Source organism: Podarcis raffonei, chromosome 1 (genome assembly GCF_027172205.1).
Source record: "Podarcis raffonei isolate rPodRaf1 chromosome 1, rPodRaf1.pri, whole genome shotgun sequence".
Lineage (NCBI taxonomy): Eukaryota > Metazoa > Chordata > Lepidosauria > Squamata > Lacertidae > Podarcis > Podarcis raffonei.
The window spans coordinates 4,547,854-4,769,013 of record NC_070602.1 but is presented as its reverse complement, the minus strand read 5'-3'; the positions used below and the strand labels follow the sequence as shown (position 1 = coordinate 4,769,013).

General features: G+C 47.2%; 3 protein-coding genes, 2 long non-coding RNA genes and 1 pseudogene across 5 annotated transcripts; 3 read left to right on the top strand and 3 right to left on the bottom strand.

Annotated features, from left to right (window-relative positions):
• The first annotated feature begins 12,112 nt into the window (after positions 1-12,112).
• Positions 12,113-83,085, top strand: GNG2 (G protein subunit gamma 2). Its single transcript, XM_053365763.1, has 4 exons — positions 12,113-12,401; positions 74,346-74,426; positions 75,524-75,656; positions 82,183-83,085. The coding sequence occupies exons 3-4, from the start codon at positions 75,570-75,572 to the stop codon at positions 82,309-82,311; spliced, it is 216 nt and encodes a 71-aa protein (XP_053221738.1). The 5' UTR covers positions 12,113-12,401; positions 74,346-74,426; positions 75,524-75,569; the 3' UTR covers positions 82,312-83,085.
• Positions 65,501-88,736, bottom strand: LOC128402045 (uncharacterized). The gene is made up of 2 exons (XR_008327593.1): positions 88,647-88,736; positions 65,501-66,168 (listed from the first exon to the last, which is right to left on the bottom strand). It is a non-coding gene; the product is annotated as an uncharacterized LOC128402045 (long non-coding RNA).
• Positions 86,611-88,407, bottom strand: LOC128402042 (uncharacterized). The gene is made up of 2 exons (XR_008327591.1): positions 87,623-88,407; positions 86,611-87,242 (listed from the first exon to the last, which is right to left on the bottom strand). It is a non-coding gene; the product is annotated as an uncharacterized LOC128402042 (long non-coding RNA).
• A 36-nt stretch (positions 88,737-88,772) lies between the features above and the next one.
• RTRAF (RNA transcription, translation and transport factor) lies at positions 88,773-100,952 on the top strand. Its single transcript, XM_053365724.1, has 8 exons — positions 88,773-88,917; positions 90,782-90,909; positions 92,199-92,298; positions 93,648-93,734; positions 94,146-94,234; positions 96,361-96,429; positions 98,454-98,502; positions 100,593-100,952. Exons 1-8 carry the CDS (start codon positions 88,857-88,859, stop codon positions 100,745-100,747), a joined length of 738 nt encoding a protein of 245 aa, XP_053221699.1. The 5' UTR covers positions 88,773-88,856; the 3' UTR covers positions 100,748-100,952.
• Positions 100,953-101,203: 251 nt separating this feature from the next.
• Positions 101,204-184,648, bottom strand: NID2 (nidogen 2). Its single transcript, XM_053365441.1, has 21 exons — positions 184,317-184,648; positions 180,759-181,064; positions 170,475-170,701; positions 159,875-160,584; positions 151,859-152,008; positions 150,908-151,153; positions 148,542-148,742; positions 145,687-145,917; positions 141,633-141,776; positions 140,704-140,832; positions 131,675-131,818; positions 124,873-124,992; positions 122,264-122,494; positions 120,570-120,791; positions 118,088-118,257; positions 113,430-113,559; positions 108,788-108,959; positions 105,819-105,976; positions 103,526-103,649; positions 102,960-103,072; positions 101,204-101,973 (listed from the first exon to the last, which is right to left on the bottom strand). Exons 1-21 carry the CDS (start codon positions 184,524-184,526, stop codon positions 101,963-101,965), a joined length of 4,149 nt encoding a protein of 1,382 aa, XP_053221416.1. The 5' UTR covers positions 184,527-184,648; the 3' UTR covers positions 101,204-101,962.
• Positions 179,483-180,692, top strand: LOC128402015 (peroxiredoxin-5, mitochondrial-like; annotated as a pseudogene).
• Positions 184,649-221,160: the final 36,512 nt, after the last annotated feature.

The window sequence follows — 221,160 nt, the reverse complement described above, 5'->3', positions numbered from 1 at the left end:
CAGGTTAGCCAAGCCTGATCTCAAGTCATAATATCAGGCGGCAGTCAATTTGTACGGTGAAGCTGCAGGCTGATATTAAATGCAGATGCGCGCACACACACCCTGATCTAATCTGAGTTGGATTCAGATGAGCATCTGTGTCATGGAGGAACACCTGTGAAGTCGCTATGTGGGGATGAGAATTTTCCTCCATAGGGTCTAGCCGCATGTGAGGGCCAAGTCTCGGCACGCTGACTCAGCCGATTTGAAACATGAGGGAGGTGAGCTCAAAAGTGCCTTATTCCCAAATGCCACAGGTGGGCACACAGCTTCAGCTGTGCTTGCCATTTGGCAAAGTTTGAAGCCGCCTCCGTCACCCAGCCTGTTGTCTTGCGTCCGATCAAAAATGGAGAAGCTCTGTAGATAAAAATGGTTCTTGCCATTAGAGGGCAGTCTCACCCTGGCGACTGAGCAGAGGAATGTTCCGGATTTCGGTTCACCGCTGTGTTGACGAAAGCGAGTGTTGCGCCTTGCGAGACTGAGCTGTGTGATTGGACAAGCCATCTCATATCTCGTCTTTCTGGCTTTTGGTGTAGAAGTAAAGATGCTCTGTGGACATCATCGGAAGCCATATCTCACGGTCGCACAAAAGCCGAGGCTGGATCTGTGGGTCTGTGTTGCCGTTGCTTAAAATAAGACTTAAAACAACAACAATAGTTGACCTGGTGTGCGGTCGGTTGTCTGGCTTCTGTGTGATAACACTTGCCTTGCAGGGAATGCTAGCTTTGTTTTATAGAACCAGCTGTGAGGGTCTTTGTGCATAAACTTTCAATTTATTTGGACGGTTTCAGCTGAAAACCCACTGCTTGTGCGTAAGTCTTGCATGGCAGCATAAGCCAGGGACGGAGACCTCGAGCGATGAGTGCAGGGGGAATTAGACGCATATGCAGAGAGCCCCCCAGCAAAAAGTTGCCTTTGTGGGTCCAAGCAGTGTCTTCAGAGATGTGCTGGTGGGTCCCAGCGGATGTCAGCGGTGTGACAAATGTGTGCTTTGTCCCTTTCCAATCCCCACAGCAAATGAGGGCAAAATTGCCTGGCTGGTTCTAATGGTGGGCAAGGCCTTCGGATGGCAGCAGGGCCTGCCAGGTGGTGGCACCGTCCTTGAGAAGTCCAACCTCACACCTGAAGAGAGGTCAGCTCTGGGGGACGGGCCTGCAGCTCAGCGCTTGCACCCAAAGCAGCGTGAAGCCTCTCCTTCCGTTAGTGTAAGGATTTGTGCTGTAGGACGTCCCCTTCACCTGCACCCTCCCCAAATCTGCTCCAGATTTAGCAGGCCAGGGAGGGGGGAAAGTGCCAAGCGAACTCCTTGCCCTAACCGGACGAGGGACTCAGCACCACTTTGGATACGAGTCCCTGCTTTGCACGCCTCACATCCCAGCTTCTAACCCTGGCATCTCCAGCGACCGGATCCCAACTTGCAGGGCGGAAAGCCAGCCAGAGCGAGACACTATATTCCCAGGTAGACCAGTGGCTTGGCTCAGCGTGGTTGAAGGCAGTCTGTTTGTACTTCTGCCTGCTTCATGTGGGTCTGATTTTCAGAGAAGGTGCCTTACAGGGGGTCAGGCCAGCTCAGAATTCCCTACACCAGCGTTTCCCAAACTTGGGTCTCCAGCTGTTGTTGGACTACAACTCCCATCATCCCTAGCTAACAAGGACGGTCAGAGATCATGGGAGTTGTTGTTGTCCAAAAAAAGCTGGAGACCCGTGTGGGGGAAACGCTGCCCTACACTGACCGGCAGCAGCTGTCTAGGGGCTCGGGCAGCGGACATTCCCAGCGCAACCCAGAGGTGCTGCTTGAAATTGCACCTGAGACCTTTCTGCAAATCACTGGGCTTGGCGGCCTCTAATGCACAGGGATGCTCAAACTCCTCCTGACCCCTTCCTCAAAAGGAGGCGTGTTGGGTCCATGCCACATGCCCTCCCCTTTCCAGCAGCAAAAGACTTGGGGGGGTGGGAGCTGCATGGAACCAACCCCTGCCCCACTCTACTCCTTTAGACCTGAGCAAACCAGAGCTGCAGAGGTCCCTTCCGGGGTCACCAGGGGCACGAACGTTGTGGCAGCCGCCAGGGTCTTCACTGTGCGATGGGGGGGCAGCACTAAATTGTGCCACTGGGGAAGGTAGCCTTTGGCCCCTACGCGTTGGTAACTTTCGGGGTGTGGTTTAAGGGAAGGGGGTATCGAAGAAGCAAGTCCTTTTGTATTATAGATGTCCAAAGGAGGCCATACGCTACCAGCCTGTATTTTTATATATATATCTCTATAGTATATACTTTTTGCATTTCTGGGAACTCTTTGCCGGGTCTGGGTTGCGGCCCGGTTGCTGTCGCCGCAGACCCCCAGCTCCGAGCACTGCACCGCTCAGACAAGCCCCTGCTCCTTTCTGTGAAAGGCTCTTCCCCGTCCGGGCGGTGGGCGGTGGCGCGCCAGCAGCCGGGAGCAACGCGCTGAAAGGAGCATAGCCAATTTGCGTTTGTCACGCGGGACGTTTGCGGTGCGCGGCCTTCTGTTCGAAGAAATGACAATAAAAGTCGCAGTTTACATTGCCGTAGCTCCTCTGGTCTTTTTTTTGAGCGGAGCGTCTCCCTCCCCACACTAAGGGGGTGGTGGGGAAACCCAGCCTTCAAAATAGCACATACATATCTGCATTCTCAGCTGGCGACCCAGACAGAGGTGAGTCAGAGGAGAGACTGTGGAGCCATAGAGTCGTTGTAAACACATTGGAGGTCTGGCATAGCAAAGGCGGACATGTTTGCTGTTGTGAATTCTTCCCTAAGTCCTGAGGCAGCCATAGGAAAGCTATAGTCCCTCTTCCTCACTTATTCACATAAACTGTGGAACTCTCTGCCACAAGAGGCAAGGATGGTGGCCACCAACCTCGGTGGCTTTGGAAGAGAATTAAAGGTAAAGGGACCCCTGACCATTAGGTCCAGTCATGACCGACTCTGGGGTTGCGGCGCTCATCTCACTTTACTGGCTGAGGGAGCCGGTGTACAGCTTCCAGGTCATGACTAAGCCGCTTCTGGCGAACCAGAGCAGCAACGCTGTTGACCTTCCCGCCAGAGTGCTACCTATTTATCTACTTGCACTTTTTGCCGTGCTTTTGAACTGCTAGGTTGGCAGGAGCAGGGACCGAGCAACGGGAGCTCACCCTGTCACGGGGATTCGAACCACCGACCTTCTGATCAGCAAGTCCTGGGCTTTGTGGTTTAACCCACAGCGCCACCCGCGTCCCTTACGGAAGAGAATTAGACAAGTTCTAATTCTGAATTCTAATCTAAGAGTGGTTGGGGAAACCCAGCCAGATGGGCAGGATGATATTATTATTATTATTATTATTATTATTATTATTATTATTATTATTATTATTATTATTATTCACAGAGGAGAGGGTTATCAATGGCAACCAGCCACAAAGGCTATGCTCTGCATTCCCAACTGGCCACAGCAACGCTTCTGAATACCATTTGCTGGTATTCCACAGAAGGGGAGAGTTGCTCTTGTTTTTTTATTATTTTTTTAATTAATATTGAACTTTATTAAGTACAAATTAGAAAAACATACATATTTACAACAAAAGAAAATACAAAAGAAAAAGAAAATACATATAACCAAGGAAAAAATTAGAGAATATTTTATCTCTTTTCATATTTACAGTTATTTATACCTCTATAAAATGCTATTCACAATAAAGGAGTGAAGTGAAAGGTAAAATATCAGAAAAAAGAACAAAGAAAAAATAAAGAAGTAGAAGAAAAAGATCGAAAGTGGAAATTTTTAAAAGTAGATAAGTATTCACTATACATAGGCATTTCCAATCTTATATTTATATTTGATTGTATAATTTCATCTTGCTCTTGTATTCGAATCCTGCTTTCGGGTTTCCCACAAGGGGCATCTGGTCGGCCACTGTGAGAACAGGATGCTGGCCTCGATGGGCCCCCTTTGGCCTGACCCAGCAGCCAGGGCTCTTCTCCCGTTCTTAATGCAAATGTCTCCCTGGATGGACCTGAAAATGTTGCTTGCTTTACAGAAGGACCTTCCATGCCAAACTCTGCATCTGCGAATAGGGAAAACTCTCTTCAGAGGAAGTGATTTGGGTGCCTGCTGCCATCTTGTGGCAGGATGCGACCACGAGAATCTAAGCAGCCCAGCTTAGAAGCTGGGTGAGTAAGGAGAATAATACTTGAGGGCATGACAGACAGCCAAACACATGTTTGATGGACACATCCCTGGTTTTGCCATCAGAATGAGGCCTCTAGTGGAGCTCCTGTAACTTCACTGTGGATCTCTAGATGGCGATGGAGGGCAAGGATTCTGAGTGGGAGCCCTAATGCACTCCCTGCCTTGGTGATTGACAGCTTAGGCTGGCAGGGGCTGATGGGAGTTGGAGTCCACAGCACCTGGCGAGCAACAAGTTGCTTTTCCCCATACACAGGACGTTGTCATTAGCATACTGAAGCTCTATGATGGAAGCTACAGTAACCTTACTCTTTGCTTTCAGCCTGCTCAGATTAAAGAGCTTTCCATCTGTCTGATTTTGTTGTTGTTGTTGTTGTTTAGTCGTTTAGTCGTGTCCGACTCTTCGTGACCCCATGGACCAGAGAACGCCAGGCACCTCTGTCCTCCACTGCCTCCCGCAGTTTGGTCAAACTCATGCTGGTAACCTCGAAAACACTATCCAACCATCTCATCCTCTGTCGCCCCCTTCTCCTTGTGCCCTCCATCTTTCCCAACATCAGGGTCTTTTCCAGGGAGTCTTCTCTTCTCATGAGGTGGCCAAAGTCTTGGAGCCTCAGCTTCATGATCTGTCCTTCCAGTGAACCCTCAGGGCTAATTTCCTTAAGAATGGATGCGTTTGATCTTCTTACATCTTCCATGGGACTCTCAAGAGTCTCCTCCAGCACCAGAATTCAAAAGCATCCATTCTTCGGCGATCAGCCTTCTTTATGGTCCAGCTCTCACTTCCATACATCACTACTGGGAAAACCATGGCTTTAACTATACGAACCTTGGTTGGCAAGGTGATGTCTCTACTTCTCAAGATGCTGTCTAGGCCTGTCATTGCCCTTCTCCCAAGAAGCAGGCGTCTTTTAATTTCGTGGCTGCTGTCACCATCTGCAGTGATCATGGAGCCCAAGAAAGTAAAATCTCTCACTGCCTCCATTTCTTCCCCTTCTATTTGCCAGGAGGTGATGGGACCAGTGTCCATGATCTTCTTTTTTTTTGATGTTGAGCTTCAGACCATATTTTGCACTCTCCTCTTTCACCCTCATTAAAAGGTTCTTTAATTCCTCCTCACTTTCTGCCATCAAGGTTGTGTCATCTGCATATCTGAGGTTGTTGATATTTCTTCTGGCAATCTTAATTCCGGCTTCGGATTCATCCAGCCCAGACTTTCGCATGATGAATTCTGCATATAAGTTAAATAAGCAGGGAGACAAAATACAGCCTTGTCGTACTCCTTTTCCAATTTTGAACCAATCAGTTGTTCCATATCCAGTTCTAACTGTAGCTTCTTGTCCCACATAGAGATTTCTCAGGAGACAGATGAGGTGATCAGGCACTCCCATTTCTTTAAGAACTTGCCATAGTTTGCTGTGGTCGACACAGTCAAAGGCTTTTGCATAGTCAATGAAGCAGAAGTAGATGTCTGTCCGATACATGATTTCTACTCCGGTGGGGAGTTTCCCTTCGACAAAGTGTAGGATCATGGCAGTGAAAATAAGGAATAGAGTTGGGGCAATAACACAGCCCTGTTTAATACCTGATCCCACTGAATGGTTCACTTTGAGAGCCATTGTTATCTGGGATTGTTGCTGTCATTATCATGGAGGAGCCGAAGGCTGTTCACAAATTGATCTGGGCAGCTGATTTTCAGAAGGACAGTCCACAGGGCAGTGTGATTTACAGTGTCCAAGGTCTTAGTCAGGTCAATAAACGCCATATACAGCAGTTGGTTTTGCTCTCTGCATTTTCCCTGAAGCTGTCGAGTGGTGAAAATCATGACCACTGTCCCCCTATAAAGTCGAAAACCATTTTAGGATTCAGGAAGGGTAGACTCTGATATAGTTAGGAGACGGTTTGCTAAGATCCTTAAAATAATTTTGCAAGCTGCAGCTACTAAAGAGATTGTTTCCACAATCCATTCTATCACCTTAAAAAAAAAAAAAGATTGATAATTTTGGCATCCCTAAAGTCTGCTGGGATCTCCTCTCTCTCCCATATTTTATCGATGGTGTAACGTTGGAAAGTGTTAATCACTTTTCCTACCCGCATTCCACATGGGTCAACACTGATGCCAAAATCCAGCATCACCTGAGCTCTGTAAGTGCAGCTTTCTCCCAATTGAAGCGCAGAGTGTTTGAGGAGTGGGACATCCGCAGGGAAACCCAAATGCTTGTTTGCAAAGCTATTCTACTAACAACTTTACTGTATTCTTGTGAAACATGGACCACATATAAACAACATCTCCAGCTCCTCGAAAGATTCCATCAATGGTGTCGCCGAAAATTTTTACACATCACTTTGGAAGACAGGCAAACTAATGCCAGTGTACTGGAAGAAGCAAAGATCACCAGTGTCGAAGCAACGATTCTTCAACATCAATTTCGTTGTGCGGATGCCTGATTATTGTCTTCCGAAGCAACTACTCTATTCCAAACTTAAAAATAGAAAGTGTAATGCTGGTGGTCAACAAAAGAGGTTTAAAGACTCTCTCAAGGCAAATCTTTAAAAATGTAGTATAAACACTGACAACAGGGAAACACTGGCCTGCGAGCGCCACAGTTGGAGAACAGCCTTTGCCAAAGGTGTCATGGGCTTTGAAGACACTCGAACTCAGGACGCAAGGGAGAAACATGCTAAGAGGAAGGCACGCTTGGTGAATCCACACCGTGATCAACTCCTGCCCGGAAACCAATGCCCCCACTGTGGAAGGACGTGTGGATCCAGAATTGGCCTTCACAGTCACTTACAGACTGAGTGTTAAAACTGTGTTTATGGAAGACAATCTTATTCGGCTACGAGGGATCGCCAAAGAAGAAGAGCTTATCCCCACGATGCACGAGGAAACCAAGACCTGTTTTCTTTTGAATTTTCTGCTAGGTATGAGTCCCCCTGAGCACTTTGCCCAGCGTTCCAGCATCCACACTGACAGCTTCAGCTGCTGTTTCGATCTAGAGAAGTTTGAATTTTGGAGCCTGGCTGTGTTTCAGGTCATGTCTAGGTTTGAGTAGTGCGAGGACATAAGAACCACCTGCTGTGTCAAGTTGTGGGTGAACATATCAGACGACGCAGCAATTCTTCAGATGGCTCTTGTTTATTCACAGGCCAGAACAGAACTGAACTGAAGGGTTCAGCCAGCCTGCTTATATATAGAGCTCCAGTACAACGCAACAGTAACCACTTTCTGTAACTATCCAGTCACTGAACGTCACTTTCAATCCCTTATTTGCATATGTGGACCTGAGTGAAAACTATCTACAGTATCCCCCTGCTGGCCCGGGGTGAGAACTTCAGTACATAACATGCTGGATCCGGCAAATGGGCCCTCCAGCCCAGCATCCCATTATCACAGTGGCCGACCAGTTGCCTGTGGGAAACCAGCAAGCAGGATTCAAGCACAAGAGCCCTTTTCTCCCCTTATTTTGCCAGGAGCCAGAGTCAGGCAGAAGTCAGCAATAAAACAATAAAGCACCCAATGTCAGAGAAAAAACAAAAAAAAAATTCCTTCCAGTAGCACCTTAAAGACCAACTAAGTTAGTTCTTGGTATGAGCTTTCGTGTGCATGCACACTTCTTCAGATACACAGTGTGCATGCACACGAAAGCTCATACCAAGAACTAACTTAGTTGGTCTTTAAGGTGCTACTGGAAGGGGAAAAAAATTTTGTTTTGACTATGGCAGACCAACATGGCTACCTATCTGTAAATGTCAGAGAAGTTAACTCTTTATTCCAAGAAATGAAACGGCTCAGGCCTAGTGGTCACAGCAACCTTTCCCAGTAGGTCTTGCCCAAATGGGGCAGTTGTGAGGGCTTCCCAGCAGCCTAAGTCTTCTTCGTCTTGTATCTCTTTACTCATCCGTCTTCATTTCTCTGTGTGTTCTGGGAGACCAGGGCAGAAAGGAGCTGGTCATAGCAGGAGAGGGGGACTCCCTGGGTTCTGCAGCAGCCTGCCTCACCTCTGTCTCCTGGGTCCCCTCTTCTCCTGCCTCTGAGTCTGCACTGCTCTCTGCCCCAGCCTCTTCCCGCTCACTAAACCCTGTCGCCTCTTCAACCTCCGACACCACCTCTTCCCAGTCTTCTCCCTCTTCTCGCTCTGACCACTCGTCACCACCCCGCCACCAGTTCCCAGGCTCCAGGCCTTTTTACTTTGGGGGGGTTCCCAAGCTGGTCCCACCCCCCCACTCCTCTGCCTCCAGCCAGTCCACATCGGTTTTCAAGCAACTGAAATACAGGAGCATTGCTGCCCCCAGCTTGAGTCAGTAATAATAATAATAATTTAATAATAATAATAATTTTTATTATTATTTATACCCCGCCCATTTGGCTGGGTTTCCCCAGCCACTCTGGGCGGCTTCCAACAAAACACTAAAGTCCAATAACCTATTAAACATTAAAAGCTTCCCTAAACAGGGCTGCCTTCAGATGTCTTCTAAAAGTTTGGTAGTTATTTTTCTCTTTGACATCTGGTGGGAGGGCGTTCCACAGGGTGGGCGCCACCACCAAGAAGGCCCTCTGCCTGGTTCCCTGTAACTTGGCTTCTCGCAGCGAGGGAACCGCCAGAAGGCCCTCAGAACTGGACCTCAGCGTCCGGGCAGAACGATGGAGGTGGAGACGCACCTTCAGGTCTACTGGGCCTTTGAGGCCGTTTAGGGCTTTAAAGGTCAACACCAACATTTTGAATTGTGCTCGGAAACATACTGGGAGCCAATGTAGGTCTTTCAAGACCAGGGTTATATGGTCTCGGCGGCCGCTCCCAGTCACCAGTCCAGCTGCCGCATTCTGGATTAGTTGTAGTTTCCGGGTCACCTTCAAGGGTAGCCCCACATACAGCACATTGCATTAGTGCAAGCAAGAGATAACCAGAGCTGGTAGACAGCTGCCCTGGACACAGAATTGACCTGCGCCTCCATGGACAGCTGTGAGTCCAGAATGACTCCCAGGCTGTGCACCTGGTCCTTCAGGGGCACAATTACCCCATTCAGGACCAGGGAGTCCTCCACACCCGCCCGCCTCCTGTCCCCTGAGAACAGTACTTCTGTCTTGTCAGGATTCAACCTCAATCTGTTAGCCACCATCCATCCTCCAAGCGCAGACTAGTAGCCATCGATTGTCCTCTCCTCCACGAATTTGTCTGTTCCTTTGTTAAAGCCACCTGGGTGGGCAGCCATCGTTGCTGGTTAGTTGCGCAAGGCCTCCCACTTTGCAATTGTGCAACCTGAATTTGCCAGCGCATGACTGAATGCCACCCCAGAATAGCATCACTCTTGCAGATCCTGAAGACCGCAGCCCTTTTTAAGTTGGGGAGATGGTAACCCCGTTAACCCCAAAGCAAACCAGCTCTCTCAGTTGCTTGTCAGGTGTTCTTAAATGTGCTGGCTGCCTGCGTTGTTCTGCGCTATTGACACCCAGACAGCCATGAATATACAGCAGCCCTCTGACAGATGACAGATTCCTTTTCCCTCCTGTCTTCCTTGCAAAGTCTCCAATCCCCACTGACAGGTTGCCTGCAGTCAGCTAGGGAGCAGGTTTCTTCAGCTGAATGACCCTGGCTTCCATAAGGCAGCAGAAGGGTGTTTGCCAAGAGCTGGCAGATCAAAGGAGGGAGATGTGAATTTTATTCAGTGGGGAGATGGAGACACAAGCTGCTTCAACAGTTAGAATGCCAGGCGTTTTTCAAGGAAGGAAGATTCCCAGAAAATCCCGATCCCAAGGATGCAATGGCAAGGTTTTTAGCCTTTTGGCTTGCTGATCAGGTCGGCAGTTCGAATCCCCACTACGGGGTGAGCTCCCATTGCTCAGTCCCTGCTCCTGCCAACCTAGCAGTTCGAAAGCACACCAATGCAAGTAGATAAATAGGTACCGCTCCGGCGGGAAAGTAAACAGTGTTTCCGTGCGCAGCTCTGGTTCACCATAGTCATGCTGGCCACATGACCTGGAAGCTGTATGCCGGCTCCCTTGGCCAATAAAGAGATGAGCGCCGCAACCCCAGAGTCGGCCATGACTGGACCTAATGGTCAGGGGTCCCTTTACCTTTACCTTATGTTTATAATACTTTAAAAATGCTGTTTCTTGACTATTGTAAGAGAGTCCCAATTGGGCCAGGACTTGCCATTGCTTCACTGGCCCAGATGTGGGCATAGGTGGCAACTGCCCACATTTTACAGATAGTTCTCTTTTCTGGGCTCAGCACCCGAAACCCACAGATAAGGGTAGCCTCAAAGCAAGCCAATTAGCTTATATCAAAGTAAGTGAATATACACATATATGAGCTCATTGCTACAACTACCAATTAACTGTGGGGTTATCTTGACTACCAATATGGTGTTTGCAGAGCATATGGAACAGTTCATCTTTGGTTCAACGCACCACCTCACACACCCCAACCACTGAACCACAGCACCTCTCCAATTTTATTTATACCCCACCCTCCCCAGCCAAGGCCGGGCTCAATTAGTGCCATTGCCTTCCGTTAAGAGTTTGGGTGTAATCCTTGACGCCTCCCTTTCCATGGAGGCGCAGGTTACAGCAACAGCCAAGGCGACATTCTTCCACCTTCGCCGCATCAAGCAGTTGGTCCCTTACCTTTCCTGCCCTGCCCTGGCCATAGTGATCCATGTGACGGTGACCTCCAGGCTTGACTACTGTAATTCGCTCTACGTGGGGCTGCCCTTGAAGCTGTCTCAGAAACTCCAGCGGGTGCAGAATGCAGCAGCGAGGCTCCTCACGGGGTCTCTGCCATGGGAGCATATTCACCCAGTGCTTTTCCAGCTGCACTAGCTCCCGGTGGAGTACAGGGTCAGATTTAAGGTGGTTTTGACCTTTAAAGCCCTTCACGGCCTAGGACCCTTGTACCTACGGGACCGCCTCTCCCGGTATGCCCCACGGAGAGCCTCAAGGTCCATAAATAGCAACACCCTAGAGGTCCTGGGCCCTAAGGAAGTTAGATTAGCTTCAACCAGAGCCAGGGCCTTTTCAACACTGGCCCCGACCTGGTGGAACGCTCTGCCTCATGAGACCAGGGCCCTGCAGGATCTGATTTCTTTCCACAGGGCCTGTAAGACAGAGTTGTTCCTCCTGGCCTTTGGCTTGGAGTCAATTTGATTCCCCCCCCCCTCTTTCTTTTTCCGTTTTCCTTTCTCCTCCCGTGATGAGGCTGCATTTTAATATTTTTATGTTTCAATATTTTAATGTTGTATTTTAATCTTGTTTTTAAGTTGTATTCATTCAACTTGTTTTTATTATTGCTTGTTAGCCGCCCTGGGCCTGGCCTTGGCTGGGGAGGGCGGGGTATCAATAAAAATTATTATTATTATTATTTCTTGTTTTCTAACAGTTGCGCCCAGCAGTTTCTGCATTCAAGCTATATTTAGCCCCACTTCCTCTTTATTTACATAAGACGCTGTCTTGTGCTGAGCCAGGCCATCGGGTCCACCTAGCTCTGTGCTGTCGGCACAGGCTGGCAGCAGCCTTCCCAGTCCTACCCGGCGATGCTGAGGATTGCGCCAGAGGAGCCACTGCCTGGTCTACTCCAGTTTAGCAGATAGCTCAGTCGGTAGAGCAGGAGCCCCTTAATCTCAGGGTCCTTGGTTCAAGTCCTGCGTTGGGCAAAAAGATTGGGGGTGGGGGTTGGACTAGATCACTCTTGGGGGGGGACCCTTCCAACTCTACGATTCCAATCTCAGGGAACATCCCTTTGCAAGGAACCCTGCGAGATGCCTTCTACTGAGCGAGTCAGAGCATGGGGTCTGCCCGGCTCAGTGCTGTCTGCACGGGCTGGCAGCAGCTCTCCAGGATTTCAGGCGCGGGAGAGCACAGCTGAGCAGAGAAAGAGGCTGCAAGGGAGAAACTAAAAGCATCACGTAGCAGTTCGAGGAGGAAGCGGTAGTTGCCGTGTTTCCTGTACAACCGGGAGCTGATTTCACACACACACAAACCACACACACACACCCGGAGCAGACTGGGTGGGGACTCGCATCTGAGGCTCAGCTCAGCTCTCTAGCGATCCAGCTGTTGCTGCTACTCCCGGCTCTGGGACTCAGGAAAGGAGGGGGGCATTTTGCTTCTGACCACATCTGGATCCAGGAGGGGAGGAGAGGGACTCCGCTGTGCGCTCCGGTTTGTGAAATCTTCATCCAGGTAAAGGAGAGGGCGAAAGCCCACTAAACGTGCTCGGGGGGTGGTCTCCATCCCTTTTCTTCCTGGGCTGCAGGTTTTCTTCCTTTTTCTCCAACGCGATGGTCAAGGGGCAGCCTCGTTTCCCATGCATGCATCTGATCGATCGATCGATCGATCTCTCCAATTTTCCACCTTTGGGTTTGTGGCGCCTCCGGGCGCAAACGGGGTTTTCACAAGGGACGCCAACTGGCGTGGGCTGACAAATCCTGCCCGGATTTCTTGCAAGCAAAATATGATCCTCCGTTTGGGGGAAGGAATCTTGCAAACCGGGGGATGTGTCGAGGGAGGGAGTCTAATAACACATCTCTCCCCGCCAGTGCAAGAGGAATTGATGGGAATGTGTGTGGTGGTGGTGTTTTTTCATTCAGCCAGAGAACAAAACACACACACACACTCACACTTTGCGCCTCACGGCTCTTTGCAAAAACCGCATTTAATTTAATTTGGCGTCACTCCGGAGTGGTTGCATCGCCAGCGCTCTGCCTAATTTGCAATGCACGTGAATATATATGTGTGTGTGTGTGTGTGTGTGTGTGTGTGTGTGTGTGTATAAATAAACACCCTCCCCTCCTTTCTGCGAGGAATCTTCCTGGGTGGGCGAGGGACCCCTTCGCACCTGGATCTGTTTGCAATCTCTTTGTTCGGAGCAAGTAGCATTTTCTGGCATGCCTGGACTCCCCTCCCATGTCTCACGCTGGGGATGATGTTGATCCGGAGAGTCTTGTCTGTCTGATTCAGATACTAAAACTCATGGCAAGCATTGGGATCCCACCCAATATGTGTATATATTAAATCCTTCTGCTCGGCTTTGTTTAAAGTTCTTTCCTCCTTCTCCAGCTGGAAAGGCTGTCTTTTTAAAATTCTTTTAAATTGGGGGGAGAGGAAAATCTGCGTATTGGCTCCTTCTCCTGGAAATATTTCTCTTGTGTTAGCAGATTTTTAAAATTTTATTTTTAGGCAGTGGTAGGTGGTATTACTGCTCTGATGGCAAACGGGTGGGCAGCTGTGTTCTGCTGGCAGCGTGCAGGAAGGCAAGACTGCCAAACTGCCGAGAGAAAGACTCTGGTGTTTATTTTATTTTTTTAAGATGGGTGGGTGGATGGACAGATAAGCATTAAAACTGGGTGGGCAGACTGAACGGGCAGCCTGACTCAGGGCAAACCCAGCCCAGCCTACTCTTTTCCCCCTCACCTCCACCCCACCAGCCCATTCATAAAATGACCTGGGATGGGGACTCTACAGGATGTTGACATTGTGGAAGGAGCCCAAGCCTTGCAAAAGGGTGCGTGGCCATTGACAAAGCAGGTCATGCCACAGGGTCCAGCCTCTGGGAACAAAGACTGAATTTAGAAGACTTTGGCCAGCCTGCTAATCCTGGATGAATGTGAGCTGGCCTTTCATTTTTTAAAAATCAATTTTTTAAAAAAAAGAACAAAAACTGGAGATCAGCTTTTCAAGCAGCTCCACCACAATTATATGCACACACACACACACACACCAGCATCCTACAGAACAAGGCAGAACAGTCAAAACTTCACCTTTCTACTCCTTTTTCTTAAAAAGGAGGGTGGGGAGATTAATTCTTAGGTGGGTGTAGAGTAGAAGATGCTTGAACCCAGGTCTCTGAGATGGGGAAACGCTTTGAATTCTGATTTCGTAAGGGGCAGAGGTCTAAGAAGGAAGGAGCGACTGCAGGGAAAAGAGAAGTGAGCTCTAGCAAAATAAGCATCTTTTGTTTTGAACGCTGAGAACTCAGCTTTGCAGAGGTGGGGCAGGGTAGGAAGAGGGGAGGCAGATATTGTGACTCTCGAGATTGGCGGCAGAGATGGGAGTGGAAGGGAAGAAACTCGGGTGGGGGCTCAACCCCCACGTTTATGAGGCAATTAAAAAATGACACTCCCTCCGCCTCGTCTGCCGCCCCCCATTAATTTTGCGCTAATCGACTATTACAACCCATAAAGCGCAATGGTCCTTAGCCTCTCCGCTCACAAGTTCATCCCAAGACAAAGATACCTGTTGTCTCTTAGGAGGAGACTTTTATTAGGGCCTGGGAGCGGGGGGGGGGCAGTCTCTGCTTTATTTAAAAAGAGCCTGGGAACCCTTTTGCTTCTCGGCAAGGATTGCCTGGCCAGGTTCTCAAACTTGCGGGTCCCTTTGATCACCTCTCCTTCAGTCCAGCCACCATCCAAAAGGAACTCATCAGCTGTTCCCTGGGGGGAAAGACCAGTCTGTTATTTCAGGGTGCATGCTCTCTGTGGGGTGGTTTGGCACTGCCAGGTGTCTGCGTGGATCTCAAAATGCCAACATCTGCCTCTTGATTTCTGACTCCGCGACAGGGGGTCCTATACCACACCCATTCGGCCAGTCCTTCCATATTAACCGGATTTTATGGAATCCTCTGATTCAAATCCTCTTTTGTGCCATATGGCCGTGCATGGAACTGAAATGCAATTGGCTTAAAGATGAGGTAGAAAGCCACTTGGTTTCTCTGTATTCCCTCTCCTTTCTGCTTTCCAGAGATGCTTTGCATCACCTTGGTGGGCGTGGCGTGTGCTCCGAAAGCCTCCATAATGGAGACAGTGGTAGAGGGGTTTTTTTGGTTGGGGGGGCGGACAGCTAAGGAAGGCTTGATAAACATTTGTAAAATATACCGTATTTTTTGCTCTATAAGACTCACTTTTTCCCTCCTAAAAAGTAAGGGGGAATGTGTGTGCATCTTATGGAGCGAATGCAGGCCGCGCAGCTATCCCGGAAGCCAGAACAGCAAGAGGGATTGCTGCTTTCACTGCACAGCGATCCCTCTTGCTGTTCTGGCTTCTGAGATTCAGAATATTTTTTTTCTTGTTTTCCTCCTCCAAAAACTAGGTGCATCTTGTGGTCTGTTGCGTCTTATAGAGCGAAAAACACCGTAACTGCTCTGGAGAAAGTAACAACTCTCTCCACACATCTGCTGGTTGCGTCTCATAGTAAAAAAAAGGTAAAGGACCCCTGGACGGTTAAGTCCTGTCAAAGGAGACTATGGCGTTGAGGCGCTCATCTCGCTTTCAGGCTGAGGGAGCCGGCGTTTGTCCGCAGACAGTATACCTGAAGGAGCGTCTCCACCTCCATCGTTCTGTCCGGACACTGAGGTCCAGCTCCGAGGGCCTTTGGGCGGTTCCCTCGCTGCAAGAAGCCAAGTTACAGGGAACCAGGCAGAGGGCCTTCTCGGTAGTGGCGCCCTCCCTGTGGAACACCCTCCCACCAGATGTCAAAGAGAAAAATAACTACCAAACTTTTAGAAGACATCTGAAGGCAGCCCTGTTTAGGGAAGCTTTTAATGTTTAATAGGTTATTGCACGGGTGTCAGACACAAGGCCCGCGGGCCGAATCCGGCCCGCGAGACCTTGTCATGTGGCCCGTGTAGCCTGGTCTATATATATCTGTGAGGGAAGCTTGGGCTGCGGCGCGCGTGCAGGGCGCCTCGGGTCCCTTCTGTGCAGGCGCAGACCTCCCCCTCCTCCAGCTACCTAGCCGAGACTTATTTGACACGGCGAGGGCAGGGTTGGATATGGGAGGCTGCCGCCGCTGCTCTCAACTTCTTTTCGGGCTCGCCGGGGTGAAATAAGTCCCGGCGGGAGCGCAGCGCGCCTGCGAGAGGTGGAACGCGGAGAAGGGCAGAGCCGGCTTCGCGCGCGTTGGAGAGAGGGAGACTGAGAGCGTGCTTGTGTTTCAGGAGCACGCCCTGTGAATACTTGGGGCAGCGTGCTTTTGCTTTTCTTTTCTTTCTTTATTTCTTTAGGCGCGTTTCAGCGCTGCCCAATGAACAGCATCCTCTGCCTCTGGGGATTCGCGATTCAAAAGCAAATTCGATACGTAAATAACGTCAGGCGCGGCTTCCGCAGGGTGCGTGTTGCAAAAATTTATATATGGAAAAAAGGCTGATAAGGAATTGGTTTATATTGGTTTATATATGGGGGAAAAGCTGATAAGGAATTGGTTTATATTGGTTTATATATGGGGAAAAAGCTGATAAGGAATTGGTTTATTTCATGCAATTTTTTCCTCAATGTTACTACAGGGTCCGGCCATCAGTTCCCGCCCTCCTCAAAGGTTTAGGGTAGGTAGCAAAGGGGAAAAAATCCAAACAAATGCTCGATTAAAATTTGGGGAATGAGAAAAATTAAAACCTGCACATCTTGTGTAACTTAAACACCAAGCCAAACATGAAACAATTTTTATATTCATATATGTATTCAAATGAAATCAAGGTGTAGTGTTCCATGAGCCAGAAGCTCTGCATTACTTAATCCAGCTGTTAAAGGTGTCATGGGCTTTGAAGACACTCGAACTCGAACTGGCCCTTTGAGGGTGACCAAACTGCTGATGCGGCCCCCGATGAATTTGAATTTGACACCCCTGGGTTATTGTATTTTAGTGTTCTGTTGGAAGCCGCCCAGAGTGGCTGGGGAAACCCAGTCAGATGGGTGGGGTATAAATAATAAATTATTATTATTATTATTATTATTATTATTATTATTATTATTATTATTATTCCGGGTCATGTGGCCAGCAGGACTAAACCACTTCCGGTGCAACGGGACACCGTGACAGAAACCAGAGTGCATGGGAACGTCATTTACCTTCCCACCACAGTGGTACCTATTTATCTACTTGCACTAGTGTGTTTTGGAACTGCTAGGTTGGCAGGAGCAGGGACAGAGCAATGGGAGTTCACTCCGTCGTGGGGAATCGAACCGCCGACCTTCCGATTGGCAAGCCCAGGAGGCTCAGTGGTTTAGACCACAGCACCACCCATGTCCCTGTTTCTCATAGTAATTCATGTTGCGATGGCCCAATTGATGGGCCCCCAAAGACCCAAAGGAACATGTGCCCACAAGATGGGGTGATGACAAGGATTTGAAAAGCTGTAGCTCTGTGACAAAGCATCCACCTTGCAGGCAGGGGCTCCTGAGTTCAATCCCCGACTTCTCCAGGTTGGGCTGGGAGAAAAAACCAAGGGAAACTGCTGCCAGCCCGTGTAGGCAATGATGGTTAAGATGGGCCAGTGATATAAGGCAGTATCCTGAAATATTCAGCTGTCCCTTATGGGGATCGAACCTGCAACCTTGGTTTTTTTCAGCACCAGGCTCTAACCAACTGGGCCAATTTTATTCTAATCCTAAAAGAGGGTTAGCTATAAATCCATGGAAATGGGAAGATCTACAGAAAAAAACAAATTTCCCGAACTGAGTGGGCCTATGTGGGAATTTTTATAGAGCGCAACAGCCCTGGATTGGTTCACTGAGATCACCTGATTTCCGGGACCAGGAGGATTCTGGGTTGTGGTGGTAGAACCCCAACTTGAGGTCTCCAACTGGTGGCCTTGCGGACATCTGGAGTAGAGGGTCTTGGGTTGACTACAACTCCCATCATCCACATCCAGCTTAGCCAGTGGTCAGGGATGATGGGTGTTGTAGTCCCAACAACATTTGGAGGGCGCCAGGTTGGAGAGCGATGGGAGAGAGCCTTGGCACTTAGCTTCCAGGGCTTCTGGTCTGATCTCCCCCTGGGCAGATGCTGGAACAGATTTTCTAAGTAGCAGCTTGCTAATCTACTGATATGCGTCTTGTGGAAGTCCTATACACAGAACCTGTTTTGCGGGCAGAAGGTCCCGGGGGTCAGTCACTTGCGTCTCCCGTTAAAAGCATCTGCAGCTAAGGGCGGGAAATGTCTGCTCCTTTGCCCGAGGCCCTGGAGACCTGCTGCTCGCAGTCCGAGCGGGCAATAGTGGGCTCGTCTGACCTAATGTAAGGCAGCTTTTTGTGTGAATCACCATGTTAGAAGCTAAAATGGGAACTGGCTCCTGCCTGTAGCTGCTGATTCAACGCTGTTCCTGCGTATCATTTCCATAGCTCTCCTAATTTGCAAAGTACTGTGTGGGCCTTACAGCTTCATGGGGTGGTCCAGCGGTCTGACTCAGTACAAATATTTGGGGGGAAGTGACCCAGCTCAGCAGCAAGAGGTTCGATCCTCCAGGTAGGGAACGAACGACCCCCCTGCCTGAAACCCCGGGGCATCACACCCACAGCGCCACCCGCGTCCCTTCCTACATATTGTTGTTGTTGTTTAGTCGTTTAGTCGTGTCCAACTCTTCGTGACCCCCTGGACCAGAGCACGCCAGGCACTCCTGTCTTCCACTGCCTCCTGCAGTTTGGTCAAACTCATGCTGGTCGCTTCGAGAACACTGTCCCACCATCTCGTCCTCTGTCGTCCCCTTCTCCTTGTGCCCTCCATCTTTCCCAACATCAGGGTCTTTTCCAGGGAGTCTTCTCTTCTCCTGAGGTGGCCAAAGTCTTGGAGCCTCAGCTTCAGGATCTGTCCTTCCAGTGAGCACTCAGGGCTGATTTCCTTCAGAATGGAGAGGTTTGATCTTCTTGCAGTCCATGGGACTCTCCAGAGTCTCCTCCAGCACCATAATTCAAAAACATAGGTTCATTGATTTCCTACTCAGAGCACGGCTGGATGCAACGAAATCACCCCATTAGCAAAAGGATGTTCTGCATAGACCACAGGACTTCCTCTTCCTTCTCTTGCATGTTTGCTTTATCTCTCCCAATTTTGCTCCAAAGGGTTGGAGGAACCCCAGGACACATTTGGGGGGAGGCACAGGGGGAGAGTTTGACCAAACTGCGGGAGGCAGTGGAAGACAGGAGTGCCTGGCGTGCTCTGGTCCAGGGGGTCACGGAGAGCCAGCAGGATCAGGCCAGTGTCCTATCTAGTCCAGCATCCTGTTCTCCTAGTGGCCAACCAGTGGGAAATTGGGAATCAGGATTCGAACACAAGAGCAACTCTCCCCTCCAGTGGTTTTCGGCAACTGGGATTTAGTAGTATTGCTGCCTCCATCTGTGTAAGCAGAACATAGCCATTGACTTCAGTGGGTCTACTCTGAGTAGGACTAGCATTGCATACCACCTGATATCTCTAGAAAATATCACCACCATGACTTATGAACTAATAACCTTCTATGCATGTCCCAAGGCGACTGACGAACTTGCAATCTAAAACCCCGCTAAAAATAGTTTTGAAAACAGGACAAAGCAACAACTAAACTATAGGTTTTAAAGCCGTGCAAAATGAACACCTTAAGTCGGAGACCTTTTCATCCTGGAAAAGCTTGTCAAAGCAAAAAAAAGGTCTTCCATTGTTTCCGGAAAATGCAGAGAGCACCCGGCTGTCGTAGCTCAACAGGGTTAGATGAGCGAGATCAGAACTCAGGGCAGCAATTAGCAGGGAAGGAAATTATCCGCAGGTGCTCAGAAGACACAATGCGGCATGAAAATGCCCAGTTTTCAGATGTCCATGTCAGCGTCCGCCCCAAAAACAGCCTGCAAATTGTGCAACTGCTGTCTTTCCAGTCTTCTTGAACTTTTTTTGGTGCCATGAGCTCAACTCTACACTCTAAAAAGCATTATTTTAGAATAATAATAATAATAATAATAATAATAATAATAATAATAATAATTTATTTATACCCTGCCCTCCCCGGCCAGAACCAGGCTCAGGGCGGCTAACACCAATAAAATTACAATAAAATGTAAAAGAAAAGGGGAAAAAACAGTTAATTAAAATACGGGTTAAAATACAATTTAAAATGCAGCCTCATTTTAGTAGCAGCCCGTAAATCAAGACCATAAGGGGAGGGAAACATAAGGGTCAGACTGAGTCTAAACCAAAGGCCAGGCGGAACAGCTCTGGTCCCGCAGTGCCCTGGTCTCTTGTGACAGAGCGTTCCACCAAGTCGGGGCCAGTACTGAAAAGGCCCTGGCCCTAGTTGAGATAACTAAAGAACTACTAGACTGTAATTGATAAAAATAACAGCCAAGTGGCAACCCATAAAACAATATATAAAAGCCCATGCAAAAAGACTGAACTGAGCAACCAAGTCACATAGCAGAATATAATATCTGGATTTTCAATCTTGTATCTTTCCCCCCACATCTCTGTTCCAAAAGAGTGTGTCACTGAGTGCTGGCACTATTTTCGCCCCCCGAGGCTGGTTATAATGGGATCTTTCTAACAGCACACAGTTTTCTGTATCATCAAGTTCCTCCATGCCAGGGCTGGGGCTGCAGGATCTCTGCTCCATTGTTGCTTGTGAAATCAGCATCATTTAAGGAGGGGGGAAAAAATCTCTTTTCTGTTGGTGCAAGTGGTGGCTTTCTTCAGAGGGACAGGGAGTTGGCAGATGGATGCTATTCAAAGTATGTTTTCTTGGATCTAAGAAAGCAAAAACATAATCAAATTTTGTGGGACTCGATGGGTCATGATCGATGGTCTGATCCAGCGGGCTCTTCTTCAATTTATTGTAGTTATGTGAACCACCCGATAGTGTGTTGCAGATCACTCTTAGAGAATCACCTGTGATTTTTTTTAATCACAAGTACAGGCCCTTCCCAGGTGGGACGCTGGTGGCGCTGTGGGTTAAACCACAGAGCTTAGGACTTGCCAATGAGAAGGTCGGCGGTTCGAATCCCCGCAACGGAGTGAGCTCCCGTTGCTCGGTACCTGCTCCTGCCCACCTAGCAGTTTGAAAGCACGTCAAAGTGCAAGTAGATAAATGGGTACCGCTCCGGCAGGAAGGTAAACGGCATTTCCGTGCGCTGCTCTGGTTCGCCAGAAGCGGCTTAGTCATGCTGGCCACATGACCTGGAAGCTGTATGCCGGCTCCCTCGGCCAATAAAGCGAGATGAGCGCCACAACCCCAGAGTCGGTCACGACTGGACCTAATGGTCAGGGGTCCCTTTAGCTTTACCTTTACAGGCCCTTCCCAGTGTCCCTATTTTTCCAGGGACAGTCCCGGATTTACAGATGCCATCCCAGTTTCTAATTTGATCCCGCTTATCCTTAGGACAGAGGTAGGCAAACTAAGGCCCAGGGACCGGATCCAGCACAATCGCCTTCTCAATCCGGCCCGCGGACAGTCCGGGAACCAGTGTGTTTTTACATGAGTGGAATGTGTCCTTTTATTTAAAATGCATCTCTGGGTTATTTGTGGGGCATAGGAATGCATTCATTTTTTCTTCCAAAATATAGTCCGGCCCCCCACAAGGTCTGAGGGACAGTGGACCGGCCCCCTGCTGAAAAAGTTTGCCTTAGGACATCCCTATTTTCATCGGAGAAATGTTGGAGGGTGTGAAGTTATGTGACTCCTGAGATAAAAAGATACAGCCTTTAGAAGACATCTGAAGGCAGCCCTGAGCAGGGAAGTTTTTTAAATGTTTAATGGTTTATTATGTTTTTATCTATTTTGGAAGCTGCCCAGAGTGGCTGGGACAGCCCAGTCAGATGGGTAGGGTATAAACAACAAATTATTATTATTGTTAAATTATTATTATTATTAACATTCCTATTTTCATCAGAGAAATGTTGCAAGTTATGCAAGTGCAGCTAATTTTAAGGCTTATTCACAACTTCCTTCCTTTTACCTTTGCCTGGAAAGAACGGTGCAAAAGTTAAGTTTGGATAAGTCCTTCGTTTCACCCTTTCAACTTTCTAGGTAAATAACTCTACACTAGAGGAGTAGATCATGGAACTGGCCAGAGGGGAGCCGACCCTGGATTCCATCTTAAGTGATGCCCAGGACCTCGTGTGAGATATAAATGTTACTGGCCTGAGCAGGAACAGTGACTATAATCCTACCAGATTCAATATATAGAAGCATAGAATTGTAGAAGTGGAAGGGACCACAAGGGTCATCTAGTCCAGCCAGTGTGGAACTCGAACCCACAACCCTGAGATTAAGAGTCTCGTGCTCTGTAACTGCAAATAGAAAGTTTCCAAGAAAGAGCAGCAGAGTAACATTTGACGTCAGGAAGAGAAACTTCCCAGAAATGGAGGGAGTGGGAAAGAGGAAGTTGAAAAGAAAAGACGAAAGTAGCTAAATCTCTCCAGAGGGCTGGAGGGCTATTCAGTTATAATTGAATTAATTATTTCCATCTGTCTACACAATGGAAGATGCAGGGCGGATTCATGTATCTGAGCAAACTTTCGCAGGAAGCAAGTCTGAGCAACTGTGGTCACGATATCAGGCAAAGTTCTGGGCCTTATTGACAAATGAAAAACAAACTATCAGGTTCGCTTGGTATCAATCCGAGAGGTCATAAAGAACTCAGAAGCGAAATTGCTTCCAAAAAAGTGAGTATTCCCTAATTTCAGCTTCCATGTCTGAGGAATGGAAAACATATAACAGCAGTTACCGTATTTTTTGCTCTATAAGACTCACTTTTTCCCTCCTAAAAAGTAAGGGGAAATGTGTGTGCGTCTTATGGAGCGAATGCAGGCTGTGCAGTTATCCCAGAAGCCAGAACAGCAAGAGGGATTGCTGCTTTCGCTGTGCAGCGGATTGATCCCTCTTGCTGTTCTGGCTTCTGGGATTCGGAATATTTTTTTTCTTGTTTTCCTTCTCCAAAAACTAGGTGCGTCTTGTGGTCTGGTGCATCTTATAGAGCGAAAAATGCGGTATTTAAAAGGGATTCAGGAGCTCACAGGTTGGTGAGCTTAATGTCTGTTGCCGGAAAACCCGTGAAAAGCACAATTAAAGATAGATTCCCATGTATATAGAAGAAGAAGACTTGCTGCAGCAGAACCAGCATTGCTTCTGTAAGGTTAAGACCTGTTGCATTGGGAAAGGGATTAGAAATGAAACGCCGTTATACAAATCTGTGGTGCAGCAGCCTTTGGAATAACTCACCTCAAAAAGGGTATTGTAGAGTTGGAAAAGGTTCAGAAAATGACAGCTCAAATGTTCAAAGGGATGGCGAGGCTGTCCTATGAGGGAAGCTTGCAGCATTTGGGGTTTTTTATTTTGGAGAACAGGCAAGTACAGTGGTGCCCCGCAAGATGAATGCCTCGCTAAACGAAAAACCCGCAAGACGAAAGGGTTTTCCGATTTTTAGCGGCTTCGCAAGACGAATTTCCCAATGGGCTTGCTTCGCAAGACGAAAGCCCATAGGGAAATCTCCGGGGACAGCGGGGAAGCGCAGCGTGCCTTCTCCTCTGTTCCCGGACCTGTCCTGAAGGCTTGCGGTGGGAGGTCCTTCTCCTCTGTTCCCAGGGCTTGCGGTGGGAGGAGGGTTTTTCCTCCCCACCGCCAACATTCAGAACAGCATTCTGAATGTTGGCGGTGGGGAGGAAAGCCCTCCTCCCACCGCAAGCCTTCAGGACAGGTCCGGGAACAGAGGAGAAGGCGCGCAGCAGAGCGCCCCTTGTGCGGGGCAGCAGGCTGCTATCCGCAGCTTGGAGAGCCCTGCGGGGAAGTCCTGCAGGGCTCCCCAAGCTGTGAATGTCTGCCCCGCGCGAGGGGCGCTCTGAAGCAGTGTGCCCCTCGTGCCGGGCAGCAGGCTGCTATCCGCAGCCTAAGCAGCCCTGCGGGAACTCTTCTGAAGGCTGGCGGCGGGAGAAGGGCTTTTCTTCCCACCGCCAGCCTTCAGAAGGCTGTTCTGAAGGCTGGCGGTGGGGAGAAAAGTCCTTCTCCCCCCGCCAGCCTTCAGAAGAGGTCCGGGGACAGACTGTCCCCGGACCTGGTCTGAAGGCGGTCTCCATAGGAACGCATTAATTGATTTTCAATGCATTCCTATGGGAAACTGTGCTTCGCAAGACGAAAAACTCGCAAGAAGAAAAAACTTGCGGAATGAATTAATTTCGTCTTGCGAGGCACCACTGTAGAAATTTATGAAATTATGCATGGCACAGAGAAAGTGGATGGAGGAAAGGTTTTCCCTCCCTTTCTCAAAACACTAGGGCTGAATCTAGACATATATAAAAAAAAAACGCTCTGAAAAAAAGTTTTGAAAAATATATTGAATTTGCCATTAGCTCACTGTCGCCATCTAGTGTCACGTTTGTGTAATGCACTTAAAACGTTATATTTGCAGCTGTAGAGTCCTAGGACTGGACTTGTAGACATTGAGTGAAGCTGAATGTTGGAAGATGCAGGACAGACAAAAGGAAGTACAGGCAGCCCCCGTTTTGTGCAAGGGTTACGTCCTGGGTCATTGTACGTGTCGGTGGAGAGCACAGAAGTCTGCCCACCCCGCCATGCCCCCTTCCGAGTCCGAAAAAGGCCCGCGCATGCACAGCTATTATTTGAATGCATGCGAAACTGGTGTTGCCTGTACATCTTCACGCATAGCAAGGAGTTAAATTATATAAGGAGACAAAGTCATAAGGCCACATTGTTCTACCTCAATAGAAAACCCTCTGCAGAGGTGTTAGGCCTTTGAAAACCTTTTCTGGAAGGAACCACAAGCCATCTGAGAACAGGATGCTGGATCTGAGGGGCCTTGGGTCTAATCCAGCCCGACTCTTCTTTTGTTGCTGTGCAGGACGACGTCCTTCTGCACCAGGTCGCATGCACACATTCCATTCCTGTTGGGACAGGGCTTCTCCTCCTCCTCCTCCTCCTTCTTTGGCAACCACCTGTAGCTGAGTAAGATTGTCTTCCATATACAGTGGTACCTCGGGTTACACACGCTTCAGGTTACACACTCCGCTAACCCAGAAATAGTGCTTCAGGTTAAGAACTTTGCTACAGGATGCGAACAGAAATCGTGCTCCGGCGGCGCAGCGGCAGCAGGAGGCCCCATTAGCTAAAGTGGTGCTTCAGGTTAAGAACAGTTTCAGGTTAAGAACGGACCTCCGGAACGAATTAAGTACTTAACCCGAGGTACCACTGTACATGGTTTTAACAGTGAGTCCGTAAGTGACTGTGGAGGCCAATTCTGGATCCCCACGTCCTTCCACAGTGAGGACATTGGTTTCCGGGCAAGAGCTGATCACGGTGTGGATTTGCCAAGCGTGCCTTCCTCTTAGCATGTTTCTCCCTTGCGTCCTGAGTTCGAGCGTCTTCAAAGCCCGTGACACCTTTGCTGAAGGCTGTTCTCCAACTGGAGCGCTCGCAGGCCAGTGTTTCCCAGTTGTCGGCATTTATACTACATTTTTTAAGATTTGCCTTGAGATGGCAGGCATTGCAGGGAGCAGGCGCTTTTGACCATTCCCTGCATGCAGAAAAATAGCTCATCAGGGACCGGCTAATCTACCAGGTGATGCTGAAGTTCTAAATCAGCATGTGATTTCCAGGAATAAAGAACTGGGCAAAGGGGTTTGAACAGGAGTAGCCAACCTGGCACCCTCCAGAAGCTGTCAGACTACAACTCCCGTCAGCCACAGCCAGCAGGACCAATGGTCAGGGCAGGGGGTTGTACTAGATGACCTCCAGGGGTCCCTTGCAATTCTGCAATTCTATGATTCTCTTATTCTCTCCATCTGAAACCAGATTTTTCCACTTAACAGGAAACAAGGGAGAAGGGGGGTGGGGAATGTGGCAAAAGGTCTTCATGGGTAGCATCCGTTATTTTATTTTTTTAGTCATTGCAGACTCAACAAAAGCGTTGCACCTTCCCTCAGGAGGATTCCCTCCGGCAACGCAGCCTCTCCATGAGAAATCTCCGAGGCCTCCAGCAATTGTTGATAATTGTGTTGCGTCTGCATTGCTAGACGCAGAAGGCAGGCTGGTCTCCCAAGAGCCCAGGTGGAGACTTCCATGAGACTTTGCCCTGGCGGCCTCTCCCTGTCAGGAGAAGCTGAGCTCTCCGGATTAATAATTTTCTGCACGCTTGCTCTAATTTGATTTCCGTGTTTCCCCAGTGTCCGAGAGCGCTTGCAATATATCCACCGCTGTGTGAGTTTCAGAATCGTACTGCGTGCCTCACAGAAAGTTGGGCGTAATATGGAACTTGCCGAAATGTCCAGCTTTAGTTTTAACCGAATATGCCGGTTTCTAGTCCCTAAGATACTCGTTGACAGTGGTACCTTGGTTCTCAAACTTAATCCGTTCCGGAAGTCCGTTCCAAAACCAAAGCGTTCCAAAACCAAGGTGCGCTTTCCCATAGAAAGTAATGCAAAATGGATTGATCCGTTCCAGACTTTTAAAAACAACCCCTAAAACAGCAATTTAACGTGAATTTTACTATCTAACAAGACCATTGATCCATAAAGTGAAAGTAATAATCAATGTACTGTATAATAAAATGAATAAGGCAGTATTGTAGATGATAAAAATTAAAATGACTTTTTTTTCTTACCCGCACTGATAATAGTCATTGTTCGGATGGGGGGCTTTTAGCCATTTGCGCAGTCACACAATCAAGCAGTAGCTAAAGTGGACTCCACACAGTCACAAAAACAAATTAACCGAAAAAGCCGCAAAAAGGCAAAATAAATAGCAAAAACAATAACACCAAACTTAAACCATTCCGGATGTCAGTTTGACTTCTGAAATGTTCGAAAACCAAGGCGCAGCTTCTGATTGGTGCAGGTGCCCCAGAAACAATAGCCGACAGCCGCATTGGGCGTTCAGCTTCCGAAAAACGTTCGAAAACCGGAACACTCACTTCCGGGTTTTCGGCGTTTGGGAACCAAGGCGTTTGAGTGCCAAGGCATTTGAGAACCAAGGTGTACCACTGTATCTTCAAGAGAACAAAATTCTAAGGCGTTTGGACCACATCAGGAAGGCTGAGAGGAGGGTTTTGTTGCCCGAGCAGCCCAGGACCTCCTCACACGCTGCCAAAACAACTCTAGGGCCAGCAGTTACAAGTTCCAGGTCTCTGCAGCCACAGCAATTTGTCTTCACCTCCAGAGGTGAACTCCATTGTCTTTAGAGACATAATAATAATAATAATAATAATAATAATAATAATAATAATAATTTATTATTTATACCCCGCCCATCTGGCTGAGTTTCCCCAGCCACTCTGGGCGGCTCCCAATCAGTGTTAAAAACAGTACAGCGTTACATATTAAAAACTTCCCTGAACAGGGCTGCCTTAAGATGTCTTCTGAATGACAGGTAATTATTTATCTCTTTGACATCTGATGGGAGGGCGTTCCACAGGGCGGGCGCCACTACCGAGAAGGCCCTCTGTCTGGTTCCCTGTAGCCTCACTTCTCGCAATGAGGGAACCGTCAGAAGGCCCTCGGCGCTGGATCTCAGTGTCCGGGCTGAACGATGGGGGTGGAGACGCTCCTTCAGGTATACAGGACCGAGGCCGTTTAGGGCTTTAAAGGTCAGCACCAACACTTTGAATCGTGCTTGGAAACGTACTGGGAGCCAATGCAGATCTCTCAGAACCGGTGTTATGTGGTCCCGGCGGCCACTCCCAGTCACCAGTCTAGCTGCCGCATTCTGGATTAATTGCAGTTTCCGGGTCACCTTCAAAGGTAGCCCCATGTAGAGCGCGTTGCAGTAGTCAGACGGAGTGGAGTAGCTGGGGAAACCCAGCCAGATGGGTGGGGTATAAATAATAAATTATTTTATTATTATTATCCCGGAATGCCCCTCTTTCCCCTGCCAAGCCGGAGCTTGTCCCGATCGGCAGCAGCGGTGAGGGAGTATCCATGGCCTCTCCATGGCTGCTGCTGCCGGCCTCTTCCCTTGGGCAGATCATAGCGGCTGCTGGAGAGCGGGCAGCAAGGAGAAGAGGGTGCTGAGGCCCAGCCTCACATGACGCGCCAGCCCTAAGGTGCAGGCAGAGGGCAGGGCTGCCCCAGGTGGGAAGAAAGGGGGAGCAGCGCACAGGGAGTCTTGGTTTTTTTGAAAAATAAAAACTTTGTGTGTCTGCATCTAATCATGCCCCTTTCTAAGATATAGTGGACGCTTGGGTTGTGAACATGATCCGTGCGGGAGGCACGTTCGCAACCTGCAGCGTTCACAACCCGCGTCTGCGCACGCGCGGATTGCGCTTCTGCGCTTCTGCACATGCGCAAAGCACGATTTAGCGCTTCTGCGCATGCGTGACTGCCGAAACCCCGAAAAACGCAACCTGAAGCAGACACAACATGAGGTTTGACTGTACATATATTGGTGGTTGTTTTTCTTTCTGTAAATCTACCAAGGAACAAAATTAAATAAAATAACAATTGAGGGTTCTTTTCAGGACGGTGGAGGGCTTGTGTGTTGTGCCCCGCTAGTATTGTGGCATTCACCCTTCTTCTGATAGGAAGTACTGGGAGGGGCACAAAAAATGGGGGGTCTAAGAGGGTCAGTTTGGGGGGGAGGAATGTGAAATGTCCCTTTTTTCATCTGAGGAATGTTGGAGGGTATTCGACTCCTTTGTTCTTTGGGTCACAGCAGGCAGGCAGGCAGGCAGGGCTCTTGGTTTGCGAAACTCTCAGGCTTGCAGAATTGTCTTGATGAACGGCACTCGGGTCCTGCCCTATATCCTCCTGCTAACTTGTGGGTGAGTCAGTTAATTCATGTTGCAGTCGGTATTATTTCCTGTGCTTGTTTATGAGAATGCACACGCCCAGAAATTGGGGAGGGAGAAAAAAAGCGCAGCTTAACGTGATCACAGCTGTTTATAATGGGAGATGATGTCTCGCTTCTAAACTATTTGCAAAGCCTTCTATTAATTGGATTACAGAGCTCAGATCGGCAGATTTATCCCGGGATGGCGCCGCATCTGCCCTACCAGCCATGCAACACACTCATAACAGAGATGTTTAAACAGAAGTCTTCTGAGATTACCAGCCTTATTTTTCAGCGTTCGCCAGGAATCGGTTTGGTGTCTTTGGGTTTCTATTTTTAAGCAATTCAGCCTTTTATTTGAAATAAAAATTTGAAAGATGGCAGTGGGAGCCATCACTCCTTCAAGAAACAATAAAATAAAATAAAATAAAAAATGAGTCATTTAAAAAAACACCCCACAAGACGTCCACCCACTCGCCTCGTGCTGTTGCTATGGCAATGTGGCTCTGCCGTGCAAGATGGTCTATGAACTTTTCCCCAAACATCACCCGGGGCTGATTGACACAACTGCAATATGGGCTTTCTCCCCCCCCCCCCCGCCGCCGCCGCCTTTGCAATTCCATGTGCAGGCTTAACGTCTGCCAGGAACGCAGCGTTTGTGGCTAGCTGGTTGCACCCGAACAGAACTTCGCGCTTGGCAACTAACTCCCGGCTGCCACCGAAAAGGATAATTAGCGTTGCTATTCAGCTTTTTGGCCCCCAAGGGCCCCTGAAAACAGCAAGCAGCATATTTAAATCAGCATCGTCAATCAATCAAGAGACAGAAAATACGGGATGGCAAAGACCTGGGAAGGCTGCACAGAGCTGTGTTGTTGGCAACTTATATCAGCCTTTCCTGGGGCAGGCAGGTGTGGGGGACTCCCTGGTCCTGAATGGGGTAACTGTGCCCCTGAAGGACCAGGTGCGCAGCCTGGGGGTCATTTTGGACTCACAGCTGTCCATGGAGGTGCAGGTCAATTCTGTGTCCAGGGCGGCTGTCTACCAGCTCCATCTGGTGCGCAGGCTGAGACCCTACCTGCCCACAGACTGTCTCGCCAGAGTGGTGCATGCTCTGGTTATCTCCCGCTTGGACTAATGCAATGCGCTCTATGTGGGGCTACCTTTGAAGGTGACCTGGAAACTGCAACTAATCCAGAATGCGGCAGCTAGACTGGTGACTGGGGGTGGCCACCGAGACCATGCATGATTTTATAAACTCCTACCATGCAACTCTAAGGGACCTGGGTGGCGCTGTGGGTTAAACCACAGAGCCTAGGACTTGCTGATCAGAAGGTCGGCGGTTTGAATCCCCGCAACGGGTTGAGCTTCCATTGCTTTGTCCCAGCTCCTGCCAACCTAGCAGTTTGAAAGCACATCAAAGTGCAAGTAGGTAAATAGGTACCACTCCAGCGGGAAGGTAAATGGTGTTTCCTTGTTCTGCTCTGGTTCACCAGAAGCGGCTTGGTCATGCTGGCCACATGACCCGGAAGCTGTACGCCGGCTCCCTTGGTCTATAAAGCGAGATGAGCGCCGCAACCCCAGAGTCGGCCACGACTGGACCTAATGGTCAGGGGTCCCTTTACCTTTACCTTACCACGCAACCCTATCACTCGCCTTTTTCTCGAAGCCAGAGTCCCAGGCTTCAAGCAACCTTTCCTGGCAGAGGCAGCTAAATCTGCTCTTGGGTGTTAGCTTGTGGCAGTGCAAGGAAACAGCTGCCGTCTCTGCAACGGCTGCTTCCACGTCACTGTGCGGTTGGGCTGCTGCTTCCTCCTCTGGCGACTTCCTCCCTCCATTCATCAGAGCAGCTAGACAGGAACCAAATACCTGCTCTTGGCAGTATCTCACGGTGGGGGTGGAAGTCCACCAGAGTTGGTCCTCTGGGATCTCACTGAATGGCCTGGTACCTTAAGTGATGATGATGATGAAGAATACCCTGCCGATCTGGCTGGGTTTCCCAAGCCACTCTGGGCAGTTTCCAGCAAAATAAATACTGTATTCTTCCGTGTATAACACGCCCCCATGTATAAGACGCCCCCTATTTTTGGGGACTCCAAATTAGGAGAATGGGGGGTGGCCCCCAGAGTTGTTGAACTTTTTAAGGGGGGATTGCTCCTACCCAATTAGCACAACGACAGCAAATCAACACCAGCCCTCGCCGCAGCAACCAATAACATGCCGGCAATCTTAGGCTCGCGGCAGCAACCAATCCCACGTCTTATACATGGAAAAGTACGGTACATTTCTAAAAAATCAAGCACAGGGCTGCCTTCAGATGTCTTCTAAAAGTTGTGTGGTTCTTGTATCTCCTTGGCATCTGAAGGCCCTCTGCCTGGTTCCCTGTAACTTCGCTTCTCACTGTGAGGGAACCACCAGAAGACCCTCGGAGGTGGACCACCCCATTGTCCGGGCTGAATGGTGGGGGTGGACCTTACACCACCAGGTTCAAATATTTCCACTTAGGGAAGACTTTGGCCTTTAAGGGCTGGGGGGGGAGTTTTATCATATCTTTTTGCTACTGTCTTGTTTTTGAATATTTTGGTCCTGTGCGGCTTTGATTTTCAATACTGCTGCTTTTGATTTTGGTTTCATAGCTCTTGTTTGGGAACCACCATGAACTTTTGTAAGGAAAGTATAAATATTTTGAACACAAAAATCCCCAAGTCATCAGGATAAGGATGATTTGGCTGATATTCTTGCATTGCCCTTGGGGTCTCTTCCAGCTCCACAATTCTATGATTCTAGGTTCCCCCTCCCCTTCCCCGATGCACCCGCTTCCTTTCCCAGAAAGGATGGTGTGCTTTGCTTTGGAAATAAGCAAAAATAGCCATAGAAAGCTTTCTTGGTCCATATAGCTCAGTATTGTCTACCCTGACGGTAGCAGCTTTCTAGGACAGTGGTAAAGGTAAAAGGTAAAGGGACCCCTGACCATTAGGTCCAGTCGCGGACAACTCTGGGGTTGTGGCGCTCATCTCGCATTACTGGCCAAGGGAGCCAGCGTTTGTCCGCAGACAGCTTTCCGATTCATGTGGACAGCAGGACTAAACTGCTTCTGGTGAAACCAGAGCAGCACACAGACACGGAAACGCCGTTTACCTTCCCGCCAGAGCGGTACCTATTTATCTACTCGCACTGGCGTGCTTTCGAACTGCTAGGTGGGCAGGAGCAGGGACCGAGCAACGGGAGCTCACCCCGTCACAGGGATTCAAACCTCCAAGCTTCTGATTGGCAAGCCCTAGGCCTAGGCTCTGTGGTTTAGACCAGAGCACCACCCGCGTCCCAGGCCAGTGGTAGCCAGCGCTCTTTTTTTCTAAAAAAATGTTTAGGGGTACTCTCATTTTCCTACTCATATTGACATTAAGCCCCTCAATGAGGCCCAAAACACTGGTGGTAGCCACCATGATGTAAATTATGTAGGGGTTTTTTCATATTGTAAGCCACTTTGGGCATGGCTTTAACTAGGCTTTCCATATTTCAGAAAATGAAAACCCAGACACAAAACTTGTTGAATTGTTGAGGTTTTTTTTTCTTTTTTGGCAAAGTTGTTGTCTGTGTCTGGGAAATTTCAGGTGTACGGCAACTCTACTTTCGCTATGCAACGGTTGTGGGTTTGAGGTCCCCCCTGCATTGCATTGGGTTGGACTAGATTACTCTGGTGGTCCCTTCCATCTCTTTGATTCTCTGATACTCCTGTGAATTTTGGATAATGTGCACATCTTTGCAAGCAATTTTCTCCTAACCTAATGCATTTTCACATTGTTTTCACTCCTTCTGCACACATCATTCGGTTGGCGAACTGAAGCACAAAATTCGGAGGTGTGTCCATACCATCAGGGCAGTGTGTTTTTTGGTTTGCCTCTCATTTGGGGAAATGCAAACTAGGGATGTGAGCACACAGAAATGTGAACAGAACCAAATTTCTCCCTCAAATGCCACAATTCGTACTTTTACCGCCCACCCCCGAATATTCATCTTCCCTGGGTGGCCCCACTGGGCTCTAGCATTTTGAGAGAGGGAGAAAGGACCTTTTCTGCATCCATTTCCCTTGATAATTTTGGTTGTCCTTTTCGGCAGTAGACTTTAGGAGATGTGAAGGCCGGAAATGTGTGGGTTGCTTGCTTTGTTTTGGTAAATCGTCGCCGTCGTTTGACACCTTCTTCGGATGTACATATTTCCTGCAATATACTGTCGATTATATCCGAGAGAAGGTCTTTGAACCCTGTCGTGAAGCCTGTCCACCCCACAGCCGCCCGATAGATACACACAGACATGCCAGTTCCTTTAAAAAAACCCCAACAATATAATTATACCATGTTTCATTTCATCTTTTCTTCTGGTTGACTTCCATTCCTCCTCAAAGCGGTTTCATTTACATCCTTTTATAAACTGTTTCCCTCTCTCTTTTTTGGTTCCAATTCTCCCCTTATCGCTTTCATTCAAATTTCAATTTTTACACATACATGCCAGTTCTGTTGGGTGGGCCCCACATTCAAGTGGGGAGGGACCCAACACATCAGCCACACAAAAAACAAAAAAAGGAAGGCGATGTGGAGCACGGGTTATAATCAGAGAGTCATTTCCAGCGTTTGCAAAAACGAACTTACAGATAAGCCCTTAATCTTCTCAAGCGCTACAGCTAACTCTCCGCCACAGGCTGCCCCCATTTTTAACCTTCCTCGCTACAGTTAGATTCATTGTGGGAAATCTCGCTGTGCCTGCATACTTGCATTCCTGCAGGTGGATTCTGTGCCCGGACTTGGTACTGGCGACACTTACCGCTAAGATCAGTGTGACCGACAAAATGGGGCAGAGTGGGGCGGCTCTCCTCAGGCAGACAATTTGGGGGTACCTTTCAGACCTTTGGGTGGCACCAGGGGGCAGGAGCAGCAAGTGCTGCCCCTCGAAAGGAGCTCGTCCCCCTGCCCACTCGCCCTGCATTTATGGGTTACACTACATAACAGATACGTTGGCTCCCAGTACATTTCTGAGCACAATTCAGAGTGTTGGTGCTAACCTTGAAAGCCCAAAACAGCCTTGGCCCAGTATACCTGAAGGAGCTTCTCCACCCCCATCGCTAAGCCCGGACACTGAGGTCCAGCGCCGAGGGCCTTCTGGTGGTTCCCTCCCTGCGAGAAGCCAAGTTACAGGGAACCAGGCACAGGGCCTTCTTGGTGGTGGTGCCCACCCTGCAGAACGCCCTCCCATCAAATGTCAAGGAAATAAACAACTACCTGACTTTTAGAAGACATCTGAAGGCAATCCTGTACGGGGAAACTTTTAATGTTTGAAGTTATATCGTGGTTTTAATATTCTGTTGGGTGCTGCCCAGAATGGCTGGGGAAACCAAGGCCGTTTAGGGCTTTAAAGGTCAGCACCAACACTTTGAATTGTGCTCGGAAACGTACTGGGAGCCAATGAAGATCATTCAGCACCAGTGTTATGTGGTCTCAGCGGCTGCTTCCAGTCACCAGTCGAGCTGCCGCATTCTGGATTAGTTGTAGTTTCCGGGTCACCTTCAAAGGTAGCCCCATGCAGAGCGCATTGCAGTAGTCCAAGATGTGATCCATTGTGGCTTACGGTTCTCTGATGCCACAAATGACCCAAGCCGCCTTCTGCTCCAACCCAAGTCCGCTTGGATTCCCAGGTGGTTCCGTCCCAAGGTGTGAATGATGCTATAATCCTGAGAAACAGGGCTGTGAGCAGCGATGGGACTTTTGCTGCTGGCAGCGAGAGCTGCTCTTTTTGAAAGCTTCCTGTTGCTCAGGCAACGCACAGCACTATTCTGTGGGTGTCTAGCAGGTGAAGGGGGTGGGGAACCCACCCGGCTGTGAGACTGTGAAATGTTGCGGCGTTTTGCAGCAGGTGTGGCACATTTGTGAGTGCGTAGTCTTCGTAGCAAGGTGTCACAAGCCGGAATCCAAAGCAGAACTGCCTGGATTCAGCGGTAGGTGCACAACCCAGATCTCACACCAGCGATAACTCACAGTTAGAGAAAGGAAAAGAGAGACATAGGTTCTTTGTTCTGCTTTTTTTAGAGCTGGGGTCACGGTGGTTTAGCCCCAGAATCTATTTTCACAAGTTCCACAGGGGATCCAGTGAAGAAATATCAAAGAAGGTTTTTTTGTCCCTAGAAAAACTAGAAACTAGAAAACCCAATGTAGGTTTGGTGGTGGTGGTTGTTTTTAATATAATGTTGGCAGATAGATTTTTTAAAGAAACAAAAAACCCTCATCCTCTGAACATGTGCAGAGTGCCTGTCCCTCTTTGGAAATTTGAGAGGAATGGACTCCCAGGGATCCTTGAAGTTGCATTTCTGAGTGTAACCTGATCTGAGGGTGATGTTGCCCTACCTGGAAGTCCTATTTATGTCATCTTGGCCTCGATAAGAAGCCTCTTAGTGACTGTGGCCACCATCGCCCATCAATTTGATCACCCTCTCCCTACCAAGAAGCAGTGACTTGTTCTTTTTTCTGCTCTAAGAAGAAACAATACCTTGTTGATAGGGAGAGGGAGCAGGTTGGCAGTGGCAATGCAGAATGACTAGCTGCCACAGGCACTCGGAGGCTTCGCACCGTGTGAAGTCTTGTTTGTGGGCTCTTAGGTGAATCGAAACACAGCCCAGAGTGAAATATATATCAGACACAATCTTTCCTGGGCAAAATACAAGACCCATCAAAACCAACAGAGTGGTTTCAATGGGATTTTGATTAGGAACGGTTTCAGCACAGCTGAAACAAAGGCATGGCAAGCACGCAAACTGAATTACCGGAGTTTTGGATTATTCCAAGTTAACATTAAGGCTTTATTGAGTTGCACACCAAATGGCTCTAATTGTTACTGCAGCCCATTCGTACGCAACTCTCGATCAGGAAATGCATGAATTGCAAAACGGGAAACTTGATTTGCATCAGTTATTCAATTTGCTCCCTCTCTCTTTTTCTACTTGGTTATTTAAATCACGCCGGCAGCCCGTGCCAAATTCAGGTGCGCCAAGTTTTCTTACTTTTGCATAATTCGGGTTCTGCACAGGAGAGGAACTCAGAGTTCTACTGGACTTTGGGGATCTCGCCAGCTTTTCATTGCATGCCCTACTTATTTTATGTCTGCGGTCATCAGTGCTAGAACGGGCTTGCAAATAGCAATTCGCCTGGCTGGGGTGATGTGGGGAGGCCAATGGAAAAATAATCACTATATTGTAAATAGTCCCATTGGCTGCTCTTACCTGGTGTAGCCAGCCAGTCAAAGCCATTTCACAGGTGTGGCTGCTGTCTCCTCCCTTGTCGCTTGAAACCACTGGTTCAGATCCTGCCATCTGGAGCAGCAGAAAACAAGCTTGCTCCATCTTCCTTCAGGTATCTGAACCATGGAATCGTATCTGCTGGTTATTTGCAACACTAAGTTCAAAACCTTGCCAACAAAGGTCCGTATAGTTAAAGCTATGGTTTTCCCAGTAGTGATGTATGGAAGTGAGAGCTGGACCATAAAGAAGGCTTATTGCCGAAGAATGGATGCTTTTGAATTCTGGTGCTGGAGGAGACTCTTGAGAGTCCCATGGACTGCAAGAAGATCGAACCTCTCCATTCTGAAGAAAATCAGCCCTGAGTGCTCACTGGAAGGACAGATCCTGAAGCTGAGGCTCCAATACTTTGGCCACCTCATGAGAAGAGTAGACTCCCTGAAAAGACCCTGATGTTGGGAAAGATGGAGGGCACAAGGAGAAGGGGACGACGGAGGACGAGATGGTTGGACAGTGTTCTTGAAGCTACCAGCATGAGTTTGACCAAACTGCGGGAGGCAGCAGAAGACAGGAGTGCCTGGCATGCTCTGGTCCAGGGGGTCACGAAGAGTCAGACACGACTAAACAACAACAACAACAACAAGTTCAAAACCGAAGGGATTTTTCAGATGGAAAGCAAGGGACCACATTCCTTGATGGAAAGTTAAGAAACTCTGGCTTTGTTGGCGCAGATCCCACCCAAGGTTCCTCGCAAATGCTTTAATTATCCTCCACCATGTTAATCACAAACACACACACACAGGCTTCTCTTGTTCGGAAGCGGAGCTCCTGCATCGAGGCAACAGGAGGTTCCGTTTCTGGCTGGCAGAGTGGAAACGGCGCTGGGAAAGCGTTGATCTCGTGGGTCTTGTCTGCGCTGCTAAACCACTTCCAAGAGAAGGAAAACTCTCTGCCGTTTGATGCGTGGCTTCCTTCCAGCTGTGAGGCCTGCAATTCCCACCGAACGCTCACTAAAGAGAGACGCAAAGAGGATCAGTGTTAATATATTGCAGATAGTATTTTTGATGCTGGGGATCTTGCCTGTCTTTGGAGTGAAAGGGATGCTTTAACAAGCAACATGGAGGGTGGGCAGGACTCCAATGAGCTTGTTTCCTCCTGCTCTGGAAGGTAGGACTCGAACTCATGGCTTCAAGTTACAAGAAAGGTGATTCCGACTAAACATCAGGAAGAACTTTCGGACAGTAAGAGCCAGTGCCGGATTTACGTATAAGCTAAACAAGCTATAGCTTAGGGCCCCACTGACTTGGGGCCCCCAAAAAATTAAAGGAAAAAATAAACTGGATGTACATTTCCAAAATACAGTGGTACCTCGGGTTACATACGCTTCAGGTTACAGACTCCGCTAACCCAGAAATAGTGCTTCAGGTTAAGAACTTTGCTTCAGGATGAGAACAGAAATCGGGCTCTAGCGGCGCAGTGGCAGCAGGAGGCCCCATTAGCTAAAGTGGTGCTTCAGGTTAAGAACAGTTTCAGGTTAAGAACAGACCTATGGAACGAATTAAGTATTTAACCCAAGGTACCACTGTATAAGATAAAAAAACACAAATAAAGTAAAACCTACATCCAGCAACAGTGTTTTGTGTTGTGTAGGCTCCTATGTAAGTCATGGGCCCCGATTGCTCGCTTGCTCCCTAAAATATCACTGGTTTGCTCATTTCTATATATAGGGTAAGGGACGGGGGTGGCGCTTTGGGTTAAACTACAGAGCCTAGGACTTGCCGATCAGAAGGTCGGCGGTTCAAATCCCCATGACGGGGTGAGCTCCCATTGCTCGGTCCCAGCTCCTGCCAACCCAGCAGTTCGAAAGCACGTCAAAGTGCAAGTAGATAAATAGGTACCACTCCGGCGGGAAGGTAAACGGCGTTTCTGTGCACTGCTCTGGTTCGCCAGAGGCAGCTTAGTCCTGCTGGCCACATGACCTGGCAGCAGTACTCCAGCTCCCTCGGCCAATAAAGCGAGATGAGCGCCGCAACCCCACAGTCGGTCACTACTGGACCTAATGATCAGAGGTCCCTTTACCTTTACCTTTATATATAAGGTGCCTACATTCTGCATGGACTGCTTGCATGGCAATATGTGCAAATGGCTTGAGATACCTATTAGGTGCATCAATTACCATATAGCATATATTCAACACAAAAAACAGCGACAATTTGTTGTTGGCAAAGGATAGCTGGACATATAAAGGGCACCATTACCTTCAGTAGCTTAGGGCCTCATCAAACCTAAATCCAGCCCTGTTAAGAGCTGTTTGCAGAGTTTTCTTGTACAGTGGTACCTCACGTTACATACACTTCAGGTTGCATACGCTTCAAGTTACAGACTCCGCTAACCCAGAAATAGTGCTTCAGGTTAAGAACTTTGCTTCAGGATGAGAACAGAATTCATGCTCCGGCAGCGCAGCAGCAGCGGGAGGCCCCATTAGCTAAAGTGGTGCTTCAGGTAAAGAACAGTTTCAGGTTAAGTACAGACCTCCGGAACGAATTAAGTACTTAACCTGAGGTACCACTGTATAGAGCTGTTCTTGGACTCTGAGTTTGGCATTTTTGCACTGCACACTCATCATTCCCAGGCCTGCACACTGGGGCTACTTCCATGGGGTGCAGGGAGGATGGCTGGAGCCTTCTCTGCGCGCCCCAGTGTTGATAGCGCCTGCCCCCATTTGCGGCTCAGTCTCAGAGGAGTTCCCCTTCCCAACCTTATTAACTGAACCCTGAAGCACCCAGGCAGATTGGCTGTAGCCTGGAATGCGGCTTCCCTCTTCCAAGCCGAGACCGGTTGCGTTTCTCAACTCGAAAGAGCGCCGGAGGCTACAATAGTACAATTTAGTTCCGTTTAATTGGCATTATGTGGGTCATCACCCCTACAGGCACAGAATTAGCAGAGGGACATCCTCAAGAAACCTACTTCTCCAGCCCGTCAGATTTTAGCAGCTTTAAAAGTGAACCGTAAACCAACCCTGCCAGTATGCGTTTCAAGTTTCTACAACCTGCTGCGCTTTTAAAAGATAAATAAATAAAGGATAAATAAATGACTATGCAGAATTAGATAAAGTAACAGGAAGGATTCAAAACCGGCGGGACCAGAAATTCACGGAAGACTGGAGTAAATTTACGGACTATTTGAAAAGTATTTGTGAAGAACAGATGACGTTTGTAAGACGTTTTGTGAGGAGAATTATTAAAAGTATTGGATAAAGGGGAGGGGGATTTATTAAGAGATGTAAAGGCAATATAAAGTTAAGAAATGCATAAAGAGTGGTTAAAACGGTGGATCATCAGAGGTGCTGATGGAAGTCTGAAAAGATTGTATAAGTGATAAGTTTTGTGGTACACTTTATAATTTATATGTTAAAATCAATAAAAAAATATTATTAAAAAATAAATAAATAAATAAATAAACTTGGGTGTCTTTAAAAGAGGACTGTTGTCATCAAAGGCTCCGAACCCTCATGGTTCAGCTCTGCGCGAGCTTTTGGAGATCTCTGAATACCAATTGTATACCACTTTAAAAGGCTGTGCGCTCAGATCCTGCTTTCGAGTTTCCTATATAGCCACCTGGTTGGCCAGGTATTGAGCTAGATGGGCCTTGGGCCTGATCCAGCAGGGCCCTTCTTTCTTGTTGTTGTTGTTTAGTCGTTTAGTCGTGTCCGACTCTTCGTGACCCCCTGGACCAGAGCACGCCAGGCACTCCTGTCTTCCACTGCCTCCCGCAGTTTGGTCAGACTCATGCTGGTAGCTTCAAGAACACTGTCCCACCATCTCGTCCTCCATCATCCCCTTCTCCTTGTGCCCTCCATCTTTCCCAACATCAGGGTCTTTTCCAGGGAGTCTTCTCTTCTCATGTGGTGGCCAAAGTCTTGGAGTTTCAGCTTCAGGATCTGTCCTTCCAGTGAGCACTCAGGGCTGATTTCCTTCAGAATGGAGAGGTTTGATCTTCTTGCAGTCCATGGGACTCTCAAGAGTCTCCTCCAGCACCAGAATTCAAAAGCATCAATTCTTTGTTGATCAGCCTTCTTTATGGTCCAGCTCTCACTTCCATACATCACTAGGGCCCTTCTTATGGAGCTCTATTGCAATAGCAGAACCTCCATGCCCAGGGACAGTCTACCTCTGAATAGCAGTTGGTGATTACAGCAGCTAGAGAGCGGCTGCAGGCTTTCCAGCATCTCCTGGCTGGCCACTCTGGACCTAATGGACCCCTTTTTTGCCTGATCCAGCAGCCAGGATCAGGTTCCTAGGTTCTGCTCTGGATCTGCTGGCAGATGGACTCCTATAAAGTAATCCTGGATGGAGAGAAGCTTCTCTTCTCCCTTCCTCCCTTCCTCTTTCTCTTTCTCGGTAGTGGCACCCGCCCTGTGGAACGCCCTCCCACCAGATGTCAAAGAGAAAAACAACTACCAGACTTTTAGAAGACATCTGAAGGCAGCCCTGTTTAGGGAAGCTTTTAATGTTTAATAGACTATTGTATTTTAATATTCTGTTGGAAGACACCCAGAGTGGCTGGGGAAACCCAGCCAGATGGGCAGAGTATAAATAAATTATTATTATTGTTGTTGTTGTTGTTGTTGTTGTTCACCAGGGTAAATAGCACCAATCCTGGCCCAAGCGCACGGGCTGCCAATTAGTTTCCAGGCCCAATTCCATACCCCACAAGTGTCCTGGAAAACCGGGTGATCCTATTTTTTTTTCTCATGAGACGACGGCACCATGATCTCGCACAATTCCATTTGGGGCACCATGATCTCGCACAATTCCATTTGGGGCACCATGATCTTGCACAATTCCATGCCGCAATTCCCCTTCTGAAAAAGTGCTTTGGTAGGGCCGCATCTTGATTTGAGGCTTGAAAAAGTTGGGATGGTATGACTTTCAGGTCAAATCAAGTACAGTCATACCTCAGGTTACAGACGCTTCAGGTTGCACATTTTCGGGTTGTGCTTTGCGCATGCGCAGAAGCGCCAAATCGTAACCCGCGCATGCGCAGCCACGGCGCTGGAGGTTGCAAACGCTGCAGGTTTCGAACGTGTTTCCTGCACGGATCACGTTCGCAACCCGAACGTCCACTGTACTTCTTTCTAGTCCACATAAAGTGTTGTTTCCCATACAGTGTGGTTTGAGGTGTAAGAAAAGAGCAGAACATTTAGACACATGTTAGAGCTAAGCAGAACCTTAAAAAACAATTGTACATGGGATAAAGCTATTAATGATAAATTAACATGTGCCATTAAAGTAAGATGGGGAATATGCAGGAGAAATGATTTTGAGGAGATATGGAAGGCGTTTGTAGAATTTGTACTGTTAAAACGGAAAGGGGTCAAACCATCGCAAGAGGTGTTGAAGTTTTGGGAGGTCGGATAGTTACAATGGAACGGTCTCAGGGGTGGGGTGCACATTTTTGCTCTTATTTATGTATGGTTATTACTTGGTCAAAATAAAATAATTAAAAGAAAGGGGGAGCAATTGTATGAAATTTGGGTTATAAACATTGATGTTGGGTGAACTGGAAGTCACTAGTTTGTTGAACTGGAATATAGTTTTTGAGTAGCAAATGGAGCTTTCTATAAAGAAAAAACACATAATTATTATCCAGGTAGGTAGCCGTGTTGGTCTGACGCAGTCGAAATTAAAAAAAATAGTCCAGTAGCACCTTAGAGACCAAATAAGTTCATTCTGGGTATAAGCTTTCGTGTGCAAAAAGCTTATACCCAGAACTAACTTAGTTGGTCTCTAAGGTGCTAGTAAAGGTAAAGGTAAAGGGACCCCTGACCATTAGGTCCAGTTGTGGCCACCTCTGGGGTTGCGGCGCTCATCTCGCTTTACTGGCTGAGGGAGCCGGCGTACAGCTTCCAGGTCATGTGGCCAGCATGACTAAGCCGCTTCTGGCGAACCAGAGCAGCGCACGGAAACGCCGTTTACCTTCCCGCCGGAGCGGTACCTATTTATCTACTTGCACTTTTGATGTGCTTTCGAACTGCTAGGTTGGCAGGAGCAGGGACTGAGCAACGGGAGCTCACCCCATCGTGGGGATTCAAACTGCCGACCTTCTGATCAGCAAGTCCTTCGCGGTTTAACCCACAGCGCCACCCGCGTCCCACCTCTAAGATGCTACTGGACTATTTTTTAAATTTTTTATTTCGATTATTATTATTATTATTAAGTACAGTGGTACCTCGGGTTACATACGCTTCAGGTTAAATACGCTTCAGGTTACAGACTCCGCTAACCCAGAAATAGTGCTTCAGGTTAAGAACTTTGCTTCAGGATGAGAACAGAAATCGGGCTCCGGCAGCGCAGCGGCAGTGAGAGGCCCCATTAGCTAAAGTGGTGCTTCAGGTTAAGAACAGTTTCAGGTTAAGTACGGACCTCCGGAACGAATTAAGTACTTAACCTGAGGTACCACTGTACCTATTCACAGAGCGCATAGTTACACTGTGGAATTTGCTCCCCGATTCACAAAGTTATGGAGACCAATGTGCAGTAGATGATTCTGGATATTGAAAATAAGAACCTAAGGCTGCCAGCGCTATCTCAGGGCACGCTGCCTGCCCCGTGTCTCTCTCTCCTCCTATAGCTCCCTGCCCCTCAACATCTGCTGCCCGAGGCAGCTTCAACATTTGGCCTAATGGCAGGGCCGGCCCCCTGTGCGTACATCCCTGTAATAACAGGACAGGCGACATGGTTGCTGTATTTGAAGCCTTGACGGGGGCCTTTGCAGCTGCCGTGCTCCAGGTGCCGAGTGCCAATTAATTAATTCGCCTTTGGAGCAGATACCTAATTAAAGCAGTCCGAAAGGCTTCTCGCCAAGGGGACAGTCATTCGGGCAGCTGCTTTTGTCGCCGCTGATGTCATCCCTGGAACGGATCCCACAGGCCTCTGGGCCAGGTGCGAGTTGCCTTTGTCTGGAGACTACTAAAAATAAAACGTCAATAGAGAGTCGAAGGCGTCCTCCGAGAAGATGACGCAATTTGGCCGAGGGAAGAGAAAGTTCAGGCCACGTTTCCGACAAGGAGGCAACCCCCGGGCTGCCAGGAGTTGGGTTAGGAAGTGACAGCAGCGAAGAAGTCGACATTTGAGAGCTGGCACTCCCTTGGGTGGTGCATAGCTGTCAACTTTTCCCTTTTCTTGCGAGGAATCCTATTCGGAATAAGGGAATTTCCTTTAAAAAAAGGGAAACGTTAACAGCTATGGTGTGGTGTGCCTGCCTTGAGTCATTCTCTTTTTTATATGTATAATTTTTTTTATTAGTTTTACATTTTGGTTTTACATTCAAACACAAAAGACAACCATAAAATGTAGAATTCCCCAAATTCTCAGACTTCGTTCCTCCCCTCCGTGGAGTCCACAAATAATCACATTCCTCTGTATAACGTATCATTCGCTATTTGTCCACAAAACTCAACTTTTCCAATAATAATAATAATAATAATAGTAATAGTAATAATAATAATAATAAGAAGAAGAAGAAGAAGAAGAAGAAGTTTATTATTTATACCCCGCCCATCTGGCTGAGTTTCCCAGCCACTCTGGGCGGCTTCCAATCAAGTGTTAAAAACAATACAGCATTAAGTATTAAAAACTTTCCTAAACATAGTTCTTTTGCACATTGCAAGTGTTATTGCAGTCCCATTAATATTTTTAATTGCTTACAGTGTTCTTTCAAGTAGATTACGATTTCCCCCCAGTCCTTACTGAAGTTTTTATCATCCTGGTTTCTGATTCCCCCCCCCCCCAGTCCTTTTAGCCATTTCGGTGTAGTCCATTGGGTCCTTGGGTCATTCTCAGTTGCGGAGAATCCTAGAGTTGGTAGGGACACCAAGGGTCATCTAGTCCAACCCCCTGCAAGGCAGGAATCCTGAAGAAGCACCTCACCCCCATCATTCAGCCTGGACACTGAGGTCCAGCGCCGAGGGCCTTCTGGCGGTTCCGCCCCTGTGAGAAGTGTGGTTACAGGGAACCAGACAGAGGGCCTTCTCGGTGGTGGCTCCTTCCCTGTGGAACGCCCTCCCACCAGGTGTCAAAGCAATAAACAACTATTTTACTTCAGACAACTGAAGGTGGCCCTGTTTGGGGAAGTTTTTAATGTATTTGATGTTTTATTGTGTTTTTAATATTTTTTGGGGAGTCACCCAGAGTGTCTGGGGCGACCCAGCCAGATGGGCGGGGTATAAATAAATTATATTATTATAATATAATAATAAATTATAATATTACAGTGGTACCTCGGGTTACAGACGCTTCAGGTTACAGACTCTGCTAACCCAGAAATATTATCTCGGGTTAAGAACTTTGCTTCAGGATGAGAACAGAAATTGTGCAGCAGCAGCAGCAGGAGGCCCCATTAGCTAAAGTGGAACCTCAGGTTAAGAACAGTTTCAGGTTAAGAACAGACCTCAGGAACGAATTAAGTTCTTAACCTGAGGTACCACTGTATAAGGATATGCTGTTTTAAAAGCTCACATCGCTCATTCCCACAGGCCAGCCATATACCCCTTTAAAAATAGTCCCAGAATGTGGAGCTCAGCTTCTGAAAACCATTTCAAATAATCTGAAAAACTGGAGTAGAATTATGTAATAGAAAGTATGCAAGAATAGTGAATTCTACTGGGTTTTAGCTGGTATGTCAGGACTGAAGCCTATAAGGGTATTTCACCTGCATATCACGTGTTTAGATTAGGATGAGCCATCGTGCACCCAATTTAATTCATGCGGATTTGCCACATACTGGTTTTTTGTGTGTGTTTTGCTTGGCCATTCTCCTAGCTGCTTTGGAATTTGAAAAGTGGATTATAATCAGACTCAGACATGGAACGAGCCAGGGGGTTGTTTCTTTCGGCCTTGGTGTAGGCAAAGACCGCCGGGGAGCTGGATTTAAAAGCCAGGCTTCGTTTCCATAGCAACCTGGAGAGAGAAATGACCAGCTACCCAAAGAGGTCAGTTGCTCGAGAACGTATAAGACAGATCTGAGATCTGCCTTCCCAGCCTGACAGAGCAGCGAAGGGTCGCAGCCCCACGAGCGACCAGAGCAAAAGAACTCAACGCCCTTGCTTTTCTTGGCAGCGGTGGAAATGGAGAGACAGGGCCATCAATGAACAAATTGCTGCAGCACACCTCTGGCAGAATAACAGACTCAGAATTGTAGAGTTGGAAGGGACCCCAGGGTCATCTAGTCCAACCCCCTGCAAGGCAGGAATATTTTGCCCAAGGTAGGACTCGAACGCGTGATCCCGAGATTAAAAGTCTCATGCTCTACCACCCGAGCCACCAAGGCAGATATTGGCAAGTGTGCTGGCTGTGCCAGTGTTTTGATCACCAGCAACTAAAATAATAATAATAAAAAAATTTTATTTATATCCTGCCCTCCCCAGCCGAAGCCGGGCTCAGAGCGGCTAACAACAATAAAAGTAACACAGCATTCTAAAATCAATTCATTTTAAAATCAATTCAAAACCAAATTAATGGCAACCATTGGGCCAGAGTTCCATGAGAATTACCAAAGGAGGGAGTCAGACTGTGCCTTGGCCAAACGTCTGGTGGAACAGCTCTGTATTGCAGGCCCTGCAGAAAGATGTCAAGTCCCGCAGGGCCCTAGTCTCTTGGGACAGAGCGTTCCACCACGTCGGGGCCACAGCCGAAAAGGCCCTGGCTCCGGTTGAGGCCAGCCTAACCTCCCTGTGGCCCGGGATCTGCAAGATGTTTTTATTTGAAGACCGTAAGGTCCTCAGTGGGACATACCAGTACGAGGGTCCTAGGCCATATAGGGTTTTAAAGGTTAAAACCAGCACCTTGAACCTGACCCTGTGCTCCACCGGGAGCCAGTGCAGCTGGTATAGCACCAGGTGAATGCGATCCTGTGGCAAGGACCCCGTAAGGAGTCTCACCGTGGCATTCTGGGTCAGTCTCAAGGGCAGCCCCACGTAGAGTGAGTTACAATAATCAAGTGGAGGTGACCGTCGCCTGGATCACAGTAGCTAGGTCAGGGTGAGAGACTATACTGTGTCTGACATGAAAATCTTACACATGCCAACTGGATGGGCCACCATCTCCCACCCTCCAGAGCTGCCTTTCTCAACCTGTGGGTCCCCAGATGTTAGAATCATAGAATCATAGAATCATAGAGTTGGAAGAGACCACAAGGGCCATCGAGTCCAACCCCCTGCCAAGCAGGAAACACCATCAGAGCACTCCTGACATATGGTTGTCAAGCCTCTGCTTAAAGACCTCCAAAGAAGGAGACTCCACCACACTCCTTGGCAGCAAATTCCACTGTCGAACAGCTCTTACTGTCAGGAAGTTCTTCCTAATGTTTAGGTGGAATCTTCTTTCTTGTAGTTTGGATCCATTGCTCCGTGTCCGCTTCTCTGAAGCAGCAGAAAACAACCTTTCTCCCTCCTCTATGTGACATCCTTTTATATATTTGAACATGGCTATCATATCACCCCTTAACCTCCTCTTCTCCAGGCTAAACATGCCCAGCTCCCTTAGCCGTTCCTCATAAGGCATCGTTTCCAGGCCTTTGACCATTTTGGTTGCCCTCCTCTGGACACGTTCCAGTTTGTCAGTGTCCTTCTTGAACTGTGGTGCCCAGAACTGGACACAGTACTCCAGGTGAGGTCTGACCAGAGCAGAATACAGTGGCACTATTACTTCCCTTGATCTAGATGCTATACTCCTGTTGATGCAGCCCAGAATTGCATTGGCTTTTTTAGCTGCCGCGTCACACTGTTGGCTCATGTCAAGTTTGTGGTCAACCAAGACTCCTAGATCCTTTTCACATGTAGTGCTCTCAAGCCAGGTGTCACCCATCTTGTATTTGTGCCTCTCATTTTTTTTGCCCAAGTGCAATACTTTACATTTCTCCCTGTTAAAATTCATCTTGTTTGTTTGTTGTTGTTGAACTACAACTCCCATCACCCCTAGCTAGCAAGGCCAGAGCACAGGGATGATGGGAGTTGTAGTCCAGCAACATCTGGGGACCCACAGGTTGAGAACCACTGCTCCAGAGTCTAAAATTCATCTCCAACACTTAAATGGAGGGAGTTTCCAAGGGCAGCTGCTGGCACACTAAAAGCCCAGGTCTTCTTCAGCAATGAAATGGGCCTTGGGGTGAGAAGCCATCCGCAAGAGGCCCTCTCTGGCAGAGCGCAGTGGGGTATACATGGGGTGATACGATCTTTTAGGTTACACCTTGTTCTCTCCCCCCCCCCCATAAACCCTCTCCAGCCTGGGAGAGAGGGTGGCTAAGGGTTGCCAGCTGCTGAGCTGGAGATTGTGCTTTGAAAAAGTCCAGAGGTTAGCTGTATAAGTAATCATAATAAAAGCGAAACAAAAGAAGTGCCATGGTCAGATCACTTCCTGGTGCAACTGGACTTCTCCGCGACCCTTCCCCTCTGCAAGGAGGTGGGACCGATTCAGATGGTCCGCCCCCGCCACTAAATGGATCCAATTGGCTTCCAGAGAGTAGGGGATGTTTTATCCCATGTTGATGGCCTTTCAGCTGATTCCCTGGTGGCCCGCTGGAATGCGGAGTTAACCAGGGCTGTTGACTGTCTGACTCCGAAGTGTCCTCTCCGATTGCATGGAGCCCGGACAGCCCCATGGTTTTCCCCGGAGCTGAGGGTGATGAAACAATCGCTGAGACGGCTAGAGCACCGGTGGCGGAGAACCCATTCTGAATCAGACCGGACACGGGCTAGAGCTCAACGTCGAGCCTACCAAGTGGCGACGGCGAAGAGGACCTTCTTCGCCGCCTCTTATTGCATCTGTAGAAAACATCAGCAGGAGACTCTTTCAGGTGGTTCGCAATCTATTGGAACCACCTTCGTCACCGGGGCCTGGAAGGGACCCCAAGATCTCCTGCAATGCTTTTGCAAAGTTTTTTGCAGATAAAGTCCCTCAAATTCGGAAGGAGGTAGACTCCACCATGAGAGCAGGGCCCAGGTGGGAGAGTGCTAGAGTCCTGTCTAGTCATGTTACATGGGATCAATTCCAATCTGTTATTACAGTGGTACTGTTCTTAACCTGAGGTACCACTTTAGCTAATGGGCCCTCCTGCTGTCGCTGCGCGATTTCTGTTCTCATCCTGAAGCAAAGTTCTTAACCCGAGGTACTATTTCTGGGTCAGCGGAGTCTGTAACCTGAAGCATCTGTAACCTGAAGCGCCTGTAACTTGAAGCGTCTGTAACCCGAGGTACCGCTGTCTTCTTCTTTCTTCTTCTTTGGCGATCACTCGTAGCTGAGTAAGATTGTCTTCCATAAACACGGTTTTAACAATGAGTCTGTAAGTGACTGTGGAGGCCAATTCTGGATCCACTTGTCCTTTCACAGTGGGGACATGGATTTCCGGGCAGGAGCTGATCATGGTGTGGACTTGCCAAGCATGCCTTCCTCCTGGCGCATTTCTCCCTTGCGTCCTGAGTTCGAGTGTCTTCAAAGCCCATGACACCTTTGGTAAAGGCTGTTCTCCAACTGGAGTGTTCACAGCCCAGTGTTTCCCAATTTTTTGGTGTTTGTACTACATTTTTTAAGATTTGCCTTGAGAGAGTCTTTGAATCTCTTTTGTTGACCACCAGCATTACGCTTTCCATTTTTAAGTCTGGAATAGAGTAGTTGCTTTGGAAGACGATCATCAGGCATCTGCACAACATGACCAGTCCAACGAAATGGATGTTGAAGAATCATTGCTTCAACACTGGTGATCTTTGCTTCTTCCAGTATACTAGAGTTTGGATTTGATATCCCGCTTTATCACTACCTAAAGGAGTCTCAAAGCGGCTAACCATCTCCTTTCCCTTCCTCCCCCACAACAACCACTCTGTGAGGTGAGTGGGGCTGAGAGACTTCAGAGAAGTGTGACTGGCTCAAGGTCACCCAACAGCTGCATGTGGAAGAGCGGAGATGCGAACCTGGTTCCCCAGATTACGAATCTACCACTCTTAACCACTACACCACACTGGCTTTGCCTGTCTTCCCAAGTGATGTGTAAAATTTTTTGGAGGCACTGTTGATGGCATCTTTCGAGGAGTTCTATCTGGAGATGCCCAGAATGAAGCCTGGGGCCTTCTACAAGCAAAGCAGCTGTTCTGCCACCAAGCACCGACCCTTTCCCGTTCATCTGAGGCACCTCTCATTTCGGGAACGAGACTGTCCTTTGTACGGTCTCTCCCTTGACTCTGTCGCCCTGCGAACAACATATTATTGCCAGGGGGGCTTTTCTCCAAACAGTTTCCTTGCCAGACACCGCCTGCTGCAGTGAGTCATCATGGCGGTAATCAAAACATCTGCCTTTCCAGGCAAATGCTTTATTGAGCAACAAATCTACAGCTCTTGCTTTTTTTTACGGCACGAATTTGCATGTCTTAAGGGTGGCCAAAAGTGGGACTTCTATTTGCACAACATTTGCAAATGCTAACTTATATGTGAGATGTGGGTGGTGCTGTGGGTTAAACCACAGAGCCTAGGACTTGCCGATAAGAAGGTCGGCGGTTCGAATCCCCGTGATGGGGTGAGCTCCCGTCGCTCAGTCCCTGCTCCTGCCAACCTAGCAGGTCGAAAGCACGTCAAAGTGCAAGTAGATAAATAGGTACCGCTCCGGCAGGAAGGTAAACAGCGTTTCCGTGTGCCGCTATGGTTCGCCAGAAGAGGCTTAGTCATCCTGGCCACATGACCCGGAAGCTGTACGCCAGCTCCCTCGGCCAATAAAGCGAGATGAGCGTTGCAGCCCCAGAGTCAGTCACGACTGGACCTAAAGGTCAGGGGTCCCTTTACCTTTATGTGGGAGCCAGGGTGGGAGCCAGAAAGCCCTGGCCGAGGTTTGTAGTGCCACCTGGTGTCTTGCTGACCCAGTGACCAGCATGTCTGTGTCTTACAGTGTATTGGGATTGTATTGACCTTAAAAGGAGTTGTGTTTCCTCTGGGCAGTGTTGACCCTATATGGTGTGGGTGGGTTTAAGCTGGCCAGATGAGGTAACATGAGACACTGGCAAGCAGCCATGCGGCTGGAGAGAACAAAGGGTAATAAAAACGGACTGGAGAGGAGAAGATGTCTGAAAGAGCTGCTCCATCAGTCCAAGGAAATAAGCTAGCTCTCTGCGTCTTTATTTTATGCTGAATTAAGCGCCATTTGTAACGGCTGGCCCGACAAGTGGTGCCCCGTGTGAGGCTGAATAAAAGATACGACTGAGGTTTTTAAAAGAGAGCTAAAGAAGCAAGATTGAAGCAAACAGTCTGGGCAAGACTGTGAGAAGATTTTTGATCCAAGCAGTGGATATTCATCGACTTACCTCGCCTGGAAAAGGCTGCAAGCGCTATTCATCTACGGATCCAAGGTTAGTCGATCCCTTAAATATTGATTTTAGAAAAATGGGCAGCTCTTTGACTACTCCCCAACAGAAATTTTTAAAAGACTTAAAATTTCTCCTCTCCTGCAACAAATTGGAAGTTCCTGAGGGAGATTTGATACAGCTCATTCTGGCAATCGATGAACATTGCCCCTGGTTTCCTGCAGAAGGAACTTTGGAATTAAAACATTGGGACAAAATTGGAACACATTTTCATGGGCTTCCCAGCATTGGTGTACGGAATTTAAATGCATGGTGCAAGGTTCGATATGCTATGGGTTCTTTATCACCAAAAAATATCTCCATAGCTGCATTGCCAACACAAGCTCAAGCTTCTTTAATTCAGTCTGCTATCCTGCCATGTGTTCCAGCCCTTGCTTTGCCTGCAGCCCCAGATCCCAAACCTCCAGACTGCAGTTCCTCACCAGAAGACCCAAATCTGCAAAAATACCGTGGTCTGGCTGGAAATGATCCTGCTCTTTCAGCAGCAGCAAAAGCAGCTACCCCTTTGCAACGTGCAGTATTTGCCTGTTCCTTAACTCAGGATACTAAGGCATTCCCTGGTGTTCCAGCAGGAATTCAAGCCCAGCTTTTGGCTCCAGATGAATTCAAGCTTTTGGCACGTACAGTTTTACCCCCATCAGCTGGTGTATTGTTTGCTCACGAATGGGAAATTGCCTGTGGTGTTTATGCTCCTGCTTTACTGCAACAAATCAGAGGAAAAAATCCTAATCCTACCCTCGCAGATGTGATGGATGCTATGATGGAGCATGGCCCCATTGCTCAGGCTTCAGTACAAGCCACACTGCTGCAGATCTTATTGAGGGATACAGCTCTTGCTGCTAAACAAGCAATGAGAAAAATCCCAGAACCTAGAGAATCATATCCTTCCTTTATGGACAGGCTGATTACAGCAGTGAGTAGCCAAATTGAAAATCCTGAAGCCAAACAAATAATTATCAAACAATTGGCCTTTGAAAATGCCACTGAGGATTGTAAGGTTGCGTCGCGCCCGATAATACACCTTCCTGCCACTACGATGCTACGCATTTGTCAGTCTGTTGGTACAGCCACCCACAAGGCTCAATTGCTGGCAGCAGCGCAAGATAAAAACCAGCCTGTAGCCATGAATACAACATTTCCAGCATGGCAAACCAAGATCACTGATACCTCAGTGTGGGTAGAACAGTGGCCTCCACCAAAAGAAAAAACCGCAGCAATGGCACCATCTCGTTTCTGAACAGCTTATTTCTGAACAATTGACCTTGGCCACATTGAACAATTTCTATCCCACTGGATCCAGCAGACAGGAACAGTTTGCTTTTACATTGCCAGTATATAACAAATGGCAATCCACCCAGCGATATCAGTGGATTGTTCAGCCACAACAGCATGCGGAACTCCCCTACACTTTGCCAAAATTTTGTGGATGAAGCATTGAAACCTTTCCGCATGCGCCACCTAGAGGTGCTGAACACAAGCTGCATCTGGCAATATTTGCTACACCATTGTTGCCAACAGGAAATTTATATGCTCAGACGGACAAGAAGAAGACTATCTGCATTATAGAATGGTTACATTTACCTCATACCCCTTTGAAGAACATTTATTCAGCAAATGAATCCACATCAGACAATTGTTATCAAAGGACGTTCACGTGCTATAACTTTGAGCAGTTTTGATGTTGCATCAATTTATATGCCATTTTCACAGACTGAACAGCAGCATTTATTGATCACAAATGCTGCCATGCAAATTGTTTTGGCTGATTTTATAGGTCATCATTTTTAATCCTCCAAAGGATGACCGTTTGACATTTCTGACACAAGTCACTTATGTTTTGACAAACCCCTTGTCTCTCACACTTCTCCCCTCTGCATTAATCCTCTTCACAGATGGAACAAGAAGTATGGGGATGGTGATGTGGGAGGAGGGAGGAAAATGGGAAAGTTTATTTACCTCTTCACAGTCTTCTGCCCAGCGAGCAGAGCTAGCGGCTGTGATTCTTGCCTTTCAATCCTTTCCTACTCATTCTTTCAATCTTATTGTGGATACTCAGTATGTATATCGCTTTTTGCTATTTTACCAATATCTTATATAACTCCTTCCTTGGATTCTGACTTGTTTTCCTTGTTTCTTGCCCTGTAGGCCTTACTTCAGCACAGAGAGTTCCTTATTATGTTGCACATCTTCGCTCCCACACATCACACCCAGGGTATTTAGCAGAGGGAAATTCAAGAGCAGATTCAGCTCTGAAGAACATTTCTGCCTTCTCTCTTTTCTGATCCTATACTATGTTATAACAACCTTCATCTCCCTGCAAAAGCATTGGCTAAGCAGTTTTCTATTCCTTTGGCCCAGCATATATTTCTAAAACATTTTCGGAATTTTGTATGTTGTGGAATGTGAAATTAACTCATGGTATACACTTTAACTCCATAGGGCAAGTGATAGTGGAAAGAGCGCACCTGATGTTCAAAACACTATTGCTAAAACAGCTTGGCGGCCGAAACATCCAACAGCACTCATTCCTTCAGCTGTTCACCAAGTTCTTTTTGTGTTTAACCATCCTTATATCCAAATACTAGGACCCATACTCCCGCGGAATTGCATTTTAGGAAGGAGGAGGCACTCCCTCGCCCCTTGGTGGTGTACAGACGCTTGCCTGATTCCGCATGGCATGGACCTGTCCCGCTGATCACGTGGGGACGAGGGTACGCGGCAGTGGACATCGAGGACAAGCCTTTATGGGTTTCAACTGCAGAAGTGCTTCCTAACCATTTGCCTTGCCATCCTTTGCTGCACCATTATACAAGGAAGAGAAGCAGACGACACGGTCCAGTTGAAACCACCATATTTCACCTTATTGGCTGGCAAGCAGCAGTTGCCTGAATCCTACACTGGCTGGCAGTATTCACGGCTCAGCCACTCTCGAACTATAAGAACAGTGTTGTTGAATAAGACTTTTACGGGTGAAAATTATCATAAGATATGGAGGAATAATATTTTTGTACAAGTTATGATTAAGTTTACTAGTTTATTGCATGCTTCTACATGTTGGGTATGTATGCCTGCCCCCAGTTATTTTCAAATTAAAGAGGGAAAGAATCATGGGGCATATATCCAAACTGTAAATATACATTGAAATTCATGTTTAATAGCTCTTGTTGTCTTACAGGAACATACAGTGACCAATCTCAGTGCTATAGAAGCGATACCAGTGCATGGCTAATAAACTAGAAAGGAAGCCTACCATGCAGCATGGAATCAGAATTCTTACATTCTTAGCTTCCTGATGGAAGTTGGCTTCGACATTTATTGATTATAGTGATTATTATAGTAGTTATTTGCATTATTTTGTGTTGCTATATACAATGTATTCATTCTTTAATTTCTGTATGTACTGCATGGTTCTCCAGTCCACGGCCCGCTTCAGGTGTCAAAAGAGTCGCTTCTCGCGCTCGACAAAGCCATTGGTACTGATATATATGATTATGCTTAAAATATAAAGAAAGAGGGCATGTGGGAGCCAGGGTGGGAGCCAGAAAGCCCTGGCCGAGGTTTGTAGTGCCACCTGGTGTCTTGCTGACCCAGTGACCAGCATGTCTGTGTCTTACAGTGTATTGGGATTGTATTGACCTTAAAAGGAGTTGTGTTTCCTCTGGGCAGTGTTGACCCTATATGGTGTGGGTGGGTTTAAGCTGGCCAGATGAGGTAACATGAGACACTGGCAAGCAGCCATGCGGCTGGAGAGAACAAAGGGTAATAAAAACGGACTGGAGAGGAGAAGATGTCTGAAAGAGCTGCTCCATCAGTCCAAGGAAATAAGCTAGCTCTCTGCGTCTTTATTTTATGCTGAATTAAGCGCCATTTGTAACGGCTGGCCCGACACCTTTACCTTAACTTATATGTGAGCATGCACTGTTAGGAACCATGGCTGTGTTGTCGATAGAAATGCAATGCGTCTCACCATAGCACAGGGCAAAGCATTGACAAATTCATGACAGTCACAGCCACACAGCTGTTCCACCTTCTAAGATTATACAATGATCTTACAATTATGCGATAAGAATTATTAGGGATGAATTTCAAGGATCAAGGCAGATGGCCACATGTCACCTTTTCAGCTAGATTACTGTTTTCTGTGCACCGGGAAATGGTTTGGTGTGTGCCAATATCTTTCAGAGGGACTTGTGTTTTCCTTGGCGCTCCATTGCGTGCAACAGAACTTGCCCACCAATCTCTCGAAACCAAAGCACCTTGCTTTTTCAGTGTTCCTAAATGCATACAGAACTTCTCCTTGCTCTTCTTCCCATGCCCCTTCTCCAGAGTGACCTCGGGAGCCAATTCTCGGCAGCTGACTTCTCTTCCTCTGATTGGATGCAATCTGTGCAAAGGTGGGAATTCTTCTCTCAGTAAAAAATATTTTATTTCCTGCTGATTGGGCATCTCTTAGCAGGACAGGTCCTCTGCAAACCAGAGCACAGCCCAATGTGTTGAGGTGCCTCAGGAGAAGATGGAGAAGATGGAGTTGTTGTTTAGTCGTTTAGTCGTGTCCGACTCTTCGTGACCCCCTGGACCAGAGCACGCCAGGCACTCCTGTCTTCCACTGCCTCCCGCAGTTTGGTCAAACTCATGCTGGTAGCTTCGAGAACACTGTCCCACCATCTCGTCCTCTGTCATCCCCTTCTCCTTGTGCCCTCCATCTTTCCCAACATCAGGGTCTTTTCCAGGGAGTCTTCTCTTCTCATGAGGTGGCCAAAGTCTTGGAGCCTCAGCTTCATGATCTGTCCTTCCAGTGAGCACTCAGGGCTGATTTCCTTCAGAATGGATAGGTTTGATCTTCTTGCAGTCCATGGGACTCTCAAGAGTCTCCTCCAGCACCATAATTCAAAAGCATCCATTCTTTGGTGATCAGCCTTCTTTATGGTCCAGCTCTCACTTCCATACATCACTACTTGGAAAACCATGGCTTTAACTATACGGACCTTTGTTGGCAAGGTGATGTCTTTGCTTTTTAAGATGCTGTCTAGGTTTGTCATCGCCTTTCTCCCAAGAAGCAGGCGTCTTTTAATTTCGTGGCTGCTGTCACCATCTGCAGTGATCATGGAGCCCAAGAAAGTAAAATCTCTCATGGTAGCCATCTTCACGTGGAAGATGGAACAAGCTTGTTTCCTCCTGCTCTGGAGGGTGGGACCCCAACCTATGGATTCAAGGGACAAGAAAGCAGATTCAGGAAGAATTTTCTGAAAGCAAGAGCTGTTTGACAGTGAAACAGACTCCTTCGGAAGGCAGCCACCTTGGATGCCTTTCAAAACTGCAGCTCTTTGATTCTTGCCCTGACCTAGCCACTGTGATCCACGCGACGGTCACCTCCAGACTGGATTATTGCAACTCGCTCTACGTGGGGCTGCCCTTGAGACTGACCCAGAAACTCCAGTGGGTGCAGAATGCTGTGGCGAGACTCCTTATGGGGTCCTCGCTGCAGGATCACATCCACCCAGTGCTGTACCAGCTGCACTGGCTCCCGGTGGAGTACAGGATCAGGTTTAAGGTGCTGGTTTTAACCTTTAAAGCCCTATACGGCCTAGGACAATCGGACCTACAGGACCTCCTCTCCTGGAATGTCCCACGGAGGACCTTACGGTCTTTAAACAAAAACATCTTGGAGGTCCCAGGCCACAAGGAGGTTATGCTGGCCTCAACCACAACCAGGGCTTTTTCGGCCGTGGCTCCAATCTGGTGGAACGCTCTGTCCCAAGAGACTAGGGCCCTGTGGGACTTGACATCTTTCCGCAGGGCCTGCAAGACAGAGCTGTTCCACTAGACTTTTGGCCAGGGCACAGCCTGACCCCCTCCTTTAGCAATCCTCACAGAACTCTAGCCCAATGGTTGCCATTAATTTGATTTGAATTGATTTTATAATGAAATGATTTTAGAATGTTGTGTTATTTTATTGTTGTTAGCCGCTCTGAGTCCGGCTTCGGCTGGGGAGGGCGGGATATAAATAAAATATCATCATCATCATGTCACCATGCAGGTAATATTTTCCTCCAGAGAACATTCTTCGGTACCATAGATAAAGGTTCTGTCTGGTTCCGCCATTGAGCCACCTCCAGCCTTGCCGCCAGCAGAGGAGAAATCATTTCCTTAAACAACAGGTCCTTCTTCATTTCCTCTAACCAACTGAGCAACACCAGCAGAGGAACTGAATGTGTATCCTGCCTCGCGACTGCTGAGACTCACCCAAATATCTGCTGCCAAAACAATTATGTCACCAAACAGCTGATCAGGGCCGACAGCAAGCCCTCGGGGAAGTGCTTCCTTCGCTGGCATGGTTTGAAATCAAACCACGTGGGCAAAGGGAGCAGTGTTTGCAGCCACCGGCCGGCTGGCAGCGAGAGGGGTGGCGCCAGATCCTAATCTCGGCTCTTCTTCATCACATCCAGCTTGGTCCTCTTCTTAAAGGTGCTCCAGTGTTCATCTGCATCTGCTCCAGACTCTTGGTGTGAAAGGATATAATAATATAATAATAATTTATTATTTGTACCCCGCCCATCTGGCCCAACATGCAACGAACCCACAGCCCTGAGATTAAGTGTCTTATGCTCTACTGACTGAGCTATCCAGCTCTGAGTCCCATGAGGCTTACTCCCAAGTCAGGGTGTGTAGGATGGCAGCTAAACAGGGTTGAATTAGGCCCTGTGCTTCAAACTCTTTTTAGTTCCTCATTCCCTTTTTAAAAATAAAATAAATGTCTCCTTTCCCATACCTGCTAAATCGCAGCAGCAGCTCAGCGGGCACACAGCTTGCTCTCTGGACAATGCCTACCTTGTCCTGCCAACCAGATCCTCTGTAGCTTAGTGAAGGAGTTACTGTTTCTCTAACTGCCTCTCTGGTGTGTAATAACAAGCAGAAACAGGCATCCTTTTGGAATACCTTCGCAGGAGATTGTAAAGTTAAGAGCAGGCTTTGCTACAGCATCAATGGAACCTTTGCATTCGTTTGCTTGGTACGTCTGATTTTGTCACCATGCTAACTTTTGCTTCGAAGCCTTAAACAAGTTTGCCCTTTCTCTGGTGCATTAATGATGAATTTTGCTCATGATAGAATCACTTCTGTGGTACGCCAGCCTGTGTTCAATACTTGTTTGTGCCTGCAAAAATTTTGCAGTGGACATAATTCTTCGTTTCCGGTCTATGCACGTCACGTAGGCTCCTGCTAAAACCCTGCAAGTTTTTATGATTATATTCCAGTTTAATTTTTGTTCTCCTTTCATTGCACAGGGCACAAGGGTGCCCTTCACCTCAAGGGCAATAAAGCCTTTACATTGGGGGAGCATTGCAGGACATGTAAGCAGACTGATAAATCCATCACTAAATGCACTGGTATTGCATCAATGACATGTTGTGGAATACAGTGGTGCCTCGCAAGACGAAATTAATCCGTTCCGCGAGTCTCTTCGTCTTGTGGCTTTTTCGTCTTGCGAAGCACGGCTATTAGCGGCTTAGCGGCTATTAGCGGCTTAGCGGCTTAGCGGCTATTAACGGCTTAGCGGCTTAGCGGCTATTAACGGCTTAGCGGCTTTAAGAAAAAGGAAACAAACTCGCAAGAACTCACAAGATGTTTCGTCTTGCGAAGCAAGCCCATAGGGAAATTCGTCTTGCGGAACGACTCAAAAAACGGAAAACCCTTTTGTCTAGCGAGTTTTTCGTCTTGCGAGGCATTCGTCTTGCGGGGCACCACTGTATACCCACCCAGTCTGGAAGGGCCAAAAATCCCAGTATCTGATTTGGGAGCTGGGTTTGCAGAAGACAGAGGAAATTACAGATTTTCCATACCAGAAAATAATTTTAAAATTTGGTTTTAGTTGATTATGGAGGCTTTCTTTATAGCAATGCCCAGCCCTGACGTATGAAGACTCTAGTATAGCATATTGTCTCTGTGGCTTTCAGGAAATGGAGAACTGGGTGCAAGCTAACAAAATGGATTTCAGTAGGGACAAACGTAAGGTTCTGCACTTAGGCAGGAAGAACCAGGTGCACAAATATAAGACGGGGGACACCTGGCTTACTAGGAGTACACGTCAAAAGGATCTAGGGGTCTTGGTGGACCAAAAGGGTAACATGAGGCCACAGTGTGATGCAGTAGCAAAAAAAGCTAATGCTATTATTCTAAGCTGCATCAACAGAAGTCTAGTGTCCAGATCAAGGGAAGTAATTGTTGTTGTTTAGTCGTTTAGTCATGTCCGACTCTTCGTGACCCCCTGGACCAGAGCACGCCAGGCACTCCTGTCTTCCACACCTCCCGCAGTTTGGTCAAACTCATGCTGGTAGCTTCGTGAACACTATCCAACCATCTCACCCTCTGTCGTCCCCTTCTCCTTGTGCCCTCCATCTTTCCCAACATCAGGGTCTTTTCAGGGAGTCTTCTCTTCTCATGAGGTGGCCAAAGTCTTGGAGCCTCAGCTTCAGGATCTGTCCTTCCAGTGAGCACTCAGGGCTGATTTCCTTCAGAATGGAGAGGTTTGATCTTCTTGCAGTCCACGGGACTCTCAAGAGTCTCCTCCAGCACCAGAATTCAAAAGCATCAGTTCTTCAGCGACCAGCCTTCTTTATGGTCCAGCTCTCACTTCCATACATCACTACTGGGGGGAAGTAATAGTACTACTCTATTCTGCCTTAGTCAGACCACACCTGGAATATGTGTCCAATTCTGGGCACCACAATTTAAGATGGATGTTGACAAGCAGGAAGGTGTGCAGAGGAGGGCGACCGGGATGATCAGAGGTCTGGAAACGAAGCCTTATGAGGAGCTCTTGAAGGAGCTGGGTATGTTTAGTCTGAAAAAGAGGAGACTGAGAGGAGATATGATAGCCATCTTCAAACATCTTAAGGGCTGTCCCATGGAGGAGGGAGTATGCTTGTTTTCTCCTGCTCTGGAGGGGAGGACTCGAACCCATGGCTTCAAGTCACAAGAAAGGAGATTCCAAAAAAAAACCACTTGGAAAAGCTTTCTGACAGAAAGAGCTGCTCAGCAGTGGAACAGACTCCCAGGAGAGGTGGTGGACTTTCCTTCCTTGGAGATTTCTAAGCATCTGTCCTGGATGTTTTAGCCAAGATTCCTGCATTGCAGGGGGTTGAACTAGATGACCTTTGGGGGGTCCCTTTCAACTCTAAGCTTCTATGATAGGGGGTCGCTCCATCCCCTTGTTCCTTTCCCTTTTCTTTTTTATTGAAGATTTGGTGTGTTACAATACAGCCATACCTCATGTTACGTTTGCTTCATGTTCCGTTTTTTCAGGTTGCATCCCACGGTGACCCGGAAGTACCGGAAAGGGTTGCTTCCGGGTTTTGCCACTCGTGCATGCGCACAAGCTCTAAATCGTGCTTTGCGCATGTGCACAAGCGCCAAATCAGCCGTGCACATGCGCAGATACGGTGCTTCAGGTTGCGGGCTTTTCATGTTACGAACGGACCTCTGGAATGGATCCCGTCTGCAACCAGACGTACCGCTGTACAAGCAAATAAGCACGGGAAAAGAACATATAGCCTCTCCACTTTCAGTATGAGATACTATTATCCAAGATATTGCAGGGAAAGAGAGGAGAGAGATAGGTGTGAAGGGGGGGGATAATGATCTTTTGTTCTATTGCATAGTGTTTGCGCCGGGATTTTGGGGTCAGCGTTATGCGGGATGGACCTTTATTTGTATAGTTATTTATTTTTGTTGGCATAGCAAGATATTGAAGCGTCCAGATCTTGGTTTGTTGCGTTTACTTGGTTTGCAGTATGGTTTGTTTGTGTGTGTATAGACCACTGGTGCCGAAATGTACCTACTAGGAAAATTAACCAACAAACCTAGACTAGCACGGGGACAAGCAAAGGAGGTCCGTTCTAGCACGACATGACTCCCCTTTCTCCCATATCCAGAACAACAAGACCAAGCATACGAATCAATGTGTTTGGTCCTTTTCTGAACTTCCTCCACCCTCTTTTGTGCAAATCCCTATCAGTCTTCTTTACATATTCATGAGCAGGAGTTGCAATGCCACTTTGAGGCTCACGTGACCAAACGCCTCCAGGCTGTTGTGAGCTGTTGTGCCTGTTAAATCTTTGCTACTTGCCAACATTTGAGGGAGAAAATCTGCGAGTGCCTGAAAATAACATAAATGTCATCTGTCAACGTTCCAGCGTGGGGCGTCTCGCTTGCCATCAATTAGCCGGCTGTCCAGATCTTGTTTAACTAAGCGATACTTCCCATCCGTTACAAAGTTCTGTTTCCCATTTTTCTTTCTCTTCTTTCTTTCTTTCTTTCTTTGCCAGCTAAACAATCCAGAGACCTTCCATTATGGAGTTTTAAAAACCTCCCAGTACTTTTCATAGCTCACTCAAGCCTTTGCAGAATGAATATTTTCCCTCCTCCCTTGAAAAAGGGCAGTGAAAAACCAAGAAGGCTAAAGCCGAGCTAGAGCTCTCTGGAGCATAAGCCCAAAGCCTCTTTGCAAAAAAAGCTATACAGTGGTACCTCGGGTTACATATGCTTCAGGTTACAGACTCCGCTAACCCAGAAATAGTCCCTTGGGTTAAGAACTTTGCTTCAGGGTGAGAACAGAAATTGTGCTCCGGCGGTGTGGCAGCAGGAGGCCCCATTAGTTAAAGTGGTGCTTCAGGTTAAGAACAGATCTCCAGAACGAATTAAGTACTTAACCTGAGGTACCACTGTACTAAATTATAGGATGCAATCAATCAATCAATCAATCAATCAACGGTCCTGAGAGATCTGCATTGGCTCCCAGTACGTTTCCGAGCACAATTCAAAGTGTTGCTGCTGACCATGAAAGCCCTAAACGGCGTCGACCCAGTATACCTGAAGGAGCGTCTCCACCCCCATTGTTCTGCCCGGACACTGAGGTCCAGCTCTGAGGGCCTTCTGGCGGTTCCCTCCCTGCAAGAAGTGCGGTTACAGGGAACCAGGCAGAGGGCCTTCTTGGTAGTGGCCCCCGCCCTGTGGAACGCCCTCCCACCAGATGTCAAGGAAATAAACAACTTTCTGACTTTTAGAAGACATCTGAAGGCAGCCCTGTTTAAGGAAGTTTTTAATGTTTGATGTTTTATTGTGTTTTTAATATTCTGTTGGGAGCCGCCCAGAGTGCCGGGGAAACCCAGCCAGATGGGCGGGGTATATATAAATTGTTGTTGTTGTTGTTGTTGTTGTTGTTGTTGTTGTTATGGATTCAAATGGTTCTTTTGCATGTTGCAGAATTCCTACAATGAGGGCATTTTCCTCATAGGAAATAATCTGTCATCCAGCCTGCTGGCAAGGGCTGATGGGAATTGTAGTACAAAACATTTGGAAGGCACCAGGTTGGCAAAAGCTGGTATAATCTGTCCGTTGAGCATCATATGCTAGGGCAGTGATGGCCAAACAGCTGGAGGACCATGTTTGGCCATCACTGTGCTATGGCCATGCTAGGATAGACCTCGGGAAGCCACACTTGGCATTTTGCAGTGTGTGAAGTGGCCTACGTTCTGCCGGAGAAGACAGGCAGTATCAGCTCTCGAACGGCGGAACTGGTCTGAAAGCACAGACCAGTGTGTAGCAAGCTGCAATCGGAATCCATCTAGCCCAGTATTGTCTGCACTGTCCACCAGCAGCTGCTCTGCAGGATTTGAACCCAGTACCCAGAAACCGGATCAACATCTGGACATTGTGAGAGAACACCATACATTTGAAGCTCTGTGGTATCACTTTGGAGTCGTGGCTTCACCCCAAATGACCATGCGAGTTGTAGGTTTTTTTAAAGATGCTAAGATGCTGTCAAGGAGTGTGGTGGAGTCTCCTTCTTTGGAGGTCTTTAAGCAGAGGCTTGACAACCATATGTCAGGAGTGCTCTGATGGTGTTTCCTGCTTGGCAGGGGGTTGGACTCGATGGCCCTTGTGGTCTATTCCAACTCTATGATTCTATGATTCTAAGTTTTGTTAAGGACGCAGGTGGTGCTGTGGGTTAAACCACATAGCCTAGGACTTGTCGATCAGAAGGTCGGCAGTTCGAATCCCCGCGACGGGGTGAGCTCCCGTTGCTCGGTCCCAGCTCCTGCCAACCTAGCAGTTTGAAAGCACATCAAAGTGCAAGTAGATAAATAGGTACCGCTCTGGCGGGAAGGTAAACGGCGTTTCCGTGTGCTGCTCTGGTTCGCCAGAAGCAGCTTAGTCATGCTGGCCACATGGTCCGGAAGCTGTACGGCGGCTCCTTCGGCCAGTAAAGCGAGATGAGCGCCGCAACCCCAGAGTCGTCCACGACTGGACCTAATGGTCAGGGGTCCCTTTACCTTTAAGTTTTGTTAAGAGACCTCTTTCCTCCCAGGGAGCTGCAATTCATAGAATCGTAGAATTGGAAGGGACCTTGAGGGCCATGTAGTCTGACCCCTTCAATGCAGGAATCTCAACATATGGTTTCCCATCCAATTTGGAACCATCCTGGACCCTGCTTAGCTTTGCAAATTGTGTTTGCGATTTCATTGCTGCGCCCCTAGGTGGTTCGATTCCCAGATTTCCCAATGAAGAGGAATTGATTATCAAAACCCATTTTGAACTGTGGTTCCGGGAGTGGGAATAACAGCTCCCAGCACTCGCAAGAAACTACAACTCACAGGATTCTTTTTTGGGGAGCCATGACTGTGCAAAGTCATATCATAGCTCTTTAAATGTATGCTGCAATCGCAATGTTCAAATGAGGTCGTTCATCCGAGTTTTTATGATTTTTCCTCTCGGTGTGCCCTGAAATAAGTGCAACTGTCCTGTTCCCAGCTTATCTTCTCTGTTCCCCACATGCAGATCTCTGGTTCTGAAATGCCTTGCTTCCGACTGCTCAAACTCCCATCGCCTTTCGGCATATTTTGAATTTTCAGGGGGGGAATTCCTCTGAAGGTGGCGAAGAGAGAGCGAGATTGGAACTCAGCGCTGCCAAGTCAGCAACAGTCACAATGCCCTCCTTGTTTCTGAGACAAGGAAAAACATACATATATTTCTTTTGACCTGCGGAACGGGGTGGGGGGCTATTCCTTCTCCTCTCTTGCCAAACCCTTTTGAAACCTCGCTTCCCCGAGATGAGATGAGCAAACCATCGCCGTACGCCAGCATGCTAATGAAGCCGTCTCCATGGAAACGGGCTCATTACCACTCATTTTTGCTGGCCCCTTTCCAGTTGGGCTCCGCTCGTCTTTCAAAATTTCAAACCGCACGTCATAAATAAAAAAGATATTTTATTTTATTTTATTAAAAAAAACGCCAAGGGCTGAGAAAAAAAGAAAGAAAGCGAACATTGCATGTGAATTGACTGCCTTGTCCCCATTAAGAAACCTTGTCGGTTCCAAAAAAGCCGGAAGAATTTTTGCTAGGCTTGGTGGGAGAAGATATTAAGAAGACAGACCAAAGATTATATCTGTATGCAACAACAGCAGCTAGAATTTGATAGCCCAAAAGTGGAAGTCACAGCAGATTCCGACTGTAAGGGAATGGCAGATAAAGTTGGTTGAATACGCTGAAATGGCAAAATTGACACACAGAATTCGCAATCAGGAGGAGACGAATTACCAAAAAGAATGGAGTAAATTTATGGTTTATATAAGTGAGAACTGTAGAAATATGAAAATGTTAGCAGGATTGAATTAAATCCTATGTCACGGTGTAATTTTTAACCAATGAAACTGTGAATTATAGATTGAAACAAGAAGACTTGCGGAAGGGAAGGACGGAAGTCAACAGCTCTATGGAGCATAAAGTAGGATATATGTAATAAGACTTGATGTTTTTGTTGGTTGGTGTTGGTGTTCTTAAATCTCAATAAAAAGCATTTGGGAAAAGAAAAGAAAAAGAAACCCTGTCGGAATCCCCAGCGAAAAAAAGTCAAAATACCAAACAGAAATCTTAGAGGGTAGAACAAAACTTTTGTCTAAAATGTATGACTATTTGCTCGAATGGAACACCAAGGATGAAAGAAGTCACGATAAAATGGGCAGTCGACTTTGGTTACAATATTGAGTACAACAACTGGGTAAGACTATGGAAGGAAGGTATGAGGTTTACAGCGTGCTCCACCTTAAAAGAAAACCTAGGGGAAATGATGTACAGGTGGTATATTAAAGGGTAAAGGGACCCCTGATCATTAGGCCCAGTCATGGCCGACTCTGGGGTTGCGGTGCTCATCTCGCTTTATTGGCCGAGGGAGCCGGCGTCCAGCTTCCGGGTCATGTGGCCAGCATGACTAAGCCGCTTCTGGCAAACCAGAGCAGCGCACGGAAACACCGTTTACCTTCCCGCCGGAGCGGTACCTATTTATCTACTTGCACTTTGACGTGCTTTCGAACTGCTAGGTTGGCAGGAGCAGGGACCGAGCAACGGGAGCTCACCCCGTCGCAGGGATTCGAACTGCCGACCTTCCAATCAGCAAGCCCTAGGCTCTGTGGTTTAACCCACAGCGCCACCCGTGTCCCTTAGTGATATATTACCCCGGTTAAATTGGCAAAAATGTACAGATTGAGTAATAAAGCCTGCTGGAAGTGCAAATTAAAGGATGGCGAATTCTACCATATGTGGTGGACATGTGAAAAGATGAAAAAGTTTTGGGACTCGATATATAATGAGTTGAAAAAACCTTTTCAAATATACATTCCCAAAGAAACCGGAGGCTTTTTTATTAGGGATAATAGGAGATGAAGTGAGGAAAGAAGACCGTAAATTATTTCAGTACGCCACGACTGCCGCTAGGATTCTCGTAGCCCAAAAGTGGAAATCCCAGGAGATCCCAACCATAATGGAGGGGTAGACAAAATTATTTGAGTATGCAGAATTGGCAAAAATGACCTATAAAATCCGAGACCAAAAAGTGGCGAAGTTTGAAGAGGAGTGGAGTAAATTTGTTGTGTACATACGAATTTAGTGCAGAAGTTTAAAAACTGTAGCAGGGCTAATATAAATCCTGTGATGTGAATAGAGGGCAAATATGAATCTGTAAGAGAAGATGTAAATTAGGAAAACCAAAGCAGGGCAGGAGGGAAGTCCGGGCGCGAAATTGCGCAGGGTAAATAAGACGACACAAAATGTTGAATGTGAAAGTTTAAATTTTATTTATGTTTGTGAAAATCAATAAAAAGCATTTTTTTTAAAAAAAAGAAACCTTGTCGGAATCCCAAAACATCTCAAGGGCTTGGAAGAAGAGGGAGAGAAACAAATGCAATGTGTGGTTTTCAAAACTTTTGTTCCAACCTTGATGTAAGGGCTTGACTGGCAGGTCCTTCCCAGCCAGCACTCTGTTTCCAGCAGCAGGTAGCCAAAAACTGACAGGCAGAGTATCGCAGGTAGACTGCGCATAGACATGGAGGTTCTATTTAACTCTCAGCTCCGGGCTATTTTTCCTCCATGCGGGAGGGGAAAAGCCATTTTAACAGTGACTCGGACAGGAATGTGAAGGAACCGCTAGGCTACGCTGGCCTCCTCTTCTAAAGATTTGTGATACGGTACGTTGCAATGTTTAAGTTGCTGTCATGTTTAAACTACGCTTGATATTAGTTGCAACACAGGCTTTGAAGTTTGAAACGTCTTCTTCTTTTCCTCTTATGTGTTTACTTCTTTTGCTCCCGTGGGCGTCCTCTGTTTGGCTTCTCTTGTACATTTCGCTTACTTTTCAAATATACACACGTATATCAATTGTAAACAGGCAGAATTTTGCCTTCGTTGGAAACCAGCGGTAATGAGCCTTTTGCAAATCCGACTAAACATTAGGAAGAACAAATACAAATTTATTATTTCAGTCGCAGACTATCTCCAGCTCACATACAGTATCAGGCAAATCATAAAACACAATAGGGAGACCCCACAACTAATTCTCCCCCGGCCTCCTTGCTGGCCCAAGTAGGACCAATTCAGCCAGCTAGCCTTGGGGATTATCCAATGCTTATTTCCCCTAAATTGATTTTTGATTTTTGAATTTTATTGTTATTCATGTTTATATACTGTATTTTATGCTGCTTTTATAACTAAGTGGTTTATATTTGTTGTTAGCCGCCCTGAGCCCGGTTTTTGAACCAGGAAGGGCGGGGTATAAATAAATTTATTATTATTATTATTATTATTATTATTATTATTATTATTATTAAATTTGCAATTGGGTATAACAGGGACAATACAGATATAACAGCAGTTAAAAATATGTAACATAGAACCAAAACATAGAATCAAATAGACATAAGTCTTATAAGTCTCTGAAAGTCTTTGTAGACTGTGCAAGTCTCTGAAAGAAGCAAGGGGTCAGATTCTTATCTGGTGAAAACAAGCCGTAAAGCTTTGTTTTATGACGTCGAGCGCTGCCAAAGTCGTCCGCAAACAGACATAGTGAACAGTGATTGTGTGTGTGTGTGTGTGTGTGTGTTTTCAAGAGAATCCATCAAGAGTGCATATTTTGTGACTTTCTTTTTTTATAAAAAAAAATTATTAGGGTTTTCACATTACAAAATAGAAAAAGAAAAAAGAAAATATACAAAATAAAAATAGTTAAAAACAATCCATCTTTTCATCACATTATTTTTCATTTACTTGTTTCCCGGACCTCCTCATACCTCCCTTTTTTGTATTCCAATTCAATTTATTAGCTCAGCAGTTTCTTTCCCTCTTTATTCTACCCTGATCTTTAATCTTAAGTTGTTATAACATTAAATTTTTACTTATAAAAAAACATTTTTTCATATTCTTTTATACCATTACAGCTAGAAACCACTTAATTTCAATCCAACATCATTCTAGCATTCATTAATTTTACAATATCTCTGTAAATAGTCTTTAAATTTCTTCCAGTCTTCTTCCACCGACTCTTCTCCCTGGTCACGGATTCTGCCAGTCATTTCCGCCAATTCCATGTAGTCCATCACCTTCATCTGCCATTCTTCCAGGGTGGGTAGATCTTGTGTCTTCCAATACTTTGCAATAAGTATTCTTGCTGCTGTTGTAGCGTACATAAAGAAAGTTCTATCCTTCTTTAACACCGATTGGCCGACTATGCCCAGGAGAAAGGCCTCTGGTTTCTTCAAGAAGGTATATTTAAATACCTTTTTCAATTCATTATATATCGTCTCCCAGAAAGCCTTAATCCTTGGGCACGTCCACCAAAGGTGAAAGAATGTACCTTCTGTTTCTTTACATTTCCAACATTTATTATCGGGCAAGTGATAGATTTTTGCAAGCTTGACTGGGGTCATGTACCACCTGTATATCATTTTCATAATATTCTCTCTTAGGGCATTGCATGCCGTAAACTTCATACCTGTGGTCCATAACTGTTCCAAGAATACTTGGCTAGTCTAGATGTATTCAAGTCTCCAGGGCCAGATGAACTGCATCCAAGAGTATTAAAAGAACTGGCAGATGTGATTTCAGAACCACTGGCAGTCATCTTTGAGAATTCCTGGAGAACAGGCGAAGTCCCGGCAGACTGGAGGAGGGCAAATGTTGTCCCTATTTTCAAAAAGGGGGAAAGAGAGGACCCAAATAATTACCGCCCAGTCAGTCTGACATCAATACCAGGGAAGATTCTGGAGCAGATCATTAAGCAAACAGTCTGTGAGCACCTAGAAAGGAATGCTGTGATCACCAATAGTCAGCATGGATTTCTGAAAAATAAGTCATGTCAGACTAACCTGATCTCGTTTTTTGACAGAATTACAAGCCTGGTAGATGAAGGGAACGCAGTGGATGTAGCCTACCTTGATTTCAGCAAGGCATTTGACAAGGTGCCCCATGATATTCTTGTAAAGAAGCTGGTAAAATGCGGTCTTGACTATGCTACCACTCAGTGGATTTGTAACTGGCTGACTGACCGAACCCAAAGGGTGCTCATCAATGGTTCCTCTTCATCCTGGAGAAGAGTGACTAGTGGGGTGCCACAGGGTTCTGTCTTGGGCCCGGTCTTATTCAACATCTTTATCAACGACTTGGATGATGGACTCAAGGGCATCCTGATCAAATTTGCAGATGACACCAAACTGGGAGGGGTGGCTAACACCCCAGAGGACAGGATCACACTTCAAAACGACCTTGACAGATTAGAGAACTGGGCCAAAACAAACAAGATGAATTTTAACAGGGAGAAATGTAAAGTATTGCACTTGGGCAAAAAAAATGAGAGGCACAAATACAAGATGGGTGACACCTGGCTTGAGAGCACTACATGTGAAAAGGATCTAGAAGTCTTGGTTGACCACAAACTTGACATGGGCCAACAGTGTGACGCGGCAGCTAAAAAAGCCAATGCAATTCTGGGCTGCATCAATAGGAGTATAGCATCTAGATCAAGGGAAGTAATAGTGCCACTGTATTCTGCTCTGGTCAGACCTCACCTGGAGTACTGTGTCCAGTTCTGGGCACCACAGTTCAAGAAGGACACTGACAAACTGGAACGTGTCCAGAGGAGGGCAACCAAAATGGTCAAAGGCCTGGAAACGATGCCTTATGAGGAACGGCTAAGGGAGCTGGGCATGTTTAGCCTGGAGAAGAGGAGGTTAAGGGGTGATATGATAGCCATGTTCAAATATATAAAAGGATGTCACATAGAGGAGGGAGAAAGGTTGTTTTCTGCTGCTCCAGAGAAGCGGACACGGAGCAATGGATCCAAACTACAAGAAAGAAGATTCCACCTAAACATTAGGAAGAACTTCCTGACAGTAAGAGCTGTTTGACAGTGGAATTTGCTGCCAAGGAGTGTGGTGGAGTCTCCTTCTTTGGAGGTCTTTAAGCAGAGGCTTGACAACCATATGTCAGGAGTGCTCTGATGGTGTTTCCTGCTTGGCAGGGGGTTGGACTCGATGGCCCTTGTGGTCTCTTCCAACTCTATGATTCTATGATTCTATGTTCCCAGTCAGCAAACATAATATTGTGTCCAACATCTTGTGCCCATTTAATCATAACAGATTTCACCGTTTCATCCTGAGTATTCCATTTCAACAGCAAGTTATACATCCTTGACAAAATCTTAGTTTTGGGTTCTAACAGTTCTGTTTCTAATTTTGATTTTTCCACCTGGAAGCCAATTTTCTTGTCCAAATTATATGCCTCCATTATCTGATAATAATGAAGCCAGTCTCGCACTTTGTTCTTTAGTTTCTCAAAACTCTGCAGTTTTAGTCTATCTCCATCTTGTTCCAAAATTTCCCAATATTTCGGTCATTTAACCTCCATATTGAGCTTTTTCTGAGCTTTCGCTTCCATCGGTGATAGCCACCTTGGGGTTTTATTTTCCAATAAATCCTTATATCTTATCCAAACATTAAACAATGCTTTCCTAACAATATGGTTTTTAAATGCTTTATGCGCTTTGACCTTATCATACCACAGATATGCATGCCATCCAAATACGTTGTTAAAACCTTCCAAATCCAAAATGTCTGTGTTTTCAAGAAGTAGCCATTCTTTCAACCAGCAAAAAGCTGCTGATTCATAGTAAAGTTTTGTGACTTTCAGTGATTTATAAGATTTCTGTTTATTTGGTTTTGCAGAGAGTGCATATTTCATATATTTTATACTGTTCTGTATAGATTATATAAAGAGTTTATATTGACATCGCATTGGTCACCGTGTTGCCTTGGATATTACAAATAAAAATTGCGACCGGAGGTGGGGTGGGAACCTGCTTGCCATCGCCATATTTTTTTGGGACACTGAATTCCACAGGGGGGCACCCCTTTGTGCAGAGTTATACCGGTTAAATTATGACCTGCCATGCAGGTGTTAAAGGCACAGGGGCTTTGCTGAGAGGGGAGGTGACAACTGAGGATCAGATCTTAAACAGGACCACCTGTCGGCAGTGAAGGGGAGGAGAAAGTAATTAGCCAGCTGGAACCTATATAGAGAACAAAAGACGTTTATAAGGCAAGACCAAAGTGTCCTTTGCAAAGCGAGCGGGGGAGCATAGTCCGTGCAGAAACCCCCAATTTCCCTGTCCGGATCTTCAGTTTCTGTGAGTGCATGAAAACTCTCAACCTTGTTGCTTTGTAATCTCCTTTCTCTACAAGAATCTGGGTGCTCTGATTGGAAGGAAAGGCGGGTTTGCAAGCATGCCGGCGTCCCACAGGTGAAGTTGGTGAAGAGGCATGCTAAGCCAGCCTTTGCCAATTTGGCAGCCTCTGGAGGTTTGGGACTACAACTCCCATCGGCCCCAATTGGCAAAGGCCACCTCTAATATAATAATAATACCGCCTCCCGGTCTGCCCCACAGAGAGCCTCAAGGTCCATAACTAGCAAGACCCTAGAGGTCCCGGGCCCTAAGGAAGTTAGATTAGCTTCAACCAGAGGCAGGGCCTTTTCAACACTGGCCCCGGCCTGGTGGAACGCCCTGTCTCATGAGACCAGGGCCCTGCGGGATCTGATTTCTTTCCGCAGGGCCTGTAAGACAGAGTTGTTCCGCCTGGCCTTTGGCTTAGAGCCAATTTGATTCCCTCCGCCTCTTTCTTTTTTCTTTTCCCTTTTCTCCTGCGATGAGGCTGCATTTTAATATTTTAATGTTTCAATATTTTAATGTTGTATTTTAATTTTGTTTTTAAGTTGTATTCATTCAACTTGTTTTTATTATTGCTTGTAAGCCGCTCTGAGCCCGGCCTTGGCTGGGGAGGGAGGGGTATAAATAAAAATTATTATTATTATTATTATTATTATTATTATTATTATTATTATTAATGTGTAGCGAAAGTGGCTTGAACACCAAGCTGCGTTTGTTGCACGTTATTTTATGCTCTTGCTTCAAACCGGACGGGGTTCATTTGCTGCCTGGAGAACTTGCATTATGAGGGGGTGGGTGAACGCAAAAGGTAAACCTTTTTTGTGGCTGGGAGTGTGTGGTCGGATGACTTCCGTTACATTTCAGAACATGCACTTCCTGTCTCTATCTGTAGGATGTCTGCCTGTCACCGGTCCAATGATCCTTGACATAAACCAGCATGAGTGGCGGCCAAAGTGAATGCCCCCCTCCAGTTAAGCCCCGAGCGCTTAAACCAGGGGTCAGCAAACTGTTTCAGCAGGGGGCCAGTCCCCTGTCCCTCAGACCTTGTGGGGGGCCGGACTATATTTTTTGGGGGGGGGAATGAACGAATTCCTATGCCCCACAAATAACCTAGAGATGCATTTTAAATAAAAGGACACATTCTTTTCGTGTAAAAACACACTGATTCCCTGGACCATCCATGGGCCGGATTTAGAAGGTGATTGGGCCAGATCCAGCCCCCAGGCCTTAGTTTGCCTAAAGGTAAAGGTACCCCTGACCATTAGGTCCAGTCGCGGACGACTCTGGGGTTGCGTGCTCATCTCGCTCTATAGGCCGAGGGAGCTGGTGTTTGTCCGCAGGCAGCTTCCGGGTCATGTGGCCAGCATGACTAAGCCGCTTCTGGCGAACCAGAGTAGCACATGGAAACACCGTTTACCTTCCTGCCGGAGTGGTACCTATTTATCTACTTTCACTTTGACTTGCTTTCGAACTGCTAGGTGGGCAGGAGCAGGGTCCGAGCAACGGGAGCTCACCCCATCACTGGGATTCGAACCACTGACCTTCTGATCGGCAAGCCCTAGACTCTGTGGTTTAGACCACAGCGCCACCCGCGCCCATGGCTTAAACCTCCACCTGTGCCTTTGCAGACCTGAAAACATTTCTTGGGCTGCCTTTGATGCGAGGCAGGTGTTGCTGGTTTTGCAGCTGGCTTTTAACACACACAAACCAAACTGTTCTCGAGATCATTGTCTTCTCTTCCTGCTTCTCTGCCCCTGTGAATACTTTCGTTTTATTTTATTGCATGAGTGTACTGTGGGAACGTTCAGGGTGGCAGGAGAGGATATATCGTTTATTAATATCCTTCCTAACTTGTGCTAGCAAGTTCCTTTATGTAGCAGAGTTTACATGCACAGCAAGTAGGTGGTTGCAGGCTCGTGTGAGCTTCTCACTATTATACAATTTGGTCTGTCTCAGATTGTACGTTCCTCCTAGCTGAGAGATAGCAGAACAGTCCTAGCTAAAAGCTGGTCAAACAAAGAAGGAACAGGAAGTTTTTGACTGGCTGGACCAAACACTCCCATGCATGTCTTTTCTAACATTACGAGGAATGTTGTACTTGACTGCCTCTCATGGATCACATCCCACACGTACCACCTTTTTTCTTCCGTGGAGCTTCTATGGAGCCAGTGTGGTGTAGTGGTTAAGAGCAGTAGACTCGTAATCTGGTGAACCGGGTTCGCTTCCCCGCTCCTCCACATGCAGCTGCTGGGTGACCTTGGGCCAGTCACACTTCTCTGAAGTCTCTCAGCCTCACTCACCTCACAGAGTGTTTGTTGGGAGGAGGAAGGGAAAGGAGATTGTTAGCCGCCTTGAGACTCCTTAGGGTAGTGATAAAGCGGGATATCAAATCCAAACTCCTCTTCTTCTTCTGGTGGCCGTGCGAAATAAGCCTTTGGGATGCTCCCTAGCCACACCCCCTCCGCTCAGGCCCCGCTCCTCGTCTTGAAGGACAAGGCTACCACTGGCCACTGAGCACAACAGCCGTGTCTTTCTGTCGGAGGCAGTGCATCTCGGAAGAGCTCGGACTGGCGGGTTGGGAGAGAGAAAGTCCTGCCTGTGGACTTCCCTTTGGAGCGCCTGGTTGGCCACTGTAAGAACAGGGTGCTGGACCGGCGGTACCTTCGACCTCATCCTGCAGCCAGGCTAACTTTCCTACCGTCGTGTGGGACATAATTGAGATTGAGGTTGAATCCTGACAAGACAGAAGTACCGCTTTGGGGGGACAGAGGACAGACAGGTGTGGAGGACTCCCTGGTCCTGAATGGGGTATCTGTGCCCCTGAAGGACCAGGTGCGCAGCATGGGAGTCATTTTGGACTCACAGCTGTCCATGGAGGTGCAGGTCAGTTCTGTGTCCAGGGCAGCTGTCTACCAGCTCCATCTGCTACGCAGGATGAGACCCTCGCTGACTGCGGACTGCCTCGCCAGAGTGGTGCATGCTCTGGTTATCTCCCGCTTGGACTACTACAATGCGCTCTACGTGGGGCTACCTTTGAAGGTGACCTGGAAACTGCAACTAATCCAGAATGTGGCAGCTAAACTGGTGACTGGGAGTGGCCACCGGGACCACATAACACCGGTCTTGAAAGATCAACATTGGCTCCCAGTACGTTTCTGAGCACAATTCAAAGTGTTGGTGCTGACCTTTAAAGCCCTAAATGGCCTCAAAGGCCCAGTATACCAGAAGGAGCGTCTCCACCCCCATCGTTCAGCCCGGACACTGAGATCCAGCACCAAGGGCCTTCTGGCGGTTCCCTCACTGCAAGAAGCCAAGTTACAGGGAACCAGGCAGAGGGCCTTCTCGGTAGTGGCGCCCGCCCTGTGAAACGCCCTCCCACCAGATGTCCAAGAGAACAACAACTACCAGACTTTTAGAAGACATCTGAAGGCAGCCCTGTTTAGGGAAGCTTTTAATGTTTAATAGGTTATTGTACTTTAGTGTTTTGTTGGAAGCCGCCCAGAGTGGCTGCGGAAGCCTAGCCAGATGGGCGGGGTATTAATAATAATAATAATAATAATAATAATAATAATAATAATGCCTTTGTTCAGCTCTGATGAAACAGATTCCGATTGCTTCCTTCTGCTTTTCTGCGGGCGGGCAGTTAGCTCTCTCTTTCTGGTTATAAGCTGTTTCAAGCCCCCTTTAAACATCGCGCCTTAGGCTTGCAGCCTGCTCTGGCGTCTGTATGGTGAAGGGTGGGCAATCAATAATAAAAATAATAGTTAATAATATTATTGGGGGGGAGGCGAGGGGGGAAAGGATCTCCCCGGGGGCTGGTGGGAGTTGTGCTTCTAAACATCTGGTGGGGATGGATAGCAGGGCTTAGATACATCTCACATGTGCCATTCTCTTTGCTTCTACAGGGCTTTGCTTACTCTTGAGGAGTGAACATCCTCGGCTCGGATCGTCTCCACACAGAATATCACAGGAGACACTGACTTCAGGTGAATTGCCCTCATCAATTTTCTATCTAGCGCATGAGACCCTTAATCTCTGGGCTGTGGGTTTGGGGGAAAAAACATTCCAACATTGCAGAGGGTTGTACAGTGGTACCTCGGGTTACATACGCTTCAGGTTACAGACTCCACTAACCCAGAAACAGGCAGCCCTGTTTAGGGAAGTTTTTAATGTTTGGTGTTTTATCGTGTTTTTAATATTCTGTTGGGAGCCGCCCAGAGTGGCTGGGGAAACCTGGTCAGGTGGGCAGGGTATAAATAACAAGATTGATTGATTGATTGATTGATTGATTGATTGTATCAGCATAATGCCCTAATGGGTAAGCTTGGATACATTTTCTCAAAACTCACTTTACTTTTTATACATCTGAGTTTACAAGAATCCTCCTCTGCAAGCTAAGTGTTTTCCCAAGGCGAGTTTCTCTTCTCCACCAGCTAAGATACTTCAAAAATAAAAATAGTGGACTAGTTTCTTGCAGCCCATGAAACCAAACTGTATTTGCATCATTATTATTTTTTTATAAGATATTTATTAAAGTTTTAAAGATTTATATAAAATAGAAAAAACAAAAAACAAACAGAAACAACAAAAATACATACAAAACACATACAACAACAAATATAATTTCAATCCCCTATATTCATAAAACTTACTTTCCCGACCTCCTCATACCTCCCCTCTCTGTATTCCAATCTCTAATTAGTTCAATTCAGCAAATCCTTCCCCTAATTTCTATATAGTTTTTGACCTTTCTTTTCTTAATTACATAATCATTACAGCTAAAAACCACTTAATTTCAAAATCAACATCGTTCTAACATTCAATAATTTTACAATGTTTCTTAAGATAGTCCTTAAATTTCTTCCAATCTTCTTCCGCCGTCTCTTTTCCCTGGTCTCAGATTCTGCCGGTCATTTCTGCCAGTCTCATATAATCTATTACCTTCATCTGCCATTGTATTTGCATCATTATTAATCACCCTCCCCTCAGTCAGACTCCTCTTCCCCCGAGAATGGCTTTGCAAGCCTAGCAGTTTATTAGCTCCCTGATGGACCGCCTCGATTTATTCTCTCGTCTTTTGCAGCGCACAGGGAGGGGCGAGCACCCGCAGGCCCACGAGGAACATTCAGATGGCCAGCAACAACACCACCAGCATAGCGCAAGCCAGGAAACTGGTAGAGCAGCTCAAAATGGAGGCAAACATCGACAGAATAAAGGTAAGGCCCTGTGAGCAAGTTCTCGGCTCAGACAGGTGGCTTAGGGAGGGCATAGGCAACCGTCGGCCCTCCAGATGTTTTGGCCTACAACTCCCATGATCCCTAGTGAAATATATTCAGCGTCAAGAGTGGATTTCATGCTCTTTATTCAGCTCATAGTGGTGAGGAGGAATGAATGTTACCCCAAAATATCTGCTTTATATAATTATTTACACAATGGGCCCCACGTGATTGGCTAATTCCGGGATTCTCCTGTAGGCCAATCAGGTTGTGGATTCACTTCCACCTGGAGCTGGATTGGGTGGCTCCTGTGGACCAATCATACTGCTGCATTATTCTAGGACCAATCAGACTGCTGCATTCTGAATCCTATTGCTCTAGGACCAATCAGACTGCTGCATTCTGAATCCTACTGTTCTAGGACCAATCAGACTGCTGCATTCTGGATCCTATAGTTCTAGGACCAATCAGACTGCTGCATTATGGATCCTATTGTTCTAGGACCAATCAGACTGCTGCATTTTGGATCCTATTGTTCTAGGACCAATCAGACTGCTGCATTCTGACTCCTATTGTTCTAGGACCAATCAGACTGCTGCATTCTGAATCCTATTGTTCTAGGACCAATCAGACTGCTGCATTCTGAATCCTATTGTTCTAGGACCAATCAGACTGCTGCATTCTGGATCCTATTGTTCTAGGACCAATCAGACTGCTGCATTCTGAATCCTATTGTTCTAGGACCAATCAGACTGCTGCATTCTGGATCCTATTGTTCTAGGACCAATCAGACTGCTGCATTCTGAATCCTATTGTTCTAGGACCAATCAGACTGCTGCATTCTGGATCCTATTGTTCTAGGACCAATCAGACTGCTGCATTCTGACTCCTATTGTTCTAGGACCAATCAGACTGCTGCATTCTGAATCCTATTGTTCTAGGACCAATCAGACTGCTGCATTTTGGATCCTATTCAACTCAGTACATAACACCTAGCTAACAGGACCAGTGGTCAGGGATGATGGGAATTGTAGTCCAAAACATCTGGAGGGCCAAAGGTTGCTGATGCCTGGCTTGGGGGAAGGGGATGTTGTTGATTTTTTTTGGAGCAGCTTTGGCCCTGCAGAAGTTCTTGGGACTACAACTCCCATAAGCCCCAGCCAGCATGGGGATGGTGGGAGTTGGAGTCTGTGGAATTGGACGATTCAGGACAGCGCATCATTAAACGGTGGAACTCGCTGCCACAGGAGGCAGAGATGGCCGCCATCTTTGATGGCTTTAAAAGACAACTAGCAAAATTCATGGAGGAGAGCGCGATCAAGGGCTATTACCCACAGTGGTTCTGCTCTGCAGAAAATGAGAGCAGTCTTCTGTTCGAATCCTGCTTGAGGGTTCCTCATTGGGGCATGTGTTCAGCCACTGTGAGAACAGGAAGCTGGGCTAGATGGGCCTGATCCACCAAGCTCTTCATATGTTCTTATCTTAAGTAGACTGGCTAGAATTTGCAACGATAAAGCGACCCCACCCCCGCCATCCAGGGAGAAATTTGGGGTGTTGGACAATCAGGAGTGGATTTCTTTTGTGACAAGACCATGAGCTCCCTTCAGCTCTGGTAAAAAAGTAAAGGTAAAGGGACCCCTGACCATCAGGTCCAGTCGTGACCGACTCTGGGGTTGCGGCACTCATCTCGCTTCATTGGCCGAGGGAGCCGGCGTACAAGTTCCAGGTCATGTGGCCAGCAGGACTAAGCCGCTTCTGGCAAACCAGAGCAGCGCATGGAAACGCCGTTTACCTTCCCACCAGAGCAGTACCTATTTATCTACTTGCACCGGTGTGCTTTCGAACTGCTAGGTTGGCAGGAGCAGGGACCGAGCAACGGGAGCTCACCCTGTCACGGGGATTCGAACCGCTGACCTTCTGATCGGCAAGCCCTAGGGCTCTGTGGTTTAACCCACAGTGCCACAAATTCCTGGGCTCCGAAGTCTATTCGTTTCAAGAGTAGATCTTTTGTTCCTGGTTCTAGTTGGCGGATATCAGGATTAAAAAAACAACAACACCAGATCCTGCAAGCCTGGCGTCTGCCACCCGTGTCTTGGTAAATGAAATCTGGCCCATGTGTGCCAGCAAATCTTCTTTCTTCTTCTTTGGCGATCCCACGTAGCCGAATAAGATTGCCTTCCATAAACACGGTTTTAACAGTGAGTCCGTAAGCGACAGCGATTCCACCATTCAGGCACGCCCTCGATTTACGAATCCTCAAGCCATTTCCATTGCATTGCCACGTTGTGGGAACTTGGCTTGGCTCGAGTTAGCATTTCCTAGCTATATTTCTCTGGTTGTGCTTTTGTTAAACGGGGTAACCTACCCTGCTATCCATGGACAGAAATTCAGACAGCCTTTGCGTTAAAATGTGCTAGATGGCTGCGGCTTGCTCCTTTCTCCTTGCGTTACTATGGCAACAGCAAGCATCCTTCACCGTAGCTTGGCATACTTAGAAAGGGGTCTCGGCCAGCCTTGTGTTATCAAGGGGTTGGTTGCTATTACACAAAAACACATACGTTGCAGGTTGGACATGGGTTTGGAAAATTTCCCAAGGTGTACGTGGTGCAGACGAGGAAGACAGGAGAAAATCCATTCCATTTGCCTTTAAAGGCAAACATACCCAGCTCAGTTTCTGAAACCATACATGAGCCAAAACACAGCCATCCTTTGAGATTCACACTTTCTGAATTTTGCAATGCAGCTCTCCTGCCAACGAATGTGTACCAAAATGCATTATTGTGGGGGGAACTGCAAAATGACATGTGCTGGACAAAATTGCACAGCAAAATTGGATGTAGCGTGAAAAAGGAGCACGAAAACGCTGATAATTTTTCATGAGGGCTTCTTAAAAAGAATCGGCAAACAGATGTGGAAATGTGAGAAAATGTGAGGAAGTGAAGATTGGAAAAATATGTAACGGAGAAGTCAGGATGAAGAGATTTGCCTATCCCTTGTGGGTCTATCTTCCCCGCTGCAGAGAGTGGGGATTTCAATGAAGGCATAGTTTGCACAATGAAGTTTTCTAAGATATCAGCTCCCTGAATTTTGATTTCTACTCTAGTTCATTTGCAGGGGTAGGAGGGGAAATGAGGCCGAGGCCAGCATGGCTCTGGGAATTACGAAATTTGGGCAAAAGAGGGAGAGTGGCGAGAGTATTCTTTATATTGGGAGCTGGTCCATTAGGGCAAATGGGGCACAGCCCCACCCACCCAGTAGAGTAGTGGCAAATTCAAAAGGACAGGACATGATACCGTTGGATCAATCCATCAACATCTGATGGATGATTTAGTAGGATTGGGTCCGGCATCACTTTTGCTGCCCGTGTGCGCCAGTATCCATGCTCAGCAGAGTTACATCTCAACGCAGCTGCTTCCTCGGAAGTAGGCAATAAACACTCATAGATGCCATATTCTGTCAAGTGCACAGTTTTGCTTGACAGGCATAAAGCATATTGGTAGCAAATATATACAGTACTACTACTACTACTAATAATAATATTATTTATACCCCGCCCATCTGGCTGAGCTTCCCCAGCCACTCTGGGCAGCTTCCAATTGAGTGTTAAAACCAATACAGCATTAAATATTAAAAACTTCCCTAAACAGGACTGCCTTCAGATGTCTTTTAATAATAATAATAATAATAATAATAATAATAATAATTATTATTATTATTATTATTATTATTATTATTATTATTTATACCCCGCCCATCTGGCTGGGTTTCCCCAGCCACTCTGGGCGGCTTCCAACAAAACACTAAAATACAATAACCTATTAAACATTAAAAGCTTCCCTAAACAGGGCTGCCTTCAGATGTCTTCTAAAAGTTTGGTAGTTATTTTTCTCTTTGAGAAGTTTGGTAGTTATTTTTCTCTTTGGGAGGGCGTTCCACGGGGTGGGTGCCACTACCGAGAAGGCCCTCTGCCTGGTTCCCTGTACCCTCACTTCTCGCAGGGAGGGAACTGCCAGAAGGCCCTCAGAGCTGGACCTCAGTGTCTGGGCAGAACGATGGGGGTAAAGATGCTCCTTCAGGTATACTGGACCGAGGCCATTTAGGGCTTTAAAGGTCAGCACCAACACTTTGAATTGTGCTCGGAAACGTACTGGGAGCCAGTGTAGGTCCTTCAAGACCGGTGTTATGTGGTCCCGGCGGCCGCTCCCAGTCACCAGTCTAGCTGCCGCATTCTGGATTAATTGCAGTTTCCGGGTCACCTTCAAAGGTAGCTTAGAGTCCAACAAGATCCAAGACTCTCCCTCTCTCTCTGCTTCTCTCACCGCAAGGCTCAAGCAACAGACTCACAACAAGTTACAAGTTGCACAGGACCATTGTTATCAGTACTTCCTGCCGCACTGCGCATGTCCAAAGGACAGTTCCCACAGAAAATGTCATTGTATAGACCAAACAAACTCGGCCTTGCTTCTTTGTTCTTTGATTCTCACACACAGAGAATACCCAACAGATACTCACAACCACAGCTTCTCACAGCCACCGCTGTGAGATTATGCAGTAAGAACATAAAAATAACTTGCTGGATCTGCCCAATGGCCCATCTAGTCCATCATCCTCTTCTCACAGTGACGAACCAGATGCATGTGCAAAACCCGCAAGCAAGAGCTCTCTTCCCTCCTGTCTGAGATTGTGAAGGCAGAGAATAGCCCTTTCCTCCATGATCTTGTCTGATCCTCTTCTAAAGCCATCAAAGTTGCTGGCCATCACTGCCTCCTGGGAAAGAGGTGTTGACTATGCGCTGCATGACAATGTAATAACGATGCACTAATTATCAGCATTCCTAAATGCTTAGCTTTGGAGCATACAGTACAGCACCACCAGAAGGACCCCAGGAGCGTATTCTCACTGGCTCCAATCATTACAAAGGGTGGAAAGAAATTTTAGCAGTGCCTTAAAAGCTCCCCATCTGTGCTCAAAAATTATGTTGTTTTTTAAATGTCTGCTGTTTTTTTAAATGTCTTCCCAGAAGGAAAACAAACATATAAAACAATGTACAACAATAAATTTAAAAATTATAAATGTGGTAAGCATATAGACACTTAAAATTTTAAGATAAACTACCACAGAGAGAGTCACCCATGGAACCAAGTTTGGGGATTTTCTTAACAAACTAGTTTGGGTTGGGGGATGGTCTGCGCCTACAGATCAGTACACAGAATCTGGTGACCATCCAGGTCATTTTATGATCTTTGCCTAACAGGAAAAAGTCAATTTTTTGCTTTTCTGGGAGGTCAGTGAGCCTCACCAGCAGGGGATCAATGGTCTCACTCCGTGCTTCTTCATAAAAGGGACATCTAAAGAACAAGTGCTCTGGGCTGCCTGTCTCCCCCAATGAACAGGCACAAAGTCTCTGAGCATATGGGACTTTTTTAAAGGATCCTTCCAGGACCGGCGAGGGCAGGGCTGAGCTTCTGGCAAGTGTAAAAGCCCTTCTTGCATTTTTAGATATGAGAAAGAAGAGATATGCCGCCGGTGCGGCTATATATCTCTCGATTTCTCCAATTTTTAAAGTCGGGGCACCTTGAGCAGTCCTGTTGTCTCTTGGTGCCTATGATTCTTTGCTACAGGAGGGTAGATTTCTGTTGCAGTTGGAGGAAAACTCGCATTGACTTTGTGCAAGTTGAGAGTCCATTAATATCTAGAGACCTTCGTACCCATGGAGAGCCTCAAGGTCCATAAATAGCAACACCCTAGTGGTCCCGGGCCCTAAGGAAGTCAGATTAGCCTCAACCAGAGCCAGGGCCTTTTCAACACTGGCCCCAGCCTGGTGGAACGCTCTGCCTCATGAGACCAGGGCCCTGCAGGATCTGATTTCTTTCCGCAGGGCCTGTAAGACAGAGTTGTTCCGCCTGGCCTTTGGCTTGGAGCCAATTTGATTCCCTCCCTCTCTTTCTTTTTTCTTTTCCTTTCTCTTCATGCGATGAGGCTACATTTTAATATTTTAATGTTTCAATATTTAATGTTGTATTTTGTTTTCAAGTTGTATTCATTCAACTTGTTTTTATTATTGCTTGTTAGCCGCCCTGAGCCCAGCCTTGGCTGGGGAGGGCGGGGTATAAATAAAAATTATATTATTATTATTATTATTATCATTATTATTATTATTATTATTATTATTATTGCATTTTTGGATACGAGAAAGAAGAGATATGCTGCCGGTGCGGCTATATCTCTCGAGATTTCTCCAATTTTATAGTTGAGGCACCTTGAGCAGTCCTGTTGTCTCTTGGTGCCTATGATTCTTTGCTACAGGAGGGTAGATTTCTGTTGCAGTTGGAGGAAAACTCGCATTGACTTTGTGCAAGTTGAGAGTATCACAACTTGAGGGTTTAAGGTATCACAACTTGAGGGTTTAAGGTCTCTAGAGGGTTTAAGGTCTCCATCTTCTGCCTCCGTGGGCTTCCTTGCCCAAGTAGCTGCTCTTTGAGAACTGCTTTCCGGGGAACTTGACCTCCTCTCTCTTTCCTCCCAGGTGTCGAAAGCCGCCGCAGACTTGATGGCTTACTGCGAAGCCCACGCCAAAGAAGACCCTCTATTGACTCCCGTCCCTGCTTCAGAAAACCCCTTTAGGGAGAAGAAGTTTTTCTGCGCCATTCTGTAAACCTCACAGGAGCCTGTGACCCCAATTTGGGCCGCCCTGGACACTGATGTAGAGATTTTTTCAGCAACGTGGACGTGTTTCCAGAGTCCACCCAATTTAAAACATAAAATCAAAATGGCCTGGAAGTTTACAGAGAAGTGCATGATCATAAAAAAAGAAAACGGCTGCCTTCTTGGGAGAATGGAATGGTGGTGTTGCTCTACGTTACGAGGCTCAAGATCTTGACATCTGCAGAGTTGTCTGGAGAGGGAGGGGGGAATGTGTAAAAGAGTAAAATTGATGTCCACTTACGCTCTTGCCAGACAAAAACCCTTTTGTCTTTTTCTTTCCAAAAAAAAGAGAGGGTTGCGCAGAGCATGGTTGAAAAGGGTTGTGTATCTGTGTGTGTATGTACATAATATCCTTATTCCTTTTTTGTGTCCCCCCCCCCCAAAAAAATGTCACTCAGTTATTTATGTTGATTCGTAAAATTATCGCAGCAGGTTAGATTTATTCCGATGTTCCTTAGCATTTGGGTCTTGTGTGTATGTAGCATTTTTAGAGTAGCGCCACGCGAAGGGGGACGGGGGACCAGAATTGCAGTTGCTGTTCAGCCTCGGCCAATTTTGTTCTTTTCCAAGGATTTAACTAAGGATGTGCCATAGCTTCGGAAGGGCCTGGGAGGCCGCCGTGTACATTCCCGACGTAGTTACTACCACTGTTTTTCTAACACTTGTACTTGGTAGCTTTTTTTGTTTGTTTGTTCTGCAAGTAAAAACTGTGTGTTGTGATTGATGGGGCATTTTGACTCGTCCTTTTCCTCTCCTTGTATCGCAGACTTGTGTTGCTCCTATGGTGCCGTTACAGTGAGCATCTTCAGACTGCAGATAGTTCTATAGGCAGTGGTCACCATCTCGGAAGGCAAAGCTGTCCCCATGTCGGGGATGCTTTGCTGGGCTAAAGCAGCGGTTCCCAAATTTCGGGGGGCTGCTGCTCCCTTGGTTCTCTAAAGATATCCCACTACCCTATAGAAAAAACAAAAAAAAAATTTCCTTCCAGTAGCACCTTAAAGACCAACTAAGTTAGTTCTTGGTATGAGCTTTCGTGTGCATGCACACTTCTTCAGATACACTGAAGAAGTGTGCATGCACACGAAAAGTGTGTATGAGCTTTCGTGTGCATGCACACTTCTTCAGATACACTGAAGAAGTGTGCATGCACACGAAAGCTCATACCAAGAACTAACTTAGTTGGTCTTTAAGGTGCTACTGGAAGGGGAAAAAAATTTTGTTTTGACTATGGCAGACCAACACGGCTACCTTTCTGTAACTACCCTATAGAAAGCATTCAGAATAGTGGCTTGCACGACCCACCACGGACGATAATAGCACAATAAAATTCGACACACATTTGCACATTCAGAATCCACCTAAAACTATGAATTAACTAAAAAAAGGGGGGTGATCCTGATCCAGAGATAATAGTTTTTCAAAGTCTGTTAGTCATTTCATAAAATCGTAGAGTTGGAAGGGACCCTCATGGTCATCTAGTCCAACCCCCTGCAATGCAGGAATCTCAGCTAAAAAATCCAGGACAGATGGCTGTCCAATATCTGCATAAAAACCTCCAAGAAAGGAGAGTCCACGACACACACACGGAGGGGAGCTCCAAATCCAGGAAGACAGTGGAGCTAACGCAGAGAGGGAGAAAAAGAAAAGGGGGAAAGAAGAAGAAGAAGAAGAAAGAAAAAGGAGCCCTAACTTTACCGCTGCTGCCCCCGTCTCTGCCGACAAAGAAGAGGGGAGGTAGGTGAGCACGGGAAGGCAAAAGAGGCTCCGAAAAAACACGTGGCTGAGCCGACCGGAGCCTACCCCTCCATGCAAAGCCGCAGGACAAAGGAGATCGCAGAAAGGAAGAAACTACCCCCTTCTTTTCTCCTTTCTTTTTTAAAAAAGGAGAGTCCACCACCTGAGGGAGAGTGTCTTACTTTTGAGCAGCTGTTGCTGTCAGAAAGCTCTTCCTGATGTTTAGCCGGAATCTCCTTTCTCGTGACTTTAAACCATGGGTTCGAGTCCTGCCCTCCAGAGCAGGAGAAAACATCTTCCATGTGACAGCCCTTGGGATATTTGAAGATGGCTATCCTATCTCCCCTCAGCCTCCTCTTTTCCAGGCTAAGCATCCCAGCTCCTTCAACCGTTTCTCATAAGGCTTAGTTTCCACACCCTTGATCATCTTGGTCGCCCTCCTCTGCACACCTTCCAGCTTGTCAACATCCTTCTTAAATTGTGATGCCCAGAACTGGACACAGTATTCCAGGTGTGGTCTGACCAAGGCAGAAGAGAGTGGGACTATTACTTCCATTGATCTGGACTCTATACTTCTGTTGATGCAGCCTAGAATAGCATTAGCTTTTTTTGCTGCTGCATCACATTGTCGACTCATGTTAAGCTTGGGGTCCACCACGACCCCTAGCTCCTTTTCACATGTACTCCTAGTAAGCCAGGTGTCCCCCATCCTATATTTGTGCATCTGCTTCTTCCTGCCTAAGTGCAGAACCTGACATTTGTCCCTATTGAAATTCATTTTGTTAGTTGGCGCCTGGTTCTCCAATCTGTTTTAAGGCCATTCTGAATCCCGGTTCTGTTTTCTATGACATACACAGCTCATTTGCCCCTCCCCCGCTCCCTTGCCTCTTAGCAGGCCCACTAGGCAATCCCACCACGCCCAGAGGGGTGGAACTGTCCACTCTTGAACCACTGGGCTGGTGGAAGAGGGTGCCTTGTTTCCTCCCAGGTTTGTACGACACGATAGACAAAGTCCAAAGCGGGAGGGGGCTGGAGGCTCCCTGGATGAAAAGGGCATTGGAAGAGAGATTATTAGAAGCATCTGTAGTTGCCGCCAGCTCTGATGGCTGTACAGTGAGTGAGGGGAGGCAGCATGTGCTTGTTGATTCAAGCCAGTAAATGCAGAGGAATTGGCCACCCTCCAGGTGCCCGGCTTGAATCCTTGTTGACCTCCCTGTCTGCGACTCCCGGCAAGACCAGGGGAGGTCTGAATCGGCGATCCTTCTCAACGTGAAGAAGAACACACCACTTCACCCCTCCCATTCCCAGGGAGGGGAAAGAGACAGACAGAAATGTATTTACATGCCTTTATTCCTGTCTTTCCAGCAGTACAGAGAAATCGTGACTGCTCTCTCTCATCACCAGCTGCAGAGAGAGAATAACTCCACCCATGTACTTCCAGTACAGGGTCATGTGACACTCTGAGCTAACATCCGGTGCTCAGTGCACTGAATAGACCGTCCCTCGTTCCCACGGTACAGTCCCAAAACATCAACTTCCTGTTTGGCTTTCCAGCCACCTGGAGCTCGCTTCTGCATTGCTCCTTTTTCGTAACAGTGCTTTCCCATCTTGCTGGCAATAGGGGGAACCCACAAGAGCTGGTGATTGCATCCAACTTGGATGGCTGTAAATCATTAGGTTCATGGAAGACATGGGGCAACCTTCTCCTTTTCTTCCTGGGAAGAGGGTGGGGAGAAAGAGAGACCTGGCTGAGGCAAAGGAGAAGAACAACCTCTGCCATCCTGGCCTGATGGGAGCTGTAGCGCAAAACATCTGGAGGACACCAGGCTGATGAAGGCTGATCTAAATGTGTCCTGGTAGCAAATAATAATTAAGAGCTGGACCATCAAGAAGGCTGATCGCCGAAGAATGGATGCTTTTGAATTATGGTGCTGGAGGAGACTCTTGAGAGTCCCATGGACTGCAAGAAGATCAAACCTCTCCATTCTTCAGGAAATCAGCCCTGAGTGCTTATGGGAAGGACAGATCCTGAAGCTGAGACTCCAATACTTTGGCCACCTCATGCGAAGAGAAGACTCCCTGGAAAAGACCCTGATGTTGGGAAAGATGGAGGGCACAAGGAGAAGGGGACGACAGAGGACAAGATGGTGGGACAGTGTTCTCGAAGCTTCCAGCATGAGTTTGACCAAACTGCAGGAGGCAGTGGAAGACAGGAGTGCCTGGCGTGCTCTGGTCCAGGGGGTCACGAAGAGTCGGACTCGACTAAACGACTAAACAACAACAATAATAATAATTACAGTGGTACCTCTGGTTGCGAACGGTTCCGGAGGCCCGTTCGCAACCTGAAAAGAACGCAACCCGCATCTGCAGGTCACGCTTCGTTGCTTCTGTGCATGACGTCATTTTGCGCGTCTGCACATGTGCAAGCGGCGAAACCCGGAAGTAACCCTTTCCGGTACTTCCGGGTCACCACGGGACGCAACCTGCAAACACTCAACCTGAAGCAAACGTAACATGAGGTATTATTATCATTTATTTATTATTTATATCCCGCCCATCTGGCTGGGTTTCCCCAGCCACTCTGAGTGGCTCCCAACAAAAGATAAAAAATACATTAAAATATTAGTCGTTAAAAACTTCCCTAAACAGGGCTGCCGTCAGATGTCTTCTAAATGTTAGGTAGTTGCTTATTTCTTTGACATCTGATGGGAGGGCGTTCCACAGGGTGGGCGCCACCACCGAGAAGGCCCTCTGCCTGGTACCCTGTAACCTCACTTCTTGCAGGGAGGGAACCACCAGAAGGCCCTCAGCGCTGGACCTCAGCGTCCGGGCAGAACGATGGGGGTGGAGATGCTCCTTCAGGTATCCTGGGCCGACTCTCTGCTCCTTCGAAAGTAACACCTCCAAGAAAGATGCTCCCTGTGTGCTCCATATCCATCTCGCCCTTCTGTTATTAGCAGGCATGTTATAATAATTTGTGGGAGCTTCGTCTCGATATGACAAGCTTGCCACAGAGAGCTGCGAGTTAATTCCTTCTGCAAAGAGCCCTCTGCTGGATAGTTTGGGCAAAAGCCCACTGACCTGATAACCACAGCAACTCCAGGGAAGGAAGTAGGTTGTGGCACAGAAGAGACGCCTCGTTTTTGTCTTGGGTATAGGATACGGGACGTGGGTGGCGCTGTGGGTAAAACCTCAGCGCCTAGGGCTTGCCGATCGCATGGTCTGCGGTTCGAATCCCCGCGGTGGGGTGAGCTCCCGTCTTCGGTCCCAGCTCCTGCCCACCTAGCAGTTCGAAAGCACCCCCAAGTGCAAGTAGATAAATAGGTACCGCTTTATAGTGGGAAGGTAAACGGCATTTCTGTGTGCTGCGTTGGTGCTGGCTCACCAGAGCAGCTTCATCACGCTGGCCACGTGACCCGGAAGTGTCTCCGGACAGCACTGGCTCCCGGCCTCTTAAGTGAGATGGGCGCACAACCCTAGAGTCGGACACGACTGGCCCGTACGGGCAGGGGTACCTTTACCTTTACCTATAGGATACGGGCTACGGAGACCCAGGTTCAAATTTCTGGAGCTGTTTGCTCTTGGTACAAAAACAGCACAGTGAGGATTCTCTGACCTGAAATCACATTTATGAGCAGCGAGCGGATGTTCAAAACATTTCCGCAAAGCTTTATTTAGACTAGTATTTGTATCCTACTCTTCCGCCAAAAAGGCTCCCAGAGTGGCTTGCTTACATGTCTGCGCAGAAGTACATCCCACTTAGTTCAATGATGCAGAAATCCTAGTTGTGGACATGCAGTGAAGTCTAAGACAGCTCTGGCTTCTAAATGATGAAGTGTGATATCTGAAAGTTATGAGTGCCATCCTTTGGAGTGGCTTCCAGGTTGGCTCCTATAAAAATCCAACAACAAAATATAATCCAAACCAAAAAAACTATTAATTTTTTCATGTTCTTTTGTAAAACAAAAACAAGAGTGAGCTTTAACTCCACCTGTCCAATAAATCACTCTAGAAAATGGATCAGATTTCTAAAAATCGATTTAAATCTTCATTGGCTTGAACTGTGAAATATCCTCCTTTGAAAAATAGGGAAAACCTTTGACTCCATCCCACTAGCCAGATGCTGTTAGCAGGATTTCTTGAAACACATGCAAACGAAAGAAAAATCCAACGTTGCATTCCTGTGCACTTAAAAATCTAGGCAGCAGGCGGATATTCAACAGGGGAAGCTTTCGTCCTTCCTGTTCCCCTCCGTCTGCCTAAAAAGCCTTTAAACAAAACCATTTTTTTAGAGCAATCACTGCTGCCCCCAAACCCACTGATTTTTATGGTTGGCAAAATAAAAAGTTTGAACTGGCCCCGGAATCCAGCCCTCTGCCTCCCTCTACACGTTAATAAGTCTATGGCGCCTTCCTCCTCAGCATCCCTTTCCTTCCTCACAAGCCTCCTCCACCTCTCGCCTCTATTCGCCAGGGCGACTGTCAGTCAACGTCTTCGGCGCCTCCTTCCCGATCGCTTCCCCTCCTCTCTTTAAGTCGCGCCCATTCTCACCTCCGGCTCGCCCCGCCCACTCGGCTCGGCACGAGCACCGATTGGCCACCGCGGGCTTATAACCCCCCTCGCAGCTCCGCCCACTCCAGCCTCTGCTGCGCAGGCGCGCTCAGCCTCTCGCCGTCTTCTTCGCAGCGACTGAGGCGCTTCTCGCTGAGGCGGCGGCAACGGCAACGGAGCCGGGCAGAGGCTCTCCCGAGGCGCGGCGCCATGTTCCGGCGGAAGCTGTCAGCGCTTGACTACCACAACCCGGCCGGGTTCAACTGCCGAGGTGAGGCGGCTAGGCCCAAACTCCCGTCGGCGCCTTTCCTCTCAGTCGTGGCCGGCGACTTGCCCCGCAGCGCGCATGCCTGCGCACGTGGTCCCCTTGGCGCCGCCCCGTGGCCGTCTTGGCCACGCCCCTTGGCGCCTTTGGTCTTGTGCCTCCCCCCCGCCCCCATCCCAGCTCGGTTCACACGTTACTTTGACTCGCGTGTGCTGTGCTCAATTCATGCATCATCATAATAATTATCATTATAATATAAAATAAATTATTAATATTATTATTTATACCCCGCCCATCTGGCTGGGTTTCCCCAGACACTCTGGGCGGCTTGCAACAAAACATTAAAATACAATAACCTATTAAACATTAAAAGCTTCCCTAAACATAGCTGCCTTCAAATGTCTTTTAAAGATAGGATAGCTACTTATTTCCTTCACATCTGAAGGGAGGGCGTTCCACAGGGTGGGCGCCACCACCGAGAAGGCCCTCTGTCTGGTTCCCTGCAACCTCACTTCTCGCAGTGAGGGAACCGCCAGAAGGCCCTTGGCGCTGGATCTCAGTGTCCGGGCTGAACGATGGGGGTGGAGATGCTCCTTCAGGGATACAGGACCGAGGCTGTTTAGGGCTTTCAAGGTCAGCACCAACACTTTGAATTGTTCTTGGAAATTGTACTGGGAGCCAATGTAGGTCTTTCAAGACTGGTGTTATGTGGTCCCGACAGCCACTCCTAATCACCAGTCTAGCTACCGCATTCTGGATTAATTGCAGTTTCCGGGTGACCTTCAAAGGTAGCCCCACATAGAGCGCATTGCAGTAGTCCAAGCGGGAGATAACTAGAGCATGCACCACTCTGGCCAGACAGTCTGCGGGCAGGTAGGGTCTCAGCCTGCATAACAGATGGAGCTGATAAACAGCTGCCCTGGACAATTATTATTATTATTATGCACTTAATTTATTATTAACGTTGCAATACATATATGAAATTTTTACATATTGATACATAAACATTATATTCGTAAATTCACATTTTCACATTTCATTATGCACCATCATTTATCCATTTCTTATTCTTGCCCTGTGTCTTCCCTCCACCCGTGTGTGACTTCCTTATTATTTTGTAACTTTATTATTGAGATTGTAATTTTGTATCTTAATAATTAAACATTCAATCTTATATATCTGCTTAGCTTAACTTCCCTGTGTGGTGCGCTCAGTGGTGGCTCGAGGGAAGTGCTCTGTTACAGCTTATTATTATTATTATTATTATTATTATTATTATTATTATTATTGCTATTGGATGGTGCATGCTATAATTATAGTATTGGAATGTGGTTTTTTCTATGATGTTATATTTGCTATTGTTTTGTTAGGTTATGAAATTGTTGCTGTGTTATTTTGCTGTGATATGAAATAGTTTTTGCAGTGTTTGAAATGCATCCCTGTTTCTTTGTTGTAAGCCAATTTGAACATGATTTTTGGGTGGAAAATGAATGAATGAAAGAAATGAAATACATTTTCTTTTAATGTGTTCAAGGGTTTCTGGTACATCCTCTGTTAGTCCTCTTTGTTTTCCTTATGCAGTTCCCCCTTCAGCCCAGAGCTTTCCAAACTCTGTGTCACAACACATTAAGTGTGTCGGCTGCTGTGTGGGGGGGTGTCACGCAAACGCTCCCTGCTTTCCTGGAAAGGGGTTAGTTTAACCTCCGGTTTGCTAACAAAACTAAATTACAAAATGATGCTTGTCTAAAAAGTGTGTCACCGACATGAAAAGTTTGGAAAGCTCTGTAGTGGCATAAATCCTTTGGTGGATTCAATAACTTGGGATAGACTTTGACATCATCAATGTGACTTTATTAATCTGTTATCGCAGATGAAACTGAATTTCGAAACTTTATTGTTTGGCTTGAAGACCAGAAAATCAGACACTACAAAATTGAAGACAGAGGGAATCTGAGAAACATCCACAATGCTGCAGAATGGACAAAGTCCTTTGAAAAGGTTAGTACTACTTGAAACCTTAGTTGATGCTAACAGTTATTATTTCCGGTCTGCAAATGCTTATCAGTGTGATCTGTCAGTGGCAGCTCCTGCCCCAAGACCCTTTGCTGTGAACAATGTCACACGACCATGTTTGTGCTTCTGCATTCCTTTGCTTTGCAGAGGCAAAATGCCCAATTCATCGTTTCTTTGAGAACATAAGCAGAGCTGTGCTGGATCAGGCAAAAGGGACCATGTAGACCAGCGGTTCTCAACCTGTGGGTTCCCAGATGTTGTTGGACTACAACTCCCCATCATCCCTGAGCTCTGGCCTTGCTAGCTAGGGATGATGGAAGTTGTAGTCCAACAACATCTGGGGACCCACAGGTTGAGAACTGCTGATCAAGACCGTGGGTAGGCAAACTAAGGCCCAGAGGCTGGATCCAGCCCAATCGCCTTCTAAATCCGGCCTGCAAACGGTCCGGGAATTGGTGTGCTTTTACATGAGTAGAATGTGTCCTTTTATTTAAAATGCATCTCTGGGTTATTTGTGGGGCATAGGAGTTCATTCATTCCCCCCCCCTATATATATATATATATAGAGAGAGAGAGATAGTCCGTCCCCCCACAAGGTCTGAGGGACAGTAGACCGGTCCCCTGCTGAAAAAGTTTGCTGACCCCTGAAGACCAGCATCACTGTGAGGGACAGCAGACCGGCCCCCTGCTGAAAAAGTTTGCTGACCCCTGAAGACCAGCATCACTGTGGCCAGCCAGGTGCCCCAATTGGAAACCCAAATGCAAGACCACCCTCCCCTCCAGCAGTTCCCAGCAGCTGATATTCAGAGGCATTTATTGATTCTGATAACAGGTGTAGAACATACCCATCACGGCTTGTAGCCATTGAGAGCCTTTTCCTTTGTCTGTGTTAGATTTATATCCCACCTTTCTTTCATGATGAAGTTCAAGGTGGCATAGATGAGGTTCCCAAGTGATCTCCCATTCTGGCATTGGCCAGGCGTGTTTAGCTGCAGACAAATTGTTGCAGGCCCAAGGCAAGGGCGTGGCTTTCGTATGCAGTTTGTGTGTTGAGCCCTTACAAACTGATAAATGTTAGGTTTACCCAGGCAAGGAGGAGGAGCAGCAGCAGCAATTTTCTATTTCTGCCCCCCTCCTCAGTTCCTTAGTGCTACCCTCCAAGTCAAGATGCCCATTGCCTGGGAAGCTGCTCTCCCAGACAAACCTGCAGTTTTTGTTAATTTCTTATGAATCATTGAAGGTTCTTAGTTCAATCTTCTTGTTGTTTTTCACAGTACCTTAAAGATGTGAATTGTCCCTTCAACATCCAAGAGCGACAAGAAACAATTGACTGGCTTTTGGGACTGGCAGTTAGGCTTGAGTATGGGGACAACGGTATGTTTGAATTTTCACTCTCCCTTGTCTTCAAAGGCAGTATAGATCCCTTTCCTTTGCAGTTCTGTTTTTCAAGCTGAGCCAGAAAGAGGCCAGAAAGCACGTGCCAATTAACACTGTAATTTACTCTTAATTTGTGGTTGTAGTTTTTTAAGGTGCATAAAGGGAATACTCCTTTATTTCATTCCAAGGCTAGAGTCTTTAAAAGGGCAGCACCTTGCCTCACTCAGAGTGAGTGTCGTTGATCTCAATAAAACATGCCTTGGGGGGAAATGCCCAGGATTGTGCTGTAACTCTTGCGTTACGGCTTAAGCTTTATTTCTTACTTTCTCAGTTGCCCGAACAGTGTTGAATCTTGTGCCATTGCTGCAAGAGGTGTAGGGTGAAGGGAGCTCACACAAGGCGACATTAAAAGATAGAGGAGTCTGAATGCAGAGAGACTTCACATGTCTATATCATTTGGAAGTTAGCAGGATTCAGTCACTAGGCATCAGCGAGGCCACAGAAGCTAGAGGCTCAAGCACACCCAAATTTTTCCAGTTCAGAATCAGTCTGTTGTGTAAGGCTGTAGTCTTGAACAAATCAATTTGGAAGCCACCTGAGTTCTGTCATCATCAGTGGGGAAATTGGCTTGAGAGAAGTGGGCTTGAGAGTCCAGAGATTTTTGACTCACAGTTTTGCCCTTGATTATCCGCAAGCCTGAGTTTTCTATCACACTCAATTGCTACATGTGACAGACACTCAGGATTGGGAGCCGGGCTCTCTGTCAAATAGCTGCAAGGGGGGAAACATTAACTCTTTCCCTGCCCCCAATAGCTTTTTCTCTGAAACCACCACCCCAGCTATTGCCGTTGGGTTTTTTTAACCTGGCCAGCCCACGGAATCCAAGGTTTGCAAGGAAGAGCAAGCAGAGTAGAGGAAAGTTTTAAGGGCACATAAATACCCTTTGCCTGCCTGCCAGTTCTCCACTTCGCCAATTTGCAACTCTTTGCTGATACCCACATTGGGTTCTTTGCCAAATGTATAGTTTTGGCCTCACGTTTTCCTGCATTTGGGCAGTGCTTCTCAGTTTCCCCCATTGTTCAGAAAATCTGTTGTTTTCTTTCCATGTTCAGCTGCTACTTAAGTGTCATCATTTTTATTAGCAATTGACAAGCTTCTGACGCGAAGGCTGCGGGCATCTCGGACAGCTGCTGCCGTTCTGTGCACAAGCTGTTCTCACGGAGAAGAATAGTTCAGTGCCTGTTTCCTTTGTTGGCCTGGGGCTGCTTCCTTTCATTTTTAGCTCATCCATAGTCCTCTAAAACCCCTTTGTCACTCACGGGCCAGAACGGCTTTTGTTTCAACAGCTGACAAGTATAAGGACTCCACGCCTGAGGGGGCTAAGAACACAGACAATGCATCTAAAAATGCAGAACCCCTCATCAACCTGGATGGTGAGTGAAAAGGCCAACGTATTTCATGCCGTGAAACAGGAGAGTGTTTCCAGGGCCAAATTCCCTTGGGGGGTGGTAATCTTTCAGGAGTTGCATGCAGGCAGTGGGTGGGACCGAAGCCAGCGGTGGGAGGGTCCAGGGCAAAAAGTGGGCAGGACCATCCTTTCTCCCCACACACCTTCCCCAGGCTGCCAGGAAAGGGATAAAGCGCTTTTACCAAAAGGTCTGAACACCAGAAGATCCCCTCCTTGCCAATTCCTTCAATTGCTCCATCCATCTCTGCTTTCTTCCGGGCTTCCCCCACCTGCATGAAATTAGACTTAAGAGCCACAGGTTCCCCCCTCTTGCTGTAAAAGGTGGCACCTGGATTAAGAGGGGAATCAACTTGTGTGTGTGTGCGTTTTTCCACAGTAAACAACCCTGACTTTAAGGCTGGTGTGATGGCTTTGGCGAACCTCCTTCAGATCCAGCGTCATGATGACTATTTGGTGATGCTCAAGGTTAGCTCATTAGCAGCCTGTTCTTTCTTCATAAATACAAACTGCAGTAGATTAAAAGTGGTTTTTTAAATGGTTTGTACAAGCACGCTGACCGCTCTCCTTCCCCCCAAAAAGCTGCTAAACGTGTTAATTTTTCTATTTTAATTGGTAGCCTAGAATGCGTTTGGGGTGAGAGGTTTCAAAGAGGAAGGGGACTTGTAGGGCATATTGTCCAGCCTCTGTCCTTCACCCTTCACAAATCACTGATGCTTTCGAAAGTCCTCTCTTTAGCTACTCCTGCACACCTTTCAGTGGCAGGATAATTACTTATTCCAATTACCAACTGCATTTAAAGCTAGGAAACCATTCCTAATGTTGATCTTCACGCTACCATCCTGTCATTGAAAGGGGTGCTTAAACATATATTTTAAAAAACTTCCTGCCATAAGAGCAGTTCATCTAAGAGAGAGCTTCAGAAGTTTCCCAAGTAACTGACTCCTGAGTTGTGCATCTCAGGCCAGAGTGTGTTTACTCACAAGTAAGCCCTGCCAGCTTCATTCTGTGGGACTTACTCAGGAGTAAATGTGCTGTGGCCCGGCTCCTGCTTCAGGTAAATGTAGGTTTGCTGTGAGGTGGGTGGCGCTTGCATTGAGGCTCCTGGTCTCTCTGCCCTTTAAAGGTAAAGGGACCCCTGACTATTAGGTCCAGTCGTGACCGACTCTGGGGTTGCGGTGCTCATCTCGCTTTATTGGCTGAGGGAGTCGGCGTACAGCTTCTGGGTCATGTGGCCAGCATGACTAAGTCACTTCTGGCGAACCAGAGCAGCGCACGGAAATGCCGTTTACCTTCCCGCCGGAGCGGTACCTATTGATCTACTTGCACTTTGACGTGCTTTCAAACTGCTAGGTTGGCAGGAGCAGGGACCGAGCAATGGGAGCTCACCCTGTCGCGGGGATTTGAACCGCTGACCTTTTGATCGGCAAGTCCTAGGCTCTGTGGTTTAACCCACAGCGCCACCCACGTCCCTTTACTGAGGCACAAATAGTCAAGACCCCCTGAAGGAACTTTGATAGCCTTGGAAACAAGCACGGCGGTTGTTTGTGCTATAGCCACAATTTCTCTGTTGATATTTGGTGCTGCCTTTTCCCCATGGAAAGAGATAGAAGCAAAACTGAGCTTGTTGACCATGTCAGAAGACTGGGCACAGGCAGAAGTAACTGGCATCGGTTCTTTAAAATCCATCTTTGTTGCAACGGCAGACTTTGAAATGCAGCCAAGGTCCCGGGGTTTGTGCAGGGCATCCGAGTCAGCACAAAACAAAAGGAGTTTGTCAGAATTCCAAGCCCATCTTTAGCCATGTGATAGTTGTGATTTATGCCTGTGGGACCTGCATGGTCCCAGCGCCTCCACGGTCGTTCAATTATCCATTCACACTTGTGTGGAGGCCTAGCCTATATGGCCAACCTAAATATTTATATGCAGATAATGTGCGTTTAAATCCTAGAGGTTGCTTTGTTTAGGGGAAAGCAGTTCTGGGAGAGTAGTTTAGAGCAGAGAAGAGGCCAAATAGTGGCATTCCTGACATTTTTTCCACACTCTAAATCATCCCTCTGCAAGCTGGTTTTCCCTCTGTAGGTTCTGGGTACACGTGGAAGTACAGCAGGTGGGGAAAGGGTGAATGTACATCGCCGGGATTTTTTTAAATGCACGTTTACTGTTTGTGACATCTTGTTTGGCCTGAGAGGCAGCAGCTTAAGGGGCAAGAGCTTTTGTGCCTGAAAAATCTCACCCCTTATTTCCTCACTCCCACCTCTGCTCTCAGGAGCTACTGTAGAATCAAATATGGCCAAGGAAAGGGACTGGTGGAAAGGGAATGTATTCAAATACTAGAGTCAGTTGAAACAAAACTTGGCCACCTCTTAGGAAGGCACAATCTTGGAAGACAGTGCTGAATTTTTTTTTTGGTGTAAGTTCTTCACAGTAAGGATCTCCCTCGCCCTTGCCAGTTTAGGCCCCATATGCCCTGATCTCATTGCATCATTTGCCACTGTATTTCATGCTGGCTTCTATAAGCTCTTCCAGATCATCCTGGGCCAGAGGGATCCTCCAGCACTTACATGGGCTTTTGCCTTCTTTTTCCTTCCCAGGCAATTCGCATCTTGGTTCAGGAGCGTTTGAGTCAGGAGGCTGTCGCCAAGGCAAATCAGTCCAAAGAGGTATGTCTAACTCTCTGTCTCTGTACAGCCAGTGAACCCTTTGCCTCAATTACAGCCACTTTGAATGGCTTGAAATCCCTCTGCGTTAATAAAGCTGGCAGGGTCTGAAACCAGCAACAGCCCAGGTGATCCTGCACAGAAAGGATGCAGAGAGAAGGCCGCCTTTCGGAAGTAGCCACATTACATGACAGTTACCTTAAATGAAAAGCACCTCTTTTCAGAGAGGTGCCTTCTGCACCTATACATAGTAAAGGTAAAGGGGCCCCTGACTATTAGGTCCAGTCGTGGCCGACTCTGGGGTTGCGGCGCTCATCTCGCTTTATTGGCCGAGGGAGCCGGCGTACAGCTTCCGGGTCATGTGGCCAGCATGACTAAGCCGCTTCTGGCAAACCAGAGCAGCACACGGAAATGCCGTTTACCTTCCCGCTGGAGTGGTACCTATTTATCTACTTGCACTCTGACGTGCTTTCCAACTGCTAGGTTGGTAGGAGCAGGGACTGAGCAATGGGAGCTCACCCCGTCGCAGGGATTTGAACTGCCAACCTTCTGATCGGCAAGCCCTAGGCCACCCACGTCCACACCTATACATAGTTGGTGTGAATGAGCTAAAAGCACTCAGAAACTCCTGTGGCACAAGCTGCTTTTAGCAGCTCATGGATTTGCGTAGGAGTGGCATGGGCACAGCCCCTCTCCAGAGCTGTGGAGCTAAATAAATCCCGTATTTTTCCGTGTATAAGACTAGGTTCCCCCCCTAAAAAATAATGTCAAAAATTAGGGGGCATCTTATACTCTGGGCCATCTCCCCCCCCCCCATTTTCTTAAATCTGAGCCCCCCAAAATAGGGGGCGTCTTACAGGCGGGAAAATACAGTAGTTCTGTAATTGAACACAAGGATTGCTGGAATTAATGAGCCTGGATAGCTCAGTTGGTTAGACCATGGTGCTGATAACACCAAGGTTGCAGGTTCAATGCCTGTATGGACCAGCTTCATATTCCTGCATTGCAGGGGGTTGGACTAGATGATCCCCAGGGTCCCTTCCAACTCTACAGTTCTGTGATTCTAATGCATCCATGAAAATAGTCAGACCAGGGACGCGGCAGGCAGCCCACAGCGGAGTGCATTCAGAGAGGGAAGAGTCACGCTCTGTTCTGCTGCTTTAACATCTCTTACTGAGATCAGCCGCTGGCAGAGGAGGCGAAGGTCAGTTGATAAAATTCTTCCTAGGCAACTCAGTGGCTGCTGAGCAGCTGGCTGCGCTCAGAGACCACATTGCCGATTAATCTCGCTTGACAGGTTCCCTCGTGGCAACTTGCCCTGTGCGAGAATAATGCCAGAGGCCTTCTCTTGTCTCCTGCCCGAGACCACCAGACCCATGATCCTTGGGTGGTAGCAGCAAAAGCTATGAGCCCGATGCAGTACACTAGCAGGCAATTAGCTGATAAATGGGAACTGGTTTTAACTGGGGAAGATGTTGGGTTTTTTGCTTCTTGCTATGAAATCGCACATGGCACTTGTAAAAAGTAGGGGTACATACGTGTGGTGTTTTGACTTGCAAATCCTCTCGAGCGTCCGTATCTTAAAAGCTGCGGGGAAAATCACAAATCAGGTCCAGTTTGCAGGCTTCCCAAAGGCATCTGTGAGAATAGGCCATTGGACTTGATGGTCCTTTGGATTTGATTCTGTAGGCTTGTCTTGTGTTCTTAAAAGACCTGGAATCATCAAACAGCCCCTTTGTGGAATAAATTAATTTAAACTTCTAAGCGTCTTCCTTTCCAAATGCCTTAGCTTCTGAGGCCACAATCCTGCCCACCAGATGTTGGGAGAGTTGCTCGGTTGAAATCGCTGGAAGCAGAAGTGAGGAAATGCTGGTCGTCAAAGTAGCTAGCAACTTGGAGCATCTTATTTTAGGATTTGCATGACTTAGGTTGAGTAAATGGAATCAACACCACCAAATCTGATGACTTGGATGGATTCAGTTGTTGAAGAGAAGGCATAACACTTTTCTCCCTTTTCTTTCCCCAAGGGCTTGCCTGTCACCTTGGACAAGCACATTCTTGGCTTTGACACAGGAGGTAAGAGAGTGCGCTTCAACACAGCAAATGTTTTTTTGGGGGGGGGGTGTTCTGCGCACATCCTTTGAAGAGACCATGGTTTGCATGCTGGGCAAGTCTGGATGCCTGAGCATCATGTTGTGTGTACGCTCGTCACAAAGCATGTCCCACTTTCCTCTTGCCCTGCTGCGAACAGGATCTGTATTTTAATCAGTGTCCTGCTGTTATCAGAACCGTTAGGGGGCATTGAGTCCCCAGCCTCCTCTCATCCTTACATACTTGGGAGAAAATGCTCTCTCCGTGAGAGTAACTTACCAAAACTATTTCAATTAAATTAGTGGAAAGAACGCTTCAAGGAGGACGTAATCCGTAGTCCTGTGGGTCAGGGCTAGCCCTCCTTTGGGGGCACAGAACACCTGGGAAAAGGGTAGTTTATGGGGAAAATAGGAACCCAAGGGAAGTGGAGCATATTTCCCTCCCCCACCCCCCATCGTGCCCAAGGTAGGGCAAGTTGAAGACCTCTCTAATTCGTGTTGGATTTGTGATGGCATCTCACCCCGATTTAGGGAGAAGGGAGCCCAGGAAGAGCTAGTTCCAGAAAGGAGTGTGATGCCCTCCTCTCTTCCGCTTTTAAAGCCAGTGTCGGATCAGTGCCCCTCCCAGCCCCTCAAATGCATGGGAACTCTGTAAGGAGATGTCACTATGTTCACCTGGCCTAGAGAGGCTTGTTCACAAGCCAGAGTTCAGCCCCTGAGATTTTACTCGCCTTCTTGGTATGGGATGCTGCACTGGCGCTCTACCCGTCTTTGGGGAGCTGGGCACCAGGGAATATGGGGCCTTTGCTAGCCAAAGAAGACCTGCAGTCCGTCCAGGTGTGTCTTTCCATTATCGCCCAGCCTCAAGCTGGCAACCCAGCCAGATGGGCAGGGAATAAATATTAAAACTATTATTATTATCGTTGCTTTAGTTCACTCTGGTGCTCTGTGGCAGTGCTAGAATTTGTGGACATCCAGCTTAGCGTGGAAGGGTACTTCTTAACACAGCACTAATTAAATTATGGAAGAGGTAGAGATGGCCAAAGTTGGAGGACTTTAAAAGAGTAAGGCTGTCAATGGTTGGGTTCCCTCCACTGTCGGAGGCACCATTCCCCTGAATAGGGAGGTTTTTAATGTCTGATGTTTTATCACTTTATTATTATTATCATTCTGTTGGGAGCTGCCCAGAGTGGCTGGGGAAACCCAGCCAGATGGGCGGGGTCTAAATAATAAATTATGATGATGATGATGAATATCAGTGGCTGGGAATAACAGGGGGAGAGCATTATTGCACTCACGTCCTGCTTGCGAGCTTCCCATTGGGGCATCTGCTTGGCCACTGTGAGAACAGGATTCGGCCCTAGACTGGCCTTTGGCTAGATCCATAAGCAAAGCTCTTCTTAATGTCCTTGTTTCTAAGGCTCTCCCATATCGGTCTTTACAGCCACAGCAAGCTCTGTAACCTTCCCGCAGTTTGCCTTCACCCCCAAAGATGCCGTCCTCCATTGTCTCCTGAGAGAGACAGGTGTAAGGGCTGAATTCAGGGTTGCTTCAGCTGCTCTTGGCCTGAGGCATCATCAAGCCCCCTTGTCTTGTGGAAGGAAGAAAGAAAGATTCAGGGCAGCTGACTGAGCTTAAGCACTTAATGGCGAACTAAAGCTTGATCACGGGACGCAGGTGGCGCTGTGGGTAAAAGCCTCAGTGCCTAGGGCTTGCCGATCGAAAGGTCGGCGGTTCGAATCCCCGTGGCGGGGTGCGCTCCCGCTGCTTGATCCCAGCGCCTGCCAACCTAGCAGTTTGAAAGCACTCCCGGGTGCAAGTAGATAAATAGGGACCGCTTACTAGCGGGAAGGTAAATGGCGTTTCCGTGTGCGGCTCTGGCTCGCCAGATGCAGCTTGTCACGCTGGCCACGTGACCCGGAAGTGTCTGCGGACAGCGCTGGCCCCCAGCCTCTTGAGTGAGATGGGCGCACAACCCCAGAGTCTGTCAAGACTGGCCCGTACGGGCAGGGGTACCTTTACCTTTACCTTAAAGCTTGATCAGCCCTTTCCTTTTCCTCTTCCCTTCCGCCCCAGATGCCGTTCTCAACGAAGCCGCCCAGATCCTCCGCCTCCTGCATATAGAAGAGCTCCGCGAGCTGCAGACGAAGATCAACGAAGCCATCGTAGCGGTCCAGGCGATTATTGCCGATCCAAAAACTGACCATAGACTGGGCAAGGTGGGGAGATGAGCAAGCAGGCAGGTTCCTGGCTCCCCAGCTGCTGCTGCTGCTGCTGGCCTCGCCCTTAGGGGAACTCCTCCAAGCTGAACCTCGCATGCAGTTGAGAAAAAAGGGATACGGCTGCCGTGTTTGGAAAGAAAACAAGGGCAGCTGCCAGCACATCCGCTCCATATCATTTTTTTCTTTACGTGAATAAAAGCTTGGATTAAACCGATCCAAACCGTCATCCTTTAGTGTGAGGGTGCCAAGGACAACAGGAGCTGCCACAGTCCCTCCACTTCGAGGGAGTGTGCTCAGAGAGCATATTGCATGGGATAAGTGATGCTCCACTCAAATGTGGAGTGTTCCTTTTACACACACACACACACACACACACACACACACACACACACACACCGCATTTCATTGTGCTGTGAGCAGAAGTTCCCGGTAGTCGTGTCAAAAACAAAAAGCCTTGAAACGGCCTTAGAAAATTTATTATTTTTATTATTATTAAATTCATGGAGTAGCCTAGAAAAGACCAGAAGTTTCAGTCAGGTGTTGGCACATACACCTCACTTGCGCAGAGCCCTGGGGGGGGGGGAGGGTAGATTTGAGCCAGTTCATTCTAGCATATTCTCATATAAATACTAAAAACAGTCAGAAGAGGCGAGGGGTGGACGTGGGCATTGGATTTTGCAAAATACCCTTTGCATGGCTCCTAAACTACTTCCACCTTTTTCGTACAACCAGAGCTCTTTAAAAAACCAACATGGACTTCTTAAGGCACTTTTGCAGAAGCCATTCCCGTACATACAGATAGAGTCCCTATACAGATTGCTGCCACGCCACCCGTTTAAAAGCAGAGAGTCTCTTGTGTTTTCTAATAAAATAACAATTGAGTAAGGATAAATGTATATGTTCATAATTATTATTTTTTTCCAAAGTTGCTCCCATCAGCAAAAGGGTATAGCACCATTTCATCTTGGCAATACATAAAAAAAATGTTTTCATTAAAAAAAAATACAGTAGTAAAAAGATTTGAGGTATAACTTAAAAAATACTGGATAATTTTGCTCTAAGTTAAACCGCTTAATTCCCTTCAGTACATATTGCTGGTTGTCTTCATGTAGTTGGGAGAGGGGTCTTTTGCACTCTGTACAATAATATCTTCTCAGTGGGAGTCTCCTTCCAGCTGCCTCGCCCCCCCCCCCCCCGGTCATTTCTTGGCCAAGTACCAGTAGCTTATTTTCTTCCTGCAAAAAGAGAAGCAGCAAGGGTTAACTTGAAGGAAGACAATTCTTAAGGGAAAGAAGATGCGAACTCCTTCATGTCCCTCCCAACTGTGTGTGTGTGTGTGTGTGTGTGTGGCGTTCATAGGTGATGATATGCCTCTCTGATGGCCAAAAAACCATTTTTTCTCTGCCGAATAAAAGATATAAGTTGACGCACTTCTGAGGAGGCCAAAATGTTCTGCGAAAAAGATCCTACCCTTGCAAGGTTTTTATAACTTGTTGCAAGGCCCCAGTTTTGGCACCGTTTAGTTTTTAGCTGGATCTTCCTTTTCACTCACTGCCCAGTCAGGAATCCTATTGATGTGCTGAGTTCACAGCACATTTCTGCTAGGAATCCCACAGTGCAGATCTGATAGGAATTAATCAGATGTAGAGGACACGGGTGGCGCTGTGGGTTACACCACAGAGCCTAGGACTTGCCAATCAGAAGGTCGGCGGTTCGAATCCCCGCGGCGGGGTGAGCTCCCGTTGCTCAGTCCCTGCTCCTGCCAACCTAGCAGTTTGAAAGCACGTCAAAGTGCAAGTAGATAAATAGGTACTGCTCCGGCGGGAAGGTAAACGGTGTTTCCATGCGCTGCTCTGGTTCTCCAGAAGCGGCTTAGTCATGCTGGCCACATGACCCGGAAGCTGTACGCTGGCTCCCTCAGCCAGTAAAGTGAGATGAGTGCCGCAACCCCAGAGTCAGTCACCACTGGACCTAATGGTCAGGGGTCCCTTAACCTTTTTAGAGGTAAATTGCCCTCAGTCCTGATAGGTACACAGAGACCAAGATTCTACAGGTATGTTTCATTTGCCATGGCTGTTTCCTGTTCTACTGCACTGTGATGTCAGCAGCAAGAACAGTTTTGCAACAGCCCTGAGAAAAATCACTAAAAAGAATTTTCCCAGGGAGCAGAAAATGCTTGTGGTTAAGCAACATACATTTCTGGCAAAACCCCAGATCTTACCTCCTGGGCAGTATGGGTGAACGGCTGTTATTCCATAGAGATGTGTTCGCTGTTCTGGAAGATATTCACCTGTAAAAGCACCACTGTCTTTGTTCACAGCTATGACGCCATCCCTGAGCAGAAAATTGGGGAGGGAAAATGGTTTTCATCCAGGGCAACATCATTCCTTCAAGAGCAGTGGCTACCTGGCCTATGCCAAAGTGTGAAAAGTCAACAGATTAAGAGGCACAATGACGAAAAATGACCCCAGCTAATGCAAGACACCTTTAAAGTGTTGTGGTCAGAGTTAAGTCTGACCCCCTCAACTGGCCCACGTTCCCCAAACACCAGCGGGTGAGCCATTTTTTGAGGCCTGATTCTACAGTTCTTCCCAAGACACTTTTCCTGTGCAATGCAGGAGATGACAAACTCTCCCGTGTAGTGACTTTTTCACATCCGGAGTGGTTGGGCCAAGTGTGTGGGTACCTTCATAGTGCGAGAAGAACATCAACCCAAACTTGTAGGTCACTTAAATTGGAATCAGCTTTATGTTGAAAAAGGCTTTTCTCCCAGCCTTTGGGACCTACCTTCTCCAGTCTGTGTGGTAGAAGTGATTGGCGTAGCTCACGATGCTGAAGGGATAGTTGAGGTGGTTCTGAATGACGCGACGCCCCGTCCCGTTAGGCAGTGCGCATTCCAGCTTCTTGGTTCCTTTTTCCAAAGCAGAAAGAGGGAGAGTTAAATTGGGGGCATTCTCTGCCACTGTATTCTGCTCTGGTCAGACCTCACCTGGAGTACTGTGTCCAGTTCTGGGCACCACAGTTCAAGAAGGACACTGACAAACTGGAACGTGTCCAGAGGAGGGCAACCAAAATGGTCAAAGGCCTGGAAACGATGCCTTATGAGGAACGGCTAAGGGAGCTGGGCATGTTTAGCCTGGAGAAGAGGAGGTTAAGGGGTGATATGATAGCCATATTCAAATATATAAAAGGATGTCACATAGAGGAGGGAGAAAGGTTGTTTTCTGCTGCTCCAGAGAAGCGGACACGGAGCAATGGATCCAAACTACAAGAAAGAAGATTCCACCTAAACATTAGGAAGAACTTCCTGACAGTAAGAGCTGTTCGACAGTGGAATTTGCTGCCAAGGAGTGTGGTGGAGTCTCCTTCTTTGGAGGTCTTTAAGCAGAGGCTTGACAACCATATGTCAGGAGTGCTCTGATGGTGTTTCCTGCTTGGCAGGGGGTTGGACTCGATGGCCCTTGTGGTCTCTTCCAACTCTATGATTCTATGATTCTTCCTTGCTCTGGTCCATAATTGCAAATACCGTATTAGCCTGAATATAAGCCGCATTTTTTTCGCAATGTTAAAAAGTGAAAATGCAGCTTATATTCATGACCTTACGGTATTCAGCCAGGAGCTGTGGGCAAACAGCATCAGGAGCGTGGCAAACCGGCGCACACCGTGCGCATAGTCCCCTGTCCTCTGCCCCAAGGCCGGGAAGGGAAAAGGCCATCGGCAACACAGCGCCCCCCCCCAGGAGCAGCAAAGAATGGAGTGGCTTATATTTGGGTATTTTGTCTCCCTTTTCTTCTCCCCGCCTCCAATTTTAAAGCTGCAGCTTATATTTGGGTGCGGCTTATATTCGGGCCAATACAGTAGATGATTCGGGTTGCAGAATTGGGCTGACCTTAAGTGAAGGGCTGACATGTGCATCCCGTTTTTTGGGGGGGGCACAATGTGAGTGGAGCATTAGCCTAAAAAGGCGGGCTGTGGGCAGGAAACGCCAGAATGCTTATGGGAAGGGGAGGGAGGTGTCTTTAGTTAAGTGATCTGTAACAGGAGACAGGCGTTCCTGAAATACCATTTTCCTAATGCCTGCACATCACCTTTGTGTGTCCCAGGTTATGGTCTGAAGCAGGCTTCCTCAACCTCGGCCCTCCAGATGTTTTTGGACTACAACTCCCATGATCCCTAGCTAGCAGGACCAGTGGTCAGGGATGCTGGGAATTGTAGTCTCAAAACATCTGGAGGGCCGAGGTTGAGGAAGTCTGGTCTGAAGGTTCACAAAGCCACCACCTTGCTGAGCTAAGCAGGTTCAGGTCTGGTCAATGTTTTGGGTGGGTTAGCACCTGGACGCAATCTGGCTTCCATAACAGAGGGAAATGGGGTATAAATGCAAGGGAACAAAATAAATAAAATACGCTGCACACTCAGATCCTTTCTGGTTTTTAAGAGCACACTCTCAACCTTTATAGTCAAGGTTTATACACACAGGTTTCAAGGAAATAAATAAGGTTCTGTATGGAGGCAACCCAATTATATTAACATTAAGTGAAGCCCTGAATGTGGTTGATCTTGATCATGGAACTTTGAAGTGTCAGGCATAGCTCTAATGCCTTTAGCCCAAACGTAGCAGAGTTTTCCTGCACAGCGAAGAAGCTAGTTGAGGTGGAAATGACTAGTCAGCTAGACTCAGAATAACTATTTACAGGATTTATTAAAAGGAAAAATAAAACCAGCAGAGTTTCTGCATACAAAACAAAGCAAAATAAATCCTTTCTCTCTCTCTCTCTTAACCATACACAGCACTCCTACTCCTAACTCCTAACACACCTAACTCAAACTGTGCTAGCATTCCTAGATAACAGAGTTGAGTGCTGGTCGTTAACCAATCAGAGTAAGTAGTTTCTAGGTCAAGCTGACCTTGGCTTTCTGCCAAGAGTAAATTGACACTGCCTTGAGTTAATTGTGTGAAGCCAGAATCTGTAAGTTTTCATGAGAATCAATTAACAGAAACTGAACACTTGACTGCAGGGTCCTTAGAAGCCCGATTGTGATTCCTGACCCCCTCCATTTCTCTCCACAAAATGCCTCTTACCTGCATCTGCCCAGCAAATCAGTTTGGAGAAGGGGTCGAAGGTCAAGCCGTTGGGCAGCCCAATGTCTTGGTTGACCAAAATCCGCCTGTGTTCCCCAGTCACAGTGGATGTCTCGATTTTGGGCGCTTCGCGGTTCCAGTCCGTCCAGTACAGATTCCTGGAGGGAGATGCCAAGAGCAACTACGGTTGGCTGCGCATCGAAGTGGTTACACAAACAAAGTGAGACCCGAGATTCGTGTGCCAGCTGCTCCCATTATTTCGGGAAGTTCCTTCATCACCTCTTGCCAGGTAGGGGTCAACAGCTGTCATGGACATGAAACAGGCACACACATACCAGAACCAAACCTACACTAATTATTTTATTGGCTTCAACAGAAAAGTTTCTTCCACAAATTACAATGAAGTTTCCTGCATTGCAGGGGGGTTGGACTGAATGACCTCTGGCGGTCCCTTCCAACTCTATGATTCTGTGACCCTATGGGTGCCTGGGAATGCTTCTGTGAGCACCTCTTGCACTTGGGGAATTCCTGAGAGCTGCACCACTGGCTGACTCCCTTTGAGCTTTTAGAAAGAAGGCAAAAATGCTTTTTGTTGTGTTGCCAAAACCTCTGGGGATTAATACCTGCTGGTTAGAGTGCTGGTCTTGGCACCTGACTTTTGTTTTGCTTTTTTACAGTTGTAACAGAAAAAGGAGGGAAACAAATAATGACGGGAACATTTTTTTAAAGGTAAAAAAAGGTAAAGTTAAAGGACCCTGGGACGGTTAAGTCCAGCCAAAGGCGACTATGGGGTTGCGGCGCTCATCTCGCTTTTCAGGCCGAGGGAGCCGGCGTTTTCCACAGACAGCTTTCCAGGTCGTGTGGCCAGCAGGACTAAACCGCTTCTGGCGCAACAGGACACTGTGTGACGGAAACCAGAGTGCACGGAAACACTGTTTACCTTCCCTCCACAGCGGTACCTATTTATCTACTTGCACTGGTGTGTTTTCAAACTGCTAGGTTGGCAGGAGCTGGGACTGGGAGTTCAGTGGGTGGTGCTGTGGTCTAAACCACTGAGCCTTTGGGGCTTGCTGATGAGAAGGTGGGTGGTTCGAATCTTGCTAATATAAGCAGTCTGAATAGGCATCTGAGTGAAATTGGCAGTGCTGGTGAGCTGCTGTAGCTAAGGGACCAAACACTGAAAAGTCCCCTGGCTGGATCTCTCCTTCTCCTGTAGCCTCGGCTCTCCAATTGCAAGTAAGATAGGGATAATGACAATGCTGGTCTACCCTACAGGGTTGTTGAACGGGTAACAAAATAATGAGATTGCCCTTCAAAATTATTACCTGTACAACCCTGTGCATGTCTGCTCAGTGATGATGTGGCGCAATGGGCCAATGCGTCTGGCTGTTACCCAGAAGTCATTCAAACCCACCCAGGGACAGCTGTGGACAGAATTCCTGCATTGCAGCGGGTTAAACTTGACTGTCGAGGTCCCTTCCAACTCTATGATTCTATGATAGAGAGGTTGCTCCATCCCCTTGTTTACTTTGCCCTTTTCTTTTTCCTTTTCTTTTTTTAAATTGAAGATGTACTGTATTTTTCAATGTATAAGACGCCCTCATGTATAAGACGGCCCATATTTTTTTAACCCCAAATTAAGAAATTAAGTTGTTTAGCTTTTTGGGGTGGGTGGGGGAGGTCACTTCCGCCAATCGCTCACCTGCCTGCTCACCACTGCCGATCGCTTGGCACAGCCACTGCCGATCGCATACCTCGCTGCAGCTGCCAATCACCTGCCCGCCTCACCACAGCCAATCGCCAGCAGGCCTTGCCACAGCCACCAATCACCCGCCCAATCGCCGCTGCCAATCTCCTGCTTGCTACTGCCATTCATCGCACATCCCCCCTCTGCATTCACTATCCATGTATAAGACGACACCCAATTTTTGCCTAATTTTTTTTAAAAGCAAAAACCATTGTCTTATACACGGGAAAATATGGTAAGTTCAGCGTGGCTACTCTCAAATAAGCAGGTATAAGATTGCAGCCTAAAACCCGCACGAACCCTGGTTCATTTGCATTTTGCAATAAGTGCAAAGACGGCTGAAGGAGATGCTCTTCAGATTCTGTCATTTTAACAAAACTGCCGTATTTTTCGCTCCATAAGATGCACTTAGTTTTTAGAGGAGGAAAACAAGAAAAAAAAATTCTGAAAGAAACAGGGGATGTATGATTTTTGTGGTTCGTGCTGTGGCCACAGACATGTGATTTGACAGTGAGTTTGGGGTAACTCAATGCAAAAATCCTGAGAATCCATGTGGATCCGTGCTTTGTAACCACGTTTTTGCGCCAGTGCGGCCCCACGAAACAGTGGGTACGTGGTTTTTTTTGGTGCAGGCTGTAGCCATGGACATGCTATGTGATCTGATGGTGAATTTGGGGTGACCCAATGCAAAAATCCTGATCCATGGGGTTTTACCTTCCCCCTCCCAGGCAGCCTCCTTTATCGCTAGCGTCCCTTATCTCCCTCCCCGATCGCTTAACGATCAGCTGCTTCCTTTCAACACTCCCTTCCCTCTTGTTTGTCTTAGTGTCTTTTCCTTAGCTGGAGCAGTTTTTTGCTGCTCCTTTTCTTCTAATTTCTCTCCTCATTGCTTTAGTCTTCCTGTCTCCTCTCCTTGCAAGTTTGCTGCCTTTACCTCGCCCCTCCCAGGAAGCCTCCTTTATTGCTAGTGTCCCTTATCTCCCTCCTAATCGCTTGTCGATCAGCAACTTTGTTTCAACACCCCCTTCCCTCTTTCAAAAAAAAAAAGCATTATCTGCTTTTCTCCCCTGGGCAATTCGGCTCCAGGTACCATGCATTCGCTCCATAAGACGCACAGACCTTTCCCCTTACTTTTTAGGAAGAAAAAGGGGTGTTTTATGGAGCGAAAAATATGGTACTTCAGAAATTTCCCTTCTGCTTCTCTGTGGGTCCTGCCACTCACCCATGAATGGGATCCACCGCGATGGCACGAGGGTTGACGAGGTCTGTGGCGAAGAGGACGCGACGCTCTGTGCCGTCCAGCCGGGCACTCTCGATTTTGTCCAAGCCGCTGTCCGTCCAGAACATGGTCCTTCGGAGGTGGTCGATGGCGAGGCCTTCTGGACTCATCAGCCCTGAGGGAGGAGAAATCCAGAAAAGACTTTGATGGAGGCTCAATAATTCATTGACCTCAAAATTTTAAGAAAGGGGTACAGCCTGCATGTTGCCTGCTGTTCTGTTTATCATGCCACTTCCAGGTTTCTGGGAAGTGAGAAAACCTATAAAAAGCATTATGCACCAGAGCGGTTTGCACAATCCAATAAGGAATCGCGCAATGCAATTCAAAACAGTCACAATTAGAAGAGTTTGGATTTGATATCCCGCTTTATCACTACCCAAAGGAGTCTCAAAACGGCTCACAATCTCCTTTCCCTTCTTCCCCCACAACAAACACTCTGTGAGGTGAGTGAGGCTGAGAGATTTCAGAGAAGTGTGACTAGCCCAAGGTCACCCAGCAGTTGCATGTAGAGGAGTGAGGAAGCGAACCCAGTTCACCAGATTACGATTAATTGCACATTTATTCAACATCCAGTTAAGAATGTTTAGCTTAACTAATTCAACAAAACTGATGATCCAGCCTTACCAGATGTTCGAAGCCCGATAGTCTTGCACACCTCGAAGTCCTCCCTGACTCTTGGTGCCCCTCAATGAACATTTCAGAAATGCAGCCTGCATTTACAAAGCACGCCTCCAACTGCTGCAAAATACCTGATCTGCCCCCCCCCCACCTGCCCTGGGCATTGCATGTGATAGGTGCGTCCTGCACTTATCCTGCTTCCTCCAGAACAATCCCTGGAGATTTGCAGACTCCTTCGGAGCAAAAATCTGCCAAGTTTCCCTTTTAGTGGAAGTTTCCTGACTTTGCAAATATGAGCTGGGGTGGGGGCGGTATTTCACAACCTCCAACGTGGACTGGGAACCCAGAGGAAGCGAGCCACATACCGGATTCAAGTCTGTCTTTAATGGCAGGAGTTTCGAAAAGTCAAATGAAAAATGGAACACTCATAAGGTAAAACTACATTTCCATTCAAGTTACCATTAGCAACAGAAATACATAAACTACAGGGATACTCAAGAATGCAGTATAATTTTTAAAATCTAGTTAAATCACTTTGTATTAAATTTTGCATGACGTACTGCTTAAAAAGGGACGCAGGTGGCCTTGGCAGCTGAAAAAAAGACAAAAGCTAAACACGATAACAAATCTAGAGATTGATGGAAGGACCGTACAGAAACCAGAAGAAATTAGGAGGTGCTTCCACAGATACTTCAAAGAACTGTATGCACAGGGGCCCCAGAAAGAATCAGAGATAGATCAATTTTTAAAGATAAATGGACTATCAAAAATAACTCAAGATAAAAGATCAATCTTGAACTCTATAATAACCACACAGGAAATTGAAGGTGCCATTCAGAATATGCAACTAGGCAAATCTCCAGGCCCGGATGGACTTACCTCCAAATATTACAAGGTTCTGAAGGACTATTTGATACAACCTTTGTTGGAGGTATGTAACCAGATTATGGATGGGAAGAGGGCACCAGAAACGTGGAAAGAAGCCTTCATCACATTGATACCTAAGTCAGAATCTGAAAAGACTCAGCTTAAAAACTACCGTCCCATCTCACTCCTAAATGTGGATTACAAAATATTTGCAGACATTTTGGCAAATAGACTTAAAAAAGTCTTAAATGAAGTAATTCATAAAGACCAAGCTGGCTTTCTCCCTGGTAGACATTTATATGAGAACACTAGAAACATCATTGACATTTTAGAACTTTTGCAGACTAACAGGAACACAAGGGCGGTGTTAATCTTTATTGATGCGGAGAAAGCATTTGACAATATATCTTGGATGTTTATGAAGAAGAACTTGGAGGGGATGGGAGTGGGACGGGGGTTTGAGAATGGATTATATGCAATCTATTCAGAACAAAAAGCTAAATTAATAGTGAACAATGTGGTGACGGAGGAATTTAAAATTGAAAAAGGGACACGACAAGGGTGCCCTCTATCCCCTCTGTTATTTATTTCAGTCCTGGAGGTGCTATTGAATATGATCAGAGAGGACCGGTTGGTACAAGGGATAGAGGTCGGAGTGAAACAATATAAACTGAAAGCTTTTGCAGATGACCTAGTTTTGACACTGCAGGAGCCAGAATCCAGTACAAAAAGAGTTCTCGAACTTATATCTGAATTTGGTCGGGTGGCGGGATTTAGGTTGAATAAACAAAAAACTAAGGTTCTGACCAAAAATTTAACAATTACAGAAACAGAGGGGTTTCAGAGAGAAACAGAACTGAATGTGGTTAAAAAAGTGAAATACCTTGGGATCTATTTGTCCTCCAAGAATTTGAATTTATTTAAGGATAATTATGAGAAATGTTGGTTGGAAGTTAAAAAGGATTTAGAAATTTGGTCAAGATTGAAACTTTCCTTGTTGGGAAGAATTGCAGCTATAAAAATGAATGTGTTGCCGAAAATGTTATTTTTGTTTCAAACCTTACAGATCGTGGACAGAGTGGATTGCTTTGGAAAATGGCAGAAGGATATATCTAGATTTATCTGGCAGGGCAAAAAGCCCCGAATAAAGTTTAAAATATTAACAGATACGAAAGAAAGAGGGGGGTTTGCCCTGCCGGACTTGAGGTTGTATTATGAAGCTGCAGCCTTCTGCTGGCTGAAAGATTGGTTTTTGTTGGAAAACACCGATGTCCTAGATCTGGAAGGTTTTAATAATGCTTTTGGATGGCACGCATACCTATGGTACGACAAGGTTAAAGCACATAAATTGTTTAAAAGCCACATTGTCAGAAAAGCAATTTTTGCAGTCTGGATGAAATATAAAGACTTACTAGAGAGTAAAACTCCGAGGTGGCTATCACCAGTGGAGGCCAAGGCCCGAAAAAGACCCAATATGGAGGCCTATTGGCCGAAATATTGGGAATTGACTGAAAAAATTGGAGACAATTGGAAGTTGCAGAGCCAGGACAAACTAAAAAATAAGGTGCGAGATTGGCTACATTATGCTCAAATTCAAGAGGTTTTCAAAATGGACAAAAAAGTTGGTTTCCAGGTGGAAAAGTCGAAACTAGAGACAGAATTGTTAGAACCAAAGACAAAGCTGTTATCTAGAATGTATAACTTGCTGCTTATGTGGAATTTACAGGATGAGACAGTTAAATCTGCTATGATTAAATGGGCACAGGATGTTGGACACAACATTATGTTTGAAGACTGGGAAAGGTTATGGAACACCGGAATGAAATTCACGGCCAGTACGGCCTTGAAGGAAAACATTATGAAAATGATATACCGGTGGTACATGACCCCAGTCAAGTTAGCTAAGATACATCACCTGTCTGACAATAAATGTTGGAAGTGTAAGGAAGCAGAGGGGACTTTCTTTCACCTCTGGTGGACATGCCCAAAGGTTAAGGCTTTCTGGGAAATGATTTACAATGAGTTGAAAAAGGTATTTAGGTATACCTTTCCCAAGAAACCAGAGGCCTTCCTGTTGGGCATGGTAGACCAGAAAGTGTTAAAGAAGGACAGAACTTTGTTTATGTATGCTAGTACAGCAGCAAGAATACTCATCGCAAAGAACTGGAAGACACAAGATTTACCCACGCTGGAGGAATGGCAGACGCAGTTGATGGACTACATGGAGATAGCTGAACTGACCGGCAGAATCCGAGATTTGGATGTAGAAACAATTGAGGTGGACTGGAAAAAGTTTAAAGATTACTTGCAAAAGTATTACAAACTGTATGAATCTTAAGACGGTGCATGATTTGAAAATGATACGCTTTAGCGATTATGATTAAGTAAATAGTAAACTAAGTGATAAAAGAGAAAAGGAGATAATATGAAATTGAACATGTTACGTTTATTTTAAAGGTATAAAAATTCTGACATAATATATTGAATATAGATACATAACATGTAAAAGTTACAATAAGGTATGACATAAGGTAACAAATTGCTGACATTGTTAATATAAAGAACGCAGAATCGGAAGGGGTGGGGAAGTCCAAGTTGGGATTTTTGTTAAAAAAAAAAAAAAAAAATGGTTTCTTGTAAACTCCTTATTTGTTTGTAATGTATAAAATTTGGAAAGAAACGTAATAAAAAATATTATAAAAAAAAAAAAAAAGGGACGCAGGTGGCACTGTGGGTTAAAGCACAGAGCCTAGGACTTGCCGATCAGAAGGTCGGCGGTTTAAAACCCCACGACGGGGTGAGCTCCCGTTTCTCGGTCCCTGCTCCTGCCAACCTAGCAGTTCGAAAGCACGTCAAAGTGCAAGTAGATAAATAGGTACCGCTCCAGCGGGAAGGTAAACGGCGTTTCCGTGCGCTGCTCTGGTTCGCCAGAAGCGGCTTAGTCATGCTGGCCACATGACCCGGAAGCTGTACGCCGGCTCCCTCGGCCAATAAAGCGAGATGAGTGCCGCAACCCCAGAGTCGGTCACGACTGGCCCTAATGGTCAGGGGTCCCTCTACCTTTACCTTACTGCTTAAAGAACAAGAAATTTTCACATACCTGATTGGATAATCGTCTCTGGTTCTGCCCCTTGTTCCAGACTCGCCCGGCTTATGGTCCTACCAGCAACATCCGTCCAGTACATCATCTTCTCTCTGCAGTCGTAGTCAATCCCCACCACAATGGAACCCTAGAGGGGTATACACACAGAGGAACAGCCAGACATTGAGGCAAGGCTATTATCAGCTTCCAAGAAATCCGGTCGCTATTTCCTGCTTCCGGCACTTACAAGGAACCACCTGCTTGCTAGATGAGTTGTCAATAACTGGCTGCACTGGTTTAATTTAGCAGCCAATGTGAAAAACCCTGATTATGAACACTCTTCAGAAACTGGGATTTGCCCCTCAAGCCCTTCTAAGTCTGGGCTTGGGCCAAGCAAAAGCAATGGTTAGGCAAAGAATTATAGACAGCGATAAACAACAGGACTGCTTAAGGTGCCCCAGCTATAAAATTGTAGAAATCGAGAGAGATATAGTTGCACCAGCAGCATATCTCTTTTTTCTTGTATCCAAAAATGCAAGAAGGGCCAGTCTTGGAAGGATCCTTTAAAATAGTCCCATATGACCAGAGAATTTGCATCTGTCCATTGGGGGATATAGCAAGCCCTGAACACATATTTTTAAGATGTCCCTTTTATGATGAGGCACATAGAGAAACCATTGACCCCCTGCTGGTGAGGCTTGCTGACCTCCCGGTAAAGCAAAAATTCGATTAAACATTAAAACCTTCCCTGAACAGGGCTGCCTTCAGATGTCTTCTAAATGTCAGGTAGTTGTTTATCTCTTTGACATCTGATGGGAGGACGTTCCACAGGGCGGGTGCCACCACTGAGAAGGCCCTCTGCCTAGTTCCCTGTAACCTCACTTTTTGGAATGAGGGAACCGCCAGAAGGCCCTCGGCGCTGGACCTCAGTGTCCAGGCAGAACGATGGGGGTGGAGGCGCTCCTTCAGGTATCCTAGGCATTTGAGGCCGTTTAGAGCTTTAAAGGTCAGCACCAACACTTTGAATTGTGCTCAGAAATGTACTGGGAGCCAATGTAGGTCTTTCAGGACCGTATTATGTGGTCTTGGCAGCCGCTCCCAGTCACCAGTCTGGCTGCCGCATTCTGGATTAGTTGTAGTTTTCGGTCACCTTCAAAGGTTGTTGTTGTTTAGTCGTTTAGTCGTGTCCGACTCTTCGTGACCCCCTGGACCAGAGCACGCCAGGCACTCCTGTCTTCCACCGCCTCCTGCAGTTTGGTCAGGCTCATGTTTGTAGCTTCGAGAACACTGTCCCACCATCTCATCCTCTGATGTCCTCTTCTCCTTGTGCCCTCCATCTTTCCCAACATCAGGGTCTTTTCCAGGGAGTCTCCTCTTCTCCTGAGGTGGCCAAAGTATTGGAGCCTCAACTTCACGATCTGTCCTTCCAGTGAGCACCTTCAAAGGTAGCCCCACATAAAGCGCATGGCAGTAGTCCAAGCGGGAGATAACTAGAGCATGCACCTATACTCTCTATCTTCCTACATTCAGCTTTATTACATGTCTACGAGTTCTGGCATTATGAGAGATGGGGGGGGGGACTTTTCTCTGCCCACTTTCATGCATAATTTTATGAACTTCAGCCCAAAAGCTTTGAATGCTACTAAAGCACTATAAATGCAGTTGCTTAATTATTTTTGGATAGCCTGTGTCTGTCCGCTCCCTACTGCGTTTTGTTTGTTTGGGGGAGGGGGGAGAACTCTGGAAAGAGCCCTGCCGCAGGATCAGGCCAGTGACTCTTCTAGTCCAGCGTCCCGATGCCACAGTGCCCAACCAGATGCCCCAATCATAGCTGTCAACTTTTCCCTTTTCTCGCGAGGAATCCTATTCGGAATAAAGGAATTTCCCGTTAAAAAAGGGGAAACGTTGACAGCTATGGCCCCAATGGAGCACTTTGGGTATCCTTTCTCAGGCGCCAAAATGTCCTGGCTTGGCCCTGCAAATAACTCCAAAAACATCAGCACCTTTTACCAATTAATTCCGTACACATACACAGTTTCTTTGGAAACTTTCTGTTTGAGAGCAAGAAAAGTGTTTAAATGAGTCCACAATCTCCAGAGAGCTGCATCTTCAGGAAAAACTTTTGCTCAACTGGTGATATTCTTCCCCGTGGAAACCCTGGAGGTCTTGCTCTCTCTCTCTGCCTGTTTTAATTTTCTGCGAATTTGCTCGATTCCCCACTGGGCTGGGGTTTTGTTTTATTTCACGTTTAAGTGCTCTCTCTCTGACCATGAAGAGGTGGTCTGGAGGACAGCGGCCGTTCGGTGAAAACAAACCCCCCCCCCCAATAGTTTCCTGGAAGCTGTTTGCCAACACTTCTTGGCTGGGTGCTCCTTAAAAATCTGGGCAAATAATATTAACCGTTTGAGATGGAAGGAACAGTCTCTGAGAGGGGAGCTTCAGAGCAGTATTTAAAGGCACAGGAGGGTTTGAGGAAGGAAGGGGAAATGGATCCCAGACCTTTTCCCATGGTGGGACCAGAACCCAATTTTGAGCACTGCAAGTCAGTGAGACAACTTTCACTGTGACATCTCTCTGTCTATATTTTCATGGAGAGACATCACCTTGCCGACAAAGGTCCGTATAGTAAAAGCTATGGTTTTCCCAGTAGTGATGTATGGAAATGAGAGCTGGACCATAAAGAAGGCTGATTGCCGAAGAATGGATGCTTTTGAATTATGGTGCTGGAGGAGACTCTGGAGAGTCCCATGGACTGCAAGAAGATCAAACCTGTCCATTCTGAAGGAAATCAGCCCTGAGTGCTCACTGGAAAGACAGATCCTGAAGCTGAGGCTCCAAGACTTTGGCCACCTCATGAGAAGAGAAGACTCCCTGGAAAAGACCCTGATGTTGGGAAAGATTGAGGGCGCAAGGAGAAGGGGACGACAGAGGACGAGATGGTGGGACAGTGTTCTCAAAGCTACCAGCATGAGTTTGACCAAACTGCGGGAGGCAGTGGAAGACAGGAGTGCCTGGCGTGCTCTGGTCCATGGCGACACGACTCAACGACTAAACAACAACATATTTACTTCATTTTAACAGCTTTTAAGGGCATGTACTAAAAAAGGGTTTAAGTTGTGAAACATATGGGGGGGGGGAATAAAAGATATGAGGCATACCTATGTGCCTTAGGCTTCCTGTTAATAGATATCTCCAAGATATCTGAAATATCGGAGTACAACCCCACTAGAGTTGGCATATAGTGTGATGATGATGATGATGATGATAATGATAATGATAATGATAATGATGATGATGATGATGATGATAATAATAATAATAATAATAATAATTTATTTTTTATTATTTATACCCCGCCCATCTGGCTGGGTTTCCCCAGCCACTCTGGGTGGCTTCCAACCAAATATTAAAAACAATCCAGCGTCAGACATTTAAAACTTCCCTAAACAGGGCCGCATTCAGTTGTCTTTTAAAAGTAAAATAATTGTTTATTGCCTTGACATCTGCTGGGAGGGCGTTCCACAGGGCAGGGCCACCACCGAGAAGGCCCTCTGCCTGGTTCCCTGTAAACTCACTTCTCACAGCAAGGGAACCGCCAGAAGGCCCTTGGCGCTGGACTTCAGTGTCCGGGCAGAATGATGGGGGTGGAGACGCTCCTCCAGGTATACTGGGCCGAGGCCATTTAGGGCTTTAAAGGTCAGCACCAACACTTTGAATTGTGCTCGGAAACTTACTGGGAGCCAATGTAGGTCTTTCAGGACTGGTGTTATGTGGTTTTGGCAGCTGCTCCCAGTCACCAGTCTAGATGCCGCATTCTGGATTAGTTGCAGTTTCCGGGTCACCTTCAAACGTTGCCCCACATAGAGCACATTGCAGTAGTCCAAGTGGGAGATAACCAGAGCATGCACCACTCTGGTGACACAGTCTGCGAGCAGGGAGGGTCTCAACCAGAGTTCCAGATGGAGCTGGTAGACAGCTGCCCTGAACACAGATTTAAGGTAAAGGTAAAGGTACCCCTGCCCGTACGGGCCAGTCTTGCCAGACTCTAGGGTTGTGCGCTCATCTCACTCTATAGGCCGGGAGCCAGTGCTGTCCGCAGACACTTCCGGGTCATGTGGCCAGCGTGACAAGCTGCATCTGGCGAGCCAGCGCAGCACACGGAACGCCGCTTACCTTCCTGCTAGTAAGCGGTCCCTATTTATCTACTTGCACCCGGGGGTGCTTTCGAACTGCTAGGTTGGCAGGCGCTGGGACCGAACGAAGGGAGCGCACCCCGCCGTGGGGATTCGAACCGCCGACCAAGCGATCGGCAAGTCCTAGGCGCTGAGGCTTTTACCCACAGCGCCACCCGCATCCCGAACACAGATTTAGCTGCGCCTAAATCCAGCCCTGGGCTTCCAACATCATGATACTTCCAAATGCTGCAAGGAGACCCGGGTTCAGATCTGCACTCAGCCAGGAAGTTCACTGACCACAGCATCCTAGATCCTTTCCACCTCCAGAGATGCGGGAGGCAGGTTGGGGTCATGTTTAGCCTGCCTCTGCCCCCCACATGTGGTCTTTTGACATGGGAAGAGGTGGTCTGAACTGAGGCCTTGCCAGCCCTCCCACCCCCAGAGCCACAAATTCCTCCTTTGCCCCCCACCCACCCTCACCCCCCAGGAAAAATACTTTACATGGAGGGAGAGCAGGGTCTTCGCTGCTTCCTTATGAAGCCTGGTGCCGTTCAGAGGCAGGTAGCTAATTTGCTGGCCCTGGGCGTACAGCAGGAACGTCCCGGCCGAGGGCGGACTGACGTCGGGGCGCGGAGAGGGACGGACGGTCGGAGGGGCGACGCTGGGCAGGCCTGCGGGAGAATCGAAGAGTTGGATGGGACCCTGAGGATCATCTGGTCAACCCCCTGCAATGCAGGAATACAGTGGTGCCCCGCAAGACGAACGCCTCGCAAGACAAAAAACTCGCTAGACGAAAGGGTTTTCCATTTTTTGAGTTGTTCGCAAGACGAATTTCCCTATGGGCTTGCTTCGCAAGACGAAACGTCTTGCAAGTTCTTGCGAGTTTGTTTCCTTTTTCTTAAAGCCGCTAAGCCGCTAATAGCCGCTAATAGCCGTGCTTCGCAAGACGAAAAAACCGCAAGACGAAGAGACTCGCGGAACAGATTAATTTCGTCTTGCGAGGCACCACTGTACGTAGCTGTCCCATACAGGGATCGAACCTGCAACCTTGGCGCTATCCGCACAGCGCTCTAACCAACTGAGCCACCCAGGTGGAGAGGCAAAAGGTGTTACATGGCTCAGAGATGGTACCCAAAGGACTGTGTGTGTTCTTACTGCCTACCCAACGAGATTGCTTGATGGGGCTTCCCTGCACAGCCCCTGCCCCTCTCTTCCGATTCAGGGGGTGTGTGTGCAAGAGGGTCTTTTCTATATCAGTCTTACCTGCTACTTTCCCCACGCTCTTATCTGCTTTTAAAAATTATCATCAGTTATACCCTCTGGAACTCCCCGCCTCTTGACACCCTTTTACTCCTTTTGGCACCTGCTAAAACGTTTCTGCTTGGACAAGCCTGTCCAGATACTTAGCATGCTGGCGTGTTTTTTATTCTATTGCTCTTTTGAAATCAACGCCGCAACAGTTTTCACTAACAATCTCGCTGTGTCGTTCTTTTTTGCAAATGACTTGGCGGTTTTCCGCAATCAAGCGGGATATAAAACTGGTGTGCGTGTAAGTAAGTACTGTATTTTCCCCTTAAAAATAGGTTTCCCCCCCTAAAAAAATAATGTCAGAAATTAGGGGGCGTCTTATACATAGATACATCTCCCTCCCACTTTCTCAAATCTGAGTCCCCCAAAATAGGGGGCGTATTATACATGGGGAAGTCTTACAGATGGAAAATAGGGTAAGTAAGTAAAACAATAAAAAATAAATGTGGCCCCCATAATGTTGACTAGAAGGGAATAATAATAATATTATTTGTACCTCGCCCATCTTGCTGGGTTTCCCCAGCCACTCTGGACGGCTTCCAACAAAGATTAAAAATACATTAAAATGTCACACATTAAAAACTTCCCTGCACAGGGCTGCCTTCAGATGTCTTCTAAATGTCAGGTAGTTGTTTATCTCTTTGACATCTGATGGGAGCACGTTTCACAGGGCAGGCGCCACCACCGAGAAGGCCCTCTGCCTGGTTCCCTGTAACTTGGCTTCTTGTAGCAAGGGAACTGCCAGAAGGCCCTCGGCGCTGGACCTCAGCATCCGGGCAGAACGATGGGGGTGGAGATGCTCCTTCAGGTATATTGGGCTGAGGCCCTTTAGGGCTTTAAAGGTCAGCACCAACACTTTGAATTGTGCTCAGAAATGTACTGGGAGCCAACGTAGGTCTTTCAGGACCGGTGTTATGTGGTCTTGGCAGTCGCTCCCAGTCACCAGTCTAGCTGCCGCATTCTGGATTAGTTGTAGTTTCTGGGTCACTTTCAAAGGTAGCTCCGTGTAGAGCACATGGCAGTTGTCCAAGCGGGAGATAACTAGAGCATGCACCACTCTGGCGGGACAGTCTGCGGGCAGGGAGGGTCTCAGCCTGTGTACCAGATGGAGCTGGTAGAAAGCCACCCTGGACACAGAATTGACCTGCGCCTCCATGGACAGCTGTGAGTCCAGAATGACTCCCAGGCTGCGCACCTGGTCCTTCAGGGGCACAGTTACACCATTCAGGACCAGGGAGTCCTCCACACCAGCCCGCCCCCTGTCCCCCAAGAACTTCTGTCTTTTCAGGATTCAACCTCAATCCATTAGCCGCCATCCATCCTCCAACCGCCTCCAGGCACTCACACAGGACCTTCACTGGTTCTGATTTAAAAGAGAGGTAGAGCTGGGTATCATCCGCATACTGATAGCCACCCAGCGCAAACCCCCTGATGATCTCTCCCAGCGGCTGCATGTAGATGTTGAAAAGCAAGGGGGAGAGGAATGTGGACCTTGTCTGAAATAAATGTTTCCCCAGCCTTACAGGATTTCCTTCCTTGGCTGCACCATGCCCGTCCCCATGTCTTCTGCCACAGAGTCCCTTTCTGTCCACAAACAGCCATGCTGCCTGTGTTCTGCCAAGCCACCTCCCCTGAAGGCTTCGCAGATAATTGCTTCTGACGCCACAGCACTTACACCCAGGGGGAACTCCAGGCTCCGACCTCGTCCCTTGGACCTCGCGTCCATGCTCGTCCACACACCAGCAGTAGCCGCTGTTCCCGTGGCATTGCAAGGGGGTGAATTCGCCCAGGGCGTCGCACTGGGGCACGTACTGGTCACCCCTCGGGCTGCCCCCGTAGTGCTCTAGAAGGCTCTGCCTCCAGCGCTCACACATCGTCTGCGGCCTCTGGGTGGGCTCTGAAAGACAAACAAAAAAACCACGGAGGGTGTAAATCAGTGTTTCTCAAACTTGGGTCCCTGGCTGTTGTTGGACTACAACTCCCATCACCGCTAGCTAGCAGGACGAGTGGCCAGGGATGATGGGAATCATAGTCCTACAACAGTTGGAGACCCAAGTTTGAGAGACGCTAGTTTTAAGTGACCCACACCAAGGTTTGCAAACCTGTAAAGAAAGAGAAATACTGGAAGGTCAGGTCTTCCCAAAACCCAGACTCCACCCCCATCGCCACTGAAGTCTTGCATTCAAATTCAGCAGGTCTTAAACCTGGCGGCAACAAAAACTTAGCAGATATTACAGAATCATGACCCAGCGGTCATTCCTTCTCTGGTCAATACCTACTTTTGTGTTTCTATATTGCAAATCGCCTGGGATCCCTTGATGAAGGGCAGTCTAAAAATTTAACACGTCAATAATAAATAATAATAATAATGTCCTCTGCTCTGCTCACATTTAACTCGGTGGTGTTTCAACCAGGTGTCTCCAAGCTCAAACTGCGCAAGTTAAATGCTGATGGATGGCTTTCGAAAGCTATATATATATATATAGACACAGGTGGCGCTGTGGGTTAAACCACAGAGCCTAGGACTTGCTGATCAGAAGGTTGGCGGATCGAAACCCCGCGATAGGGTGAGCTCCCGTTGCTCGGTCCCTGCTCCTACCAACCAAGCAGTTTGAAAGCACATCAAAGTGCAAGTATAGATAAATAGGTACCACTCCAGCGGGAAGGTAAACGGTGTTTCCGTGCGCTGCGCTGGTTCACCAGAAGTGGCTTAGTCATGCTGGCCACATGACCCAGAAGCTGTACGCCGGCTCCCTCGGCCAGTAAAGCAAGATGAGCGTCGCAACCCCAGAGTCGGACACAACTGGACCTAATGGTCAGGGGTCCCTTTACCTTTACCTTTATATATAAAACATATCATTCCCAACAATCATATAACATATTTTCTTATCTTATACAATGTTTTGGACTTCCATCAACCACATCTGAAGATTTTTCAATCTTTATCACTTAATCTACATTTCTTAATTTCCCTGTTACTTTTAATTGTCCTTAACTAACAGCCCAATCGCCTTCTAAATCTGGCCTGCGTGCGGTCTGGGAATCAGCGTGTTTTTACATGAGTAGAATGTGTCCTTTTATTTAAAAAGCATCTCTGGGTTATTTGTGGGGCCTGCCTGGTGTTTTTACATGAGTAGAATGTGTACTTTTATGTGAAATGCATCTCCGAGTTATTTGTGGGGCATAGGAATTCGTTCATTATTTTCCTTTTCAAAATATAGTCTGGCCCCCCACAAGGTCTGAGGGACAGTGGACCAGCCCCCTGCTGAAAAAGGTTGCTGACCCCTGTCCTAGACCCCCAGAGGAACAGCACCCCCCCTTGTTTTCCCCAGATAGTTTGCCATAGCAAAGGGCAGACGAGGGACTAACCTGCGACCCTGCAAGTTGGCCGGGAAGTCGACGGCGGTACCTGGCTGCCAGGAATCTCCTTGCCATCTGTGTCCACGCACCAGCAATACCCGGTGCTGCCGTGGCATTGCAGTGGCCTGTAGTTCCCCTGGTCATCACACTCGGGTACGTGGGGGCCTCCAGGGAAGGAAGCGCCTCGCTGGCTGGCGTACAGCCGCTCGTGTTCACAGCGGGTCATCCTCTGCACGCCCCCTGCCAGCCGGGAGAAAGAATAATAGAATTGTAGAGTCAGAAGGGACCCACGAGGGTCATCTAGTCCAACCCTCTGCAATGCAGGAATCTCAGCTAAAGCATCCAGTACAGATGGCTGCCCAACCTCTGCTTAAAAGCCCGGTGCCTTAGGCTTCCTGTTAATGTCTCCAAGATATCTGAAATATCGGGGTACAATCCCACTAGAGTTGGCAAAAAGTGTAATAAGCTGATATATCACAAAAGTTGTTGAGGGTTTTGGGGGGTTTCTTGGCAAAGTTTTGCCCAAAGGTGTTGAGCTTTTTTGGCAAAATTGCAAACAAAACAATAATAATGAAGTTTTGGAGCTATTTTTAAGGTAAATTGTCAGAGAGGAGACTGCTGACATGGCTTGCCGTATATCCAGATTTTCCCGGACATTTTTTAGCGATTTCCACCCGGACACTGCTTCCGACTGCAGTATTCCAGATACCGTATTTTTCGCTCCATAAGACACACCTAGTTTTTAGAGGGGAGATGCAAGAAAAAAAATACTCTTTAAAGGGAGCGCTGAGCAGAGCCTGTATGCATCCCGGTCTCTGCTCAGCGCTCCCTTTCACGAGCCGCGTGGAGTCAGTGATGGGCTGCCCTTCTCCCTCCTCGGGGAAAAGCCCCCAAGAGCCGCACACACACTCCACGTGGCTCTTTAAAGGGAGCGCTGAGAAGAGCCTGCCGCCTGCATTCGCTCCATAAGACACACACACATTTCCCCTTACTTTTTAGGAGGGAAAAGGTGAGTCTTATGGAGCAAAAAATACGGTATGTCCGGGAAAATCCAGCGTATGGCAACCTCTTTCCATGTCTAAAGTCCACATGGGTTTGTGCAGGCGAGCCCTGCTCCTATGTGCAACCACGCAGCATCCTTGCACCCTGCCATCAACATCTGTGGAGGCGAAAAGGAGTTAGGACCGTATTGCTAGTGAACTTCGTGGCGTGATGCGGATTTGAACCTGGACCTTCGACACCATGGTCCAACGTCCTACGGCTAGCTACCCTCATGTGGCTATGTCTCTGCGGACATGAGGCCATTCTGTTGGGAGGCAGCAATGCTTCTGAATACCAGTTGCTGAAAACACAGGAGGGGAGAGGGCTCTTGAGTTCGAATCCTGCTTGTGGGTTCCCCCACAGGCATCTGATTGGCCGCTGTGGGGAACCAGGCAGAGGGCCTTCTTGGTAGTGGCGCCCTCCCTGTGAAACACCCTCCCATCAAGGAAATAAACAAATACAGTGGTACCTTGGTTCTCAAACGCCTTGGTACTCATACAACTTGGAACCCAAACACTGCACACCTGGAAGTAATTGTTCCAGTTTGCGAACTGTTTTCGGAAGCCGAACGTGCTCCGCTTTGAGTGTTACGCTGAGCTCTGCCTGTTTTTGCTATTTATTTTGCGTTTTTGTTCTTGCAGCTCTTTTTGTTTTGTTTTTGTGACTGCATGGAACCCAGTTCAGCTACTGATTGATTGTGTGACTGCAGTACATTGTTTATTGCTTTCATTTTATGGATCCATGGTCTCGTTAGATAGTAAAATTCATGTAAAATTGCTGTTTTAGGGGTTGTTTTTAAAAGCCTGAATGGATGAATCCATTTTGCATTACAGTGGTACCTTGGGTTACATACGCTTCAGGTTACAGACTCCGCTATCCTCAGGTTAAGAACTTTGCTTCAGGATGAGAACAGAAATCGCGCACTGGCGGAGCAGCGGCAGCAGGAGGTCCCATTAGCTAAAGTGGTGCTTCAGGTGAAGAACAGTTTCAGGTTAAGAACAGACCTCCAGGTTAAGAACAGACCTCCAGAATGAATTAAGTTCTTAACCCGAGGTACCACTGTACTTTCTATGGGAAAGCGCCTCGGTTTTGGAACGCTTTGGTTTTGAAACAGACTTCTGGAACGGATTAACTTTGAGAACCAAGGTATCACTGTATCTGACTTTTAGAAAACATCTGAAGGCAACCCTGTTTAGGGAAGTTTTTAATGTTTGATGTTTTATCATGTTTTTAATATTCTGTTAGGAAACCCAGCCAGATGAGCAGGGTATAAATAGATACATTATTATTATAAATTATTACTACAACAGGCTGCTGGACTGAATGTGCCACTGGCTGATCCAGCAAGCCCTTTTTACCTTCTTATGTTATTTTTGAACCAGGCTAGAAATTGAGGCCCTAACCCTTTCTGACTTCCTCATTTATCCCATGTGCATTGTAGCTCTCCGTCTGGAAACCTGCCTCGGCCATGACCTCGGGACAACCAGCCAAGCTCCCCACAAGATGGGCACTGGGTGGTTGGGCAGCTGAAACGTCACAATCGAGCAGAGCCAGTTCTCCAGCCCCTGAGGCCATACCTGGAGAGCAGCGGAAGCCGTCGCCTTCGTAGCCAGCGAAACAGCGGCAGGAGAAGGAGCCGGGAGAATTGTAGCAATCGGCTGCCTGGTGGCACCTTCTCTCCGCACATTCGTCCACATCTGTGGAGGAGGAAGAAAAGACTGGGAGTATACAGGGGATAAATAGCCTGGGAAGCAGTTTGGACAAAGGGATGTGCCAAGATGTATTGGGGTCTGTCAGGGAACTGCCATCAGTGCCGGAGTGTGCTGGTCCCGGGGGGGGGAAGGTTACCGTTGACGTAGTCGAAGTCCGGTCCTGGGTCACTAGCCTGGAAATAGTTCGCAAGGAGCGGGGCGAGGTCTGAAGCAGGAAGCCGAGTGGGGACAGGAACACTGGAGGGTCAGGTCTGGGTCCGGATAGGAGCAGGTACTCAACGACGATGTTGCTCCCGCAACTTGGGACTGGGCTGACTGGCCTTTATCTTCTCTGAGGCCAGGGGCGGTCCCGGCCCCCAGGAGACCCGCCTCTCCTGGCCTTAAGGCGAGCACTCCTCCTGGGAGAAACCAGTTCCCTTCGCCTCTCTGCCCTGAGCCTCTGCAGTTCAGGAGAGGCTGAAGGGTTACTGGGCCCAGGGGGAGACTCACCTGTAGGCACTGAGTCCTCAACCACCTCTGGAACCAGAATGGATTCACCTGGTACCTGCTCCTGAGGATCCGGCACAGGTGCAGGCGCCTCAGAATCAAGGCCCTGCCCCGGCTCAACTGGCCCTGGAGGCGGGGACTCCTGTGCAGGCTGGGATTCCTCCGGTTCATCCTCTGAATCGGATTCCCAGGCCATCACACGGAGGGAGAGAGCAAAATCCAGAGGGATTCCAGAGAGCGTCCCGGGATTGGGAGAGGCAGCCCATCTTCTGGGGAAGAGAATCAGTGTAGCACCAGTGGAGAAGGGGGGCAGATGGGGGAAGTGGTGAGGCGGTCCCAGGACTCCTTGCCGGGGACCAGCGGGGAGAGTAGAGGTCCTCCGCTGCCTACGCCCTCCTTGCGCAGAAGGCTTCCGCGCAGAAAGAGTAGGAGGAGACTAGGCGTCAAAGAGCTTCTTTGCTGGAAGAAGTTTAAGAAACGCCCACTGACGGATTCTGCCACGGGTGAGTGGCTGTCCGGACAGAAAAGGTTCACTCAGGGAACCCAGCCAGGTGTTTGCACCGGCTTACGCACGAGCAACCCCTAGAACCACTACAGGGTCCAAGGAAGCAAAATAAGAATTTTTCGTCTAACTACTGTTGTCTATGCTCTGGTAACCTCAAGGTTAGATTTCTGCAATGCGTTCCATGTAGGGCTGCTTCTTAAGTCAGTTCGGAAACTTCAGCTGGTGCAGAATTCAGCGGCCAGGTTGCTCACCGGAGCAAGACGGTTTGAGCATATTACACTGATCCTGGTCCGACTCCACTGGCTACCAGTTAGTTTCCAGGTACAATTCAAAGTGCTGGTTTTGACCTATAGGACCCCAATACCTCAAGGACCGCCTCTTTCCATTTGAACCCACCCGGACCCTAAGATCATCTTCCCAGGCCTTTGTTTGTGTGCCTCCTCCTCTAGAGGTCCAGAGGGTGGCGACACAAGAACGGGGCCTTCTCTGCAGTGGCTCCCCTTCTGTGGAATGCTCTCCCCAGGGAAGTTCGCCTGGTGCCTTCATTATACACCTTTAGGCGCCAGGCAAAAACGTTCCCTTTTTTGGTTGACCTGATCAACATCCCAAACCCTTCAAAATGTGGCTCTTTTGGGGGGTATTATTGGGTTAAGGGACGCAGGTGGCGCTGTGGGTTAAACCACAGAGCCTAGGACTTGCTGATCAGAAGGTTGGTGGATCGAATCCCCGTGACGGGCTGAGCTCCTGTTGCTCGGTCCCTGCTCCTGCCAACCTAGCAGTTCGAAAGCAGGTCAAAGTGCAAGTAGATAAATAGGTACCACTCCGGCGGGAAGGTAAATGGCATTTCTGTGCGCTGCTCTGGTTCGCCAGAAGCAGCTTAGTCATGTTGGCCACATGACCCAGAAGCTGTACGCCGGCTCCCTCGGCCAATAAAGCAAGATGAGCGCCACAACCCCAGAGTCGGCCACAACTGGACCAAATGGTCAGGGGTCCCTTTACCTTTACCTTTATTATTGGGTAAATGCTTTGGGGGTATATAGTCAGTATATAAATTTTATATACTGTGATCTTTTTATGTGAATTGTCCTGAGACCTCCAGGTATAGGGTGGTATATAAATTCAATAAATAATAATCATTAATAATATGCTCTACCGACTGAGCTATTTGCCTCCAGATTTCAGAATTGCCCCTGAATTCACACAGTCCTTTCGCTCCCCACTTGCCAGGAACAGCCAAACTGTACTTCTCAGTTTCTCAGCCTGTGAAATGGGGGAAGAGGGCGTTTCGATTCAGCCCTACAAAAATGCCATGCAAACTAACACGACTGCTAGTCTGGTATGCTAGAGAAGAGGCAGAGCTTCAAATCAGGAAGTCTCCACTTCCGGGTTGGCGCCATTGTTTAATGGCGGATTCCCTCCGAGCTCCGGAGGGAATCGGCTCCGTAGCGTCTGGGTCTGGCCGCTGCGGCGAAGCGGAGACCCTTAAAATCACAGGCGCGGATGCCTGTGAACACAGAGACTCGGCGGGCACCATTTGCGCCCCCCCAATCCGCGACGGAGCCTTTTTAAAGGCTTCGGAACGGAGGCAGGGTGAGGCGTGGTGCTGAGAGTACTCCCTCGCCTACGGAGTGAAGCCGCAAGCCATTGACAGAGAGCGCCAACTTCTTCCAAGACCGATTGGACTTTAAAACATAAACCCGTGAGTAATACGGAGATTGGAACCTTAAAAATTTTTTTAATTCTGGATTTGGAACGAGCGGGAAGGGGCTAAAAAGGAAGTCCACCCCCCCCCCTCTTTGTAAACAATTTAAAGCAAAGGACTGGGCAGCTAAGGTCGAGAGAATCTGTTTCTTGTTTTTTAATGAAAGATCCTGACTTCACGGTTTTGACACTATAAGAAGATTTACTGGAGGATAAAAAGAATTTTGGGAGCTGAAATTTCACCCCCCCCGAGACCCGGGAACGTCCTATGAGAAAGCCTGTTGCATTGAAGATTTTGACAGCTGTCAAGTGAGCTGTCAGTCAGCTAGTTGTCAGCTGGAAAAAGAGAACATTGTTTCTACTGTTTTTGCTGGTTTATTTGGTATAACTTTGTTGAAAATAAGGAAAGGCTGATACAAAATAACTGGACTTTTGGTTTTGAGCTGAAAGGAACATTAAGGAACTAAAATCCCCCTAGAGGGGTAATAGGGACACTACATCACAAAAATGGCTGGAGTATGTAAAATCCAAGCAGAATTGGACAGAGCACTCGTTCTCTTGGGAAATTTGCAAGATGAATACAATGCTTTGTCTACAAAGGTATCACTACTACACTGGACAGTAAACAACAGTTTTGAGCCTGATAAGGACTTGAAACAGGAAGCCTATTCAACTGAACAAATAAATGAAACTGAAAGTGTAGATACGATGGAGCAATATGTTGTTTTTGAAGAAAATGAAGGAGGAGCAGGAGATTTGCAGGAGTCAAAGGAGAGTTACAATATGAGGCCTGACATGATGATAAAAAGGGACAATAAAAATTGGATGTGGAAAGCCTGGTCTGAATGGGAGTCTGGAAAATGGAGAGATCCCCTTTGGAGGAGATCTGAAGACCTGAGGATTACAAATTTGTTGAAGGTGAAAGCTGGAGCTTTGGGGACATCTGGATCTGAAAGAAATTTGAAACAAGAGTTGGAGCACCCCATTGGTTTTGCTTTTAAGTATGGAGGACTGGCTGGAAGTAACATGGATTCTGTTGGGCCGGAGCCCCTCCGAGACTTGGGGCTTAACATCAAGGACTATCAAAGAGACCGGCAGAAAGGAACTGAGAGAGATATAAGGGCCTCGGATGTGAGATCTCCAGGCTAAATAAATAACATAAAGACTGATGGATATTGGTTGGGGACTGGAACCGGGAAAAGGGTGGGTGGAGGTTGGGAATCCAAAGGGTACATAAGGATTATTTGCTTTTTATATTTTGTTAGCGGTAAGGAAATTGGGTAAATCGTGGAAGGGAAATTTTGGTCGACTTTAGGAAAAAGGTTCAAGAACAATTAATGAGGTATAAGTATTGATGTGTGATCTTAATAAGGTAAAATTGGTTTCCTTTCTTTTTAAATAAATTGAAAATAAGGCTATTAAAAATAAATTGAGGAAATGGAAAAAAGAAGTAAAGTAAAACAATAGTATGTTAGAACAAATGTTTAAGTTATGGTAAAGAAATAAGTTAAGGACTTGCTGAATTGACAATTTAAATTGGAATACAAGAAGGGGAGGTGTGAGGAGGTCTGAGAAATAAGGTTAAGAATAATAAGTATCAGAAACTTTATGTGTTTTTTCTATATTTTTTTTTGTTGTTTAGTTGTGAATATTATGTATTTTTGTGTGTGTTTTTTTTGTTTTGTTTATTTCTTGTTTTTGTTTGTTGTGTGTTTCTTGAAAATGCCAATAAATATTTAATTAAAAAAAAACAAATCAGGAAGTCTCCAGCGCAACTTTCTCCCTCCTTTGGCCTGAATTCAGAGGACCTGAGATCACATGCTTGAGAAGGCAGGTGTTCCGCTCCTGGGAGTTTGGTGTCAGAAGCGAAGGCGAAAGAAAATTATCTTGAACCTCTAAAATCTCCAGAGCCGAAAAGCCACTAAGCCCTGCTCTCTTGTTCCAAAAGTGGTACAGGGGGAAAACTGGCTCAAAGTTTCAAACGTCAAGTCTGAGAAGCAATAATGGACTTTTAAACTAATATTATTTAGAAGGTAATAAGTGATGGTGAGTTAGCGTAGGGAGAGAGAAAGAGAGAGAGATGAACGAGACATCAGTTTTAAAGCACATCCCATTCAGATTTATAGGAAAAGGAACAGGTTTTTAGACCATTTTCACACACACATCACAAGAGAAAAAACGCAGGATGCACTTTTCGAAAACTCCGTGGCCATGAACTGTTAGGGCTCTGCCTGCAGTTTAATCACATGAGAGCTTCTAGCTCCAAATAAATATAAAAGGTAAAGGTAAAGGGACCCCTGACCATTACGTCCAGTCGTGGGTGACTCTGGGGTTGCGGCGCTCATCTCGCTTTATTGGCTGAGGGAGCCGGCGTACAGCTTCCATGTCATGTGGCCAGCATGACTAAGCCGCTTCTGGCGAACCAGAGCAGCGCACGGAAACGCCGCTTACCTTCCCGCCGGAGTGGTACCTATTTATCTACTTGCACTTTGACGTGCTTTTGAACTGCTAGATTGACAGGAGCTGGGACCGAGCAACGGGAGCTCACCCCGTCGCGGGGATTCGAACCGCCGACCTTCTGATCAGTAAGTCCTAGGCTCTGTGGTTTAACCCACAGTGCCACCCGCGTCCCTAATAAATATATAAATAAATAAATACCGTAATTTTTGCTCTATAGGACGCACTTTTTCCCCTCCAAAAATTAAGGGGAAATGTGTGTGCGTCCTATGGAGCGAATGTAGGCTCCTTGGCTTCAGCGATAGCAACGCGAAGCCTCCAAAGCCAGAGGAAGCACTCCCTCCGCGCTCTGGAGGCTACGCGTTGCTTTCGCTGAAGCCTGGAGAGCGAGGGGTCAGTGAGCACCGACCTCTCTCGCTCTCCAGGCTTCAGGGATAGCTGCCTTAAGCCTTTGGAGCGCAGCGGGAACTCTTGCTACGCTATGAAGGCTTCGGGTTCCTTTTGCTGAAGCCGGGAGAGCAAGACCCTCCTGGCTTCAGCAAAAGGAACCCGAAGCCTTTGCAGTGCAGCGCGAGGTCCCGCTGTGCTCCAAAGGCTTCAGGCGGCTATCCCTTAAGCCTTTGGAGCGCAGTGGGAACTTGCGCTGCGCTCCAAAGGCTTCACAACCTTGCCGCCGCTCCCGGACCTGTTCTGGGGGCTGGGGTTGGGGGAAGCTCAGGCTTCCCCCGCCCCAGCCCCGCGGCTAAAAACAAAGCCAAGACAGCCATCGGGATCGATCCCGCTCACTGTCTTGGCTTCTGCCAAAGCCGCGTGCAGCCTCTCCCGGCTGGAGAAGTTGCGCGCGGCTAAAGATGGATCCTGCTGGCTGTCTTGGCTTTGCTCTTTGGGGCTGGGGGGGGGAATAAATTTTTTTCCCTTGATTTCCCCCCCTAAAAACTAGGTGCGCCTTATGGCCCAGTGCGCCTTATGGAGCGAAAAATACGGTATATAAATATACAAATAAATATATAAATAAGCAAAACCTCAATGTGTCATTTTTCTGGCAAATTCTTGAAGGATGGGAATTGTCGTCGATTTTACAAATCTGAGATACTTTGCAAGAATATGTTTAAACGGAATTGTGTTGAAATCATCGATTTCCTAATCATTCGAGGTCGTAATTCTCATCTCAAGTGTGACTGCTATTCCAGTTCTGCACCATCTGTAACATTTTATTTTGTTTATTGGTTTGTTTGCACACTCCTGTGTCACAGTGAGTATATCTAAGTGGTTTTTAGCAATAAAAGCACAAAACCATAATGAAAGAAAAACGTTCATCCATTAACCAATGTGGGGGGATGTATCCGTAATTAGCTGCAGAGGCCTGGCGGGAAAGAAAAGTTTTCAGCAGGTTCTTAAAGCGTCCGCTGAATCTCTAGTGGGGGAGAGTTCCAGAGGAACAGAATGATTTCGTGCTGGTCTCGGAATCACCGAGGAAGGACAAAGCAAAGCCCAAGGCAAATCTCTTCTTCCACTTACCTGTGCAGTTGTGCCCATTTCCCGCGTAACCAGTGAGGCACACACAGCTGAACGAACCCCCTCCGTGGTAGACGCATCGCGCCTGGTCGGACGGGGCGCAGGTGTGAGTGCCGTCTGTGCAGGGATCGGATGGCGGGGCAACGGCTGGAAAGGAATGAAATCGGGAGTCAGCTATTATTGTGCAATCAAGATTCTTGCCGCTGTTGTCGCATACCGAAATAATGTCCATTTTTATTTTGGTAGCTCTTGATTTGAGATACCTAACAAAAAGTCGTCAGGTGTTTAACAAAATGCATTTTAAACATTTTTTTCAATTAATTGTTCCCAATATTTTTTTAACACATTTGCATTCCGACCACATATGATAAAATGTTCCTTCCTTTTCCTTACATCTCCAACATATGTTATTTTCTTTCGTAAACATCTTTGCCATTTTCACTGGTGTGATATACCATCTATACATCATTTTCATGTAATTCTCTCTTAATAGTATGCAATCTGTACATTTTATATCAACTTTCCATAATTTTTCCCAACTTTCAAATTGGATGTTGTGTCCCACATCCTGAGGCCACTTAATCATAACTGATTTAACCTCTTCCTCTTTGGTTTCCCACTCTAATAAAATACTATATGCTTTTTTTAACAATTTAAAATTCTCTTCCACTATTTCTTTTTGAAGATGGAAGAAATACCATCAAAGGAACAATGGCAAGAAAAGCTGATGAACTATGCAGAATTGGCTAAACTAACAGACAAACTATGAGAAGACAAAAAGGACTTCAAAAGAATCTGGGAACCATTTACAATTTATTTGCAGAAACAACAGAATGGACTGGATTCACTGGCAGGATTTGAATAAACTTGCACCATTTCATTTGAGTAACAGACATTTCAGAACAAAATAAAAAAATTCGTTCCAGTAACACCTTAGGGATCAACTAAGTTTGTTATTGGTATGAGCTTTCATGTGCATGCACACTTCTTCAGATAGCATGCACACAAAAGGAATAAGCTTGGACCTATGGTACCAAATAGTATGGGAAACAGCCTTACTAGAAAAATTAACCAATAAACTGAAACTGACACGGGGACAAATAGAAGAAGATGCCTTCACCCCGGTATGGCTCCCCTTTATCACATACACAGCCCAGCAAGACAACGACAATAATCCACCAACAGCATACAAATCAATATGGCTAACCTGATCCAAAACACCCACCCACCTTCCAGGTGGAAAGATCAAAATTAGAAACAGAATTGTTAGAACCCAATACTAAGAATTTGTCAAGAATGTACAACTTGCTGTTGAAATGGAATACACAGGATGAAACGGTTAAATCAGCTATGATTAAATGGGCACAAGACATTGGTCATGACATTATGTTTGCTGACTGGGAGCAGTTATGGACCACCGGTATAAAGTTCACGGCATGTAATGCCTTAAGAGAGAATATTATGAAAATGATTTATAGGTGGTACATGACCCCAGTCAAGCTTGCAAAAATCTATCATCTGCCCAATAATAAATGCTGGAAATGTAATGAAACTGAAGGTACTTTCTACCACCTTTGGTGGACGTGCCCAAGGATTAAGGTCTTCTGGGAGATGATCTATAATGAAATTAAGAAGGTTCTTAAGTGTACCTTTCATAAGAAACCAGAGGCTTTTCTCCTGGGCATGGTGGGCCAATTGGTGTCAAGGAAAGATAGGACGTTTTTAATGTACGCTACAACAGCAGCAAGAGTTCTTTTAGCAAAGTATTGGAAGACACAGGAACTACCCACGCTGGAAGAGTGGCAGACGAAGGTGATTGACTATATGGGACTGGCTGAGATGACGGGCAGAATCCGTGACCAAGGAAAAGAGACGGTGGAAGAAGACTGGAAGAAATTTAAACTTTATCTTAAGAACTGTTGTAAAATTAATGAGTGCTAAAATGTCATGGGTAATGTAAAACAGATTTGCAGCGGTAAATGATTGGGTAAGAGAGAAAGGATTAAAGAAAGTGAGTTATAAGTAATTGAGATTAGGGGTTGCTGAAAAAGTTTAAAACAGGGGTGCAGAAAAGGGAGGCATGGGGAAGTCGTTGAAATTAGGCTTATGAAAAAGAGCTTATGAAATTATACGTGTTTATATGTTCGTTTGTCTATGTATTGTGAGTGTAATGTGTCTTAATTTATGTTGGAAAATCAATAAAAAATTTATTAAAAAACAAAAACAAAACACCCACCCACCCACCCAACTCACACACGAAAACAAAGACCACCACAGCCAACCAGAAATGAACAACCACACCCTAGGCCAACTCCAACCTCTCTCACCACCAAAGGAACACAAGTGAACAGCAGACAACCTGCAGACACCAAACCCCACGTATACAGTGGTACCTCGCATTAAGAACTTAACTCGTTCTGGAGGTCCGTTCTTAACCTGAAACTGCTCTTAACCTGAAGCACCACTTTAGCTAATGGGGCCTCCTGCTGCCACCGCCGCCGCACAATCTCTGTTCTCATCCTGAAGCAAAGTTCTTAACCCGAGGTACTATTTCTGGGTTAGCGGAAACTGTAACCTGAAGCGTCTGTAACCTGAAGCGTCTGTAACCCGAGGTACCACTGTAGTAAGTAAAATAGAAACATCGCCACCCGACCCCACCCCCACTCATCTTTTCCCCCCACCTCTTTCCCCCTTTTCCTCCTAATGTCTCAAAAAATGAAACCGATTTGTAAAATAAATAAATAAATAAATAAATAAATTACATGGGGGGGAAATACGAGAAAGAGAGACATTGCACATACCTTTGTAAATCAAGAAAATCTTTAATAAAAATACATTCAATTCAAATTCAATTCAAAATCCTTTATTAGGCATATCACACCTCACATTAACAAACAAACATCATATACAGACTGTATAAAATACGGGCTCAGCGAACACAATTTATCCCAGTCCTATTCTTAACTCCAAGAAATAAATCGATGTACATAAATAATATAATACAACACAGCAACATCACCTACCATTAAAAACCACTAAGTCTCTTTATCATGGAACAAAGCACACTATCAAAGAACAAGCGCCAGCTCATCCTCCTCCCCGAGTTCAGTGCTGTCAGCACTGGTGGGGGAAACAGGGCATCAAATCAGAAGCTGGTATGGCTTTCATAATTCCGGGATCGTCCCTGGAAAATCGGGGACTTGAAGGGTATGACTTATGACTGCCTCAGCCCAGTATACCTGAAGGAGCATCTCCACCCCCATTGTTCTGCCCAGACACTGAGGTCCAGCGCCGAAGGCCTTCTGGCAGTTCCCTCCCTGCGAGAAGTGAGGGTACAGGGAACCAGGCAGAGGGCCTTCTCGGTAGTGGCACCGGCCCTGTGGAACGCCCTCCCATCAGATGTCAAAGAGATAAACAACTACCTGACATTCAGAAGACATCTTAAGGCAGCCCTGTTCAGGGAAGTTTTTAATGTGTGACATTTTTGAGTATTTTTTGTCTCTGTGGAAGCCACCCAGAGTGGCTGGGGAAACCCAGCCAGGTGGGCGGGGTACAAATAATAAATTATTATTATTATTATTATTATTATTATTATTATTATTATTATTATTATTGGAGGGCAAGGTCCGCTCAGTGTGCCGGCTTGGGATGCTCGCACAAGATCTCGTGGGAACCTGGGACGACCCCACAGGATCTCGATAGCACCCCAAGCAAGGTGGAAGGCTTAAAACGTCTCTGCCTCGCTTGCATTTCACTGGCAGAATTTCAACTACGTGTGGCTGAAACTGCGCAAGCTAAATGCGCGTACGATGCGGTTGGACCACACAAGAGGAATCTGGCTCCTGCTTGCTCTGCATTTTTAAAGCCCAGAGTGAAAGGAGGGGGAACCTCGTGTGTGCCCCCCAGGTTTCTGTGCTAACTTTTCTCAGGATTTCAGGACGTCCCACGGAGCTGCTCTCCGCAGTTGCAAAAGCATAGAAATCTGGTGCTGAATTCAGCATTTACCGTATTTTTCGCTCTATAAGACGCACCAGACCACAAGACGCACCTAGTTTTTGGAGGAGGAAAACAAGAAAAAAAAGTATTCCGAATCTCAGAAGCCGGAACAGCAAGAGGGATCGCTGTGCAGCGAAAGCAGCAATCCCTCTTGCTGTTCTGGCTTCTGGGATAGCTGCGCATCCTGCATTCGCTCCATAAGACGCACACACATTTCCCCTTACTTTTTAGGAGGGAAAAAGTGAGTCTTACAGAGCAAAAAATGCGGTATTTTTGCTTTTAAAAAGTTACGTTTGTAGTTCTTATGGCCAAATTCAGCAGTGCCGTATCCAATAAAATCTCAGAAGCCGAGAAGTCAACAAAGACTCTCCAAGCTTCCTTCTTTTCCAGATTAACACCATTCCACTGCATGCTTTCCTTCACAGCTAGCTGTAGCTGCAAATGGAGAGTTAATTGATAGCATGCCAGAAAAACCCCCAAAGTCAAATTTTCCAACTGATGTCAGCAGAAGCCTGGGAAAAATGAGGTTCCAGAGATTGTGGTATTTGTTACGCCTGCAAAGGCTGGCATTCCCAGACTTCCCCCTCAAGAAACAAGTTAGGCAATGATGAGGACTGGGCACAGACCATAATTAACAAGAGCACAGAGGTCTCACAGAATATGGTTATTGCCTGTGGAATTCAGCTTCCTGAGAAATTCTGCAATCATTAAGGGGTGGGGAAACAACCAAGGTGCTAGCCTCATGGTTATATCTGAAAGTGCATTCGCAAAGCCTGCTTAACAATATGCCCAGTGGCTCATTGCACCAAATAGCTCCCTCAGCCTTTCCTCACAATTAACCAAAACTGCAAAAAAAGATAAAAATAGCAAAATATTGCAACTTAAGGTAAATGGTGCGAAGATGATCAACTTGCATAATATATGCAGGTTACAGAATCCAGCCCCAGAATTTTTTTTTAAGTGCCTCTGAGATTCTCTTGTGGGCGGAAGAAGCACCTGCATCGGAGAAGAGGACAGTGACAGAGGTGCGTCACAATGCCCCGTACCATTTTAGATGGCAGGCATTGCGGGGAGGAGGCGCTTTTGACCATTCCCTGCATGCAGAAAAACAGCTCATCAGGGACCTGCTACTCTTCCAGTGATGCTGAAGTTCTCAATCAGCATGTGATTTCCAGGAATAAAGAACTGGGCAAAGGGGTTTGAACAGGAGTAGCCAACCTGGCACCCTCCAGAGGCTGTCAGACTACAACTCCCATCACCCCCAGCCAGCAAGACCAATGGTCAGGGCTGATGGGAGCTGGAGTCCAACAAGATGGGGAATTCACCCTGCCAGCCACACCTGGGGTGGAGGAAAAAGAAAGTCCATAACTGCCATGCTGAAGAGCGAGGAGGCCATCCGTCATGGGTGCTTTAGATTCCTGCATTGCAGGAGGTTGGGCTAGATTACCCACAGGGTCCCTTCCAACTCCAGCTCTACCTCTCCTTTAAATCAGAACCAGTGAAGGCGGTGAAGGTCCTGTGTGAGTGCCTGGAGGCGGTTGGAGGATGGATGGCGGCTAACAGATTGAGGTTGAATCCTGACAAGACAGAAGTACTGTTTTTGGGGGACAGGGAGCGGGTTGGTGTGGGGGATTCCCTGGTCTTGAATGGGGTAACTGTGCCCCTGAAGGACCAGGTGCGCAGCCTGGGAGTCATTGTGGACTCACAGCTGTCCATGGAGGCGCAGGTTAACTCTGTGTCCAGGGCAGCTGTCTACCAGCTCCATCTGGTACGCAGGCTAAGACCCTACCTGCCCGCAGACTGTCTTGCCAGAGTGCTGCATGCTCTAGTTATCTCACGCTTGGACTACTGCAACGCGCTCTACGTGGGGCTACCTTTGAAGGTGACCCGGAAACTGCAATTAATCCAGAATGCGGCAGCTAGACTGGCGACTGGGAGCGGCCGCCGGGACCACATAACACCGGTTCTGAGAGATCTGCATTGGCTCCCAGTACGTTTCCGAGCACAATTCAAAGTGTTGGTGCTGACCTTTAAAGCCCTAAACGGCCTCGGTCCAGTATACCTGAAGGAGCGTCTCCACCCCCATCGTTCAGCCCGGACACTGAGATCCAGCGCCGAGGGCCTTCTGGCGGTTCCCTCATTGCGAGAAGTGAGGCTACAGGGAATCAGGCAGAGGGCCTTCTCGGTAGTGGCGCCCGCCCTGTGGAACGCCCTCCCGTCAGATGTCAAAGAGATAAATAATTACCTGTCATTCAGAAGACATCTTAAGGCAGCCCTGTTCAGGGAAGTTTTTAATATGTAACGCTGTACTGTTTTTAACACTGATTGGGAGCCGCCCAGAGTGGCTGGGGAAACTCAGCTAGATGGGCGGGGTATAAATAATAAATTATTATTATTATTATTATTATTACAAGTCTATGATTCTATAAAGGAGCTCGAGGCCACTTTCAGAGACGGGTGGCTATATGTTTTTTTTTTATCTTGTATTTTTGTGTGTTGTGAACGCCCTGAGATCTACAGACAGAGGACGGTATACAAATACCGCATTTTTCGCTCTATAAGACGCACCCGACCATAAGACGCACCTAGTTTTAGAGGAGGAGAACAAGAAAAAAATATTTTCTCCCTCTCTGCGCAGCGCCTCTCCAGCAAAGCCGGAAGAGAAATGGAAGGGGCTCAGTTTCTCCTCCCGCTTTGCTGAAGGGGCGCTGCGCAGAGAGGGAAAGCTGTGCAGCGCCTCTCCAGCGAAGCAAAGTCAGAACAGCAAGAGGGATCGCTGCGCAGCGAAAGCAGCGATCCCTCCTGCTCTTCTGGCTTCTGGGATAGCCGCGCCAAGCCTCTTCAGGGCAGGGGGAGCGTTCCTCCCATTGCCCTGAAGAGGCTTTGCACGGCTATCCCTGAAGCCAGGAGAGCAAGAGGGATCGGTGCGCACCGATCCCTCTCGCTCTCCCGGCTTCAGTGAAAGCTGCGCAGCCTGCATTCTCTCCATAAGACGCACACACACTTCCCCTTACTTTTTAGGAGGCGAAAAGTGCGTCTTATAGAGCAAAAAAATACAGTAATCGTCACAATAAAGTGAATTTGCACTTTAGGGACGCAGGTGGCGCTGTGGGTAAAACCACAGAGCCTAGGACTTGCTGATCAGATGGTTGGCGGTTCAAATCCCCACGATGCGGTGGGCTCCCGTTGCTCGGTCCCTGCTCCTGCCAACCTAGCAGTTCAAAAGCATGCCAGTGCAAGTAGATCAATAGGTACCACTCCAGCGGGAAGGTAAACGGCGTTTCCATGCGCTGCTCTGGTTTGCCAGAAGCGGCTTAGTCATGCTGGCCACATGACCCGGAAGCTGTACACCGGCTCCCTCAGCCAATAAAGCGAGATGAGCGCCACAACCCCAGAGTTGGCCACGACTAGACCTAATGGTCAGGGGTCCCTTTACCTTTAAAGTGAATTTACAGGTGCATTCAACAGAGGTGCCAACAGAGAAAATCCCATTGCAAAAAAATGGAAAGGGGGGTGGTAGCTAAACAGCAGGAGAAATGCAGGCAACTGTTCCTTTTCCGAGACAAAACAGAGCCCGGACGTGCACCGATATATTGAGGCCCACCCAGAGCAACGCAAACCAGCTCCTCCCGAGACTAAAGCCAAGAGAAGACTTGTGCAGAAGACACACGAGTGAACATGAAATAAGGGGTCAAAGGAGGACTCCAGCTGGGCAGGCTGGCTCGAGACATTTCGGGAACCTGCAATGCAAATCCAAAACGACAGCCCCCCTCACACCAATCCACATGGGGCAGGATCCGTCAGGAAGCTCTCTTGAGCAAGCCTAACCAAAACGATTTCTTGGCAGCTCAGCAATAGAAACCAAGTTTGCAAGAACGCAGAGAGCAAGCAATGGGGACAGAGGCCTTGTCTCCTAGAGTTCGCAGAGAACTGCTGCCAGTCCGAGCAGCCAATACTGAAGTGGATTGTTTTCTTATTCATTACACAAAAAATTATATACCGCTTGTTCATTAAACAAAAACAAAAAAACCCTCAATGCAGTTTGTAAAAAGATAAAACCAGAAAATCAATACAATTACAGTGGTACCTCGGGTTAAGTACTTAATTCGTTCCGGAGGTCCGTACTTAACCTGAAACTGTTTTTAACCTGAAGCACCACTTTCGCTAATGGGGCCTCCTGCTGCTGCCGCGCCGCCGGAGCACTATTTCTGTTCTCATCCTGAAGCAAAGTTCTTAACCCGAGGTACTATTTCTGGGTTAGCGGAGTCTGTAACCTGAAGCGTATGTAACCTGAAGCGTATGTAACCCCAAGTACCACTGTACAGCCATACATACAAAAATGAAAAGACTAAAACCCACATTCACTTTCTAAGCTTCCGGAGGAGGGCAGCTTGTCTCAGCAGGAATGTTTTTAGCAGGCGCCAAAAAGAGTAAAGGGAAGACGCCTGCGTGGTCTCAACAGGCAGGGAGTTCCAAAGTTGCCACACTAAACGATCCAGACAAATGGAGAATATGGGGATTATGTTGCAGCAGCGGGAGTGCCAAAGAACAAAAGTACAGTGGTACCTCTAGTTGCGGACATGATCCGTTCCGGGGTGCCGTTTGCATCCCGAAAAGTCTGCCTCTTCTGCGCATGTGCGCAGCGCGGTCAAGCACTTTTGCACATGCACGAAGCACACAGATTGCTTTTGTGCATACACGCAGTGCGCAGAACGCTTCTGCGCATGCGCGTGCGGCAAAACCCAGAAGTATGCACTTCCGGGTTTGCATCGTTCGCAAGCTGAAAAGACGCAACATGAACCTAACGCAACACGTGGTATGACTGTATAAGGCAGCTTCCAAATTCTCTTTTCCCCCTTTTAATGGCAAAAGGAGCATCTTTGATGGCGCAGAATGCCAAGCGCAGCTAAGTCGAGGGATGCCACTGTCCACAGTCGCCCAATGCCTTCTTCTCCCCATCGCTTACTGCTCAGATTTCGGAGTTTGCGCCTCCCTCGTTGAGGACACGCCTTCCTCACCAGGGACTAGCTCCTTACCTACACAAGTGGCCCGGTCCCCTGCGATCTGGTATCCACTGGGGCACTCACACCGGTAGCTGCCAGGCGTGTTGACGCAGACGGACTCCGGGCTGCACCTACTGCGGCCTTCTTGGCATTCGTTGACATCTGAGGAGGAGGGGGGGCAGGATGAATGGGGACAAAAACACTCAGGCCGATTCTTCCAGGCGGTTCCGGTGTCGTTTCACATTATCAGCTGCACAGCCGCCAACTCCCCAGCCTTCCGCCCCCCCCCCGGCCTCCCCCTCCCCATGGCTCGTTCCGGCCAGGACGTTCATCCCCCATCCAGCTACAAAAACACCACCAGAGCCAAACAGATCCAGATGTTTTCCAGGGAAAACAAAGTTCCAAGGCTTAACCTCTTAAGCGTGCTAAACACGGACAGATCGGCTTCAAATCACTCTATCTGCAGGGGCAGAAGTTCCCATCCTTCGATCCCCCCCCCAGCTCCTTGGCGTAATGGTAAGACGCATAGATTGATATATTTTTATATAGGGAGAACATTCACAAATTAACTACAGTACTTCTAGCTTGGTGGTCATGCCTGCCTCCAGTGCATAGCTGTCAACGTTTCCCTTTTCTTGCGAGGAATCCTATTCGGAATAAGGGAATTTCCCTTTAAAAAGGGAAAACGTTGACAGCTATGCTCCAGTGGCCAGGAGTTCCACAGTTTAACTCCGCGCTACGTAAATCCTTCTTATTATCTGCCCTGACTCTTGGAATCCGCACTTGGCCCTTTAGGCTCACTGGGTGCCCTTGTGGCAGTCACTATCCCTCAGCCCAGTCGCCCTCGCAGGGTCGTTGTGAAGGTAAGACGCAGAGGGGAGAGTGACGGGCGCCGCCTTTAGCTCCTTGATGGGAAAGTGGGAGGTCAAGGTTGGAGTAATAGTAACAGCAGCAATGCTCACCTGCACATTCCTTGCCATCACCCCAATATCCAGCCGAACATTCGCAGGTGTAATCCAGACCAGACCCTGGCTGGCAGCGGGCTGTTGTGTCGCATGTGTGCGTGCCATCGTAGCAGGGGTTCAAGGTGACTGTCCCAGAATCCTCTACAGGGGACAAGAAAAGCAGAGTGTGTATGTTTTTTTTAATAATAATAATAATAATTTATTATTTCTACCCCGCCCATCTGGCCGGGTTTCCCCAGCCACTCTGGGCGGCTTCCAACAAAAGATTAAAAATACATTAAAACATCAGTCGTTAAAAACTTCCCTAAACAGAGTTGCCTTCAGATGTCTTCTAAAAGTCAGATAGTTGTTTATTTCCTTGGCATCTGATGGGAGGGCGTTCCACAGGGCGGGCGCCACCACCGAGAAGGCCCTCTGCTTGGTTCCCTGTAACCTCACATCTCGCAGGGAGGGAACCACCAGAAGGCCCTTGGCGCTGGACCTCAGTGTCCAGGCTGAATGATGGGGTGGAGACGCTCCTTCAGGTATACAGGGCCGAGGCCATTTAGGGCTTTAAATGTCAGCCCCAACACTTTGAATTGTGCTCGGAAACATACTGGGAGCCAACGTAGGTCTTTTAAGATCAGTGTTATGTGGTCTCGGCGGTAGTACAGCTTACATTAATTTTTATTAATTTTCTTCAACATCATATCATGAGATATCCAAACCAAGAAGCTGGTGTTCAGGCAATGCATGAAAAACAACAAACAAATAACCTAATTTCTTATCCCGGACGACTGTTTATATAAAGGTGATAAACTGCTTAAGTTAACCAATAAGTGTGCGGAGAGTTTCCTATTTTCGTTTTTAGCTGGGGAAGTAATATAAAGCTGTGTCAGTCGATGACAAAGGAGTCTTTGTGCTGAAGGCCTCTGCACCACCGTTATTTTCTTATTTTATTTTTCCACAGGCGCTATTGGCTAGGCTTCACACAGACTTCACACGGGTTTTAAAGAGAAGATGCAGAAGGAAGTAGAAAAGTCTCAGAGCTTGAGACTCCTCCCTCTGCCATCCCCTGTATTTCTTTTTTGGGGGGGAGCAGGGGGAATGGCTGCTTGGTTTCTGTGCCACATTTATATCATATCCTTCCTCCAATGTTCTCCAGAGAGTATACCTGTCGTGGTCTCACTTTATTCTGACAACAACCTTGCATCACAGAGTCTGCCTTTAAATACTGTTGTTGTTGTTTAGTCGTTTAGCCGTGTCCGACTCTTCGTGACCCCCTGGACCAGAGCACGCCAGGCCCTCCTGTCTTCCACTGCCTCCCACGGTTTGGTCAAACTCATGCTGGTCTCTTCGAGAACACTGTCCCACCATCTCGTCCTCTGTCGTCCCCTTCTCCTTGTGCCCTCCATCTTTCCCAACATCAGGGTCTTTTCCAGGGAGTCTTCTCTTCTCATGAGGTGGCCAAAGTCTTGGAGCCTCAGCTTCAGGATCTGTCCTTCCAGTGAGCACTCAGGGCTGATTTCCTTCAGAATGGATAGGTTGGATCTTCTTGCAGTGCATGGGACTCTCAAGAGTCTCCTCCAGCACCAGAATTCAAAAGCATCGATTCTTCGGCAATCAGCCTTCTTGATGGTCCAGCTCTCACTTCCATACATCACTACTGGGAAAACCATAGCTTGAACTATACGGACCTTTGTTGGCAAGGTGATGTCTCTGCTTTTTAAGATGCTGTCTAGGTTTGTCATTGTTTTTCTCCCAAGAAGCAGTTGTACTTTCGTGACTGCTGTCACCATCTGCAGTGATCACGGAGCCCAAGAAAGTAAAATCTCTCACTGCCTTCATTTCTTCCCCTTCTATTTGCCAGAAGGTGATGGGAACAGTGGCCATACTAGTTGCTAGGAATCACAAGTGCCGAAGAGGGAGGGGGCACTCAGTAAATAAAAAAGAAATTGTTATTTAGGGGAATTGAATTTAATTCTAAATTATATTCTGAAAACGTGGGAGATTTCAAGGGATATAAAAAAATGGAGGTAATGTGCTGTATTAGAAGCAAAAAAAAACTTGTTTTGATGAATTGGAAGAGCCGCAAAAAGATTCCATTGAGCACATAGATTGATAATATGGACAGATTAGCTACATACGAACGAATTGCATGTCAGCGCAAATTAAGAGTGGATAAATATGAAGAAATCCCCTTTCACTCGACTTTTCTCTAAACCAAAAAGGCCCAAAGGCAAAGTCCACCTTTGCACTGTGACCAGAGCTGTACGCAAAAATCGTGGCGGGGCCGCCGAATGTTCGGAGACGAGAGCGAAGGAGGCCTCTCTCTGAAAACCAGGCAGGCAGGATCTCAGCCAGCCTGCAACACGAACCCCACATCTGATGTTACGAAAGCAAAACAGGACTGTTGCATCTCCTTCCAGAATTTTTGCAAGTTGCTCGTATGTCCCTCTCGCTGTGGCCCAGAGGACCGGCTGTCCTCCCAACCATCTCCCCAGGTCCTGCAGTTGTGCAAACAAATCCATCTTCCTTTGGCTATTTTTACAACCAGGTTATAAAGCACTTGGATTACAAACTGGAGATCTGGAACTCATTTGTGCGCTTAAGGAGAGAGGGAGGGAGAGGAGGAGGGAGAACAACAAACTGCATCTTTTGTTGCTGGAGATGAAGCTGTGAGCAGTAGACCACCCCAACTCTTTCTCTCTCTTTCTCTCCGTGGGAATTCCTACCTCTCGCCCCACAAACACTGAAATCACTCTATCGCTACCAGGAAGAAGCCTCATCCATTCTCCAGGATTGCTCTGTCGGAAAACCATTTTTGCAGACTGCGTTTTGCAAAACCCGGGAGACGAAGGAGAGAGCAAGCAAAAGCCCACACCAGCTTTATCATTCCTGCCCTGCGGAACGCCCTCCCATCAGATGTCAGGGAAATAAGCAGCTATCTGACTTTTAGAAGACATCTGAAGGCAGCCCTGCATCAATCAGTTTTTAACGTTTGATGTTTTATCGTGTTAATAATATTCTGTTGGGAGCCGCCCCAGAGTGGCTGGGGAAACCCAGCCAGATGGGTGGGGTACAAATATATTATTATTACTGTGGTACCTCTGGTTGCGAACGGGATCCGTTCCGGAGGCCCATTCGCAACATGAAAAGAGCGCAACCCGTAGCGGCACGTCTGTGCACGCGTGGGTTGCAATTCCCCACTTCTGCGCATGCGCGTGACATCATTCTGTGCATGTGCAAGCAGCAAAACCCGGAAGTAACCCTTTCCGGTACTTCTGGGTCACCGCAGGACGTAACCTGAAAGACGTAACATGAGGTACAACTGTATTATTCTTCTCCACCACCCAAAAAACCATCCCTGCAGTGTCCTCTGTGGCCAACTCAGTGAAAACGTGGTTTGGGAACGGTGCAGATACAATACGATACGATAATCTTTACTGTCATTGTCCCATACAGAACATCGAAATTGAAAAATCTACATAAAACATTCAAAACCCAACAAGCCTGCTATCCCAGATATCCCAACCTGGTTAGCCCCCTAAAAACTCTGATACCCAATTTTTAAATACAATATACTCCCATAGAGACTCCTTAAAGTAAAGGTAAAGGGACCCCTGACCATTAGGTCCAGTCGTGGCTGACTCTGGGGTTGCAGTGCTCATCTCGCTTTACTGGCCGAGGGAGCCGGCGTACAGCTTCCGGGTCATGTGGCCAGCATGACTAAGCTGCTTCTGGCAAACCAGAGCAGTGCACAGAAACGCCGTTTACCTTCCCGCTGAAGCGGTACCTATTTATCTACTTGCACTTTGACATGCTTTCGAACTGCTAGGTTGACAGGAGCAGGGACCGAGCAACGGGAGCTCACCCCATCGCGGGGATTTGAACCTTCTGATCGGCAAGTCCTAGGCTCTGTGGTTTAACCCACAGTGCCACCTGCGTCCCAGAGACTCCTTACACTGCATTTAAAACCAGAATCGCATTTGGGTAGAAGCCAGCAACTGGCATCTGGGGGCATATTGTCTCTTCCGTGAATCTGCCTGACCCGCTTTTAAAGACAACGTACCTCCCAGAGGTCCAATCTGGTTGGTGACAGCATAGCGAAGCACGCTCTCCTCCTCGTTGTACAAGGCAAAGATGCGGTCCACGATCAGCTGCTGGGCAGCGGGGAAGAGCCTGCGGTGATGGGCGTGCCGGCACTCTTGGTAGGTGATGTTTTGGTGCAGGCGGTAAGAGAAGGTTTGGCTGACATTTCCAGAAACAAGGGAATACTCCCGATAGGACGTGGACGTCACAACTGGGGAAAAGAGGAAAGGGGGAGTGCTGGGTTTGTCTTAGAAAATAATAATAATAATAATAATAATAATAATAATAATAATAATAATTTATTTATTTATATCCCGCCCTCCCCAGCCAAAGCCAGGCTCAGAGTGGCTAACAGTAAAATAATACAACATTCTAAAATCAATTCATTATAAAATCAGTTCAAATCACATTGATGGCAACCATTGGGCTAGAGTTCTGTGAAGAATTACCAAAGGAGGGGGTCAGGCTGTGCCTTGGCCAAAGGCCTGGTGGAACAGCTCCGTCTTGCAGGCCCTGCGGAAAGATGTCAAGTCCCACAGGGCCCTAGTCTCTTGTGACAGAGCGTTCCACCAGATCGGGGCCACAGCCGAAAAAGCCCTGGCTCTGGTTGAGGCCAGTATAACCTCTCTGTGGCCTGGGACCTCCAAGGTGTTTTTGTTTGAAGACCTCTGTGGGACATACCAGGAGAGGCGGTCCAGTAGGTATGAGGGTCCTAGGCCGTATAGGGCTTTAAAGGTTAAAACCAGCACCTTAAACCTGATCCTGTACTCCACCGGGAGCCAGTGCAGCTGGTATAGCACCGGGTGAATGTGAACCCGCGGCGAGGACCCTATAAGGAGTCTCGCCACAGCATTCTGCACCCGCTGGAGTCTCTGGGTCAGTCTCAAGGGCAGCCCCACATAGAGCGAGTTACAATAATCCAGTCTGGAGGTGACCGTCGCGTGGATCACAGTGGCTAGGTCAGGGCGAGAGAGGTAAGGAGCCAACTGCTTAGCTTGGCGGAGATGAAAAAACGCCGCCTTTGTTATAGCTGCAATCTGCGCCACCATGGAAAGGAAGGTGTCAAAGATTACACCCAAACTCTTAACGGACGGTGTTGGCACTAATTGCACCCCCGCAAGAGATGGGAGTTGCCCCCCCAATCCCATATCGTCCCGACCCAGCCAAAGGACCTCTGTCTCCGAAGGATTTAACTTCAACCGGCTCCCACGTAACCATCCAGCCACAGCTTCCAAACATCTGATCAGTGTGTCTGGGGCTGAGTTGGGGGTCATCAGCATACTGATGGCAGCCCAGCCCAAAACTCCGGACAAGCTCCGGACAAAATCACTGCCTCCTCTACAGGTGTGCATTGCAGAATCATAGATTTGTAGAGTTGGAAAGGACCATTTAGGGCCATCTGTAGTCCAACCCCCTGCAATGAAGGAATCTTTTGTCCAAGGTGGGATTCGAACCCACAACCTTGAGGTGAAGAGTCTCATACTCTACCAACTGAGTTATCTCAGTGGTACAGGTATGGCAATCACCCAGAAGTACATCAGACAGCAATGCAAAAGAAAAAGAAAAAGAAAAAGCAGGCGTGATATGTTTTGCTCTAAAAAAAATTAACCATTTAATGGTGGTTCATTCATATACTCCTTCCTTCCTTCCTTCCTTCCTTCCTTCCTTCCTTCCTTCCTTCCCCCCAGGACTTTCCTTTATGGTGTTTTGGGTGTTTATTGTTACAGATACTAAGATGCTGCCGCTCACCTTAAGAGAAAAGGCTAACATGACAGATTGCTTCCTTTTGAGCCCAGGAGGTGAATTGTTTTATTTACCGTATTTTTCGCTCCATAAGATGCACCTATTTTTTAGAGGGGGAATGCAAGACAAAGTATATTCTTTAAAGGGAGCGCTGAGCAGAGCCTGTATGCATCCCAGGATCTGCTCAGCGCTCCCTTTCACGAGCCATGTGGAGTGTGTGTGCGGTGCTTGCAAGCTTTTACCCAAGGAGGGAGTAGGGCAGCGCGTCACTGACAGGCTGCCCTTCTCCCTCCTCGGGGAAAAGCCCCCAAGAGGAGCAGGGAAGCGAACCCGGTTCCCCAGATTACGAGTCCACCGCTCTTAACCACTACACCACTCTGGCTCTCATAAGATGCACACACATTTCCCCTTACTTTTTAGGAGGGAAAGGTGTGTCTTATAGAGCGAAAAATACAGTATTTAAATTTACATACAGCCCTTCTGTAGATCTCAGGATGGTTCACAGCATAAAAACACGAGATCAAAACGTAAAATGCACAATAAAAACACAAACAAGAACAACACAGAACAATAACACCCCCTCCCACAAACACGTTTAGAAGAATATGGGATGCTAGCTCCAGCTAGGAACACAGGATACGATACGAGGATCTTTATTGTCATTGTCCCATACAGAACAACGAAATTGAAAATCTACATCAGGCATTCAGAAACCAACAAGGCTGCTATCCCAGCTATCCTAGCCTGGTTAGCTTCCTAAAAACTCTGATACCCCATAATTAAATACAATACACGCTTGGTCCATCTAACTGGCCTACGCTGACTGGCTTCAGGGCCAAGGGGGTTGAATTATTATTATTATTATTATTATTATTATTATTATTATTATTACTGACTGGCCATCTTGCTGGTTATGAGACTCTTCACAGAACACACTTTTTGCTGCAAACTATGTCTTTTTCCTGCTGAAGAACTTTGGAATGCTCGTCGTACGAAATTGATAGATTCCTATTCACGGGGGAAAGAAGATTTGCAAAGTGCAAAACACAACGCAGCTTCTTACGGTCAAACTGAGCCCGGGCTTGTCCATACCTGAATCTGAGTAGTGGTAGATCTCCTTGAAAGGTGCAATGTGGACGGTGAAGTCCTCAGGGATGTAGGGCACCTGACCTTGAATTTCAGTCCGAACGCTGAGGTAATTCTCTGCATCCAGCCCGTCGGCGGTTTGCTTGACCGAAACCTTTTCCTCTCCAGGATAGAAAGTGGCTTCAAAATGGTGAGTGAATTTAGCACCTATTGTGGGGAGAGGGAAAGACCCGGAATATTTTATTTGTATTTATTTTAAAATTATCTTTCTTAACCACCTTTTGCCATAAGGTTCCTGGAACAACATAACCAGCAACATACGATACGATAATCTTTATTGTCATTGTCCCATACAGAACAACAGAATTGAAAAAATCTACATCAGACATTCAGAAACCAACAAGCCTGCTATCCAATCTATCCCAGCCTGGTTAACCCCCTAAAAACTCTGATACCCCATACAGTGGTACCTCAGGTTACATACGCTTCAGGTTACATGCACTTAAGGTTACATACTCCGCTAACCCAGAAATAGTGCTTCAGGTTAAGAACTTTGCTTCAGGTTGAGAACAGAAATCGTGCTCCGGTGGCGCAGCAGCAGGAGGAGGCCCCATTAGCTAAAGTGGTGCTTCAGGTTAAGAACAGTTTCAGGTTAAGTGCGGACCTCCGGAACAAATTAAGTACTTAACCTGAGGTACCACTGTAATTAAATACAATATACTCCCACAGAGACTACCTTACACTGTGTTTAAAACCAAAATCACATTTGGATAAAAACTGTTTCTCAGGCGGCTAGTCCTAGTCTTTATAACCCTGGACCTTCTTCCAGAAGGCAGAAGCTGAAAGAGATCATTTCCGGGGTGCGCACTATCCTGAGCTATCTCTGCAGCTTTCTTATGGCACCTGGCAGCATAGATTTGATCCCAGGTGGGAAGAGTGCACCCAGTTATTCTCTCCGCAGTCTTTACAACCCTGGACAGCATTGTTTTTCCCTGACGGTGCAGCTCCCAAACCACACACACAGACCATAAGTTAATACACTCTCAACTGTACTATGTAACCACGCAAGTAAAAACAGCTTATACAATTATTAAAAGAAAGTTCAACAAAAGCAATGCAGTCCAGGTCAATTGAAATGCAGGATAAACAGGTGTGTCTTTTGCACAGGATAGAGGCAGACAATGAAGTTGCCGGGTGCAACTCTGTGGGGAAGGAGCCCCACAATTTTAGGGACCGCAGCAAAATCCCAGGGTGCCATTTCCCACCCCCTGTCAAACTTAACCCCTGAGAGGTTCAGCAGAGAAGGAGCTCGCTCGGGCTGCCGGCGCTCAAGAGACAGCTTTTTCTTTCCTTTTGATACATTTATTATCTTTCTGCAAAAGAGTTTGGGTTTTATTGCTTCATACGTTGCAAATAATAATAATAATAATAAAATTTATTTATACCCCATCCTCCCCTGCCAGAGCCAGGCTCAGGGCGGCTAACACCAATAAAATCACAGTAAAAACATAATGGGGGGGAACCAATTTAAAATACAGGTTACAGCCTTATTTTAAAGGTAAAGGAAAAGGGACCCCTGACCATTAGGTCCACTCGTGGCCGACTCTGGGGTTGCGACGCTCATCTCGCTTTATTGGCCGAAGGAGCCGGCGTACAGCTTCCGGGTCATGTGGCCAGCATGACTAAGCCGCTTCTGGCGAACCAGAGCAGTGCATGGAAACGCTATTTACCTTCCCGCCGGAGTGGTACCTATTTATCTACTTATACTGACGTGCTTTCGAACTGCAAGGTGGGCAGGAGCAGGGACCGAGCAACGGGAGCTCACCCCGTCGCGGGGATTCAAACCGCCGACCTTCTGATCGGCAAGTCCTAGGCTCTGTGGTTTAACCCACAGTGGTACCCACATCCCTCTCATTTTAAAAGTACCGTAGCCCATAAATCAAAACCGTAAGGGGAGGAAAACATAAGGGTCAGATTGAGTCCAAACCAAAGGCCAGGCGGAACAGCTCAGTCTTGCAGGCCCTGCGGAAAGATGTCAAGTCCTGCCGGGCCCTAGTCTCTTGTGACAGAGCGTTCCACCAGGTTGGGGCCAGTGCTGAAAAGTCCCTGGCCCTAGTTGAGACCAATCTAACCACCTTACGACTTGGGACCTCCAAAATGTCATTTGTGGACCTTAAGGTCCTCCCTGGGGCATACCAGGAGAGGCGGTCCCGTGGGTACGTGGGTTCTATGCTTTTAAAAAAGATGCAAGGCAGGGTTAGTGACCTGGGGAGAAGCCTGGGGAGGGATGGGTTGAGAGGTCTGGCGGCCCCCAGGCTTGAAGTTCCCCCGCCCCTGGCGTCCACCCTTGCCTGTTCTCCCCGGGGACTCACCAGCGATCCTGAAGCCATTTTTGTATCCCGGTTTCTCCAGAGCAAAAAGCCAGCCGAAAAATCCCCCGATGGGAGCCAAAGGCATCAGAGACCTGGCGGCCGGCTGAGGGATGTGGCTGATGGCTGTGTACGCTCGCCCGTCATTGCCGACAATGTAGGCATGCATGTCCACTTCTCCAAAGCGCAGCGGCGTCCGGCCCACCAGCAAGTCTCCGCTCACCTTGCCGTTGAGACGGTGAGCAGCGCCTGAGAAAGCCAGAGGAGACTTTTAGCCAAAGCAGAATCACCACCACCACCATCATCATCATTTTATTGTTTGTACCCCGTCCATCTGGCTGGGTTGCCCAAGCCACACTGGGCGGCTCCCAACAGAATATTAAGAACATGATATAATAATAATAATAATAATAATAATAATAATAATAATAATAATAGTTTATTTATACCCATCTGGCTGGGTTGCCCAAGCCACACTGGGTGGCTCCCAACAGAATATTAAGAACATGATATAATAATAATAATAATAATAATAATAATAATAATAATAATAGTTTATTTATACCCATCTGGCTGGGTTGCCCAAGCCACACTGGGTGGCTCCCAACAGAATATTAAGAACATGATAAAATAATAATAATAATAATAATAATAATAATAATAATAATTTATTTATTTATACCCATCTGGCTGGGTTGCCTGAGCCACACTGGGTGGCTCCCAACAGAATATTAAGAACATGATAAAATAATAATAATAATATTATTATTAATAATAATTTATTTATTTATTTATACCCATCTGGCTGGGTTTCCCCAGCCACTCTGGGTGGCTTTCAACAGAATATTAAAATACAATACTCTATTCAACATTATCTGTGCATAAGACGACCCCCATTTTTGAACATAATTTTGAAATAAAAAAACTCATCTTATACACGGAAAAGTACGGTACCTTCTGGCAAGCAGTGTCTTCCGTTCCCGTAGAACTTAGACTGGCAGTGGCAGCAGAAACCTGTGCTGTAATCTGTGCAGAAGGCATGCAGGGAGCACTGGCGGTGGTGCTCCTCGCAGGTCTCCACGTTGGCAGTGCTGTAGGTGAACCCTTAATGAAAAGAACGCAAGTTGTTTTATATCCTATATATCTCAGAGGGAGCAGGCTGCCGCAGCTGTGTCAACTTGCCCTCCCGCACAGAGCTCAGGGTTCATCCTGCAATCCACCCCCTCTGGGCTGAGACTCTCACCTGGCTCTGGGAGAATCAGAAACCAGGAAGACCAACATCTTAATAAGGAACGGGGGGAATTTATAACTTATCTTAAAGACCATTGTAAACAGTTAAAATCGTGAGTAGGATTGGAATATCCCTTGTAGCTTAATGGTGAATTTTGGATACAATTTTGGAGAGTATCCGCTGGGAGAGATCATCAAGGGGTTTGGACTGGGTGTCCATCAATGTGCGGATGATACCCAGCTCTACCTCTCTTTCAAATCAGAACCAGTGAAAGCAGTGAAGGTCCTGTGTGAGTGCCAGGAGGCGGTTGGAGGATGGATGGTGGCTTAGGGATTGAGGTTGAATCCTGACAAGACAGAAGTTCTGTTCTTGGGGGACAGGGGGTGAGCCGGTGTCGAGGACCTACATTGGCTCCCAGTACATTTCCGAGCACAATCCAAAGTGTTGGTGCTGACCTTTAAAGCCCTAAATGGCCTCAGTCCAGTGTACCTGAAGGAGCGTCTCCACCCCCATCGTTCTACCTGGACACTGAGGTCCAGCACCGAGGGCCTTCTGGCGGTTCCCTCATTGCGAGAAGCAAAGCTACAGGGAACCAGGCAGAGGGCCTTCTCGGTAGTGGCGCCCGCCCTGTGGAACGCCCTCCCAGCAGATGTCAAAGAGATAAACAACTACCTGACATTTAGAAGACATCTGAAGGCAGCCCTGTTGAGGGAAGTTTTTAATGTGTGACATGTACTTTTGATCTTTGTTGGAAGCCGCCTAGAGCAGCTGGGGAAACCCAGCCAGATGGGCAGGGTACAAATAAATTATTTATTATTATTAATTATTATTATTATTATTATTATTATTAAATAGTTGGGTTATTATAAAAGATGCAGGAGGGAATGATTAACAGCAGAACCCACAAAGGGGAGGTCCAAGAGATTCCTTAGAATCTTGCTTTTATGCTGTATGTTGGGTAGGTGACTGTATAATTTCTATCTGAAAAACCAAATAAAAAAATAAAAAAGGGGTGGGGGGGGAGAATCTCACCCGGCCTCCACAGGACATTTGACGATGCTGAATATTGGTCCACCTAGCCCAGCACTAGGGTACAATTTGCTCCCGGCCCAATGTTCTTGTGTTAATTGACAAAGTCCTAAACAACTCAGAATAATATAGTTGCAGAGATGGAGGGGGCCCCAAAGGTCGTTCCAACGAAAGAGTTTCAACAGTGGAAAGGTCATGGGCTTTGAAGACACTCGAACTCAGGACGCAAGGGAGAAACGTGCCAAGAGGAAGGCACGCTTGGCAAATACACACCGTGATCAACTCCCACCCGGAAACCAATGTCTCCACTGTGGAAGGACGTGTGGATCCAGAATTGGCCTCCATAGTCACTTATGGACTCATTGCTAAAACCGTGTTTATGGAAGACAATCTTACTCAACTACGAGGGATCGCCAAAGAAGTAAGCTAATGTTCAGTAGAAACTGATTCAAAGCAGAAATATTAGTGCTGTGAAAGCAATGTACGAGAGCAATGTATGCTCAGAAATGTCTCCCTGCTCTGTTGACTCCAGTGAGTCTTAAGTCATGACATTCACCTGGGTCCCAGGTAATGACAGCCAGGTTGCAACATGAGTCAATAGTGTGATGCAGCGGCGAAACAAGCTAATGCTATTCTAAGCTGGGAAGTGTGAAGAGAGCGACCAGACGATCAAGGGTCAGGAAACCAAGCCTTATGAGGAACAGTTGAGGTATGCGTAGCCTGGAGAAGAGGAGATATGAGAACCATCTTCAAATATCTCAAGGGCTGTCCCATGGAAGAATGGAACAAGCTTGTTTTCTCCTGATCTGGAGAGTAGGACCCGAACCAATGGCTTCAAGTTATGAGAAAGGAGATTCTGACTAAACATGACAAAGAACTTTCTGACAGTAGGAGCCATGATAGTGGGATGGTCTCCCTTGGGAGGTTGTGGACTCTCCTTCCTTGGAGGTTTCTAAGCAGAGGTTGGGTGGCCATCTCTCAGGGATGCTTCAGTTGAGATTGCTGCATTTCAGGGGGTTGGACTAGATGACCCTTGGTATTCCTCTCAATTCTACAATTCTACGATTCTATGTCCGCATTAAGCTACATTCCCAACTGACCACTGTGTTCTCCAGAAGTGGGAGCAGGTACCTTGAACCAATTCCAAATATTTTTGCATTTGAGGCACTTTCCCCCACTGAATATAAGGAAGCTTTGCTAGGAGACCCACAGCTGGTTATTTGTCAATTCCAGGGGGATTGAGAGGCAATTCAAAACAAAAAATTATGGAAAAATGGGGTAGATATAAGATATATATCTTCAAAAATATAGTAAAGGTTCGCTATCTATGCTAGCATTCGATTGACGTTGGAGAGAAATTGAGTTGAGAAACGATGTATTATCTAATACATATTGATATAGGAACATATTAGATAAAATGTAAAGAAATATACAATAATAAGAGAACATTCATTTGTAAAAAAAAGAATATACAACGAGATTGACAGGAAGTCCGTAGTGTTGGTACAAATATTATTTTGAAATGGCTTTGTTTTTTCTTTGTTTTTCTTTCTTTAGGTACATAAATTTGGCATATAAACTTTGTATACATGTTGGAAATTATATTAGAATATGCCCTATAATGTAATATGATAATGTATACATATGTGACATAAGAACGTTAAAAAAAAAAAAGGCCACAGCTCCTGAAGGCAGCCAGAGCCAACTGCTCCGGGCTGCTGAGACTGCCGCCACTGCGTTTCCCGGGGACATTAGATCAAATCCGGGGACATTCCAGGGATGGAATTTGTCCGGGGACTTATTTGCAAATCCGGGGACTGTCCCTGGGAAACGGGGACATCTGGTAACCCTAGTGTACAGTTTCCCATTCCTTGTGAGCCTGCCCTGAAGGTAGGGAATTGGGAATGAGAAGGAGGTATCAGGGAATCGATACGATGGCCACCTTCCAATATCTGGAGGGCTGTCTCATGGAAGATGGAGCAAGCTTGTTTTCTGTGGCTCCAAAGGGTACAACCTGATCCAATGGGTTCAAATGACAAAGAAGGAGATTCCAATTAAACATTAGGAAGAACTTTCTGATGCTAAGAGCTGTTCAACAATGGAATGGTGGCTTTAAGCAGAGGTTGGGCAGCCATCTGTCATGGATGCTTTAGCTGAGACTCCAGCATTGCAGGGGGTTGGTCTAGATGATCCTCGGGTCCCTTCCAAGACGACAGTTCTACAATTACGGCCAATAATAAGACAGCTCCTTAAGCTCCCATTTTCACACGGACCTACATGCCACCACCTGAGGACAATGCTGTCCTTTTTTTGTTTTTTTAATGATCTTAGAAAAAGCGGTTCTCGTTCACCAGCCTCTGCTACTCACGCCTCAGTTGGCATTCAACTTCGTTGACACAACTCAGAGCTTCCAGGGTTGAAAAACCTCCGCCGAGCCCCTGGCTTCCCGCGCTCACCTTTGCGGATCAGAGAAGGGGCATCTCTGAACGCCCAGACGTTGCTGCACTGCACCTCCCACCATCCCCAAGACCATTTAGCGAAGGGTCCCTGTGATGGCCTGGGATTCGAACTCGGAGGCTGAACCTGAGGAATCCCAGCCTGCACAGGATTCCCCGCCTCCAGAACCAGCTGAGCCGGGGCTGGGGCTTGAGCCTGAAGGGTCCTCACCTGTGCTGGATCCTCAGGTGCAGGCACCAGCTGAGTCTGCTCTGGATCCTGAGGTGATGGAGGACCCATTGCCTGCAGGTGCTCTACTCTCAGCCCCGTCAGGGGAAGCTGAGGTTGCCTCTGGGTCCGGTCACCCTCCAGCCTCTCCGGAGCTGCAGAGGCTCAGGGCAGAGAGGCAGAGGGAAGTAAGTTCCTGCAGGAGGAGTGGTCGCCTCCAGGCCAGGAGAGGTAAGACACCTGTGGACCGGGGCCGCAATATGCCTCGGGACAGATAAAAGCCAGCCAGCCCCAGGCCCAGGTTGCGGGAGCAACATTGTTGGTTGCTAGTTCCTGCCTGAACTCTGTCCTGCCGGAGCTCCTGACCTCACCCGACTCCCTGCCTTGGACCCAGCTTCAGCTTTTACAGACTGCCTCCATACCGCACCCTCGACCTCGGACTGGACTCGGACCTCGCCTCTCGGTTAGCCCCCGGGACCAGCACAGTCCCTGACGCAGATCTGCCTTCCTCTTGCCCACATCTCTGCGCACCACCCCAATCGCACCATCAGGTCTGGGCAGATACACAGCTGCCTCAGCTGACATCCCTCAGCTGTGGGATATCCCGTTTCGTGCGGATGGAGGAGGGCTGTGACCGCCGGGTTCCCTACGACCACTAATGGCTTCTTAATTCTTCGCACCGCAGCTCTTGAGAGACAACAATCTAAATATCCGCAAGTTGGTCTGGAAGAGATCCCTGAAGGGCCAGCTGTCATGGCAGGCTAACAGCCGTCTCTAATGCACACCCTGCCTCAAAAACAACGAAGGGCGGCATTTGGCGATTCTCTCTGCCTCTCTATCTATCGTTGTCCCTCTCAAATGCACACACTCTTCTGCAAACTCGTCCCCTGTCTCAGGACTAGAGGAGCTCATGCCTCGGGAGAACATCAGAAAAGGCTGCTGGGTTCAGCCAATGGCCCATATAAGTCCAGCATCCTGGTCTCCCAGTGGCCAACCAGATAATAATAATAATAATAATAATAGTAATAATAATAATAATAATAATAATAATAATAATAATAATTTATTATTTATACCCCGCCCATCTGGCTGGGTTTCCCCAGCCACTCTGGGCAGCTTCCAACAGAATATTAAAATACAATAACCTATTAAACATTAAAAGCTTCCCTAACCAGAGCTGCCTTCAGATGTCTTCTAAAAGTCAGGTAGTTATTCATTTCTTTGACATCTGATAGGAGGGCACCCACAGGGTGGGTGCCACTACCGAGAAGGCCCTCTGCCTGGTTCCCTGTAACTTGGCTTCTCGCAATGAGGGAACCGCCAGAAGGCCCTCGGCGCTTGACCTCAGTGTCCGGGCAGAACAATGGGGGTGGAGAAGCTCATTCAGGAAGACTGGGCTGAGGCCGTTTAGGGCTTTCAAGGTCAGCACCAACACTTAGAATTGTGCTCGAAAACGTACTGGGAGCCAGTGTAGGTCTTTCAAGACTGGTGTTATGTGGACCCGGCGGCTGCCCCCAGTCACCAGTCTAGCTGCCGCATTCTGGATTAGTTGTAGTTTCTGGGTCACCTTCAAAGGTAGCCCCACAGAGAGCGCATTGCAGTAGTCCAAGCGGGAGATAACCAGAGCATGCAGCACTCTGGCAAGACAATCTGTGGGCAGGTAGGGTCTCATCCTGCGTACCAGATGGAGCTGATAGACAGCTGCCCTGGATACAGAATTAACCTGCGCCTCCATGGACAGCTGTGAGTCCAAAATGACTCCCAGGCTGTACACCTGGTCCTTCAGGGGCACAGTTACCCTATTCAGGACCAGGGAGTCCTCCACACCCGCCCGCCTCCAGATGTCTGTGGGAAACTCTCAAACAGGATTCGAACACAAGAACCCTCTTCCCCTTCTGCAGTTTTCAGCAACTGATATTTCAGAAGCACTGATGCTTCCAGCTGTGGAGACAGAACACAGCCATTCTGGCCAGTAGCCATCAATAGCCCTCTACACCATGAATGTGTCCAATCCACTTAGGTTGATTACCATAACTGCCTCCTGGGGAAATGAGTTCCACAGTTCCACGATGTGTGGCGGGGAAAATTCCTCCTTTTTACCCATCCTAAAGAGAGCTAGACCATAAAGAAGGCTGATCACCGAAGAATGGATGCTTTTAAATTCTGGTGTTGGAGGAGACTCTTGAGAGTCCCATGGACTGCAAGAAGATCCAACCTCTCCATTCTGAAGGAAATCAGCCCTGAGTGCTCACTGGAAGGACAGCTCTTGAAGCTGAGGCTCCAAGACTTTGGCCACCTCATGAGAAGAGAAGACTCCCTGGAAAAGACCCTGATGTTGGGAAAGATGGAGGGCACAAGGAGAAGGGGACGACAGAGGACGAGATGGTGGGACAGTGTTCTTGAAGCTACCAGCATGAGTTTGACCAAACTGCTGGAGGCAGTGGAAGACAGGAGTGCCTGACGTGCTCTGATCCAGGGGGTCACGAAGAGTCGGACACGACTAAATGACTAAACAACAACAACAAATCTCCCAACCTTCAGCTACCCTGGATGTCCACGAATTCTAGTGTTAGCGCCTTCTGTCAAGAGTTTGGGTGTAACCTTCAATGCCTCCCTTTCCATGGAGATGCAGGTTGCAGCCACAGCAAAGGTGGCATTTCTCCATCTCCGCCGTATCAAGCAGTTGGTCCCTTCCCTTTCTTGCCCTGATTTGGCCTCAGTGATCCACGTGACGGTCACCTCCTGGCTCGATTATTGCAACTCGCTCTACGTGGCGCTGCCCTTGAAGCTGACCCAGAAACTCCAGCGGGTGCAGAATGCCGCGGCGAGACTCCTTACGGGGTCCTCACCGCGGGAGCACATTCAGCCAGTGCTTTACCAACTGCACTGGCTCCTGGTGGAGTACAGGGTCAGGTTTAAGGTGCTGTTTTTGACCTTTAAAGCCCTTCACGGCCTAGGATTCTCGTACCTACGGGACCGCCTCTCCTGGTATGCCCCGTGGAGGACCTTAAGGTCCACAAATGACAACATTTTGGAGGTCCCAAGTCATGAGGTGGTTAGCTTGGTCTCGACTAGGTCTAGGGCCTTTTCAGTACTGGCCCTGACTTGGTGGAACGCTCTGTCACAAGAGACTAGGGCCCTGTGGGACTTGACATCTTTCCGCAGGGCCTGCAAGATGGAGCTGTTCCGCCTGGCCTTTGGTTTGGACTCAGTCTGACCCTTATGTTTCCCTCCCCTTATGGTTTTGATCTATGGGCTACTTTTAAAATGAGGCTGCATTTTAAATTGTATTTTAACCTGTATTTTAAATTGTTCCCCCCCCCCCTATTATGTTTTTATTGTAATTTTACTGGTGTTAGCTGCCCTGAGCCCGGGCAGGGTATAAATAAAATTTATTATTATTATTATTATTATTATTATTATTATTATTATTATTATTATTACTACAGTGGTAGCTTGGGTTAGGTGCTTAATTCGTTCTAGAGGTCCATTCTTAACCTGAAACTGTTCTTAACCTGAAGCACCACTTTAGCTAATGGGGCCTCCTGTTGCTGCCACGCCACCGGAGCCCGATTTCTGTTCTCATCCTGAAGCAAAGTTCTTACCCCGAGGTACTATTTCTGGGTTAGCGGAGTATGTAACCTGAAGCGTATGTAACCTGAAGCATATGTAACCCGAGGTACCACTGTATTATTATTAGGAGAGAGGAAGAGAAACTTTCCTCTGCCCGTTTTCTCCATGTGCATCATTATTTGATTTCATATATTTATTTAATCCATTTATATTCTGCCCTTCATCAAAAGATCTCTGGGCAGTTCACACGACAAAAAATGCAAGACGGAAGCAGAAATAAATGGCGAAAACAAAACCAACAGAGCAATAATTCCCCCCTCCCACAAACACATTTAAAAGGCTCTAGAAGAATAATCAGCCAAAGGCTTATTAATGAAACTCGACTTATTGCATATGCAATTAATTCTGTTGCCTAAGAATCTCCCGTTTCAGAGACTGAGGTTTGGTGTAGGGAGATGTTCTCAGGAACTTACCGTCTGGGTCAAAGGGGAGGTCCTCGTCCACACCAACAACCCGTCTCCTGTGGCTGAAAGGAGGGGTGTCTGGGAAGCTTTCGAGAATAACTTCGCCCTCCGGGTAGTCTGGGAAGATGTCCGGGTCCGAAGGGTCACTCGTATCTTCTTCCTGCGGGGATAGGCTGCCACCGTCTCCATGGCGCCTCAGCAGAACAGCCGTGACGGCCTCGATCGGGCTCTCGTACACAGGCGGCAGGGACGGGGTCCTCGCATTTTCTTCTACTACAGAAGGTGGCGTCAGTTGCTCCGACAGGTATAGGAGGGCTGAATCCAGTTCGGGGTACGGAGGGAGGCTGCTGGGTGCCGAGTAGAGCGAGGTGGGCTCCAGTTCTGAGTCCAGGCTGGCGCCCGAGTGCCTTGGCTCGCTGTAGTCGACCTGTGCATCGGCGTTCGACGAGGCACTGGGTCCCGGTCCAAGCGGCTGCCCGGTGGGCACCACAGGCAGGTATTCGAAATCATCTTCGCTGTCGTCGTAGAAGGGATCCGCGTAGTCGAGGTTGGGGTCAGGGTATTCCGGCTCCAGGAAGTTGTGGCCGGTGGAGCTGGTCTCGGGGAGTTCCGGGGGAGCAGCGGGGAGCCCGCCGAGCGAGGCAGGGACCACGTTGCCCAGCTGGGTGGCACTGCCAATGTGGAATGCCCAGATGCCAGGGATGCCCATGTTGCTCAGCCTAAAGGAAGGAGGAAGAACAGGGCTGGATTAACCGTTAGGACATCAAGGGAGAACGGAGGGGTGCACCACAGAAATTTCCCAGTGCCGGATTTTTAACCTCAACTAATCGCTCAGCTGTAAGTTTGTTTTTGCAGTTGAAGGATATTTAAAATCCCCACAGAGGAAATCAGAAGAAGTACCAACATTGAAAGACTGGCAAAATAATTTTTTTGAAATGATTGAATTAGCAAAAATGACGTCAACAGTTAGAAATGCAATCTAATCAAAATCTCAAACATGAATGGGAATGTGTAGAAGAATACATGACCAAAAGATGCTCCAACAAGAATTTATTGATATGCATAGACTGATTTCACAAAGTTAAGTTAAAAATTGAGCTAAACTAAGCTAAGCTAAGCTAAGCTAAACTAAACTAAGCTAAGCAAATACAGTGGTACCTCTAGATGTGAACGGGATCTGTTCCGGAGCCCCGTTCGCATCTAGAAGCAAACGTAACCCGTGTCGGCGCATCTGCACATGTGCAGGTCACGTTTCGACGCTTCTGCGCATGCTCGTGATGTCATTTTGAGCGCCTGCGCCTGCACAAGCAGCGAGACCCAGAAGCAATGCGCTCCGTTACTTCCGGGTTGCCGCGGAGCGCAACTCGAATGCGCTCATCCCAAAGCACATTCAGCCCGAGGTATGACTGTATATAGGATTGAATGTTTAATTATTAAGATACAAAATTACCATCTCAATAATAAAGTTACAAAATAATAACAAGGAAGTCACACACGGGTGAAGGGAAGACACAGTGCAAGAAATAAGAAATGGATAAATGTTGGTACATAATGAAATGTGAAAAAGTGAATTTACGAATATAATGTATATGTATCAATATGTAAAGATTTCATATATGTATTGGAACATTAATAATAAATAAATAAAGTGCAAAAAAAAAAAATCCCCACAGAGCAGCTATGCAACAAGGCAGACTGGGAGCCTTATCTGAAGTACAGAAGCAGGTGTGTTACATAAGATTTGTTTTGAGAATCTGATCATAGAATCAAAGAATTGTAGAGTCAAAGAGGGCCCACCAGTGGTCCTCTATCCCAACCCTCTGCAATGCAGGCACCTCAGGCACCTCAAAGACTTTGCAATTAGAAGAAGCAGGAGAAAAAAATCTCAAATACAAATAAAGAGGAAGTATACAAAAAGAAACTTTATTTTCCATCTTACTGTAGGTTTTTCTTCATTTTGATAAACAAAAAATATTTTATGTTTTATTATTGTGTATATTTTGAATGGGGACACAGGTGGCACTGTGGTCTAATCCACTGTGCCTCTTGAGCTTGCTGATCAGAAGGTCGGCGGTTTGAATCCCCGGGACAGGGTGAGCTCCCACTGCTCCGTCCCAGCTCCTGCCAACCTAGCAGTTCGAAAGAACACCAGCGCAAGTAGATAAATAGGTACCACTGCAGTGGGAAGGTAAACGGCGTTTCCGTGCGCTCTGGTTTCCGTCACGGTGTTCCATTGCACCAGAAGCAGTTTAGTCCTGCTGGCCACATGACAAGGAAAGCTGTCTGTGGACAAATGCCAGATCCCTCAGCCTGAAAGCGAGATGAGCGCCGGAACCCAGAGTCACCTTTGACTGGACTTAACTGTCCAGGGGTCCTTTACCTTTACCTATATTTTGAATCCCCTTCATGGATCACTGCCTTGTCGTGGCGAAGGGGCTTGAATAACTCAGAGAAGCTATGACCTATGCCGGTCAGGGCCACCCAAGACGGACAGGCCATAGCCGGGAGTTTAGATTAAATGTGATCCACCTGGAGAAGAAACTGGCAAACCACTCCAGTATTTTGCCAAGAAAACTCCATGGATGTAAAAAAGGAGTAGCTTTGAGAAGAAAGTGAGAATCTCCACGGCATGCTCTGGTCCATGGGGTCACGGAGAGTCGAACACGACTAAGACGACTAAACAACAACAACAACAACAAATATTTTGAATAAGATATATATATGGAGGCACCAAAATCTTTCCAGCGCTTAGGGCCTCTAAAGATCTTTCTCCAGCCCTGAGGAAGTAGGGTGAAAGCCCAATGGCTACTGATTGACAACCGCCTTAAATAAAATAATAAAATAAAATAAAATAAAATCTTCAACAGGAAGGGTGTGAATTCATGCAACAAGACCAGTGGGGCTGAGCAGGTCCCCTGGGAAGCCTGCAAGCAGGACCTGAGAGGCAACAGCCCTTTCCTGCTGCTGCTCCTCTTCAGAAACTGGTATTCATATAGATTCTTGGAACTGTAGAGTTGAAAGGGACACCCAGGGGTCATCTAGCCCAACCCTCTGCAATGCAGGAATCTCGGCTGAAAAATCCATGACAGTGAGCCAACCAGGAGCATACAGACTTTGACTTGACATTAGTTCAACATTCACGCTGTGCCTGAAGATTTGGGCCGGGGGGGCAAAACTGAGAGGCAGCCTTACCCGCTGGGCTTACGGTCTAGTAAAGCATGATTCGGAGGAAAGGGGGATTTTATGACAACCGACGAATCCCTTTGGGGCTCGGGAACGAGGAATCTCGGCGCGTGTAATTGCCTTGGCGACATCCCCGTGGACGAGCGAAAACAATGCGGTCCGGCTCCATCCCACACTGGCAAAGTCTGGATATCCGTGTCAGATGGGTTGCTTGGATCATGTTACTAATTGCAAACAGCAGAAACAGCTCTGCTGGAGAGGAGCTGGGAAGCAGCGATGGGATCTGGGTTGGCCACATGATCAAAGGACCGAGGCAATGCAGATCCAGATCATGGGGGAATTTGCTCTTCAGAGCTCAGCTTGGCAGAGCTCAAATTCTCTTGCTCCTTCAATACCCCAAGTAGCATCAAAAATATGCATGTAGTTCCTAAACAGCAACAGCACATGGCAGAAGGCAATGCCTACTTTTCTGGGATCAGTAATGGAATAGGATGCACATCTGTTGTGGATTCTCTAGTTGAGATTCCTGCATTGCATGGAATTGGACTAGATTACTGTCCCATCACCTCCTGGCAAATAGAAGGGGAAGAAATGGAGGCAGTGAGAGATTTGACTTTCTTGGGCTCCATGATCACTGCAGATGGTGACAGCAGCCACGAAATTAAAAGACACCTGCTTCTTGGGAGAAAAGCAATGACAAACCTAGACAGCATCTTAAAAAGCAGAGACATCACCTTGCCAACAAAGGTCCATATAGTTAAAGCCATGGTTTTCCCAGTAGTGATTTATGGAAGTGAGAGCTGGACCATCAAGAAGGCTGATCGCCGAAGAATGGATGCTTTTGAATTATGGTGCTGGAGGAGACTCTTGAGAGTCCCATGGACTGCAAGAAGATCAAACGCATCCATTCTTGAGGAAATCAGCCCTGAGTGCTCACTGGAAGGACAGATCCTGAAGCTGAGGCTCCAAGACTTTGGCCACCTCATGAGAAGAGAAGATTTCCTGGTAAAGACCCTGATGTTGGGAAAGATGGAGGGCACAAGGAGAAGGGGACGACAGAGGACGAGATGGTTGGACAGTGTTCTCGAAGCTACCAGCATGGGTTTGACCAAACTGCGGGAGGCAGTGGAAACAGGAGTGCCTGGCGTGCTCTGGTCCAGGGGGTCATGAGGAGTCGGACACGACTAAAGAACAGATAAAATACTGAGGAAGATAGACTGACTGTGTGACTCTGGATCAGGCCACTTCTTTGCCCAAACTATATCCCCCTCAGGCTACCACCTACTGCCACCCACCCACCCACCCACCCACCCCCCTTTTATATGAAGGGTCATAGCTCAATAACGGAACATTTGCTTGGCATGCAGAAGGCACTGCATTCAATCCTTAGCATCTCCAGGTGAGACTGGCAATCGCTCGTGCCTGAAACCCTGGAGTGCAGCTGCCGGTCAGAGTAGACAATATTAAGGTAGATGAACCCATACACTCCTTTGGAGAGAAGACTCCCTGGGAAAGACCCTGATGTTGGGAAAGAGGGAGGGCACAAGGAGAAGGGGATGACGGAGGACGAGATGGTTGGACAGTGTTCTTGAAACTACCAACATGAGTTTGACCAAACTGCGGGAGGCAGTGGAAGACAGGAGTGCCTGGCGTGCTCTGGCCCAGGGGGTCACAAAGAGTCGGACACAACTAAACGACTAAACAACAACAAACTGTGGCGATCCCACAGGGTCCCCAGACGTCTGACAGTCTATTGATCCCTGTGCCACCACTGTGCTCGCTTCCCCGCTGCCACCAACCTGTTACTCTCAGGTACACACTGAGTCCAGACAGTTATTAAAATTGAACCAAATAAACAAGTTTGTTTTATAAGCGTTAACAAGTTTAAGGTTTCTCAGATAATATTATTGTCAGTTTCTTAACTTTAGTTTCTTTACCGGCCTATACCTTCCTAATACCTTCTGACTGATTATATCAACTGTTTGACTGACTCCTCTTAACAGATTCTCTCACTCTCTCACATCAGACTAGCCCAACCCACAGACTTATCCTCTCTCTCTCTTCTCTAACTCCAGACTGACTTCTTAACAACTGTAACTCTAACTCCTCCCCTTGGGTTCCTATTGGTTAATCATTTTACAGGGTCTTTTTGGTGGTGGCGCCCCATTTGAGGATTCCCCTTTCCTGGCCAGGTGTATCTATCTCCTTTGTTATTAACTTCCTAGAGCGATTCTGAAAGGTTCCTGTTTGCTCGGGGTTTGATGGCTGAAAGATGCTGTTGTTGCTGGCAGCCTTGACCTTGTGAGCTTCTAAATTGTTTTTGGACTACTAAAACATGGGCCGCAGTAGTGGCATACATAAATAGCCTTTTTTGACACCTGGCAATTTCCATCTGAATTATCCCCAACAAAAAGGACTCTAGTTTGGTGGGGTTTTTGGAAAAAAAGTACTTTTAAACCTTTTTTTCAATTCATTGTGGATTATTCCCCAATACTATTTTACCCTTTTACAGGGGGTCCACCACATATATTATTATTATTTAAGATGTCATGTAATAAATACAAGGTGTTGAAAGGCTGTACATGTTGGACCTTGGTTAGCGAGACCTAGAATCAAAGAATCAGAGTTGGAAGGGAACTGCCAGGGTCATCTAGTCTGACCCCTGGCAATGCAGGAATCTGGACTAAAACATCCATGACAGGTGGCTGTCCAACCTCCCCAGGCAGCCTGGCCGATGAGCAGGGATGATGCTTATTCCAGTGACATCTGCAGCGTGCCACATTGGCTACTCTCGAGTAGCAGCTGTGTGCTCCAGAGGTGTTCAGGGAAAGATAGATATCACATTTGGGATATCAAGATTATTATTATTATTATTATTATTAGGACGTGGGTGGCGCTGTGGGTTAAACCACAGAGCCTAAGACTTGCTGATCAGAAAATCGGTGGTTCGAATCCCCACAACGGGGTGAGCTCCCGTTGCTCGGTCCCTGATCCTGCCAACCTAGCAGGTCGAAAGCACGTCAAAGTGCAAGTAGATGAATAGGTACCTCTCTGGCAGGAAGGTAAACGGCGTTTCCGTGCGCTGCTCTGGTTCGCCAGAAGCGGCTTAGTCCTGCTGGCCACATGACCCAGGAGCTGTACGCCGGCTCCCTTGGCCAATAAAGCGAGATGAGCGCCGCAACCCCAGAGTCGGCCACGACTGGACCTAATGGTCAGGGGTCCCTTTACCTTATTATTGTTGTTGTTGTTGTTGTTGTTACTACCAAGCAGGCCCTCTGCCTGGTTCCTTGTAACTTTGCTTCTCAGAGCTGGACCTCAGTGTCTGGGCTGAACGATGGGGGTGGAGACGCTCCTTCAGGTCTACTGGGCCTTTGAGGCCATTTAGGGCTTTAAAGGTCAGCACCAACACTTTGAATTGTGCTCGGAAACGTACTGGGAGCCAATGTAGGTCTTTCAAAACTGGTGTTATGTGGTCTCGGCAGCCGCTCCCAGTCACCAGTCTAGCTGCCGCATTCTGGATTAGTTGTAGTTTCCAGGTCACCTTCAAAGGTAGCCCCACGCAGAGCGCATTGCAGTAATCCAAGCGTGAGATAACTAGAGCGTGCACCACTCTTGCCAGACAGTCCGCAGTCAGTGAGGGTCTCATCCTGTGTACCAGATGGAGCTGGTAGACAGCTGCCCTGGACGCAAAATTGCGTCTCCATGGAGAGCTGTGAGCCCAAAATGACTCCCAGGCTGCACACCTGGTCCTTCAGGAGCCCAGATAGAGCACTACATCAGGAAAGAATCCAGGGAAGATTTTGCACAGGTCCTGGGCGAGGAAGAACTGGTGAAATGAAGGGAATTGAGAACTGATGGTTTCCTATCTGGGTGGCAAATATGCAGCCAAGTAGATAAGATGCCAACAAAGGTCCGTATAGTAAAATCTATGGTTTTCCCAGTAGTGATGTATGGAAGTGAGAGCAGGACCATAAAGAAGGCTGTTCGCAGAAGAATTGATGCTTTTGAATTATGGTGCTGGAGGAGCCTCTTGAGAGTCCCATGGACTGCAAGAAGATCAAACCTCTCCATTCTTAAGGAAACCAGCCCTGAGAGCTCACTGGAAGGACAGATTCTGAAGCTGAAGCTCCAAGACTTTGGCCACCTCATGAGAAGAGAAGACTCCCTGGAAAACACCCTGATGTTGGGAAAGATGGAGGGCACAAGGGGAAGGGGACGACAGAGGACGAGCTGGTGGGACAGTGTTCTCAAAGAGACCAGCATGAGTTTGACCAAACTGCGGGAGGCAGTGGAAGATAGAAGTGCCTGGCGTGCTCTAGTCCAGGGGGTCACAAAGAGCCGGACACGACTGAACGACTAAACAACAAAGATAAGATGCCAGTCTGGGAATGAGAGGAGGGCCAGGGAGGCAGCGATTGTGTGCATTCTCCACAGCTTTCTTCCGCGACAGTTGTGCAAAACGCTGGGCGGATTCCGAGCCGCAAAAATAGCTGGCAGGCTGCAGGTCCCCTAAGCATCTAGAAGCAAACAAGATCTCCCTTCACAGCCCCTGAATGCTCCTCCGAGGCCTCGGATATTCGCACATTCCTCTCCCCTTCCCTCATGTCAGCCAACTCCAAGTCAGAGAACAGCTGGCATTTGATAACAGTGGGAAATGGAGACGGCAGCTGCGGTTTTACAGGCCCGGCTCCTCAAGTCGGTCACGTTTCAAGGAAATTTCTAAATACCCGTCTCCCCCTCCCGGTCCCAAAACTCCTTCTAATGCCAGCTGAAGCTGCTGTGAAGCATCTCTGCTGCAAATGTCCAGATCAGGGGTTTGGTACCCTGAGACTTTTTACGAGGACCGGCTGTGCGATTAGGAAGCAGATTTGAGCTGGCAAGAAAAGGCCACAAATGGTCAATTGTTTAATTTACTAGCAGCCTTGAAGATACAGGATTGAACTAGCAGGGCCACTGCTTTGACCCAGCAGAGTCCTTATGTTCTTATGTCAGGGTTCTTCAGCAGATACGTCATTACAGAATCATAGAATTGTAGAATTGGAAGGTACCCGAGAATCATCTAGTGCAGGGGTTGGCAAACTTTTTCAGCAGGGGGGCGGTCCACTGTCCCTCAGACCTTGTGGGGGGCCGGAGTATATTTGGGAGTGGGAAATGAACAAAGAACCCAGCGATGCATTTTAAATAAAAGGACACAGCGTTCTATGCAAGAGCACCAGGCAGGCCCCACAAATAACCCAGAGATGCATTTTAAATAAAAGTATGTTTCCGAGCACAATTCAAAGTGTTGGTGTTGACCTTGAAAGCCCTAAAGGGCCTCAGCCCAATATACCTGAAGGAGCGTCTCCACCCCCATCATTCTGCCCGGATGCTGAGGTCCAGCGCCGAGGGCCTTCTGGCGGTTCCCTCACTGTGAGAAGCAAAGCTACAGGGAACCAGGCAGAGGGCCTTCTCAGTAGTGGCACCCGCCCCGTGGAACGCCCTCCCACCAGATGTCAAAGAGATAAACAACTACCTGACATTTAGAAGACATCTGAAGGCAGCCCTGTTCAGGGAAGTTTTTAATGTGTGACATTTTGATGTATTTTTGATCTTTGTTGGAAGCCGCCAGAGTGGCTGGGGTATCCTTCAGATTGGGCATCCAACATAGACACAGTTTGTAAAAAAAAAGGTAAAGGTAAAGGACCCCTGGATGGCTAAGTCCGGTCAAGGGCAACTATGGGGTTGCACCGCTCATCTTGCTTTCAGGCTAAGGAGCCGGTGTTTGTCCACAGACAGCTTTCCAGGTCACGTGGCCAGCAGGACCAAACTGCTTCTGGCACAACACAACATTGCGACGGAAACCAGAGCGCAGGGAAACGCCACTTACTTTCCCCGCTGCAGCAGTACCTATTTATCTACTTGCACTGGTGTGCTTTCAGACTGCTAGGTTGGCAGGAGCTGCGACAGAGCAACGGCAGTGCACTCTGTCACAGGGATTCGAACCGCCGACCTTCCGATCGGCAGGCCAGGAGACTCAGTGGTTTAGACCACAGCACCACTCGCGTTCACAGTTTGTACCCAGTTTGTACCACATGGCAAGAACACACGCCGGTCAAGGGCAGGATGCCAGCAGTCAAAAGAGTGACCTTAGCAGGTTTGCAACAACATCACCGTCCGAGAAGGATGTTTTCCCACAGGTTTTCCACACAGTGCTGGCCTCTCTTTGAACCCAAATTTGGAAAGAGGGGCAGAACAGCACATATCACCCAGCAGGCATGGCATTATCTAAGGAAACAGCCAGCTAACACAAACAAAGTTTGCATGCAACTTCTGACACCAGATCCAAACGCAACTCCGCTTTCTGATAAGGCAGACTGGCTTCTTGTTTGGTGTCAGAGTGCAAGAGGTTCAAAAACAAATCTAACTTTTTGGCTGTGAAGCTTTAAACACAAATAAATCAGAACTCTTCTCCAAATTCTGCACCCAGAAGTGTTGGATTCTGCAACCTGTAATGAGCTGGGCAGATGTGCATAATTTTGCAGACTTTTCATCATTTGTTTTGCAGCTGTTGCAACATGGGGAAGCCTCAGTCACTAGAAATGTGTTCAATGAAAGCAAAGTTCTGCGGAGGGCAGATTCCGCACCCGGTGCCAATTCCTTTGTTTACACACTGCGGTGGTTCCCAAACTGTGGACGACACCAAGTTATTCACCTCTGATTCACTTTTCCCCCAAACTAAAAACGCCGCCAAGCGCTGCACCCTTTCTCCAAAGGGGAGTCCTTTTGGGCAGAAAAGGACTGGTTCCTTCCCCTCAGTGGGCAAGCAGCCCTGACCTAAAGGCCAGGCTCTCCCCTGGAATTTCCCTGCCAAACCCTTCAAAGATATCACATACCCGCAAACTGCAAAGGCAGAAGGAAATCACCGTATTTTTCACTCTATAAGACACACCCGACCATAAGACGCACCTAGTTTTAGAGGAGGACAACAAGAAAAAAAATATCCTGAATCTGCGCAGCGCCTCTCCAGCAAAGCGGGAGGAGAAATGGAAGGGTCTCCGTTTATCCTCCCGCTTCACTAAAGGGGCGCTGCGCAGCTCTCCCTCTCTGCGCAGCGCCTCTCCAGCGAAGCAAAGTCAGAACAGCAAGAGGGATCACTGCGCAGAGAAAACAGTGATCCCTCTTGCTGTTCTGGCATCTGGGATAGCTGCGCCAAGCCTCTTCAGGGCAGGGGGAGTGTTCCAGGAGAGCAAGAGGGATTGGTGCTTTCACCGCGCAGCAATCCCTCTTGCTGTTCTGGCTTCTGGGATAGCTGCACGGCCTGCATTCGCTCCATAAGACGCATGCACAGTTCCCCTTACTTTTTAGGAGGGGAAAAGTGCGTCTTATAGAACGAAAAAATACAGTAAGATGCTTGGAGGTAGAACCAGACAGCACACCAGTTACTTACTGGTAGAGGTTCTTGACGGACTGCTCACTGCTGGTGACGCTGTGGTATGGCCCTTCCCGGCGCTGATAGTCCCCTCTGCTGAAGCCGACTCTGGCCGGCAGCTCCAGGTGGACGTTGTAGGATTCTTTGGGCCGTGTCCCAAAGAACTGGACCCCATCCTCGGGGTAGAGGAAGAGGGCATAGGCGTCCGAATCGCTGTAGGCCAAGACTGCTTGGAAGGTGTTGTGCTGCGGAAGCAAAGTGCAGAGACCCAGAATTAATCCTATTCAGATCAAAGCAGAGAACAGGCATCATAGAATCATAGAATCCTAGAGTTGGAAGAGACCACAAGGGCCATCGAGTCCAACCCCCTGCCAAGCAGGAAACACCATCAGAGCACTCCTGACATATGGTTGTCAAGCCTCTGCTTAAAGACCTCCCAAGAAGGAGACTCCACCACACTCCTTGGCAGCAAATTCCACTGTCAAACAGCTCTTACTGTCAGGAAGTTCTTCCTAATGTTTAGGTGGAATCTTCTTTCTTGTAGTTTGGATCCATTGCTCCGTGTCCGCTTCTCTGGAGCAGCAGAAAACAACCTTTCTCCCTCCTCTATGTGACATCCTTTTATATATTTGAACATGGCTATCATATCACCCCTTAACCTCCTCTTCTCCAGGCTAAACATGCCCAGCTCCCTTAGCCGTTCCTCATAAGGCATCGTTTCCAGGCCTTTGACCATTTTGGTTGCCCTCCTCTGGACACGTTCCAGTTTCTCAGTGTCCTTCTTGAACTGTGGTGCCCAGAACTGGACACAGTACTCCAGGTGAGGTCTGACCAGAGCAGAATACAGTGGCACTATTACTTCCCTTGATCTAGATGCTATACTCCTATTGATGCAGCCCAGAATTGCACTGGCTTTTTTAGCTGCCGCGTCACACTGTTGGCTCATGTCAAGTTTGTGGTCAACCAAGACTCCTAGATCCTTTTCACATGTAGTGCTCTCAAGCCAGGTGTCACCCATCTTGTATTTGTGCCTCTCATTTTTTTTGCCCAAGTGCAATACTTTACATTTCTCAGGTGTGGGCAAGGGGAAAACTAGGGGCATAAAGTGAGCTCCTGGTTGCTCCTTTCCACAAGGAGCTGTCTGCCAGTGCCAAACAGCTGATGAGCGCTGGAAGGAAAGGCACACACCCCCTCCTTGGGGATGGAGATGCTAGCTTTGAAGTCTGTTTGCAAGAAGCAGTTGGAGATTCAAGCCACTTTCTGCAAACAGGGCATCTTCCCCCTGCAGAGGCCTGGAGCCGGTCGCTCGCCTGCTCATTTGCAAAACTGACGCTGGACATCTCAAAACTGGGCATCAAAAGAAACATGACTCCGTAACTTATAAAGTAGCACTACATGCGTTGGCAGCTAAGAAGATCGGGAGAAAAGAACTAGATAAAATAGCGGTCAGTTGCAAAGGTGATTCGGACATTTAAGCTGGCACATTCTACCTTGCTATTCTATTGTATGCAACAAATAATTTTTAGGAGACGTGGTTGTGGTTTATTGCATCTGCAGTGCCTGATGTTTTTATGGTTACTGTCGCTTTTGTTTTTGTTCCCATTGTGAATGATGCCATGGCCTTTGGCTAGTGCAATAAAGTTGATGAGGATGGTGATTAAAAGAAATAGATTGGTTCCTGCATTGCAAGGCCTTTTGGGGCCCTTCCAACTTCATAGTTCTATGAATCTAATTCTGCACCAGATACAGAACACAGCAGTGGCATGGCCCTAGATTATCAGATCAGGGGAGGAGTGGGCTTTGTTGCACAACTCCAGTTAAGGAGTAAAGGTCTGCATGGGCAAATTCCATTTCTTCCGCTCCTCCTTTCCCAGAAGGCTGCTGCTCAAAATGCCCTGTAAAACTGCCCTGTTTGGTATCATCTCCCTCCTGTCTTATCTCCCTGCCTTTTAATCTTGACTCAGCTGCAAGGAGGGGAAATAAATCCGTTTTCCTCCATTGGATTATCTCCCCCTCGGGAGCCGCAAGAGATTCCAGTTTTCACCCAAGCCAAAAGAAGCTCAAGGGACGCAATCACCGATTCCCAAAAAAGGGAGAAGTTGTGGATTCAAGCTTGCTTGGAAACAGGCCCTCGGACTCAGCCCGGGCACGTGGGTGGAGGCTGGTTGTGAAAACCAACGAGGACGACATAGAACTCTGCACATGCTCAGGGGCACATCTTCCTTGTCCTTAAACCTTCTCCTTCTCCTCCACACACACATTTTCCAAGAGGGATTTCCTTTCCTTTCCCTGTTGACCCCTCCATTCTTTTTCGAGCCCAATCCTTTCCATTTCCTTATATGTCTCATCGCCTTTAGATCAGGCTCTGGTTGATTTGACCCCTTAAACTTCGACGGCTGTGCCAAATTTAGTAGAGAAAAAAACCCTGCGTGGCAGAACATCTCTCCCACAATATTTCAGATGCTTAAGGATTTCCTCTCCTAGACTATTAGACTGGCACTGTATCCTGTATCCTTTGGGGCGCCTCCTTTAGACCTTCCTCTTTCAACAACCCTTTGAAGCTGAGACCTTTCCCACCCAGCAATCATTTTGAAGATGTTTTTAAGGTGCTTTCTCATTTGACGCTTGCGGCCCTGGGCTCGTTTGGGAGGAAGGAGACAGGATATACATTTGACTCTGTATGTAAGCAACAATTTGTTTCTTTTAAGTATTTATAAGCCATCCTTCACCATAAAGAAGGCTGATCGCCGAAGAATTGATGCTTTTGAATTATGGTGCTGGAGGAGACTCTTGAGAGTCCCATGGACTGCAAGAAGATCAAACCTTTCCATTCTTAAGGAAATCACCCCTGAGTGCTCACCGGAAGGACAGATCCTGAAGCTAAGGCTCCAAGACTTTGGCCACCTCATGAGAAGAGAAGACTCCCCGGAAAAGACCCTGATGTTGGGAAAGATGGAGGGCACAAGGAGAAGGGGATGACAGAGGACGAGATGGTTGGACAGTGTTCTGGAAGCTACAAACATGAGTTTGACCAGACTGCGGGAGGCAGTGGAAGACAGGAGTGCCTGGCGTGCTCTGGTCCAGGGGGTCACGAAGAGTCGGACACGACTAAATGACTAAACAACAACAACAAGCCGTCCTTCACCCATAAGGAGAGGCTGCTGGGTGAAGCCAATAGCCCGTGAAATAAAAATTTTTTCCCTTATGGGGTATCCAAGAGCCCATATAGAGTCCTTACATAGGTTCCCTATTGGTAGGAGAAAATAACAGAGGCCAACCAGAGAATATTGAGAAGCAAAGCAGCTAGTAAGTTTGATCTTTATTGATCTGTTGCAACAGGGTGCTCCCCTCACCCTCAGGAGAGGAGGAGCACCCAGAAAAATGGTGTGCAAGGCCTTATAAAGACTTTTGAAATTCCCATCCTCTAGATCAAGACCACCCCCCAGAAACATCATACATACATCACGTGAGGGGTGTAACCCTAAGACCACCCCTCAGATACATCACAGAAAAGGTGGTCTTAAAACAGAAATTTCAATATTGTTTTTCTCTTATCCTTGTTTATTTCCTGTCTGGCAGGTTACTTGATTGGATTGCCTGAGGAGCCTGGCCAGTCTTTTGTAATGATAAAGCTCACACCCTTATTCAAACACAGACATACACTTAAGACAGGATTTGTGAAGGAAGAGACAATGGGGAGGCTTTTCCATTTTGACCTTGCAGAGAAAACATTTGGTCAGTTTAGGAATCAAAATGGTTCCAGGTTGGTCTTTCTGTGCTGATCTATGTACGTGCGGTTATGAACATTACCATATGTGTGACGCGGCAGCTAAAAAAGCCAATGCAATTCTGGGCTGCATCAATAGGAGTATAGCATCTAGATCAAGGGAAGTAATAGTGCCACTGTATTCTGCTCTGGTCAGACCTCACCTGGTGTACTGTGTCCAGTTCTGGGCACCACAGTTCAAGCAGGACACTGAGAAACTGGAACGTGTCCAGAGGAGGGCAACCAAAATGGTCAAAGGCCTGGAAACAATGCCTTATGAGGAATGGCTAAGGGAGCTGGACATGTTTAGCCTGGAGAAGAGGAGGTTAAGGGGTGATATGATAGCCATGTTCAAATATATAAAAGGATGTCACATAGAGGAGGAAGAAAGGTTGTTTTCTGCTGCTCCAGAGAAGCGGACACGGAGCAATGGATCCAAACTACAAGAAAGAAGATTCCACCTAAACATTAGGAAGAACTTCCTGACAGTAAGAGCTGTTTGACAGTGGAATTTGCTGCCAAGGAGTGTGGTGGAGTCTCCTTCTTGGGAGGTCTTTAAGCAGAGGCTTGACAACCATATGTCAGGAGTGCTCTGATGGTGTTTCCTGCTTGGCAGGGGGTTGGACTCGATGGCCCTTGTGGTCTCTTCCAACTCTATGATTCTATGATTCTATATATCTAAGACCATAAAATTCCTATCATAGACGTCACCCTTCCTCAGGGAGAGAGTCTCTCAGGAAGCCCACGGCCTCCTCCTTCACCGATAACCTCGTGTTTCCTGAGCAAGCACCTTCTGCACCCAAGAAGACCTTCATGCTAGAGGGTATCAGCGTTATTGCGGGGCCGGAAGGCAGTGCCTGAGGCCGTCGTGGCCGCATGTCCAAATATGTGCCTGGAGATCTGGAATGCAGAAACTATGGACATCCCCGCTCCGGCTGATAAGGGTTTCGGCAAGAGCCTTTGGGGGATTTTCCTCTCAAACTCAAAAAAAGAGCTTTGCAAATGTTAAGTAAACAAATAAAAAAGATAGTATTGTTGGACGTAGCCAAGGGCTGAGTTGTGGCTCTGATGAAGCCATGCCTTTGTCAGAATGAAAAAGAAGTGGAAAAGGAGAGGGGGAAAATCTCAAAATGTGTAGCAACCAATTTCACAGCATTCCCTTGAAAATAACTCAGATGTTCCTGACACAAGCTTTCCTCCAGAAGTGGTCGTGTTTGGCAAACTGAGACAAGCTGTCATGTCTATTGAGCTGCTTAGCTTCAGATAAGGAGGTGGCCTCACCAGCCCAAGAGCAAATCCAGCCTTTGGGCTATCTAACCAGATAGTGTCTGCTCTGGCTGGTAGCAGCCCTAAGGCCCAAGATTTTTGCTTCTGAGTAATAGTCACTGGAAACCATAGAAGGGAAGAGTTCCTCTCGATCCAGGAGGCTGTTGTTTTATTAAGAAGAAATACCTCTTTTGTATTTTTGGCTGTTTCTTTTATTTTGCTTTCTTTACTTTATCTTTCTCTCACTTTCCTCTCCGTATTGCTATGGTTCCTTTCTTTCCTTCTTCTGTTTTTGTTCTGTATCTTTTAGAGCTGCAATTTTACTACCGTATTTTTCGCCCCATAGGACGCACCTAGTTTTTTGGGGGGGAAATAGAGAAAAAAAATATTTTCCCCCCCCAGGCACGGGACTGGTGCGGGGGAAGCCCGAGCTCCCCCCGACCCCAGCCCCCAGAATAGCCTGCTATCCGCAAGCCTAGGGAGCCGCGCCCATCTCCCCAGGCTCTTCAGCGCGCCCGAGGCTTCGGAATGCAAGCAGCTCTGCGCAACCCTCCGGAGCCCGGCGCAGCTTGGCGCTGGGCTCCGGAGGGTTGCGCAGAGCTTCCTGAAGCCTGGAGAGCGAGAGCCTATAGGGTGAAAAATACGGTATATTATGGGGAAATCTCAATTAAAAAATCTTATTATTATTTTAAAAACACTCAAAGAGGTTGACGAAAAGCGATAAAATGGTCACCCAGAAAAACAAACAGCAATAATTTAAGACTTGCAGGAAGTTTAAGATGACAAGAGACTAAAAGCAGGTTAAAACTCACGTCAAGTTTCTAAAGATACAAAAGTTTAAAAACTAAAACGGAATAGCACTCACATTAACTTTCTAAGCATCTGGGTGGGCTCGTCTGAACAAAAATGTTTTTCGCAGTCGCTGAAAAGAGTACAGTGGTACCTCAGGTTAAGTACTTAATTCGTTCCGGAGGTCTGTTCTTAACCTGAAACTGTTCTTAACCTGAAGCACCACTTTAGCTAATGGGGCCTCCCGCTGCCGCCACGCTGCCGGAGCACGATTTCTGTTCTCATCCTGAAGCAAAGTTCTTAACCTGAAGCACTTTTTCTGGGTTAGAAGAGTCTGTAACCTGAAGCGTATGTAACCTGAAGTGTATGTAACCTGAGGTACCACTGTACAGTGAAGATGCCTGCCTGATTATCAAGAGGCAAGGAGTTCCAAAGGACATGATCTGCTGGGAATCTCTAGCCTGAGCTTACTTGCAATGCCTGGCATTTTCCCAGATTCATTTCAGCAGAGTTTCAGGAGGAGAGCATTCCCTGTGGATTCTTCCCTTAAGCAAACGAACAAACGGAGCACAGTGTACAACAAATGAGTCTCGTTGCACAAGGACTTCCGCTTGCACAATGGGGTTTTCCCCTCTTCCCCCTGTGCACCCCAAAATGGGCTGGGGGGGTCGTGAGAAACCCCAGAACGGCATGCAGTGGAGAGGAGATGGGGGGGAGTTGTCCCATCCAGCAAGCGGAAATGACAGAACGGTGGCCTCAGCACAAAGCTGGATTCTTCCTGGAGGTTTGCATCTAAACACACAGGATTAAGCCCCCAGTTAAATGGGAAATCTGACAGATAACAGTGTTCCGGTGGGGTCAAGCGTCAAAGGGCAAAGGTCAGTTTGACTTACTTGTACCTAAGCCACCCTCAATGGACTCTGAGCACCCAACATTTGTTCAAATAGAGGCAGAGGGCAAATTTTGCCAGCCCAAGTCTGGTTTCCTCAATTCCAGAGGGCGGCTGAGGCCCAAATCTCAAACCAGAATCTCTGGCAGCCTACGCCAGTGGAACGATCTGCTTGTAGATTCTCCTTCCTTTCAGGTTTATAAGCAGAGCTTGGAATGCCGTCCGTCATGGATGCTTTAGCTGAGATTACTGCACTGCTGGGGAGGCTGGACTAGATGACCCTTGGTGCCCTCCCAACTCTATGATTCTTTCTCCCACCCCGTGGTCTTTGACAGGAAGAGGCAGCCTGGCGCTCTGAGGATCTGGGGGCCAGAAGGCAAACAATTCTGCAACCATCTGGGGTGAGAGAGCTCACATTGGCTACCTCCACTTTCGCATGTTCCCTGGCATTTAAAAACACAACAGCACACCAGGGTTATGCGACATGGGAAGCTGCCTGATGCTGAGCCAGACCACTTGCCATATACCTCAGTGTTGCACGCACTGACTGGCAGCTCCAGAGTTTCTGGCAAGGGACATTCACAGCCCAACCTGATGGTGACAGGGACTGAACCAGTATATTAACACACACTGTGTGTGTGTGTGTGGCTTTAATTCTATTCATTTTGGCTCCTGAACAGCGAAAACCCGGAACGTCCGACAAGGCTTCTGCTGGTGTGCAGGGAGCTCATGCAGGCAATCAGAAGCCGCGCTTTGGTTTTCAAACGTTTCCGAAGTCTAATGGACTTCCAGAACAGATTACGTTAAAGAACCAAGGTACGACTGTAAATGTTTTAAGCATTTTGCATTATATCTGTGTCGATTTAATTTGTGTAAGCTGCCTTGAGGCTCGGTTTGGGAAGATGGTGGGATAGAAATAAACAACAACAAGAGGACTTTCTGCATGCAGACCAGAGGCACCCCCACTGAGTTACAGCCCTTTCGTGTTGTTTTTAAATGTGCGCAAATCGATTTAAAAATAGATATCTGCAGACCTACCTAGTTACAGGAATGCCATTAGGGCCTTCATTTCCATGCGTGGCGGAAAATCTGAAACATGCCTTTCGTTCCCAGCAGACACGGGAATGAATCATTCCCAGAGACATCCCCCACCCACCCACCCAACAAAACAACGCGGAGGTTAAAACGGTTAACAAAACAAAAGCAGTCAGACTTTCCCAAAACGGAAAGCCCTCTTTGCCTTTTCCTAGGCAGCTGCCTCCAGTAGTGATGTATGGAAGTGAGAGCTGGACCATAAAGAAGGCTGATCGCCGAAGAATTGATGCTTTTGAATTCTGGTGCTGGAGGAGACTCTTGAGAGTCCCATGGACTGCAAGAAGATCAAACGCATCCATTCTGAAGGAAATCAGCCCTGAGTGCTCACCGGAAGGACAGATCCTGAAGCTGAGGCTCCAAGACTTTGGCCACCTCATGAGAAGAGAAGACTCCCTGGAAAAGACCCTGATGTTGGGAAAGATGGAGGGCACAAGGAGAAGGGGACGACAGAGGACGAGATGGTGGGACAGTGTTCTCGAACCCACAAATATGAGTCTGACCAGACTGCGGGAGGCAGTGGAAGACAGGAGTGCCTGGCGTGCTGTGGTCCATGGGGTCACGAAGAGTCGGACACAACTAAACGACTAAACAACAACAACAGTTAAAGCTACGGTTTTCCCAGTAGTGATGTATGGAAGTGAGAGCTGGACCATAAATAAGGCTGATCGCCAAAGAATTGATGCTTTTGAATTCCTGTGCTGGAGGATACTCTTGAGAGTCCCATGGACTGCAAGAAGATCAAACGTATCCATTCTTAGTCGGACACGACTAAACAACAACAAGGCAGCTGCCTTAAACTGAGTCAGACAGCTGAGCCGTCTAGTTCAGCACTGACCGACAGCCTCCCTCCAGGGTTTCAAAGAGCACTGAGTGCTGCTAGCTCCGGGACTTGTGCTACTGGGAAGAGTTGCTGGGATCACTAAGCCTGAACGCCGGAGCAGTCCTTGTTTCCTTGAATACAGAGTTAACTTTGCTGACACCATGTGATTTATGGTTGACCTGGTTCCTGACACCAAATCACCTTTCCATTTCCATCCGAATGAGAGCAGCGGCTGTCCGTATCTCTTCCCTCTCTATTGTATCAAATGCCCTATAGGATCCCAACAGCTTGGCCAATGACAGGAGCACCCCAAGCAGAAATTGCCAGAAATGGCACGACTTGGAGGAGGAGAACTTCAAAGGGCCAGGGTTGCCGTGGCAGCTGTCACTCCCGCAATTTCCATGGCAACAAGGTGGAAAGGGGCGGAGGTGCTGGGCTGGCTGAGTCGCCACTGGGGAGCAAGTCCAGGCTCCCCTCTTGGAAAAGGTTGGGCGGCAGCAGGGATCGTTCAGCGGGCCTTTGCAACTGGAGCACCAGCCAGGGCGGCCCTCAAGGTTGGAGACAAGTTGCCCAGTGTGGAGGTCTACGAGGGTGACCCTGGCAACAAGGTGAATGTGGCGAGCCTCTTCACAGGCAAGAAGGGGATCTTCTTTGGGGTGCCTGGTGCGTTCACTCCAGGTTGTTGAAAAACCCACCTCCCAGGCTACGTGGAGAAGGCAGGACAACTGAAGGGCAAAGGAGTGGAGATCATCGCCTGCTTGTCTGTCAACGACGTCTTCGTCACGAGCGAGTGGGGAAAGGCTCACAAAGCCGAGGGAAAGGTCCGGATGTTGGCTGATCCCACAGGAGCATTTGGGAAGGCCACAAACCTGTTGCTGGACAAAGAGCCACTTCGGGAACTTTTTGGGACCCAACGATCCAAACTGTTCTCTTTGGTGGTCCAAGATGGTGTGGTGAAGGCCCTCAACATAGAAGAGGATGGCACAGGCCTCACCTGCAGTTTGGCCAGCAACATCCTATCTCAGCTCTGAGACCTGGGACACCGCGGCTGTGAACCGTCTCCTAAACCCTGACACGGGTGGCTCTGTGGTTTAACCTAGGACCTGCCGATCAGATCAGAAGGTCGGCGGTTCGAATCCCCATGACGGGATGAGCTCCCGTTGCTCGGTCCCTGCTCCTGCCAACCTAGCAGCTCGAAAGCACATCAAGTGCAAGTAGATAAATAGGTACTGCTCTGGCGGGAAGGTAAATGGCGTTTCCGGAGCTGCTCTGGTTCGCCAGAAGTGGCTTAGTCATGCTGGCCACATGACCCGGAAACTGTACGCTGGCTCCCTCGGCCAATAAAGCGAGATGAGCGCTGCAACCCCAGAGTTGGCCACGACTGGACCTAATGGTCAGGGGTCCCTTTACCTTTACTAAACCCTGACAGCAAGAGACGCACAAAACCACCCACCCTCACCTGGTTCTTACTATGCAGAAGGGATGGTGGGCTGATTCATTTCCCCCTCACAGCTTCTAAGATTTGGCCTTTACAAGAGCAGGGATACGTATTTAGCTGCTTTGAATCCCTTCTCTGTCTTGACTCCGTTATCTTGGACATTATTGCCTGAAATAAAAATTATATTGGGGGGGGGGAGAAATTGCCAGAAATGCAGATGCCACAAACCATCGCCTCACCTGTTTGGAAGGCTCCGAGTTCCGGCTGACTTCTTCGTAGGCCCCCACGTTCTCCCAGGTAGCGATGAAGGTGTGGCGTGGGGAAAACCCATCCGCGCTGGGGAATCCAGCCTGGATTAGCTGGGCGGCCCGATCCGTCACCTCCCTGGAGTCGTCCAGGCGGTAATAGATTTTGCCCCTCCCGCCGCTGGTGTCGATGTCCGACAGGAAAGGAGCAACCGCGGGGAAGTCCGTGGGGAAATCATCGTCCACATACTGGGTCTCTCTAGGGAAGTCCTGGGTGGAAATGATCCCGTTGGTCCCAACCTATCAGGAAGCCAGGTCAAAGAAGAATGAATAAAGTGATCAAATATCAAATGCAGTGGAAGACTAAAGGTTTGTACGGTTCTCGTCATAAATTTTTATTTAGTTTTGCAAATTAAAAGTGACATTCAAAATCATAAAAAGATAAAGAATCAATTGAATCTCTGGAATTTCCCCCTCCATCACTAATCTTTTTCCGCTGCATATTTTAAGTCACTCCAATTTTTTAAAAATATCCCATGCACTCCTAGTTCTTGTTACATTATAAAGGTAAAGGTAAAGGGACCCCTGACCATTAAGTCCAGTCGTGGCCGACTCTGGGGTTACAGCGCTCATCTCGCTTTATTGGCCAAGGGAGCCGGCGTACAGCTTCCGGGTCATGTGGCCAGCATGACTAAGCCGCTTCTGGCGAACCAGAGCAGCGCACGGAAACGCCATTTACCTTCCCGCCAGAGTGGTACCTATTTATCTACTTGCACTTTGACATGCTTTCAAACTGCTAGGTTGGCAGGAGCTGGGACCGAGCAACAGGAGCTCACCCCATTGCGGGGATTCGAACCGCCGACCTTCTGATCAGCAAGCCCTAGGCTCTGTGGTTTAACCCACAGTGCCACCCACATCCCTGTTACATTATAAGTGTTATTTAAATCCTGCTTAGGAGCTCCACTGTTTACAGTGGTCTCCAAGGTAAGTTATAAATTCCCCCCATTCTTTATTGAAATTCTGCTCTTCCTGGTTTCTGATTTCCCCAGTCATTTTCGCCATCTCCACATAGTCCATCAGTTTGATCTTCCATTCCTCTCTGGGGGGAACTTTTCCTTCCTTCCATCTCTGGGCTAACGGTTTGTACAGCTCTGGTTTCCTCACCTCGAAAGGATATGGTAGAGTTGGAAAAGGTTCAGAAAATGGCAACCAAAATGGTGGAGGGGCAGAGAAACTCCCCTTTGAGAAATGGTTGCAGCATTTAGGACTTTTTCCTTTAAAGAAAAGGCAAGTAAGGAGCAACATGATAGAATTTTATAAACTTATGCATGGCGTGGAGAGAATGCAGAGAGAAAAAGCTTCCCTCCCTCTCTCATAACACGACAACTTGTGGACATCCAATGAATGTTGGAAGCTTTGGGACAGAGAAAAGATAGTCTTTACACAGCGCAGAGTTAAACCCTGGAACTCCCTGCCACATGAGGCAGTGATGGACCCCGACCTTTAGGTGGCTTAAAGGAGGATTGGGCAAATTTATGCATTAAGTGAATCACAGGCATCTAGTTGCTTACTCGTAGCTGGATGGAGAAATGTAAGAAAGATTTAGGTCCCAGTTGCTGGAGAGATAATCAGGGAAATTAATACTGACTGGCCTGTGGAATGAGATCAGTTGGTGTCACCACTGGGGAAAGTTTGGGGTGGGACAGCCTTCTCAGTAGTGACTCCCAAATTCTGAGCTCCTTCCCTTGGGAAATGCTGCTGTCCTCCTCGTTACAGTCATATCTCGGGTTACAGATGCTTTAGGTTGTGTTTTTTCAGGTTGCGGACCGCCGAAAACCTGAAGTACCGGTTACTTCTGGGTTTTGGCGATCGCTCATGTGCAGAAGTGCTAAATCGCGCTTTGTGCATGCGCAGAAGCACTGAATCGCAACCCGAGCGTCTACTGTACTCCCTTTTATGCACCAGTTATGGAGTTATTTTATTCACCTGAGCCTTCGGGAATTTAGCATCCCAGGGACCCACAGCTGCAAATGTTAGATTGCAGTTTTTAATGCAACTGTGAAATATTTTGCGACAGAGATATTACTGCATGCTAAACTGCCTTGTGCTCCCAGATGGGAGGAGGGGTAGGTACAGAAATAAAATAATATGTCCATATAGTGCTTAAAAACTCCACTTGCAAGCAGCCCATAAAAACAATCAGAGCATTCTGCAGGAATCCTTAAATCAACCCTGCAAGGAAAATTCCCCAGATTAAGCTAGGAAAGTGGAGGTTTGCTCAAGACTGCCTGGTGAGTTTACAACCGTGGACAAGAATGAAGCCTGGGAACTTCCAGGCTCAACAATAACAACCTTACTCACAAGGAAACTGTGTGTCTGCTTCTGCCACAGGAGGCTGTGGGCAGGCTGCTGCCTTTCCGCCTCAGTTTCTCATCCATAAAATGGGAGCAGCACCAACTCACTATCAAGGTTAAGAAAACACATCTGCAGATGGAAAGCTGTTGATTTTATTTCCTTTTACTTATTAAAATCTAGCAGGTTTTCGTTTGCATTTTTTCCCTATTTTTCAAATAAGTAGATGTGGAGAGATGTGGCAGAATTCGACCGTTAGCCTTCAGTCGGTGGATCGGGACCAGCTGCCAGCTCAAAGCCGGACCCAAAGTGGGTCACCACAGCAGCACAACCAGCCTACATTTACACAGGGTTGTGCTTGCAGCAGAGCATCAAAATTAATTGACCCACGTTTGCTATGTCTGTCTGTTTCAATGCAGCTACTCTGAGCAGGGGGAGCATTGGATACCCCCGACTGCATTGGGGGAGGGTCTCAAGACAGGTCCTTGGTTTGCAAAGGCCAAAAGGCCACCTAGCTAAATGGATGTGTCATCGCTGCAGTCACTAGAGGATTTGGCGACAGAGATTTTGCAGCGTGTGTCGAGGGACGGAGCGCTGGCTTGGAAAAAGATATTCAGAAAGGGACACACAGAGTTCTTATTGAGTGCCCAGGAATGTCCTGGGCAAACAGATGCCCGGCCAAGGACCCCTCCCTGCCTCTGGCATCTGGCACAGCTCTGGGCTGGCTCAGCAGGGTGGTGGTGCCATGGGAGGGGGAGTCCTTGGCTTCTCTCTGGGGCTGACACCACCTTCCAACCAGGAGCCTGACACCAGCCTTTGCCAAGCCGGTGCCCTCCAGATGTTGATGGATGGCAACTCCCATCCTCCCCGGACAGCACATCTGGAGGGCACGAGAAAGCCCCATCAGCCCCCAACATCTGGAGGGTACAGATAACACCCAAACGCCCTGCCCACCAAAATCTGGAGGGTACAACCCCATCCAACATCTGGAGGGCAAAGACAACCCCTTGTTGGCCCCATCCAAAACACCTGGAGGGCAGAAGCCCCATCAGCCCCGCCCAACAGCTGCAGGGCGCATCCATCCCCGTCCCGTCCAACAAGATCTGCGGGGCACCCGCTTGGCGAAGGCTGCCCTAGACGAATGCCATGCTCCTCTCCCCCCAAGTCCCCCGATCTCTCTCTATGGGGCGTCGGACTTACATAGACCTGGCTGAATCGGGTCTCGTAGTAGAGCAGCGGGCTGGGCAGCTGCACGGGAGCCGAGGTCTCGTCGTCGCCGTCGGGCAGCTGCCGGTCGCCGCGCGGGGGCCCGAAGGGGAAGAGCTGCGCTCGGGGCAGGGCAGCCCCCCAGCCCGGCAGCTGCAGGAGGAGGAGGAGGAAGAGCCCGGGCAGCGCGGCTTCCCCCAGCATGGCCCTCGCAATGGACTTGCTCCGGGAGGAGGAGGAGGAGGAAGGGGAAGCGGGCGGGGCGGGCGCAGCTCCGGAGCGGGAGGCGCGAAGCCCACGGCCGCCCCCTCGAGTCCCGGCAGCGGGCCCAGGGCAGGGCGGGGCCGGAGGCGCCTCTCCCGCCTCTCCATTGGCTGCCCGGAGCCCGGGCAGCGGCCAATCAAGCCCTCCTGGACTAGAGAGGATGCCAGTAACCCCCCCCCCCACTCCACCCCCCGACGGCAACATCTGGAGCTCGTTAGAGGCTCGGCGGGCGCAGCTGCTGCAGCGCCGCTGGCTGCCCGCCCCGTCGGGGATGCGTCCTCGGTGCCCGGCGCGCATCGGAACAGCTGGATCCCGCTTCTTGGGCGCAGGCACGTCGCGCAGAGAGGGGCGCAGTGGACCAGGAGGAGAGCCTGGCTGCCGGATCAGGCCAGGGCCCATCTGGTCCGCTATCCTCTTCGCACGGGGGCCAGCCAGACGCCCCGAGGGGAGAGCCACAAGTGGTACCCCCGAACTTTCTCCCCTCCTGTGGTTCCATCTGAAATTCCTTTCTCCTTAAGCTCACTGGCAATATTGTCAGTGTAGATAAAATACATCAAACATCAAAAAAAGAAGATCATGGCCACTGGTCCCATCACCTCCTGGCAAATAGAAGGGGAAGAAATGGAGGCAGTGAGAGATTTTACTTTCTTGGGCTCCATGATCACCGCAGATGGTGACAGCAGTCACGAAATTAAAAGACACCTGCTTCTTGGGAGAAAAGCAATGACAAACCTAGACAGCATCTTAAAAAGCAGAGACATCACCTTGCCAACAAAGGTCCATATAGTTAAAGCTATGGTTTTCCCAGTAGTGATGTATAGAAGTGAGAGCTGGACCATAAAGAAGACTGATCGCCAAAGAATGGATGCTTTTGAATTCTGGTGCTGGAGGAGACTCTTGAGAGTCCCATGGACTGCAAGAAAATCAAACCTCTCCATTCTGAAGGAAATCAGCCCTGAGTGCTCACTGGAAGGACAGATCCTGAAGCTGAGGCTCCAAGACTTTGGCCACCTCATGAGAAGAGAAGACTCCCTGGAAAAGACCCTGATGTTGGGAAAGATGGAGGGTGCAAGGAGAAGGGGACGACAGAGGACTAGATGGTGGGACAGTGTTCTTGAAGCCAGCAGCATGAGTTTGACCAAACTGCAGGAGGCAGTGGAAGACAGGAGTGCCTGGCGTGCTCTGATCCAGGGGGTCATGAAGAGTCGGACACAACTAAACAACCACAGATAAAATACTGAGGAAGATGGACTGACTGTGTGACTCTGGATCAGGCCATTTCTTTGCCCAAACTATATCCAACCTACTGCCACCCACCCGCCCCCTTTTATATGAAGGGTCATAGCTCAATAACAGAACATGTGCTTGGCATGCAGAAGGAACCGCATTCAATCCTTAGCATCTCCAGGTGAGACTGGTAATCGCTCCTGCCTGCAACCCTGGAGAGCAGCTGCCATTCAGAGTAGACAATATTGAGCTATATGAACCCATACACTCCCTTGGTCTATAAGGCAGTGCTTTTGTGTTCCCAGCTTTTGTGTCACCTCTCCTTTGAGTTCCAGAAAACCGCTGTGTTTTCCTGACACTTGTCATATGTTCCTTGACGTGCCCCTGCGTCCAGTTACACTGAAACCCCAGACTATTCCCAGCTGTTTCCCAGTGACACAAAGAACATCCTTTTATAATTACAAAGAAGAAGAAGAAAAGGAACCGTTGTTCAGTCATTTGACATGCATTTGCAATGCCCTGGGGAGAAATGGAACATTTCCTCTTCCTTTAACTTTAGTGCAGTGTTTAATTAATTCCTTTAGGGTGCAAAGGCCAGAGGCACAGGCAGAGGGGAGAGACAGAGGCCTGCATTTTACTAAATATTTAAAAAAATGAGAAAAAGCTGAATTCCATATCAAAGAAGACTGCAGTCTTGCACTCAGTACAAACTCTGCAGTTTGGAAGAAACCAGAGGCCTTTCTCCTGGGCATGGTCGGCCAAGTGGTGCCAAAGAAGGATAGAACGTTTTTTATGTATGCCACAACAGCAGCAAGAATACTCATTGCAAAGTATTGGAAGACGCAAGATTTACCCACTCTGGAAGAATGGCAGATGAAGCTGATTGACTGTATGGGATTGGCAGAAATGACTGGCAGAATCCGCGACCAGGGAGAAGAGTCGGCAGAAGAAGATTGGAAGAAATTTAAGGACTACTTACAGAAATATTGTAAAATTAAGGAATGTTGAATGATGCTGGATTGAAATTAAGTGGTTAAGGAATACGAAAAAAATGGTTCTTTATAAGTAAAAATTTAAGGTTATAATAACTTAAGATGTTGGATAGAAAATAAGGTGTTTTTATAAGCTGTAATGCTTTGGGATAAGGATTTGCTGAACAAATAATTTGAATTGGACTACAAGAAGGGGAGGTATGAGGAGGTCAGAGAAATATGTTATTGAAAATTAAGTATTATGAACTATATGTCTTTTTAATTTTTTTGTTTGTTTTTTGTTTGCATAAAAAATTGAAAATTTTAATAAATATCTTTTTTTAAAAAAAACAAAACTCTGCAGTTTGCAAAAATCTGCATGTGTTTCCCCAGGCATGATTTAATTTGCTTCCTTTTGAAGAAATCTTGTGAGGACAGTGTGAAGCACATATTCATTCTGTAAACATGCCCACAGTAATTCAGTGGAACGTCCAAAGTCAGGAGCAGTTTACTGTATATTGGAATCTCAGGTGGTACTTTAGCTTTGCTCTTCCACCTGAGCTTTGCATTAGAACCACTGGCTTAAAGGTTTCGCTATAATGGGGTAATTCAGGAGGAACTGTCTATTGAGCAATGATTCTGAATTGTCTACAGAGAGGTTACATGTTGTTGTGTCAAAGCAAGTGCGAGCCAACACTTTGCAATTCCTTTCCCCGTCAGTTTACTTCTTGCAAAGAGTTTGATCCACATGCTCTTCAGCAGTGGGGACATAGGTTTTCAGGCGGGAGTTGATCATGTTGAGGTTTTGCCAAGCGTGCCTTCCTCTTAGCGCATTTCTCCCTTTAATTTTGGCAAAATTAACTGCTATAATAAGAAATCAGTCGAATCAAAAATTTAAAAAGGAGTGGAAATGTTTTGATGAATATATGGCAAATATTGCTGGAAAAAAAGATACGCTAATATGCCTAGATTAAAATGTGAAGTACTGGCTGGAAGAAAAATTAGTAAGGAAAGATAATAAGAATATATAGATGATCTGAGAAGACTTTAGAATGCAAAGATTATTGTAAATTGTATAATGTGGAGGAAATCGAGTGGGGGAGGAGGAAGGAGAAAAGAATAATATGATGGACTGAGGAAATATAAAAGTAAATGTATGGGAGGATGGGGAGGAAATGGTGTTGGCTTTGGTACACCTGTATTGTAATGTAATATGTGAAAACCAATAAAAATAAATAAATAAAAATATGTGACTAGCTAAAAAAAGGGGGGGGAAACCTCTGCACTTTTATAATTTTTTTGTCCTGAATCTTCCTCATAGAAGAGTCACTCCATCCCACTGATCATTTTCGTGACCCTTTCCAGAAGCTTTTCCAACTCCAGTCGGGTGGGCGGCATATAAATAATAAAACTATTATTATTATTATTACCCTCCAAAATTTCTCCAGTGAAAATACAGATGTCCCCTCCAACAGTTTTCTGCTGTAACTAGGGACATCCTACCATACCCTCTGATGAAAAGAAGAATATGCAGAATTAGACAAATTAACAGGAAGGATCCAAAACTGGCGGGACCAGAAATTTACCGAAGACTGGAGTAAATTTACGAACTATATGAAAGGTATTTGTGATGATCAGATGACGTTTGTAGGTTTGCAAGAAGTTCTGTGAGGAGTATTGTTGGAAATATTGTAAAAATGGAAAAGGGGAGATGATAAGTTAAGTGAGGTAAAGACAATATAAAATTAAGTAATGCATAAAAAGAGGTTAAGACGGAAGATCATCGGAGGTGCTGATGGAAGTCCAAAAAAAGGGTATTTGTAATAATTTGTGTGGTACGTTTTATAATTTGTATGTTAAAATTAATAAAAATGTATTTATAAAAAAAAAGGGACTTCCTAAGGAAAAGGGGGACATTTCGGGATCAAATCAGAAACTGGGATGGCTTCTGTAAATCCGGAACAGTCCCTGGAAAATAGCGACACTTGGAGGGTCTGAAACTACAGCTCCCATGATTCTTTGCGGCAATACATAAGATGTTTAGAGTGGCATCACGGTACTTTAAATATACAGTGGACACTCGAGTTGCGAACGTGATCCGCGCAGGATGCACGTTCACAACCCACAGCATTCGCAACCCGCAGCGGCACATCTGCACATGCGTGGATTGTGATTTGGTGCTTCTGCACATGCGCAAAGCGCGATTTAGCGCTTCTGCGCATGCGCAACCACTGAAACCCAGAAGTAATGCGTTCTGGTACTTCCGGGTTTTGGCGGGCCCGTAACCCGAAAAAACGCAACCTGAAGCATCTGTAACCCGAGGTATGGCTGTATGGCGCCATCATGGCCAAAGTAAGCCCACATCCAGGGTCCCCAGAGATCCCCTCAAACTTGGGATCTCATAAGCTCAGGAAATCGGGGAACTTCAGAACCTCAGTGGAGCTGACACCAGAGTTGTTTTGCCCATGCTGTGGCTATTGTTGTCTGTTAACAGGAGAACCGAGACTCTTTCAGCGCTGAGTCCTTATCACTGTTGTGACAGCGTCCAGGCTGCAGGCCGTCCTGCTCACGCTGGAAAAATATGCTGCCGGCTCCACAATGCCCAAGACTATCGGTCCCTGATGTTGTAAACAAAAATCTGCCCTTTTCCCTTATCCAAGAGCCCATATAGAGACCTTACGTAGGTTCCCTATTGGTAGGAGAAAATAGCAGAGGCCAACCAGAGAATATTGAGAAGCAAAGCAGCTAGTAAGCTTGATCTTTATTCATCTGTTGCAACAGGGTGCTCCCCTCACCCGCAGGAAAGGAGGAGAAACGAACAATGGTGCGCAAGGCCTTATAAAGACATTTTAAATTCCCTGTCCTGTAGATCAAGACCACCCCCAGAAACATCACACATACATCACAGAAGGGGTGTAACCTAAGACCATCCCACAGATACATCATACCTACATCATAGAAAAGGCGGTCTAAACAGAAATTTGAATGTTGTTTTCCTCCTGTCTGGCAGGTTACTTGATTGGATTGCCTGGGGAGCCTGGCCAGTCTTTTTGTAATGATAAATACTTAGTTCCTGGGCCATGTCACAGGCTCACACCCTATTCAAACGCAGACATACCCTTAAGACAGGATTTGTGAAGGAAAAGACAATGGGGAGGCTTTTCCATTTCCCTTTGACCTTGCAGAGAAAACATCTGGTCAGTTTGGGAATCAAAAATGGTTCCAGGTCGGTCTTCCTGTGCTGATCTATGTACGTGCTTGGTTGGTACACTTATGAACATTGCCATATATCTATTTTTTTTATATAATAAATGTTTATTAAGGTTTTACAAAACATAAAAGTCATCAAATCATATAAATCAAACAATCAGATATAACAAAACAAAGAACAGAAAAACAGAAAAATACACAGTTAACAAAGAAGAAAAAGAAGAAAAAAGAAAAATCCACTTTTAAGTTCCGAAATTCCATATCCCTCTGTCCTGACCTCCTCACATCTCTCTTTTTTGTGTTCCTCTTTAATTCCGTCAAATTCAGCAAATTCTAACCCTCTTTCAAACCTCATTTATAATTATATATTTCCACTTATTATGTCTCAAATTTCCCTTATCTTGGTCCTTTACTCCACCTTGTATACTTTGACATAATATTATTCTGGTCATACCTCCCTTCTCCTTTTTAAGATTCTTCTTTTCATATCTCTTTTAGCCATATCCCAAATGCCATGTTACCTTCACTTCCCACATCATATTAACACTCAAACATTTTACAATATTTTTGTAGATAGTCCTTAAACTTTTTCCAATCCTCTTCCATCAATTCTTCTCCCTGGTCACGGATTCTGCCGGTCATTTCTGCCATCTCCATATAATCGATCACTTGCATCTGCCACTCTTCCACGGTGGGTAAATCTTGTGTCTTCCAATACTTAGCGAGAAGTATTCTTGCTGCTGTTGTTGCATACAACATTGCCATATATCTAAGACCTCAAAATTCCTATCGCACTGATCTGCAGTGACGTCAGACGGGGAGGAGGAGAGGCAAGGAATGGCCATGAATTCCTGGCCAGTTCTGCTGGTGCAGAGGCGTCCCTGTGTGCCTTTTGACCACCAGCCATCATCACCAGGAATCGAGGAAGCTGCAGAATTCCTAGGGGGTTTCAAAGGTGGTCTCGGAAGGCCTTGCACGAGATGTTTGCATGGTGTGTTTTGTGTCTCCCTCCTGTTCTCCTCTCCACTTTAGTAATCTCTTGGCTTATAAACGCGGTCCTTACAGCTGCTCAGTCGTCCGGCTGTGCCAAAGACCATTTCTCCCCTTGTTTATCTTCCCAGCGTCCTCGTAATTCTTTGGGAATAAGCAAAGGCCGCGAAGCCAGCCTTGAGCAGAAGCAGATTCATTCTTCCCCTGCCCCGAGCGCTTGGATATTTTGGGGGGAGGGGGGGTGCGATGACAGAACAGCACGTTTTCCCCTGGCCCGTTGGGCCGGCCCTCACTTAAATATAAGCGCACCCACTGCACAGAACACCAGTTACCCGAATTCCTACAAACTACCCCAGATTATTTTGTGGGGGGACTTGTGTGCCGGATAACTTAATAATTTGGAGCCTCAGGCAGGATTCGATCAAGTAAACAAGAGAGATTTTATTAAACATAAGAAGCTTATGACATGAAGTGGGTAAAATGTAGGATACTTCAGATGATAATGTTATTTCACTTCAGTTCTTTCTCAGTTGTTGCACAGCTGTTGCCACTTAATACTTTGGTTCTTAAACAAGGTGGTGCTTTCTGACAGTTACACACCCCTTTGACAACCCTACTCCTGGGGTACCCCAAGAAACAGAGCCAAGGGATCTCCACACCCTCTTAACTGGTTTGGGAAACTTCTCTTTTTGTAGAAGAATCTCTCCCCTCTTGACTGGAATGAGACCTAAGTAGACTGTATCTTTGCAGCTTCTACTTCTCCTGGCTCAGACTCCCAGTTAATTCCTTGCCTATCACCCTTACAGGACACTACACACTGTCCTTCACACTAAGCTCAGAGACTCCTTTCTCTAGCTTGGGATATATTCCTCAGAGTGGATGTTTCCGGGCGGGAGTTGATCACAGTGTGGATTTGCCAAGCGTGCCTGCCTCTTAGCACGTTTCTCCCTCACGTCCTGAGTTTGAGTGTCTTCAAAACCCTGAAGAAGTGTGCATGCACACAAAAGCTCATACCAATAAAAAACTTAGTTGGTTTCTAAAGTGCTACTGGAAGGAATTTTTTTTATTTTGTTTCGACTGTAGCAGACCAGCACGGCTACCTACCTGTATTCAAAACCCATGACACCTTGGGTAAAGGCTGTTCTCCAACTGTGGCGCTCGCAGGCCAGTGTTTCCCAGTTGTTTTGTGTTTACACTACATTTTGTTAGATTTGCCTTGAGAGAGTCTTTAAACCTCTTTTGTTGACCACCAGCATAACGCTTTCCATTTTTAAGTTTGGAATAGAGTAGTTGCTTTGGCAGACGATCATCCGCACAACATGACCAGTCCAATGGAGTTGATGTTGAGGAATCATTGTGTTATGTACTGAGTTGAATAGGATCCAAAAGGCAGCAGTCTGATTGGTCCTAGAACAATAGGATCCAGAATGCAGCAGTCTGATTGGTCCTAGAACAATAGGATCCAAAATGCAGCAGTCTGATTGGTCCTAGAACAATGCAGCAGTATGATTGGTTGGCAGGAACTACCCAATCATGCTCCAGATAGAAGTGAATCCACAACCTGATTGGCTTACAGTAGAATTCCGGAATTAGCCAATCATGTGCAGCCCATTGTGTAAATAATGTATATAAAGCAGATACTTTGAGGGGACATTCATTCATTCCTCCTCACCACTATGAGCTGAATAAAGAGCATGAAATCACTTTGCGACTCTGAGTATATTTCACATTGCTTCCACTCAATTCACCAGAGGCTGTCTTTTCATGCAGAGGAAGTCCCTGACTCACAGGAGTTTGAAACCCGTCCGCTCCCCTCACCTGGTTTAGCTGGCCAGGCAAAGCCGTTTCCAGGGTGTGGCGGCTATCACATGCTGACCTCTTCTAGGAGCCACTGGTGGTGGCTGAGGGAGGGTAGGGACCACAAGTAGACAAACCTCCCCAGAAAGAGCACCATGTGGCCCCCACCAGAGCTACCACCCCTCCTCCAAAACCCCTTTCCTCCACCTCCAGAATGTGCGTGCTGCCACAATAAAAGATCCATTTGTTACAGATATGGAACGGGTCTTCTGTGGCACCTGCAACAAATTCCACAGATCGAAAAGGTCTAGTGGAATTATATACACCAGGGGTCAGCAAACTTTTCCAGCAGGGGGCCGGTCCACTGTCCCTCAGACCTTGTGGGGGGCCGGACTATATTTTGAAAAAGAATATGAACGGATTCCTATACCCCACAAATAACTCAGAGATGCATTTTAAATAAAAGGACACATTCTACTCATGTAAAAACACCAGGCAGGCCCCACAAATAACCCAGAGATGCATTTTAAATAAAAGGACACATTCTACTCATGTAAAAACACGCTGATTCCCGAACCGTCCGCAGGCTGAATTGAGAAGGCGATTGGGCCGTATCCAGTGCCCAGGTCTTATGTTGCCTACCCCTGATATACAGTGGTACCTCGGGTTAAGTACTTAATTCGTTCTGGAGGTCCGTTCTTAACCTGAAACTGTTCTTAACCTGAAGCACCACTTTAGCTAATGGGGCCTCCCGCTGCCGCAACCGCGCGATTTCTGTTCTCATCCTGAAGCAAAGTTCTTAACCCGAGTTACTATTTCTGGGTTAGCGGAGTCTGTAACCTGAAGCGTCTGTAACCCGAGTACCAGTGTACACGGAAAGGCGATCTCACCGACAAACTGGTCCCCAGTTCTTAATTGTGAGCAGGGAGGGAGAGTCAAATGGGAGCAGCTATGAGCAGCGCAACTGGAAATTCTCCGTTTGTAGGGGCTTATTTTCCTGCCCCTGCAAATTACTATGATTACCAGGCCCTCCAGACCCTCCTTTTGTGCGCGAGAGCCTTGCCGTTGTCTGTCAAAGAGAGCTCTCCTCCAGCCACAACCCAGCACCGATTCTGCCTGCTTTTGGATCGGTTCCCTTTCCATCATCCCACACATTTTCCATGCTCTTGTGGCTGCAGCTGTTACATGAGAATTGCGGGGGGGGGGCGAGGAGGTGAGGGGCATGGAATTTGTGCGTCTCCCATAATTAGCTTTCTTCGTTGTTGTCCTCGGGGCTGGAGCAGAAGGAACCAAAAAGCACACCCACCCCTTTCAGAGGAAGGAACTGAAACGCTTTATCAGATCCCGTGTCTGTGGAAATGAAACGAAGAAGGGACTGTCCCCATCAGAGCAACGCAGACACGTTTTCCTGTTAATTGAGCCGAGCTTTGTGGACAAGGACAAACAGAATACAAAAGGAGAAGCAGAATTTTGGTGGGTTTTTCCATTACTTGTGTTATGTACTGAGTTGAATAGGATCCAAAATGCAGCAGTCTGATTGGTCCTAGAAGAATAGGATCCAAAATGCAGCGGTCTGATTGGTCCTAGAACAATAGGATCCAGAATGCAGCGGTCTGATTGGTCCTAGAAGAATAGGATCCAAAATGCAGCGGTCTGATTGGTCCTAGAACAATAGGATCCAGAATGCAGCGGTCTGATTGGTCCTATAAGAATAGGATCCAAAATGCAGCAGTCTGATTGGTCCTAGAAGAATAGGATCCAAAATGCAGCGGTCTGATTGGTCCTAGAACAATAGTATCCAAAATGCAGCAGTCTGATTGGTCCTAGAACAATAGGATCCAGAATGCAGCAGTCTGATTGGTCCACAGGAACCACCCAATCCAGCTCCAGGTGGAAGTGAATCCGCAACCTGATTGGCCCACAGGAGAATCCCGGAATTAGCCAATCACGTGTAGCCCATTGTGTAAATAATGTATATGAAGCAGACATTCTGGGGGAACTTCCATTCCTCCTCACCGCTATGAGCTGAATAAAGTGCATGAAATCCACTCTCGACTCCGAGTAGGTTTTATTTTATTTGCTTTTTATCTTATAGTTTGGAAATGTACATCCAGGTTTTTTTCCCCTTTAAATTTTTTGGGGGGGCCCAAGAGAGTGGGGCCCTAAGCCATAGTTTGTTTAGCTTATACGTAAATCTGGCACTGCTCATGTCCCCATGTCAAGTGGGGACACTTCCTGTTTTGGCAGCCTGAGATGTTGTCTAATGGAATCCAATATTCTAAGGGTTTCTCTTTGGGAATAACACATATTCTTAAACAATGGGGGAGCAGAGTAGGAAACAATGCAAAACAGATATTGCTGGCTGCACAACAGCTACACCCTGCGTGCAAAAGAAACCAATTAAATGCCTTTCAGTGTTTTTATTTTTTAAAAACAGAAAAGCATCAGGGAGGGGGAAATGAAGCAGCAACAAGGGGAGGAAGAACTAAATTTTGGGGGACATCCAGGCAACTTTTGAACTGAGCCTTCATACTGCTTTGTTTCCAGGGAGATTAGACAATATCCAACCTGGAGTCCCTGGACAAATGCTGCTGCTTGACTTCTTTTTTCCTCACTCCTACTGATTCAGTCAACTAGAAAAGTTAAGAACTTCAAAATGGTGTGAACATTTTTGATATCTAATGCAGTAGAAAAGGGTTTGAACAAAAACACCATGGATGTTAAGTTGTGGGTGAACATATCAGACGACACAGCGATTCTTCAAACAGCTCTTGTTTATTCACAGGCCAGAACAGAACTGAACTGAAGGGTTCAGCCAGCCTGCTTATATAGAGCTCCACTACAACGCAACAGTAAGCACTTTCTGTAACTGTCCAATCACTGAACGTCACTTTCAATCCCTTATTTGCATATGTGGACCTGAGTGAAAACTATCTACAGTATCCCCCTGCTGGCCCAGGGTGAGAACTTCAGTATATAACAGTGGAGGCGTGGTTCGGAAGTTAACTTATGAAACAATGTAATTACAGTCATACTTTGGATCCCGAACGCCTTGGTACTTGGACGTTTTGGTTCCTGAAGTGATTGTTTGCAAATGTTCTTTGGAACCCGACCGTCTGCTGAGGCTTCTGATTGGCTGCAGGAGCTTCCTGCAACCAATGGGAAGCTGCGCTTTGGTTTCCAAACGTTTTGGAAGTCGAACGGACTTCCGGAACGGATTCCGTTCGACTTCCAAGGTACGACTGTATTTGATTTGAAGTTAAATTTTAGAAATTTAATTATTTAAAAAATTGCAATGCAAAAAGAGAGAGAATGGTGTGAACATTTCAGGCAAGCATCACACATGGGCAGATGAGCACTCACCTGTTAAAGAGGCTGTTTGAAGGTTCGTGTTTCGAAATAGGTATTATTTTTACAGTGGTACCTCGGGTTAAGAACTTAATTCATTCTGGAGGTCCGTTCTTAACCTGAAACCGTTCTTAACCTTCTTCTTTGGCGATCACTCATAGCTGAGTAAGATTGTCTTCCATAAACATGGTTTTAACAATGAGTCCGTAGGTGACTGTGGAGGCCAATTCTGGATCCACACGTCCTTCCACAGTGGGGACATTGGTTTCCAGGCAGGAGTTGATCACGGTGTGGATTTGCCAAGCCTGCCTTCCTCTTAGCACGTTTCTCCCTCACGTCCTGAATTTGAGTGTCTTCATAACCCTGAAGAAGTGTGCATGCACACGAAAGCTCATACCAATAACAAACTTAGTTGGCCTCTAAGGTGCTACTAGTAGGAATTTTTTAAATTTTGTTTTGACTACGGCAGACCAGCACGGCTACCTTCCTGTATTCAAAACCCATGACACCTTTGGTAAAGGCTGTTCTCCAACTGCAGTGCTCGCAGGCCAGTGTTTCCCAGTTGTCGGTGTTTATACTACATTTTTCAAGATTTGCCTTGAGAGAGTCTTTGAACCTCTTTTGTTGACCACCGGCATTATGCTTACCATTTTTAAGTTTGGAGTAGAGTACAGTGGTACCTCAGGTTAAGAACTTAATTCGTTCTGGAGGTCCGTTCTTAACCTGAAACTGTTCTTAACCTGAAGCACCACTTTAGCTAATGGGGCCTCCCGCTGCCGCCGCGCCACCACTGTGCAATTTCTGTTTTCATCCTGAAGCAAAGTTCTTAACCCGAGGTACTATTTCTGGTTTAGCAGAGTCTGTAACCTGAAGCGTCTGTAACCTGAAGCGTCTGTAACCTGAGGTACCACTGTATATGCTGTGTGTAGATCCCTCTCCTCTAATCCAGGGCCTAATTCATTCTTGCTCTTAGAACAAGCAGCTCTGGAGAAGAGGGGGAAGAACTCATTTGCATCTGGTCTCATATTTTACCCAGCCCTTTTGGCTGATCATGAATTCGTCAGGGGTCAGGCCCATTCTTCGCATTTTTCTGCTGATATTTAACAGTGCCTCGGGGCAGCTCAGCTTGTAATTGGGGATGTGCATCCCACTCAGTATCTGTCCCGGATCTGAAAGGGGTTTTTTTTATGTATGCAACAGTTTTTAACTTGTTTAGACCCAGCCGTTTTATAGGCGTTCTGAATGGGTGCTGCGAAACGGCATGGTGATCCTGCTTAAAAAGCGATTCATAAACGTTATATTGAGATGTACAGGACTTGATGGATTGTTTGAATGAAAGACTCTGTTCCGATATGCGAGGCTGGATGCCAGGCCAAGACCTGCCAGCCCCTATAGAAGGAGGAAGAGGCCTCGGCCAAAGAAAATTGTTAAGTTGTGGGTGAACATATCAGACGACATAGTGATTCTTCAAACAGCTCTTGTTTGTTCCAAGGCCAGAACAGAACTGAACTGAAGGGTTCAGTCAGCCTGCTTATATAGAGCTCCAGGAAACCGTTCTTAACCTTCTTCTTTGGCGATCACTCATAGCTGAGTAAGATTGTCTTCCATAAACACGGTTTTAACAGTGAGTCCGTAAGAGACTGTGGAGGCCAATTCTGGATCCACACGTCCTTCCACAGTGGGGACATTGGTTTCCAGGCAGGAGTTGATCACGGTGTGGATTTGCCAAGCGTGCCTTCCTCTTAGCACGTTTCTCCCTCACGTCCTGAGTTTGAGTGTCTTCATAACCCTGAAGAAGTGTGCATGCACACAAAAGCTCATACCAATAACAAACTTAGTTGGCCTCTAAGGTGCTACTAGAAGGAATTTTTTAAATTTTGTTTTGACGACAGCAGACCAGCACGGCTACCTTCCTGTATTCAAAACCCATGACACCTTTGGTAAAGAAAATTGTTAAGTTGTGGGTGAACATATCAGACGACACAGTGATTCTTCAATCAGCTCTTGTTTATTCCAAGGCCAGAACAGAACTGAACTGAAGGGTTCAGTCAGCCTGCTTATATAGAGCTCCAGTACAACGTAACTGTAACAACTTTCTGTAACTATCCAATCACTGAACGTCACTTTCGATCCCTTATTTGCATATGTGGACCTGAACTATCTACAGTATACACCTGCTGGCCCAGGGTGAGAACTTCAGTACATAACAAAAATTAAGAAGAAGAAGAAGATAATGAAGAAGATAAACAAGTATATCATAATAGAACCAAGAGGGGGAGTTGAGGGAAGTCAACAACAAAAAATATGATTTAATCTGTTTATGATATTTTTCTTTTTTCTGTTTTCGTTTGTTTGTTTTGTCAGTTTTGGAAAATCAATAAATTGTTATTACAGTATTTTAAAAAAGGAAGTAATTCGTAAATGAAATAGATAAAGTCATCACGCCTGTTGCTGAGAACCACAAGCAGGGAGAGAGATCTGCTGTGGTCTGATCCCTCTTGCAGGCGTCCCACTGGGGAATCTGGTTTGCCAAATAAAGATACTTGATGCGAGAAACCCCTGATGTGATCCACCAGGAGTCATCTGACATTAAAAAAATCATTACTGTAGCAACAATAATATCTGAAAGGTCGCCCCAGACACTCATCTTAGTATTCTCATTTCTGCTTCGCTCCAGTGTCTTCCCCGCATGTTTTCTCGTGGTAACAACTACAGTGGTAAAGGGAAAGGTAAAGGGACCCCTGACCATTAGGTCCAGTCGTGACCGACTCTGGGGTTGCGGCGCTCATCTCGCTTTATTGGCCGAGGGAGCCGGCGTACAGCTTCCGGGTCATGTGGCCAGCATGACTAAGCCGCTTCTGGCGAACCAGAGCAGCGCACGGAAACGCCGTTTACCTTCCCGCCGGAGTGGTACCTATTTATCTACTTGCACTTTGACGTGCTTTCGAACTGCTAGGTTGGCAGGAGCAGGGACCGAGCAACAGGAGCTCACCCTGTCGCGGGGATTCGAACCGCCGACCTTCTGATCGGCAAGTCCTAGGCTCTGTGGTTTAACCCACAGCGCCACCTGCATCCCTACTACAGTGGTACCTTGGGTTAAGTACTTAATTCGTTCCAGAGGTCCGTACTTAACCTGAAACTGTTCTTAACCTGAAGCACCACTTTAGCTAATGGGGCCTCCCGCTGCTGCCGTGCCACCGGAGCCCAATTTCTGTTCTTATCCTGAAGCAAAGTTCTTAACCTGAAGTACTATTTCTGGGTTAGCGGAGTGTGTAACCTGAAGCGTATGTAACCTGAAGCATATGTAACCTGAGGTACCACTGTACAGAAAAATTCCACCCTCCACTCCTAAATAGGAATTTTGCAGCCCTTTTCCCTTTGCGCTGCCAGAAGAGCAGATTCTTCAGTGGCAATTGCGCCCTCTAGTGCCACAAGCAGTAACCAGAGGATTGGAGAAGATCAGTCTACATCCCAATCCCAAAGAAGGGCAGTGCCAAAGAATGTTCCAACTACCACACAATTGCACTCATTTCACACGCTAGCAAGCTTATGCTTAAAATTCTACAAGGCAGATTTAAGCAGTATGTGGACAGAGAACTCCCAGAAGTGCAAGCTGGATTTCCAAGGGGCAGAGGAACCAGAGACCAAATTGCAAACATGCGCTGGATTATGGAGTAAGCTAGAGAGTTCCAGAAAGACATCTACTTCTGCTTCACGGACTATGCAAAAGCCTAGTCGGGCTGCAAGAAGATCAAACCTCTCCATTCTGAAGGAAATCAGCCCTGAGGGCTCACTGGAAGGACAGATCCTGAAGCTGAGGCTCCAATACTTTGGCCACCTCATGAGAAGAGAAGACTCCCTGGAAAAGACCCTGATGTTGGGAAAGATGGAGGGCACAAGGAGAAGGGGACGACAGAGGACGAGATGGTGGGACAGTGTTCTCGAAGCTACCAGCATGAGTTTGAGCAAAGTGCAGGAGGCAGTGGAAGACATCCTCTGTTGTCTCCTTCTCCTTGTGCCCTCCATCTTCCCCAGCATCAGGGTCTTTTCCAGGGTGTCTTCTCTTCTCATGAGGTGGCCAAAGTATTGGAGTCTCAGCTTCACGATCTGTCCTTCCAGTGAGCACTCAGGGCTGATTTCCTTCAGAATGGAGAGGTTTGCTCTTCTTGCAGTCCATGGGACTCTCAAGAGTCTCCTCCAGCACCATAATTCAAAAGCATCAATTATTCAGCGATCAGCCTTCTTTATAGTCCAGCTCTCACTTCCATACATCACAACTGGGAAAATCATAGCTTTAACTATACGGACCTTTGTTGGCAAGGTGATGTCTCTGCTTTTTAAAAGATATTTATTGAAGTTTTAAAAAACAGAACAAAAAAGTCATAACAGAAAGAAAAACATACAGAAAAGAATTACAAAAAATACAACAATAAGGAACTCAAACACATAACAACACAAAAAAATAAAAAAAATAAAAACCAAATCGATTTCTCACATTTTTCAGAATTCTCATTAGCTTGTTTCTTTGACCTCCTCACACCTCCCTTTTTTGTATTCCCAATCACATCATTAGTTCAGCAAATCCTTACCCCTTTTTCTTTATAACATTTAACTCAATTTTTCAACAAATTTACATCTTTATACCTTAATCAATTATCAAACCATTTTTACATACTCTTACTGATCTTATTACTAAGTCCACTTAGGTCCAGTCCAACATCATTTTAACATTCATTAATTTTACAGTATTTCTGCAAGTAGTCTTTAAATTTCTTCCAATCTTCTTCCACCAGCTCTTCTCCCTGGTCACGGATTCTGCCAGTCATTTCCGCCAATTCCATATAGTCCATCACTTTCATCTGCCATTCTTCCAGAGTGGGTAAATCTTGTGTGATGTCTCTGCTTTTTAAGATGCTGTCTAGGTTTGCAGTGGATTAGTAGTTTACGCTTATGCCTGAGCATTCTGGAATCCTGATCTGGAGTAAGGAATGGAACCAGATCACATTACAGCCCAACCACCTTTTCTGAGCAAAGTGGTAACTATTCTGGGGCAGGTTCCCAATTATGTGCCCCCTCTATGGTAGGCATGGAAAACTAGATTTTGGACTACCATCCATCTGTGGGTATAGTGTACAAGCTTGGTGGATCAGGGGAATGCTATGGACAGAGTGTATCTTGATTTTGGTAAGGCTTTTGACAAAGTCCCCTATAATATTCTTGCAGACTTGGATGGAGGAATTGAGGGGTCGCTCATCAAATGTGCAGGTGACACCAAACTGAGAGAGGTAGCTAATGTCGCAGAAAACAGAACCAGGATTCAAAATGGCCTTAAACAGACTGGAGACCTGGGCGCAAGCTAACAAAATGAATTTCAGTAGGGAGAAATGTCAGGCAGGTTCTGCACTTAGACAGGAAGAATCAGATGCACAAATACAGGATGGGGAACACCTGGCTTACTAAGAGTACATGTGAAAAGGATCTGGGGGTTTTGGTGGACCACAAACTGAACATGAGTCCACAGTGTGATGCAGCAGCAAAAAACTAGCTAATGCTCTTCTAGGCTGCATCAACAGAAGTATAGAGTCCAGATCAAGGGAAGTAATAGTCCCACTCTATTCTGCCTAGGTCAGACCACACCTGGAATACTGTGTCCAGTCCTGGGCATCACAATTTAAGAAGGAGGTTGGCCAGCTGGAAGGTGTGCAGAGGAGGGCAACCAAGATGATCAAGGGTCTGGAAACCAAGCCTGATGAGGAACGGTTGAAGGAGCTGGGTATGTTTAGCCTGGGAAAGAGGAGACTGAGAGGAGATAGGATAGCCATCCTCGAATATCTTAAGGGCTGCCACATGGAGGAGGGAGCATACTTGTTTCTTCTGCTCTGGAGGGTAGGATTCGAACCAATGGCTTCAAGTTGCAAGAAAGGACATTCTGAGTATACATTCGGAAAAACTGTCTGACAGTAAGAGCTGTTTGGCAGTGGAAGGGTCTCCCTTGGGAGGTGATGGACTCTCCTTCCTTAGAGGTTTCTAACCAGAGGTTGGGCGGTCATCAAACAGGGATGCTTTAGCTGAGATTACAGCATTTCAGGGGGTTGGACTAGATGACCCTCGGGGTCCCTCCCAACTGTAAGCTTCTATGATTCTAAGGGATGCAGGTGGCGCTGTGATCTAAACCACCAAGCCTCTTGGGCTTGCCGATCGGAAGGTCACCGGTTCGAATCCCTGTGATGGAGTGAGCTCCCGTCGCTCTGTCCCAGCTCCTGCCAACCTAGCAGTTTGAAAGCACACCAGTGCAAGTAGATAAATAGGTACCACTCCGGCGGGAAGGTAAACGGCGTTTCCATGCGCTCTGTTTTCCGTCACAGTGTCCTGTTGCGCCAGAAGCGGCTTAGTCAGGCTGGCCACGTGACCTGGAAAGCTGTCTGCGGACAAATGCCGGTTCCCTCAGCCTGAAAGCGAGATGAGTGCTGCAACCCCAGAGTCACCTTTACTGGACTTCATCCAGGGGTCCTTTACATTTAGCTCCCCCCCACACCCTGATTCCATGTGATGCAACAGTAAAGAATGAAAGCTAGTGGCAAAATTGATTGGGGGTTGCAAATTTCCCACCAATTGCCAATCAGGCTTTCCTAATACATTTTTGTTGGGAGTTCTGTGCCTAGGATGTCACGGCAAATTTTGCAGCTTAATTTTTGCCCAGTAGATGGTAGCATGTCCTCAGAAAACTTTGGCATCGTTTGCATTCTTTCCCTTGAACATTCCTTGGAGTGAGGCCTGCTTCGCTGGCTGGGGCTGATGGGAGTTGAAGTCCAAAGTACCTAGAAAAGCTCTAGGTTGGTAAAGGCTGATTTAGGGAGCCTGGAAGGTCTATGGCAGAAATGGCCAAACTTGGCCCTCCAGCTGTTTTGGGACTACAATTCCCATCATCCCTGACCACTGGTCCTGTTAGCTAGGGATGATGGGAGTTGTAGTCCCAAAAGAGACACTATGGCCAAGGGGGAAGGGGACAACAGAGGGCGAGATGGTGGGACAGTGTTCTCGAAGCTACCAGCATGAGTTTGACCAAACTGCGGGAGGCAGTGGAAGACAGGAGTGCCTGGCGTGCTCTGGTCCAGGGGGTCACGAAGAGTTGGACACGACTAAATGACTAAACAACTAAGAATCGTTGAGTAGAATCAAGACCAGCCCCAGAGAGCCACTTCCAGCACTGACAACCCTGCCTAGATGGAGCAAAGACCTGAGTTGATGGAAGGCAGTTTGCCGTGTTCCTATGCAACTTCAGAGCTTGCACCAAAGCCCATTTATCAGCCACATCTGCTGCAGGCTGGAACCCTGTTCCCTCAGCGACAGTTTCCAACCAGCCAGAAGCAAGCAAGCAAAACAGCTGTGGGATTGTGGAACAGCTATGTGGTGGGATTGCAATGTAATTTGAAAATTTTTGGAAATGATATACAACAAATTGAAGAAAATGTTCCATTTAACATTTGTTTAAAAACCTGAAGCATTTTTGTTAGGGATTGTAGGGAAAGATGTGCCAAAAAAGCTGAAAAACATCTTCATGTATGCGACAACGTCTGCGAGAGTCCTAATAGCACAAGGATGGAAGACTGAAGAAACCCCAACCCAAGAACCATGGCAAGAAAAATTGATGGACTATGCAGAACTGGCAAAACTGACTTATAAGCTACGGATAGTGACTTTAAAGATGAATGGGAACCCTTTACAAAGTATTTGAAGATGCAACAAAGCGAACTGGACTCCTTGGCTGGCTTTGAATAAACATTCACAAGGTTTTTATTGATAACAATCAGCTAAATAGTTTGAGGATCTATACAACTGTGTCACATGCAGAAAACAGCATTCTTAGAGAAATCAAAGACTGGAACTGAGGGAAGCGGGGGGTTGGGGGTGGGGTGGGTGGGTTTTGTGTGGGAGGGTGGGGGGAGGGAGGAAAAACGGGGGGGAATTAAGGCTGATATATTTCTGGATAATATGTTTTGTTTTAATTTTGAATAAAAAAATTTATTAAAAACAAACAAACAGCTGGGGCACTTTGGGAGAAATGCTGGGCCCGTTGCAAGGAAGCGTAAGGCAATGAGACCCAGTTGCAGATGTTTTGAGCTCCAGCCCTGGCTAGTGCAGCCAATGGGAGTTGGAGTCTGAAACATCTGGGCTGCATCAGTTTGGGGAAGGCTGTTTTCGATGACCAGACAGCTTTCGTTTCTTGTTATTCATTTGTTTCGCAAGATTTATATGCCACGCGGTTGTAATAAAACCTCAAAGCGGTTTACAAAAGGAACGGTGCGATGAAACGCTCTGTTTCAAAATGTTTCAAAGCAGCTGTTTGAAACATCCAAAAGATAATTAGAAGCAAGCAAAAACCCAGATGTCAACGCACATCAGCCTTCTGCATGTCTGGGTAAGGCGTGCCTAAGCAAAAATGTATTTGGCAGGTGCAGAAAAGAGGACAGTGACATAAATTGACAGGGAGTTCCAAAGTGTAGCTGCTTCTGCCACGCTAAGAAGCCAATTTCTTACAAGTGTGGCGGGTGGACTATGTGGCACCTCTAAGAGTGCGAGGTTTTGAAGATCAGAGCGGATGAATGGGTTTATAAAAGGCAAAAACATTCCTCTTCTCCCAGGCCTTTGGCTAACTAAACAATCTGTGTTGTTGTTGTTGTTTAGTAGTTTAGTCATGTCTGACTCTTCGTGACCCCATGGACCAGAGCACACCAGGCACTTCTGTCTTCCACTGCCTCCAGCAATTTGGTCAAACTCATGCTGGTAGCTTCGAGAACACTGTCCAACCATCTCATCCTCTGTCGTCCCCTTCTCCTTGCGCCCTCCATCTTCCCCAACATCAGGGTCTTTTCCAGGGAGTCTTCTCTTCTCATGAGGTGGCCAAAGTCTTGGAGCCTCACCTTCATGATCTGTCCTTCCAGTGAGCACTCGGGGCTGATTTCCTTCAGAATGGAGAGGTTGGATCTTCTTGCAGCCCATGGGACTCTCAAAATTCTCCTCCAGCACCAGAATTCAAAAGCATCAATTCTTCGGCAATCATCCTTCTTTATGGTCATATTTCAGATACCTTGGACCTATAATGCTGTGTAGAGCTTTATAGGTCATAACCAGAACTTCGAATTGTGCCTGGAAACAGGCATATAATCTTGGAGCTGTTGTAACAAGGACATTCACCTCCAAGGGTGAAGTCCAACCACTGTGTTAGCAGCACCAAAGTAACCTCCCCAGGGTGCAAGCCTGGGCTGTGTGTATGGGGGTTTTGTAGAATCATAGAATTGTACCATTGGGACCCCCAGAAATCATCTAGTCCACCCCCCTGCAGTGCAGGAATCACAGCTAAAGAATTGCTGGCAGATGGCCATCCAACCACTGTTTAAAATCCTCCAAGGATTGGAATCCACTTTTGAGGTCTTCCCTTCTACCGTCAAACAACTCTCACCATTGAAGCACCTTCCGCTTGTACGCTGCCACAAGTCACAATCTACACATGTAGCAAGGAAGGGGAACAAGCGTAACGGCTCGTGAAATCATTCCATTTTATGGCTGCCTTTAATCTTTCGGCGCCCTTAAATCAATTCCACACCGGTTTATTTGATTTTTCTTCCCTTTCAAATGATCTGTAGCATTTGATGGCTCACCATCCGCCAAGTTTAAGAGAGGTGATTCAGCAGCCTTCAGCGTGTCCTGTGCATTGCTCGGGACGGAACAAAGAATCCGTCCTAGAACATTTGTTCTCTGTGCTTGTGTTCCTCATAAAAACACCATTTTTAGGACGTTCGCTCAGTGGGAAAGCAGAGCCGGGAGCTGGAGGAAAACCCAGGGGAAGGAGGAGCCGGCAACTGAGAGTCTCCTGTGAATTCGAGGCTGTGTTGTTATGCACAGTCTCATCTTCAAGATGTGATATGTGGTATTGCTGTCTTCTGCCTTGGTCAGACCTGTGTCCGGTTCTGGGTACCCCAGTTTAAGAAGGATATTGACAAGCTGGACGGTGTGCAGAGGAGGGTGACCAAGATAATCAAGGGTCTGGGAACCAAGCCATATGAGGAACGGTTGAGGGATCTGGGGATGTTTAGCTTGGAAAAGAGGAGGCAGAGAAGAAATAGGACAGTCATCTTCAAATATCCGAAGCGTTGTCACGTGGAAGATGGAACTAGCTTCTGCTGCTCCAGAGGGGAGGGCCTGAACCAAAGGATTCAAGTTACAAGAAATCACATTCCAACTAAATATTAGGAAGAACTTACAGAGAGTAAGAGCTGTTGGACAGTGGAATGGACTGAGAAGGTGAGGTGTCTGGGTGACATTACCTACAACCAAGGAATGGGGAGGCAAGACATGCCCACTTTTGCCCTAATAGTTATCACCTACGAGTGGTGCCCCTGGCTATTTAATTTCCATGGCAACGTATTTCCTCTAGCTTACACTGGACACACCTGTCTGATGCTATTCATTTTGGGAAAGGAACTGGTTTGGCATTTTCATAGCCCATCCTTTTCTACAGGCACCAATGTTAAAACTACAATATAGTGGTAACTTGGTTTTCAACCATCTCGGAAGTCAAACGTTTTGGTTTTTTAACACTGAAAACCCAGAAGTAAATACTTCCATTTTCAAATGCCCCCTCGGAAGTCGAATGGCTTCTGCTGAGTCTTCCTCAATTTTCTCAATTAAATTTGCAGGCCGCCCTTTGCGCCTTGGTTTTCAAATGTTTCAGAAGTCGAATGGTCTTCTGGAACGGATTACATTTGAAAACCGAGGTACAACTGCATGGAATCATAAGTCCGGAGGCGATCCTGGGCGTCATTTGGTCCAAGCCCAATCACATAACAATAATAGGGCAATATATACCAATATAACAGTATAACATTAAACAACAATGATGCAACGTTATAGCATTTATTTATTTATTTATTTATTTATTTATTTATGGTTGTTGTTGTTGTTTAGTCATTTAGTCGTGTCCGACTCTTCGTGACCCCCTGGACCAGAGCACGCCAGGCACTCCTGTCTTCCACTGCCTCCCGCAGTTTGGTCAAACTCATGCTGGTAGCTTCGAGAACACTGTCCCACCATCTCATCCTCTGTCGTCCCCTTCTCCTTGTGCCCTCCATCTTTCCCAACATCAGGGTCTTTTCCAGGGAGTCTTCACTTCTCATGAGGTGGCCAAAGTCTTGGAGTCTCAACTCTCAAGAGTCTCCTCCAGTTAAAGCTATGGTTTTCCCAGTAGTGATGTATGGAAGTGAGAGCTGGAGCATAAAGAAGGCTGATTGCCGAAGAATTGATGCTTTTGAATTCTGGTGCTGGAGGAGACTCTTGAATTGATGCTTTTGAATTCTGGTGCTGGAGGAGACTCTTGAGAGTATCCATTCTTAAGGAAATCAGCCCTGGGTGCTCACTGGAAGGACAGATCCTGAAGCTGAGGCTCCAAGACTTTGGCCACCTCCTGAGAAGAGAAGACTCCCTGGAAAAGACCCTGATGTTGGGAAAGATGGAGGGCACAAGGAGAAGGGGACGACAGAGGATGAGATGGTGGGACAGTGTTCTCGAAGCTACCAGCATGAGTTTGACCAAACTGCTGGAGGCAGTGGAAGACAGGAGGGCCTGGCGTGCTCTGGTCCAGGGGGTCACAAAGAGTCGGACACGACTAAACGACTAAACAACAACAACAATAGTTCAAACTGGGAAAAATAAATACAGTAAATGGAGAAAAGTACAAAGATTTACAAAATGTTTAGGGGTATGCGTCCCCCCAGGAAAAAAAGCACTGGATACAGGAGCTTCCTGCAGCCAATTAGAAGCCGTGCTTTGGTGGTTTCTGAACGTTTTGAAAATTGAACAGACTTCCAGTACAGATTCCATTCGACTGTACTCATTTCCTAACAGCAGAGAACAAAAATATAGCAGACCCAAACAAGATATATGGTAAGTATCCTCTGAAGCCTGCAACTCAGCAACGACCTGATGAAGAGAGCACAGGAGAGGTTATATTTTCTGAGAATCCTCTGGAAAAACAATCTCTCAAAGGACCAGTTGATGGCATTTTACCATTGCACTGTGGAAAGTGTATTAACTTATGGTCTCTGTGTGTGGTTTGGGAGCTGCACGGTCAGAGGAAAAACAATGCTGTCCAGGGTTGTAAAGACTGCAGAGAGAATAACTGGGTGCACTCTTCCCACCTTAGATCAAATCTATGCTTCCAGGTGTCATAAGAAAGCTGCAGAGATAGTGGAGGATAGTGTGCACCCCGGAAATGATCTCTTTCAGCTTCTGCCTTCTGGAAGAAGGTCCAGGGTCATAAAGACTAGGACTAGCAACCTGAGAAACAGTTTCTATCCAAATGCGATTTTGGTTTTAAACGCAGTGTAAGGTAGTCTCTGGGACTCAGGTGGTGCTGTGGGTTAAACCACAGAGCCTAGGACTTGCCGATCAGAAGGTTGGTGGTTCGAATCCCTGCGACGGGGTGAGCTCCCCTTGTTCAGTCCCTGCTCCTGCCAACCTAGCAGTTCGAAAGCACAAAAGTGCAAGTAGATAAATAGGTACCGCTTCAGCGGGAAGGTAAATAGCGTTTCTGTGCGCTGCTCTGGTTCGCCAGAAGTGGCTTAGTCATGCTGGCCACATGACCCGGAAGCTGTACGCCAGCTCCCTCGGCCAATAAAGCGAGATGAGCGCTGCAACCCCAGAGTCTGCCACGACTGGTCCTAATGGTCAGGGATCCCTTTACCTTTACCTTTAAGGTAGTCTCTATGGGAGTATATTGTGTTTAATTATGGGGTATCAGAGTTTTTAGGGGGTTAGCCAGGCTGGGATAGCTGAGGTAGCAGGCTTGTTGGTTTTTGAAGGTCTGATATAGATTTTTTTCAATTTTGTTGTTCTGTATGGGACAATGACAATAAAGATAATAAAGATAATGAAGATAATGATGATGATGATGATGATAATTTATTATTTATACTCCGCCCATCTGGCTGTGCTTCCCCAGCCACTCTGGGCGGCTTCCAACAAAATATTAAAATGCTGTAATACATTAAACATTAAAAGCTTCTGAAATATACTTGGAGTCGAGAGTGGATTTCATGCTCTTTATTCAGCTCATAGTGGTGAGGAGGAATGGAAGTTCCCCCAGAATGTCTGCTTTATATACATTATTTACACAATGGGCTGCACGTGATTGGCTAATTCTGGGATTCTCCTGTAGGCCAATCAGGTTGTGGATTCACTTCCACCTGGAGCTGGATTGGGTGGCTCCTGCGGACCAATCAGACTGCTGCATTGTTCTAGGACCAATCAGACTGCTGCATTCTGAATCCTATTGTTCTAGGACCAATCAGACTGCTGCATTTTGGATCCTATTGTTCTAGGACCAATCAGACTGCTGCATTCTGAATCCTATTGTTCTAGGGCCAATCAGACTACTGCATTCTGAATCCTATTGTTCTAGGACCAATCAGACTGCTGCATTTTGGATCCTATTGTTCTAGGACCAATCAGACTGCTGCATTCTGAATCCTATTGTTCTAGGGCCAATCAGACTACTGCATTCTGAATCCTATTGTTCTAGGGCCAATCAGACTGCTGCGTTTTGGATCCTGCTGTTTTAGGACCAATCAGACTGCTGCATTTTGGATCCTATTGTTCTAGGACCAATCAGGCTGCTGCATTTTGGATCCTATTGTTCTAGGACCAATCAGGCTGCTGCATTCTGGATCCTATTGTTCTAGGACCAATCAGGCTGCTGCATTTTGGATCCTATTGTTCTCAGTACATAACAGCTTCCCTATCGTATTGTATCGTATCATCAGATTTGAGCACAACAGCAACTCTCACCTCCTGTGGCTTCCGGCAGCTGGTATTCACAAACGTTGCTGCCTTCCATTGTGGAGGCAGAACAGAGCCATCCTGGCCATAAATTAGTCCAATCCCCTTTTAAAGCCACCCAGGTTGGTGGCCATTACCGCCTCCTGTGGCAGACAGTTCCACAGCTCATCTGCACGGAGTGAAGTACTTTCTTTTATCTCCTCTGAATATCCCAACCTTCAGCTTCCCTGGGTGGTCATGAGTTCTAATCCAGCCTTTTACTTTCTTCACCCAACTGTTTCTCCTGATGGTGGGCAGCTGAAGAGGCGCATCCCATGTGCGATGCAGCCCCAGTTCTCCTGGCGCATGGGGACTCATCCCTTTTTTTCCTTTCTGAAATGTATGTTTATTTCACAAAGCTCTGGGCCCATTCCAAAGCTGAACATATTTCTTGTTGCTCTGCCTGTTCCAGAGCTCGGCTCTGACATTCCAAGGGAATCGGAATAAGCTCCGAATCCATCATGTTGCAGGGCATGGCTATAAACCTCCGAGTATCAGAAGCTGGAAGCAATTATTGGGATGGGATTACTCTGCTAGAACTGGATGCATTTGTTCACTTCCTCTGGTACATTTGGAACAGGCCACTGTCGGAGCAAGACACGGGGACAGAGGAAGGTTGATTTGACCTCGCAAGCATCTCATGATGTCTTTACGGCTTGGCTATGTTGCATGTGATGTAAGTCTGGACATATCAGACTTTCCAGCAATCTAAATATACCGCTCTTGTCTTCCCCACTCTGCTGTTTCTCGGTTTCTCCATCCTGTGTGATGTATTGCTTTTTAAAATAAAAATCAGACTTTGGTCTTGGCCACATTTGAACATTATTTAGCTCAGTGGTTCCCAGAGTGGCTGATCGGATTACATGAGGGGTGCTAAGAAGAAAGGGAAGCAAGGGGTTCCTTGAGGTGCAAACGATTAGAAGACTTTGGAAAACTGGTATCGTTGGATCAAATTCCTCAGTTTTGTTGACTTAATTAAATAACACAGTTTCAAGTGGGTTTTGAATAAGTGTGCAATTAACTGTGACTGTTCTGAATTATATTATGCTATTATTTTGTTGTTTTATTTTGTTTGTGGTGCATACCCTCCAACATTTCTCTGATGAAAATGTTGTTGTTGTTGTTTAGTCGTATCTGACTCTTTGTGACCCCCTGGACCAGAGCACGCCAGGCAATCCTGTCTTCCACTGCCTCCCGCAGTTTGGTCAGACTCATGTTCGTAGCTTCGAGAACACTGTCCCGCCATCTCGTCCTCTGTCGTCCCCTTCTCCTTGTGCCCTCCATCTTTCCCAACATCAGGGTCTTTTCCAGGGAGTCTTCTCTTCTCATGAGGTGGCCAAAGTATTGGAGCCTCAGCTTCAGGATCTGTCCTTCCAGATGGGTTTGATCTTCTTGCAGTCCATGGGACTCTCAAGAGTCTCCTCCAGCACCATAATTCAAAAGCATCAATTCTCCTACTCCATTATTATTATTATTATTATTATTATTATTATTATTATTATACCCTGCCCGACTGACTGGGTTGCCCCAGACACTCTGAGTAACTTTCAACAAATATAAAAACAAAAGAAAACAATAAACATTTAAAAAAAGAACCTTCCCTATACAGGGCTGTCTTCCGATGTCTTCTAAAGCTTATATAGTTACTTACCTCCTTGGCTTGGGGGTCAGATAACTCCATACCCTCCAACATTTCTCCAATGAAATATACCCCACCCATCTGGCTGGGCTTCCCCAGCCACTCTGGGCGGCTTCCAACAAAATATTAAAATTCAGTATTGCATCAAACATTAAAAGCTTCCCTAAATAATAATAATAATAATAATAATAATAATAATAATAATAATAATAAATTTTATTTATATCCCGCCCTCCCCAGCCGAAGCCGGGCTCAGGGCGGCTAACAACAATCAAATAATCAAACAATCAAATAAACCAACATTCTGGAAATATTTCATTATAAAAATTAATTAAAATCAAGTTAATGGCAACCATTAAGCAAAACTCTGTGCAGGTTGCCAGAGGAGGGAGTCAGGCTGCGCCCTGACCAAAGGCCTGGTGGAACAACTCTGTCTTGCAGGCCCTGCGGAAAGATGTCAAGTCCCGCAGGGCCCTAGTCTCTTCTGACAGAGCGTTCCACCAGATTGGAGCCGCAGCCGAGAAGGCCCTGGCTCTAGTTGAGGCCAGCCTAACCTCTCTGTGGCCTGGGACCTTCAGGATGTTTTTATTTGCAGACCGTAGGTTTCTTTGTGGGGCATACCAGGAGAGGCGGTCCCGTAGGTATGTCCCGTAGGTATAAATAGGGATGTTCTAAGGAAAAGTGGGGAAGCCAAAACCATTTGCACCAGCTTGAGCTCCTTGGAGGGCAGGGACATAAATGGAATGAATGAATAAATGAACATATAGAATCATAGAATCATAGAGTTGGAAGAGACCACAAGGGCCATTGAGTCCAACCCCCTGCCAAGCAGGAAACACCATCAGAGCACTCCTGACATATGGTTGTCAAGCCTTTGCTTAAAGACCTCCAAAGAAGGAGACTCCACCACACTCCTTGGCAGCAAATTCCACTGTCCAACAGCTCTTACTGTCAGGAAGTTCTTCCTAATGTTTAGGTGGAATCTTCTTTCCTGCAGTTTGGATCCATTGCTCCGTGTCCGCTTCTCTGGAGCAGCAGAAAACAACCTTTCTCCCTCCTCTATGTGACATCCTTTTATATATTTGAACATGGCTATCATATCACCCCTTAACCTCCTCTTCTCCAGGCTAAACATGCCCAGCTCCCTTAGCCGTTCCTCACAAGGCATCGTTTTCAGGCCTTTGACCACCTTCATATGAATGAAGGTGCTCTTTTGGGCTGGTCAACCTTAGCCGGAATACAACAAGGCAGCAACAACCTTGATGGTTAAAGACCTCTGTTTTAAAGCACTGAGTTAGGAGGATGCTCTAGGTCCTTAAAAACGTGGCTTGTGACATCTGAGCTCTGGGATTGTGCATTCCCAAAGTGTAACACAGCTGGAAGTTGCAACATGTGCAGCCATGGGAAAGCAACCACCTCAATATATCAAGCAGCTAGGCAGGCGAGGTGTGAGTACATTCATTATCCTCCCTTCCTCCGCCTGTCTCGGCAGGCTTCCCCGTCGCAAGTTTTATAACATCAGGCATAAAATACAGAATAATAAAAACAAACTAGTTAAAAACAGTAATTTAAAGGCATTCCGGGGAGAACATTGTAGCCTTCTTGGCTAATATCCATGGATAGTCTATCCCTCCTCTTAGGCAAGGTGTTCCATCCCCGCCGCAGCATTTGAACCCAGATCTCATTTCTCGAAGCCCAGCATTCATAGCCTTCAAAATGTTTGAGCTGTGTTCCCATCTAAGGGTGAAATCCTGCAAAAGCAGACCCCCTTTGGGCAAACTCTGTTTTTCTTTTCCTGCAAGATGAACGCTAGAGTCTTCGAGACACGTACGCAAGTTCCAGAATGGATGTGAAATTTCTAGATCTTGTTGCGGCGAAGCATTCAAACAAATTCTTCCAGTGGAGAAAACGGATGTCAAAGGAAAGCTAAACACTTCGTCTCCTCCGAAAAAGCCAGGCCAGTGGGACAAAGGGTCAACGTCTTTCAGAGGAAGAACAGAGAAGACAATGAGAGAGTGATTTCCCTGCCCCGCTTGCAAAATTCCTATCTGGAAAGGCATTTCAGCTGCTTATCTTCTGAAACAAACATTGTACACATCTGAGGCCTCCTTCTGAAGTGTAGTCCTGAGGATCTTTCCCCCACAATGTTCTGCCAGCCCCATAGCATAGGAAGGAATGGGAGGAATGCGTGGACGACCCCTTTAAAGCCCTTGCTCAAGGTCATCACTTGCAAGACCACGACCTCAGCCATCCACGCAGGCATTCGTCACTTGAGGGCTGTCACGTGACGTAGCAGGGGGGGCAGAACGGAACAGGGGTGCTCCGCAGTCGTTCCAGGATTCCAACATCTGGTTGATTCCAATCCCCAGGGCTAGATTTACGTACAGTGGTACCTCTAGATGCGAACGGGATCCGTTCTGGAGCACCGTTCGCATCTAGAAGCAAATGTAACCCGTGTCCGCGCATCTGCGCATGCGCGGGTCACGTTTTGGAGCTTCTGCGCATGCGTGTGACATCATTTTGAGCGTCTGCGCATGTGCAAGCGGCAAAACCCGGAAGTAACGTGCTCCGTTACTTCCGGGTTGCTGCGGAGCGCAACTCGAATGCACTCATCCCAAAGCACATTCAACCCGAGGTATGACTGTATAAGCTAATCAAGTTCTAGCTTAGTGCCCCACTCTCTTGGGGGGGCGCAAAAAATTTAAAGGGAAAAAAACCTGGTTTGCTCGGTGCTGTGGTCTAAACCACAGAGCCTAGGGCTTGCCGAACAGAAGGTCAACTGTTCGAATCCCTGCGATGGGGTGAGCTCCTCTCGCTCGGTCCCAGCTCCTGCCAACCTAGCAGTTCGAAAGAACGTCAAAGTGCAAGTAGATAAATGGGTACCGCTCTGGCGGGAAGGTAAACGGTGTTTCCATGCGCTGCTCTGGTTTGCCAGAAGCGGCTTAGTCATGCTGGCCACAGGACCCGGAAGCTGTACGCTGGCTCCCTCGGCCAGTAAAGCGAGATGAGCGCCACAACCCCAGAGTCGGCCACGACTGGACCGAACGGTCAGGGGTCCCTTTACCTTTATATAAAGGGTGCCTCCATTCTGCATGGACTGGTTGCATGACAACATGTGCAAATGGCTTTAGATACCTATTAGGTCCACAAATGACCAAAGAGCATATATTCAACACAAAAAAGAGCGACAATTTGTTGTTGACCAGGGGTCAGCAAACTTTTTCAGCAGGGGGCCAGTCCACTGTCCCTCAGACCATGTGGGGGACCGGACTATATTTTTTGGGGGGAAGTGACCAAATTTCTATGCCCCACAAATAACCCAGAGATGCATTTGAAATAAAAGCACACATTCTACTCATGTAAAAACACCAGGCAGGCCCCACAAATAACCCAGAGATGCATTTGAAATAAAAGGACACATTCTACTCATGTAAAAATACGCTGATTCCCGGACCGCCTGCGGGCTGGATTTAGAAGGCGATTGGGCTGGATCTGGCCCCCGGGCCTTAGTTTGCCTACCCATGTTGTTGACAAAGGACACCTGGACATATAAAGGGTCCCATTACCTTCAGTTGCTTAGGGCCTCATCAAACCTAAATCCGGCTCGGAGGTTCACACTGAGTACCTGTGTAACCTGGAAAGCACAGAAGTCCTCCTCTTCTGCTCAAATCCTGCCTGTGAGCTTACCAGGGGGGGACCTGTTTGGCCACTGTGAGAACATGATGCTGGACTAGATGGGCCATTGGCCTGATCCCGCAAACTCTTATGTTCTTCTGTTAACTACATGATGCTGACCATTTCAGGTGCTGCGAAATAACTTCATTAAGGACCCTTTCAGGAAGGCAGCCAGGAGTTTCCGATGCAAATCTCTGAGCCAAAGCGGGATTTCTGTCCGTCTGCCTTTGTTGTCGCATCTCCTTCCCTCCCATTCTTCCAAACCGGCTAAGTTGGAAGAACATAGGCTTCCTAAAATGTTTCCTGGATCAGAGTTCCAGGAATGCCTGGACCCCAGTCCTAACTGTGAGCCAAAGAACATGCGATGCGCAATTTTATGTGGTTCTTATTCCAAGGTTTTGTTTGTTTTCTCCCCCTTTTTGCCAAATCTAGCAGTGGTGGCTGCAATCTGGTGTTGAAACCCATATTTTTTTCTCCCAGGGAAGAAAAAGTAGCAGGAAGAGGGGAGATTTTTTTTAGCAGAACAACCAGAAATGGGGAAAGGATTAAGAAGCCCCTTGCAATTAAATTGAGCAATACACGTTCCAAGCACCCATCTGGCAGTGAATGCAATCCAGGTGAAATGACAGCATGTAAACCAGGGGTCAGCAAACTTTTTCAGCAGGGAGCCGGTCTACTGTCCTTCAGACCTTGTGGGGGGGCGGACTATATGTTGCCATGATTGTGACCCGCATTTTGGGCAAAAACCCTTATTGGGACCAACCCCAACATTGCCCAAAGGTGATTTTTTGAGGGGTGGGGGGTGTTCCCTCATACACCCATGTTAACAGAGAAATCCGAGGGCTCCCTTGGACAAAAAAAAACAAGGACACAAGCCAGGAATACCAGAGCAAAACAGCAGCCAGTAGGCTTGGTCTTTATTGAAGACTGTCGCGACAAGACTCCCACCTGCCACCAGGTGGAACAAGATGGAAGCCCCGAACAAAAGAAGACCCCAACTTTTATTAGTTACTATTCCCCCAAACTACACCCCTAGAACTACATCACAACTACATCATGACTACATCACTGACACATCACAAAAAGGAGGGGTTGAGGAGTTGTGGAGGTAAGCTGAGTGTCCTGTCACCTGGCTGGTTCCTCCTTTCCCCCTCCCCATGAGTACTTTCCAGGTGACAAAGGGGAATTGGAAGTTTCCTGACCCCAGAGGGAAGATCTGATCATTGTCCTTTGCTCCAGTCCATGCTGAATCCACTCCCATATGCAAGTCCTTTGTGACCTCCATGGTCTTCTGTCTAGGACCATCAGTGTTGGCATAGCAACTGGGCAGGGCTCCTGCTGGTATGCTCAAGGGATTATGGCTGGCCTGTATCAAACCTTCCCCATTTTGTAGTCCTTCCTTCATGGAGTAAAATAAAAGTGGAACAGTGCAAATCCGATGTATGGTTGATTTTCTATGAATTTATAACAGAAGCGTAGCATATGTCGTGTGTGAGTGTCGAGTTTGTACAAACTGAATGGTTGGGAGGTGTTCCTGCGACACCCACGCTGCTTCCTTTGCATTTTACGCATTGACAGTTATTATTTCTCTCGTAAGGCGGGGTGGGGGGTGAGAGCTGAGGTATGCGCGCCATTCCTGTCAGCCCTGGACAGCATGTGCGCATGCATGGGTGAAGGGAAAAGCCACTGGCTAGCGCCGCTCAAGCAAGAATGTTCTTTTCCCCGCGTGAGGGGAGACAAGGCGGTGGTTATTTACCTTTCCATGGGTTGCACTGTGTAGCTAACAAGCGGCCTCCTCAGCAGAGTGCAGCTGCCCAGGCGCTCCCCGCTTCCTCTGGCGGGGAGCACCGCTGCCACAGACACTGGCGGCCATCGCTCCCGAGGCGCCTCCAAGCCCCTGCCGTCGCAACTGCCCTTCCTGAGGTCAGTCGCCAGCAGCTTCATGGCGGAAATCCGAACTGTGGCTCCTTTTTCCTCTTCCTCACCCTGGAAGAAAAGATTGCTGCACTCATGTGACAGATGGAGAAGGGGCTTGTCTTGAGCAGCCAACCGCCTCACTTTTGACCCCCAAGCCTGGCTGAGTCGCAGAAACCATCACGTGCGTGCGCTATGCCTGGATTCCCAGACCGTCCGCAGGCCAGATCTAGGAGGCAATTGGGCCTGATCCGGCCCACGGGCCTTAGTTTGCCGACCCATGATGTAAACTATACCCCTATTTTCAATGGTGGGTTGTTGTTTAGTCGTTTAGTCGTGTCCAACTCTTTGTGACCCCCTGGACCAGAGCATGCCGGGCACTCCTGTCTTCCACTGCCTCCCACAGTTTGGTCAAACTCATGCTGGTAGCTTCGAGAACACTGTCCCACCATCTCGTCCTCTGTCGTCCCCTTCTCCTTGCGCCCTCCATCTTTCCCAGCATCAGGGTCTTTTCCAGGGAGTCTTCTCTTCTCATGAGGCGGCCAAAGTATTGGAGCCTCAGCTTCAGGATCTGTCCTTTCAGTGAGCACTGGTGGGTTATTCAATCCTAAATGCCAGCAATTAAATTAAATACAACCATGCATTATCGTATAAATGCCTAGACAGAGAAATTGCAATACCCCTGGGGACAAGCAAATGGGTACTTAATGATAACTAAATACCGTAAATAGCAATATCCATTATGGACCATTGAAACAGAGTCGGGGGCACCCAAAAAAATTGTATTCTTTTTGCAAACTACCAGGCCAGGCTGACATTGCCCCAACTTGACTAAACGTTAACCAAAACAGAACGAGACTGAGCAACAAATCAACAGCACGATCAAATGACGGACTGGTTCAGTACAGCAAACCCCATTCCTAAATCAAGACATAACATGAAACTATAACATAACAACAGTATATATCATCATGGAAATTACATGGGGGAGATTCTGCAGAATGGATTTCAGGAACCAATACATCCTCAATGGTTTTGATTCTATAGAGACCCTAGATTAGAGAGTTTTTTATTTAATTTTACCTGGGCTCAACTTGTTCACAACGCACTCCCTATTCCGGAAGCGGCATCTGAGAGTCTACTCCAAATCCTATTATCCCGGACGAGTATGCTGCCAACTTGTCAGAATTTAGAAGGCTCTTTGTAAGTTACTGTGGTTTTCAGATCTAGCCCCAAACAGTCATAAATACTTCTGCTTTTTGTTCTGCATAAGCAACAGTTTGTATTGGCAGCAAAGCGACAACGTGCACCTAATATTTGTGGGGGTGTCAAAAACTATGCAGTTGATAACAGCTCCACTGACAGTACCCATGGCCAGTCAGCACTCTAACTGAGCAAAGATTTTGCACTTTTAGGGGTTTTTTTGTTTTGTTTTGTTTTAAGTAACTACCATGGGCTGGTTTGTTTTTTGCCAAAAATTCATACTGCTCTACAACAGTGGCTCCCAAAGTGTGTGGCAACTCGGATTGTGGGATAACTGGGAGGGGGGCTAAGAGGCAAGAGGGAAGCAGGAGGTTGCTAGCAGACTTTGAAACAGTGGTATCGCTGAATCAAGTCTCACAGTTTTAAAGAATTAACCAAACTAAATCGTTTCAACTGGATTTTGAATAAATGCTCAATTAATTGTCACTGTTTTAAATTTTGTTGTGTTATTATCTAGTGTAGCGTCCCAGTCAAGGGAAGTCATGGTCCCGCTATATTCTGGAATACTGTGTCCAGTCCTGGGTGCCACAATTTAAGAAGAAGAAGCTTTAAGAAGAAGAATTTAAGAAGAAGTAGCTTTATCACTACCCTAAGGAGTCTCTAAGCGGCTAACATTCTCCTTTCCCTTCCTCCCCCACAACAAACACTCTGTGAGGTGAGTGGGGCTGAGAGACTTCAGAGAAGTGTGACTAGCCCAAGGTCACCCAGCAGCTGCATGTGGAGGAACGGAGACGCGAACCCGGTTCACCAGATTACGAGTCTACAGCTCTTAACCACTACACCACAATGGCTGGAAGGATGTTAACAAGCTGGAACATATATAGAAGAGGGCAACCAAGATGATCAAGGGTCTGGAAACCAAACCTGATGAGGAATGGTTGAGGGAGCTTGGTATGTGTAGCCTGGAAAAGAGGAGACTGAGAGGAGACATAATACCCATTTTCAAATATCTCAAGGGTTATCAGATGGAAGATGGAGCAAGCTTGTTTTCTCCCACTCCAGAGAGTAAGACCCAACCCAATGGCTTCAAGTTACAAGAAAAGAGATTCCAACTAAACATCAAGAACTTTCTGATAGTTTCCAGTTCCTATCTGCCTTAAATGGAGGCACTCCCCACAACATCGCGGGGATGGAAGGTAGAGAAAAACAAGAATGATAGAGGATAAGTCATTATTGGAAATTCCTTCCAGGGAAGGAAGGAAGGAAGGAAGGAAGGAAGGAAGGAAGGAAGGAAGGAAGGGGCTTCACTCACAGTCCATCACGGTACCTGACTCTCATTCTGGCATGGAATGTGGGGAGCAGGGAGGCGCTGAGTGTAAATGCACTTTGCCTGGCGAAAAAACCCCTAAGCCGCCATTAAGAAGCAGAAGTTCTCTGCTTTACTTGGATCAAGGATTGGATCAAATTGGATAACAGTGACATTTTGGATTTGGAGGGATGGAACAACAGATATGGTTGGCATGCCTATCTAATTTATAACAAAGTGGCAGTCCATAAAGAATTTCTAAGCCACGTAATTAGAAATGCACTATACAAGGTCTGGGTGAGGCATAGAAGGTTGTTAGAACCAAAAACCCCATGGTGGGTCTCACCGCTAGAAGTAATATCGGTTAAAAAGAAAAATACTATAGGAAGAATGGCAACTTACCAGCAACTCCTAAAGGAAGAACAGGGCCAATTAAAACTAAGACCATACGATAAGGTGACCCAATACTGTACCACATGGTTACAATATCACCAAATTGCACAAATATTCAACCAGGATAAAGTAATAGGATTTGAAAAAGAAGAATCAAAATTACAAAAAGTATTATTACAAAACTCAAAAAAATATATATCCAAAATGTATAATTTACTATTAGAATGGGAATTAAAGGATGAAGAAGTAAAAGAAGTTATGATTAAATGGGCATGTGATATAGGATATGTAGTTCGGCTGGACCAATGGGAGAAATTATGGAAATATGATATTAAATTCACGGCATGCTATACAATAAGAGAAAAATTTATGAAAATGGTGTACCAATGGTATTTAACTCCGGTAAAATTGGCTAAAATTTACAAATTAAAATCGAATACCTGTTGGAGATGTAAAAAAGAAATAGGAACAATGTTTCACATGTGGTGGGAATGCCGACCTATTAAACAATTCTGGAATGAAATCTATGAAGAACTCAAAAAGATGTTTAAAATATCTTTTAGTAAAAAACCGGAGGCATTCCTTTTAGGTTTAATTACAAATGATATCCCTGAAAATCAAAGGAAAGTATTCCTTTATGCAACAACAGCTGCCAGGATGCTTATAGCTAAAAACTGGAAAGGCAGAAAAATTCCATCAGTGAAAGATTGGCAAATTAAATTTTGTGAATACATAAATCTGGCAAGCCTCACAGCTTACATAAGGGGACAATCGGACCAGAAATTATTAAAAGAATGGGGTTGTGCTAAAGACTATATGAAAAAACATTGTTCTGGAGTTAGTATATTGGTATGTAATGAATGATGCTTTACAGGATTAAAGAATAAGAAAAATGGTGTAAAAAAGCACAAAGATGGAAGTAATCTAATTAGACACAACAATACAGTAAGAGTAAATTTTTTGAGGTCTTAGAACAAAGGAAGGAAGTCAATTTGTGCTTATGTACGTAATGATATGGTTTTGTTCTGT

Coding starts and splice junctions, on each gene's coding strand:
- GNG2 (XM_053365763.1), top strand. CDS start 75,570: ATGGCCAGCAACAACACCACCAGCATAGCGCAAGCCAGGAAACTGGTA. Junction 75,657..82,182: donor CAAACATCGACAGAATAAAG/GTAAGGCCCTGT, acceptor CTTTCCTCCCAG/GTGTCGAAAGCCGCCGCAGA.
- RTRAF (XM_053365724.1), top strand. CDS start 88,857: ATGTTCCGGCGGAAGCTGTCAGCGCTTGACTACCACAACCCGGCCGGG. Junction 93,735..94,145: donor ACCCCTCATCAACCTGGATG/GTGAGTGAAAAG, acceptor GTTTTTCCACAG/TAAACAACCCTGACTTTAAG. Junction 94,235..96,360: donor ACTATTTGGTGATGCTCAAG/GTTAGCTCATTA, acceptor TTTCCTTCCCAG/GCAATTCGCATCTTGGTTCA.
- NID2 (XM_053365441.1), bottom strand. CDS start 184,526: ATGCTGGGGGAAGCCGCGCTGCCCGGGCTCTTCCTCCTCCTCCTCCTG. Junction 148,743..150,907: donor AAATGGCTTCAGGATCGCTG/GTGAGTCCCCGG, acceptor TCCCCACAATAG/GTGCTAAATTCACTCACCAT. Junction 145,918..148,541: donor CTACCACTACTCAGATTCAG/GTATGGACAAGC, acceptor TCTTTTCCCCAG/TTGTGACGTCCACGTCCTAT.